The sequence below is a fragment of the Planococcus citri genome, chromosome 4, assembly GCF_950023065.1.
Source record: "Planococcus citri chromosome 4, ihPlaCitr1.1, whole genome shotgun sequence".
NCBI classification, from domain to species: domain Eukaryota; kingdom Metazoa; phylum Arthropoda; class Insecta; order Hemiptera; family Pseudococcidae; genus Planococcus; species Planococcus citri.
This window is the reverse complement of record NC_088680.1, coordinates 12,896,507-13,183,246: the sequence shown is the minus strand read 5'-3', so window position 1 is coordinate 13,183,246 and position 286,740 is coordinate 12,896,507. Positions and strand designations below refer to the sequence as shown.

The window sequence follows — 286,740 nt, the reverse complement described above, 5'->3', positions numbered from 1 at the left end:
CGCGATAATAAAATGTAAAAGCATCATGATACTACCAGTTTTCAACTTTTGCTGTGAGGGATACACCATACATACAGCAGGTAGGCAGTCAGGCGGATAGACAGACATAAAGTCAAAACAGAGACAAACCCTTAATCATTCCTCAATCAATCATTCATTCATTCATTCATTCATTCAATAACTCATTCCTTCATATTAGATGTCACATGCATAGCCTACCAATTTTTTGTATAAATTCACTCAAGCCAATGTTCTTAAGTTCCAATGGCAGGTTTGTGTACAAATAGGCAGAATAGAAACAAAATTGAGACCAGGAAGCTGACCTTCACCAATTTGGCAACAAGGCAACCCCCGATGCTGCCCTTCTGGTGCTGGTCTCTCCCACCAGAAAACCAAATGCGTCTCTGTAATGATGGAAGAAAATTAATAAGGCACACCTATAAAGCTGATGAATATTGAGCAAACAGAGTGACTGGTACACTGGCAGGGATGGGGTATCCTAGCGTTCTCCAGCAACTATCCTTACGGCTCGTTTTTGCAGCATCGCCGCATCAGTAAAGGCCAGATCCAGCATTTGGCTGCTCCCCCCCCACACTATGACACAATACCTTAATGCCCCCTCGAAGACAGCCCTGTAGAACCTCCACAAATGAGCCTGAGACACCATACCAGAGAGGTATTTCAATAAATGAACGATTTTGCAAAGTTTGTCTCTCAGATTGACACAATGTACCCTCCAAGACAAACAAGTACAATTTTATGCATCACTGGTAAGGTTCGGATATGCTCAGAAGGGTTCGTTAAGTTCTGATTGAACATCGGTCAGCTTCATGCATCTTCGGTGACTTCGGTGGTGCATTTCAACCGTACTCGGATGCAAAATTTGCAAATTTTTCAATTCAGGGCTTCCCAGAGTCTTATCAGTGATGCAAAAAGACGACTTTGTTTTTGATGGACATACACAGATTTGACACTAAGGTAACAATTTTCGCATGCTAAACAGAAGCAATCTAGCAACCAAATATTTTCTAAAATGAAACCATTGAGTAAAAATTTTTCCAAGTCCAAAAATTGATATCTAACATTTATGCAAAAATAACCTCTAGTCAGATAAGCTGCGAGGTGGCCAAGTGGGTTAAGCGGCCGCACAACGCAGTAACCAGGGATCTATCCCCCACTTGGAATTTTTTCATTTTTTTAAAAAAATTATCTATTGAGAATGTCTTAAAATTCACAATTAATCAGTAGATAGCATTGCCTGTGAGTTATTGTACGATAAATCGATCAAAATCGATAAATCTGACTCAAAGAATATTGACTTTTAATCAAACAATTCGACATACTAAAACATAACGACTCAAAATAAATAGAAATATTTATTTACTCGGTCAATGACCTAAGTCAATGAACCAAAACAAAAACAAAATTGAGCAGAAGCTCGACAACTTTATAACTCGACGATTGAATCAATATTAACACGACGAACTTATATACATAACGAAAACAACGAAAAATAAACGATAATTTAACAGCCAACAGTTTACGCGATTTTACGAAAAGAACAAAATTTCATTAAAAACATAACCAGCGATATTTAGAATTCGCGAAACGAATTTTATTTTTTATTTAAAAATAAAAACTAAAATTACCGAGCATAAACGTTACGGTTACGGTATCAATTTTGCCAACACCCCACCATAAAAATATTTTACCTAACACGCGTACCACTTAAATAAACGTAAAACTTGTTGCTTCTTATCATTACCGGTGTTTGTAAACACTACGATAAAAAAAAAAAAATATTTTTACAGCAAAATTTCAGTTAAAACTATACTTATATTATACAAAAATCTACTCGAAAACATAATTTAAGTGTTAAACAATGACTCACGGAGTCTGTCGAATACGGTACGTGTCGTGGCTTTGGTCAAAATATCGGCAAGTTGATCTGCCGAAGATATCTTTTGCAAGTATATAATCTGTTTCGTGACTAAATCGCGTATATGATGGTAACAGACATCTATATGTCTGGTACGTTTGGATTCGACCGTGTTCGCTACAGCAATCGCTGCGTTCGAATCGCAGTACACCGGTACGGTATCTATACGAACTTCCAATTCAAGAAATAAATTTCGCCAAGCCAAAACTTCCTTACCAGATGAACTTAAAGCAACGTACTCCGCTTCACACGACGAAAGACTAACACAATTTTGTTTCTTGACTACCCAGTCAATAACGTTGCCATAATGTAACACGAAAATTCCAGACGTTGACTTCCTGTCTAAACAATCACCAGCGAAGTCCGAATCTACGTACACTCTTACAGAGTGTTTATCAACGACTTCAGGTATTACGTAGGTAAGTTTCACGTTCAACGTACTACGTAAATACCTGAGAATACGCTTACTATATTCGAATAGCTCCTTGTTTGCCAAGTGCTGGTATCTGCTTAGAAAGTTTACAGCAAAAGCGATATCGGGACGTGTTCCCCTTGCTATGTAACTTAAACTTCCTAAGAGACCACGCACTTTGGTTTCATAACTTTTATCGAGCTTGAGATTGGTAATTTTCAAGCCCGGTTCGATTGGAGTTGAGATACTATTCGAATTAGATAAACCGTAATCATTAACTAACTGCTCGATATATGAATTTTGATGTATTTCTAACTTTTCTTTACTACGATTAATTTCCATTCCTATGAACTTCTTGCATTGTTCCAGGTCTCTGATTCCAAAACGCTCATTCAATCGCTTGACCAACCACTCAATTAGACGATCATCGCAACCTGTAATTAAAAAATCGTCTACGTAAACGACAAACACGCAACGTAGAGGATTTTCGGCATCGAAATACACACAAGGATCAACTTTACTCCTTACGAAACCGAGCGAAAGTAAGTACTCGTTCAATTTAGCGTTCCACGACTTGGGACTCGTTTTTAACCCATATAACGAACGTTTGAGAATATATACGACACCTTTTTCTTCGTTAGTCCCTTTCGGTGGGTTGAACATAATACCTCGGTTTATATCTCCATTGAGAAATGCAGTACTTACATCTAGCTGTCTCAACTGCCACTTGTTGACCATAGCTAGATTAAGCATCGAGCGTATTATCGGTTGATTAGGTGTTGGAGCGTAAATTTCATCCAATTCATAGAAATGATTGTCTTTGAAACCACGCAACACCAATCTCGCCTTAAATTTCACCCCACCATTCGAGTTGATTTTTTTCTTTAGAACCCACTTACTGTCTACTTTCGAATAATTCTCTTTATTTACGCTTTTTTCAGATGCTGAATACCAAACGTCCTTGATCTCCATCGCCTTTAACTCTTCATCTATCGCTACACGCCAAAATTTCGACTCAGGACCGTTTAACGCTTCTTCATACGTAAGGTCATCGACCCCAGCGAGTGCAAAACAAGCAAAATCATCGGATCGATCGTCGGTAACCGAAGTATCAATCATACTACGATCAACGTTAATTTCACCGCTACGTTCGGCTTCGCTTAACTCATCTGGATTTACCCAAGATGAGCACCCAGGAGCTGGTTCTACCGAACTACGTACATCTTGTTGATTCGTAGGTATGATATCTACGTCTTTTATACTTACAGTTACAGACGTTTTGATCAAATGATCGTTGATGATATCGTGTATCTTACGCGTTTCATCTACTTCTACGCAACTCGAATTCGTAAATTTATTTCGTAGAACATCGTACAATACATAACCTGTCTCGGTAAAACCGAGCAAAACCATATCGATCGACTTCTCATCGGTTTTCTTACTCTTTTCAGGCGGTACTAAAACTCGTGCAACGCTTCCAAACAACCTTACTCTCGATAAATCTGGCTTTCGGCGATTCCACAGCTCGTACGGTGACAGATCGTTCAAGGCAGAATGCGGTAAACGATTATACACGTAGTTCGCCGTGTATGCAGCGTAAAGCCAAAATTTATTCGTTAACCCGCCTTCGTATAACAGAGCTCGCATTTTTTCTTGGATGGTTCGGAAAAAACGCTCGACGGTGCCATTATGCTGCTTCTCATACGGCTCACTGTTCTGCATCGATATGCCTTTCTCATCGACAAACTCTTTGAAGGTACCTCCGATAAACTCGCTAGCGTTGTCGCACCTTATACGCTTAACCTTCGTATTCCATAACGTTTCACTAATATTGACATATTTTTTTAGGTAGGTACCTACTTCGGCTTTACTTCTCATTCCGAACGTTACTCCCCATCTCGTACAGTCATCTACGAAGCCAATCAAATATCGCTCGCCTTCTAGTCCTTCTGTAATAGGACCCATTACGTCAATATGAACAAGATCGAGCGGATTTGGATACCTATACCTACTCGAATCATAGGTATGTTTTTTCTGTTTAGCTTTGCAACAAATTTGACATTGATTAAAAGGTGGACAATCACATCCACGTAACTCAGGAATCTTATCCAACACCGTCTTGCTCGTATGAGCCAACCTACGATGCCAGATGTCGCCTTCACCTTTTAATTTATTTATCTGTTTTTTGTTTTTCAGATTTACATCACTGTCACTGCACGTACCGGTATTTCCTATACCTACACTTGAAACATTCGAATTTCCAATACCAGAATCATTACCTATCGTCGTCGAAGTATTACCTACATTTGTCGAGTCGCTAACATCATTTGTAATCAACGCAGATGAATAATCAGAACAAGAGTACAACATAGGAGGTATATTAATCATAAACTGAATCGTATACAATCCATTATCGTTAAGTACTAATCTAGACACGATGTTTCCCGCAGGATCGACCAAACGAGGGTCTTCATCGAAGAAGAAACGATAACCATTCGCTACGATTTTCGACACGGACAGAAGACTAAAAGAAAGACTAGGTACGTAGTATACCTCGTTCAACCAATAGACGTTTCCGTCATCGGCTAGAACTCTCAACTTACCTACTCCCTCTTTCATCAGAGAGACCTCACAATGAGCGGATTGCAAACTCTCGTTTACTTTCCTCTCACCGAGCAGGACTCCGGGATGTTTTAGAAAATGCGAAGTCGCACCACTGTCGACGACAAACGTGATGAAATCGACGCCGTCGTCGTCGTTTGTCTCGACATACGCATTTTCTTCACCGAGGTTTAGAGCGGTCGAGTCACCTAAAAAATAATTCGAACCGATATTTACGTTACGCGAATTTCCGAAATTTGAAATCGCGATACTATCACCGAAACTGCTACGACCGACTCTATTTTTAACGAAATCATCTACGATATTACCACTACGACTGTCTTCTAACGAGAAATTTTTCTTTTTTTCAGAAGTCGACGGAAAAAGACCTAACGCGATCGACGGACGAGGACCAGACGAACCGGACGAACCTGCAGTACCAGACGTACCCAACGTACCACTCGACGAACCGTTACCACCGTTATTACGCGACGAATCACCGTTCTGCGGACAATTACGACCTATATGCCCGGTTAGATTGCATCGATAGCAAACGATACTTCCCCGAGGGTTGGTATCGTTTCTATAATTCCCTCCGGCGGATCGACAAGACTTGGCCATGTGGCCCCGTTTATGACACTTATAGCAGGTACGATCTTTGGCTTGTACGAAGCCATTATTACCACTACGATCACCGTTACCGTTCGACGAATTACCGGACAAGTTCGAATTACTACTACGCGATTTATTACGATTACGATTACGTTTATTATTATTACCGGATTGATCGGATGCGGCCATTGCTGAACCGGTACTTGTCGAACTCTTCGAAGTCGAGGAGTTCTTCGAGGTATCTTCCAAACTCAAAAGCAACGATGAAATTAACTTTGGATTTGGGTCTCCAGCTGTGACGTGAACCAGTCCTCGAGCAGTCATACGCACTGATTCATACTTCGGCGAATTGCCTAACGCATTGATCAGATACGTATAGATCTCCGATGGAGTCAACTTCACGTCCAAACTCTCCATATCGTTGATTAACGTATAAAATGCCTCTAAGAACTCCTTCGGACCTTTGTACATATCGATGACAATCTTCGAAATACGAGTTCGACAGTCGATAATTGCTGCTTGGTTTTCCGCCTGGTACAAGGAGTTGAGCTCCGTCCAGAATACGTACGGATCCTCTGTCTCCTTGACCAGTCGGAAAACGTTCTCAGCTACGTGCCTAATTAAAATTTCTAAAGCTTTCGCTTTTTTATGCGACGATAACGAATTTACTTCTAAAATTGCGGTCTGAAGTCCTTTGGCTGCCAAAATAACTTTGATTTTTCTTTTCCAGGACACGAAGCCCGTACCGCGAAAGACCATCGACTCCATTACACGATTATCACCGGCACCGAACATATTTTCACTCGACGAACTACTCGAATCGGATTCTACAGCTACGTCGTCGGACTCGTCGTCGCTACTTTCACTACCTTCGGACTCGTCGTCGGATGGACCAGGAGGTGGAGGAGGTGGAGGACCGGATGGTAGATTTGACGAAGGAAGAACGGGATCGATAGGATCAGCTTGTTCACCAGAACCAGAACTACTCGTACCAGCTGCGTTAGCGTCGCCGGAACTTTGATTTGACTCAGATAAGTCACCACTTTTCGAATTAATCGTAGCTGAATTAGCCACGGTACTTTGTTGTTGACTTCGACTTTCAGGTTCGAAGCCTAGAAAAGGACCTGAACTACGTTTACTACTACTACTACCGTCGTCGGATTCTGAATCGTCTCTCGTCACAGATTTCCCTGATCGGAGATAGGACAGCATTTACAACTCGTCGTCGAATTCGAAGAAATCAGACAGCTACACAAGCCGGATACACGAACGAGCAATTCCACACAGGATACCAAAACGTCGTCGAACTACAGAGCGTTTCACCAACCACGCTCACGCTACCATGTACGATAAATCGATCAAAATCGATAAATCTGACTCAAAGAATATTGACTTTTAATCAAACAATTCGACATACTAAAACATAACGACTCAAAATAAATAGAAATATTTATTTACTCGGTCAATGACCTAAGTCAATGAACCAAAACAAAAACAAAATTGAGCAGAAGCTCGACAACTTTATAACTCGACGATTGAATCAATATTAACACGACGAACTTATATACATAACGAAAACAACGAAAAATAAACGATAATTTAACAGCCAACAGTTTACGCGATTTTACGAAAAGAACAAAATTTCATTAAAAACATAACCAGCGATATTTAGAATTCGCGAAACGAATTTTATTTTTTATTTAAAAATAAAAACTAAAATTACCGAGCATAAACGTTACGGTTACGGTATCAATTTTGCCAACAGTTATGAGCAATTTTTCTGCTAAAATTTCTGCACTTTTTGTATTTACATACATTTAGTTTACTTTTAAGCATGCTATTCACTGGCATGAATAGCGTGCAATTTTTTGAAGAAGTCTAAATTCACGCATGTGTGGGATATGCAAAAAAACATGCATTTCAGCATGTTGTACACATGTGACCCAACGACTGTCTGCATGGTCTTTGGATGGATACTCGAGTACTTTGGACATGTCACAAGAGTGAACATTGTGGAGACAATATTTGTGCAAGGTAGGGTAGAAGGAGCCAGATCCAGAGGGCAATCAACAACCCAATGGATGAATGGACTGACTCCATTTGCAAAGCAATAGGCCACAGCTTTGCTAAATGCGTGAGAAGCATACCAGATTATGTAACTGGAATGACCACGATACCCCCATGCTGGATGATACGTTTGATGATGATGACTGTCGTCTCTATGAAACAAAATATGGACCAGTCGCTGGCACTAGAATATCTCAAATACAGGTATTTCAAGCTGCCAAGTTCTTGTTGCAAGTATTCTGATCAATGAGGTCAAAGAATACTATGATGATAAAATAACAAATTTATGAAACCCTACAAATAGTGTCCTTTAAAGACAATGCTGTGTATGTCCATAAAAAAATCTTCTTTGTACGTTACTGATGAGACTCTGGGATGTTCAGAAATGACAAAAATTTTCATCTGGGCGTAGTAAAAGTGAACCACCCGACCACGGAAGATCCACAAGCCTAACTGATGTTCAATCAGGACTCAACAAACCTTTCCATTCCAAGCATATCCAAACCTTATCAGTGATGGGTAAAATTGTATTTTTTTATGGACATACATGGCGTTGCGTTTAAGGCGACTAAAATGACATGTGAAATTTTTTACAATCTTTTAGCTTGAATCTAGGTTAAATTATAGGTATGTACTATGGAAGGTGCACCAGGGTAGGTAGGTATGTCTGACCAGGTTTTTCACAATTTCAGCTTTGACCAACTGATACTCTCTTACAAATGAACCAATATGGCTCAAATTTTTTCTGTATGTTCCCATAAGAGTTCCTAACCTATGGTGAAAATGGGGGGGGGGGAAGGGGAGTCCGAACAGGCTGACTTTGCAGATGTGTAATTTAAAAACAAAGTGTCCTAGACAATTGCATGTTTACCAAATTGTAGAGAATTTAATTCTCTTATCAGATCACTGTAATCAGATTTTTACTAGGACATACAGTTTGTCAGCTATATCCAAAAAATTGAAAGATAGAAAATCTGTACCTATTTGAAAACAAATTTTAAAAAAACAACAAAATACAATTGAACCAAAAACATGTGAAATGGAACTGAATTTTAAAAATTTTTATGTCACGGTGAAGAATGTGCAAACCTCTGGGCGCTAGAGCAGGTATTCGGACTTACCCCAAATTCGGACCTTTGTTTTTTATCGGTTGCGCTGTGGCGTGTTCCTCTGTTGTGTATTGGCAATTTTTCAATTGCCTTATGCAAATGCATAGCTATGCAATGCATTTTATTTTCGCAATATTTGCAAAATTAACAGAAGTCATATGGAAATCATGCAATTTTATTGTTAATGGGCTTAATATTAACTAAAAGTAGTAACAAGCAGAAACTATAAGAGCACCTAAACTAAAATTATTTGAGTTTCATTTCAGTGAAAGGAATACAACCGTTAGGAGGAGCACAATTGTAATTCATTGCACGATTTGGATTTTGGCCCTTACTGTAGTAATCTTCATAAGTTTCTCCTTCCCAGGAACAACGGGGCAAATTCGCTTTTCTATAAGCTGGTTCTTGGGTGCCCTTTTTTATTACCTGAATCTTTTTCTCAGCGCATGCTGGATACCCATTCCTAAAGGCTTTAGTTCCATCTGTAGCTCCATAAGTTTTACCAATCTGATTGCACATGTCTTTCATAGCTTGAGTATTTCCACAACTCGCTCCGGCGTCAATTCTGAAAAAAAAAGTTCACAAGGATTGATTGAATTCGTTAATATTCAACACTCGGTATTGATCTAGTCATTTTTCTTCCCTGCGAGTCCAATTTCTATTCAAATGTTCGCCTATTTTTTGTTAATTTTCTCATTGAATTTCAAATTTTGAAAAGAAAAATATACTTACAAAAAAACATTTAATTTAAGTCAAAAATTTCTTCAAGTGTCAGATAAGAATTACTTAGTTTTGGTATCTTACCCTTTGAAATTATCAAATTGCTCATCGGTTATATTTAAGTCTTCGCCCATTATGCATAGAAAAAAATAGGAAAACATCAGAGTTGCGCCAAAAACTTTCACCGCCATCTTCAATGTGTGCAATAGGGGTAGGCATCTAAGTAAAATCAAATTCGTGTTTCACCAAGATGAGCTACGAATAATGATCACCTCGTCCAAGTATGATTTTTACTGCGATTATGTTTTCGCTCGAGCTCTTTTTTATTTCATGTAAAAAATCGTTTTCTGGCATGTGTTACAGTGATTTTTTTCAAAAAAATTGAAAAATGATGCGTGCAGAGATGACCTGTTGTTTAATTTATGTGCAAGTTGAATGTTGTAAAAGTCAGTAAAATGTGATACGAATGCTGAATTATTTGATTATACACAATGGGCACTGCAAAATTTTCAAAAGCAACCAAATCCATTAAAACGAATTTATTGAAACTGAAGTTTTTTTAATGATCGAGTAGGACCCTGCCGTCCTTTTCTCGTTCCAACTTTCATAACTTTTTCACACTGCTACGAAAAATTTGATGACACAGCCTGAGTTGAATTTTTTGCAGCTGTGTGCACAAGTTATGAAAGTTGGACGGTTGGAATGAGAAAAAGACTGTACTTGATCAACGATCATACAAAACATCAGTGTCAATAAATTCGTTTTAATGGATTTCGGTTGATTTTGAAAATTTTGCAGTGCCCATGTGTAATCAAATAATTCAACATTCGTTTTACATTTTACTGACTTTTACACCATTTAACGTGCATATAAATTATACAACAGGTCATCACTGGCACGCATCATTTTTCAATTTATTGAAAAAATGAATGTAGGTACGTACCTAACATATGCCAGAAAACAATTTTTTATACGAAATAAAAAAGAGCCTAAGCGAAAGCATTATCGCAGTAAAAATCATACTTAGGCAGGGTGATCATTGTGAAAGTATTAACAAGCATTTCATTTTACTTAGCCTATATTACACGCTTTGAAGATGGCAGATGAAAGTTTTTGGTGCATCTCTAATGTTTTCGTATCTTTTTCTAAGCTTAACGAGTTAGGTACAATACCTAATATAATTGCAGAAGATGAATTCGATAATTTCGAAGGGTAAGATATTTAGAACTAATTTTTATCCGGTTCTTGAAGAAATTCTTGACTTGAATTAACAGTTTTTTGTATGGTTTTATTTTCTTTTGGAAATTTAAAATTCAATGAGAAAATTGACTATAGAGATAAACATTTGAATCCTGCATTGAAAACAACAACAAAAAATAGTAACTATGTACCTTCCATGTGAGGTATTTTTGAGTGTGAAAAAACAATTGGGAGTGGTTTCAAACTGCTCCCATTTCGATAAGTCGTATGACTAATTATTCAAAAATCCCTAAAAGCTACCACCCAATTTTTGGCCCCAAAATTCATCAAAACTGCTTAGAAAACACTTTCGTTGAAGTGTTTGAATTTTTCGTAAAATTTTAACCCATTTCGATTAGTTATGCGACATTTTTTCAAAACTTCCCAAAATGATGACCCAATTTTTGGGCTAAAAAATATGCACGCAAATGAAACAGATTTTTTGGACTTTTTTTTACCCGCTGTGGGAGGTTATAGGGGCCATGGGTGAGGTCAATTTGAAAAACTAAGGCTATATTCGTATTCAGCTATATCGAAAACATACTATTTGATGTGTCATACGAATGAAACCATTTTTATGACTTTGACCCTATTTGGAGAGGTGCTGGGAGCTGTGGATGGGGTCCAATCAAAAATCTGACGTCATATTCGTGTTCAGCGTCACCAAAAACATACAATTGGATATATCACATGCCCTAGATTTTTTTTGAGAGTTTTACCCAAATTTGAGGGTGATGGTGCCCCCCTCCATTAAAAGATCCTACCTCGAAAATTGAATATGTATTTCGAAAAAGCATCGAAAGGTACATTATGGACATTTTTTCTGAATTTTATATGGAAGCTCTCACTTACAGCGCCATTTTGAAATTTGAATTTTCAATTTGAAAAATGAACTTTCAACTTTTGAAACTTTAAAAATGCTTAAAGAGTTTAAAGTGAAATGCCCTTTCGAACTGTCAAATCAGTTTTGATCAAAGTATCATCGCTTTGATGACATGCGCTGCTGAAGTTGAGTACCTCGAGACAATGTGATAATTGAAGCCCCTTCCACCCGCCCCCTGAGGGGGCTGGGACCAAACTGATCGCGGGTTTCTTACTTATTGGGTGCTTAGACATTGTAAAAAAGAATTTGCGCTAAGTCGAAGCACATGACTCAAAACCGTTGGTCGAATTGACGTGGAATAATCCAGGCTCAAAAAAAGGGGATTTTCAGAAAAATCGTGGTTTTTTCGCTCCTGCTCCTTCCCATAATATGTTTTGGAAAAATGTACCCAGTTCTGAAAGATCATATTTGAAATTCTGTGTTGACCTCAAGGCCATTGTCGTCAAAATCCAAGATCTCTTTTAAAGTTCTACTGTGTGAGGGTTTGAAAAATTGCAAATTGCTTAATTTTGGGTAAATTCCATGTTCTGAACATTTTTTTATCTGAAATATTTCACACCTGCACCCCCTGCTGATCCTCCGGGGCAACTTTTTTCTTAAAGGAGGAGACCTAAAGAACATTTCTAGCCCTTGTCCTAAAAAAAAAGTGGGCCTACTTACAAAATGGCGGCCATTTTGTTTGACAGGTCAGCCGAAATCGCAAATTTTACGTTTCAACATATGACTTGCACGAAACTTTTTAAACCGTACAAACGTACTTAGATCATAAGATCAGACAAAAATTCATCACCTGTCAAAATTTCAAGTGCTAAAGTGTCTTTTTCGATTTTTGGTGAATTTTTGAAAATCAAATTTAGGCCAAAAGTAAGGGGAAAAAATCAAAATTTTACCAAATTGGCCGAGAAAGCTGAAATTGGGGTAAAACTCTATTTTTGACATTCCAAATCGATTGGAAACTGTTTCAATCCGTTTTGAGCAGTTCTGGAGCCTCCAGCAGAATTTTGAAACTCGAAATTCCCACAAAATTTCATCAAACGGAGATGGAAAGCCGATACGAAGTCAACTGCTGGTGGATTTCAAGTTGTTTTGGAGCCTCCAGCAACCTTTTGAGAATTACTGGAGCCTCCAGTAGATTTTCGAAGCTATAAATTTCACCAAAATTTCATCAAACGGAAATGGAAAGCCGAAATTTATTCTGCAAACTAATTTCAATACGCTGCGAAGTCAACTGCAGGTGGATTTCAAGTTGTTTTGGAGCCTCCAGCAACTTTTTGAAAATTACTGGAGCCTCCAGTAGATTTTTGAAACTTTAAATTTCTCCAAAATTTCATTAAACGGAGATGGAAAGCCGAAATTCATTCTGCAAACTAATTGCAATATGCTACGAAGTCGACTGCTGGTGGATTTCAAGTCGTTTTGGAGCCTTCAGCGACTTTTTGAAAGGTTGGTATGGCGTTTTTTGAAAAACTGAAATTAAAAAAGTAGCTAGAAGTTTCAAAAATATTTGAAACCACCATGTAATCGACTTCATGTCGTATTGAAATTAGTTTTCGAATTAAATTTCGGCTTTCTATCTCCGTTTGAGGAAATTTTGTAGAAATTTCCAGTTTCAAAAATCTACTGGAGGCTCCACAACTGCTCAAATCGGATTGAAACAGTTTCCAACCGATTTGGCATGTTGAAAATAGGGTATATCCCAAATTTCAGCTTTCTTGGTCAATTTGGTAAAATTTTGATTTTGTTCTCTCATTATCAACTTTAAGAAACTGAAAAAATCTGATAGATTTTTCTCAATTTTTTTGAAATTGGCAATTTAATGATTATTGACCAAAAAATTGGCACCACTGTATCTGTAAAAATATTTCTCCAGTTTCAGAAACGATATTTTTCGACATTTTAGCCTAAATAATGTGAAATATTTCAGAAGAAAAAAATGTTCAAATCACAAAAAATTAACTCAAAAATAAGCGATTAGAAAATTTTTAACCACTTTTATTAGAACCCTGAAAGTGGTCTTGGATTTTGATGGCAATGGCTTAGGTCAGTGCAGAATCTGCAATTGGTTCTATCTTTTGGATCTGGGCTATTTTTCCCAAATCAGGTTGGGTATATAGAGTAGACTATAGGTACGGAGCAAAAGTCGCTGATTTGATATGGAATGACCCGCACACAAAATTATATACATGCAAGTGTCACATTTCTATTTTTTTTATTTCCTCGTAGATTGAAAATTTGCAAAATTAATAAATATCGTACGTAAGATAAATGCAATTTTATTACTCGTTTTAGTGAACCTAATAGATTAAGAAATAAACTAAAATTAGTTACAAGCGGAAACTATAGGTACTTAGATAGGTACCTAAGAATAAAATAAAATTATTGCTGAATCTTTATGTCATTGTAAGGAAGACAACTGCTAGCATCACAATGGTAATACATCACGTGATTCGCACCTTGACCCTTAGTGTAGTGATCTGCATCGTTACAATTGCTTGGCCAAGAACAAAGGAGCATTTTAACGTCTTTGAAAACTAGTTCTGAGCCTGGAGTCTTGCTTTTTTGTAACTGAATCTTTTTGGTTTCGCATTTTGGATATCCGCTTTTAAAGGCTTCATTATTGTGCGAGATCCCTATCGCTGTCTCAATCTTAAGGCACATGTCTTGCATAGATTTAACACATCCGCAAGTCGTTGTAACGTCTACCCTGAAAAACAATCACGAAGGTTAATTCAATAATTATCTTATTTTTAACACCAGGTTATCTGGTCATTCGTCCTTGTGATTAAATAAAGATTTATTCATTCATTTGCATATTTTCTATTCAAATGTTTGTTTTTTGTCAATTTTCTCGCTCACCTCGCTAAATTTTTAATTTAAAAAAAGAACCCCGCCCTCCCACGGTTTCATGCGCGTTGCGAAACCGTAGGCGGCCGGTGCGTGACGTCCGAGGAGTTATATTCTGTAACTATTTCATACCCTTTTTAGCGATATTCAAACGTAATTTTCTCAAAAACTATGCGTTTAATCAAAAAACTCAAAGATACTTTTTATCTTATTTTTTAAAGACCTTTCAGAATATATAAGAATTTTTTTTGTACGATGAAAATTCGCAAAGTTTCAAGTACCCCTTTTTTTTTTGTCATTTTGGCATCTCTTCTTCTTCCAGTCTCACTCAAAGTTGGAAAGATTGGCTGAACAATTTTGATGAAATTTGGAATATAGCTTTGATTTGTTACCCATTACTGACTCTTGATGAAAAATTGTTTTTTATTTGAAAATTGACCCTTCACCCCCCCTTTTTGGGGCCCAAAAATTTTCAAAAGTGACCCAAAATATCATGAGGCACTTCTCTGTTACAAACTTGATATTCATGCCAAATTTGAGCTTTCTAGCCCAATTACGTTAACTTTGAGCTGCGTTGAAAGATGCTGAAAAAAGGAAATTTTCGAAAAATTGACGAGTTTATTAATTGAAGGTATGGTCAAACAAAAGGTGATACAGGTGTACATATATCAAAAGGCACTTCTACAATCTTCAAAGTATATTTGTACAAAATTTCATCGTGATTCGTGCCCTATTCAAAGCTGTAGCTTTGTCTAAAGAAACAGTTAATTTATAATGCAATTAATTTTCGCCAATTTTCGCCATTTTTGTTTCGTTAGACAAAGCTACAGCTTTGAATAGGGCACGAATCACGCTGAAATTTTGTACCAATGTACTTTGAAGATTGTAGAAGTGCCATTTGATACACCTACATCAGTTTTTGTTTCACCGTAATAATTCAGTTAAGAATCATTATTTTATTATTATTATTATTCATAAACAAACCCAAAATGATATTCAATTAGAATAATCGATTTATTATCGATTAGGTAATCGATTAGAACTTGTAACTTGTCGACTCGATACAACTTTTAATTCTGTTATCACTGATAAGGAGGTAGGAGGCATAGTTATTAGCTCTCTTATGTTTAGCCGCGCATGTGAGTATTTTCAGTACCTGTTGGTGGTATTTTATCAATCAACCTCAAATGTAATAAAATGTTAATTTCTTTGGTATTTCCGAACGTAATTTGGATGGTGGTCTAATCTATTAACTAACAATCTTAGGTACGCTGGATAGATCGAAACATGATGTTTTGATGACTTTTAGACATCATTCTGTGAAAATTACGTGGTGGTTTCAAATTCAATTTTATGGATGATTTTCATAGAACTTTTCGTAATGATCACTGAAAAATGATGGGAAAATTTCATTAAGGTACGTGGGGATTTTTCAAATTTTTAGAGTCGATGGGGCTACATATTATCACTGAAATTACTTCAATTTTTGGTAACTAGGTATCAGGTAATTTTTACGACAATTTTGTAGTTTTTGTTGTTATTTACGTAATTTTTTTCTTTCTGACCTATTCAAAGGAATGAGCTTTACCTATACTGAAGAGATTGAGTCACGACCACGTGATAAGAACTCAAAAGTGATTCCAATGCTGCAGTTTCTATTCATTCTGCCATTCATATAACACCTTACCAGCTAATACCTACTCCATAAAAGTTCAGATATAGTGTATCATATTTCACACAAGAAGAGCCACAAACTTGGAACTTGAAGAAAAATTATGCATTATATTTGGGAAATATACCATCGAACGTCTTTTATTCTGATTTCCTCGAGATTATAGTTTAACTTATTCGCTCCAAATAGAGAAGGAATTGAAAAAAATTGTTTGGGTTTGTATTTATTTGTTGACAAAAAACATCTCTGTGTAAAAAATTTGATCTCAGAACAAGTCGGTAGGTAATAATTTGTTTGCGATAAGGAATTGAAAAGTATAATTTTTACACTCTCGTTTTGGTAGCCAAATATTTTTAGTACACCCAAATGTTTTTTTTTTTTTTTAAACTTAACAGTGATCGAAAACCGAAACTGAAACTACTTAAAAACTTCAAGTGAAAATGTAGAAATTTGATAGTTTGTATTACCTATTTTCTCGGAGAATTGGAAGCTAGGTATGATATTTTTTTTGAACCTTATACTCTATAAATTTGAAACAGTCAAATTTCACTACTTCGCAGTCACAACATTTTGCTTTTTTAAAAGCAGTAGTTTTTTACTAAAACACAGTAGAAAATCTACTGAATTGGTCAGTAAAAAATCATTTTGACTGAGACTGACCAATTCAGCAGATTTTTCACTGTTTTGCAGTAAAAAACTACTGCTTTTAAAAAAGCAAAATGTTGTGACTGCTAAGTTGTGAAATTTGATTGTTTCAAATTTAGAGAGTAACAGTAATCGAAAATTGAAACTGAAATTGGTTAAACATTTCAAGTGGAATGAAAAAATTTGATGGTTTGAAACATTGAAATTAAACTTTTTGTTTTTTCATTGTATGTACCATAGAAAAGGATAATTTACATCATAATTGCTGTTAAAGTGTGCAAAATCTCAAGAAAATCGGTTCATTTGGAGAGGTTGTAGCCTTATTGTCATCGAAAATTTCATCATGAAAATTCATCGTCAATTCGTTGACAAATTGCAACGGAGGGAATTTTTTTTCAAATGTTCGTCTATACACATTGGTAAAATATCTCAAAAATGCAAACATTTTCATTTTTTAGGGTTCTGGTTCTGATTTTATTTTTGCAATTAGTGCCAAACTTGTACATAATTTTTTTCTCTCAAAAATGAGAAAAAATGTGTAAAGAGGAGATATGCCTTAACTCCGTAGAGAGGTAGGACAATAACCTCTCGTCGGAGGTTATATCGTAACCCCTCTTTCGAAGAAGTTTAACGTACTTCTCCTACATTTCCGGGGCCCAAGGTAACGTGTACGAATACGTCTGAGCGTAGGTCGCTCCAAGCTCGGACACATACCTTTGAACTTTAGACTATACATATAGCCCATTGCACAGACCATACTAGAGAGAGAGATTGATTGGTTCTCTATTTCGGTAATGCTTCTCAATTTTGGTAAAAATGTGTTCGTAGAATGAATCTCTGGCAGTCTGCTTCACAGGCTGGACTTAGAATATTTTCCAAAAAAGTACAACGTTAATGTAAATTCTCTTACTAAGTATGAGCCCCCTTAAGGATGGTTCTGTGCTTCGTTTCGGTAATCGCGAGTGCTAATTCGATGTTCTGTTCCTACCCTCAGTAATTATCGCCGATTAATCCCTCAAGGATTTAATCTGCTAGCCTTTTGATGTAACCCACTGCGAGGTTAATATGTTTTGTATTTTACCATTAATCACGTTATGTCGATTGATTAATGAAATTTTGGAGAATACCTCATTCGATCCGGATCTTGAGGAATTCGACCCATGGCAAAGTGTATCTACCACCAATACCCTGCGACGTGCTTAGTATGAGTAGCACCCCAACAAGCAGGGAACGTGTACAGTGTTGAGGCAGGAGATGTAGCCTAAATCCTATCCGGGTTGGGTTAGCCCGATCAAATTAAGGTAAAATGAATCATCCCCTTTATTTGATATGCTTAATCTTTTCTAAGTTTTAACTAACTTTTCAAGAAATAACTACAAAATCTGCTTAACTACTAGTTTAGTGTAGCATTAGGTTAATCATACCTATTTTAGATTAATTATGACTTCGAACCCCATAATTAATACAAGTACGCAATTGTTTTATATCAAATAATACAATTTATAAAACAGTTGTCTCGTGTCTTATTTCCACACGATAATAAGAAATTGTATGTGTATAAAGGGTATTCGTAACGATCAATACAAGCACCTATTGAGCTAGCATGGTGCACGAAAATAATCCCTTAGGAATATTTATCAGAAAATGCATAGGTAGTAAGTATTATTATAAACCCACCAGATAGTCTTTCATACCTATATCACCTTACCCCGATCATTACCAATTCCACTCTATCAAATGCCAGTCCAATTACCTATTTAATATGTTATTCCACATGAAAATGACTAAAACTGAGAACTTTTTCAGAATTTTTACTGGGGGACATCACAGTTATTATTTAAATTATAAGTTTTCAAATCAATTTTTTAGGTTTTTGAAAATGGAAACCTGATTTCGACATCATTCGTCAATCACTCTCTCACAGTAATACAATTTGAAAAAAAGTTAGAAATTCTATACCACGTACAACCGGAACAATTAATTGCAACAGAAATTTTCCATTTTCGACCATTTTGGAAAACTTTGACGCCCCACAGCTTCGCCAAAAAAAATCGAAAAAATGACTGGTTTGCGTCATTCGTCATTGTTTGATGACCTTTAAACATGATCTGATCGAACAATGACCCTATACATTTTCGCGTTGTCTTTTATTTAAAACTTGAAATTTTTAATTAGGTAGGTAGTAGGTATCTATATTAGTTGTATTCAATTTCTAAAATTATGAAGTCGAAAAAATACAACTCATCGCAAAATACATTGTTTATCACTTCTTAAAATACAAAGTTTCTTTTGCCCTAGCTTGGCTGGGCCCCTGTGATTTTTTCGAAGTTCACTTTGAAAAATTCCCATTACTCAAATTTTTAAAAAAAGTTTTAAACAAACAAGATATAGGTAAGTACAATTTTTACCGGAAAATACATTGTTTAGATGCTTCTCAAAATAACGTTTTGCCCTCGCTTTGCTCAGGTTTGTTTTGTTTTCATTTTCAAAATTTAAATTTTTAAAAACTCAAACATTTAAATTAAGATTTTGAAGCCACAAAATGAACATGTAAATATTATTTTCTAAATAAAAAACATCGTTTTTCAGCTCTAGAATTTTTAAACGTTTTTGCACTCGCTTCCCTCGGCTAATTTTTATACCTTTCCAAAACAAAGAAATTCCATTTTAAAACTTTCAAAAATTCAAAAAGGAAAATGACAATTATTTTTCAATAAGTCCTAATGTGAGTATTTGTATTATCAATTAGTAAACTTGTCATTTCATCTCTTATTTCATTTCAGAAATTCGTCATTTTATTTGACAAAATCGGTATATTTTTCTTTTTACTGATTGACAAATTTTCAGTCACCTATCACCCTTGAAAACCATCTAATACGTGTAGTCTTATTCCAGGCAGTTGAATGAAAAATGTCCGGTAATCTTTCAACTCTCTGCATGCTCCTGCCTCAATAATGCTATTTTCATTTATTGAATAATTAAACACTTCATCACAACATACACAAAAAAAATACTGATATCCTCCAAAAAACTCTTCAAAAAAGAATTACACCCCGCCCTCTCCACGGCTCCTAATGAACTTGCTCAGTGAACAAGACGTAAAAATATTTCAATAAGAAAATGTTATGATATAATGGTGGAATCCGCCCTTAAGAAAAAATACCTACCACTTCACCAGACGGTATGAGACAAACTATAAAACAGTTTTGCTAATGCAAAAATCATCCAGACAAGTACCAAGGAGACAGAGAAATGATTTCATGAAAACAAAAAATGAGCCAAAAATTCGGGGGCGGACATACCGATTATCTTCCAGACTCAAGAGTCCGGTTAGATTATTAAACTTATTTGAGGGATCTGTCCGACACCAAATTTTTGGCTCATTTTTTGTTTTCATGAAATCATTTCTCTGTCTCCTTGGTACTTGTCTGGATGATTTTTGCATTAGCAAAACTGTTTTATAGTTTGTCTCATACCGTCTGGTGAAGTGGTAGGTATTTTTTCTTAAGGGCGGATTCCACCATTATATCATAACATTTTCTTATTGAAATATTTTTACGTCTTGTTCACTGAGCAAGTTCATTAGGAGCCGTGGAGAGGGCGGGGTGTAAGTAATTCTTTTTTGAAGAGTTTTTTGGAGGATTTTTAATTTTAAAAAAAAAGAACAAGAAAGCTGTTAAATCGAGTCAATAATTTATCCAAATAATCAAGAGCAGCAGATAACAGAATTGCACCAAATGGAGAAAATGTCCGGATAAAAAATTAGTTATGGTATCTTACCCTTTGAAATTATTATATTCGTCTTCAGTTATATTCTTGTAGCCACAGTCAGACATAATGCATAGGCAAATATACGAAAAAAACAGAGATGCGCCAAAAACTTTCACCGCCATCTTGAAACGCGTATAATGAAATCAAACTCTGGTTTCACAATGATCAATGATCACCTTGTTCAAGTGAGCTCTGATTTTTACTACGGCGATGTGTTCAATCATGCTCTCTTTTATTTGATTCGAAAAATTGTTTCTGTAGCATACAAATGCAGTCATTTTTCGAACAAATAAAAACCAATGCGTAACTAAGTAGGCAAAGTTGATGATTTATTTCAGTAGGTATCTGGCAAAGCAGTCGTTTAGTTCAACGCAAATTATGACATAAAATGTAAAATTCTAGCTAAATTGTTTGATTACACGGAGCACAGATTATATAATTCTTCATTAATTACTATATCCCCAGCCCCACCTCACCTATACTAGATAATTTTTCAGTCATTAGCGCAGTTTTAGGCACCCATATACGTAGTTTCATTAGGGTGTTAGATTCAACTTTGGAATAGGTTTGACTTTCAAAATTTCCACGAGGTGGTCATCGATACCCAAAAATGAGATATTGCTTTCAATCGTGCAATCATAACAGCAGATACCTACATATTTTGGTATTTTATGAATACTTAATCATTAATTTATTGGCGAAATTCGAAAAGCAAAATTTTCGAAAACAACGTAATCCATTAAAATGGATTTACTGAAACTGACGTTTTGAATGACCTATTAGTATGTGCTATAGCCTTTTTCACGTAATTTCTATCCATCAAAAATACTTTTAAAAAGCAAAATTACCGCCAACCAAAAAAAAAAAAAAAAAAAAAACTTGCAAAAAGAATTGTCAACAAAAATCTGTTCATTAAGTAACTTTATTGAAAAAATTCATGATATCAAAACATCGCTAAGCAATTTTCATTCAGCAGTTGTAATCAGGAATTGATATGGAATTTCAAATTAATTTGGTACTTACTGAAATAAAATATCCATAAGTTTGAGAACTGAATTGAAAAACCGGACCGATAAATTCCGCCGGCGCTTGGCCCGGTTTTTCAATTCAGTTCTCAAACTTATGGATATTTTATTTCAGTAAGTACCAAATTAATTTGAAATTCCATATCAATTCCTGATTACAACTGCTGAATGAAAATTGCTTGGCGATGTTTTGATATCATGAATTTTTTCAATAAAGTTACTTAATGAACAGATTTTTGTTGACAATTCTTTTTGCAAGTTTTTTTTTTTTTTTTTTTTTTTTGGTTGGCGGTAATTTTGCTTTTTAAAAGTATTTTTGATGGATATCACGACTTTTTTTTTAAATGTGTACATATTGTAAATTGTTAATGCGAATTTGGGTACATACTCCAAGAAGTTGAGAATATCAGATTTTTGTTGACAATTCTTTTTGTTTTTTTATAGGTAAGTTTTTTTTTTTTTGGTTGGCGGAATTTTTGCTTTTTAAAAGTATTTTCGATTGATATCACGACTTTTTTTTTTTTTTAATAATGTAGATTATTATAAATTAGTAATGGGAATTCGGGTACACCAACAATTTTAGAATAATTTGTTGATTAAATCACAAAGTTTCTCACTAGAAGAACACTACCGAACTGATGTGAGTCAAATTTCGTACAGTGATTTAAATTAGGGTATTATTTCAAAATATAACGTTTGTTATTTAAAAAAATCATTTTTGACTCCCTTTTTCACAATTTAAAAATTGCTTTCCCCCATAAAACCCCCCAAAAATGAAAATTTCTCGTTGTACCGTAGAAAAGGGTCATCTACATTATATTCGCTATCATTTTGCAAAATTTCAAGCAAATCGGTTCATTTGGAGAAGCTGTAGCCTTGTCAACGGAAATTTAAGCATGAAATTTCATGAATATTTCCATTTTTCACCCTCAATCACCCTAAAAATAAAAATTGTTTGCTGTACCATAAAAAAGGGTCATCTGCATCACATTTAATACAACTGTGCAAAATTTCAAGCAAATCGGTTCATTTGGAGAAGCTGTAGCCTTGTCAACGGAAATTTTCATGAATTTTCATGCTGAAATTTCCGTTGACAAGGCTACAGCCTCTTTTAATGAACCGATTTGGTTGAGATTTTGCACATTGATAGTGAATATGATGTAGATGACCCTTTTTTATGTTACAGCTAACAATTTTCATTTTTTGGGTGGTTTAGGATGAAAAATGGAAATATTCATCACGAAATTTCATGCTTAAATTTCCGTTGACAAGGCTACAGCCTTTCCAAATGAACCGATTTGCTTGAAATTTTGCACAATGATGGCGAATATAATGTAGATGACCCTTTTCTACGGTACCGCGAAAAATTTTCATTTTGGGGGTGTTTTAGGGGGGATAGAAATTTTAAAATTGAGAAAAAGGGGGTCAAAAATAATTTTTTTTCAAAACTGACGTTGTATCTAAAAATAACTCATTAATTTACACCAGTGTACGAAATTTGACTTGAATTGGTTCAGTAGTTTTCTCTTAACACGAAGATTAGTGATTTCAAAAATTACCCCAAAATGCCAACTTTGGGTATTCCAATCTACATCATTTTTTACCGTAGAAAGTTTGTAAGCATACCAAATTAAAGCTCTCGTTGATGCCAACAACATATCAAAAAATCAGATTCGTGCGTGTTTTTATTCGCGAGAAATTCATCATCGAAAATACGCTTAGTTGTTCAGGGAATATAAGCAGTAAGTGGCCGGACTGTCATCACGTTTGGTATTATCGTTTTGTTTTTTTTTTGTGTTCGTTTTTTTTTCTTGCTTGGCGGGGCAGTCCGACCGGACTGCTTGATTACCATAATCACATATGTGTGTACTACAGTGAAAAATTCGATTAGAGCTGAGATAAAAAACTATACGTTTGTAGAAAAAATTCAAAAAATCGATGAGATAATTATTGTCGTAAACCGCTGAAAAATTCAAGAACCAATTACTTACGAATGTTAAATCAATTTTTAGAAATGTAGGTAAATCGAAATGTAGGTTTTCGAGAACGCTTATTTCGAAAATGCTATCGATTTTTCATTTTGGTCGAAGCCAAGGGGACGATACTGCATTCAAGGGATGGGGGATGACATTTTTCATTAAAAAAATCGACATGTACATCGAAATGTAGGTAGGTTTTTGAGGACGCTGATTTCGAAAATGCTATTGATTTTTCATTCGGATCAAATCCAAGGAGGATTCGGAACAACTACCTCGAAAAAATCAAAATTTGAAAAATTCAAAAAATGAACTAATTTTAATTTTTTTGCTATGAGTGTGATTTTCATCAAATTTTTCGTGAAATACGTCAGAAAGAGGTCAAAATAAGACGGCTGAATAATTCTCAATTTTTTTTTGAGGTTTTGAATTGAAAATTGAATTTTTTTAAATTTTGATTTTTTCGGGATGAGTTAATTTCATTGAGTGAAAGGGGGTTTTTTCAACTTTTTCAACGAATATGCAAAAATGGGAGTCAAATCCGGGTCAACTTCACCAGTCAAAACTTTTTTTCACATTTTAAATAAAAAAATCGAATTTTTTTGCAAACTTTCAATTTTTTAAAATTGACTTACGAAATAATGCCATTCCAGCAATTTTGTAATATGTTGTTCAGCATGAAAAGTTGTCCATAATATATTTTTTCATTATACATGCTACGAAAGTATAAGTTTTCCGCCCTCCGTGCATGCTAAGAAAAATGCTTCATGTTTACCCGGGTCGAAAATGAACATCTTTCAACTTTAAAAGCGCTCTGGAGGCGGAAAAAAACATTCTACGGAAAAATGAATTCGAGGAAAATTGTAGAGAATTAAATTTCCAATCGACATAATGTCTTCAGTTTTTTTCTAGGAGGCTTAGTATTCGATATATTTACTATGCAAAAAAGGAGTCATACTCATCACTTTAACCAAAAACGGGCGTAAAACTTATTTTCGTAGCATGAATAATGAAAAATATCTTACAATGCAAGAAGCGACGTGAAGAATGTTTGGTCCTTGTATTGTAATATACTATTGAAAAGTGAAGCAATAAATCCATCCTGGCGATGTTTACTCATTCCATTATACTTGATGCATTCTCTTATTTAAACTATGTATTCATTACATCAAAATAAGGTAATTTGAAAATTACTGTGCTGTGCAGTAACCATTGCATCAATTTCGGGACTGAATAAAGCGTTTTGAAAATCATTTCTTTCAATTAATGATATAATATGAAAACTACGTTTTGAAGCTTTTCAAGCTAATTTTTCGTGCGAAAAAAAATGGCAACGCTGATTTTTATGATACTACCAAAAAGCCTTCCAAAACCCCCAAGTATTGGAAAAAGTTCCATTTTGGTAGTAGTCCAGTAGAATTAGCATCGAATAGTGAATCTCTAGGTGGCAAGCTGATTTTTGGTATACTGGTCCATTTTGATGTCCTGAAAACGAATCCGAGGAGTCCCTCACTGTCCCGGGTGTGCTTTCCCCCAAATTGTGGATCTTAGCCCCCCCAAAATCGGTTTTTGACCAATTCATCGAAAAATATTGACTCTAGCGCAAAAATGGTTGAAGAATGTTGTTCTACGTCAAATTTCCCACCAGATGAGCCATGTATCGATTTTCCAGTCCCAAGGGGGGGGGGGTGGACCTACGGCGCTATCAAACTTAAAGGGGTCTGTAATAACGCTATTACATTGATTGTTAATATTGGTCGTAATATTTTTAATCGTTTAAAAATGATATGGGGGTACTTCTTTTTGTTTTTCTGAGATACAGAACGGACTACTGCGTCACCCCCTTCCCCCCTCCCCCTCACCGTCGATATAACGTATGTCCGGTGAATTGAAATGTATCTACAAAAAAGTGTAAAAATGTCAAATAGAATGTTGATACGCGTTTCAAACGCCAATTTTAACGAAGCGTAACCAATTCTCCCCCTTTGTGGATCCCAAGCCCCCCCAAAACGTTTTTCAATCCATCTTCTTCAATATTGGTCAAATTGAAAAAATTCTACAATTGATATGTTCTAATCCATAAAATTTGCCATAAAATGAACCTTCGTTCATATTTCTCGCCCCAGAGGCGGGAGGAGTGAACCTAAAACATTGAATAGGTACCTACTTTCTCGTTCTCACGATGTGCAAATCTCTAGGTATGAAATTTCCAATTCAATCGCAATATGAAACGTAAAAATTTGAAATTTGGTAGATAAGTAATTATATAAATCCTTAGATAAATTTGAAAGGGGGCGTGAGGAGAGGAGGGAGTCTTCACCGAAGACAGAAAATCACATTCAGTGAAAAAGTGATGTGGAAAGGGATAGAGAAGGATTGAAGAGTTATCTAAACATTTGGAAAATACATCTCGTAACAGAAGTCAAATAATTCGTCTGATAAAACATTATGATGAAGACTCCCTCCTCCCCTCCCACCTTCCCAAATTTATCTGAGAGGCCCTATCTCATTTCGTAACATTGAACCAGAAATGCCCTCTACGTACTTACCTCTTTTTAAAGGTGTTCCCTTCAACAGTCTTGCTAAAAAAAAAAAAAATTTCATCTCAAACATCTAAAAGTTTGGTAGGAGAAGGGAGGGAAGGGAAATCCTTGTTATCTTTACACTTCATATTTTCGTTTTTTTGCAAAACAACCAAACCTTGGAGACTCGTTTCTCAAGAATGACTAGCGAGTGAACTTGAAGCAAAACTGAGTAAGGAATTTCAGAAGAATTACATAAGAGATTCTAAATCAGTGATTAAAATTTGAAAATCTTCTTGCAATTGGACTTTCAGGGAAACACATTGGAGTTGAAATCTAAAATTGAAAAAAATATTGAGAAGACCGTTTTTGGCTTTTATACGTACACACATTTGATTTAAATGATTAAGGTACCCATCTAATCTCAAATTTTTACGAAGTTTTGGGGGGGCTTGGGATCCACAAAGGGGGAGAATTGGTTACGCTTCGTTAAAATTGGCGTTTGAAACGCGTATCAACATTCCATTTGACATTTTTACACTTTTTTGTAGTGTACATTTCAATTCACCGGACGTACGTTATATCGACGGTGAGGGGGAGAGGGAGGAGGGGGTGACTTTCGGTTCCCAAAAGGTTCTCAGACATGCCTTTGTAATGGTTTTGTTCTGGTTCCAAAAGGTACCTTTCACATTGTTCTTCCAAAATGGTTCTTCAGTTCTTCTCAAACTCAAATGGTTCTGGTGGTTCCTTTTACTCCTCTTTTGATGTTTTGCACTTTGCTGGTGGTACGTGCTGGTTGTTCCACCAATTAAAAAATGGTTCCAAATGGTTCCAGGTCCAAAAAATGGCAAAAAATTAAAAATTTGAAAAAATTCCCCTGTACCTCGCTTATTTTGCATGAAAAACACGAATTCTTATTTCACTTTGGTAAAAAAACGAAGTTTCAATGATGAGGGGACCAAAAAGAACCGATTCCTGAAAAGTTCTTATTTAAAACTTGTTCTGGTTCTTGTTCTGGTTGTTCTTTCCTTAAAAAACTGAATCGATTCTAAATGGTTCTAAATTGTTTCAAAATCATTTTATATGGTTGTTCTTTTGGTACTTCTCTTTTCCAAATTTTGAAACGGTTCTGATGGTTCTGGCTCTCGTTTCACCTGACCTAAAAAAAGCGGTTGTGGTGGTTCCAAACGGTTTTCAACCCTGATATTTTTCGATGAATTGGTCAAAAACCGCTTTTGGGGGGTTAAGATCCACAATTTGGAGGAAAGCACACCCGGGACAGTGGGGGACTCCTCGGATTCGTTTTCAGGACATCAAAATGGACCAGTATACCAAAAATCAGCTTGCCACCTAGAGATTCACTATAGAGCCTATTTTTTTGCTAATTCTACTGGACTATAGTTAGATATCCCTTAAAGACCCAGGCTAATCCTGAGATGTTGTGTGAAAATGCTTTCAATTTCCTGAATTAGATCATCACAAGCATCACTTTAACCCACAGTTTGCCCCCCAGCCCCTTAAAGCCGTCTCGTAAAAGCCGTACCGATTTATTTAATTTTCCTTGAAAACCGAGAAAGCAAAAACCCCAATGAGGTCAATCATGGAACTGAATGATATAGTATCATTAGGTGTACTGAATGAGTGAAAGCATATCCCCAAAGAACACCCCACCCCTTTTTGGGGGGCAAATTTTCAAAAAAGTTGGGATACAAAAATTAGACCCATGCTCCATTTTTGGATAAACATATTGATGGTAGACCCTTCACAAAATGAAATCATGAAAGGTGTGAAAATGGTGGACCAGAGCGATTTTTTGAAAATTTGATTCGCTTGTCTCGATAAAAACCCGAAAAAACAGAGCATGAATATGCAAAGTACATAATATGGGAAATATTATCAAGTAGGCTTGAAATGACAGAAACAAGAATTGAAAGGAACACAGATGCTTTTAACAGCACATAAGTTCAGATAATCTACAATCCACCCATCAAATCTGTTTATCACTCCGTGGATATTCTTTCTCGATATTTGTCACCAAATAGTTACATCCTACAAAGGTTAGCAGTACTATTGTTTTTCTGCAGAAATATCGAAATAGGTTTATCAACCACTTTGAAAAGCTTTACACAGTCAAATTGCAGCACTCCCTGGCATTTCATAATGTTCAAGCATTCATGAAGAAGTCACTATCCCTTCTCGATCATATATAATGTAGTTCTACATCATGAAAATTGCACGAGCAGAAGTCGAGGTTTACAATCATGAGATTGTGTCCAGCTTATGACTACAGGATTCAGGGGATTTGAGATTCAGTAAAAAGCTTTCAACTGTTGTTCAACCACAACTCTGAACTTTTGAATGTTTTGAGAAATTCCTGCTGAAGTTGATATTCTTTCTTGATATTTGTCAACAAATAGTTACATCCCGCAAAAGGTTAGTGGTACGATTGTTTTTCTGCAGAAGTATCGAAATAGGCTTATCTACCACTTTGAAAAGCTTTACACTGTCAAATTGCAGCTGTCTCTGGCATTTCATAATGTTGAAGCATTCATGAAGAAGTCATACTATCCCTCCTCGATCATTGATAGTGTAGTTCAACATCATGAAATATTATGATTGGAAACAACGAATTCTGCTCAAGCAATTTTCAAGATGTACAACTTCACTATCAATGATCGGGGAGGGATAGTGACTTCTTCATGAATGCTTCAACATTATGAAATGCCAGAGACAGCTGCAATTTGACAGTGTAAAGCTTTTCAAAGTGGTAGATAAGCCTATTTCGATACTTCTGCAGAAAAACAATTGTACCACTAACCTTTTGCGGGATGTAACTATTTGTTGACAAATATCGAGAAAGAATATCAACTTCAGCAGGAATTTCTCAAAACATTCAAAAGTTCAGAGTTGTGGTTGAACAACAGTTGAAAGCTTTTTACTGAATCTCAAATCCCCTGAATCCTGTAGTCATAAGCTGGACACAATCTCATGATTGTAAACCTCGACTTCTGCTCGTGCAATTTTCATGATGTAGAACTACATTATCTATGATCGAGAAGGGATAGTGACTTCGTCATGAATGCTTGAACATTATGAAATGCCAGGGAGTGCTGCAATTTGACTGTGTAAAGCTTTTCAAAGTGGTTGATAAACCTATTTCGATATTTCTGCAGAAAAACAATAGTACTGCTAACCTTTGTAGGATGTAACTATTTGGTGACAAATATCGAGAAAGAATATCCACGGAGTGATAAACAGATTTGATGGGTGGATTGTAGATTATCTGAACTTATGTGCTGTTAAAAGCATCTGTGTTCCTTTCAATTCTTGTTTCTGTCATTTCAAGCCTACTTGATAATATTTCCCATATTATGTACTTTGCATATTCATGCTCTGTTTTTTCGGGTTTTTATCGAGACAAGCGAATCAAATTTTCAAAAAATCGCTCTGGTCCACCATTTTCACACCTTTCATGATTTCATTTTGTGAAGGGTCTACCATCAATATGTTTATCCAAAAATGGAGCATGGGTCTAATTTTTGTATCCCAACTTTTTTGAAAATTTGCCCCCCAAAAAGGGGTGGGGTGTTCTTTGGGGATATGCTTTCACTCATTCAGTACACCTAATGATACTATATCATTCAGTTCCATGATTGACCTCATTGGGGTTTTTGCTTTCTCGGTTTTCAAGGAAAATTAAATAAATCGGTACGGCTTTTACGAGACGGCTTTAAGGGGCTGGGGGGCAAACTGTGGGTTAAAGTGATGCTTGTGATGATCTAATTCAGGAAATTGAAAGCATTTTCACACAACATCTCAGGATTAGCCTGGGTCTTTAAGGGATATCGCGATTATTTATCTAGTAATTCTCTGCTGAAATGGATCTAGCAGCCTTTGAAAAAGGACTAGAGGGCTGAGATTTGCGCCATTGGTCATCCCATCGGAAGGTCTTTCCGCAGGAGAAATTTCAAAAAAATCGCCGAACCCCCCTTACCATTTTTCGGTCGAATTGACGTGGAATGATACCCTTGCGCAACTTATTTTAAAGGGTTGAAATATTTCAAAAAACAAATCCGTCAAAACTTTTTTGAAAAATTACCTAGGTACGTTTTATAATTTAGTTGAGTTTTAGGAATAATTTTGTCACGGAGGTTTTAGATCTCAAGGACTAACTCCTACTGGTTAATTTCAAAATCCCAGTCGAATCTTGCTCACACCTATGCTTGTTCAGTAAATTCATTTGAATGTGCTTGAAAATGTTTGTTTTTTCAAATTTTATCAAAACTACATGATTACCAATCCGTAAAATATCTAAACAACCGTTGCGAGTGTCGAAGTGTTGATAACAACCTTGTGAAAATTCAAAAAGTCAAACTACCTAATTCTAAAGCTAAATCTAGCATCCCAATGAAGCAATATAATTACAATAATGACAGAGACAAATTCACCTAGTCCGAACGCAGTAAACAAAAAAATTACGAATTATATTGTAAATCAAATAATCTAGCGCGCATTTTACACTTTATACCATTACCTCACGCAAATTAAATGATTGCTATAGCAATCAACACCCGTATCGCGATTATCATTTTTGTGAAAAATGGCTGCAATAAAAGTTAGAAAAACAGCTTTTCACATGAAATAAAAGAGAGCTTAACTGAAAACATTGTCATAGTAAAAATTGTTGCCTACCAAGACAGGGTGATCATTCGTAGGCCATCTCCGCGAGACACAAAGATTCGGTTTTCTTACGCGTTTTTGAAATGGCGGTGAAAATTATCAGTGTATTTTTCATGTTTTCGTATCTTTTTGTTGGTGTAATGACATCAAAATACTTTGATATACCAGAGGACGATTATCCTAATAATATGAAAGGGTAAGATGGCCACAATAGGTATACCAATTCGATGTAATCTGAGCTCAACAAAAAACCTCAGTAATCTAACCTGAACCAAGAGCTTCAAATGGCAATTTTACTCTATTGGAATGAAGTGGTGCCAGTTTTTTGGTTATTATACTTAGCAAATTGAGAAAAAATTGAGAAGAATAGGTAAAACTCGTACTTAGATCATTTTTTCATTTTTCGAAAATTCGCAATAATTACCAAAAAAATGGCATCACTGCAAATCCAAAATATTTCCTCATTTTCAGAAATGATATATCTTTCCATGTTTTGGCTGAATTAGTGCTAAATATTCGAGAAGAAAAAAAATTTCAAAAAACAAATTTACCTATCCAAAAATAAGCAATTTGCAAGTTTTCAATTGCTTAGTAGAACCTTGAAAGTGATCTCTTTTGGAACACAGTGGCACCCACGTAGGGGCCCTTGCAATGTTAGGGCCCCCCGTAGAATTTGAGGCCCCTCAAGTTAAAGTTTGGTAGACAAAAAATCTATTTAGAGCAAAAAAAAAGACATACGAGTAACCACAACACAATGAGTGTGTACAGTACCAGAAGTAATTAATACAACAATATAACATTATTTATATGTACATTTACACACCTACATATTTTATTCGTTGAGTACACAGAAAAAAAAAGCATGGATAATTTTTACTATTTCATACAGTAACCGGATCCCATTCAAACATATTGTGATTTTTACTATGAGAATAGTAAATTTTACTATGAGATTAGTCCCTCTGTGGTGTAGTAGGTAGAGCCGCGGACCTCCGTTCACGAGGTACCCGGTTCAAACCCAGCTACAGAGGCAAGCTTGTGCGTGTAATTAAAAATCTTTCGTGCAATTATCAACATTACACGTCCAGTACCGGGGGACTACCAGTTTAGCCGAGCTAACAGATAATGCTTGCCATCTGTTAGCAGAATCAAAAAGCTGAAACGGGTTCGAGCGTGTATAGAGGTCAACACTGAGGAGCTCAGGGTCTCTAAACTACCGGCTAGCTCCAAGGTGCTTGTGTAGATGTCACTAGAAAGCAACGGGAAACTACTAGTGGAAGCTTGAAACAACGTCGAACTCGATTCCCCAGAATAATCACAGTGGCAATAGGCATTCGCCTCACCCTGTTAGGGTACCACAAAAACGCGATTTCCAATGTCCTGTAAAGGACAAGGAACCACGAGGACGATGACTATGAGATTAGTAAATTTTACTATGAGAGTAATAAATTTTTACCTAATTCTAGATAAAATGTATTTTTTGGCTGAGTAAAAATCACTATTATTTTTGAATGGGATCCGGTTACTGTACTGAAATAGTAATTTTTACTAATTTTTTTCCCCGTGTATTTGCCTATGTGTTCAACAGAGTTTGCTGATGCTATAGCCTATGCTCAAGCGAGCCCCAAAAGATATTGTGGTGGACGGGGGTAGCTTCTACTTTCAGAAAGTGAAGGCCTCTTCCTTTTGCACATTAATGAATCCAGGAAACCCAGATTCTCACTCTGACATGCGAGTTCAGAGTAAATCTGTATCGCGATACACGACTCAAAATAAATAAATAAATCACCGGAGGTGCGCACTTGCAATAAATTGTATTTAACAAGTAAAGTACAATTTATTACTAAAACATAAAGGCATTACAGTACGTGGCACATAGGCCTAAAACAATTTCCCTAGCACAATAATTATTACAACTATACGCGAGTACAGCTATATAAAAACTGTTGGCTCTTCCCATGTTACACAGTCGGAAGTGGTCCTTGGACCAAGCCCAATAGATGTCTCTGCCTTATGGAACTTTCCATGGAACTTTCCATTGGCAGTGATACCACTTCCTCCGGAGCACAACTTCCCATTAGGTGGAAGCTGCGGGCGCATCCCCTCCTGGTACAAAATAAGTTCTCTGGGTGGATAATGCAGGCCCTAATTTTTGCGATTTCTCAGTAAATTTTTGTGAACCAAGTAGGCATGTTGTCGGTAATGCGTTTGATACTGATTTTTTGATTTTTGAAAATTTAAAATTGACCACTTTTGATGATCTGTGGAAATTTGGAATTTGTCGGCAAAATTGTTGATTTACCGACTAAACCACCAGGCAATCTATCCTCAAAATTCTTATTTTTTTTCTATTTTTGAAATTGTTCATTATTGTGCTTGGAAGGTATTTTTGTTCAAACTTTCAAAAATTCCAGTGATAGAAAAACTGACTTTTCACTTCAAAATTACTGCTGTTTTGCTTCTTGAAAGTATAAATTTTGAAAAGCTTTTGCCATCGTTTCACTCGGGTCAAAATGATTCTCCTTTTTACGTTTAAAATTTCAAGAAACCATTGATAAAATTTAGAAAAAGAAGAGATAAAAAAAATGAATGCTTGCATCAAAATTGATGTTGTTCTACTTTTTGAACTACAAATTCTCCACAGCATTTGCCCTCGCTTCGCTCGGGCGAATTTGGTTCTTTTCTGCAGAATTACAATTTCAAGAAACCGATATGAAATTTGAAAAATGTTGAAATCAGAAAAACCGAATTTTTTCATTAAAATTGATCATGTTCTACTTTTCAAATCACAAACTTTCCAAAACTTTGTCCTCGCTTCGCTTGGGTCATTTATGACACTGCTTTCAATAATACATTAGTAGGAATATGAAAATTCCAGAATTTTTCATTTCAAAAATGTTTGATATCACAGTGCTCAGCACTTTAAAATTTTGAATATTGCGTCAAAATTACAATTTTTTGTTGGCAAAAGAACGATGCACCCTCACCCTCCCGAATAGCATGACTTGTCCTATACCCGCATTTCGAAACACAGATTTTCTCTGCGCGTCCCTTAAGACAGAAAGCTGTTGATAAAAGCATGGAAATTTTTGAGCAAAGTTGGGAGAGTTGGTAATAAGTCGTGTATGCTGAAAAAATGTAAGAATTACCAAAAACCAGGTTTTTACTTCTTCGAATTATTAATTTTCGAAGGCTTTTCGCTTTTGCCTCGCTTCGCTCGGCCCAGATCGTTTTTTCCCTTTCAATGACCAAAGTTTGAGAGAAAAAATATTCACTTCTCACATCAAAAGTGATGTTGTTTTACTTGGAATTTTCCAAAAAAAAAAATCCAATGTATTTCAATCAGAACTTCCAAAAAGTCCCAAATTTCAATAAAATGTCAAAAAATGTCCTATTTTTCGCCGAAAATTAAAAATTTATTCTTTATAAAAATGTAAAAATCCTGTCCTCAGAAAAAAAAACTGTGAATTTTCGAGAGCTTTTGTCCTTCCTTCGCTCGAGCCTTATTCATATTTTTAAGAATATTATAATTTCCTGAAAACTAAAAATGCCTAAGTCATGAAAACCAGTTTTTTTGCATTATCAAGATTCAAGAATATTCAAGAATGATGTTTAGGTATTCACATTTCGAATCATCATTTTCCTGTTCTTTTCTCCGACCAAAGTTGGGGGTAAATAACCTAACTTCTCACGTCGAAAATGATGTTGTTTTACTTTAAAAATTATCAATTTTCGAAAGCTTTTGCCCTCGCTTCGCTCGGGTCGTTACCTATTTCTATTTTTGAATATATTGTAATTTCCTGAAAACTATTGTTGAAATTTTTAAATGTTGAAGCTGATATAGTGAGAGTTAACATGAATGAGATAGATGGTTTTTATCAGAATTACTACCTACTTGGTTGAAACAAGAAATATTCCCTAAGGTAGTGAATATTTGCCTCGCCTGGTTAGCTCAATATATTGGAGAGGTCTCAGTCATACTACTCACTTTTCACAGAAATAATTCCCAATCACCAATCAAATGCATACATACAAGATAATATGATTTATTGTTGCTCGGAAATAACATAAAAATACATATTATGAAAGTTAAACGAGCATAAAATGATTTTACTATCTTAGACTCGAGTTAGTAAATTAAGTAATAATTAATATTCGTTAATAGATAATGAGGTTGGTAATTTCTTACCCATTGAAACTGTACACATTTCCTAGAAAATGTGCTATTAATGTTGATGACTCACACATCAGGTTCACAAACTGTCCGCTTTTCCTGTCTCTTCGGGGTGTCCCTAATACTAGACACAGTCGACAGGTCTTGGTTATTTTTACTGAGGGTGCTTTTCCAGACGAGAAGTATGTTCCGATGGCTAGCAGGATCGGAGACATACCCAATAGAGAACGTGAAGAATTACGATCGATAATTTTAATCACGAAGCGAAATAATATTAACCACTATAGAAGTGGGCGAGAACGGAATAAATAGGGGATGAGTGTCCCAGTAAAGGGAACTCATCCGCTTCGAACATACATAAATACACTTTGAGACCAAGAACCAACTTGCGCATAGTCGAATCCGAGATCAAGGTAAAATACTGGGGAATACAACTTAATTGGTAATTCAACCCATTTTACATACAACTACTCTGTAGTCTCGCGACTACTTCGTAGGTGCAACTTAATTAGAAGAGAGCATCTTCTATAAAAATAAATATAACTTGGCGGGGAAAGCAACCGAATAGGTAATTCAACCCATTTTAAATACAACTAGTTCGGCTCGTGGCTGTGTTGCTCTATTTATAGGCATAGGTGCATCGTTCGATGCGCTTGCCGCGGACCTTGATGACATTGAAATGTCATCAAAACGTAATAGTAGGAGTTCTCACATTACCAGACTTGCGCAGTCTTTGGGAGTTATTATTTTACTCATCGCTATGGCGATGCTTCTTATACTCATCACTACGACGATGCTTTTATTAATCATCCCTTACGTGATGAAGGCATATTTCCTCATATCATATGCCCTTCCGGGGGTTGACCCCTTTACAGCAGGTCACGGGGGGAAGCACGGATCACAAAATAAGAGGAAAAATATGCCGTACCACGCTCTCCCCTCCCTTCCAAAACAAGGGGGGATGCGCCACCCCTGCCCCTCCGTACTTTGCTGCGTTGATCTGCAGACTGTTTTGAGGTGACAGGTTTTCACAAGATGGGTCGGAGGGTGGGAATTTTGAATAAAAATGCTATTGACTTTTTCCCCGCAATCAAAGACACCAATTACTTGATAATCAGAGATCGCAGTGTCAATCAACAGGATCGAAAATGGTAATGTTTTTTGTGAGAAGAGTAAGAAAATTCTAAAATTTTTTGAGTTCTAAAACTGCCCTTCTGTTTTTTGTAGCCAAATGTTTCCTAATGGGTTTGATGCGACGATTTTCCTTATCAATTTAGATGGAATAGATACGCGAAGTATGTACTCTGCCAACAAGAGTGGTTCTTGGTCATCAAGTAGCATTATGTTAATTTGGCCTATAAATTTGTAACAAAGTTCTTGCGAATATGATAATTATGAAAAGCCAGCTTCTTTTTATTTTTATAGTGTTCATATCGCAGATTTTAAGTTTTTGTTTCTCCGTTTTTTACTCCATACCCCCATCAAAACATAAGAAAAATGAAAAAATTCAAAAGTTTACAAATGTCACGTAGTCCTGCCTTCCTATTCTCTAGAGAATGCATACAGTTTCAACAAATTTAGCTTAATTCTAAAATTTTGCGTAATTCTAAGATTTTTATCTAATTCTAAAATCAAAATGTATGGCATAACGATAAATGCAGAAGAAGAAAGAAAAAAATATGAGTTTAACATTATAGAAAAAAGAAGTTGAATGTCTAAAATGATATGAAAAGATTGCGTAATAGTTTTAAAAAAAAATTTTGCTTAATTCTAGAATTTTGCTTAATTTTAAGGGAGTAATATCTATACATAGCATAAAAAATACGTGCATAAAAGTAGAAATATTGATGCAAAAATTGAATACGGATGCATATAACATACAAAAGTGTAGGATACAAAATTTGAACTATTGAATGATGTGGATTTGTAAAAAATTAGTTGTTGAAGAATTACGGATATTTTATGATGGGAAGATGTGGTCGTTTGGTCAGCAACAGTATTATTATTAACGAATCTCAGCTTTTCGAGTTATGAAATTTCTCGACATCTTCATTTAATATGGATCATTACTCAGGACTGCGTTTTTGTTGAGTCATAATAATTCTGTGGGGAAACAAACTATTAGTGTGTTTTTCGAAAAATACTTACTTATTGTATCTTGTGTATAGATGGGAGTCTGAAAAGTTAGTCATGTTCTATTTTTATACTTAACTCTAGGGTTAAATTAAAAAAAATAAATGATTAATTATGTACATGGAAGATTCAATTTCACTTTTATTAGGCACTTCCAGTGATCCAGAGCTCTACTGGTTTCGGCTAAGGTAGTCGTTTTATTCATCAGCTTCCGTGTCGCTTATCTCTTCATCTTGTGATGGTACCCTTTGATCGTTATTGGAACACCTAGAATCAGAATAAAGCAGTGTCGCGCGCTCGCGTGACAAATTAATAGGCGGCATGCTGACTCGTTCTGCCTGTTCTATAGCCGCTTCTACCATACGCACGATTCGATCGGTGCGTCGGCGTACATGTCGAACTGAGCTGTCGTCATCGTCATTTTTGCGACGTTCTAGGTGACACAGTTTACCCATCTTTCCGAGATTACTGTTTTCGTCGGAGGAGGTTTGTGTGCTTTGTACTGTTACTGCCTTTGATGTATTTGGGTGAGAAGAGGTTAGGGGTGTGGAAGGAGTTGTGGTCGAACGGGGAGGTATTCTTACAGGGGTCAAGCAAATCCTAGGGATTTTTAAATCAAGTGGTAGTAATTGAGGAGTGTATTCTGACAAAATATCTATGTCAGGTGTAGGGGGCCTAGGATTCGGGATTATCGTTTGCTTTTTTAATACCTCGGGGATGAATTTATCTCGCATCATCTGAATTATATTGGCATATAAGTTAGATGGGTAGAAGGGGCCTTTTCGGTCCATTCCAGCCCTGTTTCTATGGAATTCTTCGAATATATCTGAGGTGTGGAAAACCCTTCCTCCGAGGGTCCGTTCCCAATCGAAATTTAGGGCTCGGTTGATTTCTGAGAAAGTCGTTTGGTTGATATCCTCATGTGGTATGAGGGGGAGGATTATGAGTTGTTGAACTTGTAATTTTTTCAACAACAGACAGATTGCTTGGAATGCATAAAAGAAGTGTTCATATGACGTGTTTCGTTTCACATCAAAATTTCCAATGGAAATCATTATTCTCTTTGGAAGTTCTTTAAACGTCCCTAGGTATGAGAGCAGTTCGGACACCAGCAGGTCTCTACGGTACATCTTATTATCAATCAGGTTTTCATAAGGTTTAGACACACCTAGGTATTTTGCAATACCGTTGGCGTGTCCATCCCCCATGATTAAGATATTGTATGAGAAAAATACGACGTTGTATGTATCTTCCAAAATTTCATATCCCGCGGCAGTAAAGCCGTGCGGGTAGGAATTAATGGGATAAAAGGGTTTCAACTCGGCTGAATCGGAGCCGAACCGTGCTTTATAATTTTTACGAAAAAGATTTTTGTCCGCAGACGTGCCCTTTTTCGGTTTTGGCGGGGGAATTTTCGATCTTGACCTCGTAGCATCTACGTGGTCTGAAATATTACTAAGTTTGGGATCTGGGGCCCTAGAGCTGTCAGACGAGGTTGACGGAATCGACCCATTCATATTTACGCAATTGAGTTGCGAGATTATTGGCTGGGTCACTGAATCATTTTGAATCTCTTGATTTTGAGGATTGATGATCAATGGGATCGGGGTCTCTGCTGGCTCTGGTCTTGGAATTGGTGCAGAGCCACAAGAAAGATTTTGTGGTTTCGCAAAGGCGGATCGTGATGATTGTTGGACTCGTCGCCACGAGGGTGGGGGAGAAGTGCACTGAGGTATACCTGAGTTTGAAATCGAGGGTTGTGGCAAGACGGGTTCCCTTTGAGAGGAGGAAGGTTGGGAATCTGTAAATGGATTCATTCTCGGACGTAGATTTGCAAATAAGTTTCCTATTTGATGATCTAGGAGCCTATTATACTGGGTCGTCAATTTGGCGTATTCCTTTCGATAATCTTCTAACTGGCTTGTTAGGGTAATATTGTCGTTAACCAATACCATCTCAATACACGTAATATAATCTCGTTGTAATGCTAGTTGGTTCACTAGGGACTGGACTCTAGAGTCAGTATTGAGTACTTCGAATATTCGTAGCGATTGGTTGACAAAGAAAGAATCAGATCCTAGGATCAATTGGTTACATGATGGATGGGGACATGGGACACAAGGTGCACCTTGTTCTGTTCTCATAGTGGAGTGTATATACAGTCGGTATAGGCACCCAAGATGAAAAAGGTGTCTACACGCTGTTATGTAAATATCGTCATGAATAGCTCTTGCAAATGGTCCTGGCAAGGCCAATGATAGCTTGCATTGGTCACAGATTATTTCGCAGTACGACATAATCGTGAGGGAAAATTAAAATGATGAGAAAATCGAAAAAAGGTTCTGAGAATTATTTCCAAAAAAAATTAACGAAGTTCTGGAGAGTACTCAAAAGGAATGAGTCGAAGTCATTTGAAAATCCGGAAGATTCTATTGAAAATTGGCTAGGTATTGGAAAAAATCGATCGAAGAATGATCTATTGGAGCTTTTGTCGAAGTCTTGCGGTTGGATAACGAGATTTTTGAGATGAGTTTGGAGAAATGGTAAAAAGCACAGCAGTTTGGTACAAAGACACAAATGATCACTCGCGAATTCGATGTAAAAGGGATCCAATTGGCTCACTTCGATATGGGCCAACCAGATCACGTTGTATGGAAAAAGCAAACTCGGAAACGAATAGGTAAAGCAAAGTCAAAAACTTACCACAGCTAAGTCGAGAGGTGTTGCATGGATCCCAGCACTACATATAATAAGGTTTGATTCGAAAAAAGGTAGCGCTTTTATTTTGATTTTACCAGCTCTTCAGTTGATACAGATTATATGAAAAAAATCATTCCCACCTCCAAGTTTATAATTTTTGGGTGTATGTGACCGTAATGAGCACTTGTGCGTGAGAATCGATAAGGAGGCGAGGCAATTACCAAAAAATAAAATAATCAAATAGGCGATAGAGAAAAAATACGTAATTTGAATGACAGTTATGTCCTCGTACGTTGACGTGTTTATGGCCTTTAACTGGTTACCGAATGGTCTCTCTAGAAGTGGTAGCATTTCGTCTGGACTTATGAATGAAATCTTTCAAAAAGTGCTGATTGTATTAAAAAAAAAAATTAGAATCGCCAGACGAGTTGAATAAAAATTTGCATAGAGTTCAGTTTCTCAGAGTAGCAAATTCATAGAGATTGCTATGAATCGTCGAAGTAATGCAGGCTTATTACTTGCATTGCCAGCAATTATTTCGTTTCTATTGCTGCTGGTGTTGCTCGAGTTTTGTACCTTGCGTAGTATCTTAATGAGGTACTGAGCAGCAGTGTTTCTAGTTGCCCATAACTGTCACATAACTCGCATCATTTACTGAGTCCTCTGTGTTGCGCTGGGAACCATTTAATTATCCACAATGTATCGATGATTATTTCGGGTTTCTTATGGGTGTTTGTGGCTTTGTATCCTACAGTAGCATAATATTTAAATCTCGTCGTTGTACTATTGTCTATAACAGAAAAATTAAACACGTTATATGTATTCTTACGTACGGGCTGTTGCTGTTGTTGAACTGTAAATGCGCCTAGTAATGTGTTGATTAAAGTTATATTATGCATACGATTACGAGTAAGGGTTTTTGATGGGGAAAAAGGTGGTTTTTAAATTGGATTAGAGTGGGTTTATTGTATGCTGTGTGCATCTTTCAGTATGTTGAACGGTGATATTATGTGTGTATGAATTTTGAAAAAATTACAGGTAGTATGCCAAGACCTAGATCTCAGTATACTTACGAGTATTCGAATTCGTATTTTTATAAAACGGAACTAACTACCTGAGTGAGAGAAAAAATCACTATAAGGAATACTCGTGAATCGTGTGTAGATTACTTGTTAAGCGCATTCCTTTCCTACGTCTTCTGGTGGCGAATCTCGGACCAATGTGTGTACGTATTTATTTGGGTTCGTTTACGTATTCTTCTCCAGCTGGTATATGCGGGTGTCTACGCTCTGTGTTGACGAGATGTAGCAAGGTCTATGTCACACTCACTTACTGTGTCGCTGGAGTAACGAACTTAGGGTGTGAATACTTGTTGTTGATGTCGGTCTTCGTACATGGCACAGTGGGGTTCCGGTTTCGTCTACCTATTATGTGTCTATTTTTACCAGGGTGAAAATTACGAGTTGAAAACATCGTTCTTCGTCTGTATCTTAGAATACTTACATATAGAAAATGCACTGGGGACAAAAAATGAATTATTAATCGAATGTAATTTTAAGCGTTACATTAAAAGGGATATGTAGTTGCTGGAGAGTATAAGAGGATATGTGATAGGATAATTTTGTCTACTGATTACTTGGGAGTACGCAAGGACATATGATGGGGTAGTTTCTGTGTACTCCCACACAGTTTGGGGTGTGTATTTTTGAATTTATACTACTCGGAGCATTATTGCCTGGAAATACACAAGGACATATGATGAGGTGTTTTCAGTGTATTTCCAAGCGATTTAGATCGTAGTTTTGTAGCTATACGAGTATACATACCACTGTAGAGTGACAGAAGGGGGTTATGGGGTTTGAAAAATATTTACACTTTCTGATTCTTAATGCTTTACTTGTCGCATGTCGGTTGTGATAGAAGTAATATGTGGTTATTGTTGCAATCAGGAATTGTGTCAGGACATATGATAGGGTATTTCTCGCACATTTTCCAATTCGCGATAATAGAGTAGTGAATTTTTTGCAAAGCATTAAGTTTTCCATGATGGGTTTCCTTCATCATCTGATTTTTCATCAGGAACCATTTCGAAAAAACGAGCGATAGGCTCTTGATCACTGTCAGATACGTAATTTAGGAATTTTGTCTCGAGCTGTTTTTTCCAGTGAGTAGCGGGTTTAGTTCGTAATCTAGCGAGAACTCGTTCTGATCGCGTTCTAGTGGGTAATGAGGTAGGCCTTTGAGCACTTGCCCCTGCCCTAGGGGCGTTTAAAGTTTCGCTAGGTTGCGATTCTGGAATTGCAGAATCAGGTGGGGTATCCAATGGGTTTTGAACATTGGGAAGGTCATTATCGGGTGAATTTTGGAGTGCTATGGGAGCATCCGAAAATATTTCATCGTCATAATCTTGGCTATCTTGACTATCTTGGCTATCGTCGAAGGTTGAAATAGTTTCTTGTGACGAAAATTCAGTTGCCCTATTCTTGCGTGGACGGCCTCTCGTTCTTTTTATCGTAATAGGGGGTCCGTCCTGTGCCCCTGAAGTGGAAGGTTGGGATTGCGAAAGGGTTAGATTTTGGGACGCTTGTGTTGTAGCTTGCGCTTTTTCAGGTCGTTTATTTCGTGCCTCAGCACGTTTTTCACGAGCTGATTTTGCTACTTCCTGTAGGACCACTTGAGATGCTTTTCGAAAATCTTTCCTACTGATTACAATTTCGGTGTCATCCTCGTGGTCTGAATCGAGGTATAATTCATCATCTTCACTGTCGATTTCAGATTCATTTTGATAGTCAGTAAGAAATTCTTTGATTCTTTGTTCTAGTGAGCGAGAATCAATGCTAGACTTAAAGCAAACTTCGCTTCTCAACTTTTCTAAGTTCTCCTTTGTAATAAAAAGAGTCAATTGGCGAATATTTGCTACTCTGTTGATTTCATCTTCATCAGTTGGTTCCAAAAGATAGCAGTTATGGCCATTTCTTTGGACAACGATGTATGGTCCAGTTTTCTTTTCGTATAGTTTGCCAGAAGTCTGTTTGGCAAAAGACGATTGTTTATGATTGGCCATTAAGACCCAGTCTCCCTTTTTGAAAAATGTAGGATCTGGGTGACTTTTATTGAAGGCATATTCTTCTTCAATTCTCTTCAGCCTTCTTTTCTCTCGAATAAAAGTTTCAACCAGTTGACGGTGGGTCATTTCTTGGATTTTTAGAGTGTCTTGTTCAATAGTATAGACAGCCTTTTTAGCCAACGAGTCAGCGATGATGTTTGTAAATTCATGTTTTCTTGCAAAAACATGAATAAATTCGACTTTTTCAAATTCCTTACGGAGTTCAAGAATTTCTTTAAATAGGTGTTCATGATGGACTGGTTTATTTCGCGAATTTTTCCAGTTATTGGTTTGCCATAACGAGCAGGTATTGTTAAGTGCTTTTATTGCGTAGTTCGAGTCACTCAATAATTTTACTTTTGTGATATCATTTTCTTTAAGTACTTGCAAAGCTGTACGGATTGCAATTAATTCCGCGAGGTTATTCGAGATTGGGTATTGAGTGCTCGTTATACGTTCAGAAATGTTTAAAATTGAGTCTGGCGCAAAACAAATACCTATTCCAGCAATTGCATTGGCGTCACCATTTTTTGAGCAGGCTCCATCCGCTGTAACACGGACGTAACCATCCGTGTCAAATATAAGGTCAATATCAGGATTTAATGTTTCCTCAAGACATTTTTCAGTTGAAACAGATGGAATTTCACGTTTTATCATTTTTTCATGAATCTTGATGAGTTCTTTCTTGAAGTTGAACTTTACACTTGTCTGGGGTATTTGTAATCCAATGACATCTGCGATGCCCCAGGCTTCATTGGGTTTGAATCCAAATGATGTTGGTGTATTGTTCAATTCATCCTCTATTTCAGAGATTAAATCTTGCCATCCAGAATGTGATCGTAATGGATTGTGGTTTTTATTGATTTTTACTCGTAATTTGTCTCCAATCCAGCGCATCGTCCTTTCCACAGATGAAGATTGTGGGTTGTATGCGCTAGTGTGAGCAGCTTGAATGTGATGTTCTTTGAGTAAATTATACCAAGAACTAGAGATAAATTGTGAGCCATTGTCTGTTATTATTTTTTTGATATTCACTTTATGACTTTCAATGTCAAAGATTATTGTAGCCATTTGTTGACAGACTGACTTTTTCTTGATGTTATATAATGTTCTTAACCATGTTCGGTTTGTAAAGACGTCTTTTGCGACCAAGAGGTATTTTGGTTCATCTTTCATTGCAGGAAGGGGCCCAAGCAAATCAACAGATAGAACATCTCCAAGGGCATAAGCTTCTATTTGAGCGTATTCAATAGTCTTATGATTTGCGTAGTTCTTATTGACCTTACAGACAATGCATACGTTGCAGATTTCGCGAATATACGCCAGTGAGTTGTTGTGATAAAATATTCTGTGAAATATTATGTCGAGTTTGGTAGATCCTACATGGCCATATACGCAATGTAGGTAGTCAACAGTATCGTAGAAAAGCTCATTAGGCAGGCATGGTATTTTTGAACCATTTTCTAGTTTTTTCATGAGAATTTTCTCCCCTTTGGCGTTTTTGAAAATTTCAAATTTCGAAAGTTTGTTTTTCTGAGCATCTCTTTGCTTTTTATTGTTCGCCGGGATATTTTCCTCAAGAATTTTGATAAGTTTTTTACATGTAGTGTCTGTCTGTTGGTATGACGAAATGTTTCTGAGACGTTTATGAAGTTCAGGAATATTTTCAGCAAGAAATTTGACTTCCAAGGGTGTAATTCCTGTCTCAAATTCTTGTGAATGAAGTTCTGATGGCTCAGTTTGAGGTTCGAATGGTTCCAGCTCTGTTGGATCTAAGTCATCTGGAATTTCAACATTGTGAACTTCTAGCTCGGGAGCCTTTATTTTGTAAAGGGTTTTATTGGAAAAATTCATGTCATAGATGATGTCGTAACAATTTAAAACGGTTACCCAGTGCGCCGCCTTTCGGTGGGTTTGAGCAATTTCTCGGAACCGATTAATGATTGGTAAAAGGTTCGATCTCACATGGACTCGTCGTCCATGTAACCACATTTGGAGTTTCTGAACACATTTTACCAAACACATAATTTCTCGGTCAAATAAGGTGAAGTTTTTCTGATGCTCTTTAAATGCTATCGAGATGAACATGATAATTCGTTTGTCATTCTCGACCATGTAAAATAGAACTCCGTTCATCGAGTCATCAGAGAGTTGAGTGTCTAAGAACAGATCACCTTCCTTTGGAGCTTGTTGTAGTTTGAAGTCCTTCTTGAATTCAGCTTTCAAGGTCTCAAAGGCTTTTTGTTGTTTTTCTGTCCACTCAACGGGTACGTCACCTTTTGTAAGATGGTAGATGGGATTTACAATTTGGGAATATTCAGGAATGAAATCCCTATAGAGGCCCGTGTTGCCAACTAAAGCCAAGATATCATTCTTTTTGGATAGAGAGAATTTTCCTCGTTTAGTGTGTTTCTTTTCAAATTCCTCTAATTTTCTAATTTTTTCACTTTGTTTTCCAATTCCTTTATCGGAAATTACAAAACCAAGATGATCGGCGCAATTTTTGAAAAATTGAGTTTTTGTTGGATTTAGCTTCAAACCGTGCTCTCTTATGAGGTGGAAGACTTTTTCTAGTCTTTTGATTGTTTCCTCAAAGGTTGTTCCTGATATTTTTATGTCATCGACGTATTTTGTAATTCCGTCCTCATTATCAATGACTTGATTAATCATGTGTACAAACTCACCTGATGAAATTTTTAAGCCATATGGTAGCCTGGTGAACTCGTACACTTGCCCTTCAACTTGGAAAGCAGTGAATTTACGTGATTCCAAATCAAGCTCAAGTTGCCAAAAGCCCGCGGTGAAGTCGAGGGTGCAAAAGAACTTGTCGCCAGCATTGTCATAGAGCATGCTTGCGATTGTGTTTGGCTCAGTTAAGACATTGACTAGGAATTTATTGAGTTCGTCTGCGTCGAGACATAAACGGATATCTCCATTTTTCTTGACTACAGGTGCTAAGGTGTTTATATAGCATGAGTGTGAATATTGAATTATGCCAAGAGCGAGCATTTTATTTATTGCTTTGCGTAAGGCAGGCAATAATTTTTTACTGGGCCGAAATTTTTCTCCTCTCCATGGTTTCAGGTGTTCATTTCCTTCTTGAAACGTGAATTTCACCTGTTCACTAGTGTATCTACCAGGGTTGAGGTCAAAAATATCGGCAAAATGCTGTAATCTGTCGAACCCGCGGATCGCTTGTTGTAATGTAATTGATCCATTTTCAACAGCCATGTTTAGATCAGCTCGTAAATTCTCTTTAAAAGTACGTTGAGCCAATCTACGCTCTTCAAAAATTTCTTGTTCAGTGATGGTATAGTAGGTATCCGACATATCCTCGGAAAATGTTTCATATTCTGGTTCATTAGCCACCAAGGAGAATACCGTCAATGCACTTTGGAATTCATCAGTGTGCATGAACGGTATTGTGAATTTTTCACAAAATTCTGGTCTACATTTTACGAGTCGTTTAGGGACATTCAACTTCATTTTCAAATAGTCCATTGTAATTCTACCCATAATAAATGTCTGACCTGGTGCATCAATGATGTAGAATGGCACCTTTATCATTTCATTCCCAAGTGTCATTTTGAGTTCAACAATATAATTGGCAGATGGAATGAGTGAATTATTGGCCAATCTAAGTTGGACTTGTTTTTTGAGTTTGATGAACTTTACCCAATTTGGAGCCTCTTCAAGGAATGTTTTGATCATTAAGCAAGAAAGTACATTAGGAAGTGCCCCTGTATCGAGCTGCAACGCAACTTTTCTTACACCAATGGTGACTGGTACGACACACGCCGGGTCATTAGTTTTTTGAGTCACCAGTTGCGAAGAAGTGGCTGGGTCAGGCTCGTCGTTATTGAGTGAAGTGTTATCTATCGCATCGATGAACTTGATATTCTGTTTTTTCTTTGAGTTTTTATTGATTATTTTATGAAATCGTTGTTCATTGATTTTTGCGACTAATAACTCGCCCAAGCTCATAATTGTAGGAGAGTCTGATAGGATTGCAGGATCGTTGAAAAGATTACGAATCGCGTTCTTAATTTTTCTTTTTGGGTTAAGTCTATTGCGTAAATCTGGATTTTTAAGTGTTAAGATTTGACAGATTGGGGCTTCTATTGTGGTTGTAGTTTCGGTGGTGTCACTTCCCAGGTATTCTACTTCTGCATAAGTAGGAAGTGCCGCCATTCTTTCTTTGAATGATTCGATTCGTGCTATTTCGGAAATAAGTATTTTGCGGATATCATGGTACTCTGTGATTGAAGGAAAATATCGTTTTAGTGAAGGGACGTAGTGGAATTTCTGATCTATTGGCAATAATTCTTTGCGTGCACCAACTTTGGGTCTGGTGTATTGTTTGCCCTGGCTATGAATGATTTCTGTTTCCAAAAAGCTCATAGCTGGTGTACGTAAGAATTTTACTTTGGGATTGTTAGCCACACGTACATATATGTTTTTTTAAAGTCAATATAACGTGCTAGTTTTATATCGAATTCTCCTGGTACGCGTGGTTTTAGTAGAGGAAATAGTAGAATTATGCTCTGTGCACCCTTGTCGAGTAGTGAGTCGATGATACTGTGTAGTTGTGTTTCAATGACATGATAAGGTTTACGCGAAAAATTAAATTCCAATTGTCCTGCAGAAACTATAAAGTGTGAATTTTTAGGGAACTTAGCTCTCTTCAGCCTAAGGTGTAATTCTTCAAGTGCTAATTGGTCCCGTAAATATTCAGGTAAATCGTCTGATAACGTTGTTTCGCCACGCCTTATGTAATGGCTTAAACCATCGCCGACAAAAGTATATTTTTCTAAAATTGATTCTGGGGGGGCTCTAAAGGCACTAGGAGTTGCCCCTTGGCTACCTAGTGGCTTTCATTTCCCGATGCAGAACTTTCCTCATCGTCAGAAGGCGTGGTCGTCATTAATTGCAAGGCAGCCGTAATTGTTTGCAAATCTAACTCTTCTGGCGCATCTGCAAAGATTGTATTTAACATGTTGCACGTTGCCACTTGATCAGTTAAATCGTCTGGGGGTGGTTGATCTACAACATATTCTTCTAAATCTTGATCAAATTCTACTGCTTGTACGGCAGCTGCAGGTGCGTTAGATTGAGTTTTTGGTCTGAATCTGTTTATTGTCAAATTGCCATTTTTATCGATACCAAATGGCTTAGATGTTGGATTTGACATGGTCATATTCGGATTTTTCACTTGATTAGGATTTTGAAGTATTGTTTTCTGTTCTGGCTTATCCTTCGGAGGATAAGTCGTCGCAGGAGGATTCAGCGAAATCGGAGGAGAAAACGTATGTGGTTTTTCATTTTGAACAGACTGGTGAGTGTTAGTGTTATTTTCATTGAAGTTTTTCGGAATCGCCTTCTGTGAGATGAGATTATAAATCGCCAGTAATTGCTCATTTGATGGTGTGCCCTTGTTCGTGTATCGCGGATTGTTTGCAGGCGCGGGTACAGGAGGGTCATTGAATTTACGTTTATAATTTCGTCGAAACATGATTGGTACTTCATTCTCTGGATCATGTTGCATTTTCGACAAATTGGCCAATTTCTCTAAGAATTGGTCCATTGTCTGTCCTTCTTCTCTTAGGCTGGGTTGGTGACTTTCTGGGGTTTTGCCTATGAGGATATCAATGATTTCGTCCTCACTTCTATGACGATGGTTTCGGAGTGATTTGGCCCATCTGGCCATTTTATTCGCCATATCTTTAAGGTCCTCCGCATACGCAAAGTCATATCTGCAAGCTTTCATTGCTTCATTCTGAGCTCTGCGATCCCAGTAAAAGTCCAGAAATTTATTTTTTAATTCGCAGTAATTTTGTACGTTTCATACAGTCTCGAGAAATGATTTGCGAGTTTTCGTATCAATCACTCCCTTAAATGCCAAAATCTTGTGCCTTTCAGCTGCATTTGTTTCCGAAAAATATGCATCAAATTCGTCTAAGAATTCATGCGGAAAATGCAATTGATCGTCTGTGAATATGATTCCTGCACTTTTTATAGATCCTGCATCAATCGCGAGAGATTTAAATTTTGAGCCACCACCCAATGAAGTACGTCGGAGTTTTTCCTTGATATTATTGATTTCTTCGACAAAATAAGCACAACCCTCGTCACGTTTTTTGGTTTCTTGACAAATTTTATTAATTGTCTCAGAAATTTTCTGCAGTTCCGAAGTGTTCTCTTTTGTCATAGAGTTCGTCTCAATCAAAGCAATGCGAGTAGATCTTAATTTCTTCTTTAACTCATCAACCCATGCTCCAGCTTCTTTCAAGTTATTATGAGCTTGGGTCGCAAGTTCAGAAAGTTTAGAGTTGACATAAATTCCAATTCCCTTTGCCTCGCATGCTACCTTTGTTGCATTTTCAATTTGGTCTTTTTGTTTTTCAAAATTCTTTTTTACTTCGGACTGAATTTCTTCATTCCAGTCCCAAGTTTTTAGAAAAATTGCGTATACGTTTTCGTTAGTGGTATCCTTAAAAAGCTCTGGTTCAAAGGGACGAGAGTACTGTTGAGTACCTATCCCTTCGTCACTTGGCGTTCGCTGGTCCATATCCTCATATACAGGCTCTTTATTCGCCTGAGAATGATCACTAAAGAAGGAGTGAACAGAACCTTGGCTATTTTCTTGTTCCATTTCACTGATACTGTTTAAACCCGATTTCCGATTACGTTTACGAAATTCGAAAAATTTAGAAGATTTTTTACTCACCCTACTGCGTGTATTCAAAGCTGGAAGAGTGTTCATAGAATCTCAAAGTGCAAGACGGAGGTCCGATGCGCGCAAAAGTATTGTCGAAACTAATGAAAATGCTCAGATGGTAAGAGCTTATATAGTGAGCTTGGCTACTCAATTCGGCAAAAAGAGAGGTGAAAATCGTAGAGATTTGGTGGGAACTCCATTGTAATAATTTTCCCATGAAATTTGATGAGAATTGAGCTCTAAGTGCTTTCTCACGCTAGATTTCTCCGCTTTGGGTTATAAAAGTCTATTTTAAGTTCAAATTTATGGCTTTTGCTCATATGGCTCATTGTTTTACATTGGATCCTTTCTATTTTCACTCAATAAAACTGCCAAAATGTGACATTTTCGCCGGAAATCCTATCAATTAGTGCCTGGTACCTGCAATTTATTGGTGTAAAACTATTGTGAACATGTGGGTTTGCTTTACTATAGGATAGATAAATCTGTCAAAAAGTATGGGAAAAATGTCAATTAAATGCGCAAAATGAATTGAACTATTTTAGCTATTATTAGTATATGCATTTCTATTTGTTTTTATCGATAGAATTTACTGAATTTATAAAATTAATTGGACTATTTTAAGGGTTGTTAGTATGTGCATAAGCATAGAACAATAAGGCTGACAGATTAATGACTTGAATTTATGAGTTTTGAAAAAATTAATCGGAGTATTTAGCTACTGTGAATGTTTACATTTTCATTTTCCCACACTCGAAAGTATGAGAAAATTACGTCAGAAAACTATTGAATGGTAATAAATTGTCAAAAGCTGACATATTAATGGCCTGAATTAATAGATTTTAGAAAGTGAATCAGACTATTTATCTGCTGAGAATCATTATATTTTGGTTTTCTCATACTCGAAAGTATGAGAAAATCAAATAATAACATTGTCAGAAAACTATTGAATGGTAATAAATTGTCAAAAACTGTCAAAATGTCAAGCAGAATGGTTGAATAATGGGTGAATATGTTCCCTAATTTCCTATGTGATCAGTATAGAAAAACAGAAAACATTAATATGCTACCTTTAAGAGGTGCATAGCTATTAGTATTGTTAATTTTTACAAAAGCATAGAACAAATAAAACTGACAGATTAATGACTTGAATTAAATAATTGTAGAAAATTAATCGGAGCATTTAGCTGCTGTGAATATTTACGTTTTCATTTTCCCATACTCGAAAGTATAAGAAAGTCAAGCAGTAAAGATGTCAAAAAACTATTGAGGGGTAATAAATTGTCAAAAAACTGTCAAAATGTCAAGCAAAGTATTGAAATGTTATGTGTTAGTATCCTCCAGTTTCCCATGTAATTAGCATAGAAGAGCAGAAAACATTACCACATTACATCAATCAATTAGTAGCTATTATTATTGTTAGTTTTTACATTCGATGAAATTAAAGTCTAAGCCCGTATGTATCTATGCTTAATACAGTAGTCTTTTACGTATTTGTTGCAGAGCATCTATGTGCCTTGTACCCAATTACTTTGTCACGAGTAGGTACAAATTAAATGTTGACATTTTTATTATACTGCAGCAAATAGGTGTAATAATGATCAAAATGAAGACAGTTTTGTTCTACTAATTAGGCGTTCTCAGGTATCCGAGGCGATTCTGTATGTGCGGCAGATAGGTGTAATAAAATAACCAGAAAGTGACAGTTTTATTGCTAAGCAATAAATGTCAACGCATTTAACAAAATACTCCAGTTGTTTATATGTTAATTAATTTACATATCTACTGGCGCTATGATTTTCGTGGGAATCTTTCGGCTCGGATGTTTTTATAGGCATCCTGTTTAACTATGGCACGTGTGTGCAGCTATATGAGCTGTGTACAAAGAAGATTCTCTATGGGGGTTGATTTTTATATGGAAACAGATCGCGCTCTTTTCTAACTGAAAACTTGGTATTTTTTGTTTCGTAATTTAGAAATATTTCGTCGGAAATTTCAAGTCTTTGCAACGATCTTTTTGGACTAGGTTTTCGAGATTTTGAACTTATACAGATGCAAAATAGGGTGGTTAGATAAGTACATTTTTATAGAGAAATGTAACCAGTGTGGAATTAGATCAAATGGCCTAAATTATTCAGGTCATTTGACCATTTTCTCACTGGTAACTTGAGAAAAATTTTTACAGAGAGAAAATTCAACGAACTATTTACAAGCTGAACTTGTCCTATTATTCTACAGATTTTCGTCTGTAAAAAGCAAGAAACAAATTCGTTCCTAGGTACCTACTTGAATAAAATGAGCTTGACTGCTTATTTTACCCATACACCAAATTGTTAAAATATTACTAGGTACATAGAAAATAACTAGATTAAAGTGGCCAAAAAATGTTCATCGAAATGAGACATTTTAATGATTTTAAAACTGGGTGGCCTCACTCAAGTTGTCATTGTACTCCATAGGGGAGGAATGAGTTTGAGTGAATTTTTTCTCAACCTAACTACACTCGTTTTCGGAATTTTGAACACTTTGGCTATGAGCATAAAAAGATCAAAATTTTATGCTTTGCTTTTTAAGGGTAGTTTTGCATTTCTTTGTCAAGTTGTCAGATTTTCATCTTCGGACTTGGCAGAAAACAGCAATTTTGCCCTAATTTTAGGTCCGAATTCGTCAGATGGCTAATTTATTCCATTTAGAGCAAACTTAGCCTCGGAAGAATTTTTGTTTTATTTGTGTTGTATTTTCGGATTTTCGTCATCGTAATTTTCACAGAAATGTCCGAAAACACACCACAAAGGGGTTAGTTAGGTCAAGACATAATTAAATGGTTTTTATGAATATTTAAACTATTTCGATTCGGACCTGTGTTGCTACAATTTGCGAGTCAAAATAGTCCCTATTTGAATTTTTGCATGTTCCTATTTTTAATTTTAGCTCAAGAGAGTGTCTGAAAAGATTCGTTCTATTTTTGTTCTAATTTATAGACGTTTTTCAGATTTTTACATTATTTAGTGAAAATTTAAGAATTTCATGTATTCGGTATTTGCGGGCAATCTTCTAGTTTTTCCAGTGAAGGAAAAACGAAAGACTCTCATGATGATAAAGAACTCACTTTAGGAGACAAGCTTACCAATCGCTCACGGGGAGTCCCATGATTCTCTGTGAGTTAAATGATTTTCATGATAGTCAATATTATTGCAAACTATACCACAAGAAAATTGATTAAATTATCTAACTCTGATCTGTATTAAGCATGGACTTTCGTGATGATAAATTACTCACTTTAGGAGACAAGCTTACCAATCGCTCACGGGGAGTCCCATGATTCTCTGTGAGTAAAATGATTTTCACAAAAGGTCATGAGAGTATAGATCATGAGTCAAATATTTCAGAATTTTATAATTTGGAATTTTCCAAAAGTACATGATGAATAAGGTAGCACAATTCTACTGTGATTCTTGAGATAATTATCTCCTTTGAGGCTAGTCAGGCTTTTGCCTTGCTCATTAAGGAGTTTTTTCTCAATTGGCACAGTATAGCTGCGATCCCCTGCCCATCATGTAAGTGAGAGACTAGCAATTTTTATGATGTCAAAATTTTATTTAGATGAAATTTCGGTAATTATTTTGAGATTAAAATTCTCTGAAAATACACAGTAACCAGGGTACCACAATTCTACCGTGATTCTCGAGATAATTATCTCCCTTGAGGCTAGTCAGGTTTTACACCTTGCTCATGAGGAGTTTTTTCTCGATTGGCACAGTATAGCTGCAATCCCCTACCCACCATGTAAGTCAGAGATTAATTTTTTACAAAACCAAAATTTTACGTAAGTTTAATTTGGGTGTTTATTTTAACAGAATTAAATTATTTTGACTCGGACTTGTATTTTTACGAATCGTGAATCAAATAGTATTTTAGAATTTTTTCCTGCCCCTATTCGCAATTTATGCACGAAAGAGTGTTTGCAAAAATTCATTTTATGTATATTAAAAAAAAAAATATACTACATTATTTTAGCATAGTGTTAGTAAGCATTATGTACTGAGACTTTTCTCACTAAAGTATGAGCTATCATTTTACCTACATGTCTATCTACGAGACTTCGAGGTAAAAAACGCAATTTTAGTAGGGTAGAAGAAAATTAAAAAAAAATCAAAAAAAAATCAAAATTTTGGAAGGATATAATTTAGATTAAATCAAAACGTAATTTTTAGCTTGAAGATTCAAGAAAGTTCAAAAATTAATTTTTTGGTAAATTTAAATTTTTTAGTTTATGAATTTTCGAAGATCTGTGGCATGTATGATTTTTTCTAGAGAGGTTCATCCACGTCAGGCGCCAGACTAAGTGATTAGTCAATTTTGACATGCAACATATCTTGGAAAATCATGTTTTTTCACTCGAATTGTGTTCTTTAGGAGAACCATTTGGAATTCGAGTTTGACAAAATTTGAAAAAATTGAAAAGTTTGAAGATTTTGAAAAAATTTGAATTTTTAAGGGTGGGTTTTTTAGTAAGTCGGACTGAAAATTTTGCAATTTTCAGAAGAATTACGCGGAAGTTAGGCGCCAATATGATATAGTGAGAGTTAACATGAATGAGATAGATGGTTTTTATCAGAATTACTACCTACTTGGTTGAAACAAGAAATATTCCCTAAGGTAGTGAATATTTGCCTCGCCTGGTTAGCTCAATATATTGGAGAGGTCTCAGTCATACTACTCACTTTTCACAGAAATAATTCCCAATCACCAATCAAATGCATACATACAAGATAATATGATTTATTGTTGCTCGGAAATAACATAAAAATACATATTATGAAAGTTAAACGAGCATAAAATGATTTTACTATCTTAGACTCGAGTTAGTAAATTAAGTAATAATTAATATTCGTTAATAGATAATGAGGTTGGTAATTTCTTACCCATTGAAACTGTACACATTTCCTAGAAAATGTGCTATTAATGTTGATGACTCACACATCAGGTTCACAAACTGTCCGCTTTTCCTGTCTCTTCGGGGTGTCCCTAATACTAGACACAGTCGACAGGTCTTGGTTATTTTTACTGAGGGTGCTTTTCCAGACGAGAAGTATGTTCCGATGGCTAGCAGGATCGGAGACATACCCAATAGAGAACGTGAAGAATTACGATCGATAATTTTAATCACGAAGCGAAATAATATTAACCACTATAGAAGTGGGCGAGAACGGAATAAATAGGGGATGAGTGTCCCAGTAAAGGGAACTCATCCGCTTCGAACATACATAAATACACTTTGAGACCAAGAACCAACTTGCGCATAGTCGAATCCGAGATCAAGGTAAAATACTGGGGAATACAACTTAATTGGTAATTCAACCCATTTTACATACAACTACTCTGTAGTCTCGCGACTACTTCGTAGGTGCAACTTAATTAGAAGAGAGCATCTTCTATAAAAATAAATACAACTTAGCGGGGAAAGCAACCGAATAGGTAATTCAACCCATTTTAAATACAACTAGTTCGGCTCGTGGCTGTGTTGCTCTATTTATAGGCATAGGTGCATCGTTCGATGCGCTTGCCGCGGACCTTGATGACATTGAAATGTCATCAAAACGTAATAGTAGGAGTTCTCACATTACCAGACTTGCGCAGTCTTTGGGAGTTATTATTTTACTCATCGCTATGGCGATGCTTCTTATACTCATCACTACGACGATGCTTTTATTAATCATCCCTTACGTGATGAAGGCATATTTCCTCATATCAAAGCTACAAAAATCAATTTTTTGCATCAGTCATTTTACTTTTTGAATAATCAATTTTTTCATCATTTTGCCCTCGCAAATTCAAGTTCTGCTATGCACACAATTTTTCAAAAATTTTCAAGAATGGAAATTCAACTTCAGAAATTCAATAAACATAACCAAAACAATACAGGGCTCTAAAAAAGAATGGAAATTCAGAAATTTGAACTTAGGGGATAGTTTTAGACAAGATACAACTCATCCAAATTTCCCATAAAAAATTGCACAATTAAGTATACCCATGGCAATCATTGGGGTTTTTCTAAAAAAAAATAGGGCCCTCCTGAAAAAATTTCGGGGCCCTCATGAAATTTCTGCAATACCACTTCTGCAACCTCTGGGCGCCACTGTTGGAACAGGTTGGGTAAGGGCCAGAGTGAAAAAACACGATTTTCTCCGAAACTCCTCCCAACATTTTCTTTTTTTTTCGCCATAGAGCACTCAACCAAAACCTAATAGGTCCATGATGATATATTAATCAACTTCTCAACCTCTGATTTTTTTCAGGGTAGATATTTCAGCGAGCTGTGGAAATGCTCAAGCTCTGGAAGAAACATGCATGAAAATTGGTAAAGCGATCGGAGTCACGGATGGAACAGTACACTCTGCACCAGGTTTTCCGAAATGTCATGATTCAAACCATCAGTTACAGAAAAAGGATGGCACAGGAATAGTTTTAAAAAAGGCTAAATTCGTCCGTTGTTCATGGCAGGGAGTGGATGGTGTCTATCGCTTCATGAAGGGTTGGCATGCAAATAAAATTATGAACCCTGATTGTCAACCTGCCAGTTGTCTTCCTTCCAATGAAATTACATACCCTTGAGACTGCAGTTTTGGTTTATTCTAGAAATTAAATTTAGTTCATTCTTTACAAGTGCATAGGTACCTAAGTATGTATTAATAATGATTAATAATAATAAAATTGTATGATTGGTGATCTGATTTACACTTTCGATTTCTTGTGTTTCAATGTTGATTTACACCTCTTTATCTTCTTTCTTGGTGAATTTCATAACCTTGGTATTGCCTGCATTTATCTTCATTCCGTATTTTAATCCAGCGCTGTTTATTGGTTGATCATTACCTGGATTTGCGCTTTAGTTCCAACAAGAATCACTTTGTCGTCTGCATACCTCATTTCATTGATTCTTTTGCCATTGATCTTGATGAGTCCCATTCTCTCAATTCTTGCTTCTCTATTTTAGGGGTAGAAGGGATATGGGTCAAATAAGATTTTTTCCAACTCAATTCCATCTTAAATGGGATGGGGATGATACAGAAGAAGTTGAAATTTGGATATGTTGATTGCAGTAGTGGTATAGTGATCAATGATCTGATTTTGGGCCCTTTTCATCTATTATTTGCAGCTAAAATATATGCCCCCACAAGAAAATGAGTTTTCTGTTATTTTCAACTTTGACTCTCACTACTCCAGAGGTCAAATATGATTTTTGTGAAAACCCTATTCCTAAGTTTGACTTTATTTGATCAATTAGAACAGGTTTCAACTCATAAAATGTTGGACTGGAACTTATAAAAATACGATATCTGTTGGACCTACTGCAATAGCCACCGCAATTTTCTCAAAAACGTATTCTCTTTGAAGACATGCATATCTCCCCCTCCCCCCCGCCGAACACACACACACACAAGGCCAAGGGAATCTCCGGAGCTAGAGTTCTTTCTGAATGATTTTCAACTTAAAAGTGAACGTCTCCGCTGAATTTTATTTATGTGCAAGTTAAATGGCGTAAAAGTCAGTAGAATGTGAAACGAATGCTGAATTATTTGATTACACATGGGCACTGCAAAATTTGCAAAAGCAACCGAATCCATTAAAATGAATTTATTGAAACTGATGTTTTGTATGATCGAGTTGGTAGGTACCTACAGTCTTTTGCTCGTTCCAATTTTCATAACTTTTTCACACTGATGCAAAAAATTCGACGACACAGCCTGAGTTTGAGCAATATTTGTTGGGGTTATCGAGTGTTTTCTTGTGTCAAAGTATTCCAGATCTACAGTTTAGGAGACTGTGCCCCTCGCAAGGGGGAAAAGGAGAGACGACGGTTTCAATGGTGAAAATAGAAAGTCCTGATTGATATCTAATAGCAGCTGATAGAAAGGACTGGTACTAAAAAGTCTGTACTTGATCATACAAAACATTAGTGTCAATAAATTCGTTTTAATGGATTTGGTTGATTTTGCAAATTTTGCAGTGCCCACGTGTAATCAAATAATTCAACATTCGTTTTACATTTTACTGATTTTTACACCATTTAACGGGCATATAAATTATGCAAAAGGTGACCGCAGCACCCATAATTTTTCAATTTTTTGAAAACATGACTGTAACATATGCCAGAAAACAATTATTTTATGAAATAAAAAAGAGCTTAAGCGAAATCATTATCGCAGTAACATCATACTTGCTTAGGCAAGGTGATCATTGTGAAACAGGCATTTACTTTGATGATGACAGTGAAAGTTTTTGGACCACCTCTGATGTTTTCATGTCTTTTTCTATGGATATCCCGTACGGAAAAATACTATGGCGAACTATAGTATTTTCGCGAACTATAGTTAACTATAGTAACCATGAATTTTTTTTTCAATATTTTGGACAATTTATTGGCTTACAATGTCTGAAAACACACAATTTATCAGTGCAATGATAAATTGTGTGTTTTCAGGAATTATAAGCCAATAAATTGTCCAAAATATTGAAAAAAAAATTCATGGTTACTATAGTTAACTATAGTTCGCGAAAATACTATAGTTCGCCATAGTATTTTTCCGTACGGGTAACGAGTTACAAGAATACTTATAACTGAACATGAACTGGATAATTTCAAAGGGTAAGATACTAAAATTAATTTTTACCCGGCATGTGAACTGTGAAGAAATTCTTGACTTGAATTAACAGCTCTTTTGTATGGTTTTCTTTTCTTTTGAAAATTTAAAACTCAATGAGAAAATTGACAAAAAATAAACATTTGAATCCTGCATCAATACTTGTCTGTATTTGATACTTATCAATACTTTTTTGAGCTAGAATCAAATATCTCATTTTTTCCTCAGGGGCCAGCCCTGGCCCATGGGCTAAAAAAACGAGAGAAAAAGTGTGAATACTTGGAGTATTGATTATACTTTTGAAGAATCATTCGATATTAATCAATACTTTTTTTTGGCGATACTTGACACCATCTAGTACATTACACAGAGTTTCAGGTTGATTTGAGTTTTCTTCTGGTCAATAACTATGGTGCCTCCTGGTAGGACTAGAGTCAAGGTGAATGTGAATACCCAGATATTTAGTGAGGCTAGCAGCTAGAATTTCATTCTGTTTAATGTAGACTGCACATTTTTAACATCACGTTTTCTCTTAGCAAATGTAACATGAATTGACTTTTGCTCATTTAGTTTGATTTTCCATTGATTTGCCCATTTTGAGATTCCATCAAGGGCTGGGCTTGGGATGAATGAATTGATAAAATCGCAGTGCTATCAGCAAACATTGCAGTTTCAGTTTGTTCCGTTGTTGGTATATCGGCTTATCAGCTAGTACATTAAACACAGGATTTGTCCCAGAACACTACCCTGAGGCACTCCAGCCCGAGCTGACATTTTGCCTCACTGAGGCAATTTTTTTGCCTATATTCGCGATTTGAGACGATTTTCTCACCTATATGAGACTAATGACAAAAATATGCAAATTAGCTCGTAAGTATTTGATTTTTTTAAGTACCTTACGCGAGTGTTAGATGGCGCCCTATTGAAAATGAATCTGAAAGATGCGGTTCGTCTTTACAGTGTGAAAAGGAACCTAAATTAAATAATTTTTAAAATGAATTTTGAAGATCGAAAAAAATATGAATTTAGATGAGTTGGGTTTGTTATCAGGAGGTCAAAAAAATATAATTTTGAGTCAAATACATCAAGTTTGATGCTTCATTTGCTAAATTAAAAAAATTAAAATTTTTTCCCATTTTCATCCCTGAAAATCAAGTGTTTAGTTTGAGATAAAAATAACCCTAGAAATGGAAACTGCAGATTTTTTATTGCTTTTTAAAATTTCATCAGGCTTATTCCCCTAATGAGAATAGGAAAATTTAAAATTACAATTTTCTGACATCCTGACTGAAAAAAAACTCAAAGGAATTAGATAGGTAACACAAATTTCAAAGCTCCACCTCCATCATTTTTTTCAAGATTTGTGTGCAATTTTAATTTTTATGTGGAACTGTTTTGCCCATTTTTTTCACTTTTTTGGGACTAAATTTTGAAAAACATTGTTTTTGACTCAAAAAACAGTCGTTTGTCTTTTCTTTTCCTCTTATTATGTGTGTGGATACCTGCTTAGGTATGCAATTATGTATCTTTTTTTAAATGAAAAGCACTTTCAGAAAAAAAATGTACTTAATAGGTATTCAGTTTTCATAGATTACAAATTATACCTACTACTTATTAGGTACTTGTGATGGAAAAATAATATTTGCAATGTTAATAGATAGGTACCTATGAAAAGCAGTATATTTTTGCTGGAAAATTTTCACAAATAGGTAACTAATTTATTTTTTAAAAGAATATTTCACCCTAATAAACATATCACATGCTGCTCAAACACATCTCAAAAAAATTGAAAAATTATTCCCTCCAAACACATATGTTTGGAAGGATAAATTACTCAAAATTGATGGAAAAAAAATTACTTCCCTAAAGGAGGCTCGATTGCCATTTATGCATCATTTAAGACCTATTTTTATACCTGCAGTGGTGGTGTACTCCTTTAAAAGTAGTTCACAAACATCCCTTACCTATACCAGTTATGCGGGGTAGGAGGAGATGAGATAATAACGTTGTTGTGCAAATACAACATACCACCTAGACAGACACCTATACCCTAGACATTCATCTTCCTATTTAAATCATTAATTGTAGTTCTGTCTTTTCTGTCACAAAAGAATCTTTTCTTTTGTTAGGCTACATGGTCCAGCTATCAGCTTTCACTGCATTTCACCTCCTCTCTGTATAAAATAAAGACATAATTTTTAGTTTTGCTAATAGATGGCGCTCGATTTTCAGGCTAATTCACCACAATTCATGTCTCATTGAGGTGACTTTTTTGTCTCAAATTAAACATATAGGGACCCTATACGAGGCAAAACAATGTTAGCTCGGGAGCATTAATTGGAAGTTGAGTAGATATGGCATCACTGTGGAGCACCCTGAATGCTCTTCCTGTGATATAGAATTTCAATAGACAAACATAATTTCCTGGTAGGATTTCTGAAAGTTTTGATTGGAGACCTTTATGCCATACTCGGTCAAATGCTTGTGCTATGTCGAGAAATGCTGCAGAACAGCATTTATTTTACTCAAATGCTTTTTGAATGATGCTTGCAACCCTCCCTATCAACAAAAATTATGCATTAGCATGCTAAACCGCATGCTTTTACGCAAAACACAAGCAATGCGTGAATTTGAACTTTTTTCAAAAAAAAGCATGCGATTCAGCCTGCAAATAGCTTGCATAAAAGTAATGTTAAAGAATATAAAATGAAAAAACAATTGAAAAAATTTTGCCCTGGGCGGGGATTGAACTTGGGAAATGTAGTTTTCATTTTTCCGCATTACCTAACTCACTTGGCCACTCCGCTGCTTGTGAAGAGTGGAGTTACGAGGTCTGGCAATTAAGTTCCTGGAAGTGTTTCTGAGAGGTAGAAGATACAACACTGGTGTGCTCACAAACACATTGTTGTGTAGACTAGACGACTAGACCTCCCTTTAATACTGTTACAAGTTTCAAGTCGATCGGGTGAATTTTGGGGGAATTTATAGCTGTTTAAAGTGAACAACTTTTAAGGTCGCGTCCTAAAACTTTAAGGAGTGACTTCAGGAGGATGCTTGAGTCAGGGAGATCAGACTTTGAGTTGGGGGAGAGGTAGATGTCTTAAAAGGTCAAACGCAATGTTAAAAAAATTAAGGAAATGTTTGAGGAAGATCAGGTGATCAAAACCTCACAAAAAGTAGGCCATGATATTCTTGTTGCCCAGTGGCTGTGAGGAAATGTCCTCTGAGGTGAGTAAAAAATGATTTTCAAAGGAGATTGACCTCATAAGTCGTTATTGTAGTCTTCCTTCAACTCAAAGCATCATATTTTTACTCAATGCTCCCATTTAGAAAACCGTTTTGTGCCCTTCAGAGGTGAATTTTTCAAAATTTGAGTGGAGGTTTTTGAGTCCTCCTTGAAAATGCAATGGGTGTTGATTCTCAGGTAAAAACCAACTGAGAATGAAGTAGAGGTCCCTAGGAATCAAATCTGGGGTGTAGAAATAGTGAGGAGGTGACCATTCCTCCAAGAAGTAATTTGCAACCCTACTTTTCACGACGTTGTACCAAAAGTTACATTTGAAAAATATGCCCAAAAAAACCAAACAACCTACGGCATTGAAACTTTGAACATTACTAAAGGAATGTCCAATCTACTGGACAACAAGTTCGCGAACACTCCAGTGTTGCATCTTCTACCTCTCAAGCGGAGGTTATACTGACGATGTAAGATGTGGACGAAGATGTCTACTCGCACCTGATTGGTTAGTGATAGTAAATTGACCAATCAGATGAAAGATTCGGCGATGAAAAGTAAATTTGATTTTACTTTTCATCTTCGTCCGCATCTTTCATCTTCAGTATAACCTCCGCCTCAGAATGGCTTCCCTGAACTTAGTTGCCAGACCTTGTATTTCCCCATTAATGTTTGCACTTTTTGGACTTGGGGAGAACAATTTAAAAATTTAATAAGTTCACAGCGCACAAACATTTATGCAGTAATAACTCCACTCTTCACAAGCAGAGAAGTGGCTGAGCAGGTTAGGTAATGCAGAAAAGCATAAACTGCATGTCCCAGGTTTGATCCCTGCCCAGGGCAAAATTTTTTTCAATTTTTCTTTCATTTTACATTCTTTAACATAACTTTCACATATACCATTTGCAGGCTGAATAGCATGTTGTTTTTTTTTTTTTAAGTCCAAATTCAAGCATACCTACGCATCTACATGCTTGTTTTTACACATAATTTTGTCAATAGGGCTGTGGCTGTGGACCTGATCTATTGTTGAGCGTTGATTAAAAAACCCAAACTGATGATCGGGTATTTTGGCTAGAGGTTTGAGGTGTTTCAGAAGTAACTTTTCAAATAATTTTGATATCGCAGGCAATATTGAAATTGGTCTGAATGATTCCGCTTTTTCTTCAGACCATTCCGGTTTTTTCAGCATGATGATTTTTGCAATTTTGAAGCACTGTGGCACATACTCTAGCAGAAAGCAGGCATATCCCTACTGGCAAGAAAAATGTGGTTAGAGGCATAAAACTGAGACCACGTTTTTTGGTGCGTTTACACCTGGCGTAATCCTGTAAACATAGTGCGTAATTGCTTATATGAAAGACCCCTTGGGGTGTGAGATGGCTTAAACGCAGTGCGGATGCAGTAAAAAAATCGTGGTCTACTTCAACAAAAACCGATTTCAGGTAGATCAGAGTAACAGCGGATTTGAAAAAACTTGGATGTGATGGCTGAAAAGTGAGACTAAAACACATATTTCTTGTCAATAGGGATACAGAAGATAAACTCAGAGAGCACAATGCTGGCATTACTGGTTACTCCGCCAGATAATCATGGCACAGAACTGTGTTTACTCGAATTTCAAATTGAATTTTTCGTATTTAGAAAATGTGATTGAATCTTCAAAAATCAGGAAAATTAATTTGCTTGAAAAAGTGTTTAGAATCCGAAATTGAACTTGTTTTTTTTTTTTAAACACAATGCGGATGTCGCTACAAAATCTTAAAGTAGGGCAAAAACGGCCATTTGTGCAACTTTGACATTCTCTCCTGACCACAAAAACAACTCAAATCTTCAAAAACTCACTCTGTTTTTTGTTTTATATACGTATGTTACAATAGGGTGGCCCTTATTTATACTTGGTGGAAAAAAATTTTTCGATTTTTTTGCGGGACACCCCTCAGTTTGGTGCCACTCCATGAGAAAATAACACAAAAAAAATTTGAACTCAATCGATGTATATTAACCCGTGCCGCACACCACTTTTGTTAATGAGAGTATCAGGCGCGCGAGCTCAGTATTACTCCACTACAGGCGCGTGGCAAACGAAACGTATATTGACGCGACTCAACTTCAACTTGATTTCACTATCCTAAACATTCGTGTTTCCTCAAACAGATGAATTAAATGATTTGTGTACACATTTGAAAACTCGCAACTAATTATTAGAACATGTTTTTCAAGATTATATTTGAAACAAAAAATTACATTTGTAATAACAGAATGGATTTTAATGAAAAAACAAAAAAAAATCATCAGCCTCCTTTTAAAAGTGTTTTACGTTTAGTATCAGGGTAGTCTTTTCGATGTTGTGCAACAACTTGAAGTAGAAATTGTTTTTGTTGCTCATTTTTTGTCATTATGGCATTATAATCGGAGATCAATTTCACACCTCTCTCAGCCGTATCATTTACTACTTTCAGTTGCGAAATGATTTTTTTCCCATAGATGTAGTCCTCATTTGACAGCCAGCATTAGGGTGGCCCTTATTTATACTTGGTGGAAAAAAATTTTTCGATTTTTTTGCGGGACACCCCTCAGTTTGGTGCCACTCCATGAGAAAATAACACAAAAAAAATTTGAACTCAATCGATGTATATTAACCCGTGCCGCACACCACTTTTGTTAATGAGAGTATCAGGCGCGCGAGCTCAGTATTACTCCACTACAGGCGCGTGGCAAACGAAACGTATATTGACGCGACTCAACTTCAACTTGATTTCACTATCCTAAACATTCGTGTTTCCTCAAACAGATGAATTAAATGATTTGTGTACACATTTGAAAACTCGCAACTAATTATTAGAACATGTTTTTCAAGATTATATTTGAAACAAAAAATTACATTTGTAATAACAGAATGGATTTTAATGAAAAAACAAAAAAAAATCATCAGCCTCCTTTTAAAAGTGTTTTACGTTTAGTATCAGGGTAGTCTTTTCGATGTTGTGCAACAACTTGAAGTAGAAATTGTTTTTGTTGCTCATTTTTTGTCATTATGGCATTATAATCGGAGATCAATTTCACACCTCTCTCAGCCGTATCATTTACTACTTTCAGTTGCGAAATGATTTTTTTCCCATAGATGTAGTCCTCATTTGACAGCCAGCATCCAGGATCTTCAGCCATAAATGAGGTGGGAATTTGAAAACGGTTGAAAAACGAACATGAAACTTTATTAACAAATTGGTCCATATCATTGTCACTTTCCAAATCACTTGGAAAGGGAATTCGTTTGAAAAGTAGTTCTTCCTCAGTATTTTTATTTAAAGCGAGGACCATTTTTTTTTTAACATCTAACGAAATTCCTTCATCAAAGAATGATAAAGCCACATTTTCTGGAGATAAATACCATAAATGATTGCTCATTTTATTGGTGGCAATTTTACTAATATTTTCATCAATTGCCTTATACTCATGCAAATCTTTCAACAGTTCATAATCTAGACGAGGCGCTTTGATGGGAGAAGTGGCCTGTATCCAATATTTTGCGTATACTTTAACAACGAAAATGCACATATCACGAACTCCATCGATCACATTTTTTTCCAATTCAAATTGTGCTCTGAATAAAAAGATTTTTAAGCAGTAGATGGCCTTAGCCATCCATCGAGCGTGATGAAATGCACCAGGTGCTCTAATCGTTTTTTTTTCGCCTCCTAAGAACATGATTATTAAACGAAGCATTTCAGCATAATCCTCCCTCAATTGTTGAATTTTCAATTCTTCAGAGTAAAAGTCAATTAATTGCTGAGATTCTTGTGTGCTTATCATTTGACACACATACGCATCTTCCACCCCAAGTTGAAAATTGTTTTTGTTCATTTTAATCCAAGAAGCTTGAAAATTCTTGAAGAGTGGAACAGTTGGAGAAGACGAACATTCTAATTTTTCTTCAAAAACACCTCGTAGCACAACTTCTAGTATATGGTGTCGACATGGAAAGTATAACAATTCTCGCTCAAGCATCTGTTCCAACAAAATGCAAGCTCCATTCAAACGCCCGGTATTTGAAGCAGTGGTATCGGAACATAATGCTTGAACTTTATCCGCGATGTCCCATTCATACAACAGTTCAAAGATGGCAGTAGCTTGGTTTAGGCCACTAGATGATTCAATTTCTGGTACTCCCAACAATTGCTCTCTTCCAAAATACGATGCTACCACTGGGAGCCGCTCTACATTACCTTTTTTGGAATCATCAATGCTTGGGAGAAGTTTTCCATCCCAATGAATGACGATCGCATTACTTTCAGTATTTTCAAACACTTTACGAATCCTATCAAATTCCTCTTCACGTAATTTTTGCCTACACCGCTGAATTGATGATCGGTTGATTACCAGTTCATTGGGATCAAGTTTTAACGCTTTTACAGTTGCTGTGAGAATCATAACTGCATCTCTATCACTTACTTTACATCTATCAAAGACGGCTACTAATTCTGGAGAGATGAATTGTTTACTAGCACGTTTAGCTCGTTTTGGAGGAGGCTCATCTGCGGCAGAACTTGAGGTAGGCATAGGCTCTTCAAGTGAATTTTCGCTCGATTCCGATGATACCAATTCAACTTTTTCTTCTGAAAAATAATTTTTATAAAAAAAATTAATCTGACATCTTTTGTAATTATTTATTTTGGCAACCTTACGATTCTAAAATTAATTTTCAAATATTTTTCTAAAAGAAAAAACACATTTTAGACAGATTTTGAGTGATGTGGTCGATTTTTGGTTGCTTTTTCCAAAAAACGATTTTTCAACAAGAATGAGACAAATTTTTTCGATAATTTACACACAAAAAAGATGACAAAATCCAACAAAAATACGATCTCTTGTGTTTTACATAAGTGAAAAATATGAAAGTCGAGCCCCATAAGTGCATTGTCTCAAAGGGGGGGGGGATAATGAGCTTAAAAATATGGAAAAACAGTATTTTGACGTACTCACGCAATTTTATGAGAAATCAACAGGATGGACTCGCATGAAATTTAAATTAGACAAAGCCAGATTGAAAGAACATGCAAAAATTTATCACTCATCAAAACTTTCAGATGCTGAAGTGCATTTTTTTATTTTTGATGAATTTTTGAAAATCAAATTCATGCCAAAAATGAGAAAAAAAGCCAAAATTTTACCAAATAATTGACCTCGAAAGCTGAAATCTGGATGACTTTCAAAGTAATGTTTATTTTCTCTTCAAAAGAAGGTAGGTAGGTATCAAATGTTTATTTGGTACCTACCAATTTGACAATCCGACTGTCCAAAATTCATTAAAACTTTACATAAAAATTTTGGTACTTACCCATTGCACCAATTTCTTTAATAGCTCTCTGCTCACGATTTTCCTCCTGGCAACGTCTTAGCTCGATTCGTAGTTCTTTTTTTGCCAAAGTCTTATCTACTGAACTCATATATCCGATTCGTCCTTTTTTTCGTTGATTGAGAAGAAATTGCTTATCCTCATCATTCGGGGTCGTCTCCAAAGCGTCGCTACTGGAAATGTCAAATAAGTCGTCCAAAGTTTCTTCAAATAACCTTTCTTTCTCAATTTGAGCAGGTGTTCTCCTCGTTTTACTCTTCACTAAACTTCGCCAGCCATTATAAATTTCTTCAAGTTTTTCAATACTTCTTTGGGTCCTTATTATTGGAATTCTGGCTCGATTCCAAAATTTCTCCACCAACGGAACAGCTTCAGAGGCACTATCTCGTATAGTCGTATTACTTCCTGGTCTTCTGAGGAAATGGAAAAACACTTGCAATGTTTGACGAATACTCGGTAACTTGTTTCCATCAATTTCAGGCTCAGCAAAACCTATTAAAAAAATCGGTTCTCTATTCGCGTTGGCTTTTGCTCTCGTTTCCATTTTGAAAATTCACATTTCGCAATTTTACACGCGTAAATAACAACTTCTCTAAATTAATACGCAATTCCAATTATAAAGGAGTCTAATGTGGAGAAAATGAAACAGTGCTTATCAAGTGCACATCTCCCCTCCCTCCTTAGCATGCATACACCCGATAAGAAACTTGATTAACTTCCTGGAATCAGTAGCCAACTTGAGACGTGTAAGAGATAAATGACGGCGATGCATCGAGTCTCATTTCCCACGCGTTACCGTGGGGAAATTCTGAGCTCCCGCGCTTGGAGCTTACATTTCAAAAAGGGGCTTGCGGCACGGGTTAATATGCATCAATCGAGCTGAAAATTTGTATACGTCATTTTCTCATAGAACAGCACCAAACTAGGGGGTGTCCCAAAAAAAATTCAAATTTTTTTTTTAAGGGCCACCCTAATGTTACAAGCGTGTTCGAGTTCCTACAGGTGAATTTTTGAAAATCAAATTTAGGCCAAAAATAAGGGAAAAAAATCAAAATTTTACCAAATTGACAGAGAAGGCTGAAATTGGGGTAAAACTCTATTTTTGACATTCCAAATCGATTGGAAACTGTTTCAAACAGTTTTGAGCAGTTCTGGAGCCTCCAGCAGAATTTTGAAACTCGAAATTCCCACAAAATTTCATCAAACGGAGATGGAAAGCCGATACGAAGTCAACTGCTGGTGGATTTCAAGTTGTTTTGAAGCCTCCAGCAACCTTTTGAGAATTACTGGAGCCTCCAGTAAATTTTTGAAACTATAAATTTCTCCAAAATTTCATCAAACGGAGATGGAAAGCCGAAATTTATTCTGAAAACTAATTTCAATACGCTGCGAAGTCAACTGCAGGTGGATTTCAAGTTGTTTTGGAGCCTCCAGCAACTTTTTGAAAATTACTGGAGCCTCCAGTAGATTTTTGAAACTTTAAATTTCTCCAAAATTTCATCAAACGGAGATGGAAAGCCGAAATTTATTCTGAAAACTAATTTCAATACGCTACGAAGTCGACTACTGGTGGATTTCAAGTCGTTTTGGAGCCTCCAGTGACTTTTTGAAAGGTTGTATGTAGTTTTTTGGAAAACTGAAATTGAAAAAGCAGCTAGAAGTTTCAAAAATATTTGAAACCACCATGTATAGTCGACTTCACTTCGTATTGAAATTAGTTTTCGAATTAAATTTCGGCTTTCCATCTCCGTTTGATGAAATTTTGTAGAAATTTCGAGTTTCAAAAATCTGCTAGAGGCTCCAGAACTGCTCAAAACGGATTGAAACAGTTTCCAATCGATTTGGCATGTTGAAAATGGGGTATATCCCAAATTTCAGATTTCTTGGTCAATTTGGTAAAATTTTGATTTTTTTCTCTCATTGTCAACTTTAAGAAACTGAAAAAATCTGATGGATTTTTCTCAATTTTTTTGAAATTGGCAATAATGATTATTGACCAAAAAATTGGCACCACTGTATCTGTAAAAATATTTCTCCAGTTTCAGAAACGATATTTTTCGACATTTTGGCCTGAGTATAATGTGAAATATTTCAGAAGAAAAAAATGTTCAAATCACAAAAAATTAACTCAAAAATAAGCGATTTGAAAATTTTTAACCACGTATTAGAACCCTGAAAGTGGTCTTGGATTTTGATGGCAATGGCTTTGGTCGGCGCAGAATCTGCAATCGGTACTATCTTTTTGGATCTGGGCTATTTTTCCCAAATCAGGTTGGGTATAGAAAGACTATTCCACGATTTTCAAAATTTTTCCAATTCTTTTCGCCATCCATCCTCACGTCCCCTATGTTTTTATCAATTTTCAGTTCCTTTTCAGCGATGAATCTTATTCTCTTCGGAACCAAAAGAAAAAAAAACAATTTCGATAGGATAATTTGTCCCACATATAAAGGGCCATTTTGGGTCACAGTTTTTATTCATCACGACTCAATATCATATGCTACATAATTTTTCCATTTCTCAGCAAACTTTTGAGACCAATGGACACATTTGAGGGCTCAAATCAATAAAACAAGTTGATATTCGTATTCAGCGATCACAGAAACCTATAAAATGATATGTCACACAATATTTGACATTTTTTTACATTTTGATCGTATTTTTGAGACTCCCTACCTCCCTCCTTCCTCCCTGGTTTTGCAAACGCCAACATCGAAATTTGACGAGGTTTTTAAAATTAAGCTTACAAAAAAAAACTCAACTTTGAACTTTTGAAAATTTTTGGCAAAATATATTTTCTGAAATTACTCTCAATCGATTTTGGAAAGTCGCAGACAGAGATTTTCACCAAGTTGCAGAGGTACTCGTAGATTGATATTTTGAAAAATTATTAAATAAATATTGTGAGTAAAATAAATGCAATTTTATTATTAGTGAACCTAATACAATAAGAAAATGAACCAAAATTACTAAATTAGTTACAGGCGGAAACTATAGGCAGGTAGTAGGTACCTAAGAATAAAATAAAATTATTGCTGAATCTTTATATCATTGTAAGGAAGACAACTGCTAGGATCACAGTTGTAATTCATCACGTGATTCGGACCTTGACCCTTAGTGTAGTAAAATGCATCGACACAATTGCTTGGCCAAGAACAGAGGAGCATTTGAACGTCCTTAAAAACTAGTTCTGAGCCTGGGGTCTTGCTTTTTTGTAACTGAATCTTTTTGGTTTCGCATTTTGGATACCCGCTTTTAAAGGCTTCATTATCGTGTGAGATTCCTAAAAATTTGTCAATCTTAAGGCACATGTCTTGCATAGATTTAACACATCCGCAAGTCGTTGTAACGTCTACCCTGAAAAACAATCACGAAGGTTAATTCAATAATTATCTTATTTTCAACACCAGGTTATCTGGTCATTCATCCTTGTGATTAAATAAAGATTTATTCATTCATTTGCATATTTCTATTCAAATGTTTGTTTTTTGTCAATTTTCTCGTTAAATTTTCAATTTAAAAAAAAAAAGAACAAGAAAGCTGTTGAATTGAGTCAAGAAATTAACAAAATAAACATGAGCAGATAACAGAATGGCACCGAAAGGAGAAAATGCCCGGATAAAAAATTAGTTATGGTAACTTACCCTTTGAAGTTATTATATTCGTCTTCAGTTATATTCTTGTAGCTACAGTTGTTAGACATTATGCATAGAAAAAGATACGAAAACAACAGAGATGCGCCAAAAACTTTCGCTGCCATTTTTCAACGTGTGTAATAAAGTCAATTTCAGGTTTGACAAAGATCAGCTATACAATGATCCCTCTACCTGAGTATGATTCTTACTACTATAATGTTTTCACTTAGGTACCTAAGCGCTGTTTTATTTCACTGAAAAAATTGAAAAACAACGCCTGCAGTGATGACTTTTTCCACCTGATAAAGCTGTTATTTAGCTAATCAATGCGAATTAATGGTGTAAAATGTAAAACGCCACGAGCACCGATGATATAATGCTTCGTGATTTCGTTTGCTATATCTGTATAATTTTTCTCCGTCATTAGAGCAATATTGTAGGTACCTATATCATGTCATCGAGGTTCTAGATTTACCATTGGCATTATAGGTGTGACTTTGAAAATTTCCACGAGGTCGTCATCGATACCTACCCAAATGTGAAGTTTGGTTTTCGATTGAACAATCAAAAAAGCAGCTGTTTTTTAGTATTTAATGAGCGGTCATTAATTTTGACGTTTGAAAAAAACAAAATTGTCGAGAACAACCGAGCCCATTAAACGAATTTATTGAAACTGACGTTCAGCACGATCGAGTATAATTTCAGATTTTCGTTACTCGACTCGAGCAAATTTTTAACATTGGAATTGAGGGCCTTGGTGGAATATGGGCGTTCGAAAAAAATGATGATTTGAGAAAAACACGATTGAACTTTTTAAACCTATGTGGCTTAGGCAATACTTAACTTAGAGCTTCGCGGTTACGTTTTTTTTAAAGCTCGAGAAGTGTTACCTTTCATTTCCCTTACTCAACTTTGGCACTCGGTTACATTAACCCTTTCAAAAAAGCGATTTTCGAAACTGTTTTTAACGCCCTTATTCCATAAATGCACTTTCTAGAAAATTTAACACGATTTTAATCATCTTAAGTGATGATTTCTGAGATGCTGATTGCTGAAAAGAGTGATTATCGACTTTAAGAATGAAAAACACCGAACGTAGAGCTATGAAAGTTTTTAAAAAATGAATTTTACAGAACTATAGAAGTTTCATAGTCAAAATCGTGATAATGATACAAATAGCACAATATAAAGACACAATATCTCTAACCATCATCGTTGTCGTCGTCATTCTTTTCAATCCGGAATCGCGTATTTTTGTGAAGAAACGGAGAAACCCGGATATGTGGTACCTTGTAATGCATGCAAAAACGCGACCCTGTCATCTTTAAAAACCTGTAGCTCTACGAAGGAAGCGTTTTGTGAACTGAAAGTTGGTGTGTAGGTTAGGGTGGCCCTTATTTATACTTGGTGGAAAAAAATTTTTCGATTTTTTTGCGGGACACCCCTCAGTTTGGTGCCACTCCATGAGAAAATAACACAAAAAAAATTTGAACTCAATCGATGTATATTAACCCGTGCCGCACACCACTTTTGTTAATGAGAGTATCAGGCGCGCGAGCTCAGTATTACTCCACTACAGGCGCGTGGCAAACGAAACGTATATTGACGCGACTCAACTTCAACTTGATTTCACTATCCTAAACATTCGTGTTTCCTCAAACAGATGAATTAAATGATTTGTGTACACATTTGAAAACTCGCAACTAATTATTAGAACATGTTTTTCAAGATTATATTTGAAACAAAAAATTACATTTGTAATAACAGAATGGATTTTAATGAAAAAACAAAAAAAAATCATCAGCCTCCTTTTAAAAGTGTTTTACGTTTAGTATCAGGGTAGTCTTTTCGATGTTGTGCAACAACTTGAAGTAGAAATTGTTTTTGTTGCTCATTTTTTGTCATTATGGCATTATAATCGGAGATCAATTTCACACCTCTCTCAGCCGTATCATTTACTACTTTCAGTTGCGAAATGATTTTTTTCCCATAGATGTAGTCCTCATTTGACAGCCAGCATCCAGGATCTTCAGCCATAAATGAGGTGGGAATTTGAAAACGGTTGAAAAACGAACATGAAACTTTATTAACAAATTGGTCCATATCATTGTCACTTTCCAAATCACTTGGAAAGGGAATTCGTTTGAAAAGTAGTTCTTCCTCAGTATTTTTATTTAAAGCGAGGACCATTTTTTTTTTAACATCTAACGAAATTCCTTCATCAAAGAATGATAAAGCCACATTTTCTGGAGATAAATACCATAAATGATTGCTCATTTTATTGGTGGCAATTTTACTAATATTTTCATCAATTGCCTTATACTCATGCAAATCTTTCAACAGTTCATAATCTAGACGAGGCGCTTTGATGGGAGAAGTGGCCTGTATCCAATATTTTGCGTATACTTTAACAACGAAAATGCACATATCACGAACTCCATCGATCACATTTTTTTCCAATTCAAATTGTGCTCTGAATAAAAAGATTTTTAAGCAGTAGATGGCCTTAGCCATCCATCGAGCGTGATGAAATGCACCAGGTGCTCTAATCGTTTTTTTTTCGCCTCCTAAGAACATGATTATTAAACGAAGCATTTCAGCATAATCCTCCCTCAATTGTTGAATTTTCAATTCTTCAGAGTAAAAGTCAATTAATTGCTGAGATTCTTGTGTGCTTATCATTTGACACACATACGCATCTTCCACCCCAAGTTGAAAATTGTTTTTGTTCATTTTAATCCAAGAAGCTTGAAAATTCTTGAAGAGTGGAACAGTTGGAGAAGACGAACATTCTAATTTTTCTTCAAAAACACCTCGTAGCACAACTTCTAGTATATGGTGTCGACATGGAAAGTATAACAATTCTCGCTCAAGCATCTGTTCCAACAAAATGCAAGCTCCATTCAAACGCCCGGTATTTGAAGCAGTGGTATCGGAACATAATGCTTGAACTTTATCCGCGATGTCCCATTCATACAACAGTTCAAAGATGGCAGTAGCTTGGTTTAGGCCACTAGATGATTCAATTTCTGGTACTCCCAACAATTGCTCTCTTCCAAAATACGATGCTACCACTGGGAGCCGCTCTACATTACCTTTTTTGGAATCATCAATGCTTGGGAGAAGTTTTCCATCCCAATGAATGACGATCGCATTACTTTCAGTATTTTCAAACACTTTACGAATCCTATCAAATTCCTCTTCACGTAATTTTTGCCTACACCGCTGAATTGATGATCGGTTGATTACCAGTTCATTGGGATCAAGTTTTAACGCTTTTACAGTTGCTGTGAGAATCATAACTGCATCTCTATCACTTACTTTACATCTATCAAAGACGGCTACTAATTCTGGAGAGATGAATTGTTTACTAGCACGTTTAGCTCGTTTTGGAGGAGGCTCATCTGCGGCAGAACTTGAGGTAGGCATAGGCTCTTCAAGTGAATTTTCGCTCGATTCCGATGATACCAATTCAACTTTTTCTTCTGAAAAATAATTTTTATAAAAAAAATTAATCTGACATCTTTTGTAATTATTTATTTTGGCAACCTTACGATTCTAAAATTAATTTTCAAATATTTTTCTAAAAGAAAAAACACATTTTAGACAGATTTTGAGTGATGTGGTCGATTTTTGGTTGCTTTTTCCAAAAAACGATTTTTCAACAAGAATGAGACAAATTTTTTCGATAATTTACACACAAAAAAGATGACAAAATCCAACAAAAATACGATCTCTTGTGTTTTACATAAGTGAAAAATATGAAAGTCGAGCCCCATAAGTGCATTGTCTCAAAGGGGGGGGGGATAATGAGCTTAAAAATATGGAAAAACAGTATTTTGACGTACTCACGCAATTTTATGAGAAATCAACAGGATGGACTCGCATGAAATTTAAATTAGACAAAGCCAGATTGAAAGAACATGCAAAAATTTATCACTCATCAAAACTTTCAGATGCTGAAGTGCATTTTTTTATTTTTGATGAATTTTTGAAAATCAAATTCATGCCAAAAATGAGAAAAAAAGCCAAAATTTTACCAAATAATTGACCTCGAAAGCTGAAATCTGGATGACTTTCAAAGTAATGTTTATTTTCTCTTCAAAAGAAGGTAGGTAGGTATCAAATGTTTATTTGGTACCTACCAATTTGACAATCCGACTGTCCAAAATTCATTAAAACTTTACATAAAAATTTTGGTACTTACCCATTGCACCAATTTCTTTAATAGCTCTCTGCTCACGATTTTCCTCCTGGCAACGTCTTAGCTCGATTCGTAGTTCTTTTTTTGCCAAAGTCTTATCTACTGAACTCATATATCCGATTCGTCCTTTTTTTCGTTGATTGAGAAGAAATTGCTTATCCTCATCATTCGGGGTCGTCTCCAAAGCGTCGCTACTGGAAATGTCAAATAAGTCGTCCAAAGTTTCTTCAAATAACCTTTCTTTCTCAATTTGAGCAGGTGTTCTCCTCGTTTTACTCTTCACTAAACTTCGCCAGCCATTATAAATTTCTTCAAGTTTTTCAATACTTCTTTGGGTCCTTATTATTGGAATTCTGGCTCGATTCCAAAATTTCTCCACCAACGGAACAGCTTCAGAGGCACTATCTCGTATAGTCGTATTACTTCCTGGTCTTCTGAGGAAATGGAAAAACACTTGCAATGTTTGACGAATACTCGGTAACTTGTTTCCATCAATTTCAGGCTCAGCAAAACCTATTAAAAAAATCGGTTCTCTATTCGCGTTGGCTTTTGCTCTCGTTTCCATTTTGAAAATTCACATTTCGCAATTTTACACGCGTAAATAACAACTTCTCTAAATTAATACGCAATTCCAATTATAAAGGAGTCTAATGTGGAGAAAATGAAACAGTGCTTATCAAGTGCACATCTCCCCTCCCTCCTTAGCATGCATACACCCGATAAGAAACTTGATTAACTTCCTGGAATCAGTAGCCAACTTGAGACGTGTAAGAGATAAATGACGGCGATGCATCGAGTCTCATTTCCCACGCGTTACCGTGGGGAAATTCTGAGCTCCCGCGCTTGGAGCTTACATTTCAAAAAGGGGCTTGCGGCACGGGTTAATATGCATCAATCGAGCTGAAAATTTGTATACGTCATTTTCTCATAGAACAGCACCAAACTAGGGGGTGTCCCAAAAAAAATTCAAATTTTTTTTTTAAGGGCCACCCTAATGTTACAAGCGTGTTCGAGTTCCTACAGGTGAATTTTTGAAAATCAAATTTAGGCCAAAAATAAGGGAAAAAAATCAAAATTTTACCAAATTGACAGAGAAGGCTGAAATTGGGGTAAAACTCTATTTTTGACATTCCAAATCGATTGGAAACTGTTTCAAACAGTTTTGAGCAGTTCTGGAGCCTCCAGCAGAATTTTGAAACTCGAAATTCCCACAAAATTTCATCAAACGGAGATGGAAAGCCGATACGAAGTCAACTGCTGGTGGATTTCAAGTTGTTTTGAAGCCTCCAGCAACCTTTTGAGAATTACTGGAGCCTCCAGTAAATTTTTGAAACTATAAATTTCTCCAAAATTTCATCAAACGGAGATGGAAAGCCGAAATTTATTCTGAAAACTAATTTCAATACGCTGCGAAGTCAACTGCAGGTGGATTTCAAGTTGTTTTGGAGCCTCCAGCAACTTTTTGAAAATTACTGGAGCCTCCAGTAGATTTTTGAAACTTTAAATTTCTCCAAAATTTCATCAAACGGAGATGGAAAGCCGAAATTTATTCTGAAAACTAATTTCAATACGCTACGAAGTCGACTACTGGTGGATTTCAAGTCGTTTTGGAGCCTCCAGTGACTTTTTGAAAGGTTGTATGTAGTTTTTTGGAAAACTGAAATTGAAAAAGCAGCTAGAAGTTTCAAAAATATTTGAAACCACCATGTATAGTCGACTTCACTTCGTATTGAAATTAGTTTTCGAATTAAATTTCGGCTTTCCATCTCCGTTTGATGAAATTTTGTAGAAATTTCGAGTTTCAAAAATCTGCTAGAGGCTCCAGAACTGCTCAAAACGGATTGAAACAGTTTCCAATCGATTTGGCATGTTGAAAATGGGGTATATCCCAAATTTCAGATTTCTTGGTCAATTTGGTAAAATTTTGATTTTTTTCTCTCATTGTCAACTTTAAGAAACTGAAAAAATCTGATGGATTTTTCTCAATTTTTTTGAAATTGGCAATAATGATTATTGACCAAAAAATTGGCACCACTGTATCTGTAAAAATATTTCTCCAGTTTCAGAAACGATATTTTTCGACATTTTGGCCTGAGTATAATGTGAAATATTTCAGAAGAAAAAAATGTTCAAATCACAAAAAATTAACTCAAAAATAAGCGATTTGAAAATTTTTAACCACGTATTAGAACCCTGAAAGTGGTCTTGGATTTTGATGGCAATGGCTTTGGTCGGCGCAGAATCTGCAATCGGTACTATCTTTTTGGATCTGGGCTATTTTTCCCAAATCAGGTTGGGTATAGAAAGACTATTCCACGATTTTCAAAATTTTTCCAATTCTTTTCGCCATCCATCCTCACGTCCCCTATGTTTTTATCAATTTTCAGTTCCTTTTCAGCGATGAATCTTATTCTCTTCGGAACCAAAAGAAAAAAAAACAATTTCGATAGGATAATTTGTCCCACATATAAAGGGCCATTTTGGGTCACAGTTTTTATTCATCACGACTCAATATCATATGCTACATAATTTTTCCATTTCTCAGCAAACTTTTGAGACCAATGGACACATTTGAGGGCTCAAATCAATAAAACAAGTTGATATTCGTATTCAGCGATCACAGAAACCTATAAAATGATATGTCACACAATATTTGACATTTTTTTACATTTTGATCGTATTTTTGAGACTCCCTACCTCCCTCCTTCCTCCCTGGTTTTGCAAACGCCAACATCGAAATTTGACGAGGTTTTTAAAATTAAGCTTACAAAAAAAAACTCAACTTTGAACTTTTGAAAATTTTTGGCAAAATATATTTTCTGAAATTACTCTCAATCGATTTTGGAAAGTCGCAGACAGAGATTTTCACCAAGTTGCAGAGGTACTCGTAGATTGATATTTTGAAAAATTATTAAATAAATATTGTGAGTAAAATAAATGCAATTTTATTATTAGTGAACCTAATACAATAAGAAAATGAACCAAAATTACTAAATTAGTTACAGGCGGAAACTATAGGCAGGTAGTAGGTACCTAAGAATAAAATAAAATTATTGCTGAATCTTTATATCATTGTAAGGAAGACAACTGCTAGGATCACAGTTGTAATTCATCACGTGATTCGGACCTTGACCCTTAGTGTAGTAAAATGCATCGACACAATTGCTTGGCCAAGAACAGAGGAGCATTTGAACGTCCTTAAAAACTAGTTCTGAGCCTGGGGTCTTGCTTTTTTGTAACTGAATCTTTTTGGTTTCGCATTTTGGATACCCGCTTTTAAAGGCTTCATTATCGTGTGAGATTCCTAAAAATTTGTCAATCTTAAGGCACATGTCTTGCATAGATTTAACACATCCGCAAGTCGTTGTAACGTCTACCCTGAAAAACAATCACGAAGGTTAATTCAATAATTATCTTATTTTCAACACCAGGTTATCTGGTCATTCATCCTTGTGATTAAATAAAGATTTATTCATTCATTTGCATATTTCTATTCAAATGTTTGTTTTTTGTCAATTTTCTCGTTAAATTTTCAATTTAAAAAAAAAAAGAACAAGAAAGCTGTTGAATTGAGTCAAGAAATTAACAAAATAAACATGAGCAGATAACAGAATGGCACCGAAAGGAGAAAATGCCCGGATAAAAAATTAGTTATGGTAACTTACCCTTTGAAGTTATTATATTCGTCTTCAGTTATATTCTTGTAGCTACAGTTGTTAGACATTATGCATAGAAAAAGATACGAAAACAACAGAGATGCGCCAAAAACTTTCGCTGCCATTTTTCAACGTGTGTAATAAAGTCAATTTCAGGTTTGACAAAGATCAGCTATACAATGATCCCTCTACCTGAGTATGATTCTTACTACTATAATGTTTTCACTTAGGTACCTAAGCGCTGTTTTATTTCACTGAAAAAATTGAAAAACAACGCCTGCAGTGATGACTTTTTCCACCTGATAAAGCTGTTATTTAGCTAATCAATGCGAATTAATGGTGTAAAATGTAAAACGCCACGAGCACCGATGATATAATGCTTCGTGATTTCGTTTGCTATATCTGTATAATTTTTCTCCGTCATTAGAGCAATATTGTAGGTACCTATATCATGTCATCGAGGTTCTAGATTTACCATTGGCATTATAGGTGTGACTTTGAAAATTTCCACGAGGTCGTCATCGATACCTACCCAAATGTGAAGTTTGGTTTTCGATTGAACAATCAAAAAAGCAGCTGTTTTTTAGTATTTAATGAGCGGTCATTAATTTTGACGTTTGAAAAAAACAAAATTGTCGAGAACAACCGAGCCCATTAAACGAATTTATTGAAACTGACGTTCAGCACGATCGAGTATAATTTCAGATTTTCGTTACTCGACTCGAGCAAATTTTTAACATTGGAATTGAGGGCCTTGGTGGAATATGGGCGTTCGAAAAAAATGATGATTTGAGAAAAACACGATTGAACTTTTTAAACCTATGTGGCTTAGGCAATACTTAACTTAGAGCTTCGCGGTTACGTTTTTTTTAAAGCTCGAGAAGTGTTACCTTTCATTTCCCTTACTCAACTTTGGCACTCGGTTACATTAACCCTTTCAAAAAAGCGATTTTCGAAACTGTTTTTAACGCCCTTATTCCATAAATGCACTTTCTAGAAAATTTAACACGATTTTAATCATCTTAAGTGATGATTTCTGAGATGCTGATTGCTGAAAAGAGTGATTATCGACTTTAAGAATGAAAAACACCGAACGTAGAGCTATGAAAGTTTTTAAAAAATGAATTTTACAGAACTATAGAAGTTTCATAGTCAAAATCGTGATAATGATACAAATAGCACAATATAAAGACACAATATCTCTAACCATCATCGTTGTCGTCGTCATTCTTTTCAATCCGGAATCGCGTATTTTTGTGAAGAAACGGAGAAACCCGGATATGTGGTACCTTGTAATGCATGCAAAAACGCGACCCTGTCATCTTTAAAAACCTGTAGCTCTACGAAGGAAGCGTTTTGTGAACTGAAAGTTGGTGTGTAGGTACTGGGCAGGTACCAAGTGTAAAAATATACGTAATCTTAACAAATAGGTAAGAATGTGCATTTGAAATATAATAATATCAATATTTCTTCACTCCCCAGCACTTGGTAATCCGATTACTCTGATTTGAAAGCTGAATCTAAACAAACATAGAATAAAAATGAACAAATTAATTTAAAACTTGGTCAACTTTTGATAATGGTTTCATTAATAAGTTACAGTGGTTGCTGCTTCTTATCATTGTGGTTATTAGAATAATTTGCTTAATAGAATGGAAAGTCAGTGGGACAGAACAGTGTTGTATTTTTTTACATTGAACGAATTTGGTTTTTTTGTGGTAATCAAAGAGGAATAAATTCGGTTAATAGAATCGGAAATTTTTCAAAAAACAGTGAAATAGGAATACTTTTTGTCAAAAAAAAAAAAAAAAATTGCAAAAAAGTCTTGTGTTTTGGTAAAATTGTTCAAAGGTCTTGCATTATCAGAGTGTAGGGTGAATTTCAACCTTGAAATCGCAAAAAAAAAGTGTTGTTCTCTTACCTACCTAGAAAATGCAAAAAATTTTCACTTTTTGAAAAAAATTATGCAATTTTTAAAGATTTGCTTTTCCCCAAAAAATATCAAAAGCCTCACATACTTATTTTTCAGAAATTGCCAAAAAGTACCATTTTTTTGCCAATAAAGTTCTATTTTTTGCTAAAATTGTGATTCTCGCGTTTTGCCGAAAATTTTCCACCTTTTTGTACGTTTTTAGATATCATTATTAAATGTACAGTACCCAAGTTTAAGTATAGGAATAATTTGGTTAATAGAATAGCAACCACTCCGTCCCAACCTGATCACATTAAGCGGCAACCACTGCATATCAGATTCATTATTAGTAAGGGTAAGGGCGCGGGGCGCCCAAAACCAACCACTTTTTGTAAAACCGCCACCAATTGAAGACTATTTCACTTCAAAACGTCGTAAATGGCTTAAAATGTAGGTTGAACCTTCCCCCAACTCATATCAAAATTTTGGCGCAAATGAATAATCCTTAATATGTTTTTCGAATTTTTTTCCAAAACAACTCAAAAACAATTTTTCAAAATTTGGTATCCTAATCCCAACCACCTCCAAAAAGTTAGGTACCCTAATTCCAACCACATTTGAAAGTGCAGCAAGCAACCAATAAAATACTATTTCATATGAAAATACAGTAAATGGCTTAAAAGATAGATTGAACCTTCCCCAAACTCATATTAAAATTTTGGGGTTATAGAATAATTCTTTATGACTTTCTGGAATTTTCTTCAGAGGCACCTTAAACATGACTGTCCACATTCCCAACCACCCTGAATTTACATGATTTTACGGGTAGGTCGGGATTAGGAGATCCATATTGTGTTACACTTTTGTAAAAATTATCTATACAAGTACATACCTGCGATTGATTACAAAAATTGCAATATTGGAAAAGAACGGAACGGAACAGAACAGAACAAAACAAAACAGAACACAAAAATTATGAATGAAACGGAACAGAACAGTAAAAATGCGAAGTGATTAGTTCATGAATGGAACAGAACAGAACAAAACGATCGTTTTGGTCACCAGCCCTGCTCCTGACTACAAAAACAACTCAAATTGAAAAACCTCACTCTGTTTTCTGTTTTAGGGTCTAAACTATTGATTAAGCCCATTTTCAACCGGAAAACAAATATGCCTTGGCCTAGTGTAATAGACAAGATATACATGGTGGTCGGGATTAGGCACATGGACGGAATAGTGGTACATTACCCATAGATTTGATTTCTTGTAAAATTATGGTTCCACTTTCTTCTTCTCTTACAAAATTTGCCTTATACCTTTATGATTTACTGGATTTTTGGCAATATTAATGAAACTTTTATTACGTATCTTCAAAAATCGTGGTTGGCTTATCAATATTTACCCCTAAGAAATTGAAGAATTTGCAAAGCCACATTATATCTCTTGTTGCTTCACATAATACATAATATTCTGCTAACATTGTACTTAGAGCAACATTGGGTTGGCAACGTGATGACCAAGTAATAGGGACATGGCAAAGATGGCCGCGCCCTGGCTCCCTTATCAGTTATCAATTTGGAGGTAAGAAACCAAAAGCAAAAGTTTGATTGGCTGAATGAAGCTGACGTCATGTGAACATTTCAATATCATTGGCAACAAGTTACCTCCCAGGCTTGCAGCCATCTTTTGCCATGTCCCTATTAAGTGAGTACCAAAACTTTTAATCAAAATTCCACTAGTGGAGTGAGCTTTGAGATCGTTTGTTGCAAAACTTGCATCAGTGTAACAAATTAATTGATATTTTAAATCTGCATTTTTATGGTAAATCAATCTGTAATCAATAGTAGATAGGTACCTTTTACATATCTCAAAACACATTTGAGTATTTTCCACAGAGCTTTACTAGGTTTTGATTGAAAACGACTCAACAGACTAACAGCATAGCAAAGGTCCAAAGTCAGTCATTTGAAATTCTTTGAAAAGTAGGTAGTGATTTTATTTTGGACAAATTCATCATATTTTTGCACATAATAATAAGATTGTCTACATATCGCACCTCTGGAGTAATAAAGTTAAATCTCAAAAAAATGAAATATTACAGGAGAGTGGTTTTCTTTTTTTAAAAAACTTGATTCATTATTTTTATCAACTTATAATTAATTGTGAGGAACGAATAGGCAATAGCACCTCATTTTAAAGATCTGGTATCGACCTTCATTTAGCATACTTAAGAACACATTGAAAAATAAAATCTTACAGAGGAAATATTTCAACGTTTGGAAAACATTTTGAGTTATAACCTTTCATTAAAGTTGATGTGGAGGTGAAAGGAAGCGTCCAAAACAAATTTTATGATAACAAAGTTGTAGAGAATTAAATTTCCAATCCACATAATGTCGTTACCTAGTTTTTTTTCTAGAGTGCTTAGTTTTTGAGTTTTTCTCAAAAAACTAAAATTTCATTATATGTGCGAATTCATTTTTCTGAAAAGTGATAAATTTAAAAAAAAATTCCATTAGGTACAAAACAATAAAAATGCACTCCTTGTGACTATTTCTAACTAACAAATATTCAAAACAATCAAAACTGTTTATTAACACTTTGTATGTACAAAATTTGCTCAAAAAAGGTGGAGTTTTTTGATATGTACCCTTATAACTCCAAACAACTTGCAATGTTGTTGGGATTTTGAGTTAAGCCATTTGCGCTTTTTACAAGATCTAGATAATGTACCCAGCTCAGTGTTATTTTTGGTTGAGGGGAGTCATACAAACCCCAAAAATGCAAAAACGCCAAAATCAATTGAATCGGTCAGTGCAGAAAGGTAACAAGTCACATTTTTGAAAAAAATTTTTTTTGCGGAAATGGGGGTTTCAAAGTATGGCGGATCGACTGGTGATGTCAGATTTCCGCAAAACTGCCGGGAAAGTGGTATTTGGGCGCAGAAAAAGGGCGGATCCGCATTTATGACTTTTTTGTAAAATTTTTTAAATTCCTTGAAAAATAACTAACATTTTTGAGAAGACCATTTTTTGAAATTTAAGTTAATCTCTGAACTGAAAAAGGATGAAAAAATTAACAACTTCGACAAAAAGTCTTAGAACTCAAGGGGTTTTTGGTCAATTTAAACGGGATAGCAGTCTAAATGATGTACTTAGATGTAGAATCAAGCCCCATTCGTGCCCGAGAAATTTCGAAAGAAATTTTGTCAATTCAGTGCAGAAAGGGTCCAAGTCCCATTTGTTTAGGCAGCAACAGCACTGGCGCACGTGAATATTTTTTTTTGGAAACTGCGCTAAAAGTTGTGTCTTTGGGTCCTCTTTCAATGACCTTAAGCATGTTTACTGAAATTTTTTGATTTTTGAATGAATCAGTTTTTTGTTATTCCTGAAAAACGCAAAAATGGACTTATGCCCTTTCTGCACTGACCGATTCAATTGTTTTTTGAGATGTACTTAACCTTATTACTCACAAGGTGCCATATAAAAGTATGTACCCATGCAATTCAATATTATATTTGTTTTCAAAATATACACACAGTAATCAGAGAATCAGACTCACTGTTCTCAAAACCCAAATTGTAATTTTCAACAAAAATGTCAATTTTACCCTTTTTGGAGATGTTGCAGGTATACTAGCGATCTGAAAATTTTGTCAAGGAGGTTTTAGATCTCAAGGACAAACTTTTACTGGTTAATTTCAAAATCCCATTTGAATCTTTCCCACCTATGCTTGTTCAGTAAATTCATTTGAATGGATTTGAAAATTTTATTTCTTCAAATTTTGTCGATGCCTACATGATTACCTACTTGTAAAATACCTAAACAACAGTTGCGAATGTCGATAACAACCTTGTGAAAATTCAAAAAGTCAAACTACCTAATTCCAAAGCTAAATCTATAGCATCCCAATGAAGCAATATATTACACTATGACAAAGAAAAATTTACCTAGTACGAACGCAGTAAACAAAAAAATTATCAATCATATTGTAAATCAAATAATCTGGCGCGCATTTTACACTTTATACCATTACCTCACGCAAATTGAATGTTTGCTTTAGCAGATGTTAAAACAAAATGATCATCAACACTCGTATCCCGGTTATCATTTTTTTTGAAAAATGGCTGCAATGAAGGTAGAAAAACAACTTTTCAAATTAAATAAAAGAGAGCTTAACTGAAAACACTATCGTAGTCAAAATTGTATCCTACCAAGACAGGGTGATCATTCGTTGCCCACCTCCGTGAAACTCAAATTTGATTCGGTTTTCTCAGGTGTGTTTGAAATGGCAGTGAAATTATCAGTTTATTTTTGATGTTTTCGTACCTTTTTGTTAGTGTAATGACAAAACAATACTTTGATATACCAGAAGACGATTATCCTGATAATATGAAGGGGTAAGATGGTCACCAACTCATAATATTTTATGTTTACCAATTCGATGTAATCAGAGCTCAAAAAACCTCAGCAATCTAACCTGTACTCTTCGAAATTTTACACTTTTGGAATGCAGTGATTGCCAGTTACTTTTTGGTAATTATTGCAAATTGAGAAAAAATTAAAAAAAAAAAATAGGTAAAAATCGTACATGACTGATTTTTTTGTTTTTTTAAATTCGCAATAATTACCAAAAAATTGGCATCACTGCATTCTAAAATACATCCCCATTTTCAGAAATGATATCCTTCGATGTTTCGGCTGAATTAGTGCTAGGTAAATATTTGAGAAGAAAAAAATTTTCAAAACACGAATTTACCTACCCAAAAATAAGCAATTTGCAAATTTCGGTCTTGGATTTTGATGGAAATGGCCTGTAGGGGCCAGAGCAAAAAACCACGATTTTCTCGAAAATTTATTCTTTTTGAAGATCCATATCTCCCCTATAGGAGCATATCTGGAGCTAAAAAAATTTCTGAATGATTTTCCGCTCAAAAATGAAGGTCTACACTGAATTTGGTCAAAATCTTTTACCATTTTCTTTTTTTCGCGATGGTCCGTTCAACGATGACCTAATTAATAAGTCTACAATGATACCTACCTACTACCTACATTAATAAACTTCAACCCCTTCGATTTTTTTTCAGGGAAGATGTTTCAGCGAGCTGTGGAGATGCCAAAGCTCTGGAAGAAACATGCATGAAAATTGGTAAAGCGTGCGGACTCACGGACGGAACAAAACCTTCTGCACCAGGTTTTCCAAAATGTCATGATTCAAAGATTCAGTTACAGAAAAAGGATGGCTCAGGAATAGTTTTAAAAAAGGCTAAATTCGTCCATTGTTCATGGCAGGGTGTGTGTGGTGTGTATTACTTTGGGAAAGGTAAAAATTCAGGTAAGATTCTGAACGTGGATTGTAACCCTGCCAGTTGTCTTCCTTACCTTGAATATTCGTACCCTTGTAGCTAATTTTTAGTTCAAGATATTCTAGAAATTACTTAGTTTTAGTTCATTTTTCACAAAAGTATCAATACTTACCTAATAATAAAATTTTATGATTGCTGATCTTTGTTAATTCTGTGACTTAACAATATCTACATAGGAAGCAGGGGCATAACCCCGAACTCCGAAGGGTACTGGGAAATTTCCCCCTTCTCGAAGATAAACGCGCAGAAATGGATGTTTCTTTGTGTTCTGAACCAATTTTTTCGAAAAATTTTTGCTTTTGAGTTTTGATTTGCTCTAATGCCAAGTTTACCTTCATTCTCATAAAATAATCATGCATCAATATCATGATAGGTTTTCAGAAAATTAGGTACCTATCTCAAATGTCAATTTTCTATGTCTGAAAATCCGATTTTGCTCCCCCTTCTAGGAAAAATCCTTACTGCGTCACTGATGGGCAACCCGACAAACCACCTCGACACAATCATTAAAAAAAAATTCAAGTTGAATTTAAGCCAATAAATTTTGGGGAAATATTTTTTGCATGACAAAAAAGGGCGTCATCACGACAAGCATTTTTTCGTTCATAAAAGATGAATGAACGACGAAAAATGATAAAGTTGCACGCCAGATGACGCCGGACAATAAAGTATTTATGAAGGACTACGATTTAATAACGAGATAAGCAGTAGGGTAAGGTTGCCTAAATCGTACCGCTCCCTAAATCGTACCACCTGCTACTTTTCAATTTTCATGGAAGTTAGCACTCCTATAATTTTTTTTGGGGTATTAACTGAAATGTGTCAGTGTTGCCACCTACTATAAAAAAAAATCAGCCAGATTGACTAATGTTTGCGTAACCTTATCACAATTTAAAGAAAATGTGTGGTTGGGATGTATTTTTTTTTCGATGGGTGTTGGAGCCCTGATAGGATTAATCAAGTGGAATTTTTTTCAATAGATCACTTGAAACACATACCTATTTATAATTGTTTCATTGCGCACAGATGTCAGTTACAAGTAGGTATATTTTATGACAGTGCTGCCAGTTATTCAAAAAATACCAAAGTTGCCCTAATCGTACCACTTTGTGGTTTCCTAAATCATACCATTACATTTGCATTATATGCAATGAGTTCCCTAAATCATATCAGGTAAAAACTAAAAGAAAACTGAATAAAAAGCTTCAAGACAAACATGTAGTATTTTTTTCATTTTACAAATCAAAATATGCGTTATAATGAATACAAATGAAAACCTTATGCTTTTTCTTGAATTTTTTTTACCTCATTTCAAATAATTCCTTCAAAATATGACAATGACTGGGTAGTACAACTTGAGGAACTGGTGGTACGATTTAGGAGACTGGTTTCCCAAATTGTACCACTTGAAGACCTTTGCGGAAACTGAAATATCTCTTCTCATTGAAGAATAAATTACTCTATTCATACGTCATTCGATAGACAAGGTTTCAAGCTACAATTTAAAAAAAAAAAAATCAGTCAAAAAGAGTGTAAATTGGGCTCTACAGGTCCTAATAACCAAGAAGCGGTACGGTTTAGGCAACCTTACCCTATTCACGACAAAAGAATTTCATACAGGACAGAACATTATCAGTTCAATTACAATTATATTTTGTACAAGGGAATTTCCAATTTAGTCGTGGTAATGATTTTTCTGGCGTGAAAGTGCCTATGCTTGTCATGCTGACGCCCTTTTTTGTCGTGGTATTAAATCACACCCAGAAATTTCCTTTTCATTATTTTTTTGGCGTAAAATCTACCAATTCTCGAACATTAGTGGTATGAAATCGCGAGCAAAATTTACCATCGAGCATATTTTATGTCGAAACATCGTCACATTTATTTTCTGCCAATAATTTGAAGAGTATGTGTATTGTGTACCTACCTACCTACCTACCTACCTACCTAGTTTATCAGTTAATTTTTCAACACTTTTTTGTGATTTTATGCAAAATCGATTTAATATCATTCTGTGTCGATGATTTTGAGTACATTCTATCGACTCTGTTCCTTATTCATCTTGTGTCGAGCTTATGAAAAACAACCCTAAATTTTCAGAATATCACTGATCATATTTATTGCAAATAATTAAGTATGTGAATTGATATTTAAAATGATTTGATGGGGAAATCCCTGCACCTCGACTCCACCTTGACTCTCTCATGACTCAAAAATTGGATCAAGATGACCCCCTTAGAGATGAAGCCAAATGCTGTAACACTTCTTTCCTCTAACTTAAAATTTTTTGTAAATCTAGGTAGATATATGTTTTGCTGTACACTCTATCTGTTTCGTGATTATACACGATAAAATAATAGGACGATTAAAAAACGAACCACATAAAGATCAAACAGTATAATTCGATCATATTTTGACATTATGAACATAATTATGCACATACAAGTACATAGATACAACGAATGACGTAAAAACATCGATGCAGAGCACAAATAGGAAAAGTACCTGCGCTATGATCGGATATAACCGAGCGAAGACGAAAGAGAGCGAGAAAACGAGATAAAAATTATACAATGTAGCAGATAAGCTGCTAACAAACTCCCCCCATGGGCCAAATTTGGTCCATGAAGAAAGTACAGTAAAAAAAATTTAAAAAAATTACAAAATCGAGTATACAAGTTATCACAAAATCGAGAAAATGATTACAAATCGGTTTGTGATGTGTGATGATTTTATGAATATGAAGGCAAAATTGAATTGGTGAGTATGGAAAGGTAACAAGTCACATTTTTGAAAAAAAAATAGTTTGCGGAAATGGGGGTTTCAAAGTACGGCGGATCGACTGGTGATGTCAGATTTCCGCAAAACTGTAGGGAAAGCGGTATTTGGGCGCAGAAAAAGGGCGGATCCGCATTTATGACTTTTTTGTAAAATGTTTTAAATTCCTTGAAAAATAACTAACATTTTTGAGAAGACCATTTTTTGAAATTTAAGTTAATCTCTGAACTGAAAAATGATGAAAAAATCAACAACTTCGGCAAAAAGTCTTAGAACTCAAGGGGTTTTTGGTCAATTTAAACGAGATAGCAGTCTAAATTATGTACTTAGATGTAGAATCAAGCCCCATTCGTGCCCGAGAAATTTCAAAAGAAATGTTGTCGATTGGGTGCATAAAGGGTCTAAGTCCCATTTGTTTAGGCAGCAACAGCACCGGCGCACGTGAATATTTTTTTTTGGAAACTGCGCTAAAAGTTGTGTCTTGGGGTCTTCTTTCAATGACCTTAAGCATGTTTACTAAAATTTTTTGATTTTTGAATGAATCAGTTTTTTGTTATTCCTGAAAAACGCAAAAATGGACTTATCCCCTTTCCGTACTCACCTATTCAATTACTGCTCGAGCGAAGCAAGAGTGAACATTTTTAGAAAAAATGGGTCAGAACAACAAAAAAATGTTCGTTTTTGCATGTTTTCTTTCAAATTTTTGCTAGCAAGGGGGGCATGGCCCCCTTAGCCCCCCCCCCCTTGGCTACGCCACTCATGAAAATGATGGCAAAACTTTTCCAATATGTACCTATCACTTGTAGAGATGTGCAGTGTGAAAAGTGAAAAGTGAAAAGTACTTTTCTTTCAATGAAAAGTTGAAAAGAAAAGTTCCTACTTTTCATTTCACTTTTCAGTTTTTAATTTTAAAAAAAGCGAGTGACCAATCAATTTACTCATCAGAGAACATTGAATTCATTAATGAAGTCAAATATCAAGTTTCACTCTCTCCACTCCTCCAGCACCCATATATGGGCGCTGAATTGCATTTTGATATTTTTCACAACATTTTTTTCAAAACAGAAAAACCCAAAAATGTTAGAGGCTCTAGAAAGGCTCAAAACTACCACTTTTTGATCAAGTAGGTGAAAAAATATGGTTTTGTTTTTTTTGTGTGTTTTAGATAGACAAAAAATACGTCAATTTGAAGCTTTTACAGAGAGCTTCAAAATTAGACTCATACAATTTACTTTTCACACTTTTCAATGAACTTTTCACTTTTCATTTTACTAAAATTACTTTTCTGAAAAGTGCACATCTCTAATCACTTGCAAGCTTATAGTCGGTAAAATGGTATTTGTTGTAAATTCAGTAATAAATCAGGAGAAGGGAGGATTTTTTACATGTCCATCAACATATTGGTGAAATATTTCAAAAATGCAAAAATATTCATTTTTTAGGTTTCTGCTTTTGTTTAAAACAGCGGTGAAATTTTTTCAACATGCTTCACTCTTAAGATTATAGCACGAAAAATGGTATTTCTGGTCAATTCGTTAACAAATTGCAAGGGAGGGACATTTTTTTCAAATTTTTGTCAACACATTGGTAAAATATCTCAAAAATGCATGAATTTTCAGTTTTTAGGTTTCTGATGGTATTTTTGCAATAAGTGCCCAACTTGCAATTTTTTTTTTATTGAAAATGAAAAAAAAGCCAGTCCAATTTTTTGATGTGTTATTCTACATAAAAAGGACTAAAACTGAGAATTTTTCAGAATTTCATTCGCAGACATCATGGTTATATGTAGTATTTGAATTGTAAATTTTTAAATGAATTTTTTTAGGTTTTTGAAAGTGGTAACACTGATTTTGACATCATTCATCGGTTACCCCCTCAAAGTATTACAATTTGAAAAAAAAAGTTTAAAATTCTATACCACTTACAACCATGCAATTTTTTTTAGTATAAAGAATACAGAACTGCCTACTGGCATTAACTGTTTAACTTATCTACATATTATATGTACTAGTTATCTACTACATATACAGGTGTTACAGAGGGGAGGTTGACTAGCATCTCACTCCATTCATGATGATCTTTAATTATGTGTCTAGGTCAGTAGGTTTATCTCTATTTAGCCGTCTTGTGATGGTGGTATCCAAGAGCTGGATGCCTTCGACGTTTGTTTGCTGATCTTCAGATGTGAGCTTTTGTCACCTGACTGATAACTTCATCCACGCATGGTAAATTCTAATCTGTGTGCAATGTTCCATTTCTAACGTACCATGGGGCATTCACCATTAGCCATTAGGCGCAGTGCTGTATTTTGGAGTCTCTGCATTATATCCCCAGAGCTGTGTACTATATGTCCATACTGGATGTAGTACTCATGAGTAGATGAGCTTTTTGTTTTCAAAGCTCAATTTAGCATTTCTTCCCATTAACCAATACAATATGGCTCTGATGTGTATGTCCAGTTCCTTTCTTTTCTTTTTTACATGCTCACTCCAGCTTAGCTTTGAGTCCAAGATCATACCTAGGTATTTGACTTTATCTGTCTGCTGGATGATTCTACCATTGAAGATAATTGGTTGATACCCATATTTGCAATTTATGAACGTTACCACTGCTGATTTGTTGTCATTGATTTTAATCTTCCATTGTTTTGTCCATTTTTCAACTTTGGTTGACATTGTCTGTAGTTTGTTGACTGCTGATTTATGATTTTTGTGTATCGCCAGCTGAGCTGTGTCATTGGCAAATGTGGCGTTGATGATATCTGGATCACAAGGAAAATCGGTCGTGTAAATTACATGTAATATCGGACCAGTTTTGCTGCCTTGAGGTACTCCAGCCTCAATTTCTTGCTCGTATGATGTAGCACAGGGCCGACTCTAGTTAACAGGCCGGTATACTGAAACTTGGCAATACCTGCTGTGGACCTTTTCTGCAGAAAATCAAAAAAGCGTTCTATTCATGCAATAATTTCTGAGCTTGGTATCATTTTTGGAAAAAATGTTGATTTTTGGCATTGTGGGCTGACTTTTTGATTTCTACATAAGATGTAATGTTGATGTTCATCGCAGTAAGTCAAAAAATATCATTTTTATGGAAAAAGTGCAGTAAACCTTTTTTGTAGGAAATAAAAAATGCTTTCCATTAGTTCAAAAATTTTTAGATTTCGTGTGATTTTTGCAAAAGCAGCGTAATTGCCAAACATTACATACCGGCCTGTTAACTAGAGTCGGCCCTGTGTAGCATCATTGTATTGGACAGCAAATCTTTGATTTTTAAGATATGATGCAAAAATGTTGCACAGTTGTGCTGGAAGTATCAAACCTAGTTTGTGGAGAAGTCCGGTATGCCAGACCCTGTCAAATGCTTGGCTGATATCCAAGAATATGGCCACACAGAACTGTTTTTTTTTTTTCAGAGCTTCCTAAATTTGATTCACGATGCCGGTGCAATTTGCAACTGAAATTTTCCATTTTCGGTCATTTTGGAAAACTTTGAAGCTCCATAGCTCCGCCAAAAAAAATCGAAAAAATTTCCAGTTCGCATCATTCGTCATCGCTTGATGACCTCTAAACATGATCTGATTTTGAAAAAATTCGAAGACCTCTCTTGCAAAAATCCGCGAATTTGACGTAGAATGGCCCTCTTGTTAGTATCTACGAAAAAATTTGGCTAGATACTACCAACGATGGTTTCAACAGAAATGTTGAATTTATCCCTTTTTGGAAGGGTTGCAGGTATACCAGCGATTTGTCGCGGAGGTTTTGGAACACAAAGGGGTTAACTTCCACTTGCCAATTTCAAACTCCCAGTCGAATCTTGCCCGCCTATGCTTGTTCGTGTTCAGTAAATTCATTTCAATGGATTTGAAAAATTTGTTTCTTCAAATTTTGTCAATACGAGTAAGTACATGATTAGGTACTCGTAAAATATGCACTTACTTAAACATATGCTGCGAACGTAGATAACAACCTTGTGAAAATTCAAAAAGCCAGACTTATTCCAAAATTATCTACACAATCTAGCGTCCCAATGAAACGATATATTACAATAATGACAGTGAAAAATTCACCTAGTACGACCGCAGTAAACAAAAAAATTACGAATTTTATTGTAAACCAAATAATGTACCCCACATTTCACATTTTACACCATTACCTTACGTAAATTAAACGATCGCTTCAGCAGTTGTGAAAATAAAATGATCATCAATACTCGCATTGCGGTTTCCATTTTTTTGAAAAATGGCCGCGATAAACTGTAGAAAAACAATTTTTTAAATGAAATAAAAGCGAGCTTAACTGAAAACATTATCGTAGTAAAAATCGTAGCCTACCTAGACAGAGTGATCATTCGTAGGATATCTCCGTGAAACTCAAATTCGATTCGGTTTTCTTACACGCGTTTGAAATGGCGGTGAAAATTATCAGTGTATTTTTCATGTTTTCGTACCTTTTTGTAGCTGTAATGACGGATTGCGTTCCTTACTTTGATATATCAGAAGAGGATTATCCTAATAATATGGCAGGGTAAGATGGCCACAATGGGTACCAATTTGATGTAACCAAAGCTCAAAAAACCTTCGCAATCAATCCAAAATCAAGATTCTCTCATGGCAATTTTTCACTTTTGAATTGTAGCGGTGCCAATTTTTCTGTCATTGTTGCAAATTGAGAAAAATAAATTAAAGCTGTATCAAGTTTTTTCATTTTTCGGAAATTCTCGATAATTGCCAAAAAAAATTTGGCATCGCTGCATTCCAAAATATTTTTATATTTTCAGAAATGATATCTTTCGATGTTCCAGTTGAATTAGTGCTAAATATTTGAAAAGAAAAAATTTTCAAAACACGAATCTACCCTAAAAATCCTACAGCATTTTTTTTTTGCGATGGATCACTCAATCAAAACCTATTACTCGTAGTTACATGATGATACATTAATCAACTGCAACCTATTTGATGTTTTTTTTTTTTCAGGGTAGATATTGCAGCAAGCTGTGGAAATGATCAAGCTCTGGAAGAAATATGCATGAAAATTGGTAAAGCGTGCGGACTCACGGATGGAACAGTAAAATCTTGCCCAGGTTTTCCAAAATGTCATGATTCAAAGATTCAGTTACAGAAAAAGGATGGCACAGGAATAATTTTAAAAACGGCTAAATTCGTCCACTGTTCATGGCCGGGAAAAGGTGTCTATAACTTCGGGAAAGGTAAACATTCAGGTAAGATTATGAACGTGAGTTGTAACCCTGCTAGTTGTCTTCCTTACCTTGAATATTCGTACCCTTGAAGCTACGTGTAATTTTAGTTCATTTTAGAAAATTAGTTTTAGTTCATTCTTTACAAAAATGTATAATTATCAATACTAATAAAATTGTATTGATTGTTGATCTTCGTCAATCTTGTGACTTTACAATCCACAGGAAGCAGGGGCGTAGCCCCGAGGGGTACTGAAGAAATTATTCTCGTCCTTGAGATAGTACATACAAAAATGCGTGTTTTTTCGTGTTTTGAACCAATTTTTTCGAAGAATTTTTGCTCTTGATTTGCTCGAATAGTCAACTCAGAATACAGTAAATTTCAACTTCCCAGTTGTTGTTGTTGTTTTTTTTGTTTTTTGTTTGATAAAATTTGATGGATTTGGGGGTTGAAAAGAGGGAATAGGTATACGAAACATCAGCATTCTAGGTCAATTTGGTGAACGTTTTATTTTTTCCTCATTTTTGGCCTTTTGATTTATGAAAATTCATTGAAAATCGAAAAATATGCGTCAAAGCGCCTGAAATTTTTATCCAGTTGAAAAATATTTGAGCCAGTTGGGATAGGTACCTATGTTCCTTGTATGTACCTACGAAGATAAATTTTAATAAAATTAAACAAAAAAATTTCATGAATGACTCTTGGTAATGTCATCAGGTACATTCTCTCATTGTACTATAAAAATGTGTACCCTCTATAGGTGAATTTTGAGGGGCTGCTGGCTATACCATACAGGAGCCGCTACTGCAGTGACAGAGAAAAATTACATAAATGTAGTACGACCACAGCAAACAAAAAGAAAAAATATTATCAACTATAATTGTACTATCGAATAATTTAGTACGCATTTGACATTTTTCATACCATCAACTTACGTAAATGAGATGACTGCTTTAGCATATGTTGAAGCAAATGATCATTAACACTCGCATTGGTTTCCATTTTTTGAAAAATTGCTGCAATAAAATGTCAAAAAAACAGTTTTCAGATGAAATAACAGAAAGATTTACTGAAAACATTATCGTAGGTAGTAAAAATCATAACCTATCAAGACACCCAGGGTGGTCATTTGCACTGTAGCTTATCTTCGTGAAACTCAAATTTGATTCAGTTTTCTCACACGAGTTTGAAATGACAGTGAAAATGATTATCAGTATATTTTTCATGTTTTCTTACCTTTTTGTAAGTGTAATGACCACGAAGAAGCCTTACTTTGATATACCAGAAGACGATTATCCTAATAATATGAAAGGGTAAGATAGCCACAATCAGGTGTTAAATTTGATGTACTTAACTAGGGCTCAAAAAATTTAAGTAGATAATCTAACCTGCACCAAGAGCCAATTTTGAAAATGAAAAGTAAACGGACCCGAGTGAACCGAATTCGGGGCTCGTACTCAATTTTTCCCTCAAAAAAGTAATTTTAAAACTGAAAAAGCTCGATAAAGTAATTGAAAAAAATTGAAATGTAGCCAAAAAAGTGACAAAATGCGAGCAAAACGTTTTTATATAGAAAAAAATAACCAAATAAAAAAAACAGAATAAGTACATATTTTACGAATTGAAACGTATTTAATTTTGAAAAATTGACTACCTATCTCGAAACTTTTTGATGAGAAATTGAGACTTTTGACAATTTTTTGGCGGAAATGCAATCTTTGACGAAAAAGACAATTTCTAGAAAAATAAAACGAGAATGGCAATTTTAACAAAAGGAATGGTTTTCTGACAGTTTCTGGCACAAAAAAGAAGGCATTTGGACACGTTCTTTTTTATAGTAAAAATTCGAAAATTTTCTGATAATTTTTGACAAACAGCCGAATTTTGACAATTTTAGCAAAAAGAAGAACTTTGTGAGAATTTTTGGCAAAAAGAGATACTTTGGCAATTTCTGGCAAATACCTAAGCCAGACTTTTAGATGATTTTTTAAAAAAATTGTAAGCAAAAATTTCATAATTTTAGTAAAAAATCAGCAATTTTTGAAAATAAAAATTGCAACATATGGAAATTTTTAAACGTAAGAAGTTGAGACTTTCCAACTGCGAAAAAGCAAAAATTTTCTTGCGGACAATTTTTGGGAAGAAATAAAACTTTTTAGAATTTTTCGCAGAAAACCGAGAATTTTGACAATTTTAAGCAAAAAGCTAAACTGGCTATTTTTGAGAAAAGGAACGAATTTTTGGCAATTAGGTAGGTATGTACTATGGCCAAAAAAATGATACTTTTTCAAAATCTTTGTTTTAAAATGGAAAAATGTGAGGAGCAGGATGCCCGTAACCGCCTTGGCGATTATTAGTATAACTCCCTTTTTGCACAATACAGAGTTGCCCAAAAGTCAGTATCCCGATTTTCACGTTTTAGTTTTTCTTTAAAAAAATCAAAAACTAAGCATCCTAGAAAAAAACTACCGACATCATGTCGATTCAAAATTTAATTCTCTACAACTTTGTGTTAACGAAATTTTTTTTGGACGCTTCCTTTCGCCTCCAGATCGATTTTTGTGACGTGATGATTTTCATGAAAAAATTTTCAAAAGTTCATTTCTAAGAGTTTTAGTTTTTCTTCAAAAACTCAAAAACTAAGCATCTTAGAAAAAAACTAACGACATTACGTCGATTGGAAATTTTATTCTCTACAACTTTGTTTTTAAGAAATTTTGTTTTGGACGCTTCCTTTCGCCTCCAAATCAACTTTTATGAAGTTCAGTTGGCAAATTTTTCGAAAATTTTAGTTTTTTGTAAAAAAAATCAAAAACTAAGCATCCTAGAAAAAAACTAACGACATTATGTCGATTGGAAATTTTATTTTCTACAATTTCCCTCGACGTAATTTTTTCTAGGATGCTTAGTTTTTGATTTTTTTTACAAAAAACTAAAATTTTTGAAAAATTTGCAGGCTAAGTTTCATTAAAATTGATCTGGAGATGAAAAGAAGCATCCTACGAAAAAATTACGTCGAGGGAAATTGTAGAGAATAAAATTTCCAATCGACATAATGTCGTTAGTTTTTTTCTAGGATGCTTAGTTTTTGATTTTTTTACAAAAAACTAAAATTTTCAAAAAATTTGCCAACTGAGCTTCATAAAAGTTGATCTGGAGGCGAAAGGAAGCGTCCAAAAAAAATTTCACGTGACCAAAGTTGTAGAGAATAAAATTTCCAATCGACATAATGTCGTTAGTTTTTTTCTAGGATGCTTAGTTTTTGAGTTTTTGAAGAAAAACTAAAACTCTTAGAAATGAACTTTTGAAAATTTTTTCATGAAAATCATCACGTCACAAAAATCGATCTGGAGGCGAAAGGAAGCGTCCAAAAAAAATTTCATGATAACAAAGTTGTAGAGAATTAAATTTCGAATCGACATGATGTCGGTAGTTTTTTTCTAGGATGCTTAGTTTTTGACTTTTTTAAGAAAAACTAAAACGTGAAAATCGGGATACTGACTTTTGGGCCACTCTGTATTACTCGATCTATTTATAGGGAGAGACTTCGTTACTTGCTCTCTCTAAAATTATATCTATACTGGAAGTAAGGGGAACGTGGGGGATTCTCTGTTTGTGGATCCGGCAACTGTTGCAAGATCACGTGCAAGGCTCTTCACTTAGCACCAGAATCTCGAGCTCTCTGGAGCTAAGTCAATGTTGTAAATATGTATTCTCGCTTGGGCACCAGAAAATGTGAAAGTGCATGGCCCTTAAGACAATGTACCATTTATCATGTTTAACCCACTTCTAACGTGGTAATTAGTGTTTCCCTGAACATATTGATTAATTCTACTTAATCAATATGGTTCTTTTGGATGCATATTTGATCACCCCGGGCATCAGAGGCATTTCTTGTAATACATCAAACCTCATGTAGTACGTACCTATCAAGTACCAGGATTTAGTGAGTACATCGATTGGGTGGGTAATTTGTACAGTATCTTTGGTAAGTATTGAGAAATACTTATTTGGGCCTGATGGTTCCCTCAATTAATTATAGTTTAGTATTAATTAATTGAGTTAGTCGAAGCAGGAATAGCATATTTATGAGACCTACCCAAATTAACTCGTAATAATTGTAACTACATCTCAATTATTTGTGACATTCTGATTAGTTATGTATTAGGTACTCACTTAATGCGTAAATAGTTGGAATTATTATATTTATCCAGGTCGTAAGTGGCAGGTAACCCGCCTGACCATTTCATTATGTTCAAATGTGTAGTTTGTAATTGCCCTCTACGTACCTTCTTATATGTAACTAATATTTAATAAAGACATTTTAATAGTCATCACGAATGTGTTTTATTATTATTAGAGTACATACGTGATTAGTTAGGAAGGATTATCTACCCCTTATCATCTCTTGAGCTATCCAGGTAAGTGGTAATTATTCCCCACTTAGGGAATAATTATTGTCCCGATCCAGTAGGAATAAAATACAACTATTCCCACCATCCTAGGTAATGCCAAAAGAAACTATATCAAAAATTTTCAAAAGACTTATAATTTACCCAAAACTAAGAAATTTGCTCAATTGCTTAGTGTAGAACTCTAAAAGTGGTCTTGGATTTTGATAGCAATGACCTATAGGTTGATGCAAAATCTCAAGGAACTTGAGCACTATCCCCAAAACAGGTTGGGTAGGGGCCAGAGCGAAAAAAACACGATTTTCTCGAAAATGTATTCTCTGTGAAGACTCATACCTTCCTTCCAAAAGCATCACAGGATCTAGAATTTTTTCTGAATGATTTTCAACTTAAAAATAAAGGTCTCCTCTGATGTTGGTCGAAATTCTCCAAAATTTTCTTTTTTCACAATGGATCCATGATAATACATTAATCAACTATACCACCTTGATTTCTTTTTCAGGGTAGATATTTCAGCGAGCTGTGGAAATACCAAAGCTATGGAAGATACATGCATGAAAATTGGTAAAGCGTGCGGACTCACGGATGGAAAAAAGCCCTCTGCACCAGGTTTTCCAAAATGTCACGTTTCAAAGATTCAGCTACAGAAAAAGGATGGCACAGGAATAATTTTAGAAAAGGCTAAATTTATCCATTGTTCCTGGCAGGGAGTGTGCGGTGAATATTACTTCGGGAAAGGTAAAAATGCTGGTAAGATTATGTCCGTGGATTGTAACCCTGCTAGTTGTCTTCCTTACACTGAATATTCGTACTCTTGTAACTAATTTTAGTTTATTCTAGAAATTATAGTTTTAATTCTTTACAAGTGTAGATAAGTATTATACTTAATAATAATAATAAAATTGTATGATTGCTGATCTCCGTAAATTTTGTGACTTCACAATCCACAAAAAACAGGTAAACATGGTTTTGAACCAATTTTTTTCAAAAAATTCTGCTCTTGCATCGCTCGAAGGCTAAGTTTACCTGAGAATCCGATTTCGCCCCTTCCTTGAAAAATCCTGGCTGCTCCACTGATTGTAGAGCAATGACAAGTAGGTAAGAATCGTGAGAATATACGTGCTAAAGTTAGTTTGGACAGATTTTTTGGTGTTTCGAAACTACCGTAAGCTCCAGAACAGCTTGAAATTTCCCCCGGTCGACTGAAGTGGCTCTAGAATCGCTCAAAACTGTACAAAACTATTTAATATCGATTCGACGGGACAAAAAGAGGACATAGGTACCCCAAACTTCAGCATTCTGGGTCAGTTTGGTGACAATTTTGTTTTCCTTATTTTTATGTCTTTTGATTTTTAAAAATTCACCAAACATCGAAAAATGCTTTCAAACCCCTGATAAATTTTTCCCTGATTTTTCGATCTTGCTTTATCAAAATTGTTGGTTTGGGTTGATATGAAATCAGTCGATTTTTTATACATACTTTACCTTAAGATTTTTGTGATTTTGGAGCGTTTTTTGGAAAAAGGAGAAATACATTTATCTACCTACACAATTTTGGCGATGTGAGTACCTCTGCCAACCATTATTATTTTTTTTTCTTTTACAATTTAGGTCTCTCCAACAGCTAAAGCCAATTACAGGAGGGACCGCTGATAATCACAATTTCAGCTTTCCATAACATCCCCTCTTGATTACAAAATCAACAAAGATTGGCAATCATAAAATTTTATTAAGTAGGTATTCGTATAGGTATAGGTACATAAGTATAGTAATACGTACCTACCTATGTGGGATAAAAAATAGAACTGAACATAGTTACAAAAAAATCGAAGCGAACTAGGAGTTGGAGAGGAGCTCCCTACGAGTACGGAAATTCAGTAAAAGGAAGGCAACTGGCAGGTTCACAATCGACATTCAACACGTTATTTTCACTTTTACCTTTCCCAAAGTAATAGGCACCATTAGGTCTTGACACCCAGGAACAGTGGAGGAATTTAGCTTTTTTTAAAACTGCTCCTTGGCCTCCCTTTTTCTGTACTTGAAGACTTGACTCGTGACATTTTGGATAACCTGATGTAAAGGCTTCATTTTCCTTTTTGAGTTTTCTCAGCTTACCAATATGATTGCATATTTCTTCCATTTGTTGCTGATTTCCGCAGCTCGCCGCCACATCTTTCCTGAAGAAAAAAAGATAAACTTATTAATCGATAAATGAATTACATTATTTAAAATTTTTACTTGATGGAGAGTTTTGTAGGAGTACATGGCAGTTGAGTAATTACCTATGTGCATCAAATTAGCACTGCGGTCATCTTACCCTTTCATATTATCCCAATCTTCTTCTTTTATATCAAAATAACTCGTCTTTACACACAGAAAAAAATACGAAAACATCAAAAATACAATGATAATTTTTACTGCCATTTTAAATCAAATTTGAGTTTCACAGAGGTCAGCTACCTATATATACCATATACAAATGATCAGAATGTCATATACCTAGACTATGGTTTCCACTGTGATTATATTTTCAGTTAAGCTCTCTTTTATTTCATTTAAAAAGTTGTTTTCCAGGCACATAATGCGCGTGTTAAGGGGATATTCTCAATACATGGTAGTATATCTGTCCGCCTGCCAAACTTCAAACACATAATTCAGAGCCATTTGTGCATGGAATGGGCTCAAATTTGAAATACATGTTTTTCAAGACCCCTATAACAATCCTGTGCATGCATTTGTCGATACGTTGAGTAGTTTTCGAAAAAATACGATTTAATGGAATGTTGGACTTTTTGAGAAAAATCCAACATTTCTTGAAACTGTATTTTATTGAAAAACTATTCAACGTATTGACAAATGCATGCACAGGATTGTTCAAAATGTCTTGAAAAACATGTATTTCAAATTTGAGCCCATTCCATGCATCCGCGGCTCTAAATTATAACATTGAAGTTTGTCCCATTCCGTCCCATAAGACCAATGTAAAATTAAGGCATTTTGGTTATGCTATGAGAAAATTTGGTGTATTGAGAATATCCCCTTAACGATAATTTACTTCAACACCTGCTAAAGCATTCGTTTAATTTATTTACGTAAATTATGGTATAAAATGCGAAACGCATGCTAAAATATTTGATTACATTGGGCAAAGGGTAATGTGATTCGTAACATTGTTTGTCAAGTATGTGCTTGCTATGTAATTTTTCTCTTTTATTAGCGTAATATTGTACCTATCTTCTCATTGCGACGCTAGATTTAGTTTCGGGATGGATTTGACTTTGAAAATTTCCAAGAGGTCATCATCGATGCACAGGGCAGGTGTTTTGGTATTTTAAGGTAGTGAGCACTGAGCAGTCAACAATTATCGACACAATTTGAATAAACAAATATTCAAAAAGCAAGCCGAATCTATTGTTCCTCTATATAGCTTTTCAGTGAATCGGATTTATGTTAAAATTTTGTGGGGCAGCTGGTGCACTTGCTTAAGGTTACTCACTGGCTGCTCACGAGATAAGGTCAAAACTACGTACAAAGTAACAATACCTATCTACCTATTTATGTACTAGAAAAACAAGAAAAATTTAAAAGATTTTATAGGTATCACAATTTCAAGTTTTATCTATTTAAACTACATAGGTACCTACTTACCTATTTATTACTTAAGGATTTGTTTTAGTTTTGTTCCTCTAAATTTTAATTTTGGTTTCAAGATTGAAATAATTGTTTCGGTTCTGGGATGACGAATTGGTTCTGGTCTCAGGATTATCATTTCAATCAATTCTAAGCCCAAATTGACTAATGAACCTTGCAAGGGGTCTAAAAAATGAGGTGGGGGTTTGACATGGGGAATTTGATGGTGTGATTGGTTTAGGTTTTTTTGCTTAATTTGCCGAGTAATTTCTACTTATTACCTTTCTTGTGTAATCAACACTGATTTGCACCAATCTTCTGGCCATTCTCTTTTGTGCCATATCTTGTTGCACATCTTCCAGATCACCTTCTCTGCTTTTTTACCCATGAACTGTAGTATCGCAGCCTCAATACCATCACATCCAGTCGCTTTGCATTTTCTCAATGCCTTGATGGCATCTCTTACTTCGTTAAGTAAAATATCCGGCTCTCCTACACTGTTCACTTCAATGTGTCTAGTACTTCATTGTTGTTTAAGTTCTGTGGTTCACTCCAATACAGCTTGCTGCAATGCAATCTCTAGTTCTGTAGAATCTTATTTGAGTCACATGTGACTGTACCATCCTCAGCTGTGATTTCACATGATTGTGGTTTAAAATCTCTGGTGATCTGTTTTATCTTCTTGAATAGTAGGCTATGCTTGATTCATTGTGGTCAGTATATTCTTGAATTTCTTCACAACATCTGTTCAGGTATGCTTCTATGTCCTTCCTACAATTTCTCTGAACACATCTATTCAGGGCTTTGTACTTGGTATCATTTCCTTCCAGTTTCACTTTTCTGTGTTCTTCTATGAAGTTCAACATTTTTTCTGACATCCATAGTTGTCATTTTCTCACTTATTCCTTCCTATTCTTGATCACCAAATCACGTTTCTTTTGGACTTTGATAGGTGAGCTTAAAGCTCTAAAAATTTCAGTTTTAAAATTTTGGCCAAACTATAGGCCTAATGAAAAATAATGCTACGAGAGGTGAAATAACAACACAACATATTCACGACAACGTCTGTATAAGAACTGTTTTTCTATATTTCTTTTTAAAAGTACACAAGAGTAAAATATTGTTAAAGATATTTCCATATAAGGTCTTAAGTGTATAATAAGGGGATACAAGTAACCGCAAACCTCGCTCATTCCATCTCACCCTCGAGTCCACCTAAAACCAATTAGTAGTAAGAAAACATGACGAGCACTTAACTGCAACATATTGATATATTCCAGAAGTCTCAGGCTCGCATTTCGATTTTTAAAAAAAAATAATGCACACATACAGATGTTGCAATCCCTTCTGTGGGAACCCTGTAAAATTACGTACATGCACTTTGAACCCTACCATAATAAAATCTATTTTTAAATTCTAATACTCTTAATCATACTTCTACATATTTTTTCTAAAATAATGAATCAGGCATCAACAGATTTCTGCCTTCATATTTTCCCATAAGGTATTTGGAGCCTCTTTATCTGTATGATCAATAATTATTTGGGCAGCAAGTCTTTTCCTTTCTTGGTCAGTAAGGTGTATGCGTCGACTGTATATAATGGACAAATAGTTCAAATTGAGAATATGATGGCCACATTTTGGATGCAGAATCCAGGAAATGTTCTGCACATGCTCCAATTTACTAGTGTTGGTGAAGTAGTTGGTTGTGTTATGAGTGACGTTTACTGTGTAGCAACTGCAACGTTGAACCGTCTCTCTCTCCACCAGCACCTGACCAATCAGGATACTATAAACATCATGTTTGGTGCATGAGCTGAAGGTTTCCTGGATTCTGCATCCAAAATCTAGCCATCACATTTTATCTCATTTTCAATGTTGAACTATTTGTCCATTAAGTATATATGGTTGATGGGCGTATGCAATTTTTCTTTGTTGGTTTCTTCCCACTGCAAAGATGCAATTTAAACAAAGTCACCAGCAATTGGTGATCATCTGATGCTACATCTTCTCCAGGATAAGTCTTGGATTGTGTTATCACAGACTTCCACCTCTTCTGTGCTAGGATGTAATTGATTTGGTTTTTGACACTACCACCCAATGTCCACATGTACTTACAGTCGTCAATTATGATGCTGATTGAGCATATTTGTAGTGACCATTTCTTGTTCAGTGCAAAATTGTAACAATCTTTCAACCTGCTCATTCCTTGCACCTAAAACATGGCAGCCAACATAGCAGTATAATCCATTGGAGGCATAAGATTTTCCAACTTTTGCATTGAAATAGCCCATTACCAGTTTCACATCACATCTATCTACATTGCCTAACATCTCCTCCAAGTCCTTGTAGAATTCTTCCATTTCTTCATCCATTGACTGACTTGTTGGAGTGTAAACCTAAATAATGCTTAGTGGGGTTGGAACTGCGTCTATTCTTACTACAGCAATTTGATCACTTATGAAGAATATGCCAATTTCAAAGGGTAAGATAGTAGTTATAAAATACTAATTTTTGTACATACCTACTTATACTTGATATTTTTTCTTTGTTGAAAATCTTTTCCATCGAGTAGGTAACTTTTTGTGATGAAAAGTAGGTAAACCAAAACCGAACAATTTCAAAATTCCTACATGAGGGGTAAGTTGGATTGGTCTTTGGATGAACAGGACCAATTTTTCTAAAACAGGTTGGATAAGAACTAGAGCGAAAATAAAAGTGCCTTCTCTTTGAGTATCCATATCTAACCTTCCAGGGACACCTCCGGAGTAAAAAAAATGTTGAGTAATTTTCAACTTGAAGTGAAGGTTTTTATTGAATTCAGTCAACCCTTTCGACATCTTTTTTGTGTTTTGCGATCCATCCTGATGTCCCATTTTCAATTTAGAATCGTAAATGTCCATTTCGAACACCCAAAATAAACGCTGCTCTGTATGCACTTAGACCACTAACAAGTTGACAGTTGAATGATGAAAAGTTTGATCAACCTTCATGAATTTTTTTTTTCAGGCCAGATCCTGCAGCTAGTTGTGGAAATAAAAATAAAATGCAAGCTATGTGCATTAAAATCGGCCTTGCGGCAGGAACCATATGCAACGCAACTGTAGCCTTCAAAAACGGGTTTCCGAACTGCATTCAGAAAAACGTTCAGCTACAAAAAAACAAGACCCCAGGCTCAGATTTAGTTTTTAAAATGGCTAAACTTCTCGTTTGCTCTGTCAAATTTAAAAGCAATACGTGTGGCGATGGCGATGGATTTTTATTTTAACACCTGGTAAAGCTGTTGTTTAATTCATGTCCTTAAAATGTATAAAATGTACCTACCTAAAACACACATGCTGAATCATTTGATCACACACACACGAATACAGATGATATAATTTGTCATAAATTGTTATTTGCCACCAACTAGTGATAATTCTTTTTCAGTTGATAGCACACAGTTGTGTAGGCAGAAGCTGATGCTAGATTTAGTTTTAAATAAAATTTGACTTTCAAAATTTCTTTTTTCAAAAATCTGCTACAAGCTCCATAACTATTCAGAATGCTTCGATACTGGTTTTCAATCGAATCGAATTGGGTGGGAAAGGGGACGATTGAACATATAGCACATTGTCAAATTTCAAATTTTCAGGTCAATTTGACAACATTTCCATTTTTTTTAAATTTTGGTTCAGATTTTGATTTTTGAAAATTCACCAAAAAAGCACTTGGCACATGAAATTTTAGCTGGTGATGCATTTTTGAATGCACTTTGGATTTAATTTTGTCCAGTTCAAAAATTTTTCAACTTTTTGAGATTCCCTTGTCAATTTTTAATGTGAATTTTAAAAATTTTTAAGCCTACTTCCGAAGTAAGTATGATATTTTTTTCACTAAGTATAAGTTATGAGATTTTGTTTTCGGAGATTTAATTTATTTTCAGAACCAATATTAGGTATATTTTCATTAACAATTTTCAATTATATTGGAAAAAGCATGGAATGAAATCTCTATAACCGAAATTTCAGCTGTCCAAATTGATTTTTTGATTTTTGAGGAATTTTCGGAAAAAAATTCAAAATTGAAAATACTTTGCAATTTATGGTTTAAAAAAAATACATTTATTCAGTGAAAGTGATAGAAATGAGTTCAAAAATCAATATCGACTATCAGGAACAGAGTTTTATTATTTTTTTGTAATTTTAAAGCCTCGAGAGCGATTTTTGATTTCTCCAGAATTGAAAAATTTCTCCAGAAAGCACGGAAATTAATTTAGGTGACTAAAAATCGAGTTATGGCTTATTCTCAAGCTGTTTGAAAAAAGAGTTCAGCCCGTACTCACGCTTTCTGAAGAGTCTAGCAAAAAATAGGGGTCTATGATGAGAAAATTCCCCATTTTTAAAAATTTCCCCCAAAAACAGACAATTTTGAATTTTTTTAAAATTTGAATATTTTGGCTAAAAAACACGCTCGAGATGTCCACCTGGAAATCGGTCCAAATGTTAAATAGATTTGTTAAATAGCCCGAGAATTAGCCAAAATTTGATTTTTAGCTGCCCAAGTTGATTTCCACGCCTTCTGGAGAAATTTTAAAATTCTGAAGAAATCGAAAATTTCGCTGGAGCCTCCAGAATGCCTTAAAATCATGAAATTCCGATTCGGGAGGTTGGTCTTTGACGACGAGTCAATGCCATTTGTGTGAATTTCAAAAAATTCTCTTCGAATAGAAAAATTTTGATTTTTAATTTTTTTTTTCAGTTATTCTGTTAAAAAAATAAAATTCAAATGTGCGCAGGGAAATCGAGCTAAATGTAGACAAACCAGGGATGTTCCTTTACATGTAAAATAACTTTTTTTACATTTACACGAAAAACGTGTAAATTTACACTTTTCGTGTAAATTTACGCCAAATATGTATAAAATAATTCAACCAATCAGAAATCAGGAATAAATGTTGATAACAGTGATTATGTGAAGATTGTGAACAAATTTAAGAACATTTTGAGTTATTTACACTCTATAAATGAGTATAAAATAAAGTTAAACTAATTAAAAACCTGGTAAATTTGTCCGGAGTCCGCATTATCACATTATATAGGCCTATCCCTATCTAAAATAAAAGAAGATGGCAATTTTTTATTCTAGTTCAGACTCAGAGAAGGATTAGACTTGACATAATGCATGCATTGCATTATCATTTATCATTATCATTTATTCAAGATTCCAAGATTCATATAACACTAATAATAATACATACATCATTTGATTTTTCGATTTTTCATGTTTTTTCACATTTTTTTGGCGAAAGTGTAAATTTACACTGTGTAAAAAAAAAGGGAGTTTTTTTACACGTGTAAATTTACGTAATTTTACGTGTAAAATAAAGGTAAATTTACATGTGTAAATTTACGGAACATCCCTGAGACAAACTCGTTAATTCAGTGGAGAAACCCTCACAACTCAATTTTTAGCTGCTCAAGTTAATTTCCACGCCTCCTGGAGAAATTTAAAATCACGCTGGAGCCTCCAGAATCGCTCGAAATAGTGAAATTTGAGTTTTTGAGGGCTAGTTTTAGAGGATGTGAAGCCATCACGCGAATTTCAAATATTTCCCCATGAACAGAAAATTTTTGAATTTTTTCTCGGTCAAAAAACGCACTCCAGGTGTCCGCCTGGAAATCGAACCAAAAGTGGATAAACTCATTCAATAGGTTGCAAATAATTCGATTTTCAGGTGCCCAAATTAATTTTTACGCACTTCAGAGAAATTTTGAAATTCCGGAGACACGGAAAATTCCTCTGGAGGCTCAAAAATGACTGGAAGTGTTAAGATTCGGTTTGTAAACTAGTAGAAGTTTATATAATTTTCACGACCGATTTCTATCGCTTTCAACAAATAAATAGGTAAATGAATAAATAAATTACCCAATTCGATCTATTTTCTTCTCACTTGCAGTAAGGAATTCGGTTTCAACCAATTTCTGAAACGCAGAAACCCTATTTCGGGTACAGGGAGAATAAATTGCATTTATTTCAAAATACATTTTATTAGAAATTTGCCTGAAAACACTTTTGTAAATCGTCACATTTACGAAAACGTGCTCTTTCAATTTTTTCTCAAAGGGGGAGTCCTACGAAACATTTCAAGCCCTTGTACTCAAAAAAAAGTGGCCCTACTTACAAAATGGCGGCCATTTTGATTAACAGGTCAAGCCGAAATCGCAGATTTTGCGTTCCAACATGTGACTTGCACAAAATTCTTCAAACCAAACAAAGGTAGAATTTAGCACCTGTCAAAATTTCAGGTGCTAAAGTGCGTTTTTCGATTTTTGGTGAATTTTTAAAAATCAAATTTATAAGGCCAAAAATGAGGGAAAAAATCAAAATTTTACCAAATTGACCAAGAAAGCTGAAATTTGGGATATACCCTATTTTCGACATGCCAAATCGATTGGAAACTGTTTCAAACCGTTTTGAGCAGTTCTGGAGCCTCCAGCAGATTTTTGAAACTCGAAATTTCCACAAAATTTCATCGAAATGGAGTTGGAAAGCTGAAATTTATTCTGCAAACTAATTTCAATGCTCTACGAAGTCCTGCAAGTAAATTTCAAGTAGTTTTGGAGCCTCCAGCGATTTTTTGAAAATTACGTTTTTACAAAATTTCATCAAATGGAGATGGAAAGCTGAAATTTACTCTACACTCCAATTTTAACACCCTCTGAAGACGACTTCAGGTTGATTCAAGTCATTTTGGAGCCTCCAGCGACTTTTTGAATATTACTGGAGCCTCTAGTAGATTTTTGAAACTTGAACATTTTACCAAATGAAGTTGGCAAGCTGAAATTTACTTTGCATATTAATTTCAATGCGATATGAAGTCGACTACATAATGGTTTTGAAGCTTCCAGCTACTTTTTGGAAATTTCAATTTCCCAAAAAAACGCCATACGACCTTTCAAAAAGTCGCTGGAGGCTCCAAAACGACTTGAAACCCACCAGCAATCGACTTCGTAGCGATAGCGTATTGAAATTAGTTTTCAGAATGAATTTAGACTTTCCATCTCCGTTTGATGAAATCTTGTGGAAATTTCACGTTTAAAAAATCTGCAGGAGGCTCCAGCAATTTTCAAAAATTCGCTGGAGGCTCCAAAACGACTTGAAATCCTCTTGCAGTTGATTTCGTAGCGTATTGAAATTAGTTTGCGGAGTAAATTTCGGTTATCCAACTCCATTTGATGAAATTTTGTGGGTATTTTGAGTTCTAAAAATCTGCTGGAGGCTCCAGAACTGCTCAAAACGGTTTGAAACAGTTTCTAATCGATTTGGCTTGTCGAAAATAGGGTATATCCCAAATTTCAGCTTTCTTGGTCAATTTGGTAAAATTTTGATTTTTTCTCATTTTTGGCCTAAATTTGATATTCAAAAATTCACCAGAAATCGAAAAACGCACTTTAGCTCTTGATATTTTGACAGGTGATGAATTTTTGTCTCGTCTTTCGATCTACCTTTGTACGGTTTGAAAAATTTTGTGCAAGTGCTATGTTGGAACGCAAAATCTGCGATTTCGGCTTGACCTGTCAATCAAAATGGCCGCCATTTTGTAAGAAGGGCCACTTTTTTTTTGAGTACAAGGGCTAGAAATGTTCCGGACTCCCCCTTTAAGAAAAATGTTGTCCCGGAGGATCGACCGGGGGGGGGGTGTAATACATCCTTGAGCGGGCTCCCCGATTATATTATTTCATCATCCACCTGTTCTTTAGCTTTTTGCATGAATATAATCTGAAATCGTCACGTGAATGAGCATTTATTGATAAAAAAATAACTTCTCTCGCATTTGCTCGACTTTTCCATACCAGTCGTAGCTTCGATCAAGTGAAAATTAATGACTCAACTACGATGTCAGATACCTAGCTCTGTATCTGATACTCCCGTCTATCTGTCTGACAATAAGATACGTGTAAAAGTTGATAATAATTGAACCATTTTACCTAATCTGTGCACAGAAATGTACGTGCACTGTGCATTGTACTCGTACTATAATCACAGATGTACAATTCCCAATAATCAGATCCTTTTTTCAGTATTTCGTATATGACTTGAAACGTGAAATGTGTCGTGAAAAATTTTAATTGACAGGTTTTGTTCAAGTAAAAATTTTCAGATGATACGATACTCGGTAATTTCGACGATAATTTCCTATTTTGGGTGAGTACAGTTTCAATTTCAGCAGATTATTTCAATATTTAAGGTGTTATTTTTCCAATTTCATGATAAAAATATTCACAACTCGTTCAAAAATAGAGAGATTAGCTTCTCTTTCAATTTGATATCTTGATTACTTCGATGAATGAAAAATATGGTCTGCAATATTTTCTTCAAAATGCAGATTTCGAGACTGTTTAAGAACCATTTTTTCATCTTGTTTTATTGATAGAGGATTGTGAAAATTTTCTCAGTCTCATTCTTTTGCATTTGTGATTTTTATTACCTGAGTATTTTTCGTTCAAATTTTAAATTCATTTCCCAATATTCGAATTGCTCTTTCCTAGAATTTTTTTTTTGTTATGGTACTCAAATTTTTTCTTTCGTTTCCCTCGATTCACTGAAAGTTGATTTTTTCAGGACTTTTGACTACCTGTAATTCGACCAAAGCTGCGATACCTCAAAACTTCCAAAAATGACCTCAAACCTGACTGGATATCGTCACATTTTCAACCTAAGTCCTACAGTATTATCACATTTGGCCGCATCCGATTCGTCATTACTTTATTGGCGATCCCAAATACCCCTCCTGAACCCCGAAGATAAACTCTACCATCAAGAATTCGACTACAACGACGACGATGCTTTCGAGAGAAGACTCCAACCCTACAAGGATTCTACCGAAATCGACTACAGCCCAGCTTTCAAAATGCTGGATATTTTCATCAAGAAAACCGCCTTCAATTTAGATAAATGGATTAGTTTCCACAGGAAGCGAATTTTTCTCGACTTCCATCGATACGACGTGATATTAAAATGCTTAAGTTACGTTATTTTCAACCCACTCACCGCCAACATTTGCTATAAAAGAACAGCCAAGAAATTACTCACCGAAAGTATCATCTTAACCCCGGATGAAAAATACAGAATCGCTTGCGTTTATTGTCTGCGAGATGAAATCGATATCTTATGGCCTCAGGTATCCGAGGCGACCAGAAATGGCCCATCTTCGGATGAATTTACAGTCTTGTCGACCAGTTATTGGAATGAGTTCAAGATAAACGAACCAATCATGAACTACTTGGTGGAAGGCAGGTTACCCAACAAGTATCCCCAAAACGACGTAGTATGGTACGATTTCATCTGGCCAATGTGCCAGTCCAGCGATATGTATCCTTTGACCAAGATCCAGTATTTTTGGAGTATTTTCGTCTCACCCGAACGGATCCTGATGCCATCGATTATTAGCAGCAAACAGACCCCAGACGTTTACATATTTTTACTCCAAAATCTCCCCATCGAGTATCAGAAAGACCTGCTGATCAAATTAGGCCACGTAATTATCCCAACATTGGCTGAAGAAGGTGCACAAGTATCGTATATTTTGCAATTATGGGACCTGGTGAAAAATTCTTCTCGTATTCGAGCCAATGGAGAATTCTTCGTGTTAATTCAACGATTATGGCTGATGGCTTATGACGGGTCGACTAACTGTGACTCTTGTGTGGTCACCTTGCTGGCCCAAATATGGTTCAGGGCACCGGAGTATCTCAGAGTGGGTCTTTTCAATAGCCATATTCAAGTGGAAAGTTTCTTCGATAAGCTCAGAGGATACGAAGACTACAAGATAACTATGATGAAAACCTACAAACGTGACGTGATCTTTTTTTACGACCTGTTGTATCGAATGAGACCTGAGTTTAGGATCACCCTGTGGTTCAGGAATTGGCGAAAGTTCGTTCGTTTGGCCGCATTACCGAATTTTCTCACTTTGGCCCAGCTTTGCTTGACCGAGCACGTTTTAGATAAATTCAAAATGTTCGATATGATGAATTTCGCTAGCATGAAGAATCATTTTTTATCCTTCTTGAGAGCCGGATATCATCGCGAGTTGAACGATTATTTCGTATACTGTTTCTCGAACCAGGACTATGATCATATTCGAGCAATCAAACGCAGCATACTCGACTGGATCGATGAAATACCCGATTTTACCCAAGGATTTGATCTAAATCGATGCCTGCAATTCGACAGATTCATCGATAGCGCCTTCGAGAAGATAGAACACAGCCAACTATACAAGGAAGAATTTATTCGAAGAAATTTCACGTTATGGTTAAGGCAACCGATTGTGAAAGAGCATCGATTCAACGAAATAATAAACTTGACAGTATCTTTGATACCTTTCGATACAGATCTCGATCAGATTAAGAATAAATTCTACGAAAGGTGTAAAACAACGTTGACATCCGGCTCATTTGTCAAATTCCACGCAACCGAATGGAATTATTTTTTAAAATGGTGTGCTCCTAATCGATACGTTGAACTGAAGGAAACCCTATCAGTCGAGTCTATTTTTCTTTCACTTTTCACCCATATTATTCGAGGCAAGAGAGTGATGAAGTTGCTCGGTCCTGAAGAATTTTACGACAAGATGAGGACTGGTGTAATATCGTACCCGAGTTATTGCACATTGGAGCATTTTTTATGGTGGTATTTTAAAGATCAAGGAGTGTCGTACGCGAAAAAGTTCAAGAAGAAGATGATAAGGGATTGTTGTAGAGTGGAGATCAAGAAGGTTTTGATGGAAGAAAGTTCGGTTATAATTCTCGATATGTTGAAATGGTTTTTTGACAATGTTAACGCTGAGGTGGTTAATTATTTGCAGTTTTTGAGTATTCACGATTGGTTTGTTGATAGATATCGAGAGATTTGTGCGTTAGTTTGATCTTTGAAAGATGGGTTTAGATGTTTGTGAAAATATTGATTGTTGTTATATAATAATGTAGCCTTTTTTTACCTACCTAGATATATGGATTTATTTCGTGTACCTATGCGATTGTTTGTCGATTAATTGTGTGTTTAATTGAGTTTGTTATTATTTTGGAATTTTTTTCACCGTTTATTATTGAGTATTTTTATGTGTAATTACCTTTACGTGAATTTATAATGTTGAATTTATGTTTTTTTTTTTTTTATTAGACTGCCTTTGCCTTGGTCAGAATTTGAAAAATGATTGAAGCTGAGAATTGATTTAAAAAATAAGACGTTTGCGAATGATTTAAATTTAAAAACCAAGCAAATGTGAATTTGAGTTTTTTTTTTTTTTTTAAATTAGACTGCCTTGGTCTGAATTTAAAAAATTATTACATTTCAGAACTGATTAAAAAAATAGTTAAAAATGAAATTTTGTATCCGTCGAGACGTTTGTAAATGTTTTTTTTATTTTTTTTTTTTTTATTAGACTGCCTTTGAGCCTTTGCCTTGGTTTGAATTTGAAAAATGATTGAAGCTGGGAATTGATTTAAAAAATAAGACGTTTGCGAATGATTTAAATTTAAAAACCAAGCAAATGTGAATTTGAGTTTTTTTTTTTTTTTTTTTTCAAATTAGACTGCCTTGGTCTGAATTTAAAAAATTATTACATTTCAGAACTGATTGAAAAAATAGTTAAAAATTGAATTTTGAATCCTTCGAGACGTTTGTAAATGTTTTTTATTAAAATACCAAGCAAATGTGAATTTGAGCTTTTTTTAAAAATTAAACTGCCTTCTTGGGTGGACTGAATTTAAAAAAATTATCAAAGCTGAGAATTGATTTTTTTGAAAATATTTAAGAATTATATACCACGCTAGTGTATACCTACTTGTAGTTTTAAGTACCTACGTACATATGTAGAATGTTATCAATAATGTACCTACGTACCTACTTATTCATAGTTAGCAACCCCCCCCCCCCCTCGAGGAATACCAAGCTTGACTCGAACTATTATATTATATTTTTCAACCTTCTCACCAGGTATTGGTGGATTTTTATTATCTTGTAGTGATTAAATAGTTACCTAAGGTAAGTTAAGAATATTGTAAAAGTGACGTATTACACCATTGCTGTCTGAACGAATAGTGAATTTTTAAGTTTTTACTTTCAACTTGTTGTCGATGAAATATGTAATTTTATGCGAATTTATGTGTACCTGATGTGCTATATGTGTGATTTTAGTATCTACTAGAATAAAATGACTCGATTGAAATCACTGTTGAAAAACTTCTTTCGAAAAAAAGTAAAATGCATATCGAGTTTTATGTTTTTCATCGTTTTTATCGTTTATGTTTATTTTATATTTTTGAAACGACGAGGTAAGTGATCAGATAAGTGAATTCGTAGTAAAGGTGCCCACTGCCCAAATATTCCCACCTAGCATGAACGGAAACAACCAACAGCCAAGTAGGGATTTTGATTATTTTGATGATTTATATAAGGAAAACAAGCGAGTTTGATTTCATACAATGAAACAATTTTGAACTATAAAAAGCTATAGATGGGTCACTCCACGTCAATTCGATCAAGAAGTGATAAGGGGGGGGGGGGTCGACGATTTTTTTTTGAAAATTTTCCTGTGGAAAGATCTTCCGAAGAGATGACCAATGGCGCAAATCGCAGCCCTCTAGCCCTTTTTAAAGGCTGCTAGGGGGTGTCAAAGTTTTCAGTGAACTTGAAATATCATCCATTTCAGCAGTGGATTACTCGATAACCACGATACCACCTACCTAAATGGAACTTTTTCCAATAGTTAGAGGTTGTGAAAGGTTTTTTGGTGATATCATAAAAATCAGTGTGACCACTTATTTTCGTACGAAAAATTAGGTCAAAAAGTTTCAAAACGTAGTTTTCATTTCGTTTCGACTCTCAAAAATTCTGAAAAAAATATATTATGGACAACTTTTCATGCTGAACAACGTATTAAAAAATTGGGATGGCATTATGTCGTAAAGTTGATTTTAAAAAATTAAAAGTTTGTGAAAAAATGCGATTTTTTGATTTAAAACATGAAAAAAAGTTTTGCCCATTTGACCCCTACTTTTACATATCCGTTGAAAAAGTTGAAAACCGCCTTTCACTCGATGAAATAAACTCATCACAAAAAAATCAAAATTCAAAAAATATACGAATTTCAATTTTTTTTGTCATGAGTGTGATTTGTATCAACTTTTTTATGGAATACGTCAGAAAGAGGGCAAAATACGACAACTATAAATTTAAATTGTTTCTGATATTTGGAATTGAAATTGAATTTTTTTAAAATTTTGATTTTTTTGTGATGAGTCTATTTCATCGAGTGAAAGGAGTTTTTTCTACTCGATGGCCATAGATTAAATTGATCACATTTACTGGCTTCAAAATTATATCAAAAAGAGAAAGAATTTCGCATTTTTTGAACCAGCACATTCTTTTCAAAAAAAAAATCAAATTTGCGAGCTAAATTTTTTTGAAAATTGCAATTTTTGCTCGAAAGAAGCTATTTTAAAATTGCAAAAATTCAAAAGTGGTCACCCAAAAGTACCTACCCAAAAGTGGCCACTTGAAAAAAAAACATAAAATTTCACCAAATTTACCTAGAAAACTGAAAGGTTGAGGTGTTAAAGTTCATTTTGACCGATTTTAGGACATGTTTTTTTGAGGAAATGAATTTTTCAAAAGGTTTTGGAGGCTCCAAAGTGCCCTTAAACCTTTTCCAGCTGACCCCCGGCGTGTTGAAATATTGGTGTATAAAGTACATTTTAGCTTTGGAACTTCTTTAGGTAACATTATTACGACAATTACAGCATTCAAAAATTTTCTGGAGGCTTCAAAACAGCTCAAAATGATTCAAATGCTTCACAAATTTTACCGTTTTAGGACAACTTGGTATTTCGATTTTTTTTTCGTTTTTTGAACCAAAAATCGGAAAAATGCACTTAGGTAAGCCTTTGAAATATTGGCTGATGATGTATTTTTCATGCTCTTTCGATTTAGCTTTCCTTCCCTGGTTCAAAACTTTTTCTGCCGGTTGGATAACTCTCTTAATATAAAATGATTTCAGACCAGGAGGCTTTTCCAATTTTAACATTTCATCTCTCTTGACAAAATTTTTGAATAAATTACGAAACTTTTGAATTTTTTTGGCTCACAAGGGAGATATTCAAACTTGCACAATAATTTTCAAACTGATCAAAGCTATAATAGAAAGAGCATATACTTAGGTAAAAAGATACCATCATCATCAACGTCATAGTCGCATGCGACTAGTGTGCCCCCAACAACGACCGCCACTCCTCTCTGTCTTCAGCTAGCGTGGCCGCATTCGCAACTGAACTAACTATTTTCCGGACTGTATCGGTCCACCTTGTTGGAGATCTTCCTCTCCCTCGTGTTCTGAGGACCTTGCCAAAGAGAATTCCCTTTTCAATGTTTTCCGGTCCTCTTCTGGCTATGTGTCCAAAATAACTCATTATCCTGGTCTCACATAAGTATTTTATTCAGCCTGGTTGGTTCTTGCAGTTGTTCCACAATTGATGCATTTGTTCAGTGCGCAGTGTATGGTATCCTCAACATTCTGCGCCATACCCACATTTCAAAAGCATCAATTCTTCTTTGATCATATTGCTTCAATGTCCAGGTCTCCGCTCCATACAAGAAAACTGGGAAAACTAGCGTCCTGATTAGTCTTTTCCTTGTTTTTATGGAGATTTTCCAGTTGGTGGTGACTTTTCTCAACTGAGACATCGCTGCTTTCCCCTCCCAAGAGCTATTCTTCTAATTTCCTTGGCTGATCCTCCATCAGCATCCACCACTCCACCAGTGAACCCAAGTAAATAAATGAGTTCACTTTTTCAAATTCATTCAAGGCTTCAGATTCTGGTAGGTGGCCAGCTCTATCAACTACCATGACCTTGGTTTTCCCCACATTTATGAGGAGTCCCATTTCTTCACTGACCATCCTGACTTGCTTGATCAGTTATGCCAGTTCCTCTTCACTTGCGGCTATTGATGGTATCGTATCATCAGCAAAGCGGAGATTGGAGATTCTTATTCCTCCTATCTTGATGCCGTCTTCCCAGTTCTCCAAGGCTTTCCGCATGATGTACTCACCATAGATGTTGAACAACAGAGATCCTCCTTCTGACTGAAAAGTGTTTGACTCTTTTCCGCCTACTCTCACCATCATCTTGTTCTTGTCATACAGCGATTTGATCAGCTGAATTAGGTGCTCTGGAACTCCCATCTCCTGTAGTATCTCATATAGCTTTATCCAGTTGACACAGTCGAAGGCCTTTGCATAATCAATGAAGCATAGTACCGTAGGCATGTTGAATTTGCGGAACTTTTCGATTATTTGTCTGTTGTTCAAGATCTGCTCTCTTGTGCCTCTTCCAGTCTTCCAGGCATAAATCCTGCTTGTTCAGGTGGAATCTGCCTATGTAAGTACACCTTGACTATGTTGTTGATTATTTGGAGCATCACTTTACTGGCATGTGGAATTAGGGCTATTGTGCGATAGTTGGCACAATTTTTTGTATCACCTTTCTTGTGTAGCGGGATTAACACTGATTTGCACCAATCTTCTGGCCATTCTATTTTGTGCCATATGTTGTTGCATATCTTCCAGATCACCTTCTCTGCTTTCTTACCCATGGACTGTAGTATCTCACCCTCAATACCATCACACTCAGGCGCTTTACATTTTCTCAACGCTTTGATGACATGTCTCACTTTGTCAAGTAAGATTTCTAGCTCTTCTACACTATCTAATTCAATTCCTGGTACTTCATTATTGTTTGGGTTCTGTGGTTCACTCTGATATAGCTTGCTACAATACAATCTCCAGTTCTCTAGAATCTTTTTAGAGTCCCATGCAACTGTACCATCCTCGGCTGTGATTTCACGTGATTGTGGTTTAAAATCTCTGGTGATCTGTTTTATCTTCTTAAATAGTACGCTTGATTTGTTGTGGTCAGTTCTTGAATTTTCTCACAACATCTGTTCAGGTAAGGTAACCTGCCCTAATATGGGAACCTTTTTGTAGAACCTGTATCACTCCGAACCTATTGCATATTTTTTAATTCTGTTTCCACTAAAACGTACTCAATACTCCAATCTACAACCCCCTTGTGTTGATTAAACAAAAAAAACGAAAATTATATGATTTTTTTTCGATCAAAAAAAAATTGCAATTTTGACAACAAAAAAAAAGTGGTCCTAATATGAGACCCTATGTTTTTTTTTTAAAAAAAATATAGGAAAAAAGTGGAAATAGGATATAAAAACATTATATTTTGGTTAATAAACAATACAAATCGTTTTTACAGGATATATATGCCATTTTTATCAGTTTTGGTGCGCATTGGGCACATAAAGTCTAAATCTTCAGCTGTACATAGTTCACAGGCCCATTATTCAATTTTCATCCAATTTTAATATTTTAAATGATTTTATTACGTTTTAAAGTGTTTTATGTCCATTTTTAACCTGTTCCAAGAAAGCTCAATGTAATTTGTATTACAAGATGGGGTCTCATATTAGGCAACTCATGGGGTCTCATATTAGGAAATCAGTGTTTTTTTTTTGATTTTCTCTAAATCCATAAAATCATAAAATAAATCACCAAACATGCCAGAATCATAAAATATAACATCTTGGCTGCACATTTATGTAAAGATATTAAAATTACCTTGCCTAGTTCCGAAATAATGCGTCCCCAAATACACCTCTAAAAATATTTCACTAAGTAAAAAAAATGTTATCGGCAATGTAACGAAAACATTTCACAGAAACTTGCCAGTTGAAAGGTGCAGCCTAGTTATTGACAAATACCTACTAGTACATGCAATCAGCGCTGGAGTGGGCTAATAAACAGCTGAGAAATCGAAGGGTCTCATATTAGGCAGGGTCTCATAATAGGGCAGGTTACCTTAAGCTTCTCTATCATTCCTGCAACTTCTCTGTACGCATCTATTCAAGGCCTTGTATCTGTTATCATTTGCATTTCCTTCCAGTTTAACTTTTCTGCGTTCTTCTATGAGCTTCAATGTTTCTTCTGACATCCATGGTTGACGTTTTTTCCGTTCTTTTTTCTTACCACTGACCAAAATTTCAGAAACCAAAATACTTACATTTTTAGATTTTTGGTGTATTTTTAAAAATCAGGATCAATTATGTAAAAAGAGAAAAAAAATTTAATTTCAACAAATTGACTTAGAAAGCTGAAATTTATATGATAGGTATCCCATTTTTCTTTTTGATCCAACAAATCGATTGGAAACAAATTTGAACCGTTTTGAGCAATTCTGGTTCTTTCAGCAGATCCTGTAGGTACCGACCTTTTAGAAATTCCAGTTTGTACGGAAAATACCTCCTCAAATCTATCAGAAGTAACATTCAGCAAATATGCAGAGTTTATGTCGTTTTTCAGAGAACTGGACTAGAACTCGCCAATTTTTGGAAAAATTTTGTGTAATATGACAAGTAGGTCTCCAACAAGAGTACTTACCAATCGCGAGCGTACATGCTTGAGTTGATAAGAATAGATTTTAAGATGTTTGCTTTTTTTTTTATTTTTTGGAAAACTGGAATTTCCAGAAACTCGATGGAGGCTCCAAAACAACTTGAAACCTTCTTCAGCCGACTTTGCAAGTTGTAAATTTCGACTTTTCAACATCATTTGGTGAAATTTTGTGAAAATTTCGAGTTCCACGTTCCAGGAATCCATTGAATGGCTTTAGAACTGCTCCAAAACGGTTTGAAACTGTCTACAATCGATTTTTTGGACCAAAAATAGGCTATACGTATACCAAATTCCAGCTTTGTAGGTCAATTTGGTAAAAATGTTGTTTTCTCCTCAGTTTTAACCTAAATTCTTTCAAAAATTTGCCAAAAATCAAAAAAATACATTTCAGCATTTGAAATTTTGGCTGGTGATATATTTTTGTAAGCATATTTTTTCGATCTGAGTCATTCCACGTCAATTCGACCAAGAAGTGGTAAGGAGGGTCGGCGATTTTTTTGAAATTCTTCCATATCGATGTCTTTATGGCCTATGGCCTTTAGAAAGTCTCAACAATTTGAAAAATTATCTACTTAATTATGTATTTTTTTTTTTTTTTTTTCAGAATCAGAAACATCTTTAATGATTAGTCAAACAGCCCATGAACATGTTTTATGTGTACTAGTACCGTTTCGAAATGCGTTCACCGAATTAAACGAATTTATACCCTTCATGAACGAATTTTTAAATCGTCAGAAAATCAAGTTTCATTTCATTGTTGTTAATCACGTATGTATTTACTTACACTGGTTGATGGTTTTATCTTCATTCTTTAATTACCAATGTACCTACCTATTTCAAATCTAATTTTATATTTTAATTTCATTCTTGGACTTTCATTTTGTTCTCAGTTTTTGATGTTATTATCTGGGTTTTTATTTTATTTTCAATTTAGATTTTATTTTCGAAGATTTTTTAGGTTTTTATTTTATGTTTTGTTTGGAATTTTTAATTCGGAATCTTCAATTTATCATTTGCACTTTTTGATTTTATCCACAGAGTATAGGATTTTAAAGTTTTCAATTTTATATTTCATGTATTCGATTCGATGTTCAAAATTTTAAATTTCATTCACCTACAATTTTTATTTTGAATTTAATATTCTATTTTCAGAGATGTTTTTGGTTTCATTTTCATTTTTTGATTTCATTGTCAGTTTTCGATTTTATTTCCAGAGATTTCGATTTCATATTTAGTTTCGTATTTTGAGTACCTACCTAGGTACCTGTGTATTTCCTGTAATTAAAATGGTTGATTATAGGAGTGTAAGTATGGTTTTTAATAGGCACAGCGCCATAAAGCAAATTTATGAAGTAGGTAAATAAGTGTGGGTTTGTAATAATTAAAATAAACCTTATTGATGTACCGAAATGTACCTTTAAGTACCTAGGTACATAATTACTTTCTACTAAAATACTACATAAAACGATTCGAGGAAATTAATTTAGACAATTTATTGCTAAAGATACTAGATGGGAATCGTTTCAACAAAGGCTCAGTGTTCAACGCCGGATTCGATCTAATTTCAAAAAAATACACCGATTGTGATTACATAGCCCTTCACGATGTCGATTTACTACCTTTGAACGATGAAATTTCTTACGCGTATCCAGGAGACGATGTGTATAATGCGGCGAACCCTGATTATCATCCTTTAGGAGAATATTACGATCCTGCGAGATATGTTGGTGGAATCTCGTTGATATCAAAGTAAGAACATTATGTGAAATTTGCTGGGAATAAATTTAGCGAAGAAAATTGTTGCGAACCAGTCAAGTTCAAGTTTGTGAATTCTGAACTTGAACTTTTAGCCACAGTTCACAAAGTTGACCGCCAAAACACTCCAATTTGAATGAACAGAATGATTTGTCAGGTCTTCAAGTTACAGATTTGTTTTTACTTTATTTATTTCGAACACATTTTTTCAAAAAAAAAAAAAAAAAAATTCCAACCTATAATAAGTAAATATTGATTTATTTAATATAAAATTTTTTTCATCATGCAGCAAACAATACATTCGTGCCGGAGGATTCGGTAATAACTTCTGGGGATGGGGAGGCGAAGATAGGAATTTTTTCTATCGTATGAGCAACAATTCAATCAACAGAGTTCGTCCTACTGACCTTAGCACCGATCGAACTAATACATTTAAGTAGGCACTTAGCTAAAATGATTTGACTCGACATACGTAATAATTATGGATTTTCACCAATAACATTATACCTACGTCTCGTCTTAATAATTCATTCGTAATATTCTTCCAGGAATATCCACTCGCCTCATCGTTACAGAGATTTCGCCAGATGTGGAAATCAAACAGAAGCTGAGTTGGTAGAATATGATTTTGAAACAGGATTTCATAACGTAGAATACCAACTTGAGTACACTCAGCTTCTCACCATAAAGGGAATTTCGTTCAATTTTTTCGGTATTAGTATACCTTGCGATTATTCTAAAACGCCCTGGTGCAAGCCTTTCTGTAAGAATAATATCTAATTAATAACTTACAGGGTGCCCAGAAATATCGAGTAAGTACCCCTAAGAAAGTATATCATTAAAAATATAGGTTGGCAACGTGAAATAGATGCATATGATTGGTGGAATGTTATCTCTCCAGTCCAACAACCAATCATGTGCTATTATTATTATCATTCACTGTGACCAACCGAAGTATTTTAGTAGAAAACTTTTTTAGGGGTACTCGATATTTCTGGGCACCCTGTATTAAGTACCTACTCATTCAAATTTCAATGGGGTAAAATATGAAATCATCTATTTTTTTTTTTTTTTTTTAATTTACGTACACAATTTTTTTTTTGAAAAAAAGTCTGGGAAATCAACTAAAGAAAAATTGAAATATCTCCTTGGCTATAAAAATTATTCCAAGTTGAAATAAGAAATGTTGGTATCGAAGGGATGTGTAATGTGCATATACAATTTTTATTCTCCATCTCATTTATGGAAATCTTTATATAAACTTAATTAGCCATACACCGAATATTTATGACCCTCATGAGGCCACGACTCGCTTAATTTGACATAAAAGTAAAAAAAAAAAAAAAATAGGTAGCTGTGATGCGCTTTTTAAAGTATTATTTGTAATTTTGATAAGATAACTTTAAGATTATATAATACTAATTTGATACTAACTGCTTGGCAGGTAATTCATTTTGTACATACGTCTAATTGCCTTATTTCTGTATTCGTTAGTAATTATTGTTTGTGTAATATTCTGTGTGCAATCACGTGTATGAAGTTGAACTTCGTATAAATCTGAGATAAGGACCAACTATGGCAATGTTATGACTTATGACAGTCTAATAAATACCTACTACTACGTGCATAACACACTCTTATTGTTCTAAAAGTAAGAATTCATTGTATAAAGTGGTCTCTAGTCATTTAGGTAAATATAACTATTTAATATGTAATTGAATTTGGGTACTTGATGAATAAAAATACGAAAATGGACGAGAATTTGAAAAATAAGTGAGTACATAATATTTTTAATTTTTTTTTTTAATGAGAAAATATTTTAGATTTACCTAATTACAAAATAATAATCCATTGAATTAGAATTGTAAATTCAGATTAACATTTTTTATGTTTTTTTTTTGCTCAAAATTTACCGATACAAAATCCAAAATTATCAGATCTGAATTCATTTTTTTTTTTTTTTTTTTAATAAAAAAATATTCTAGATTTAATAATTACAAATGAAAATCCACAAAATTGGAATATTGTAAATTCATATTACAATTTTTGATGTTCTTTTGCTCGAAATTTACCAATACAAAATCCAAAATTATCAAACTTTTGAACTCGACCAATTTTTAAATCCGGTAAAGTTTTAAAAAAAAATGTTTTTCATCTTCACAGCTCTGCGATGGAAAATGGAAATACTCGTACGATGCAAACCGATGAACTCAATTTTCACGATACAAATTTGAAAAATCAGTATTCAAATCGCAGATCAGTCTTAGCACAAGTTTGTATTACAAGTATATTGCATTGATTATTTGTTCGATAAATTTTTTAAAATTTAATAGTTGCAATATTGATAACTCATACTAGGTAACTGGGTGACCAACTGACCAATTTTCTCAACGTGATTAATTTTTCAGTGGTTGGCAACAATTGCGAATAGTACGATGTTCCTTGGAGTAGGATTAATGATCGCTATACCAACCGTAGTGATAGGTGTACTGCATAACCCAAATTCTGAATTACTACTCAATGATGAAGAGTCATCGTGGTTTGGTGAGATTTATTTTGTGATTTTTTTTTTTAAATCAAACGATAATATCTCACATTATTTCATAATGGAAAGGAGCTTTGTACAAAATTTGTCTTATTTTTTTCAAAGGAGGTCTCATGCTACTGATCCAACCATTGGGAGGCATCGTAGCCGGATTTTTACAAAATTACATCGGTCGTAAAAATGGCATGATATTGATGAACATTCCCGAATTAATTGCCTGGATTGTGATGTACATGGCAACCTCGGTGAATGCTCTGTACGTATCAGTAATCCTGATGGGCGTTAGTGTTGGTTTCATGGAGGCTCCAGGATTGGCTTACATAGGCGAAACAACTGATCCTAAGATTCGTGGAACTTTAACGTCATTCGCTAATATCAACGTTACTACTGGAATATTATTGGAATTTTTCCTCGCTTCTGTTTTACATTGGAGGACTGCGGTGGCTGTTAGTGCGATTTTTCCGGTTATTTCTATCGTGTGTATTGCTATTGTAAGTATATTTTATCAAGAGTTAATTCTTTCCTTAAATATTGCACAATTTGAAAATTTTGAATCGACCATAGAGCTCTTTCAATTTTGAATTCGAACTGAAATTAATTAGAATTTTATGCAATATTTATTTTAAGAATCAATAAGCTATACAAATGCTACGAAACGCTGTCCCTTTAGCTTCCATGTTAGGCAACTAAATCAACCCTTGGGTAGTTTGAGTTGCAGTATTAATCTTATCAGGCAAATTGTTCGATACTTTGAGCAAAAATCTCTGTAAATCAATGATTTTCACTACCTATCTGCATATAAGAGAAACGATACGTTTTTACCAAAATGCATTGTTTCAGATACCAGACTCTCCTATATGGTTGCTAAGCAAAGGTAGAAAGAAGCAAGCTTTAAGAGCTCTGTGCTGGCTGCGAGGTTGGGTATCAGAAGATGAAGTAAAAGTTGAATTCGAACAACTATGTCGCTACAACGAAGCTTCCAAATTTCACGGTTTGAATGAGTCTTCTGATGAAACCTATATAGGAATTCCAACTGAAATAAGAGGTACATACATACATTCATTTTGACTTTTATTGCCAGGGGTATAGGTACTTATTTGATGAGATTTTTTAACTGATTGTTGTTGGAATTCTATAACAGTTGAAAGACCAATGTCGTTAAAAACCAAGATTTTGGATTTATTCAGACCGTCAATGATGAAGCCATTTCGTCTGCTGTTGGGATATCAAGTATTTTACCATTCCGCAGCGTTGACTGGTTTGAAATGTTATATGGTCGAAACATTCAGCACTTTGGATATGCCAATACAACCTGAGTGGATAGCAGTAAGTGTTTATATGGCCTTTGGGCTAGGTAATAGCTGTGAATTATTTTAGGAAGAAGATAATCAGCAGGAAGGGAAACAAAATTATCTATTTTTTAAAACAGTACCTAGACCTACTCGTCGACAAAAAAATATTCTAGACTGAGATGAACAAAAATTAATAATTAAAACATTTTAAAAATTTAAAAATAGATACGTACTGATTTCAATTTTAAAATGTTGAAGAATTTTCAAAAATTTAAATATCAATTAACTAAAATTATCAACATTAATCTAACGAAGATATAGACTTATAGAGGAGTAAAATTTAATTCACTTTATACTTTTGACCTTATATATAAATAGGCAGGTGCGGAGTTTGAGCCATATTTGAGCCTCCAGAAAATTTTTGGATTTTTCAAATATTAAAAAATTGTCATAAAATGAGCTCAAATCAAGTTCAGTATCGGAAACACCTTGATCAATTGGAGTACCACTTTTCAAAATATGCTTCTGGGTGAAATCTAAATGTATTTAACAATTTTTTTGGCGCTGGAGGCTCTATGATGAATGGACACCACCTCTAATAGGAGGGAAAAGGTTTCAAAATTGGTAGTAAACATTTAAAAATCTTCAAAAATCCTCAAAAAATTGAATGTTTGAAAAAAATGTTGAAAACATTCAAAACATCCTAAACTATTCGACAATTTAAGTCATTTGAAATAAAGCTGTTTGAACATTTAGTTGCAGAATGCAGAGTAATATTCAAAATTATTCAAAAACTTGCAATTTTTTAAGTGTTCACCAATTTTTACCAAAAATATTCAAAAGTTTTCAGAAAGTCGTTCAAAAACTTTCAGAAATTTGTTCAAAAAGTTCCAAAAAATTGTTCGAAAATTTTCAGAAATTTGCTCAGCACTTTTCAAGTGGTCACCAATTTTTTACCAAATTATTCAAAAATTTTCAGAAAGTTGTTCAAAAACTTTCAGAAAGTTGTTCAAAAACTTTCAGAAAGTTGTTCAAAAACTTTCAGAAAGTTGTTCAAAAACTTTCAGAAAGTTGTTCAAAAACTTTCAGAAAGTTGTTCAAAAACTTTCAGAAAATAGTTTAAAAACTTTCAAAAAATTGATCAAACACGTTCAGAAAATAGTTCAAAAACTATCAGAAAATAGTTCAAAAACTTTCATCAGAAAGCTGTTCAAAAACTTTCATCAGAGAGCTGTTCGAAAACTTTCATCAGAAAGCTGTTCAAAAACTTTTATCAGAAAGCTGTTCAAAAACTTTCATCAGAACGTTGTTGAACAACTTTCATCAGAACATTGTTGAACAACTTTCATCAGAACGTTGTTGAACAACTTTCATCAGAACGTTGTTGAACAACTTGCATCAGAACGTTGTTCAATAACTTTCATCAGAACGTTGTTCAACAACTTTCATCAGAACGTTGTTCAACAACTTTCATCAGAACGTTGTTCAACAACTTTCATCAGAACGTTGTTCAACAACTTTCATCAGAGAGCTGTTCAACAACTTTCATCAGAGAGCTGCTCAAAAACTTTCATCAGAAATATGTTCCGAAAGTTTCAGAAACTTGTTTGAAAACTTTCAGAAAATTTTTCAGCAATTTTCAAATATTCACCAATTTTTACCGAATTATTCAAAAGTTTTCAGAAAGTTGTTCAAAAACTTTCAGAAAGTTGTTTAAAAACTTTCAGAAAGCTGTTCAAAAACGTTCACAAAATTGTTCAACACTTCAGAAAAAAACTGTCACAAATTTTCAACCAAAAAAATGTTTACACTTTTCAAAAAAAAAATTTTCAATGTTCAAAAAATGTTCAAAATGCTCAAAAAACTGGTCAACGTCTCCAAAAAAAATTGTCCACGTTCAAAAAATCTATTCAAATTTTTTCAGAAAAAAATTGTTTCTGTTGAGACAAAACGTAGTTTTAAACGTTTTAAAAACATTTTACCAAAAAATTAACAAACAAAAATAATTATGAAAACTTTCACCATAAAAGTTAGGACACATTTTGCAACTTTATATGATAAAAGTTGACATAGTTAGGCCTGGTTGCCTCGGTTAGAGGGAGAGAAGGAATTATTTGTTTTCCTATGCTAGTGAGTTTTAGAAATATCACCTTAGGGGGTGAATATTTCCCTATTTGCCTGGATAGCTCAAGACTCTCTATCTAACCAATAACCTGACTTAACTACGCAAAAATCTATGTATTGAACGTTGAAATAAAGACAACCTACAATACAATTTAAAGAATTTATTATAACGTATTTATACATAGGACTTCGGTTCTACCAATCGGTAGCCTACGTCTACTACGATCCGTCATAAGGAAGTAAAATGCATAATTTATAACTAGTACCGAGTGCACTTAATTAATTTCCTCGTAGCATTCCTCCTATTTAGGGAATGCTCACGAGTAGAAAAATAAGAAACCTATACACCAAATACACGATGAAGTCATGCAAAACGCCATTAATAAAAACTAGGTAGGCATGGAATTCTCCGATTCCACACACCTACCTATAACAATAATTAGTAATAAGCCAATTACCTTGATGATAAATGCGCTTCAACATTTACCTGAAAACTGTCCACATTGACCATCTCTATCATGGGTCCTACTAATACTAAGGACGACGATGGCACCTTAACTAGACGAGATTTCACATAACACTTCGCATAATTTACAGGTGACCGGTTACACCTCAAACTACCGAACAGAACTCCAATACAATTGATCATCGGATCAATTGATTGTCTAAATCAAATTAAATAAATTTCACACGCGAGGTGTTAACAAATAAAAACTTATTACTAAATGACGAAGAACCATCTTACTGCAGGAAACGGAACTAAGTGGAGAAAATGCCGCGGACTACTTGTATATATAGTTTTTTAAGAAAGTCACGTGACCAAAGGCTAAGATCTTTGTCGGCATTTCTCCCTATTTTAAATAATAAGCTCGCGGCGCGAGCTCGATATAAAGACCTAACTTGTCATCATAAATCTGTCATTTAATTGATGACAAATTGCTAACTATTTAGATTATTTTACCCTTCGTAAATAACACGTTCCCAAACTTATCAGTTTAAGGGGTTCACAAAATCATCCCCCTTTAGGCGATGGAGGCAGTATGCCCTATATCATATGCCCCTTCGTAGGTTTAGCTACGGGGTAGAGCACCGAGGTAAAATACGGACCCCAAAAACTATAGAGCAGAGTGCCTCCAACGCACACCTGAACCCCGCCACTCACCCCCCCATCTGAGGGGAGTGACCCTATGCCCCTCCGTAATTTGCCGCGATGATCTGCAGACTATTTCGCTGTAATCAATTTCATTACAGTAAACATTTGCCAAAAGGGCCGGATCGGAGGGTGGGAGAATGAGGTGTACGAATAGAGAAAGTGTTTTTTGCATCTCTAGCAATGATCCAACGCTTGTGAAGAATTTCAAGAAATTACTAAGTCAGCGAAGGTACAATAACCAGAGCGTACGCCAAACACTTTGACAACACCAAGAGATGATTAAGGCTATAGACACCTATGTCAGTAGCAGAAAAAATTTGAAAATTTTGACTAGAAAATTTGAGACAAAATCTGTTTGGAGCTCAAAATCAAATGCTCTCTTCTTAATTTTGGCATAAAAAAAAATATCAAAATTTTGAGCCTATCAATTTTGGGTTTTTCCTAGGAAGGGTAAATTTCTTTATTTCAGGTTATAATAAGCAGACGGTAGAAGGTTATGGTATCGTCATCGTAAGTATAAGTTTTTATTAAGACCTACATTTTTTAAATTTGTATATATTTTTTGTTGCAGAGATCAAGACTGAATCCGGTAAAGAAGAAGTAAGTATCCCTATTCTATAATTTTACACGATTCTGCAACATTTTTAGAATTTTAACTCGCGTGATTTTGTTTTTCTGTTCACAGGAGTGACCTTGAAGATTCCAAAATCAAAAGAAGAAACCAAAAAAAAAATCAAAATCGAAAGGCGAGACGTGAGATAAGTAATATATGACTGTTTTATGTAAACTAAAGTTATGTCACTCTGTTTTTTGTTTTGTTAAAAAAAATTTGAAAAAATTACAAAAAAATTGAAAAAATTGGAAAATTCTGTTCTTAGGTGGTGAAAGAAGATCTCAATTTTTAAACTACGCGATGCTAATAGAATAGGGGAATGATCAAAGTCCTGCCATCGAAGTCAATTTTGGATTTTCCTAATAGAGCAATATGGACGATCGCAGGTAAATGTTAATCATTCCGAATAAAAAAAAAATAGATTAATTTTGAGTAAAAAAAAAATTCTCGATTATGGCATATAGATGTCAATCATTCAATTTAAAATAATTCTAAAGTAAAAGACGGATCTTACATGCATATGTCGATCATAATTTTTAAAGAGAAAAAAAAATGGATTGATACGGAAGGTGTCAATCATTCATCGTTAAAATTTTGAATAAATAATAAATAAATTAATTAATAAATATACTCTAGAGTATATCTTATCTATACCAGTTATAAATGTGAATTATCCGATTACGTTATTCGTCTTTGGTTGCAGTTGTTTTTACTCGATTATCCAGTGATGTGAAAAGAAGAGAAGAGTGTAAGCGTGTTTTCGACAACAATTCCATAATTGCTGGTCACGAATCGCAAGCACTACGGGTATGCTGATATTTGAATTGGAATCAGGAAGATAAAGTCCGAAGCTCTGATCCTGTGGTCGATCATCTAGTGATTTGAAGAGAAGAGAAGAGTGTAAGCACACTTTCGACAACAATTCCATAATTGCAGGTCATGAATCTCAATTTCTATGGGTACGTAGATATTCGCTGTCAACAGTGAACAAATATTATTAGTATTTAGTATCTTTCCCTTATTGATTTTGGAAAAATAAACGTTTCATTAGTAAATATCATTATTCATGCATATGCGTTGTTGTCTTCTCTTCTTCTCTTCGTTATGTTGGGATCATTTTTTCGGATTCAAAACCTGGTTCTTGAATCAACATTCTTAGTCGGTTATGCTTTTCTGGAATCATAAAAGAAAAAACTTTGGGCTTGCCAATATTAATAAACGTATAATATGTGATAAACGAGATGTATTACATCATAATAGTAGGTTTGTATAAAATAAACATAGTAATGAATAAGAATAAAATATGCTGTACGATTATACAAAAATGGGAAGGATTAACGTCATTTAGTTCTATACTATTGTCACAAAAAATTGATTGTTTTCTTCTATCGTAAAGTATTCAATACTGATGCTAGTCGAACAATAACAGATATTGTATTTCGTAATTATACATAAGGTAGTTGTAGCTATTTTATGATATTGGGTATTTAATCTAGATTAATTACACAGTGATTTGTTGTAACTTTCTTACGGTTTAGGGATGTTTTCATCTTTTGTTTTGTCTGTTAGTGGGCACGATGCATTGTCTTTGTTTGCGAATTTGAGGTTTTTCACAGTTTCCTCCGCCTGCCGGTAGAACTCATCATAGGCCCTTTTACGTTCATTCGCGAGTGTTTTATTTTTTCGAGCTTTCGTTGTCGTGGGCGATCGCTGTCCTTCGGAGTCTCGTTGGCGGTTCGTAGTCGATTCTTCTTCTTCTTCATCGGTACTACAGACAGTGCCTAATTGAGTTGGGTGTGATTCTTCGTTGACGTCTATAGCCTGGGCTGTGGCATTATCGAAACTCGTGCCCCCGTCAGTCGATTGTCGTGGGTCCAGCATCCCTGGGGGTGGTGCTGGTACGGACGCCGACGGCTGATCGTCTCGATCGAGTTGGCCTAAAGTCGCTTGGACCGGACTAATCATTAACGGTGGCGGTGCCAATAACCGGGCTGAAGCTGGCTGAGGTTTTATGATACCTGGCACAAGCGGTGTCGGAGGTGTAGGTTCGCCAGGATTCACCTGTGTCGGTCGTTGGATTATGGATACTGCGGCCATTATTTCCTCCACCTCCCTACGCCTTATTGCATTTATTTGTGCTCGTAGTCGTTCATTTTCCGTTCTAAGTTCTTCGCGCTCTTGGCAAAGTGAAATGGCCAATGCTTTCCACTTTGCTGCTTCGCTACTTGATGATGCCGGAGGATCGTCCTTAGGAAACATTTTTCTTGGTCTGAAACAGTTATCAAAATTGAAACACAACTTCGCTGTTAGGTCCTGTTACTCTGTCGACTTCGGATGATGAAAGAAGTGTGGGTGTTTCTAGAAGAAGAAATTTACTTGATTTCCTTAGGTCGTTTTACCTTTATCGTCTCTTACTAGATTGCGTTCTCTGTAACACCGTATAAGAAATTAAATGTGCAAAAATCAGTTCGGCTATTTCTATTTTATAAGAAACAACAGTTCAAAAAATTGACATTAAGTAGCCGGTCTATTTTGATTTCGTTATCAGTCGATTTCTAGTCACGGATTTACGAGAGGGAGCTAATACTGGATCGTGCGCGTTTAAAACCGGTTTGCCTACTTAATTAGTCGTAGCATAGCATAATTTTTTAATTTTTTATCGACTACCTATCTAGTTTTTCAATTCGACTTATCTTTTCTGTTTTGTTTTAGAAAATCGAAAGCAAGATGGATCATCGAGATTTTTACGATGCTGCGACGCTATAGATGCTGCAATGCTATACACCGGATGTGAGGTAATACCGAAGGGTGTTTTCGTTTACGCAACACAAGGGATGATTTATTTTCACTCCCCCTGTTCAACGAACATCATTTTACAACTTGTCGCATGGACATCGTTTACAAGGGTGAGTGACAGAAACCATTAACTGATTTGTTTTCCATACACCGCAAGTGTCACTCAACTTTACGAGTATATCCTGTGATATATTCGTGTATTTGTTGAGTTTTATATTGTTGTGTACAGAAAACAAAACTCGTATTTTAGGGTGTTTTAGTGTGATTTTCGAAAGTGTGAGAAGTTTTAAAATACCGAAAATTTATATGTGTCGAGAGAATTAAGTACCTATTATCACCTAACGTTGTTTCTACCAGATAAGGATAAGGAACAGAGTGATAGGGATTTTTCAAGATCAACATTATTGCCTAATTTAAATACTTTCGACGAATTTTCCGTATTCTATGTACTTATTGTGTTGAATAGGTATTGGTCTATTGGAATTTGGATTATTTTATATTATGGAAATCTATTTCAATCGGAAATTTTATTCTTAAATGACGTTGAATCCTTTTGTTTTAGCTTTAATACAAAGTTTATTCACATTCGGTAGGTTTTTTATCGAATTTTTACGTTATTTCAAAATTATTCTATTGCTAATGAATACAAATTTTTTGGGGAATTGTTTCGATACTATTGTTTTGAATTTCTTACGTTACTTTAACTAGGTTAATAATATTATTATTTTGATGCCTATTTGTTTAGGAGGAACGAGTAGGGTGTTTTGACTATTATTGTATTTCAATCTATGTTAATTTTCTTAAGGAAATTAATTGAATTAATTTTGACCGAATGCGAATTTTCATTTTAATTATTTTTAAACGCGAATTTTTAGGTTGATGACGTGATTGTTATCATCACGTCGTCAGTATACGCCTGTACTGTATCTTCGGGTTGTCCACCTAATAGCTCGTCTTTGAGTTTCTTGATCTTCCTAGTGGCCTCCTTATGGAATGGAGAGTCTCCTTGGAATTGATTCAGAAGTTGTTGAGCGTAGTGGTGTACCGCGTTGGTACTTAATGGCGTACACATACCGTAAGGGAGGGTTTTGAATTCGTATAATGGAGGTTCTGGAATCGTGATAGGCTCGGGTTGTTTAGGCTCAAGTACCGGAGGCGCATCGTCGAATTTAGTAGAACGTCCTAATTCAAAAGTAGCTCGCGAATACCTTTCTGAAATTGCATTATCAGCCTCAAGAATGCCCCTCAAGATTGGATAATCAGGATTTTCCATTGGCTTATTTTCCTCAATTTTCACTTGCTCGACGGGTCTTTCTGTCTCTTTTTTCTCAGGCTTTCTAAACGGTATCGTAATCTTGCGACAATATTCAGGCTTGCATCGTACCTCTCTCTTATGGATGTCTAAGGTCATCCTTAAGTGATCCATCGACATCCTTCCGAGTATACTTAGGTCTGAGTCAACCTCTATCACATAGAAAGGTACCCTTACGATATCTTTTCCTAATAAGAGCTTAACCTCAGCAAGCACTGACGCCGGTTTAATTATCGAATCATCGGCAGATTTAAATTCAATCCTGTGATCTAAATCCTTCATGCTAACCCAGCTTGGAAATCTGAGCCATAAATAGTTTACTAGCTTACGAGACATTAAATTGGGAAACGCTCCTGAGTCTAATTCTAAACCTATTTTCTCAGTTCCTACAACAACATCGATAATGCAGGTAGGATCCTCAATATTTTCCTCAGGATTTTCAAAATTCCTCGATTTTGGAATTTTCTCTAAATCAGGGAGTGTAACCTTGACTACACCTGGGAGCTGATCTATTTCCATTTCAGAACATTTTACATTCTTTTCTTTCTTTCTTTTCGTTTTATCTTTTTCTTCGGGAAAAGTGACGTGTTTTTCACACTCCTTTTTGATTCTCTCCTTAAGTGGCCTCATTTCTTTCTTTACGTCACTCCTGTTAGGTAACTCTATGGTTTCTCGAATTTCACAGAATTCCTTAACTTCTGGCTTAACGACATTTTCTGAGCTTGAATGGACGGTAGGAGGTACTATCATCGTAGGAAGGTCGAAAAAATCAAGCTCCGACTCTGGATAGCCGGGGTTAATGTACGGTCCGTACCTATGGTCGAATAATCTCTTCAGGCCTCCTTTTATTTTTCTCGGATTTCCTTCATACTTATACTGAGCTTCTTCAAATCTCTCAAGTTCAACAATCATTGAATTTTTAATATCATTATACTCGAGAGTATTGATAAAAAATCTCCTCAAAACTGGTGCGTAATGGAATTTGTGACGAATAGGCAGTAATTCCATGTTATCTCCTAATTTGGGACGAACGACGTGCTTTTCGGAGAAAAATTTACTGCTTTCTAATTCCAAAAACTTCAAACTTGGACCTCTCCAAAGTATTACTCTAGGGTCCTCGGCCACAGAGTTATATAATTTTTTGAAGTCCAAGTATCGCGTTATTCGAACACTTCTCTCTTCAGGATTTCTAGGTTTACAAATCGGGAAGAGCAAAATAATCAGATCCGCGCCTTTTTGAAGTATCAGATTGATCACTTTTCTCAGCTGACTTTCTATAACCACGTATGGTTTTTCGGCGTAATTAAACTCCAATTGACCAGCTGATAAAATGACCCTTGCGTTTTTTGGAATTTCAACAGGCAAAAGTTTCATATAAAGCTCGTTGAGTGGTATCTGGTCTCTCAAATACTCAGGTAAGTGAGTCGCCTTAACCACATCTCCTCTCATTATGTAATGACATAAGCCATCTCCAATGAGGGTATATCTCTGCAAGATAGGAATAGGAATCACGCTAACTCGTTTATACAGTCCGGAATTTTCCTCAGTTTTCTCGAGAGAAATATCTGCTACCATCATCATGACCGCAGCCTCAATCGCTTTTTCCTCAGAATCGGGATGAGCATCCTTGAGAAGCTCATCTAGCGCTACTGTCAAAATCTCATCCTTGGTCAATTCTTCCTTATTGATCCGATTCAAAAAAGTCTCACTTTTCCTAATTTCTTTCTCAGAAAAATCTTCGAATTCAACCAACTCGAAATCAGGAAAGTCATTCGGCTCTTTTTCACTTTTATCAGACAAAGGCGAAGTTTCAACACTTATAGGGGGATTTTTACGAATTTCAAAGGCTTCAGCGGGGTACGCAGTTTCATCATCCGAATGCGGAGGCGAAGGGGTCCTTTGATCTTCTTTAATTCGACCTTCATCGAAATGGGTGAGATCAAAAGCCGGAAACCGAGTATGATTATTAGCCATAGCCACTTTGGGCTGTTTTCTTTTGAAAAATGGTGATGCGAATCGAAAGTCACAATCCATTTTTTCAAAATCAAAGCAAAAATAAAAACGCGAAACAAAAGCAGTTTTTTCAAACTTACCCAAGTAGTTGAAAAAATTAAAGGCAATCAGACGTAAACTCGAAGTTAGGTAGGTACCTATCCGAAGTCACTGAACACTTGTCACTGGAACAACGATGCTGCAAAGACTAATTTTTTCGAATATGCGAGTAGATGGCTATGTAATCGGTTGCTTAGCTCTTTCTGATGTGCGCGCATATCCTTTTCTCCCCTATTTAAAAAGGTTAACACCCTGTCGACGAGGTGGTCATTTTCTCATCTTTACGCTGGTGTGAGGAACCCTTCTGTCTTAACAAATCCTTTGACACTCGCCGCATCGTATCTATTTTATTACTTAAAGCGTGCATATTTGAAGATTTGAAGGGTGGACAGGAGGGGTTGCACGGATGGTCATTAATTACGCTATTTAACGATTACAAATACACGCATTTTTTCTATTTTCTAAGAAAAATTGTGACAGCTACATGTTCTAAATTAATGATGTTATTTTTCAGTGCATGTAACGCCTACTTGACAGATTTATGTGTCGCATATTTACGCTTCCAGAGGGGTGCGTTGAGTGTGATGACCTTGGGTAGGTACAGCACCCTCGCAGCAAGCCTATTTTCGAGTCTACGCCTAATATTTACGTGATTACAAAGTACATAGTATACAGAAACGAAAAAATCGCGAAAAAATGCATATTAATTGTAGATTAGTTTGATTAATTTTATTCTATTTTATTTAATTTAAATAACCTACTATTATTTAAGATGTTTTCTTGTTAAAATTGCACTGGGGGTGCCCCTGTCTGTTTTTTCAAAATTGTCTTCAATGAATAGGTCGGAGATACCTATTTCACTGATTTCATCCAATTTCTATTACATTTTGAAGTATTTTTGGTCAAAAAACGTAATAATAAGCAGGACACAGTGTGACAATTTAGTACAAGAAAGCAATGATTTTATTTTTTCAAATTCCTTGATTCGTCTGTAATGCAACAATATTGGAAACTTTGGACTGAAAAAGCATCTTTCAAAGAGGTACTATGTATCGATCGTGAGAAGGATCACTTTTATCAACCAAAGTTCATTATATCCAACACTTCACATCTACCTACGAGGTCAAAAAATTCATTTTTGATCATAATTGACTGCTTTTTACTCGGATGGTCTGAGGCAGTCAATTATAATATTTTTACTCTATTTTATATCACTATAAAATATTATTATAATTAGTGCACTTTTTGTACATAGTTTCTGAATTATGCAAAAAACACTCAAAAAATACATTGAATGGGGCTGAATTTTGAATTCTCAAATATTCAAAATTTTAATTTTTGGCAAACAGAACCTAAATACTATGAATTTAGATTAGAACAGGGCTCTTAGGGAGCTTTTTGGGTTCTAAAACGAAAATTTCGAAAATTTTAATTTTTGAAAAATACAATTTTAGTGAGTTCGATCGATCTATTTTATGGCAGTGCCATAAAAATAAGATCGCACCTGATCCGGGCGCCATTTGACATAGTTAGGCCTGGTTGCCTCGGTTAGAGGGAGAGAAGGAATTATTTGTTTTCCTATGCTAGTGAGTTTTAGAAATATCACCTTAGGGGGTGAATATTTCCCTATTTGCCTGGATAGCTCAAGACTCTCTATCTAACCAATAACCTGACTTAACTACGCAAAAATCTATGTATTGAACGTTGAAATAAAGACAACCTACAATACAATTTAAAGAATTTATTATAACGTATTTATACATAGGACTTCGGTTCTACCAATCGGTAGCCTACGTCTACTACGATCCGTCATAAGGAAGTAAAATGCATAATTTATAACTAGTACCGAGTGCACTTAATTAATTTCCTCGTAGCATTCCTCCTATTTAGGGAATGCTCACGAGTAGAAAAATAAGAAACCTATACACCAAATACACGATGAAGTCATGCAAAACGCCATTAATAAAAACTAGGTAGGCATGGAATTCTCCGATTCCACACACCTACCTATAACAATAATTAGTAATAAGCCAATTACCTTGATGATAAATGCGCTTCAACATTTACCTGAAAACTGTCCACATTGACCATCTCTATCATGGGTCCTACTAATACTAAGGACGACGATGGCACCTTAACTAGACGAGATTTCACATAACACTTCGCATAATTTACAGGTGACCGGTTACACCTCAAACTACCGAACAGAACTCCAATACAATTGATCATCGGATCAATTGATTGTCTAAATCAAATTAAATAAATTTCACACGCGAGGTGTTAACAAATAAAAACTTATTACTAAATGACGAAGAACCATCTTACTGCAGGAAACGGAACTAAGTGGAGAAAATGCCGCGGACTACTTGTATATATAGTTTTTTAAGAAAGTCACGTGACCAAAGGCTAAGATCTTTGTCGGCATTTCTCCCTATCTTAAATAATAAGCTCGCGGCGCGAGCTCGATATAAAGACCTAACTTGTCATCATAAATCTGTCATTTAATTGATGACAAATTGCTAACTATTTAGATTATTTTACCCTTCGTAAATAACACGTTCCCAAACTTATCAGTTTAAGGGGTTCACAAAATCATCCCCCTTTAGGCGATGGAGGCAGTATGCCCTATATCAAAGTTCAACGGGAAATGAACTCGCGAAAGTTCATAGGAGGTTACTAATTATGATGACGAGAAAAAATTTCGTTGTTTTGTGACCGAAAAACAACCGAAACAATAAATAGGTAGGTACATGTGTACGTAAACGCGTACAAATATTCGACTTGAATTATCACGATTTTTTTTTACAAAATAATAAAAAATGAAACTACAATTTTTACAATAGTTCCCAAAGTTTTCAAAAAAAATTATCTGATTTTTTTAAAAGTTTTTAGAAAAATGTTCAAAAATTTTCAGAAAATAAAGAAAAATTGTTCAATGGATGTTAAAAAAAAACTGTTGATTGATGAGAAGTTTTCAAACAATTGTTCAAAATGATCAAAAACTGTGTCCAAAATTTCAAAGTTTTTAAAAAACTTTATTAGGTAAAATATTTTCAGAAAATTGTCCAAAAACCTTCAAAAAGTTCAAATATTTTTCAGAATTGTCAAGTATCTAGTTTTCAAAAATATTATTCAAAAGTTATTAAATATTAAAAAAAAAACATTAAAATAAATGAAAGTGACCAGAATGAAGTTTTGAAAAAACTTGGACAATGTTCAAAAAATCGTTAAAAAATCTTCAAAAAATTGCTCATGAGTGTTCCAGAAATTGCTCAGTTTTGAACTTTTTTTAAAGAGTGATTTTCTGTAAAAAAAAATTGGTGTGATTGAAACACGTTACCAATATTCTTAATTAGGTACCTATTTTTACAGTTCACCTCAGGAAGTGTGATGCTTTTGGGTGGCATCACTTGTATTGTAACAGTAAAAAAAGTAGGAAAAAGAAGACTTTCGTTAATTTCAATGATGGCCTGCTGCATCGGATGCGTCCTATTGGGTTTCTACACATTGTACAAGAATAAGCTAGAAATCCCTTGGATACCTTTGACGTTATTCTGCTACCTGTATTTCTCATCAATGATCGGTATTAGTCCAATACCTTGGATGCTGATTAGTGAAGTGTATCCAACCAGGTGACCTTATAATCCCAAATATTTATATTTTTATAGAAATACTCAAAAAACCTACCTACCGTATTTATTTTTTTATACAGAGGACGTTCAGTTGGAGCCGGATTATCGGCTGCTTCGTATTATATTCTGGCATTCATTTTTACCAAGACGTATCTAGATTTACAACACACGTTATCACTGCACGGATGCTTCTTTTTATACGGATTCGGAGGATTCGTCGGGTTCATATTTTTATACGTTTGGTTACCAGAAACAGAAGGCAAAACTTTGGCTGAAATTGAGGAATGTTTCGTCAAGTCCAAAAGTACCAGACCAAAGCATGTGTCGTTTTGAGATTCGATATAATAAAATTTTAAAAGAGGTGATTTTCACATTATTCGTGGGTCAAATTATTCTAAATGACTCGTAACACCCTCTCCTTCTTTCCAATAAATAGGTATCCATCTCCAAAATTAATTTTTTCAAAAAATTTAATCATGAAGGTCAAAAATTCTCGCGAATACCTGTGTACTCGAAATTTTCCAATATTTTAAACTGTTTACAAAAGATGATACCTACTTTGTTGAAAAAAAATGATAAAATTTTACAGAAAAATACCCTGCTTGAATTTTTTTTCACGTTTTGTGTAATTTTTATGTAATTTTATCAGCGGATAAGGATACCCGACGAGTACCTATTTACTATCTTAAGTACATACTGATTAAGTACCAATGCCACGAATTTAAGGTGACCAGCGAATATAAGCAGGCATCGTTAAAACCTGGAATACCCACCATTGTCTGTTGGACTTTTTGCCAAATTTTCAATACAGCCCAGCACGATTTTATCTTCGTGTATTATGCGTTTATTGTTTAGTTACCTAGTACATCGAGTTAAATGAGTGGATTAAAATTACTCGTAGTGAGAAATTTTCTGCGAAGGAAGACAAAGACGTGTGCGTTGTGTTTTACTGTGTTTGTGATTTTAATCGTGTATTTTTTATTTTTCAAACTAGGTGAGTAAGTAGGTACCTATGTATTTATCATAATTCATAGAAATGATAAAATTGAATTTTCTGAGAAGATGTACCTACAGTAGATATCTGATTTAAAGAATTATTGAAACTTTTGCCTTCAGAAACGCCTTTTTTGATTGGTCGAAAATCGCAAGAACACGTGTTATGCGTACTGGTACCGTTTCGAAACACTTTCGAAGAATTACTCGAATTTATACCTCATATGAATGATTTTTTGAACCGTCAAAAAATCAAGTTTTATTTCATCGTTGTCAATCATGTAAGCTCGTATAAATGTTGTTAGCATTAATTTGAAAAAAAAAGAATCAAAATAAATTATGTACTTACCTATTTTTAAAATTTATTCAATTCTTGCTAAAGGTTGCAGATGGGAATCGTTTCAATAAAGGTTCAGCATTCAAGCATTCAACGCTGGATTCGAGATTATTACAAAACAATATCCTGAATGTGATTACGTAGCCCTTCATGATATCGATTTATTGCCTCTGAACGATGAAATCCCTTACACGTACCCAGGAGACGATTTGTACAACGTGGCGAATCCTGAGTATCATCCTCGAGGAGACAAATATGATCCTGCACGATACGTTGGTGGAATCTCATTGATATCGAAGTAAGATTATGTGTAGATTTAGTCACAGAGATCTATTGAGATATGATTTGTTGCCTATTTTTTTGAATTGTAGTGGGTTAAAAAATTTTAGCTTCAAAGGTACCACTGGAAGAGAGGTATGGGTTCTCAAAGAGGGGCCATTTCAAAAAATGTTGATGTTTTTTTGCTCTAAAACTCCTACTCAATCTGTTTTGGGAAAAATGCTCCAGTTCCAAAAAATATTTTGGGTATAAGTTGGATGAAATTAAATTTCCAATTAAACCTGTTCAGACCTGATCAGATCCAATCATTTTCCTCTGGAATTGTATACCCGGTTCTTTTCTTTTTTTGATGGTTCAATTTTTTTCATTTTTCCTTCTTCTAATTCCCCTGTCTATTGAATCAATTCTTCAAAAATTTTCGAAAAAAATTCAAATTTTTCGAAAAATTGTACGATTGTGTTAATTTTATGTCCCGCAGCAAACAATATATTCGCGCCGGAGGTTTCGGTAACCATTTCTGGGGATGGGGAGGAGAAGATAGAAATTTTTTCTATCGCATAAGCAACAATTCGATCAACAGAGTTCGTCCCACCAATCTTACAACCGACAAATACAATACATTCAGGTAAACTCGATTCGAGGCAATGTAAATTTTTCACACAATTGGCTGCACAGACAGCTTAGTCGAGTTAGTGTAGGCGAAACTAATATATACTTATAATTTTTTCCAGGGATATTCACTCGCCATATCGATTCAGAGATTTTATAAAATGCGGAAATCAAAAAGGAGCAGATTTGGTTGATTATGATTTATACGAATCAGGATTTCATAATGTAAACTACGGGCTGCTGTATGCGGAGTCCCTCACTATTCTAGGAATTCCATTCACATTATTCGGTATTACTGTACCATGCAATTTTACAGAAACACCATGGTGTAAACCTTTCTGTAGGAATACCTAATGCAAGGATCAAAAGCTCAATTAGAGCTTATACTAAGATGAGAAAATTACTTAACGCTCGTGGTGTTTCTTCAATATACGTACAACCTATACAAAATTAATACAAATAATTATAATAAAGCTGTAGGTAATTTCTGTGGCTATTTTTTTGGTTCTTGTTATTTTACTGTCCCTCTCTTTCCTCTAAAAAAGTAGTTTCTGAACTGAACAGATGGATAATTGGTGCAGGAAATATTGTTCCTCAATGCTACCTGAAACTAAAAACGAATCTACATAGAAAGCAGATTCTTGATGTGCTTATAAGCAGAAGCACCTGTCCTAGAAATCAGCATGGAAAAGTGGTCAGATCTTTGACAATTGGATATATATCGTCGTCGTCGTAGTTGCACACCTTTACAGAAGATAGCGTAGGTATATTTCCATCTATATTAGCTGGTTTCTAGCGTATCTGATAGTTTCTTTCGGGGAGAGTTTGCCGGTGCTTCATCTGCCCAGTTTCTACAGTTTCCAGTCCATCGGGTCTCGCTTATTCCTAATACGTTGATTTGTAATATCCTGGCTTCCGTAATTACATTGGTGAGTTTTCCAATTTTGTACCAAGTTCTCTCATTCCAGGTTGCGACATTGATGTTGTTCCACCTGTTTTGACTCCCCGTATTCTTAGCACCCTATCTGGCTGTCTTGGCGGATGAGGATCAGCCTGATGGAGACTTAGGGCCATTGCTAAATTGATGTCCATATAATTCTAGGGAAATGTAATGGTTTCCTGTTGCCTTCCATCATGATTTTCTGTTGGGGTTTACTCCCATACACTTTTTTGACTTTGAAAAGGGGTCAAACGAGGTTGGATGCCCACTATAGGCACTTCAGCACATTTTCTCATTATACTGTAAAAATTTGGACTCTCTGGGTCTAACTGGAGGGACGGCAGGCTTTTCTAAACATCAAGAAACACTAAAATAGTACAAAAATACACTTTTTGACCCTGGAAAGAGGTCAAATGGGGTTGGAAGGTTGGAACCTGCAAAGGGTACTTTAGGCACATCCTCTCATTGTACTGTAAAAATTAGGACCCACTAGGTCAATTTGGAAGGATGGCATGGCAGGCTTTTCTAAATGTCAAAAAACACGTAAAATGACCCAAAAATCCATTTTCAACCCTAGAAAAAAATCAAATTGGGGATAGAAGGTTTAAATCTGCAAAAAAAAACTCGAGTGACACCCTACCATTGTATGATGAAAATTTGGATCCCCAGGTCAATTTCAGGTGTGGGGGAAGGCTATAATAATAGGGGTAAAATTTTTGAAAAAGTGAACTCATTTATTTATTTGGGATCACTTGTGGATGCTGATGGAGGATCAGACAAGGAAATTAGAAGAAGAATAACTCTTGGGAAATCAGCGATGTCTCAGTTGAGATTGAGAAAAGTCACCACCAACTGTAAAATCTCCATAAAAACAATGAAGAAACTAATCAGGACGCTAGTTTTTCCAGTTTTCTTATATGGACTGGAGACCTGGACATTGAAGCAAGATGATCAAAAAAGAATTGGTGCCTTTGAAATGTGAGTATGGCACAGGATGTTGAAGATACCATACACTGTGCACCAAACAAATGCATCAATTGTAGAACAACTGCAAGAACCAACCAGGCTAAATAAAATATTGTCGTCTTAATATGCCAAGTGGCTAACTCCAAGTTTTGACCAAAATGAGTTACGAGCATCATCTGATTTTTCTTCACTTAATTCATAAGTTGAAATCTTAAAAACACGCTTGTGCAGGCTCATTCGTCTATTATCTGTGGTTAAAGTTGGGAAAATTATCTAACTCCGCCAAAGGATGACGCACTGTGCATTTAGCTACGCAAAACTGTTTCATTTTTACGTTACATGAAAATGAGTTATGAACACCATCTGAAAGGTGAACACTTTGTAAATAACTTCCGACATTGAAAATTACCTCAGGTGAAATCATTGGTGTAGTATCAGAGTTTGAAGTTGGGAAAAATATCTAACTCCACTCAAAGTGGCTTAAAATGTGTCAAGTGAAAAAAATTTTTAGCAGCATTTTTTTTACTTTAATAAATACCCTTAACTATGTAACACCCATCAATATTTGATAACTCTATTTTTCCCATTTCCTAAACAACTTACAGAAATGGAGTTGGCCACTTTGCACATTAAGATGACGATATGTGAAATTAGGATAATGAGTCATTTTGGACACGTAGCCAGAAGAGGACTAGAAAACATCAAAAAAGGGATTCTCTTTGGCAAGCTCCCTGGAATATGAGGGAGAGGAAGATTTCCAACAAGGTGGACTGATACAGTCAGGACAATAGTTGGCTCAGTTGCGACTGTGGCCACACTAGCTCAAGACAGAGAGGAGAGGTGATCATTATTAGGGGCACACTTAGTGTTGGCCTGAGAATATTCTCAATGCGCATAATCTGAGAATATTCGCGAATATTCTCAAATGCTTGGAGAATATTCTCTCAAAAAAATGAAAATCATGACTTTTTTCAAAAAATTTGAAGATTTTTCTACAATTTTCCACAATTTACAAGTTTTACATCAACTTTTCTTTATAAATTTTCAATTTTCCTTAATAATTTGAAACCTTTTCAATTGAAATTTGGAAAGTTTCCGATTATCTCTAAACTAAGCAATAATGTTCTAATTTTTTGAAAAGAATCTGCGGAATATGCGCAAGAATCTGCGCATATTCTTGCGCATGCTCAAGCAAAAAAAGAATATTCGCGAATTTGCCCAACACTAGGCACACTAGTTGTTTGCTACTATGACATTGATGATGATGATGATGATGATAATGATGATGATGATGAAGATGATCTGAGGTACCGGGTGACCGAAAAATAGTTGAAGTAAAAAATCAGTATTTTCGTTTCAAAGAGTAATAAGCACAGTGAGAAGCTCGGAGGGTTGCATACATGCAGTACATTTAGGAGCTACTCACGCAACGTCGGCAGTTTCTCCGAAGCAAGGCTTGTTTTTGAAACGCAGTGCTGCCAACTTAAAAAGTTGAAATCTTAGCGAATTTCCAGGAATTTTAAAATGATGAAATACTTCAAAAGTAGTCCATGGAGCTGGTAGAGGTTGACGAAAGAAACAAAAAACCTCATATGAACTTTTTGCTTAACTTGAAATTTGAAGGGGCAATGATTCGGATTTCAATGTTCAAATTAATGAGTAAATTATTGTCTCGTCATAAATTTTAAAACGATTGCAATTTTTTAAGATGGTTGCTGTTTGAACAGTAATGGACCAAGGGTGACATAGCAATTTAGATTTTTTGGATAAGTTGATTAGGGAATTTTTGACAAGCATTTTTGTACCGGAACTACTTTTCGGTCACCCGGTATATTGACTGAATATTGTATGTTACAAAGTTTCTGAATAAATAGATAAGTAATACACATTTTTGTACAATACACCAATGCGCCATGGCGCGAGCGGCATAAGGGCTCTCATTAGTTATTACAATAATAGATTAACATAAAAAGTATAAAAGATCACAGACATAACAGCAGCATAAAATAAATAAAGATCAAAATAAAAAAGTAAAACAACACCATAGAAGAATAAATAGCGAATTAATAGCCTAATATAACCAATAATCACAGATACATCATAATTGAGACATGAACAGGAATAGATCAAAATGAGATAAAACTACCAGGAACTATTGACAGGTTATCGAGATATACAATGACATCAAATACTCAAGACTTCAAACTAAAATTACTACAGTTCATTATTTTAAACCACAACATATTGTAGCAAAAGCACACAAAAAATTTACGCAACATGGCACCAGAACACATAAGATGGGAGAAAGTGCTCTTTAAGAACTACAAAAAATTGAAAAAAATGAAAAAATTTAAAAAACAATGACATCAAGATAATATGGGAGGCATCGGACATACCAAAATTCTAACCAGGAGCTATTGTTTTTACCTATCAGAGTGAACTCTTGAAAAGATTTTTGTTACCTTTTTTAAGCAGGTGAAATCAGACCATCACCGTCCCATCATGCTCCAGGAATTCTTTAAGAACTTTTCTAAATGTTTTTACCTTACTTTTGTTGCGTATGTCAAATGGCATATGGTTGTAGATCTCAGGAAATCTATAAGGGGCTTGCATTCTTATTCTTTCAATTCTAGAGTTCGGCACTTCAGCAATATTCTCCCTTTTTCTCAATCCAGCTCGTCGACAGTGACCAACACTAAATTTATCTTTATTTCTATGAACATATGAGGCTGCCAAAAGAGAATGCAACTTTCTCAGAGGGAGTATTTTCAATCTTTTAAATTCACCTACTGTAGAATCTCTTCTTTCTAGTCCCACAATATTTCTGATTGCCCATTTTTGCAGAGTAACTATTGGCTTGAGGTGCATATCAGCTGCCCCTCCCCAGACAATGATGCTGTACCTCATCACAGAATCAAAAAGAGCGTAATAAATTTTTTTAAGATGAAATTTGCCAAAGAACCCAGCTAGGTAGTAAAGTAGGAAATTGAGTTTACGTAGTTTAGCCTGCAGATATTCAGAGTGCATATTCCAAATCAATTTTGAGTCGAAAACAATACCCAGATATTTTATTGAGGCACGCTGTTCAAGAGGTTTACACCTGCAATTAATCTCACACAACACTTTCTCATGTAGGAAACATCTGTTTTCAATATTTGGCACATCCCTAGTCCATATGCGACAATTTTTGTTTTATTTAAATTAGGGGTAAGTTTATGTAATGATAACCAGAGTCTTATAACTTTTAAACCAGCATTTATAGCATTAACTAGACTGTTTATGGCATTTGCCTGAAAAACAATAGCAAGGTCGTCCGCAAAGGCATAAATAGAACCTCCAATGTTCAGCTTGAAAATATCATTAATAAAAATCAAGAAAAGCAAAGGTCCGAGAACGCTACCTTGAGGCACCCCTATATTTACTCCTCTAGAGTCTCCGGAGACACCATCCACTTTCACTGTTTGTTCACGTCCACTCAAGTATGAGCTGAACCACCTATGTGCAATACCACGAATACCACAGTTATAGAGTTTATCCAACAAAATATGATGATCAACTGTATCGAAGGCCTTTTTCAAATCTACGTATACGACTGCAACTTTTTTCCCCTGCTCCAAGTAACCTGTTATTTCAGAAATCTAATCATAGAGGGCGTCATCAGTGCTTCGATGGGGTAAAAATGATAATGATGATGAATTCCACCTCAAATCGGGTGGGGATATGTTTATCGCATGTATGGTAGAGTTCATGCAATTTATTTAGGAGGCTGAGCGTTCAAAATCATGTAAGCAGGAACCAACGAGAAACCCATGTTGGCCAATGGTATGATTTTGTATCTTTTTCATGCATTGAGACCCCAAAATAACCCCCTCTAAATTAATAAATGACCTTTCTGTAATTTTCAAATTTGACCCTCCCCACTCCGGGGGGTCAAATATGATTTCCAAGAAAACCCTATTCCCCAAGTTTCGCTTCATTTGATCAATTAGAACAGGCTTCAAGCCATAAAATGTTGAGCTGAAAGTTATTTAATACCTACTAGTACAGTATTAAAGCTCAATATAACACTTTTCAAGGGACTGGAAAAAAAGAGCGTTATAAGCAAACGTCTTGTTCTAACGCTGATCAGTGTAATACAGTCAAACCTGGATAAGTGGAATCGCAAGGGAAACGGATTTTTTTCCACTTACATAGGTTTTCCACTAAAGTAGGTTTCACTTATAGAGGTTGAACAAATTGGAATTCCAGTTATGGAGGTTTTTGTTTTCCTACCACTTGTTATATATAGATCTAGAAAGATCATCTAATGTGGTGTAGGTAGGATTGACTGCTATAAGGGTTAATCTGATCCTATCTACATACGAAATAATACCACTGCTCATATTTAGATGGCCCTGAGAATATGAGTGGTGATCAATTCTAGTCTATATTACACAGAAATACACAATAAACGAACATATGACACTTTACTGTGTACGAAGTTTATTCAAAATAACCTTTCTAGTAATATTTACAGGCAACTTAACATATCATACATATGTCATGAATATTATAAATATAGTATGGTTAGATTGATATAATTAACACCAATAAGAAATATTAATATTAACTACAGAGAATTAAGGCAATGATACATGGCATTGAAACCAAGAGTATACCTACCTCAATAGATATGCTCTAGAAATTGGCGAAGAGATACAAGTTCATTGGCAGGTTGCATGCCGAAGCATACAATCTACGACACCAGTCTTCATCAATTAACTAGGATGTAATTCTAATTAATTCAGTGGAGGCACCACCATGTAAGTTTGTACTTACCAAGCGATAGGGCGATGATATTAACCAGGTACCGATCATTGCGGCTGTTTTGAACTACATATAGCGATGATATTAATCAGGTACCGATCATTGCGGCTGTTAGCGATAGGGCGATGATAGGAATGGAGCCAGATGCAATCTGCGACTTGCACCCGCATACCATTAAGAAAGCGGATAAATAAACTAATTAAACCCAAAGCGCGATTGGGGTATACCGATAAATACACGTTCGCCCACTAACATCTAACTCTCTATATGCCCGCGGATGCATATAGAGAAACTCAGTACCGACTCCGGATGTAATACACGGCACCGAGTACTTGATGTCTGCTCCGATGTAATCCCAGACACCAAGTGAGAACCGCGGCAAAGTCCAAGTAGCTCAATGCCCTATGTCCTTGAGGTCACCTTCCGTAAATAGCGGCATAATACAAAGAGAAATAGGGTAGGGATCAATGCACAGAGAATAGTAGTTCCCACGTTGGTAGAGGTTCTCCCTACTCTAGACATAAATACGTCATAGCGACGGGATCACCCTCTTAAGGCATCATTCCATTAATTATCCACCTACAAGGTGAAGGCATATTCCACTATATCATATGCCCCTCAGTGGGTTTACTCTGGTGGACCCAGACCCATCGGAGGAAAGCACTGACCTACCAGAGAAATATAGGAAATATGACTTCAGCTGCCCCCCGGCCCCGCCCAACCTACCTAGCCATGGGCGTGCTCCCTGCCCCTCGGTGCTTTGCTGCGATTGGTCGCAGAACTATTCCGCAGTGATCAATTTCATCACTAGATGACAGTTTCCAAAAATTGGGATGGAGGGTGGGAGTAAAAGGTAGCTTTTTGGTTGTGTTTACGATTGCATCTTATAAATTTAGATATGTTGTCAAAAGACAATATTGAAAAGCTTACAGCTTGATGGTGAATCAATAATTCGAAAAGAATGCAAATAATAATTGAACACAATACAGGGTCAAAATAGGGTTAAAGAATAAGACACTTATTTTTCAATGGTGGTATGAACAGTAGGTAACAATGGAATGATTTATGATGGTTATAGAGGGATTGAAATTACAATTGAAACTAGACAGCTGCGCCAAGCGCAGCTGTAACAGTGTGCATAGCCTTTAGTTAGGAAAGCACAACCCAATTGTGATTTTGAAAAAAAAGCAACACACAATTTTGAAAAAAAGCACAACGCGAATTTCAAAAATAGAACGAAATTTCAAAAAAATTGCAATACAATTTTTAAAAAAAAGCACAACACAACTTTGAAAAAAAGCGATTGGGATTTTGAAAGCAGAATTTCGGAAAAAAAGCACAACACAATTTTGGAAAAAAAGCACAACGCGATTTTGAGAAAAAAAAACAACGCGATTTTCAGAAAAAAGCACAAGGCAACTTTGAAAAAGCGTGATTGGGATTTTGAAAGCAGAACGCAATGATTTTTTTTTTTAAAAACACGCGATTTCGAGAAAAAAAGCACAACGAGATTTTCAAAAAAAGCACAACACAACTTTGAAAAAAAGTGATTGGGATTTTGAAAGCAGAACGTAAGCATGATTTTAAGAAAAAAGCACAACGCGATTATGAAGAAGAAAAACAACGTGATTTTGGAAAAAAAGCACAACCAGAATTCTGGAAAAAAAGCACAAAGAAAAAAAACAACGCGATTTCGGAAAAAAACGCCATTTTGAAAAAAAAAGCACAACGCGATTTTGAAAAAAAAGCACAACCGGAACTTCGAAAAAAAGCACAATGCAAGTTTTAGAAAAAAAAGCACAACGCAAACTTTGAAAAAAAAGCACAACGCGAATTTAGGAAAAACAAGCACAGCGCGATTCTTGAAAAAAAGCACAACTGGAAATTCGAAAAAAAGCACAACGCGAGTTTTAGAAGAAAAAGCACAACGCGATTTCAAAAAAAAAGCACAACGCAAACTTTGAAAAAAAAGCACAACATGATTTTGAAAAAAAAGCACAACATGATTTTGAAAAAAAGAACACCACGAACTTTAGAAAAAAAGCACAACGCGAACTTCAAAAAAAAGCACAACACAATTTCGAGAAAAGCACAACGCGATTTTGCACAACGCTATTTCAGAAAAAAAAACAACGCGATTTCAGAAAAAATAAGCACAACACGATTTCAAAAATAAAGACAACACGATTTTGAAAAAAAAGGCACAACGCAAACATTGACAAAAAAAAGCACAACGCGAACTTCAGAAAAAAAAGTACAACGCGAATTTTAGAAAAAAAGCACAATGCGATTCCAAAAAAAAGCACAACGCAAACTTTGAAAAAAAAAGCTCAACGCAAGTTTTCGATTTTGAAAAGAAGCCCAACACGATTTTTAAAAAAAGCACAACCAGATTTCAAAAAAAAGCACAACGCAAATTTTAGAAAAAAAGCACAACGCGATTTTTAAAAAAAAGCACAACGCGATTTTGAAAAGAAGCACAATGCAAATTTGCAAAAAAAAGCACCATGCAAATTTGGAAAAAAGCACAACGCGATTTCAAATAAAGCGCAATGCGATATCGAAAAAAAGCACAACACAAATTTGCAAAAAAAAAGCACTGCGCGAATTTGAAAAAAAGCACTACACACTTTTGAAAAAAAGCACAAATGAATTTCAAAAATGAAAACGCGATTTCAAAAAAAAACACAATGCGATTTCGAAAAAAAAGCACAATGGAATTTTTAAAAAAAAACACTACGCGATTTCGGGAAAAAAAAGCACAACGTGATTTCAATAAAAAAAGCAAGACGAGATTTCGAAAACAAAAGCACACCGCGATTTTGAAACAAAGCACAACACAATTATGAAAAAAAAACATGAAAAAAAACGCGATTTTGAAAAAAAAAAGCACAACACGATTGTGAAAAAAAACATGAAAAAAAACGCGATTTTGAAAACAAAAGCACAACACAATTATGAAAAAAAAACATGAAAAAAACGCGATTTTGAAAAAAAAGCACAACACAATTTTGAAAAAAAAAACATGAAAAAAAACGTGATTTTGAAAACAAAAGCACAACATGATAAAAGCACCACACGATTTTGAAAAAAAAGCACCACGCAATTTCAGAAAAAAAAAGCAGGACGCGATTTCAATAAAAAAATGCACAACACGATTTCAAAAACAAAAGCACATCGCGATTTTGAAAAAAAGCACAACACAATTATGAAAAAAAAACGTGAAAAAAACGCGATTTTGAAAAAAAAAACGCACAATGCGATACTGAAAGTTCAAAAGCTCAAAAACACAATGCGATTAAAAAAGCACTACGCAAATACGAAAGCTCGAAAGTATAACGCGACACGGATAGAACTTCTCCGGAGCACAGCCAAAGCGCAAATGACGGGTGGGATTTGACTACTAAGGGTAACCACCTGCTTTCATTGTCTAGGTACTGAATGTGTGTAAATGAAACAACTGCAGGTGCAGGTGTTCCAAAAACCTTTCTAAGGGTAGCCACCTGCTTTCATTGTCTAGGTACTGAATGTGTGTAAATGAAACACCTGCAGGTGTTCTAAAAACCTTTCTCAAAATTGAACAATAGAGAAAATTTTATAACCCCCTGCGGTGTTACATTTAGGTATAAGCGAGACAATAGGCGGCAAATCACTTTGAACCAAATTTGAAATGTTTGAAATTGAACAATGGGAAAGATAACACTGTAGATAAGAATATTTTCGGACACCTGCTGTGTTACATTTTAAAACTGGTGTCGGCGCCGCCTTTGATACCTTTCTCATTGTTCAATTTTGAAAATTTAAAGTTTAGCTCCACGTGGAGCCTCAACATGCTCTTCAAAATTAAATTTTTACCACCCGTTGTGTTCGCTTAATTCAATAAAAAACTGGCAGATAAGTGAACACAAAGGGTGTCGGCTTTGCTTTTGAAAAAATCTTCTCTGAACCCCCGTGGTGTAACATAAATTTCGAAATTTAAATGACGTCGGCTTCCCTTTTGATATGGCCCTTTTCCCCTTTTTATTCTTTTTTTGGTACAAATTTTCATAATTAATTGCAATTACTCAAGAAGCTAATTGAGTAATTGCAATTATAATTACGGCGTTCCATGCCTCACGTTAGACCACATCTACGTACGAAAATTTCAAAAAAATCGCCCCATCCATCTATGAGAACATTCGTTCCAAAGAATTTTTCCACTTTCAGACCGAAACTAATAGTGTGCTACGCACACTAAAAAGTCTAAAAGACATTAAAGTGAAGTATGGAGAGTAGACAAAACAAGTCTCGGTTTGATTAATAAAGGGATTTCATCTCTTCCCTTCCAGGTGTAATAATAATTTTAAATGGACGTATATAATCAAAAACGTCATCTTTTATAAAAGAAAAAATGAAAAGAGGATCCTCCATCACTACAGAATGGGACATATGATAGGGGTTTACCTAAATAGGATGGAGAATACGTATAAGGAATCCTCCATCTATAATTCAAAAAGTATGACATATGGAGAAAATGAGTATGATTTTTGGTTTTGTATAAAGAAACCTCCACCTATAATTTAAAGTATGGGACATACGATATGTGTTTTTCTTGGAGAAGGTGGAGGACAAATAATAATGTAATCTTGGGTAATGGTAAGGTGGAAAGTATTTTGGTGAGAAAATGAGTATCAATATGTCTATATTGGATATCGGTGATGTAAACATCAATATAACACTTTTATATGTGTTGGGAAAAATAATGAAAATATTTGTTACTTATAGTTGACAAATATAGAAAGAGTATCTTCCGAGTAGTGGTATTTAAAAAGTGGGACATACGATGTAGGGGTGGAAGATACTTTACATAATAGCATATTGAATGAAGGGTATATGTGGTTTCGTGTATAAAAGAAATAAAATAGAAAAATATGGCTACACGAATACTACTTTTGGTGCCTTGGAGTGGTGTTGTTGCAACACTGGTGCTTAAGTCTCACTTGGTTATGGTAATGTGTGGTTGAAGGTATCATCAGGTAGGTACTGAGTTTCCATTTGCATAATTAATTTTGAATAACTATTGCTTTTTGATATGTTTTAGAATGAAAAATTTCCGGATACTCGGTGTCACAAAATGAATTTTTACTAATCGTTTGAAAAATAAAGGTAATTATCATAAAATTAAAGTTTTAAAAGTGTACGCGATTTCACTTTTTAATATTTAGCAAATTTTTTGTTTTTCTGTTTCAGGTGAGGTCGAAAAGTAACGGTAAAAGGTGTACACGTATTATGTTAAATAAGCCAAAAGAAAATGAATAAATTATTTCGTATATGAAGACGATATAGTTTTACAGCTTCGCGAGAGAATAGAAAGAATTCGGTGTTTCAGGTGATTATGCGCTCGATTACTTATTTCACTATATATTTTTGGATTAAGATTCAAACGTAAGTCTAATTTTGTATGATGTCGTATAAATTTCCGAAAGTTAAAAATTTAGAATCCTAACAGCCCCTGGTGCAGACAGAATGGTCGTGCCTCAAACTAATATCTAATAATATAAAATTAAAATAAGATCAGTATCCCAAACGAACAAATATGAGGGATATCGATAAAGAAAAAATAAATTATTCACTAGGCTCATCTTAATTATTTCAATGTGCATAATAATGGGCGATGACATTGTGAGGCCTAAGGCAAAAAATAACATTTTATATTGAAAAATTATAAATAATAGGAACATGTGCAAGTATTTTACAGTAAGGACGTCTCTTCAATAAAATTGTTGTAGTTTTACATTTGTTAACAGTCCAATTCTCATTTTATAATTTTATAATTAGAAATTTTTTAAACAATAAAATAATCGTCGCTGCATTATATGTCATATATTCGCTGTTTCAGATTCGATGTCATCTTCTTCGTGGCTGGAGGCAGGACCTCTCGGCACCACAGATGAATACTACGTAGATGGCGGCTTTTCATACGCAAAATCAATACCAGGTACGTTATTAAATTCTGTTTAAACAATCAGGATTAGTTAACAAATTCAGATATCAAATATTGTTAGATAAAATTTTATGGTTTGATACTCTATGTTGTAATCCGTTTTGTGTACTGATTTCTTATAATCTGGAGTAAGTTCGAATCGTATGGTTTTGATCTAGTGACAAGACGTATCGTATTTCTCGCTTCATTTAATATCGTCATTACGTAGAAGTATCTGAAATTTAGGTAAACAGAAGCTTTTTGCTTGCAAGAAGCGATTAAGCACAATGACAAATGTTTAACGTGAAATAAACTTTTTAATTTTTAACAAAATATATGCAACATACTGCCACAACGATTGGTTATAATGATAGCTAATCTAAATTAGTATATAATTCGAAAAGTAATAATAAGTAAATATATAATAGAAAATTATCAAAAATATCGAAAATTAATTAATTCTAATTGGTGTTAAATCATACATTTGTTATTCTTTTAGCTACCATAGTTCTAGCTTCAATATGGTTAGAAAAAATAACAGCAATTCTTATTGATAATAATAAAGAAAATTCTATTTTTGAACATTTAACACCTAGTTGTACAACAACATATAAATTCTTTGTTAAAGTAGGATTGAAAAATAAGACTGAATCAATTTTTAGATTATTTACAACTCACAATACACAAGAAATTCTATTTCTAATACGGTTTTTTACTTTTTATCTTTTTCGAGCTCCTCGTTCGTTTTATTAGAGGATTGCGATTTATCGCCTTCGGACATATTCACCGTACCTGACGGTGAATTAGCTCTGGATGAGTCGATGATCTGTTGAGCAACTGTCCTTGTTCGGGTAGTAGGTGGTGTTACCTGATGCTCGGTTTCATTCTGCGTTAGCTTCTCAGTGCGAAGACGGAGGTCTTCGATTTCTTTATCTTCTTTGTCTTTTTCGCACTGAGATTTTCGTCGTTCTTGTGTGTGAGATTTCTTGGCAGCTTTTGTTAAAGTTGGCGAATGTTTGATTGTTAGTTGAACAGGGCCGATGGATTGTGTTGAAAATTCACCAAGAGCTAGAGTATCGAACTCATCTTGGGATTGGTGCGGAGGAGGCGAGTCGATTTCTTCTTCTTTTTCTTCTCGGTACATCGTTGTTGAACATGCCCCATTCGAATTTGTCGGTAGTCGGTTTAATTTCACAATCGGTTGGTAGTTCACGTTGATGGTCTGTGAACTAGTCGACGGTATGTTTTCCGGATGTGCGTCAGGCATCTCTTGATCGATTATCAGTTCTTCAGGACGATTTATTGCCGGAGCTGCGGGTTGTTGATCGCAGACGGGTTGTACAGCTTCGTGTCGTGCAACTATATTTATATTCTGTACATTTTCAGCAATAACAAGACGGTTGTTTTCGTATTCTTCTTCATCGTCGTCTTCGTCGTTGTCGTTGCGTGGTCTTCTTAAAATTTCGGGAATAAAACGTTCTTCGATTCGGCCTAATATTTCCTCATACATTGATGGTGGATAGTATGGTCCCAGACGATCAATGGCAGCTTCGTTTTGCTGCAAGTCGGCAAAAATTTCGTCTAATCTGGTGACCGTGCCTTCAAACATACCCGTCCAGCTGTCGTATAAAGCGCGTTGGACGTCTTCGAAAGTAGATCTTCGGACTTGAGGATGGTTGATGAGGGGTACGATGTAGAGTTCTCGTACTCCTAGGCTGTTTAGTATCAATGCTAATCTTTGTATGTTGTTATAAAAGTCGGAATAGGCAACACCCATTTGCGTATCGTAGTTACCGATTGACATCATAATGCGGCTCGGAAATGTTTCGAAGCTCAGCAAGTAGCTAATTAATGAGTCTAATCGTAATTCCCGGCTGTATAGTCGATTGTGTAGAATTCTGCGATATGGCCTGCCTGCGACTAGTTGGTACGCCATTGCGGCTACGTGCCCGTCTCCGATGAGTAGTATATTATAAGCACAGAATGCCGCTCGATAGATATTAGGCATAAGCTGAATTCCTACTGCCGTAAAGTTATATGGGTAGCTGTTAAGTGGATAGAAAGGTGCCAGATCTTCTTTGGGATCGGTTCCATATCGTAGACGATAGCGACGGTCGTAATTTCCTTTTTGTGCAGCTGTACCTTTCTTCTGCTTCTGTGGTGGAATTTTTTCTTTACTGTCTTTCTTTGATGACGGTGTTCTTGGCCCGTCATTACCGAAATTTCGATTATTTTCGGCTGGAAGCAGTCCTCGGTTAAAATATTTCGGTGGTGCACCTCTTGCCCCTACACTGCGGTTTCGTGGGTAGTAACTGTCGCACTCATCTTCCCAGTGCCTTTCTTTTTCTTCCGAACTTTCACTTACTCGCTGTCGTGATGATTTTTGTTGTGGAGTTTCCTTCTGGTCTTCTGGCGGTGACCTTCTCTTGTACATGTTATTCTCATAGAAGTATTCGTCCGTGTTTGATGGTCGGTGCGGTATTTGGTCTTCGCATCGACGATCTTTTTGTTCGTGAGAGTAACGACGATCAAAAGTTTCGTGTGGACATCTTGCGTATGTAGTCCTAGAGTTGGAGTATCTATCCCTGTTTACGGATACGTTATCGAATTTAGATGTGTTATATTTGTTGCGGTCGTATTGCAACTGTGGTCGTACGTTGATATTTAACACATTCGTACCAGGCGCTGGAACAGTTAGACCAGTTGGTGGCGATGAATCTCCATTATTTGGCCATTGAGTTGATAACGTTCCAATCGCTGGCGCCGTAGGTAATGATGGAAAACCTGGCGGTGGTACCGGTGCAGATTTGGTAGTTTGTGACAAGGCAATCACACTGTCACGAACAGCATTGTACTCGAGTTGTAGTTGTATATATTGTTGTTGCTGTTCTACCAATCTTCGCCGTATATCCGTATTTTCTCGGGAAAGGGATGCAATCGTCTCCTGTTGTCTTCTTGATTCAAGTTGTAATCGAGGGTCTACCGAAGGTTTTTGCGTGAATCGGAAAATATCTCTCATCGTGATCTTTGTTTGGCATTTCGGGTGCGGACATACTTCTATGTTTTGATTGTGTTGATCTCGCTGGGTCGAATAGTAGAACAACATGTACAAGCAGCTGTAGTGCATAAAATGCCCACAACTAGTCACGTATGCTTCCTGATCTTGCGAGTTGTGCATGATCATTGATCCGCATTTTTCACACCTGATAGGGTTCATGATGAGCCTGTATGTTTGAAACAGAAGGAAAACAAATTGCACGAAGGTTCGAATTAGTTAGTGTGTTTATTAATTCACAGACCTAGCGTCTTGGAATTTACAAATAGAAAAGGGTTTTACTTTTCTTGGTTAATCAATCTGTAGTCTGTATAGAATTGAAGTCGTTTGTCTGATTGTTCCGAAATCTACGAAAATAAGCACATTAATAGAAAGGATCGAAAAAGTTTGTCTTACTTGTATAATTCTGGTAGTGATGACTTACCAGGACATATAAGTAATATTTTTACAGTATATAATCGCAATATTGTAGATTTTTCAAAAATAGACTTTAATAACACACATATTTGAATTTCAAAAGCATAGAAGCCATTTTGACTGCCTAAAACGGTAAAAAAAAATATATTTTGTTTACATTGATATCAAATGTAATCGGAAAATTCCTCGTTACAAATGTTACCAATGGAGAATTTTATCCTGCAACCGGTTGGGTTGGTAATGCTGAATTGCTATCACTTTCTGTACTTTGGTATTTTTTCGACTTTTCTAATTTCTAAAAGATAATTTATTTCTTTTTATTATTTTTTTTTTTTTAGATTTCAATTACATATTTTCATAATTTTTGTATTGATTATAATTTTGATATGTGTTATTAATTCCTTGTGCTATCTTCTTTTTGTTTCAGACAAACGAGTTCATCAATTCTATTTCGTCTGTCCGAGTATCAAGATATAAGTGCTTTTCGCCATCATTGCCAATGAATATCCTAAAAGACATCGATATTTTCTGTTTCTATTTGTTTTAGGGTAAGTTTCTTTTTACTCATACTTTATATTTCTTGTCCTTAGTTGCCCCAGGACGTCTTTTTTGTTTTTTCCTAATAATTTGTTTTTTGTTGAATTTAGGATATCGAAAGCAAGATGATTGAATTTTTATCAAAGATGTTGGGTGAGTAACTAATTTTGTTCAAGTGTATTTTATTGCATGGTTTTTTACATAATATGCATATCTCATTTTATCAGTAAATTTCAAAGTTGTTGATTGTTTTATAGTTTTATAACATATGTGTTTATCATTTTCAGATGGAATCTGTTCGATAGTGATCTCATGTTAGAACGGGAAGTAAATTTTTGTATCGATCTTTTTCTATTTTCGTATTCCTGTATACTTTGTAATTTCATTTCTTCTCTTTGTGTTACAGATTCAGTTTCTTTTTATTTTGGATGGTGTCAACTATTTCAAAAATTCTCCGTTTCCAATATTCTGTATTATTGTAAGATCGAAAACAGTATGTATGTTGTTTTGATTCGATGGTTTTAGCTTTTGATTATGTGTAGCTTCTCATATTACATGGTAGTTGTGTAATGTGTAATGCTCATGTTAATTTATTTTGTATGATTGCGATGTTGAGGAAAAGGTTGTTGAATAATAATTTCGGTTTTATTTTGCGTTGATTTCTTTTGCTGATCTTTTGTTTTGTGAATGGAAAATCTCCGAGTCGGTTAGATGATCTGTATACGGATTTAATAATGTTAAAAGGAATCTGCTCAATACAACGATTAAAATACTGTATTGGCATCAAAGAGAACAAATGAATCACAATTGTCTTATTGCTAAACTTATGGCATAATGAACGCTTATAACTATAGATAAATGCACACGATGAATAATAGAATCTTATATAAGTAATGACAGCCTTTGAACGATTTTTTTATTATGGGAAATGATATTTACCGATGTATCATATCATTTTTAGGATTACAGATTTGATCGAGATATGTATTGATAGCATAGAGTGTTTTTGTTTCAACTCTTACTCTATTGGAATGGTTTTCAAAGGTTTTACCTGAGGAATTTTAAAATCTTGTTCTATTGAGTTTTGATTATTGCTATTGCTAGGGTGGAATTGTGATGTTACAGATTTATTCGAAATTGAATGACAACCCAAGTACAAGTAATTACTTTATACCTTGGTTGTGTGTTTTTCGATCATTAATACTATTGTCTATGATTAAGGGTATCAAATATTTATTATTTACAGTTTATTGGGAGGCATGGTCTTTTATCACGAGCTAATTTCCTTCAATTTTCTTTCCAGCTCCATCGCCTCTGGGATTGGTAGAAACTTATGTGCGACAATAGTGCCACGAATGTCTGTCTTTACGAATAGACGCTTCCATACGTTGTTGACTTTTTTCTCTTTATTCGTTGGGAAGTACAACGCCACATCTCCTTGCATTTCTAATACCTCGTTCTGATCTTGATCTATTTCCATCGCTATTGGGGTTAAAAAATTTTGTTTAGTTCTAGAATTTTCAAATTTGGTATATTAGAGGAGTGCATGTCCTGATATGCAGTTGTCTCCGTATGGGTTTACAAAAGGAATTTTGACACTTACGTTCAGGTTGATATCTATTGTTACTCACGTTGTTTTCACACATTTTGTTCGTAAATACTATTGCTTTTACCAAAAATGTCTTTTACATGAAAAATAACTTGAAGGATTGCAGTTTTACGTACTTACAATCGCTTCCACATCCAAATATTATACCGGTTACACGTTAACTTTACAGTATCTTGTCGAATGTAAAGTCTATTCTTATGTTTTTCTTTGATTGCGTAATATCTTTCTATTAACAACGTTGTCGATCTCTTATCTTTTGGATTTTGGGTTCCAGGAATGCAACCTCAGCGAATGTTTTGAGCATGGAGGTCTATTAATGACGTAATCTTCTTAATTTTTGTAATTCGGATATCCGATTACTAAATATTGATTTTGATATTATTTTTGTTTTGATATTACAAATAGATTATAGGTCGAATAAATGAAAGGGGTGAATTTTAGATTTTTGAATTAGTTTTCTTTTAATTTTAGTTGTTCATATTTTTCAAAAAGGTTTATTTCAGAAATAGTTATTCTCGAAAAGGAATTTTTCAAAATTTTGTGATTGTTTTTTAACGGAAGTGAATATGAAATTGTTCCCTGAGCATTTTTATCATAATGTGGGGCATATGATGGGGGTAATTTATATTGGCTCAAGGAACTTGAATTTTGAATAATACCAAAAAAATGTATTTTTATTTGAATTCTCATATTTGAAACAAGTTTGTTTTTAATAATTTTTTCAAAAATAGTTTGATTTTAATTCGATTTTATTAAATTTTGAATACTTTTGAAAATCTTTTTCTTTTTGGATCTACTTATGAAGTTTCGATGGTCGATTAGATTTTTATGATTTTTGAACATAAGACTTTACATTTTTCCAATTTACTTTCAGTTTTCGTGTATGGTTTTCATTGGATATGTAATTTTACATTGTTTTCGTAGAGTTTTGGTTATTCTTTAAAGCTACATACTAGACAATCCACGTGACTATGCCTGTCGTATAGCACGTGTTATATAATCGATTTTTTGTATTGTAGGGATTCGTTGTATACATTTAGTTAAATAGTTTCTAGTTATTTTATGTTTTTGTTTCAAAGGTTTGGGTCAAGGAAGATTTTTTAGGTTGTAAAGTATATATATTTTTGATGTGACTTCGTGTCCTTTTAAAAGAGCAGTTTGTTTAACTCCAGAATTTTATCGAATAAAGTATAATTTAGTATTTTTACTCTGAGTTAATTTTGGTTTTTGGGATATTTTGGTTATTGATTTTCTAGTCGTTTTATCATATATATATGAGGCATATGATTGAGTTAAAATATATTGTTTACCTAGAGAATTTATGAATTCGAAAATTTTGAATTTTTATTTTCTATTGAGAGATTTTTACCAAAGTTTTGATTTATTGAAGAGTGTGTATTAATTTTGAATGTTCATATTCTTCTTCTCTAGACATTTTGTCATGATTTGGGGTATATGACATCGTTTTTAAATTTTGATTACCTATAGAGTTTTATACTGGGTTTTTTGGATTTTTGGCATTTGTTCTTTATTCTCTAGACATTTTGTCATATATCGAGGCATATGATTGAGTTTTTTAGATTTTGATTGCCTAGAGAATTTTTTCAATTTTTGTTATATTGATAGCCATAAAAGAGAAAGTTTTATTTATTTGAGGAGTATTATTTATAATTGGTCTTCCCTGAGTTTTTATCATATAGTGGGGCATATGATAGGGACAATTTTGAAAGGAAAAAATTTTGTTTATTCAGGGAAGGTTTTTGATTCAAAGGTTGATGTTTTGATAATGCAACTTATATGGTACAGAATTCTTCGTTTGGTGCATTTAATGTCATTTGTTCAAAGGAGATCGATTTTTCATTTAAATAGCCAAAAGTGTTTTAGTTTTTGCTGTTAAAATAGTTTTGGTTTCATGTCCAAAAGGTTTTTTTCGTATTTTCTGTATAAGTAGTTTAGGTGCATGATATGAGGTATAATCCTCCTAGATTTTTGTTATTGTTGGGACATATAATTAGTGTACGTAATAATTTTTTGTTTAGGGAGGATTAGTTTTTGTTATTCTTTCCAAAGAAATTTTTATTGGCTTAATTTTGATACTATATCCGGAAATTTTGGTTTTTGTTATTAAGTAATTTAGGTTTTTATTTCAGTATTTTATAGTGTTCGACTCATTTTAATTTTATTATTATTTTTTTTTTTTTTTTTTTTTTTTTTTTATTTTTTTTTTCATTTTCAGACATGTGCGGTGCTTATGGTGGGATGTTAAAATTCTTGCCCCAGAAGACAAATAGAGAAAAAGGTTTTGTTTTAGATTTGATTAGTCAGAACATATTGTGTTAGCTGTTTTTGATTGATATTTTTGTAGTTTTTGTCGATTATATAATTTTGTCTGAGTGTGTTTTCTTTAAAGTTTATATTCATCATCTCTAGAGCAAATATTGGAAGGATTTCGGTTATGTAGTTTACTGATATGACTTTTGTGTTTCCAGAAATGAATGGTATAGAAAATCTATTGCCAAATTTTGTTTTGCATCGCACTATGCGGCGAGGGAAATCTAAACTCATTTTTAAATAATCCATGGAGATTCTTCCTAGCAAGAATAAATTTCCAGTCGCTTCAATGACATAGAATAGGATACAAATAATTTCGGTTCCTAAAAACATATTAATTTCTACTGCCTCTGTTGTAGTACATATCGATTTTTCATCCGCCATTTTTAATTCAGTCCTATGTTTTAATTTTACGTGTTTGACCCACTTAGGTTCTTCTTTTTGGAGAGTTTTTAGTAAATTACGAGATATTGCGTTTGGTAATGCCCCTGAATCCAGTTGTAATGCAACTTCTTTTGCTCCTATGTGAACATTTATAGTACAAGTTGGATCTACGACTTCATCATCGAGGAGTGGAGACACTTCTGATGATGCTGAGATGGGATCAGAGGTTGATGGTAGTTTTTCTTGTAAATTTTGTTTTTTATTTTTCCTGAATTTAAAGTTTATGATATCCTTAGCTTTTTCCTTTAATGTATCTCCAAATTTGATTTCCTGATCAGGTGTTATTTCAGATTCTTCCCTGATTGGAAATGTTACTTTCTTTTCAGGTTTGATCTGATGGCTGTAGGTGAGTTGATTCCCGTTTGATTTTTTTTGAAATGAAGGTGTCCGAATTGATTCCCATCTTTTCTTTTGACATGTACGAATTGATTCCCACCTTTTCTTTTCACATGTACGAGTTGATTCCCACCTTTTTTTTCACATGTAGGTACAAATTGATTCCCACATTTTATTTTCGAGTGTACGAATTAATTCCCATGTACTTTTTTATTGCGCATGAATGAATTGATTACATTTCAGGTCAGGGTTTGTGCTGAAGTAGCCATATAGGTATTTACCTATTTATCTGCTGTGCAATTGCACTTTATTACATGAACAAATATGTACCTATCGACAATGTATGAATCAATTTCAAACTACAGATAACTCTTATCCCTGAATGGCGCAGCAATGCTTTTATTTAGTTTTCTCATTCACTGCCCTTTCTTAATTTCATTGAAGAAACCATGAATCAATACAGCAAGAAGGAGATCACGTCATTGGAGTTCGTTTCTCAGTTATGTTTCAAGTTTCTGCCCACAAGCATTTAGTTAATTTCATTACATAGATTTGTAACCATCCTTCTCATGATCCTTTTTTTTTTCTAAAAGCTTTATAGCAACATACTTTTTGGGAGACAACCCAGCCAACCTCCTTGTGTCCTTATGGTGTCTCCTGGGTAACGCTAATAGGCTGAAATCAATTCGTACACTCGAAAATAAAATGTGGGAATCAATTCGTACATGTGAAAAGAAAAGGTGGGAATCAATTCGGACATGTGAAAAGAAAAGGTGGGAATCAATTCGGACATGTCAAAAGAAAAGGTGGGAATCAATTCGGTCAGTTTTTTCATTTTGGGAATCAACTCACCAACTCCCGATCTGATCTTTTGGGTTACGAATTTCCTGTGCTGACGAGATTTTGAATATCTCTACCTCAGGCTCAGGATATCCCGGATCAATGAATGGAGCTGTCTTCGGATCGTATAACTGTTTCAATTTTCCGGCTATCTCACGAGGTTGAATATTACAAGCCTGCGTTTGTAATTTTTCAAAGTGTTCAAGTCCTTCAATCATCCCAGTCTTACTTTCACGATGTTCTAAGACATTCGGAAAGTATCTTTTTAAAATGGGTGTATAATGAAACATTTTTACGTCTGGAATTAATTCTTCTCTTACTCCTTTTACTGGTCTTACATAGGTTTTACCTTTTCTATTATACGTTTCTATTTCCAAAAATCGCAATGCTGGACCCCTCCAAAATGTTATACGTGGGTCTTCTGCTATGCGTGTAAACATATTTTTAAAGTCTATATATCTCTGGTATTTTACATCTTTATCACCCTCCGCTCTTGGTTTGATAATTGGGAATAGAAGAATTATTTGACCGGTACCTTTGTCAAATAACAAATCCAAAATGTTCCTCAATTGTTTTTCAATCACTGGGTATGGTTTTCTTGAATAATTAATCTCAAGAGTACAGGCTGATAAAATGACTTTGGCTTTAGGAGTTATTGCTAAGGGTATTAATTTTTTGTATATATTCTCTAAAGATATTTGGTCTCGTAGATATTCGGGTAAATTCTTTTCTATTGTTGTCTCTCCTCTCATTAAAAAGTGAGCGATACCATCCCCTATCCAAGTGTACTTATCGAATATTGATTCCGGTGGGGCTAATTTGTCACTAGGGGCTGCCCCTTGGCGACCTAGTGTTTCTCGTTTCCCGCTGGCTCATCCTCTACATCAGGTAAAACTTCAGTTGTCATCAGATTGACAGCTGTGTCAGTGGCTTGTAGTTCTAACTGACGTATAGTTTCATTGTATAGCTGATTAACCGCTGCTTCAATTATTTTATCGTTTATTAGTTCGTCCTCGGAATCAAAAGTACTATCTGAACTTAAGTCTAATGGAAGCGTTTGCATCGGGTTGGTGTTTTCAATGCTTTGGAGTACTGGGAAGGGTTTTTTGAATTCCTGATCTGTTACTACTTTCACCGGAGAAGTATAGGTGATTAAACCATCAAGAAATCTATTTTCTTCCTCTTCCATCATCTCGAAAGGATAGGGTGTATCTCTACCTGTATTATTTTGAGGTGGGGTTTCATATCCATCGATTATCTGGTCAATGCCATCAAATCGAATCTCATATTTAGGGTGTTTGTTTTTAGAATTTTCCTTATTATTATTCATATTTATTACTACTTATAAGAAGAGTGACATATAATTCACAATTCAAATCTTCAATAAATTAATTGATATCTACAATCTATATGCTTACCAGTTCGTCGAAGAAGCCTCTGAGTCGAAATGTATACTGGGTAGGTACCTATCTTTGTATAGGAACTTCTAATATACATGAAAGTGTTTACGACAATGAATTCTCTACGTAAGATTCTAGATTTTTCTCCCTATTGGAATGTTACAATGTGGAAGGGCTCGGATCGATTTCTTGCATCGTAAAATTTAATTACCTAATTCTACCCTATTTGTTCGTCTGCAATAAATAAAGTACTTGTTATGGGAGAATTAAGCGCCAATAATTATGGGAGTCTATCGGCCTTCTTTGACGTTTTGGTAGCTGATGGTTTTACTAACCATAATGTATTACCCGTGCCATTGGGTGGTGGATGGGGTTGAGGTAGGATGTAGTACATCTTGTATATTCCTCAATGTAATTAATTTTAATGTGTACTTATTTTGCGAATACATTGCTTTTTTATTGTTTACCAAAAAATTATTTTAATTTCTTTTTGAAGTATTATAAGTGACACAGTTAATTGTCGAAAGAATATAATTTTTGTAAGTACTATAATAATTTCTTTTTATAAGTACCAAGGCCATAAAATTATATATCTCAAGGCGTATTTTTTGTTTTTGGAAAATATTTTAATTTCTTTCACCTTGAGATTTTCTAGAAGGATATTTTCATCTTTCTTTTATGTATAGGCACGTGTAAGACATTATTTAGAGGTTATGTACTTAATGTCGTGCCAAATATTCTTTACCTGGAGTATTTGTACAACGACCTTATTATTGTCTTCAAAGTCACTGCCGCCATATTTTTGTTTTCAGTCTACAGCAGCCATAACCTTGAAGTACTCTTGTAGGTTATTAGGGAGTATTTTCTTCGTCCTCGTGTCGAAGAAAGAACGACCTTGTATAACCTCTAGGGCGTTAGCAGCATGCTTTCGAAATCTTTCTGTATGAGATTTTCTATTTGCTGTTTTAAATTTTTTTTTTTTGTCAATATGAATTTTTGGATATCAAAATGGTTTTTATTTTGAATTTTTATAATTTCGTAATTAAGTTTTTCATCTTACTGGAATTTTGAGATTATGTGATTTCTGATTCCTTGTGATTTCATCATGATTCTCAGAGTTAGCAAATTGTTCATGAGGCTAGTCAGATTTACAGCTCAAGTATATAGGTCTCTTCTCATATAGTCGGGCTGACTCATACCTTCTGATGGTAAAATATCCTCTTAGGAGATAACCTTGCCAACCGTAGCCGACAAAGTCCCAATGAGAGTGCACTGGTTCTCTGTGAATATTTTATTCCTTCGAAAGTATAGACAGACCCCAAATTTTCGTATGGTAAAATTTTCACCAAAGTTAACCTTGCCAACCGTAGCCAACAAAGTCCCAGTGAGAGTGCACTGGTTCTCTTGTGAATATTTTATCCCTACGAAAATTATGATAAGAAGAGCTTTCTATACTGAGTACTGTAATCTTGCTCAATAAACATAGCCTTCCCTGTTCCTCACAATATACGTCGCAATTTGTCATTATCACATAATTTTCTAACAAAGATATAGTGCATTTTGAATGATACGTTGTAATTCATACTGTGTTTCTGGGATGGCGTATCATTCATGAGGCTAGTCAGATTTAAAATCTTGCTCAATGAACGACGTCTTTCCCATACTGAACAGTTAACCACAGTTTCTCATTTTCCACGCGGTTTAGGGATTTTTTAGAGATTTAGATTTTATTTAATGATTTAATATTTTTCTTCGAAAGAGATTTTAGTGATAGTGTGGTCGCACTCCTTGCAATTTTTCTACCACTAAAATTTTTGGACTTAGTAATTTTCGAGGAATGAATATTAATCGTGATTTTACCGCACCTTCTCGGGGTAACTACCTATCCATGAGACTAGTCAGATCAGAAATCTTGCTCAGTGGAGAGGAGTTAAGTACAATAAGTATCACGATTTCTTATTCATTGGGGAAGACTAGAAAGTTGTGATTTTAGATTTTTATAATCAGGAGAAATTTTTAATTTTTTAGATAATGAATGACAGTCATGATTTTACTATACTTCTCGGGGTAACTGCCTATCTATGAGACTGGTAAAATTTCGCTCAGTAGAAGGGAGTTAAGTACAATAAATACCGTGATATTTCATTCATTGTGAAAATTTGAAGATTGTAATTTTCGTATTTTTAGGTAATGAACGATAGTCATGATTTTAGTACACTTCTCGGGGTGACTACCTATCTATGAGACTAGTCAGATTAAAATCTTGCTCAATAGAAAGGAGTTAAGTATAATAAATACCACGATTTTTCATTCATTATTAGGATTAGAAGATTGTGATTTTTTACTTAGCCTGAAGAAATTTTACTTGAATTTTTATGAAGAATGGGAATTTTTCGAAAGTATGCTTACCTAACCAAGGGTAATCATTTTGTATGATTATCCTTATGAGTTACATTATTCTAATTATATTTAAATTAATTTTTTAAGGGATCTAGAAGTGATTTCTGCAGATTTCTACTGAATTTGTTATTTTGCATTTCAATCAAGATAGAGACTCACACAGAGTCTGTATTGATAATTCCTGGAATTTCAAGATTTTCATTTACTTTCAAAAATATTGGTCTCGATGTATTCAAGAATTTTTGATTTTATGACAATCCGAGAGACCATGAATACCTATGCAGGATTTTTATTACGAAAATATTTTTAATCTTGCAGAAATCCCTCCTTTTTGGGTATTAAATTTTTCTGAACTCATTTTCGTAGATCTTTGTCTAACAAAGGTTCGGAAAAAATCCAATATTAAAATATTTGATTTATTCCAACACGATTGCTGAAATTTTTCAAGTATTTTTTAGGGTTTGACTTATGAAAATATGAAGAGTGAAAATTTGGGTGTGGTCTTTTCGTGAATCGAAACCTAACTTATTGTATTGTTCGTATGGAACCAAAGTGATCAGTTTTAGTTCAATAAGAAATAATATTCCTGAAGATTCTCTTATGAGAATTTTTCATAGAATATTATTTTTACAATTCGTCATGATACGATGTATTTGTGTCATTCTACTGACAATTATTATTTTTTGACTCACAAAAAATCCAACCTCAAAATTTTCACTGTAATTTTACTTGTTTTTTCACAAATACGTGATTTGTGAGAAAAGTCTGAAAATTTCATTTTTCTAACTTACAACAACCAGCAATACCTAGTTCCAAATTTTTTCGTTGTAAAATTATGATCTTTTTCTCACTTAGGAGAATTTTTACAGACGACACTTTGAATTAGGATTGCGTGATTTCTACACTTTGGCACTAACGTATTAGGTCAAAGTGGTATTTTTAACTTGTTGAAATCCATGCTCTAGCAGTGTGGATTTCTATAAGAGTTAATACCTTGAACAGTGCTTTTACGAAGCTTTTTGGGTTCAAGAGCAGATCTCATTATTATTATGTATTTCAGAGAGTTAGAATTAATATTTAATTTTTTAACCTACTGAATATAAGTTAAAGGACCTAGACCGTGTGGGAGGTTCGGAAACTTAATTTTTACTCCATTCTTAAGAATTTTAATTTCGCAAGCAGACTAAAACTTAAGCTCCTTAGTTGGATTTCAAGATGCAATCGTGGGATTACATTTGGTTAGGAGGTCGAAATTTTAATTTTCAGTCTGTATTGAAAAGAGTAAAATTTTAAGTCCTGTGGAGGGTCGCCAATATGTTATATATAGATCTAGAAAGATCATCTAATGTGGTGTAGGTAGGATTGACTGCTATAAGGGTTAATCTGATCCTATCTACATACGAAATAATACCACTGCTCATATTTAGATGGCCCTGAGAATATGAGTGGTGATCAATTCTAGTCTATATTACACAGAAATACACAATAAACGAACATATGACACTTTACTGTGTACGAAGTTTATTCAAAATAACCTTTCTAGTAATATTTACAGGCAACTTAACATATCATACATATGTCATGAATATTATAAATATAGTATGGTTAGATTGATATAATTAACACCAATAAGAAATATTAATATTAACTACAGAGAATTAAGGCAATGATACATGGCATTGAAACCAAGAGTATACCTACCTCAATAGATATGCTCTAGAAATTGGCGAAGAGATACAAGTTCATTGGCAGGTTGCATGCCGAAGCATACAATCTACGACACCAGTCTTCATCAATTAACTAGGATGTAATTCTAATTAATTCAGTGGAGGCACCACCATGTAAGTTTGTACTTACCAAGCGATAGGGCAATGATATTAACCAGGTACCGATCATTGCGGCTGTTTTGAACTACATATAGCGATGATATTAATCAGGTACCGATCATTGCGGCTGTTAGCGATAGGGCGATGATAGGAATGGAGCCAGATGCAATCTGCGACTTGCACCCGCATACCATTAAGAAAGCGGATAAATAAACTAATTAAACCCAAAGCGCGATTGGGGTATACCGATAAATACACGTTCGCCCACTAACATCTAACTCTCTATATGCCCGCGGATGCATATAGAGAAACTCAGTACCGACTCCGGATGTAATACGCGGCACCGAGTACTTGATGTCTGCTCCGATGTAATCCCAGACACCAAGTGAGAACCGCGGCAAAGTCCAAGTAGCTCAATGCCCTATGTCCTTGAGGTCACCTTCCGTAAATAGCGGCATAATACAAAGAGAAATAGGGTAGGGATCAATGCACAGAGAATAGTAGTTCCCACGTTGGTAGAGGTTCTCCCTACTCTAGACATAAATACGTCATAGCGACGGGATCACCCTCTTAAGGCATCATTCCATTAATTATCCACCTACAAGGTGAAGGCATATTCCACTATATCACACTTCCCCATCTAAACCTATGTTAAAGTCTTATATAATTAGAATTTTATTCTGAGTAGCAGGACCTCTGGAACTGAAATGTTGCTTTTGTTTTACCTCTATAAGTGAAATTCCCCTCCTTACCTCGTTAACTGGAACGAATTCCACTTCTGGAGGTGCTGTTATGATAAATGTTTCAGTTATAGAGGTAAGAAGGAAAAGAATTTCACTTATAGAGGTAAAACGAAAGCAACATTTCAGTTCCAGAAGTTCTGCTACTCAAAACAAAATTCCACTTACATAGGTTCTGTTTCCATTTAAAGAAGTGACTTTAACAGGGGTTTACATAGGGAAGTGCTAGGGAAACGAATTTTATTCCACTTATAGAGGTTTTCCACTTACATGGGTTCCACTTATCCAAGTTTGACTGTACTGTGAATTCTTGGGAAATGTGAACTTTATTTTGAATTTGAATAACTGTTCCAATTGGAAATTAAAAAATCTGAAATTTCACTTTGATTTTGAGGTCTGCTATTAATAATATAAGTATAAATAAGTATGTCAGTTTTACAAAACTATTTTCTGTGGTCAAAATTTTCAGAAATCCTTGCTTTTATATTTCAAATTTTCCAAAAGTATTCAGTCACTTACCAAAATGTTTAAAAATTTTACTTTTCAGTTTTCGTCTTGAGATTATTATGACAAAAAATCTAGAACTTGAAACGTAATGTTTCTATACTTTTAACGTAATAGTAAGAACCTATATTCAATCAAGTCATAATGTGTCATTTTGAATTTTATTTTACCTATTTTGAACTTTTTCCCCACATTTCTGGCTCGAATTTGACTTTCAAAAGTCAGCTAAACTAGAAAAATGCACTTTAGCGCCTGAAATTTTGTCTGGTGATATAGTTTGCACGCCGTTCCGGTCTAGATTTGTTGGCTTTAATTTAAATTTTGAATTTCATTAGGTTATGTTTAGCCACATCAAATGAAGAAGGGATAAGAGAAATAAAAATATAGACTCAGGCTGGATGATTCACCTAGCTCTCTCTAATATACTTACGGTCTTCGCATTGCCATTTTCTGCGATTCATTTACACGCTGAATATTCTGGAAGAATATTTTTCTATCAGGAATTACCTTGAAGAATTCTAGCAATAAAATTTGTAGATACCTATACATTGTACGTACATAGACATACCAATGCAAGAACTCAAAAGTTACTCTATTTAAAGTATGAAGGTCAAAGCTGGTATGTACTTCTAGGAAATTGATTAGATACAACTTTGTAGCCTACATACGTACTACATGCAATTAGCAATGGTGAAACTAAGGAATATATGTATACAATGTATAAGTGGTCGAAAAATTAGCCTACCTATTTAAGTAGTTTATTCTAAAACATAAACCATAAAGTACCTAATAACTTCTCATAAAACATTTATGATGCTAATGTATTTGGATTTTTAAAAACAAAACTGTGTATAACTATTTCGTTAAATGGCTGGGCTGAAATTGATTCGAAACATCAACAAACGCAACGTGCTTTTTTCAACTTTTTTCGCTTTATTCGTTGTATATTTCCTGTATCCGAGAGAAGGTAAACCTTTTACCCACTACGTCTTGTACAAGTAGGTAGCTAATTTACAAAATTTGAATATTGGATTTCAGTCTTGGACGCACCACTAGAACCTCCACTTTCAAATATAATCAACAAGGGAGCGTCTTCGTCTAAACACACTCTATGTGTACTGGTGCCATTTCGAAATGTTTTTGGAGAACTCATGGATTTTATACCTCATATGAATGCATTTTTGAAACGTCAGAAGATCAAGTTTTATTTCATCATTGTTCATCATGTAAATAAGTGTGAAAATTGCTGATACCTATCTACCCTTTTTCTACTTAATTTTTACATCTCGTAAGTAGGGAAATAGTTGTGTAAAATTTTAATTATGAAAGCTGGTACGATTTTTAAAGGTTTCTGATGGGAATCAATTCAATAGAGGATCTACGTTCAACGCAGGGGTTCAATTCATTACAGAAGATTTCCAAGACTGTGATTACTTGGCTCTTCACGATATAGATCTATTACCTTTGAGCGACGATATTTCATACGCTTACCCGGGAGATACTGTACTTCATATGAAGAAAGTTGACAACACTATTAGCGGTTTTGAATACGATCCTCTGATTTTTGCTGGTGGAATTTTATTGATATCGATGTAAGTGCAGGTATAGATCTATCAATATTAATGAATTTTCCTTAAAATTTCTTGTGCTTTATTTCCAAATTTTTGGCGCGTCCTCCATTTCGAAATGCTGTTTTAAGTGGGAGCTACCATTTAAAATTCTGAAAACATTTCCATTATATGTAGATGTACCTTTTGATGCTTTTTCGAAATAGAGTCATGTCCTTCGATTTCGCTCAAATTTTTTTTTACAATATCTACCCACTCAATAAGTAAGAAACCCGTCTCCATCAAGGGGTGAGTGGGGGGGGCTTCCATTATTTTCGAATTGCCTCCAGGTACTCAACTTCAGCAGCGCATTCCTCTCCTCCATAGCTATGATACTTTGATCAAAACTGATTTGACAGTTCGAAAGGGCATTACATGCTGAACTTTTTGAGGATTTTGAAATGGTGCTGTAAGTGGAAGCTAACATTTAAAATTCTTAAAAAATGTCCATAGATGTACCTTCTTATGCATTTTCGAAATATTAATATTTGAGATGGGATCTTGTAATGGGGTGGAGCACCCCCTCACTCAAATTTGGGCGAAAATTTCAAAACAAAATCTGAGGCATGTGATGTATCGAATTGTATGTTTTTGGTGACGACACATGACTTTCAAAATCGCATTTTTTTTCGGTCGAGTTGGCATGGAATGACCCAATATTCAATTTTGGAGATGGGATCTCGTAATGGTGGGGAAGCACCCCCTCTTCCAAATTTGGGCTAAACTTCCAATGAAAAAATCTGAGGCGTGTGATATGTTGAATTGTATGTTTTTGGTGACGCTGAATACGAATATGACGTCTTATTTTTGATTGGACTCCATCCACAGCCCCCAGCACCTCCCCAAAGGAGGTAAAAGTCAAAAAAATGGTTTCATTCGTGTGACGTGTGACGTATGAAATAGGTAGTATGTTTTCGATATCGCTGAACACGATTATAGCCTTAGTTTTTCAAATTGACTTCACCCATGGCCCCCAGAACCTCCCTAAATGGGTAAAAGCCCATCGAATAGGTAATTATTTCCATATATTATGGGGTCCAATAAAAAAATCGTGGCTATGCAAAATATTTTAATTCTACCAGTTTTAGGAAGATATAAAGTGGATGCTTGACCCTCACTGTGTTGTCACATCTCAAAAATGTGTTTATTGGCTTATTTTTAAAGAAAAACTTATAGTCGGGGAGCCCACTTAAGGATAAATTGCACCCCCCCCCCGTCGATCCTCCGGGCCAACTATTTTCTTAAAGGGGGAGTCCTAAGGAACATTTCTAGCTCTTGTACTCAAAAAAAAGTGGCCCTACTTACAAAATGGCGGCCATTTTGATTGACAGGTCAGCCAAAATCGCAGATTTTGCGTTCCAACATAGGACTTGCACACAATTTTTCAAACTGTACAAAGGTAGATCGAAAGAACAAGCAAAAATTCATCACCTGTCAAAATTTCAAGTGCTAAAGTGCGTTTTTCGATTTTTGGCGAATTTTTGAAAATCAAATTTAGGCCATAAATGAGGGAAAAAATCCAAATTTTACCAAATTGACCAAGAAAGCTGAAATTTGGGATACACCCTATTTTCGACATGCCAAATCGATTGGAAACTGCTTCAAACTGTTTTGAGCAGTTCTGGAGCCTCCAGCAGATTTTTGAAACTCGAAATTCTCACAAAATATCATCAAAATGGAGTTGGATAGCCGAAATTTACTCTGCAAACTAATTTCAATACGCTACGAAGTCAACTGCAGGGGAATTTCAAGTTGTTTTGGAGCATCCAGCGATTTTTTGAAAATTACTGTAGACTCCAAAAGATTTTTGAAACTTTAAATTTTCTATAAATTTCATCAAACGGAGATGGAAAGTCAAAATTCATTCTACAAACTAATTTCAATACGCTACGAAGTCGTCTGCTGGTGGATTTCAAGTCGTTTTGGAGCCTCCAGCGACTTTTTGAGAAGTCATGTGATCTTTTTTGGAAAATTGAAATTTCCAAAAAGTAGCTGGAAGCTTCAAAATTATTTAAAACCATTTGAATGTAGTCGACTTCATATCGTATTGAAATTAGTTTCCGAATTAAATTTCAGCTTGCCAACTCCACTTGGTAAAATGTTACGGGAATTTCAAGTTTCAAAAATCTACTGGAGGCTCCAGTAATTTTCAAAAAGTCGCTGGAGGCTCCAAAATGATTTGAACCCACTTGAAGTCGTCTTCAGAGGATGTTAAAATTGGATTGTACAATACATTTCAGCTTTCCATCTCGATTTGATAAAATTTTGTGAAAATTTAAAGTTTCAAAAATCTGATGGAGGCTCCAGGAATTATCAAAAAGTCGCCGGAGGCTACAGAGCGACTTGAAATTCACCTGCAGTACTTTGTAGCGCATTGAAATTAGTTTACAGAATAAATTTCAGTTTTCCAACTCCATTTTGGTGAAATTTTGTGGGAATTTCGAGTTTAAAAAATCTGCTGGAGGCTCCAGAACTGCTCAAAACAGTTTGAAGCAGTTTCCAATCGATTTGCCATGTCAAAAATAGGGTGTATCCCAAATTCCAGCTTTCTTGGTCAATTTGGTAAGACTTTGATTTTTTCCCTCATTTTTGGCCTAAATTTGATTTTCAAAAATTCACCAAAAATCGAAAAACGCACTTTAGCACTTAAAATTTTGACAGGTGATGAATTTTTGCTTGTTCTTTCGATCTACCTTTGTACAGTTTGAAAAATTGTGTGCAAGTCCTATGTTGGAACGCAAAATTTGCGGTTTTGGCTGACCTGTCAATCAAAATGGCCGCCATTTTGTAAGTAGGGCCACTTTTTTTTTGAGTACACGGGCTAGAAATGTTCCTTAGGACTCCCCCTTTAAGAAAAAAGTTGTCCCGTAGGATCGAGGGGGGGTGCAATTTATCCTTAAGTGGGCTCCCCGACTATTAGGGGGTAAAAGAAATTATGTTAGGGTAAGAAAAACTGGTATATTACCCCTATTTTTGTATTCTTATTTTTCAGTTTTCCGTTTCAAGATTTCTTATTTCTTGACTCTTCTCTCATTCTCATCATCTCATGTTGTCACCGATAATTTATACGTACATTATTTTTATTTTTAATATCTGATTTTGACTTCTTGTTTCACTCTCATGCTACCACATAAAAATTTCAAAGTTTGTTTAAATTTTTGATAAATCTGACAAATTTTTAATGTTTTTTTTTGTTTTTTTTTTTTTTGTTTTTGAATAGGTAGTTATTAATTTGACGCAGTTGACACGACAAAAACAGTTGACGTGACAACTATGGTTTTTTGACTTGACATACATTATGTAGGTATGTAGTTGACGCCAAAGCTGACGTCAACTATGTCAATGCCAGTGTAACTTGGTTTGCAGACGCTCGAAATTTAACGGGAAATTATAGGTTATTCAGTGTTGATTTTTCAAGTTTGCATGACTTCTCAAATGTTGCCCATGAAATTTTGTTTTTCAAATTACAGTCCAACTTTAAAATTGAAGATGCCATTATGCCTAAAGCTCTTTACCATTGCCTAACTAAAATAATCCTCGAGTGCTTTGACCTGTTCAATTTCTAAGCTTCTCGTTTTTCCTATATTTTAGCGAACAATACACTCGTGTGAACGGATTCAGTAATCGTTTTTGGGGATGCGAAGGAGAGGATATAAATTTTGACTATCGTTTGAGTAACAATTCTGTGACGAAAACTCATCCAATTAATCTCAGCACGGGTGACAACGATACGTTCAAGTAATGTACCTTTGTAATTAATTATCAATCGGATTTTGAAATTATCGAGCTTTGTTTTTTAGCAACTTAGTGAATGTTTTTTCCTGCAGGTGGATTCATTCGCCGAATCGTGCTAAAGATCATTATATACATTGTGCTGCTAGCGATGTAGACGAAATCAAAAAACACGATTCTGAAACGGGATTACACGACGTGAAATATAAGCTCGTATCTGTGCGATATTTTGATATGAATGAAATTCCATTTACTATGTATAATATTAAAATAACGTGTAATGTAACGGAAACACCGTGGTGTAAACCTAATATATATTGAAAAAAATCATAAGCTCGAAGGTAAAGTCGATACCTACTTACCTGATGTAGATTTTGTATCAATATTTTACTCTCAATCTGAAATAAAATTTGCCACGTTATGTTACTCGGATTTATAGACCTTTTTTTTCAAATATAGTCGAGAAATCTATTTGAGGTATACCTCAAAATTGAACTGAAATCATACCCTTCGAGCAAAGCAGTAATAATTTAACAACGTCCTTCCACAAAGATAAAATTTGAAGAAATATCTTTATTGCAGAAAGAGCATGTACCTACTAATAATGACAGAAAAAACCATAAGTACTGACGTAGTTGTAGATGTAGATACGTCCTTGTAATTCATATCATTGCCAAACGGTTTAATTGCTTCACTGCAGTAAAATTTCTGAACGGTAGCAAATAACCGAATGTGTCGAATAACTTGAAATAAAGTAAAAATCGTGGAAGTTTAGAACACATAAATACAATCACGAATCACTTGAATCCCTTCTCCTCCTCCAGTCAACAAAAATTCCTCAAGATTTTCGAAGAAATTTGGTTCGATGTAATGGAATGGGTTATAGGATTACAGTCAAGTCATAAGACCTCCCGTATCAGCCTTTGGCGACGAAATGATGCTACAGCCTCGAACTTCGATATTTTTCCTCTTGAAAATAATTTTTTTGTATAGAAAGCGGAGGTAGAGGCGTTCAAAAAAAAAAAAACTTGCGCTTGCGCGAATTTTACCTTTCATTTTTGTTTATCAGGTGACCCAATAGGAAGCAGATAATTGAATAAATAAATCACTTACCTATCTAAAACCAGGTATGCTCGAACAAAGAAGCACGTGTTTAGTAAACTGATTAGTTCGGTGACAAACTAAACAATTTGGATATACCTTAGTGCCGTTTAAAAGTACATATTGGGTATTATCAGCTGAAATAGTGCAGGAATTTTGCTACATCGCGGGGCACAATAGATATGAAAATAATACCCAACTAACTAAGCATTGACCACGCACATATTTCATTAAAAATTTTAATTTGAATTGATGGCTTACTTAATTTCGGTTTTTAAAAGAAAGAAAACTCTCGCATTGTGTTTCACGTGTTTAGGTATTTTTTCGTGTTTTTTATTATTTCTAATGACAGGTAAGGTTTTTTTGTTTCATAATTCCTAGAATTTATATTTTAGGTAGGTAGGTAGGTGGTGATTTTCTGATAAAATTTGGTAAAAAAAAATTGAACACTTATTTACTTTTAGCTCCATGTATACGTAAAATCACCTTTGAGAAGCCACCCGAACATACTCTATGCGTATTGGTTCCATTTCGAGATGCTTTTGAGGAATTACTCGAATTTATACCACATATGAATGAATTTTTGAATCGTCAGAAGATAAAGTTTTATTTTGTAGTTGTTAATCATGTGAGTATTGATAATAGGTATCAATCCCTCTTATACCTACCTTTTCCATTTTCATTAATTATGGGATGCAATTGCTGATTATTACCAAAGGCAGAAGATGGGAATCGATTCAATAAGGGATCCGTATTCAACGCTGGGTTTGAATTTATTTCCAAACAATATCCGGATTGCAATTACATAGCTCTTCATGATATAGATTTATTACCTTTGAATGATGAAATTCCTTATCAGTATCCGGGAGATGATGTTTACAATGTAGCCAATCCTGATTATCATCCTAGGGGAGAAAAATATGATCCAGAACGTTATGTTGGCGGCATTCTGTTGATATCAATGTAAGTGTGGATTTTTGATCAATTTGAGCCATTTCAACGCTTCTTTTCTTTCGAATCGAATGATCTGAGGAAGAAAACTGAATGAAATGACCATTTACAAGAAATGAGCCCCACCTTCACTCAGCCCAACCTTTTTGTTTTAGATGAATGGTTTCATCCCATCATTACTTCATTTATGAATTGTGTAAACATAAAGTTTGATGGTGGTAGTAAATGGACTAATTCCTCATCTCCTCTTCTTTTTGTTCGTTTCAGCGAACAATACATTCGCGTGAATGGCCTGGGTAATAATTTTTGGGGCTGGGGAGGCGAGGATAGGAATTTTTACTATCGTTTGAGTAACAATTCCATTGCAAGAATTCGGCCAGAAAATCTTAGCACAGATCGAAGCAATACGTTCAAGTAAATATCCATTCGTGCATTTTTATTCAATTGGTAGTAGGTACCTACTTATGGGTAATGAAACGTATAAAGCTTTGCTTTCCATACCTACTTCTGATTATGTGTATTCATTTCAGAAATATTCACTCTCCGAACCGCTCGAGAGATTTTACGAGAAAATGTTCTAGTGGTGTGAAGAAACAAAAAAAGGATAATATTGAATACGATTTTCAATCGGGATTACACGATGTGAAATATGAACTTCAATCTGTTCATTCGTTCAGGATGGATCAAGTACCGTTCACTTTGTACAGCATCAGCGTACCTTGCGACTATTCAAAAACGCCATGGTGTAAATCAACGTGTTGAAAATGATTGGTGGACGTTGTGCAAATTAGCTGTTGAGTATGAATTTTAGTTTCATGCTGAGAATTTTTTTTAAAAAGGTCAACTTTTTACAAAACATTGTAGATCAGTGATGGATATTTTAAAAGAAGCTGTCATGCGCCAACATCAAGGCACCTGCTCTCACACATCACTGATCAAAAATTAATGAATTGGAAACTTGGAATTAGTAGGTACCGATGTATATTTTCCTATGTGTTTTGATCACAACTCAAAGACCTCAGTTCCGAAATGCTGCAATGTCTGAATCACAATTTGCTGATTATGAGATTTGAAGGAGCCTTGACTTTTAAGATCAACCAATGAAGGTATAGATAGATCGAAGGCATTATATAGGTTTAAAGTCACGAGTTGTTCTCGAACTATACGTCAGATCTAGTCCATCACGCGGGTAAGTATCTAATTTTACAAGGTACCTCTGAGATCGATGATGAGCAATGTCCCTTGGTATGTCAGCAACAGAACTCTTCACAGGGACTGGAAAATTATGACAGTGGATGAAATCATCAATATCAGCTAGAGCACACGCAAAAAGATTATACCAGCATTCCAACACGGAAGCAATTCAACTACTGGATAATAACATCACTAGAAGACATGCCTGAACAAAGACTACGGATTTCATTGTGTAATAACTCCTCATTAAATGCCAAATAGGTGTAGATTCTCTTCACACAGATTGCTAATTTTGTGTCTGTTAATTTCATGTGGTGAATGCCTCATGGCAGTTCTGCTGTTTCTTTGTTAAATAATTTAAAAAAACTAGGTACAATAAAGGTCTTAAGTAGAAAATCCTTTCCCAACACTTCTTTGGTTTTGGTTTTGAAATTCAAAATATCGGTTTTGATTTCATTTACAAAAATTTCTGTTTCGGTTTTATTCAATTTTACATATTTCTTTCAATTTTTCTTCAAATTTCTTCAAAAATCAGAATTTTTCATTCTCACTTTCAGAAACAACGTAGGTACCCCGGCTGGCAATTTGTGCAGTCAGATTTTTAAATACATATGACTGGGGATATGACTACATTGAACAAATCTGACGACCAAACGGAACTAATATTGTGACTGGGGTTCTGACTGGGGATATGACTAACTACATACTGTAATTAATTAGCAAAATAGACAAATTTTTGAGATTAGAATGTCGGATATTTCAGTAAGTCCACAGCTCATAAAAAGTTCATTTGAACCATTAATTTACCACTTTTACACGTTTTTCTCCAAGAGGTCGTCAGAAAAGAAAAAAATGACTGGTGGGTAGATATTGATATAATATAGAAGTTTCACCAAAACTTGAATTTTTACATTTTCTGACCTGAAACCTGTTCTGATTGATCAAATCCACTCAAACTTTGGGAATGGGGTTCTTTTAAGACCTGGAATTGACCCCCGAAGTTTTAAGGGTCAAAGTTGAAAATTACAGAAAGGTCATTTTTTGGAGGGGCATAATATGGCCCCAAATGAACGAAAAAGGTCCAAAACCATGCCATTGGTCAGTACTTCCATTGTGATCAACATATCCAAATTTCAGCTTCCTAGGTCATCCCCACCCCATTCAAGGTGGGAAACCCCACATTTGACCCCTATTTTTGACCCCCTCACCCGTAAAATTGATCTAGGGGGTCCAAATTTTCAGCATACAATAGGAGGGTGCCCTATGAGTACTTATTGAAGGTTTCAACCTTCCAACCCTATTTGACCTCTCTCCAGGGTCAAAAAAGTGGATTTTTGGTCTATTTTACATTTTTACATGTTTTTTCGATGTTTAAGAAGGCCTACAGCCCCTCCAAATTGACCTAGAGGGTCCAAATTTTCACAATATAATGGGAAGATGTGCTCAAATTGCCTTTCGCAGGTTTCAACCTTCCAACCCTATTTGACCTCTCTCCAGGGTCAAAAAGTGGATTTTTGGTCTATTTTACATGTTTTTTCAACGTTTAAGAAGGCCTAAGTACAGCCCCTCCAAATTGACTTGGAGGGTCCAAATTTTCACAATACATATAATGGGAAGATGTACCCAAAGTGCCTTTCGCAGTTTTCAAAATTCCAACCCTATTTGACCCCTCTCCATGGTCAGAAAGTGGATTTTCGTTTTTTTTATGTTTTTCAACATTTAAGAAAGCCTACAGCCCCTTCAAATTGACCTAGAGAGTTCAAATTTTTACAGTACAATGGGAGGATGTACCCGAAGTGCCTTTCGGGAAGAAGAGAGTTGGGCGAAGCCAAGGGGGGTTCAGGGGGGACTTCGTCCCCTCCACAATACAGGCAAAGCATATGAGCGAAGCGAGGGTGCGAGTAGTTCAAGAGCCCTCAATGTTTCTGGCACAAAAATTTTTGGCTCTTACGTAGCGGCAGACTGCTACAACTTCTTTCTCTTGTTTTTGTTTTTTATTTTCTCTCTTGATGTGTAGAGAGAAGATAGGTAGGAACGTGGTCCTGTTAGGTGAGGACTTAGTTCCCTTATGTACCTGTCCGGGGTATGCTCGGCTAATTAATACCCTACACCTTCCCTCGTACAGATTGTGTATATGTCACTATTCGTCAGACCAATAAACCAAAAGATGATAAATCACTTTAAACGCTTTATTGAGCTTCACTTAATGAACATACATTTACACACGACTAATAGGTAATACCTAGAGCTATAAGTACACACGCGTCCGTGCAGTTCTGCTCAAAAGGCTGGTTGTCCTAACGTCTGTCCAGAGGAGCAATTACTCTAAGCGACCTGAGACAACTGCGAAGCAGACACGGCAGTCTGTTTCAGTCGTCCGCATCTCGCGGAACTAATCCGCTAGATGGCGCTGCACCAGCAGTGTTACCGACGACCGAGGGCATATATTCCCTGCTATAACGAGTACCTTGGGTCCTCACCTACCCTCTACAGATGGATCATCAATTCATCATCTTTTTTGTTTTTCTCTTTTCTTTTTTTTGTATTTTTGTATTTTTTTCCCCTATATAGTTTCAGAACAGATTTTGTTATTTATCCCCCCCCCGCTCAGCCATAAGCAGTCACTCCTGCAATTAGCTTCCAGCTGTTGGAGAGACCTAAATTGTTCAAATAAATAAATAAATAAAATAGAACATTCTTTATAATGATTGCCTTGGGCTTTACTATTCTGGCACTAGATCAAAGAGCTCAAAAATAAATCATTTGAGAAAAAACTAGGTATAGTTCAAAGTAACCATTTTTGTATTTTGAATTAATTTTTAGATACATGTAATGTACATAGTTATTAGACATGCCTGGCTCAGAAAAATCAACTTGAAAATTGTAAAAATCAGGCTCCAAAATGGCAATTTCTCCAAATTATTTTCATATTGTGATATTGACTATAAAGTTGATTGAAATTTAAAAAGACACCGGCTCATAGCCCAAATGGCCCTGTTTCCAGTAGTGGGCACATTCTCAACCCAGAAAGCTCATTTCTATCATAGATTCCACGAGGAAACTACCTAGCGGTTTTCTAATATGTTCAGTCTGGATCTGTTCATCCTCTTTTCAACTGGTTTTGTTTCTTGGTTTGAATATCACGAACCATTCTTGCTAATACAGGAGACACCTGTATCGAATAAACACATTCCATACTTATCTGATTTATTCTTAGCAACATACTCAATCCTTTCCAAACTACCCTTATTCAAACGTATAACTTCTTCAGCGACGCATCTTTCCTGGAAGTTTTCATTGATGATTTGTAATTTCTCAACTTGTCGGTTCAAGTTATCTTCTCCATATTGTCTCTTACATCTGAGGAATTTCTCATGAAAATAGTTATATAATTGAGTATCAACGTGATTGAGATCCATTAAAGTTAATTCATCCTGCTTCGTTAAAGGATACGTGTCTGCTCCAGGAAGTCTGCCATTTAGTTTCAAAGAAGCTACATATTCCAAAGGCCATCCCATTAAATTGGCTAACAAAACACACGACTCGTCCATGTATTCCATTATCATTACTAAATCAAATTCTCTATCTATTTTCATAATGAATTCAGTGATAGCGGTCTGATTCTTACTGTTTTCCAAATCAAATCCTAAATCTACACTCATTTGGTTATATCCTTTGTAAGCTATATCATTATCAAAGCCTGTTACAACTGCTGGCTTGACTGGTGCGTTCAAGAATTCTTGAAAAGTCATACCACTGGAGATATCCATTCGGAAAAAAGTATATAATGATCTGAATAGTGTAGCTGGATGTCTCAATATGGTCACCATTGATGTATCGGGGTATTGAAACAGTTTCATGTTGGAATCATACCTAGCATGTGATGCAAACACGTGAAATTTATAATTGGGTGGTATTATTGGAGGATATAGCGATGAATTTGAAATTGGTAAATAATAAGATTTAAAGTTAAAAATCATTATATCGAGTGAGTTCATGATGGCAAACCGTATGATCACACTTTGTACAGATGTGCCTCCAGTTTTGTGTGTTTTCAGGAAGTACACATTGGTCCTGGTATGATTATTATTTGTCGGGGTGCAGCATTTGTAAGCGATTGGTTTGCTCAGCAGTGATTCCCTATGATAACATAATTTTTGGTTGTATAGATAGGTAGGTACCTATTTATTTGTTTCTTAAAACTATATGTAATCATAATTACCCCATGAGCAGTATTCCAAGTAGGATTAAGATAGAGATACAGATGCTTGATAATATAATGACACGTTTATTAAGGAGACAACTCAGTCTTCGGCGAGCTTTTTTTACAAACAAACACATTTCAGTTTTCTTCACATTAGATAGGTATCAAGTACTACATAAATTGGTAACGCAAAAGAAAAAACGTATGGTTTGCATGTTGCTTGGTAGGTATTGAATAAAATTTCACCTTGAACAGTTTTACATTAATGCACCTATCTGAAGAAACATGGTGATATGGATAAGTAGATATCCTCAATGAACTACTAATGGGAAACAATTTCAAAAGTAGATAATATTATTTACTTAATGATTGTTTCAAATAGAGGATTGGGAACATTTGACGTACCTGAGTATTTGAAAGTAGATGCGAAATGATTTAAAAAGAAATTGTAAGTATTTTAGCATTCTAATTTTAAAAGCAGTTTGGCCTCAAGACCAAAATTTGACCATCCTAAAGGGAGAAAATTTCAGCAACAAAAATGGCATTGGCATTGGTATTAAAATGTAGGTTTTTAGAAGTGCTGATTCTGAAAGTGGAAGAATTGGGCCTCGGAGAGCCCCAAAATAGGGCTTGTTGGTCAATATTTTGAAAAATTCAATACAGCCATTGAATTGTGGTCTTCGAAGGCATTGATTCCGACTTTGAAATTAGTTTGACTCTAAATCGAAAATTAATAGGTACCTACCTACCTATTTAGCAACCGATAAGGAACGAATGGTAGAAGTATCTATGTAGGCGTCCTTGACGTCACTAGAACGATAGAGAAATTTTGTCACGTTTCGAAGCATAAACTAACAGGTCTGTGCATATTAACCAGAACCCCACAAAAGAGTAGATGTTTCACACGAGTCGATGGCTCGGTTACTATTGGTGCTGAAGAGCAAAAAAGCTTACTTCATATGTTTCACTTGTTTGGTTATTTTTTTATTCGTTTTGTTTTTGAAATACGGTGAGCTTTTTAAAAATAATTCGTAGAATTAGTAAGCTTATATTCTAGAAAAATTTGTAACAAAATCAAATATCGAATTGTAGCCCTAGATAGTACATCAGAAATTATGCCCCAGAAGCCACCTGAACATACGTTATGTGTACTTGTGCCATTTCGAGATGTTTTCGAAGAATTACTCGAATTTATACCTCATATGAATGAATTTTTAAACCGTCAAAAGATCAATTTTCATTTCATCATTATCAATCAAGTAAGTATCAAGTATATGCTCACTACCAATTTTATTCAATATATTATTCAGACAATGCATATTGAAGGCAACAGATGGACATCGGTTCAATAGAGGTTCAGTGTTCAACGCCGGATTTGAACTCATCTCGAAAAAACATTCGGAATGCGATTACGTAGCTCTTCATGATATCGATTTATTGCCTTTGAATGACGAAATACCTTACACTTATCCTGGTGATGATTACTATCATGTGGCAAGTTGCATACTTCATCCTACAGCAGCACATTGTAATAATGATCAATATGTCGGTGGAGTTGGATTGATATCGAAGTACGAGCACATTTCATAGTCCGGCCAATCAATCGAGATGGTACCTATAGTTTTTTTATTCTGTATTCCAGCAAACAGTACATTCATGTGAACGGCTTCAGCAATAATTTTTGGGGCTGGGGAGCCGAAGACAGAAATTTTTACTTTCGTTTGAAGCAATATTCCATTCCAATAAGACGTCCATTTAACCTCAGCACAGATAGAAACAATACATTCAGGTACTTTATAATCAACCATGTCCACTATTTTATTAGTCCGGCTCATGACAATAAGACTAATTGCATCCCCTGCGGATTCTCTGGGACAATTTTTTTCTTAAAGGGGACATCCAAAGTAACATTTTAAAGCTAACTTCGCAAAAAAGTCGGCCTTACCAAGAAAATAACGTCATTTTGATTAACAGGTCAGTCGAGATCGCAAACTTTACTTTCCAAAAATGGACCCGCACGAAATTATTTGAACTGGACGAAGCTAAATCGAAAGATGATGCAAAAATTCATCATCAGCAAAAATTTCAAGCGCTGGTTTATTTTTCGATTTTTGGTGAATTTTTGAAAATCAAATTAACGCCACAAATGAGGGATAAAAACAAAATTTCACCAAATTGACCTCGAAAGCTGAAATTTGGAATATACCCTATTTTCGACCTGCCAAATCGATTGGAAACGGTTTCAAACCATTTTGAGCAGGTTCTGAAGTCTCCAGCAGATTTTTGAAACTTGAAATTTCCGAAAAATTATTAATTCATCAAACGACGTTGGAAATCCGAAATTAACGCACTCCGACTTATGCACGCTAATTAGTCGACTGCTGACAGGTTCAAGTCATTTTGGAGACTCCAGCGACTTTTTGAAAATTCTTGGACCCTCCGCTAGGTTTTTGAAACTTGAAATTTCTAAAAATTTTCATCAAATGGAGTTAGAAATCCAAAATTTGCTCTTACTATTGTCATATTCCAGACTTTATTAGTTGAGATCGTTAAACATTGATCTTGTCCTGATTCCACGGTTTTTTTTTTCGCAGACACATTCACTCTACCGATCGTTTAAGAGATTATGTGTTATGCCCCTCATTAGTACTCAGCAGGAACAATTTATCCCGTAATGAGTTTGAATCGGGATTATCTGATTTAAATTATAAGCTTGTATCTGAGCGTTCGTTTAAAATGAATGATATCCGGTTCACAATGTATAGCATCAAAGTATCCTGTGATTATTCAAAAACTCCATGGTGTAGCCCCGAGTGTTGAAAATGATTGGCTCAAGCTGTGAGTAGATAGTAATTGATTTTTAAGAATAACTTATTTTCAAGGAGTTGAATAAGTCACATATTTGAACACTCATTCCGTATCAACTCAATAAAATTTTTTTTGAAGTTTTGTCTATTCGTTTACATTAACTACCCATTCAGGAATCGAAAAATTAACCGCGGATAAATTACCTTACAAGACCAGAGAGAAAGACATTATGACCTTGGAAAACCAGACAGACGGGTCAATGATCTTAAGAGGACAGACAGACTACTTGGGGAGGCTACATAGGTAGGTCTGTGACCCTGAGAATCCAGAAACAAGCCAGGCAGACGGGGTAATGACCTTAAAAGGACATATAGACAGACATAACCGCGACCTTGGAAAGCCTCATTGAAGGGTCAATGACCTCAAGAAGTCATACTGGCAGACAGACGACTTTGGGAGTCTAGACAGGTAGCCCAATGACTTTTAGAGGCCAGACAGGACGACAAACGACCTTGGTAGCCAGACAGACAGACATACGACCTTAGGGGGCTATTCTTACAGGTCAATGACCTTAATACGCCAAACAGATGACCGTGGGAGGATGGATAGGTAGGTTAATGACCTTGAGAGTCCACGCACACAGATAAATGACTCTAAGAAGCAAGCCAGACAGGAAGACAGACGACCTTGAGAAACCATACAGACGGGTCAATGACCTTATGATGACAAATAGAGAGACATACAACTTTAGTAGGCCTCGAGGTAGAGAAATGCTGCTGACCCAACCACACAATGTGGGGGAAGTGGCAACTCAAAAGCATAAAATCAAAGGAAGAGTGAGCCAGGGTCACTACATGATATTCTGCATCATCACAAAAATCCACTACCACAACAAACCGATGCGACGTATAAGAACTTCTTCCTTGGCATCCAAAATCTTGCCAGGGAATGTACTAGTAGAAAAATCAAAAAAACTCGCTATCCCACAGATTGGATGTGGGCTAGACCGCTTGACTGGGGCCAGGTATGGTCAATCATCATGAGAGAATTCAGGGAGATTGAGATAATAATCAACATCAAGGTGTGTAAATGAGCCCAGCACTACCCTAAGCTGAAGGATGGAAGAAACCTAGTAGGGTAAGGTTGCCCAAATCATACCACTTTTTAGTTTTTTCAACCTGGACTGCACTATAATCATTTTTTGGAAACCATTCATGCACCAAATTGTACCTTGGTCTTTTGCGTACCTTTGAGTGCAAAAACAAAAATTGCATCTCAAATAGAAGAGGCGCTATTTAAATCCATGCAAAGGTCTCAAAAAGGTACGATTTAGGAACCTAGATGCTCAAATCATGCCACCAGTTTCTCAAATCATACCCATGAATGAAATCGATAGAAATCTCAAAATCAAATTTTAATTTTCCCTATGTGTCCATATAATGTCCCCCCCCCCCCACCCTTTGACCCTCATTCCTCCATCTGATCAATTTTTTACAGAGCCTCTAAAATGTCAAAGAAAGGTGGGGTTGGGTATTTTATATTGACTATAGCAGCACTCGTTTAAACCAATTTTATTTTCACTATATTCCTCCAAAGAGCCCTCCATATCCTCCGCAGACCATATTCAATATTTTTTCTTCTCAACGTTTGATGACATTACATATCTGTATTGATATCATGGTACGATTTGAGCAGCAACTCACATTTTTTAACATCAATCTTCTCTGTTCTCTCACTCAGGTTGATGTTGATGAAATTTTTTTATACATAAATACCTATCTCTAAATGTAGGTAATATTACATACTTTTGTGAGGATTAAACGTAACTTAGCTTTTCAAAATTGTTTTGTCGCAATTATGTTACATAACAAGGTCAGTTTTTTTAACGGAAGATGCAATTTTTCTAAAAAACAAGATAAAAAAATAAACCGTGATGCAAGCATCACAAAACTTTCCAAATGTTGGGAAGCACTTGGCACAAAAACCTAGCCGTTTATGCACAAGTATTTGCTGTATATATAAAAAAGGTTCCCCTTTTTCTTAACATCTGGAGTGCCTTCGCATTCACTGCGCTAAGTATAAGAACTGGTATTCTGTGACGTCATTGACGTGTCATTGAATAGGGAACGCCATGAGTTTTCGCAACAAAATGCTCCTAACTTTTTCCACATTCTAGAAAGGAAGCTGAAAAGCTTATTGTGACATCCTTCAATGGGACCTATCATTAGGTGCACGTTTCAACTTAGTGTCTCAATTAGGGCATCTGCAATCGTGTTCACAAACTTTTGTGCACATACAATGCACATACATACATACATACATACATACATACACACGGAACATCACACTCAAAATAGTCTCAAAAGTCTTCTTAGACCTTGAAACGTGTAATTCTGTAAAAAAAACTCGAAATCGAAAAACGGGCCAATTATAATACTTCCCTCACATTGCTGCGCGCTATTCGGAAAGTAAAAAGCACCAATGATTCAATTTGACCAATATTGGTATCAGGGACCTTGAAATGTAAGCTAGAAACAAATTTAATCGGTAGAAAGTGCTATTTGCGGATAGTTTCTGCAATAGAGGTGGTGGTACGATTTAGGCGCCGGTACAATTTTGGCAACCTTACCTTATGGTAAGTGTCCATCCTTAGCATTCAAAATTACTCAAACTTTATCTATTATGTAAGGTGGGGCCAAGTGTTCCCACTTTCACACATACAAAATCATATCCTTTTGGACAATCCTGCTGTAGGAGATCTCTTTCTGAGGTAGTTAAAGGTACAGTGGTGCCCGGAGACCTCCTAGGGCTACTAAAGCCGGGAATGATGTTGTTAGCAATGTGGTTATAACAGCTATCACATCACTTAAAAGTGATACCTGTTAGTAATCGGAATCACCAAATGAAACCCAAACCTGTTAGTTGTTACAATCACTTTTTATAAAATGATTATCTCAGCATCACTTTCACATCGCTTATAGCATCACCAATGAAATCCTTATCAGTTGTATGAATGCATGAATGGTTGCGCACGGTTTCTGATGATGTCAGCGTCCCTCCTGTCCAGCATAAAGTTCAGGCTTGCAAAGAATCCGGCTGAAGACCTAGTCGGGATCATCAGATCTGATCGAGCAATAAGTCAACTTTGACCAAAAAACGTATCCATGGTTCAAAATTTTCCTCGACGAGGAGACATTCAGCAACATTCTCTCGATTTTTAAGAGGAGAAAAGGAGGGTAGTGAGGCAGGTGCACAAGCACTCAATTCGATTAAAACTCTAAAACAATTTCAAGAGTTCAATGACGTGTGCGTTGGTACCATTTTCAAGCTGTTGAGTTCTTGTACTCATCAAATTTTGTTGAATTTCCATTTCGAAAATTAGTACCTACTTGGAAAAGAAATTTTAAAAAAGCTTCCTTTCAACTTCAGCATTCGTCATAAAACGTTGAGCTCACATCTTGAAAGTTCAATTTTTAGATTTTAAAACGGAAAACAAAAGAAATTCTAGTCGTAAAAAGTTTATGTATTGTGTAAAAGTAGTTTTCCTTTCAGTCGGTACGGTGCTGCGTGATATCGAGAAATTCTACGGACACTATCTCAATTTTTCACAATAGGTACCTATCTATGACTCCATAAATAACGAAAAAAAAAAAAAAAAAAACGAAATATCCGTTCAATGGTGCACATAGTATTGATATTTTCTATCATGAAGTTCAAAGTTTTCTTCGTTTCATTATTTCTATTCGTCCAATATTCGTATTCAGCGCAGAAGAAACATGTCGTTTTCATAGTTGCGGATGATTTGGTACGTAAAAATCTGTACCTAAATAAGATGGCGGAAGAAGGGGGCTAAATTTGTATTTTTCGAAGAAGTTTTGAAAATCTGGTATAAAAAATTCCACCGGACATTTTTCAAGATTCAATTTGTTCTTTATTAATTATAGAGAAGGATATACTCGTATTTTCCCTATAGGGTTGGAATGACGTCAGCTTCCATGGCTCCAACCAGTTCATCACACCAAATATAGACGCTTTGGCGTACAGTGGTGTAATTTTACAGAATTACTACGTATTGCCATTATGTTCACCATCACGATCAGCTCTATTAACTGGAATACATCCAATTTATACTGGTGAACTTCCCTATTCCCTATCTAACTATCCAACCTGTGCAGAAATCTCCTCAAATTATTCGTAGAGTGTTTTATGAAATCTTTCAGGCATGTATCATAAATTTCTTCTGGCTAATTCACCTTCTGGATTACCTCTGGATATCAAAATATTACCTCAGTACCTTAAAGAATACGGTTACACGACTCGAGCTGTAGGAAAATGGCATCTAGGACATCACAGACGAGTATACACGCCGACATACAGAGGCTTCGATACACATTTCGGATACTGGACCTCGAACGAGGATTATTACAGACATAATTTGATGGAAATGGTGCGTACGGTTTCGTTGGTGCTTACTTTTCCGATTTGAGTTCATTGCAATTTTTATGCGCCATTTCAGAAGTATCTTGCCAATGGACGAGACTTCAGGAGAGGAATGAATGTTACTTGGGATTACGACGGGCAATACGCGACTGATCTATTTACCCAAGAATCCGTCGACATAATCAGTTCGCATAATACTTCCGAACCCTTGTTTTTATATTTGGCTCATTTAGCTGTACATTCTGCTAACGCAAGAGATTATCTTCAAGCTCCGGCCGAGATCATAGATCAGTTTAAATACATTACGGATGAAAATAGGCGGAAATTTGCGGGTCTGTTTAAAAATAACATCCTAGAAGTACATAATATATAGTACCTCTACCTACATATTACGATATCTAATTCTTGTAGCCATGGTTTGGAAATTGGACGAATCTGTGGGCAAAGTAGTACGAGCTTTGGCTGATAAGAATATGTTGAACGATACCATTATAGTGTTCACTACAGACAATGGAGGGCCAGCTGGAGGATTTAACAATAATCATGCTTCGAATTGGCCTTTGAAAGGGGTAAGTTTGTGTGATCATCTGCGATTCAAATTTATACAGTTTTTCAGCTGAATTTTTATTAAAGGGTATTCCCGGATAAGATAGGTGAAATGCCCCTGTCCTCAGATTTTTGAAATTTTGATGAAACATTGTTAGGTGCCCATAAAAAAAATGTTGGAGCCAAAAAAATTTCCTCTACCCCACCCCCCTTGCCCCCTAGGGCCAAAAAACGCTTTTTTCAGGGAAAAAATCATACTTCAACGAGTTTTGAATAAAAAATTTTGAATTCACCCGAAATGTGTACAGGAAACATGGGCCTATCCACATGAATTTTTTCGAAATTTTTCGGCCCTCCGGGGGGGAGATATTGACAAAAGAAAATTTGAAATCGCCGTATCACCGAATCTAATTCTTGCACACAAAATTTTTTTTGTTTCAAAAATATATCTGCATGAGTACTATAATTGGTATTTTTTTCAAATTTTTCCTCCAGGTGGGTCATCTTCAAAAATTCAAAAAACACTCAAAAATGCATTTTTTGTCACGGAACCACCAAAAAAAGCGATATTGCCAGTGATATAATTCTGAAATTTTGCATGCGGACCTCCAAAAACAATATAAAACCAACCAACTTCTTGAAAACTTAATTTTGGGGCCACAGGCACCCCCTCCCCCAATTTTGGGGCAAAAGAAGATCGACAATATGGGTATCGTTTTCATATGAATCGAACTTGCTGAACACGAATATGAAGTTGGATTTGCAGTTGGACCCCCCTAAGGGTCACATTAGGGGAGGGGGTTACCCAAAAATTCGATTTTTCGTGAAAACATGTTTCAAAAAAAAGGTGGATTTTTACCAAATTTAGCAGAAATTGTCATTTTGAGTTGAAAGGTATCCTAAAAAGAAGATATGGGCCCTCAAAGATGGGGCATTTTCGAAAAAATCGTGTTTTTCCGCTGCAGCTCCCTAGGTACTCAATTTGATTTGAAAAAAATATCCCAGTACCAAATGAAATCATTTGAGATTCTGCGTTGATCTATGCTATTGCCGTCAAAATCTAAGACCACTTTTAGCGTTCTTTTGAGCGATTGAAAATTTGCAAATCGTTTATTTTTGGGATCAGTTGATCTTTTGAAAATTTTTTATTCGCAAATGTTTCGCGTTAATGATGACAAAATATTGAAAGTCATCTGTCCTGAAACTGAGAAAATACTTTGGAACGCAGTGATGCCAATATTAAATTTAGGAAATTTTTAGCAATATAAAATTAACACCACGTGCGTTCCAAAATATATCTTCAGTTTTAAGAATGATATTTTTCAATATAGGTATATTTTTTACAGTTGAACCGTGTAAAGGCCACATTCGAGACGTTGGTTTCCCTAAAAATTTAATTATTTGTGACACACGCTTCATCATACCACTATTTATGCCATGCAACAGCTGATCATGGCGTAAATACTAGTAGTGCTATACTGAAGCATACATTACATATTTCACGAAATGTCTAATTTTTGAGCAACCCCCTCCCCCAATGTGACCCTTAGGAGGGTCCAACTGCAAATCCAACTTCATATTCGTGTTCAGCAAGTTCGATTCATATGAAAACGACACCCATATTGTCGATCTTCTTTTGCCCCAAAATTGGGGGAGGGGGTGCCTATGGCCCCAAAATTAAGTTTTCAAGAAGTTGGTTGGTTTTATATTGTTTTTGGAGGTCCGCATGCAAAATTTCAGAATTATATCACTGGCAATATCGCTTTTTTTGGTGGTTCCGTGACAAAAAATGCATTTTTGAGTGTTTTTTGAATTTTTGAAGATGACCCACCTGGAGGAAAAATTTGAAAAAAATACCAATTATAGTACTCATGCAGATATATTTTTGAAACAAAAAAAATTTTGTGTGCAAGAATTAGGTTCGGTCATACAGCGATTTCAAATTTTCTTTTGTCAATATCTCCCCCCCCGGGGGGCCGACAAATTTCGAAAAAATTCATGTGGATAGGCTCATGTTTCCTGTACACATTTTGGGTGAATTCAAAATTTTTTATTCAAAACTCGTTGAAGTATGATTTTTTCCCCGAAAAAAGCGTTTTTTTGCCCTAGGGGGCAAGGGGGGTGGGGTGGAGGAAATTTTTTTGGCTCCAACATTTTTTTTATGGGCACCTAACAATGTTTCATCAAAATTTCAAAAATCTGAGGACAGGGGCATTTCACCTATCTTATCCGGGAATACCCTTTACAGTCTTTTTATTAAAGATTGATGTCCACTTGACCCATCTGCCATTTGTACTCCTGTTTAATTAATTTGAGAAATCAAACAAGAATCTTATAACTTTCTGACGTCATGTGATCAATCCCCCCTCTCCCTAACCACCAATCTCCCCCCAATATTCTCATGATAATATCCAGTGCGAAAATTTAGCTAAAATTTTGAAAAAATTTCCAGAACGTTGACCAAAATTATAGATGTGTTTTTACAAAAAAAGACATTGATTTTTTTTGGCAGTGTTGCCAGATGTTTTTGAATTAAAATTACCAATTTTTCAGTAAATATTATATAAATAATAAAAATGTAAAAATAACAGCAAAAAAATCAATTATTTTACGAGTAAAATGAGCCCTAAATTTATTTGATGAGGAGAAGTGACTATGTTTACATTTCCAGAATTATCAAAAAAAAGAGAATTTATTATTATTCTCCCAGACTGGAGGGGGGGGGGCACTTTCAAGCAATTGCGATTCATTTCATGTGAAACTGGAAACAGTGGAAACTGCCAAACATTGAAAACTCATACCTAAAGACTAATTGAACTTGGAACGAATCGGTTTGCGGAGTTTCAAAGAAAATAAGATTAAAGATTCAAAATCAGAAATTAAATTTTGAACTTTCAATGTTGAACCTGATCGTTTGAAAATTGCAACGAGGATCCTTTTTTAGGCACCTACCTAAGTTTTTTGCTTCCACAAACTAATTTCAAAAATTGAACCTCAGCGTGTTTTAAATGGCGCAAAAATTCTTGATTTTCCCCTCCCTCCCTCTTCAAACCATACATCGATGCTCTGGAACGGGGTGAAACCCCGAAAAACAGGGTTTTGAGAGCACGAGTTTGAATATCCATACCCAATTATTTTCGAGTTGAGACTTTGGAGTTTGAAGCATCCTTTGAAGGCGCTGACATTCAGATTCCAAAATCCGTTTCACTTAAGAATCGAAATTGAAGCTTGTAGAGAGATGCATGAGACTCAAAATTTCTAAAAAATTCAGAAAATATCGATTTCGGAGAATAAAGCACTTCAGAATCAAAATCAGCGATCCACATTTTGGAATCAAATCCATCTGTCGAGAGCTGAATTTTGATTTTGAGGTCAAGTGGATTTCAGAATCAGAATCAGCGTCTTCGAAAACCAATAATTCGATACCCATATTGCATTTTTCGAAATTTTGGACTGAAAATCGCACACAACTTTTGGGGCTCTAAAGGGCTCAATTTGAGATCAAACAGATTTCAAAATCAGAATCAGCGCCAGCACTTTCAAAAAGACCTATAATTCGATTATGATATTGCATTTTTCGAAGTTCTGGGGCGAAAACTGTCAGTCTTTGGGACGCTGAACTGAGCCCTCTACAGCCTCAAAAAGATGGTGAGGGGGGGGGATTTGTCCCAAAATTTCGAAAAACACAATATGGGTATTGAAATATAGGTTTTCGAAGTTGTTGAAATTGAGGACCCCTCTTCCCTTCAGAGGGAGGCTTGGGACCAAAAATTTCATGAAATGCAATATTGATATCGAAAATGTAGGTATTCAGGCACTCTGATTCCAATTCTGCGATCGGTTTGACCTCAAAGTAGAAGTTGAGTCCTCTAGAGCTATTTTTGAGGGAGGAAATCCCCAAAATTTAGAAAAAAAAAAGTTTTCAAAGGCACTGATCCTAATTCTGAAATCAGATTCACCCTAAAATCAAAAATTGAGCCCTCTGACCCCTGATGATGCAAGGTTTTTAGTCTAAAATGTCGAGTAACGTAATATGGGTATTGGGTACCTATCGAATTATAGGTTTTCGAATGTGCTGATGCAATCCTGAAATCATGGTATCTGACGGAATTTTTTTTTGAAAAACATCACTACTTTTTCACAACCTTTTTTCAACCAATTTTTTAGAAGGCTCTACACTCGACCTTCATCTCCTCCACATACACAAAAAACTCAACAAAGTCAAATTTTTCACCGAAAAATCTACAAAAAAAATTGAAATTGGAAGGAAATTTACCTGTTAAACTGACGTCACAATATATTCCAACACTGCTGCTAATTTCATCAAAAACAAACTTTTTTCTCAATGATTTGAAAATTTTTGTTGTGTGTTTGAATTTTTTCATTTTTTTGCTACCTTTTTGACTAAATTCACTACTTTTTCACTACTTTCACTCCTTGTTAGATACCCTGGACATCCGTTTCACCTTGAAATAAAAATTTGAGCCATCTACAGCTTCACAAAGGAAGGCTTTCGACACAAAATTTCGAAAAAGCAAGTTTTCAATAGCGCTGATTGCTATTGTGAAATTCTTTTGAGCCCAAAATCAATTCTCGACATGCCAAATTGATTGGAAACGGTTTCAACCCGTTTTGAGCAGTTCTGGAGCCTCCAGCCGATTTTTAAAACTCGAAATGTCCACAAAATTCCATCAAATTGGAGTTGTAAAGCTGAAATTTATTCTAAAGACTAATTTCAATACGCTACGAAGTACTGCAGGTGAATTTAAAAGTCGTTTTGGAGCCTCCAGCAACTTTTTTGAAAATTCCTGAAGCCTCCAGCACATTTTTGAAACTTTAAATTTTCACAAAATTTCATTAAATGGAGATGGAAAGCTGAAATTTACTCTACACTCCAATTTTAACACCCTCTGAAGACGACTTCAGGTGGGTTCAAGTCATTTTAGAGCTTCCAGCGACATTTTTGAAAATTACTGGAGCCTCCAGCAGATTTTTGAAACTTGAAATTTCCTCAAAATTGCTCCAAACTGAGATGGAGAGTCGAAACTCATTCTGCAAACAAATTTTAACACATTCTGAAGACGACTTCAGGTGGGTTCAAGTCATTTTAGAGCCTCCAGCGACTTTTTTGGAAATTACCGAAGCCTCCAGCAGATTTTTGAAACTTTGAATTTTTACAAAATTTTATCAAATGGAGTTGGCAAGCTGAAATTCACTTCGCAGGCTACATGGTGGTTTCAAATGGTTTTGAAGCTTCCAGCTACTTTTAGGAAATTTCAATTTTCCAAAAAAACGTCATACAACCTTTCGAAAAGTCGCTAGAGGCTCCAAAACGACTTGAAATCCACCAGCAGTCAACTTCGTAGCGTATTGAAATTAGTTTACAGAATGAGTTTCGACTCTCCATCTCAGTTTGATGAAATTTTGTGAAAATTTAAAGTTTCAAAAATCTGCTGGAGGCTTCAGGAATTTTCAAAAAAGTCGCTGGAGACTCCAAAACGACTTTTAAATTCACCTGCAGTACTTCGTAGCGTATTGAAATTAGTCTTTAGAATAAATTTCAGCTTTACAACTCCAATTTGATGGAATTTTGTGGACATTTCGAGTTTCAAAAATCTGCTGGAGGCTCCAGAACTGCTCAAAACGGGTTGAAACCGTTTCCAATCGATTTGGCATGTCGAGAATAGGGTATATCCCAAATTTCAGCTTTCTTGGTCAATTTGGTAAAATTTTGATTTTTTCCTTCATTTTTGGCCTAAATTCGATTTTCAAAAATTCACCAAGAATCGAAAAACGCACTTTAGCACTTGAAATTTCAACAGGTGATAAATTTTTGCATGGTCTGTCGATCCACCTTTGTAAAGTTTGAAAAATTTCGTACAAGTCCTATGTTGAAACGCAAAATCTGCGATTTCGGCTGACCTGTCAATCAAAATGGCCACCATTTTGTAAGTAAGGCCAACTTTTTTTTAGGCAAGTTTGCTTTAAAATGTTCTTCAGGATGTCCCCTTTAAGAAAAAGTTGTCCTGGAGGATTGGCGCGGGGGGGGGGGTGTAATTACTCCTATTGTCATATGCCGGACTACAAGTCTGGGTAGTCCAATTTACGATTTTAGTTCAGTTTGGCAACGTCTCATTTTCGGAAGACGCTCCAATCAATGGTTGAAACGAAAATTCTGTTCTTAAAATTTCCCAAAACCATTCCCTTTACTATGATAAGTAATAACTAATTATTACAATGTGAATTCAGGTCAAAGACACCTTATGGGAAGGTGGAGTACGAGGCACAGCTTTCATCTGGAGCGCTGATTTACCCCATTCAAAAGCATCCCATGCTCTGATGCATATTCAAGACTGGGTACCAACTATTTTATCAGCAATTGACCAAGATGGCACGAATAATATCACATTACCAGAAGGTCACTAACACGTATTCAAACAATCATTTAATTTTTTATTGATCAAGTATAGCACATAAGTACCTAATCCAAATGTTGTGTTATTAATTGATCAGAGCTCACTGGAAGAAATATGTGGCCTGTCTTGAGAGGTGATAAAGACAACGAATATGATGAGCTCATTATTCAACGAGACCTAGTCAGAAATATCTCAGCTTTGCGAAAAGATAATTGGAAAGTGATCAAAGGTATCTAGACCTCTTCGAATATTAAATCAGCACACAGTAAGGAGACATGTGAAAAATTTCTGTTTATCAATTTTTGAAAAACTATAGGTAAGACTTACAAAGGACGATTCGATAAATGGATAGGTCCCAGTGGACGAGATAAATCATACAGTTACAACGTAACCACCATAAAGCAAAGCTCAGTATTGGTGACTTTTTCTCAAAACAATTTCAAAGTTCCATCAGACGATGAAATTGTTAAACTACGAACCAATATAACCGTAACTTGCAATTATTGCACCAAGAATAAAACCGACTGTAAGTTACTCATCTTATGCTTCTTTTCATCTCATTTGGATAGTCAACAATCTCTTATATTTTTCAAAAGGCAATCCTTGTAAAATATCGTCGAGTAAAGCTTGCCTTTTTGACCTGTACAATGATCCTTGCGAAAAAAACGACTTGTCCAGCAAGTACCCGGATATTTTGACAAATTTGCTGACCATTATGTCCAAATACGTTCCGATTGCACCTGTAAATCAACCGGTAGACCCTAAAGCTAATCCGATGTATTGGAATCATACTTGGTGTAATTGGATGGACTACGTTGATGAGATTAAATTACTTTCAAACATACGAAAAACCAATTCGAGTAAGTTTTTTTGTGAATTTTGAACGTTTGATTCACTTTCTGTTGAGGTTTCGTAATCCTTTAGGGAGAATTGGAGGGGGGGAAGGTGCATCAAAATGGGTTAAAATTTTGGAATCAGGAAAAAAGAAAGATTTCTTTCGAATAAAATTCAAATAAACGAGTAATTGATTAAAACATCCATTTTTGTTACAGCTCTGACTTCGACAAACTTGAACGGAACCGAAACAGAGACACCTGCAATTGTTTCAACTTCTTTGGAATCATAATTTTTACCTAAATTATCAAGTTTAAGTAATACAATTTTGATGTAGGTATTTTATTTTAGAAAAAAAATCTGCTAATCATATCATCTTTAAAGGTTAAAGCGATTGAAATTTTCACTAAAATGGAAAATTCCACCAAGAAGGTTATAGGAAGTCATTATTCTAACTTGGCAATATTGAAAATGTAGCAAAATACACGTCAACTGAGTTTTCCAACTTTTTTAAAATTATCTTTTCTTCGACCTTGAGGATCGAGGAGGGGAACAGGGGTTTAAAATATCGTCGTATAGAAGGAAAAAAAATACTCGAAAGTTGATTTAGAAAGGGGACGTGGCTTGATATTGACAATTTACTAGACAAAAAATCATTTTAGCATGAAATTGGCACTTTTTTTCTTCACAATGAATTTAAAATAAGGTACGATGAATTCCCTTTCCTTTCAGGGATAAAAAAAAATCAAACAAAAATGAAAAATCTCACGACGAATCATCTTGGAAATAATATATTTGATGATTTAAATTAATGGACATGATTGCAGGTGACTAAATAGGGTATGCTAAGTACCGTATCAGTAATATGAATAATGGTTCTTGATTAGATTACCTTTCTGACATCTCTAAATAATTAATATTTAACTCACAGCCGAGAAAAGTTGCAATGTAAAGAAAGCTACCGACTTGCTGGTTCTGCATCTGCTCATACAAAGTATTTCTGATAAGAACGAGGTAAAGCGAACGCTGCCGTGTGCACTGCGGGTGAATAATATCGGATATTCTTCTTTTCTAGCAATTCTTCCGATAAAATATACGCCGGTTTTGGGAAATCGGTTTCCTAAATGAGATAAGATAACACGTAATGAAAGTTTTATCTTCACTTTCGGTTTTTAAAGCACTCGAATGAACACTTACCGGATTAGTGCTTCCTAAAACGAAACCAATTTGTCCACTCGGGTAAGTAGGGACACAGGCGTAAGCATAGGCACTTTTAGCGAACACATTTTTGCAGTGTTCGTACGATTTGGTGGATGTGTCCAAGTTACACCAGACGGAGCCTGCTTGGGAGCAGACGATACCACCGGGACGTAAAGCTTCCTTCATTAATTCGAAGTATTTACGTTGGAATAAACAATCAGCTGGACCTATAATGCAGAAAATTACATAAAAATCTCCTCGAGACTGAATTCAGATAGATTAATGATCAATACGAACCGACAGGATCCGATGAATCGGTGATAATCACATCGTATTTGTTTTTATTCGCTTCCATGAACTTGATACCGTCGTCTATGATCAAATTCACTTTAGGATCGTTGTATCCGCAGGCCATACTCGGTAAAAACTGCTTAGAAACTTCGACTACTCTTTCGTCGATCTCGACTTGGTCGATTTCCTCGACTGCAGGGTGTTTGGAAACTTCTCTAGCGACTCCACCGTCACCTCCTCCGACGATTAAAACCTTTAAAGTAAGATTTTACATTAATGAATTCGTTCACTGGAGCAGATATCGTTTAAATTTATCTCAATTTACTTTTTTTGGACAAGGATGGCTGCATAATGGTAAAAAAGAGATTATTTCTTGGTAAGAGAACTCGTCGAATTCGGTGCATTGAATGATACCATCGAGTATCAAAGCTCTACCGTGGTTTTTACTGCAATCGAGAATAAATTTCGTTAGAAATTGGAACAATTGAACGTAAATATAACGTTTGAGGGGTTTATTACGTTTCGATCATCATGATATCTTGATATTTAGACTTCTCCGAGTGAATAACCTTTTCTACTTCGAACGATAGGCAAATGCCGGGCCACATGTCACTCACTTCGCTGAACCATCCTTTCTTCAATGCATCCATGTTTATTCTGCAAAAAACAACACATCCGGTTAAAATACAATACTCGAATGTCACCACAGACAAGATACCTAGACAAACCTTGCCATTTTGATTAATTTTACTCGAGAGGTTGGCAAAAAAGCAACAAAATATTGAACAGAGGTCTACAATACCGAACCAATTCACACCGATGAGTAAATCAAGAATGGGAAGTGATGAGGTATTGTAGACGGTGGGAATTCATTATCTCGTCTCGAATACAATATAATCATTTCATAAATTACTACATTGGAGTTTAAATATCGATAATATATAAAATTAATTACCAATTAGTGGAAATACGATAAGGGTACGCCGATAACAATACGATCGTGTTTCGGTGTAAAGTCCAATAACGTGGTTAACGCCGGTTGCTGTCTGGATTTCAAACAAAACAGAGTCCAATCTGGCGAAAAATCTCAACAAATTAATTAGTTTTTCAAGATAAATGGTTCAAAATTGAACAACTTCGAAATTCAAAGCAGAAAATTATCAAAAGATTGATAAAGAAATTTTTTGTAAAACACTTCTGAGAAAATTAGGAATTTCTAGGTAATTACGGTAATTATCGATATTTACCGGTTTTCATGCTGCCTGAAATATCCTTCGGTAAAATAGAAAGCCAATGTCAAAATTTTATTTTTTAATTATTTTTATTTTTTTTGCTCAACTTGATAATTTTGATAAGTTTTTTTGCAATTTTCCATTCCAAAATTTGTTTTAAAAGTTTAATTAATCCAATTTTAAGACATATGTGTTGTTAAAATTGATTATTTCAAGAAACTACATCTCTTCGAAGGCATTTACATCTTCTCCTGCCAAAATGAACTTAGCTCCATTGCTGAGGGAGCTCCCACATCGAGCTCGATTCGTACCGGTGAGTTTTTCTCGACTACTTCATCATTTCATGTTCTTATTTCACTCATTTACTCTTCGTTTCCCCAGCTTTCTCGTAACTATGCCCCAAAGTCCAGACGAATGAAGCCTGCAGAAGAAAAAGATGCTAGTATACCGAAAAACACCCTAGAACAGCACATCTCAGCTCACCGTCAAAAAGGTAACGGATTACCATACGACAGCAAACCATTTAAAATGTATCTAGAAGCCGGAAAAACGTACACTTGGTGTTTATGCGGACAAGGTCACACTCAGGTAACCTCTTCTGCTCTTTAATCACACTTTCAGTCCTCTATTTATACCTCACACTGTGTATTTTACAGCCCTTATGCGACGGTACCCATAAATTCTATCTTTGGGATATAAAACTCCGCCCAGTACGTTTCTCCGTATCCGAATCGAAAGAATACTACCTGTGTTGTTGTAAACAGACGAAAAATCGTCCTTTCTGCGACGGTTCCCATAGATCACCCGATGTCATAGAAGCTTGCAAAAATAAATTCACTTGTACCGGTTAAGGGGTTAATTTTGTACAATATCGTGTACATAGTTAGAAATTAAACAATTTTCGTTATTTTAATAATGTTTATTTTACATTCTATATGATCGTAATAAATTCCATATAAAGGTAGAAATAAATCTCGGCGCGTAATTTCTACAATTTAAAAGCGAAAAACGTTTCATAAACGAAAGCCATTTCTACGTGCTAACACGTATTTTGTAGGCGGCGAAAAGAACAAGATATTATGTAATTGCAAATATCAAAATCACATTCATGCTTAAAATAGAACCTTAAGAATATAGCGATTTATCAAATGCATTTGCTTACAGGGTACATTTTTAAACTCTTCTTCTCGATAATACTACGATTACATAAATGGCTAGTAGTGATGTTGAACATTACTCAATTTGTTGCTTTAACTTCGTACACACCGAAAAAGAGTACTTATGAAATTAGGAACCGGTTTTTTTTCTTTTCTTGTTCTCAACGACAATTCAGCAAAGAAAAAAAAACACGTCTTAAACTTTGATTTGGTAAAAACAAAAAAAAAAAAGTTGTAACAACTGGATCTAAACATATTATAGTATATATATAAGATATAGTTTGATATTTGAGACACTTTTTTTTTCCTTTAAAGTGATAATAGTCTGTAATACTGATCCGTCTTCGACTAATTTTTTCTATCTCTTTACACTGGCACAATCGTACCGATTATTCTACACCAAATATAATACTCATATTTGTAAACGAGAAATTTTTCCAATGGACGAAAAAAAAGAGTGATTTTTCGTCGAGTAATAAAAAAAGTATAACCTCTGATTAACGAGGTACCTTTGGCAAATAATCTAATAGAAGAAAAACCTACACTTATAATACGTAAATACTGACTAAATCATACATAAATGGAGGAAATAAAAACAAAGAAAGAAAGAAAGAAAGGAAAAGTACCAATATTGAAGGGTAACACAAAAACCATGGCTATCGATATCATTCGATAGCTTTTGATAAAAATTCAATAAACCTTTTGCCGTATTGTTCGGGATCGCAGGTCGATATGCCATCCACGTTGCCGCCGTATTTGACGGTTTTGGCTGCTTTGGCAGCTTGTTTTTTAACACCGTAGTGTGTTAGAACGTCTATTAAAGCGATAAAATAGATTTCTTTGACCGGAGCATCTACAAAAAAAAAAAAAAAAGGATTTAAAAAATATAACATGAGTAATTAATCGCTTAATGCTGAATTGGATGGTAGATGATTTGACAAGGGAACCTTTACAACTCGTTGACTCTGATCGAGCTGGAGTTTGATTCCCTTTAGAACCAAATTTTCAGAAACCATCGTCAATTTTTCGATTCTTGGCAATTTTTGAACCTATCGGTACATTAATCTCCCACAAAAAAGGCAAACATAGAGATAAAAATTTGAAACACACAATTCCCCCCCCCCCAAACAACTTTAGGGCCTAAAAAAACTCGAAAATTGACCAAAAAAGTGACAAAATACGAGCTTTGATGTACAAAAAATTACTTAAAACAAAACAGGTTTTAGTTAATTTAAAGTTGGACTCAGTATTTTACAAATTTTTGGGAAAACAAAAACCGAGACTTTGGCCATTTTTGGCAACAAAGTGAGATCTTTTGCAGTTTTTGACAAAAATTCAAATTTTTTGGAAAAAGCAAAATGAAAGAGCTTATTGGCAATTAGGGAGGGGGGAGGAGGAATTGAATCGTTAAAAAAAATTAAGTAAGTTTTTCAAAGTGAAATTTTGTCAATATTTGGCAAAAATCATTTTTGAATATTTTAGCCATTTTTTTGGGCAATAATTGGCAGTAATTTATCCAAAAAAGCGAGATTTTTAGACAATTTTTGAAATAAGTGAAACTTTTGGAATTTTTTTGCAACCAATCAACAATTTTTAGCTATTTAAATAAAAAGAAAATTTTTTTAAAACAATTTTAGCTAAAAGCAGAGTTTTGGCGATTATTGGTAAACAAAATTATTCTTATTTTTTTGGTAATTTATGTTGAAATTGTTCGAATGTAAAAAGGAAAATTTGGGTAATTTTTGGAAAAAAATCAATTTTTCTAAAAAACAAAAAATTTTTATCAATTTTGGAAAAAAAATTATACTTTTTCCAAATTTTTGTCAGAAAACTAAAATTATTTTGAAACTTTAAGATATGAAAGGTAAATGTTGTGGCAATTTTAAACATTGGCCTGAGAATTTTTGGCCATTTCCGGCCAATAAAAGGTGAGATTTTGAAAATGTTTACAAACAGCTTTGAAAGGCAGAGCTTTCTTGGGAATTTTGGCAAAAAGCTACACTTTAAAAAAATTATTGCAAAAAACTAAGAAGCGACAGTGTTTTTTGAACTTTTGCAAAGAAAGGACAATTTTCAGGAATTTTTGGCAAAAAGAGATACTTGGAAAAGAAAAAACTCTCTCCTTATTTTTAATGCTTTAGAGATACTTTTAGCAAATTTTTGCAAAAAGCAAGACTTTTTGAAAATTTTATGCAAAACAATGACAATAATTTTGTACAATTTTTTTTGTTAAAAAAGTGGGACTTTTTTGCAACTTTCTGGAGAAAAGTGGCTCATTTTGACAATTTTAGCAAAAAAGCGATACTTTTAGGTTGCTTTTGAAATAAAAGCTGGACTTTTAAGTAATTGAAAAAAGTGGCAGTTTTTTAAAATTTTTTGGAAAAAAGATAATTTTTAAGAATTTTAGGTAAAAATAAATTTAGCAATTTTTAGCAAACAAGTAAAATTTTTTGGCAATTTTCGTTTTTTTTTTTTTGCAAAAATATGACAATAATTTTTAGTAATTTTTGGCAAAAAAGTGAGACTTGGCAATTTTTGAACGATTTTATGTACATACAACGAGAATTTTTGTAAATATTTTACAAAAAGCTAACTTTTTAGGAATTTTTTACATGAAAATGAAAAGTGCCACTTTTGTGCAGTTTTTGTCGAAAAAGTGAGATTTTCTTGCAATTTTTTGTAGAAAAGGGCTGTTTTTGAGAAATGTAGGAAGAAAGCGAGACTTCGACTATTTTAACAAACTAGAAGTTTTGGTAATTTTTGGAAACAAAGTGAGATTTTTCGCAGTTTTTGACAAAAATTTCAATTTTTTGTAAAAAGCAAAATGAAAGAGCTTATTGGCAATTTCTGGGAAAACAAAAAAAAATTTGAACTGTAAAAAAAGTAGATACGTTTTTCAAAGTAAAATTTAGTCAATATTTGGCAAAAATCATTTTTGAATATTTTAGCCATTTTATTGACAATAATTGGCAGTAATTTTTCCAAAAAAAAGCGAGGTTTTTAGACAATTTTTGAAAAAAAAGTGAAACTTTTGGAATTTTTTTGCAACCAAACAACAATTTTTAGCTGTTTTGATAAAAAGGAAATTTTTTCAACAATTTTAGCTAAAAGCAGAGTTTTGGCAATTATTGGTAAACAAAATGATTCTTATTTTTTGGTAATTCGAGTTGAAATTGTTTGAATATAAAAAAAAGTTTTGGTAATTTTTGGAAAAAAATCAATTTTTATGAATTTAAGCAAAAAAATTATCCTTTTTCCAATTTTTTTCAGAAAACTAAAATTATTTTGAAACTTTGAGGTATGAAAAGTAAATGTTGTGGCAATTTTAAACATTGGAGTGAGATTAGCAAAAAGGCAAAGCTTTTATGTCAGTTTTAGCAAAAAGACGATACTTTTAGGTTGCTTTTGAAAAAAAAAAACTGGACTTTCAAGTAATTGAAAGAATGTGACAGTTTTTAAAATTTTCTGCAAAAAAGATCATTTCTAAGAGTTTTAGATAAAAATAAATTATAGCCTTTTATAGCGAACAGATAAATTATTTTGGCAATTTAAGTTTTTTTTTTATGCAAAAATACGACAATTTTTAGTAATTTTTGGCAAAAAAGTGAGACTTGGCAATTTTTGAACGATTTTGTGTACAGCGAGAATTTTTGCAAAAATTTTGCAAAAAGTTGAACTTTTTGGAAATTTTTCACAAATAAAGAAAAAATGGCACTTTTGCACAATTTTTGTCGAAAAAGGGAGATTTTCTTGCAAGTTCTTGAAGAAAAAAGGCTGTTTTGGAGAAACGTTGGCAGATAGCAAGATTTCGAAAATTTTAGCAAAAATGCAAATTTTGGTAATTTGCAACAAAGCAAGGCTTATGGATTTTGAATAATTTTTGGAAAAAAAGTGAGAAATTTTAGACAAACAAGCGACGATTTTTATCAATATTTTTGAGTAATTTGTTGCAAAACTTGATGATTTTGGATTTTTTTTCTCAATTTGAGATTTTTCAATTTGTAAAAAAAATTCACTTCTCGATTCTTCATCTCGGATAGATCTGAACTCATGGCAGGATTAAATTTTCAGCCGATGAAGTTGATTACAACGCATTCTGGAGCGATTTGAAATTGCTGAAGAAAATCCAACTTTTGCTGGAGGCTCCAGATCGGCTGAAAATTGGTGCCAATTGATTTGAAGGGTCGATTTTGGTAAATATAATCTGTTTCAGATTTTCATCTTCATAATTTCTATTTTTTGGAAAATTAATTGCAGCAATAGGCTACTTCTACTACTTTCAAAAAGTCGTCAAAAATCCAGTTGAAAATTCGCTCCTGAGGTCTGGCTATCTCGATCTTTCAGCTAGCCAAAATTTCAGCTCGATCGGAGTCGACCAATGGTAAAGATTTCGTAGCGAGCAACTTACTATCTGCGCTGGGAATCGCGTAAATATCTAGTTCTGGAATAATATTAGTAATGTCGTATTGCAAGCTGATCTCGCGCATCAATGTGTGCGGTGAATCAGGAGGTGTTGAGCACCACTGCATTCTTTCAGGGTCCTCGCTGTCTTCGTCGTCTTCGCCGATATCGCCGTTGTCTTGAGGTTGTTCGGCGCGCTCTTGTTCGGCTCTATTGCAGTCGTGAATGCCCAGCAACAACGAGTAATCCATCAGGTTCAATTTAGTTAGAAACTACAAGATGGAATGAACGAAAAAAACAACAACAATGAATCAAAAAATATCCAAAGAGGCCAAGTGTTCTTTTTACAGTGTCACTGGAATTTTAAATTTGCATGAAAGGAGAACCCCAGAGGCACTTGAGAGTATTATTATTCCTCAAGTTCACAACTTTTTTTTCCAAACGTGGTGAATCTCTTTTACCAAAACTGATTACATCAGTTTTGAAAGCTTCGAACTCGAGAAACCTCAACAAAAATACAACGTTGAAAGTTAAAAGGCTCGATTCAAAGTTACAGTGACACTATAAATAGACCACGAGGGCGTATTTTTCTACAATTCGAGCGAATTAATTTACTTCGACGTCGTGAGTCAACGTATTCAATAATTTCTCTTTAGCTTCGTCTCCTATATAAATTTTCATGCCTTCTTTAACGAAGTCGTTATCTTTAAAGGTCGGAAGATCTTTTTCTTTCTCACGATCCGACGCTTCTCTGTCGACAGTTGAGCCTTTCAAGTCGAATTTTCTGCAAAACAAACCCACAAAAGCGGAATATTAATTAATTCGAAGTTTTTTGGACACGAGCCATATTATAATTATTATTTTCTACAGCCAATTTCCTTACACCAAGCATAAGCAAAATGGTGACAAATTTGAGCCAAGATTTTCGAAAAAAAAAAAAATGATACCTGTGAGTAGCAAGATGACTACTGAATACGTTACGCATAGCGACTAGATAATATTCGACACCATCGACTGTCAAACGATACATTCCCAAATATTGTGGTAACAATGTTTTTCCGTGTCTTTCAACGATATACTGCAATAATAAAAATAAAAAAAAAGAAAAGTAATCAACTTGAGTGCATCGTAATTGCTATTCTACGTCTGGGTCAGAGACGACGACGAAAGAGGTGAGCAAAACCTATAAATGTTTTTTACTGTCGGGTATAAAAGAATTGAAAACAAGTCGTTAGATAGGTAGGTAGTCGGGTATTTCATTATCAATGTGTTTTCCAAATCAAGGTCAACTTTTCCAACTTTTCAAAGCGTCGGTTTTAGCGATAGATTTGGCGCAACTGGATGTCTAATTATGAGTAATGTGGTTCGTGCTAAACTTCCATTAGTTATCACTCTCACTTACCGGATGGTAATGTTTCAAAAACGAATGCATTCTTTCTACTTCCTCCCGTGTGAGAGATTTAATGATGAATAATTTATCATACGACTGATAAAATTTAGCTCCTGATTTGCCCGGAGAGTCGATTGCGATTGCTTGTGATCTGCGAAACATCACAAATGAATCATCGATTAAAGCGTGAATTACAAATTTCGTACGTAAAACGCTGATTATCAATACCTGGTTAATGATTCTTTGTAATCCAAATCATCGATACCAAATCGTTCACGTAAGTTTCGAAACAACAACGGACAGTATTCTTTGACTTTAAAATGACTCGGCATATTTTCCCTTGGAAAATCATAAAACATTAATGTTTTTTACAACTTGGCAAAATCGATATTTTGATTGAATATTTACCGCAGCGATGAGTAACTTACTTATTAAATAAATGATTGTCCACCTTCACCTTTGAGTAGGCTCGAAAGTCATCAGGTAAAAGCATTACTGGTATCGTTACATGACTTAATTCGTTGATCTGCGAAATAGTAAACATTTAAGATGAAATTTCAACAACAAGGATAGCTTAATATAGAGTAAGACGGAACCGCTACTTACAGTGTGATTTACTCCCCACATGAAAACTGATAACAATGGTTCATTGGCTCGGAATAGTTTGACTTTTTGATGCTTGACTCGAAAATGTTTCTTTTTGAGTTTACTCAGCCCTCCTTGAATACCGGCATTCATTTTAATTCGAGTCGAATTGGAATTGCGAATATAAACGAACCACCGAAGACGCAGTGTAAACACGAACGGGATTAAATTATAGACACCATTGATTCGATAGCACGTATGCACGGTAGAGTTTTATCAGTGTAATTAGTAACGCTAGTTAACTCGAATATTGTTTCGAAAAGGCGGAAAAACATTAAAAATTTACTAGAATTGAAGAAATTGCCCTTTAGCCAAAAATCGCAACATCACACCCATACAAATACAGACACACACACTAAAACACAAACATTATTTTTTTTACCTCCCACTTTGATAAAAAAAATTCAGCAAGGGTTGCCTCGAAGAGGGTTTTTAAATGCGAGTTGCGATGGAATTGAATTTTACTTTCGAGGAAAATTCGCAAATTTAGAAAATATATCGAGATTAGAATTAATTTAATTTGAATAAAAATATTTTGAGGTGATCAAAATTCACATAAAAGTTTATCTTAGAAATAAAATCAAAATTTTGTCAAACTTGTAGTGGAGAAAAAGCTTTGATATTAGCAACACTGAAACTTTGGAATTTCACTTTATTAAATTTTTTTATCCAAGTTCATCCATTTTCGAGTTTTTATGAACAAACAGCTTAATTTTTTATTCAAGTAGAACATTTTTGTTAAAATATTTCAAAATTTCTAATTTGAACTGTAAAAAATTGAAAAACAAAAAACCTGAAAAAAATTTCAAACAATGTTACCAACTGTGAAAAAGTTCGCATTTCATCAGAAATTTCTTCTAGAAAAAAATAAAACAATCATGTGATTGATGTGATTGATTGATAATCCTCTCTGATATTTTGGAAGTGCTCGATTATTTTAGCGAAAAACTTATAATAATTAGTAAAGTTGTTGAAAATTCGTCGTAATTTCAACCGAAGATAAGTTATTGAAGCATAATTCATCATTCGCCATCATGAATTCAGACGTTAGAAGCAGAATATCATTCTTATTCGGTATCATGAGAGTCACATTCCACTGGGGTTTCATTCCAACTATCATTTACTTGGGTAAGTTTTTTGAGAATATATTCGCATTAACGATGAGAGACTTTCTCATAATTATGATTTCTACTTACTTAATCTTGTGTGTAACTCTTAGGTTTCCAAAAAGGAGCTGATCCTGGAATGCCTTCGTTCTCTCTTCTAAGGTAAAGATCATTTTCATTATCGATGATTTATCTGTCTTTATGATTACTTAGTATGTCTTTTGACGTATTGTACTTTGCTCCAGTTCAAAGTAAATAGGTTTATTGTAAAATGAAACGATTTGATTGTCTGTTACAGTTTATTATGGCAGTAGGCATTGTATCTCGTCTCCGCACCATGAGTAGATAGATAATCTGGGTACCTGAGTATTTTATGTTAAAATGTGTGTTATATGAAGTCGATAAAATATAATACCTTTACGTATTATCCAACATTTGTTTTATTTGTGCAATTAATCGAAATTAAATGTACATTGGACGAAATGAAAACAAATAAAAAATGCACGCAAGAATACTGAAAGTTACATAGACAACATGAAGCGATTTCTCTGCGTACATTTTAAGTACTTAGAATTCTAATAACTAGAGGAACACGCATTCGTAATAATGTTTAGTAAATTCGATATTTTTTCAAAATACAATGTAGGCTCAGTTTTTAGAATCATACTGGCGAATTTATCATTCGATCAATAATTACTTAAACTAGTTTTTAAAATACGATAATGGTAGCATGTAACTTGCATGGTTCATAGAGCAAGTTGATGGTTCCGGAGGATTCTTTCAATATGAAAACAATAAATAAATTATAATTAGTCTTAGGATGAGCTGATCTTTGGTATAGTGGAATGAAGACATCAATCCTAAAACAGATACACATCGAATGAATGAGTGTACAGTGAGCTTGAATATCACTTATGTGACACTCCAGTCCAGTCCTTAAATGACGGTCAGGTTAGTTCGAAAGTAAAATTGATTTCGTATAAAAAAGACTTACAACCGTTCTTATATCGGTGTTATTCATTAAAGGTTCTTCGTCATCGAAATCGCATATCTTCATGCTGTTTGTACGACGTTTTCTGAGCAACAACCATACCCAATAGGCTAATATTGCGACTAGTAAGAGTATTCCTAATCTGTAACAAATCGAAAGGAAATTATTATTACAGCTCAAAGCCTGAGAAAGCAATTATAAGAAATGAATAAGTCTAGTTCGGAAACAAGTAATAGAATGAGATTGAAATTACATGACATAAGGGGTGAAAGAAAAATTAGTGCAGCATTCATTTTTTCCACAGCAGTATTGACTACTCGAGCAAATATCCGGAATACAGTATATATCCATCGAAGCTACGATTTGCGAACCACGATATGTTCTTAATCATCCACGAAAATCGTAAAAATTTTCAAATTTATAACAAAAGCACCAAGAAAATTTAGAATACGTCAAAACTGTGCAGAATTTTCAGATTTCGATTTCGATTGTTTTTTTTTATCGCTTTTTCCAAAACTAACATTGACATTGATAAAATACCAATGTTACCAACATGTAACTTGAATTTTGATAAATTTACGATCAGCATAATCCACCTAAAAAACGTATCAATTGCATTCACCTTAAGGTTGATTTTCGCTATTTGTTATTTCAATTCCGTTCCATTCTTGTCAAAGGTCATTGCACATTTTTAAAAATATAAACAATTAAACACACGGCTTGAATGCATGAAAAAATTTCGTTTATCGCCGATTTTAATTGAATAATCTACGTTATTTATAGTGAAAATTCGTGTTTCGAGTGTTTTTAGTGATTATTCGAGTTGAGATGCAACGACGGAACAAACCTCGTCTTACTTTGGATCAGGAATCACGCGTTTTGAACTGAAGCTAGCAACAGCCTCAACTCCATCATGGATATCATCACGAACTAATCAGTTTCTCGTATAACATCTTCATTAGCGGATTATTGCACCGAAAAAACCATCAGGATGTCTCTCACACGCACGCAGCAATTCACCAATGGTTTGAAATCCAAAAACGCCGAGTTTCGAATGAAAACGGCGCGTGATTTGTATCACTTCGTAAGTACACGTTGAGGTGTGCGTAATTGCGTATTATTTAATTGTATGACGTTATCTCAACGCTGGTCATATTTTCAGGTACGAACCGAGCTTCGTGAAATGTCACCCGAAGAACTAGCTGCGTTTTTGGACGATTTTAATCATATAATATTCGAAATGGTATCGAGCAACGATGTAAATGAGAAAAAAGGCGGTATTTTAGCCATAGGTATATCCATATCGTTGAGTAATCTTCGTTCGAAGCGATTTAAATCTAATATTTGTTACATCTTCGTAGTTTGTCTCATCGGTGCTGATGTTGGAAACACCAACAACCGTATCAGCAGATTCGCGTTGTATCTGCGCAATTTGCTTCCATCTAGTGACGTAGGTGTTATGGAACTAGCTGCCAAAACTGTTGGTAAAATAACCCTCACGTCTGGATCGTGTTCCGCTGGTTACGTTGATTTTGAAGTTAAAAGAGCATTCGAATGGCTGAGCGGCGACAGACACGAAGGAAAACGTCACGCTGCTGTTAGTTTCATTTAATGGGATTTCGACGACTATTTCGCCGAATATTTTGTATCACGTTTGCATTTTCAGGTTTTGATTTTGAGAGAGCTGGCTGTCGCTGTACCAACTTATTTTTTTCAACAAGTGCAGCAGTTTTTTGATCATATATTCATCGTTATGCGTGATCCTAAACCTGCCATTAGAGAAACCGGAGCCGAAGCTTTGAGAGCTGCTTTAGTTGTAACTGCTCAGCGAGAAACTGCCAAACAAACTCAAAAGCCTCAATGGTACATTACTTCCTCACTTTCTGAGCTTTTTTCGTCAATTGCGTATTGTATTAATTATTTTATTTGTTGATGTAGGTATAAAAATTGTTACGAAGAAGCTTGCATGGGCTTAGATGAAATGCTGATTCGTGAGAAAGGTATCAACAGAGATGACTATATTCACGGTTCATTGCTCGTTTTGAACGAATTATTCCGCGTTAGTAACGTGCACTGGGAACGATATTACGAAGAGCTGATGCAGAAGTTGGAATTTAATCAAAGTTTATCGTTAGGGGTTGGTAGAGTTTGATGTCACCTTCTTCATTCCTCTCTGGATCGAGCTACTTGTTGATTATGATGATGTTTTTCTCGTTTTACAGGATGCTATAAACGTTCTACCACCGTTAAAATCCCCATTATCGATAAAGAAAAACAAACAACCTGTCATGAGCTCGCTAGGATTTGGTTTATCACTCGGAGGGACTAGTTCCGGAAATCAATTAGGAATGCCTGAGGCAACTTTATTACACGAGAGCTCTGTTTGTCGAGCCTTACTTTCCGAGCACTTCGACGAAGTGTGTAGCAATATTTTATCCCAAAGGATATCGCGTAATATTTACATTCAACAAATTCTACCCAAAATATTACCTCGACTGGCGGCCTTCAATAGAGAAAAATTTATTAAAAAGTTAGTCGCGGATTTTCAAATTTTAAATGCGTTTTTTTCCCTCTTTGAAACTATTAAAATTTTATTTTTCAGTCATTTGAACGCGAGTATGGTGTATTTATTGTCAACTCTGAGAAGTAAAGATCGAGATCGATCCCTGGCATTCACAACTATTGGTTTGATCGCTGTAGCAGTTGAAGAAAATATTAAACCCCATTTACCCAAAATCATGGAAGTGATACGAGCTTCTCTGCCATCGAAGGTAATTTCATTGCTCGTGTGCTTGTGCTCGATACAAAATCGAGTCTTTTTGATTTCATCACGAACAATCCGAAGTAAGTGATTCTAACTACTGGTGAATTCTGCATTCAGGAGGGTTCAACGAAGAAAAGAATGCCTAATTTGGATCCTTCGGTCTTCATCTGCATCACTCTCCTTGGTCACGCAGTCAAAAACGAGATCAAAAACGATGTGAAAGAATTACTCGAGCTTATGCTCTCCACTGGACTCAGTTCATCTCTAACTATCGCCCTGAGGGAACTCGCCACCAATATACCAGCTCTCAAAAAAGATATTTCAGAAGGTACACCCGTCTCAACAAATACGCCTATGCCTATTTGCTCAAACACATTTACTAATCCTCTCCTCCATATTTCTCTCAGGTCTGTTGGGTATGCTGTCAAAGGTGCTAATGAACAAACAATTCAGACACCCAGGAATGCCGGCCAACTATTTACCCTCGTCTTCCAACTCATCAAGCATGAGCACTTCAACTTCCACAGCCGAATCAGACGTTCCTAGCATTGTCCTGGCTCTAAGGACCTTGGGAAGTTTCAATTTTGACGGTAAAGAAAAATTCTAACCTCTTGGAATTCGTTTTGTTTTACTTAAACCAATCGATTAAAAAATAATTTAAAACATGTACCACTCGAGTCTGTCTACGTAAAGAAGAACTTGGCTTTTCGTTTCAATTTTCGTTTCTTGTGAGTGGTTTCGACCTCGATATCTATTTCTTCTTCTGGAGGACTCGTAGTCGTTGTCGGTTTGGTCGTCGTTGTGGTAGGCTTCGGAGTCGTAGTTGTAGGCTTCGTAGTCGTTGTTTTGGGTGTTGTTGCTTTCGGCGTTGAAGGAGTCGTTTGTTGAGGTGTGGTTGGTTTTGTTGTGGTTGTGGTTGGTTTGGTGGTCGTCGTGGTGGTTCGAACGGTTACCGGTTTCAAGCCCTTGTTGCGTTCTTGTTGATCGAGTAACTCTTTCCACCAGTACCAAACTAGACCGGAGAGGACTGCTATAGAGAATAAATTCAGTAGGAAATTCAGCAAGCAGAACCAATAGGTCCACAGGAATGACCAAAATGTGATCATAGTCCAGAAATGTTAATTCTGCGGAACGCGATACGAATTAATTTTGTAAAATTTAAGATGATCGAGGGTATTTTCATTTTACCTGTGACATTTCTTCAAAATCGATGATTTTTTGGCACGTTTTTCCAATTTTTTTTTTCACCGAATTGATCAATTATCGTAGAAAAAATTATCACAAAAAATCAAAAATTTACTTTGGTGGCCAACTGTTTTTTTGATGGATCAAAAAGTGTTGCCATATTTACCAACGAAAAAAAAAAAAAAAAAAAAACCTTTGAAATTTAACCCCAGACTTTCAATTTTGTTTAATATAAATTTGGTGTATTTTTTCAGGACATTCTTTGCTCCAATTCGTCTGTCGATGCGCCGATCACTTCCTGAGCAGCGAACAGCGTCAAGTGAGAATCGAAGCAGTCCACACGTGCAGCAGATTACTTAGATTAGCCATCGAATCATCAACTCATCAACATTCTGAAACTGTAGTAACCACCGTTGCTGATGTTCTAGGAAAGCTGCTGATGGTCGCTATTACCGATACAGGTGATTCATCTTCCCCTTTCCCTCCCCTCCCCTCCCCTCTTTGAGAGCTATTTCTGTTGAAGAATCTTCTTTAACGTAATTTAACGATGGATTTGTTTTAAAGATGCCGAAGTCCGCCTATCAGTTTTCGAATCACTGGATGAAAGCTTCGATCATTATTTAGCTCAATACGAAAATCTCAACGCTTTATTTGTCGGCTTGAACGACGAAAGCTTCGAAATACGAGAAATGTCCTTGTGCGTTGTGGGCAGATTAAGTTACCTGAATCCCGCCTACGTTATGCCTTCGTTGAGAAAAACTTTGATACAAGTGTGTAAATGTACTTTTTTTTGGGGGGTGGTTGGAAAAATTTCAAGATTTAAAACGGTTGAAATTTCAGGTACTGGCTGAATTGGAACATAGTGGAATGGGTCGCAATAAGGAGCAGAGTGCCAGAATGCTTGATCATTTGGCTGTAAACGCTCCTCGTCTGCTGCGTCCGTATATGCAACCGATTTTGAAAATACTTGTACCGAAGCTGAAGGAATTGGAGCCCAATCCCGGCGTGCTGATTAGCGTTTTGACCTGTGTTGGTGATTTAGCTCAAGTAAGTCGTCGGTTTTATATAAAATCATGTAAATTAAGAGAACGACCATAATTTTTCCCTAGCTTGGGTAAAAGAGTCGACGAGGTGGTGTTTTTATTTTATTTTCTGAAAATGCTCGACTCACTTTCGGAATAGTATCGAAATTAGCTAACCCACTTTTCAAAGGTCTAAATTGAATTGTTTGGCTTACTGAAAGAATTTTATGTCACCAAAACTTTGAACTTGAGGCCAAATTTTGAACTATCGATATTTATTCTGACAATAAATTACTCAGAAATCGACTTATGGAAAATTACTCCTGTAAATTCCTGGGTAATTATAATTGTGACGGTAAATTATCGCGTAATTACCTATAATTACAGTAAATTACTGTGTAATTACCAGAAATTCGTTATTTTTGATAAATTACTGGGTAATTACCAAAATTTGTAGGAAATTACTTGGTAATTTCCAAAAATTACCGTAAATTACTTTGCAATTACTAGTAAAAAGTACGGTAAATTTCAAGGTAATTTCTTATAATTACCGTATATTACTGTGTAATTACCAAAAATGATGGTAAATTACTGGGCGATTACCTAAAATTATTGGTTTAATCGTTAATCACCAAAAAATACAGTAAATTACTATGTAATTAGTAAAAAGTACGATGAATTACAAGGTAATAAGGTAATTACCTATAATTGAGAGGGGTTTTGCGATAAGGGCCCTTGTGGTGATATTTCGATTTTTTCAGGAGAGAGAAAACATAGAATTGCTTCGATTTTTTCGATTTTTATTTTTTTTTTTTTTGATTTTCGGGTGCAGTGTTGTCTTGCGCATAGGTTGGATGGGAAATTTTGACGAAATTCGTTCATTATCGCCTGATATCCGTGATTTAGAAAAGGGACCTTGTGGTGAATAGCCGAATTTACACAACGTTACAGACTACCCCGCAAAAAAATACCGAGAAATTCGGATTCGCCATGAAATTTTACTTAGGTAACAACTAACAACAATAAAATAATTTTTCCATCAACCTTTTTCTTTCTTTTTTTTTAAACCAAAAACAAACGAAAAACGTTGTTATTCGATTTCCCAAAAATGTGAGTTTTTGAGTATTCATGTTCAAGTAATTTTTAAAACGAGAAGTTGATGAGATAGGCAAAATCTGATTGCACCATTCGATTTCTCGTGAAAAGGTAAGTCGGAATCGTCAATAAAAAAAAAAAAACATCGAATCACCACAAGGACCCATATCGCGAAACGCCTCTCAATTACAGTAAATTACTGTTTAATTACTAAAAATTCGGAATTTTTGGTAAATTACTGGGTAATTACCAAAATTTGTAGGAAATTGCTTGGTAATTACCAAAAAAAAGTACAGTAAATTACTTTGCAATTACGTACTAAAAAGTACGGTAAATTTCAATGTAATTACCTATAAATACCGTAAATTACTGTTTAATTACCAAAAATCGTGGTAAATTACTGTGTATTTACCAAAAATCAGGGTTGTACAAAAACGTGTTTTTTTTTGTTTTAAAACAGTTTTTTTCTTGTTTAAATTTAAAACTATGTGTTTAAAACGTGTTCAATTCAATTCAAATATTTATTGCAGGTCACAGCTTTCGCTGCATTTACAATGTCATATAAAATATAGGTACTAATACAGATAGGTATCAATAACATGTAGCATACAGGCCATTTTTTCAATGTTACATACATTTATAGAAGGGTTTAAAATGATAAAAATGATTGAAAATGGAATTTAAAAAGAAAAGAAATACATAAATGAAATAAAATAATGAAAATAAATGAATAAAAAAAGCAAAAAGAAAACAAAGAAAACAAGTAAACTTATGCGTTTAGCTGCAGCATTTCTTCAACATCATAGAACGCATATCTCTGTAGCCAATTTTTTAGTTTCTTTTTAAAAAGGTTTTTGGATTGTATATTTTTTAGTTCTTGTGGTATTTTATTATAAATTTTTGAGGCCATGAAATCAATGTTATTTTGCATAATTTTTGTTCTTAAATTTTCACCTATTGCCAAATGTTTGAATCTTGTTTCATATGTGTGAGAAGGTACCTTGAGATTTATTATTCCATTCTTTATCATAATACACAGTTGAAGTATGTACTCACACGGAGCTGGCAGTATGTTGTTTTCAATAAAGACTGGTTTACAGGATTCTCTTGGATGTTTTCGAAACATTATTCTTACAGCTCTTTTTTGTATTAGTAGTACACGTTGGAGTAGACTGGGATTACCACCCCAAAGTGCTATTCCATAGCTCAGATTAGAATGAAATAGGCCAAAATATGCAAGTTTTAAAGTGTGAGAGTGTGTTATTTCACGGAGCTGTCGTATTAAATAGGTATAAGTGGAAAGTTTTTTGATTAAATGGTCCACTTGGTTATTCCATTTTAAGTCAGAGTCTATTAGAACTCCTAGAAATTTAGTTGAATCTATTATTCTGTAACTTTCTGTTATAGAAGAAGGTACCTTACCAAATCCCAAGAAATGTGTTTTATTTAAATTTAGTATCATTTTGTTTGCCGAAAACCAAGCTATCAACCTATTCATAATGCCCTGAACATGATTGCTATCAACACCTTCATCTATTTCTGTTTAAAACATTTTTGTTTTAAACATGTACAACCCTGCCAAAAATTATGGTAAATTACTCGGTAATTGCCTAGATTTATTGGTTAATTACCAAAAAATACAGTAAATTACCATGTAATTACCAAAAAGTAGGGTAAATTACAAGGTAATTACTTATAATTACAGTAAATTACTGTGTAATTACCTATAATTACAGTAAATTACTGGGTAATTACCAAAAGTTGTGAAAAATTACTTGATAATTACCAAAAATTTGTAGGAAATTTCTTGGTAATTACCAAAAATTACAGTAAATTACTTTGTAATTACTAAAAAGTACAATAAAATTCAAGGTAATTACCGTAAATTACTGTTTAATTACCAAAAATTACGGTAAATTACAGTAATGACATATTTTGAATCGATTAAGGCTGATTAATCCCAAATCTGGGATGACTGGTTGAAAAATGTATTTTTTTAAATCTCAAATTTAAAAAAATTATTACGGGTTGAACTTTGAGGTGCTGAAGTTGATTTCAGCTCCGTCTGGAGCTGGAGAATCAACTTTTGCTGGAGGCTCGAGATTGGTTTGAACCTGTTTAATTAAATGATTGTTTCATGGTGGAAGGAGGGTCGACTGTGAGTGTGAGGGATGGAAGTTTTGTGTAATTTTTTGCTCAAGGAGGCAATTTTGGATTTTTTCAAAAATTTGAGATTCTCAACTCGTGAAAAAGTGACATTTTTTTTTTACCTATGTAGTTATCAACAATAATTGCCAATTAATTGCCATTCTTGGTAATAACCCAGTAATTTTCCGTCATTCCTGGTAATTACCTTGTAATTAATCATCATTCTCGGAAATTACCTTGTAATTTACCGTTATTCCCAGTAATTACTTCGTAATTTACCTAATTCTGTGTAATTGCCCAGTAATTTACTGTCATTCTTGGTTATTAGCCATAAAATTCACCATTCAGCGCAATCTAATCTGACAGGTTGTAAACGTTCTGTTGTTTGCTGTATTCGAGACGTTCAGCTTTAGTTTCAAAATTTTTGCGAACTACAGGGGGCTTATTGAAGCTCACAATTTTAACCAAAATTCAGAATTATGTGAAATATCGTGTAACATATCATTTTGTAGGTTTTTTGGGGTGCTGAGTACGAATATTGACTTAGTTTCTCGATCGGACCTTCGTCAGTACTCCTTCCATCAACAGCTGTTATGGGGCTTGAAATCTTGCAAAAATGAAAAAGTTGAGTGACATATCGTTTTCTGTGTATATTTTCATCGGGTGCAGAGTTCAAATTTTAGGTCATTTTTCAAGTTAGATTTTCGCTTCATCGTTCTGATAATCTCAAATTTGAGAAATGATAACTTGTGACGTACTATTCTCTACTTTTTTGGGTGGAATTTCGTTCTAATTTTAGCTATTTTTAATATTCGACTCTCTTTTCGTAAAAGCTTCTGAATGTGGTTGGGAGGAGGAGGAGGAAATAGGAAGATAAATGCCTTTACATAGAAAAAAAACGTCCGAAAAAATCATGATTTTTACAAGACCACCTATTATGTGAAATTTCGAATGAGAATCAATTACGAGTATTTTATTTTGCAAAACAAACAAAAAAATCACTGAAAATTATCATTTTTTTCTGGCGAATCCTAAATTTTTTTATATGTAGCTCTTGAATCGAAATTTTTTTTCAGTTTTGATGATTTGTGATTTGAAGTGAAATGGTGATTTTTTTCAGAAGTTTAAATTAAAACCATCGCTTCTCGGGCCCAACATCAAATTGAAGTTTATTTCGAGCGATCTAAATTTTGTTTTTTTTTTGGGGAAGGGCAGTTGGAAGGGGAAGAAGGGTTTACTAAACTGAGTTTACCAATTTGTATCCATGTCGTTGATGCGAAGGCCATGCTTCTCCAGTACATCGAGGTGATTTTTCGTAGCGAAAATAAACATTGGAAAATTGATTTATAAAATATGTATTGTGCAGGGTATTCCTAATTCAAAAACTAATCGAGTCATCGTTGGATTTTTTGAACTGTTTTTTTATTTCATCCCAGAATTTCAATCGTGTTTCACTCAGCCTACCTTTGACCATTTTCATTTGCTCGTCGATAATCAAATAGCAAGGATTATCCACCGTTGACGGCTCCCATCGGATACCTAAATCGTTGTAATTTGGCGTCCTAGAAGAATTTATTATTGTAGTCATGTTCATGATTTTCAAATGGTTCGTCATGCAGCTGGAAAAACGTTGTATCTATATTTGATTTACCCACCCAGTTTTTGCGAAAGTCGTCACTAATTTCGTGAAAGTATTCACCATTCTGCGGGTTCTCTCGTCACGGAGACCATATCCATTGTCCCAGTCGAAATTATTCCAATGGATGTATTCACTTCCGTGATACGTTCCTGTATAATTGAAAAAAAAAAAATTACCAGTGTTATAAATTCTAATCACCATCGTCACGAGCCAAATTTGACCCAATCGCTCTTTCTCTGATCTACAAATCCGACCTGTAGGGATGGATTACATAAACACCAACCTGGTAGTTGTTCATCCAAACTAACGAGTTCTTTCATAGTCTTCAATTTTCCTTCAAATTCAAATTTATAAACGAATACAGAAGAAGGTTGTTGGGCAGCTACTACATCAATGAGTGTATCGTAAACATCAGATATACAAATATCAGATTGGACCTGCGTAGATGTAGAATTTTTTATAAATCAGAAATTAAAATAAACTAGAGAACCTTACATTAGCACAGGTAATCTTGCGTACATCGATTTGGAGAGACATCGGTGCCTCTAGAACAGGGGTTCCTCCTGTGTAAAACAATTCCACTTGTCTGTTAATCTCTTCGACATCATCGCTACCTAAATTATGTCCCCATCCCCAACAATTCTGGCAAAAAGTCGTTGCGAAATTATTTCGCGTTTGTTCGATAATTTCACCTCCTGAAATGAAATAATGAAAATGATATTTTGTACAATGACAACTCGGGAGTCATTTTGAGTATCTTACGAGTAAAACCCATCGCCGATTCTCGTTCACAGAATCCGATCATGATTGGTATTCGCATCATCGATTCGGTCAGCTTTTGAGGCGAACACGGCAGCACTAGGGGATCGACGGTAGGTGAAAATACACCAAGTGCGGTAATCGGAGCGATTTTCTGTCAATTTATAGAGCAATTTTCAACTCGTGTCTTTGTTGTTTGTGTATCTCGTATGGTAATCAGAATTTTATTTTCGAATTCATGAAACGTACTCACCTTGGGTGCGGGTGTACCGAATTCGTATTGTAACAAAGTATTAATAAGCTGTTCGGGTGTTTTTCTCTTTAAAAAATTCAACATTTTTTTACGATCGTCGAGCTCGCCCTCATAATCGAGTAGTTTTGCCATCTCACGAGCATGAATTTCATTTGTTTCTTGATACGGTGCGATCGGATTCATCAGATAGCCACTCATTAGCACAGCCTTGTGGAATAAATCTATGGAATTTCGTAAGGTTGGAAAAAATATTGCTTAAAAAAAAGTATATATATATGGAGCTTGAGTGCTTATTTGCGACGTTCTAGTTACTTTTCTCCACTGCTGGTGATAACATCAACAAATGAATAGTGCTTGCTCCGCTGCTGGCTCCTAGTAAAGTTATGTTTTCTGGGTCTCCGCCGAATGATTTTACATTATCTTTGATCCAGTGAAGCGACATAATGATATCTTTAATGCCTTGATTTCCAGAACAGTCTTTTAATCCTAAATTCAAAAAACCTGAAACAAATTTACCATTATAATTAATTATCGAATTTAATTACCATGAACGTTTGCTAGATTATTTATTCAAAAGTACTTAAAAATACCTACGTTTCAGCCATTGGATATGGTATAAAAATGGTTCGAATCGGGAAATGAATCTTTAAATTGGAAAAAAATACTAAGTAGTTGAAATGTTGTGAAAAAAATTCCAGCGTGTTTTGGCAAAATTGTCAACGTCTTGCTTTTTGTCAATATTTTCCAAAGTTAAAAGTTTTTTATTTTACCAGAAAGTTGCAAAATAGACTCATTAATATTTTTCCGACAAAAATCCCACAAAAGTATTACCTATTTCTTGCAAAAAAATTTCAAAAAGTGACGCTTTCTGCCAAAAATAGTAAAAAACCTCGATTCTTGTCAAAATTCCCAGCGAAGTGTCGGTTCTTGTATAAAATTCTTGAAAATGGTCATTATATTGCAAAAAATTTCAGATTTTTAATTTTTTCACATAAATTACCCAAAAATCTCGCTTTATTGCCAAAAGTCGTCAAAAAGTTGATTTTTTGTTAAGATTATTCACGTATCACTTTTTGTTGATATTTTTCAAAAAAGTGTCTTTTTTACCCCAGAAAAATATTATTTCTTGCTAAAAACTTTCAAAAAGTCTGGCTTTCTGCCAAAAATAGAGTTTAAAAAACTTTGATTTTTGTCAAAATTGCCAAAAAGTGTAGTTTTATTGTCTAAAGTTCTCAAAAATTGCCTCTTCTTTACAAAAAATTTCAAATGCCTCATTTTTTTACAAAAATTACCCAAAAGTCTCGTTTTTTGTTGCCAAAAGTTGCCAAAAAAAGGATTTCTTGTCAGAATTGTCCACGTCTTACTTTTTGTCAATATTTTCCAAAAAAAAAAAGGCTATTTTTTATCCCACAAAGGTATTATTTCTTACTAAAAACTTTCAAGAAGTCTGGTTTTCTGCCTAAAATAGTAAAAAATCTCGATTTTTGTCAAAATTGCCAAAAAGTATCGTTTCTTGTCTAAAATTCTTGAAAGTAGTCTGTTCTTTGCAAAAAATTTCAAATGTCTCATATTTTTCCAAAAATTGCCCTGAGTGCCAAAAATCTCGCTTTGTTGCCGAAAAAAAAATATATTTCTTGTCAAAATTATCCACGTCTCACTTTTTGTCAATATTTTCCAGGTTTTTTATTTTACCAGAAAGTTGCAAAATAGACTTATTTTTTTGACAAAAATTCCACACAAGTTTTATTTCTAGCAAAAAACTTTCAAAAAGTCTGCTACAATTCTTGAAAATCGTCTCTTCTTTGCAGAAAACATCAAAGGGAGGAAAGTAACTGTTTTCCGCACATAATGTCAAATTTTCACAAGAGTCGCTTCTTTGTAAAATATTTCAAATTTTTCATTTTTTTTTTCAAAAATTACCCAAAAGTCGACAAAAAACATAGATTTTTTGTCAAAATTGAACCAGTCTTATTTTTTGTCAATATTTTCCAGGAAAAAAGTTTTTTACCTATTTTACCAGAAAGTTGCAAAAAAGGCCAATTTTTTCGAAAAACACCCCCAAGAGTAGATATTAATTCTTGCAAGAAATTTTCAAAAAGTCAGAATTTCTGCTAAAAGTGATATAAAATCACGATTCTTGTCAAAATTGCCAAAAAGTGTCGTTTCTTGTCTTAAATTATCAAAAATTGTCTCTTCTTTGCAAAAAATTTCAAATGCCTCATTTAAAAAAAAACTGTCCCTTCTCAGCAAAATATTTGAAAGTCTTCGCCAAAAAATAATTTTTCATTAAAACTGTGCACGTCTCACTTTTTGTCAATAATTTCCAAAAAAAAGTCACCAGAAAGTTGCAAAAACTACTCACTTTTTTGACAAAAATTCCACAAAAGCATTAATTTCTGCAAGAAATTTTCAAAAAGTTGCTTCTTCCCGAAAATTTCCATTTTCATCAAATTGCTAAATGTTTTACCCAAAAATTCCAAAAATTGTCAAAAAAAGTGACCGATTTCCGATTGAAAGGGCAATTTTGTGGAAAAAGAGTAATTTTTTATGGTTTTGATAAAAAGGGGAAAGTTGGAAAAAAAAATATTTTCTGCTAGCAAAAAGATATTTTTGGACATTTATTCTGAAAGTGCTTACTAGATGAAAATACCATTTATAACTCTCTTTCTCAGACTTAGACTCATTATTTGATTTCCCAGCACATTGGCTACTGGCTAGGTTATTGAAAGCACTTTTTGCCATTCCAATCCGTGATTTAATTTCTTTATGATCTCTACCATCATTGTTAATCAGTGCTCCAAGGTATCAGAATTGCTTTACATTTTTAATTATGTTGAGTTCCGATGTTGATTTTGACCTCTTTATTGTCTCCTTTTGTAAATCTCATAACCTTGGTCTTGCTTGCATTTATTTTATTCCATATTTTAATCTAGCACTGTTGATTCGGTTGATCATATTCTGCATCTGCGCTTCTGTCCCAGCAAGGATCACTTTGTCGTCTGCGTAACTTATTCCATTTGAAGGGTGGTTTTCCAAAAGTGGATAAGTCAATTTTTTTGAAAATTGAGTTTTTCACGCCATTGTGTTCTATAGGTTGTATCTCACCTATTTAATGCCTAACCTACCCAAAATACCTACAGGGTGCCCAGAAATATCGAGTACCCCTAAAAAAGTTTTCTACTAAAATACTTTGGTTGGTCACAGTGAATGATGATAATGATAGCACCTGATTGGTTGTTAGACTGGAGAGATGACATTCCACCAAACATATGCATCTATTTCACATTGCCAAACTATATTTTTAATGAAAAACTTTCTTAGGGGTACTCGATATTTCTGGGCACCCTGTATTTATTTACTCGCAATCCAGCTTTTCTATAAGTTGCAGATCGCAATCGTTTTTCCAAAACGCGATAAGTCACAATTTATCCAGTGAACCTTTGAATTCGGTGTTAAAAATAGGGTATGATTTATCGTTACGACAGAATAGGTGAATCGCACGACAGAAAAGGTGGTCTAAACGACAGGCCCGACAAATAAAAGAAATGCCCAACCAAAAAAGAAATTGAACGACAGAAAAAAAAGTTGAACGACAATCAAATGTTTGCACGACAGATAAAAAATGTCCACAACAAATAAAAAATTCAACGACAATAGTAAAAAAAAATCACGACAGAAATATCCATTAACACGTCTATTTTTAATTTTTTTTTTTAATCCATCAACACGCCTATTTTTACCAAAAAAGTTACAAATCGAATAAAATGAGAAAAAAAAATAGAAATTTTCATAAAATGATAGGAGGGTAATTCTCAAACAGTGATAAATTTTGTGTACACAGCAAATTTCTCAACGGTTTTGGCCTAATTATTTTTATTTTATTTTAGAGATTTTTAGCCCTTCTTTCATTAGTGTACATTCGGTTTTATACCCCAAATGTCCTTCGACTTGTGTGTCAAGCGCCATGTTTTTGAAAATGAATGATATATAAAGTGTAATGATCTTCATTTTTTTTCGTTGAAAAAATTGACGAATTCTCATTATCATAGAACGCAAAGGTACCTACTGTATTATTGTGCAAATTGCAATCTCAATAAGTCCATAGGAACCTCACATTTTACGTTTGAAAATTGTCACACAGTTTTTGCACTAATTTCAGAGTAATTTTTAAGCTAGTATTTTTGCTAGCTTTCCAAACCAACATTTTATTTATCGATTTTTCGTGTGTTTTCAGATTTGCAATTGGATAAATTGTTCTGTCGTTTAAAATTTTATTCTGTCGCTTAGACATCCTTTTTTGTCGGGAGGACTTGTCGTGATCAATAATTAAAAATAGTCGCTCTGACTCAATATTTTGTCGTTGAAAACCTGTCGTTGTAAAGACCTAACTTGTCGCTACCACAGCATTTATTGTCGTTTGCTGGTGTCGTTCAAACACCCTTTTCTGTCGTGCGATTATATATTTCCCTTAAAAATATGGGTTAAATTTTTTGTACCTACTGTAATACTTTGTGTTCATTGAAGTAGAGCTGTGAAAATTGTTTTTTTTTTCAATACTTAGATAGTACCGTGATATAGGTACCTTTTGTTTTTATTTGATTGCCAAAATGGACAATTTTTGTTAAAAATACAGGTTAAATCTTTTGTAATCGATTTTTTTTGGTCTTCTACTTCTGTATTGTGATTTACAGTTGACTTACATCAATTTGCACCACTGGTTTTATCATATAAATGAAAAACTGAAAAATTGTTTTTCCAAAAGGGGATAAGTCAGTTTACTTTTTCTGTTGCAGAAGCGCTGCGAACTTGAGTTACACCGCAAAACCAACATGTACCTGTTGAGGTAGACCTAATGCAACATGCAGGACAGGTTGCATACTCCAAGGGCATCATGGCTTCAAATGGGCACTAAAAACGTCATTTATCTCGAAATCATGATTTTTGACTTATCACTTTTTGGAAAACCGCCCTTCATTTATTCTCTTGCCGTTGATCTTGAATCCTATTTGTTTGATTCGCGCTTCTCTCATTATTTCTTCTGGGTATACGTTGAACAGTGTAGGTGAGAGGGGACATTCTCGCCTCATACCTCTCTTTATATACCACATCCATTCTCCGAGTACTCAGTTCCAATATTGATGTTTGCACTCTGCTCACAGTACAGGTTCTTGATTATTCGCAGGTCTTTGTCATCAATATCGTATTTCTTCAGGACCTCCAAAATCCTCTCATGGTTGGCACAATCAAATGCTTTCTCATAATTGACGAAGCAAGCAATGATTTCCCTGTTTGCATTCAGTGCTCTTTGAATGATCACTTTCAGCAGGGCAATTGCATCTCTTGTCCTTTTTTTTCGCTACAAAGCCATATTGTGTTTCACTTAGATTTTCATCTATCTTCTTTTCAATTGTAGCATTTATGATGATGAGTAGTAGCTTCAGTGTGTGGCTCATTAATGCGATGGTTCTATATTCAGAGTATTTTATTTTTGCAAGTTGTTCTTTTTTGGCATGGGTACAAAATTTACTGCTTTGAAGTCCTTAGGCAGCGTATTTTCATTTATCATCTTCAGCAGCTCATTTTCGTACTCCGGTGTTAAATGTTTAATCAAGTCTACTGGTATGAGATCTTAGACCCCCACTGTTTTGTGGTTTCTGGCTCTCTTCATGGCGCGGCGTTCTTCAGCTCCCACATTTCAATTTGTGGGGCCTCTTCCATAGAGGAAACTTCCATTTGAGCCGGATGTGTGTCATCTCCATACAGTTCTTATGTGTAGCTGATACAGACCTCTTCTGTTTCTTGATTGTTAACACAATACTTTCCATCGTTTCTTCGCATATATGCCATTCTACTTCTCCTTTTTTTGTGGGTGGCCATCATCTGCTTCATTTTGGTGTGCATTTCTCTAGAGTTGTGCCTTTTCTCCAGTTCTTCTATTTCTCTGCACTTCTCCTCAGCATACCATTCATTTTTGGCAATTCTGCACATCCCCATGATCTTGTTAACTTAGTGCTGTGTATTCACTACTTGGTCTGTTTGCTTTTCTTCGTTCTTCCATCAGATCCAGTATCTCTTGAGTCAGAATTTGTTTAAACCATCTTTTGGGCAAACAATCAAGTGGTTATTATCAAAAATCATATTACAAATTACAACATAAAGGTGGATTAATTTAATTTAAAAACAATAAAAAATGAGTGCAAGAAATGATAAAATGCTAACATTGCTTGCATAGAGTTCAAAAATAACAGATTCTGAATGAACCAACCAAAAAAAAAAAAAATCAAAATTATGGATTTTAAAGCTAGTTTTTCAACTTTTTTAAAACAGAAAACACCGTTTACGACCGGAGATTTTTTTGTCAAGATATTCCGTCGATTATTCAATTCGAAGAAAATTGAAAAAAAATTCCAATTCACTCGCGAGTATTAAAATAAATATCGATAGTTCAGTATAATCACTAATCACCTACCTAAAATATGCAATCTGTATGAAATACAAATATACACAATATCGTGATGAATTACGAGGGCAGGAGATCCGTATTGTTTTGTGTGAGGTGTACCAGTGTGGTATGCTCCACCGTGAATATTGACAATCACAGGCCTCAGAGGTTCATCTTTCCGCGGCAGCTGAAATAAATTTTAAACGTTTGATTTATTTAAAAAAATATATAACTGTGAATTTCCATTTCTAATTTTTCAAATAACTTATTAAATTTTCAAATTTACTCTCTGCGTGTAGACGTTATTAAACAAGCAATCCTCGTTTCCCCACAAATGGCCTTTGAGGAATGATAGTTGAGAACATCCTGGTTTTTCTTTCGTTCCATCGTGTATGTTTTTCCACGGTTTGACTTTTACGGGATCCTTTATAAATTCAAAGTAGAATGACATTTATTTCTCCTAAGAGAATTTCGAATTTTATAGAAGTTTTTTTTACCTTGAATCTGGAACTTTTGACAAATGGTTCCGCGTAAGGGATTCCATAGAAAGCGAGGTATTCGACGTTGGAATATTTCGATACTTCTTTCACTCCGCGAATTTTACCTTCGTTCACTGCAACGACTACTTTTTCAGACATATTTTTTAAACGGTGTGATGAAATGTTGCGAAAATAACATACAATCGTAAATACATTACAAAACAATACGTTGAAGTTTAGTTTATAGGTCACAAATGGACAGGTAGAGAGGTGCCTGTCACTTTGTTTCTCGCGATAATGGAATATTTATTTTTTACTATCGGCTCTTACTTCAGGTCGCTATAGTTATCATCTTACGCCGTCCATTTCAATCATAAATTTTCCGTCGTGTATAGCAAACAAGTTTGTGATAAAAAATACGTTTTTCAACAATTTTTCACGCCAAGTGGAGTCGCGAGTATTACCTACAATGTTACCTTTGGTTAATCGGTTTATTCTGATTTATGACTTTTTCTTCGAAAATCAGCGCGGTATAGGTATATTGATAAAAAAATTCCGAAATGCGATTTCTCAAGTGTCTAGATTCTGTTTTTGATAAATATTAGAATGAGCTCATTGTATTTGTTTTGATTTTTTTTCAATGAGTGGCAGTTTTTTCAAAAATTCCACCTTGATCTCGATTCCTAGTCTAAATATATGTTAACCTACCTCAATTTGACCATTTTTATGCAAATTTCCGGTGATTCGAATTATTACTGGTAGGGGAAGAGGTCATGACCATGACTAAATAAATTGGAAATTTTAATTTTTTATTTTTATTTGTTTCCAGGTAAATGGCAGTGAAATGAAACAATGGACTGGCGAACTAATGCCCATTCTATTGGAAATGTTGGGAGATGCAAGTTCGCCAGAGAAACGAGGAGTTGCCCTTTGGGTACTCGGTCAATTGGTCGAAGCAACCGGTTACGTTGTCCAACCGTACAACGAATATCCCGCTTTGCTCGATGTACTTTTAAACTTCCTCAAAACCGAGCAACAACCCATCATCAGACGCGAGGCTATTCGTGTTTTAGGCTTGTTGGGAGCTTTGGACCCCTATAAGCATAAAATGAATCTGGGCCAAATTGACTCCACCATGTTGCTTTCAACTGCCGATACTAAATCTGAAATAGAACTTGGAGCAGGTATTTGCAAAATATTCTCATCCCTTGGAAAACAAAAATATTGAGTCAACTTATTCCTGTATTTTATTTCAGAATTAACCACCAGCGAAATGCTAATCAACATGAGTTCATCCTCTTTGGAAGAGTACTACCCGGCTGTGGCTATTGCTACGCTAATGAAGATCATCAAAGATCCTACTTTATCGCAGCATCACACCATGGTCGTTCAGGTGAACATTTATTGAATTCGTTATCAACATTTTTAAAGCTGAAAAACGACCTATGACTCATCGTCGTGATTTATTTTACAGGCTGTTACGTTCATCGTGAAGTCACTGGGCGTGAAATGCGTACCGTATATTCAGCAAGTCATGCCTGGTTTCTTGAACGTCATCAGAACGTCGGAAATCAATTTCCGGGATTTCCTTTTCCAGCAACTAGCTACTTTGATAGTGTTTGTCAAACAGCACATCAGGAATTATTTAGAAGATATTTTCAAATTAGTCAAGGTACGTTATTGATCTAGAAATAAGACTCGATGGTCTCAATTACCATTTTTTTTGCCCTTACTGAAGCAAATGGTGTTTTTTTTGGTAGGAATTTTGGATACCAGGCAGTCCATTGCAAAATACTTTAATTCTGCTAGTCGAACACATAGCTTTAGCTTTAGGATCCGAATTCAAAGTATATTTACCCTACTTAATGCCTCATATACTGAGGGTGTTCACTCACGACACGAGTAAAGATAAATCAGTCACTGTTAAGGTATGTATTTATGCTGTAATGAGGTTGGCGGGTTCTGCTCCAGGAGTCAATGCGTTGTCTAAAAACGTGACTATTTTTCGTTGATTTCAGATGCTCGGAGCACTTCAAAAATTTGGCAATACTTTGGAAGAATACCTGCATATGATTTTGCCCCCTGTTGTGAAATTATTCGATGCTCACGAGGTTCCGGTGACTGTGAGCAAAACTGCCATTCAGACTATTGATTTAATGGCGGAAACGCTGGATTTTACGGATTACGCGTCTAGAATTATACATCCCTTGGTGAGTTGTTGAGTCATTGTGTGATTCGGGAAGGGGAATAGAAAATAATGGTGTTTGTTTGGTTTAGATTCGAAGCATCGAAGCCATTCCGAAATTGCAAGACGTGGCTATGGATTTATTATGCACGCTGGTTCTGCAATTGCAACAAAAGTACAAGATTTTCATACCTTTGGTTAATCGAACTTTATCGAGGCATTCGATCGTTCATCCCAGATACGAGTTCATGGTTAATAAAATATTATCGGTGAGTTGGAACTGATGAGGAAGGAAAAGTTTAATGGTGGAAATGGGGTTTTAAACGGAGATATTGATGTTGTTTTTTTTTTGTGCAGAGTAATGTTATTGGAATTGAAGAAGAAAAAGATTCGCTCAAGCAGCGTAAATTGAAGCAAAAGAAAGCTGATATTTCTGCGACGCAGTCGGAAACGACGATTATCAAAAAGGTGAGCGATATTTTCAAATACAAATACGATTCAATATGAATGGGTTAAGTATTCGTAGCCTTCGTAAAAAAATATGAGTCGTTTGCGAACGATTCAAACTTTGATATGGATTCGTTGATGATTTAGACAAGATTGTCAAGATGAATGGGGTCGTTTTTGAGTTATTCGAACTTGATCAAATCATGAATCATTTTCAATTAGAAATATGTTGAATGAATCAGTCGCGAACGTTTTTCTTAAAAATGAGGAGTACTGGTGATCAATGAAAATGAAACAATAATTCAACTGTGTTTACATGAATCGTTCGAGAACGATTTTGCTTCGCGAAAGGTTGGATCAAGATCAAATGTTTGAGTCAGTTTCATTTTCAAGTGGCTCAATCCTAGGTGAACGAATCGTTCGAAAATAAGTCGATCAGATCGAGTGAATCGTTCGCGAACGATTAGGTGAGCTGATTGAATCATTCTTACAAATTCATTGGTTCAGTATTCAATCAATTTGAATTTTGATGTATGATAATTGAATCATTCGCGAACGATATTCCTGAATATGAGCGCATGGATGATTAATAATCTGACTATTTTCACATGATTCGTTCGCAAACGATTTGAATGTGCAAACGATCGAATCAAATGTTTAAATCCATTCAAGTGACTTAATCCAAATTGAACGAATCGTTCGCGAACGATTTGGTGATCTGATTGATTTTTTTTTATAAATCTGTTGGTTCGGTTCAATAATTGATATTTATTTTTTTCAATTTAAATTTTGAAATATAATGAGTGAATCATTCGCGAACGATATTCTTGAATATGAGCATTGATTATGATGATCAATGATCTGAGATCTGACTAATTTTTATTTTACATGATTCGTTTGGGAACAATTTGGATATTCGAACAATCGAATCAAATGTTTAAATCCATTTCAAGTGACTTGGTCCCAGATGAACGAATCATTCGCGAATGAGTCGATCAAATTAAAAGTGAATCGTTCGCGAACGATTTGGTGACCTAATTGATTTTTTTTTATAAATGTGTGAGTTTGGTTCAATATTTTCACTTTTTAGTTTGAATTTTGAAATATGATAAGTGAATCATTCGCGAACGATTTTCTTGAAAATGAGCATTGATGATCAGATCAATGATCTGTTGACTATTTTTACATGAATCGTTTCGCGAACGATTTGGATATACGGACGATTGAATTGAATGTTTGAATCATTTTCAAGTTGCTCAATTTACGGTGAACGAATCGTTCGCGAATGAGTCGATCAAACTGAGAGTGAATCATTCGCGAACGATATTCTTGAATATGTGTATTGATGATCAGTGATCTGGCTTTTTTTACACAATTCATTCGCGAACGATTCGAATATGGGAACGATTGAATTGAATGTTTGAATCATTTTCAAGTGGCTCGATCCAAGGTGAACGAATCGTTCGCGAATGAGTCAATCAGATTGAGAGTGAATCATTCGCGAACGATTTTCTTGAATATGAGCTGTGATGAATTGATGATCAATGATTTGAGTCCATATGGACTATTTTTACGCGATTCGTTTGTGAATGATTTGACCTGACTTGGTGAATAGTTGGCGAGGAATTGGTGTAAAAATGAATGAATCGTTCGTGAACGATTAGATTGACCAATTCAATCATTTACAGATGGGTTTCAGTCCAATATGAGCTAATCGTTCGCGAATGAATTGACCAAGTCTGATGCATCAGGATGAGTCGTTCGCGAACGATTGAAATGAATATTTGAATCAGACCGAGTGAATCGTTCGCGAACGATTAAATTAGCCGACTCAATCATATACAAAATGAGTGTTGGTCCAATATGAGCAAATCATTGGTGAATCGATCGCGAAAGATTGTATTGAATCGTTTACGAATGAATTGATGAGATCAAGTGAATCGTTCACGATATAACGATTGATCAAATTAATCTATTGAATCATTTACAAATATGAATTCTGGTTCAATATAAGCAAATCGTTCATGAATGAATTGACAGAACTTGGCGAATCGTTAGTGAATGATTGATTTGGATGTTGAATCGTTTTCATCCAGTTTGATCAAATACGAACGAATCGTTCACGAATGAATCGATCAATTTTGATGAATCGTTCGCGAACGATGTAATTAGCTGATTGAATCATTTACTGATAGATATTGGTCCAAATGAGCAAATCGTTCGTGAATGAATCGATCAAACTTAGTGAATCGTTCGCGAACGACGGATTGAGTTGATTAACATTTGTCAAAAGGTTACTAAATATTGGAACGAGCGAGATGAATTTTCGAATTTTTTTCAAGTTGACAGATGAAAGAATTATTAGCGAATGATCTGATCAATCATAAGTCGTTCGCGAATGATTTTATATCAAAGTAATGAATCTTCTGTAAATATTTGGAAGTATGATGAGAGTGAATCATTCGGAATCGATTTGCTCGAGTAGGAGTTGCATTGAGGAATGATTTGAATTCGTATATGTGATTCGTTCGCGAACGATTTTAGCAAAAGTGAACGAATCGTTGGCAAACGAAAACGATTTAATTAGATGAATATATCATTTATAATTATGAATGGATTTTTCTGTTCTGAACAAATCGTTCGCGAATGATTTGGTTATGCCAAGTGAATCGTTCGCGAACGATTCATTAAAAATGATGAGTTTTATGCAATTTTCCGAAAAATTTAGGATTTATGTGCTTTAATGAGAAAATGAAGCTACATAAGTGCCCTTCATTTTCTTACCACATTCTGTCATTAATTCAAAATTGGAACTAGAATTTATAAAATGACCAGTTAATTGTAATGAAATTTTCGATTTCAAATTCTCTTCACATCTAAACCTCTAAACGGATGTTTTTAAAACTTAATTTTACAGATACACACCTCTGTTCCCAACTTACAAACTGCATGGACAGCTAATCGTCGTGTTTCCAAAGATGACTGGATGGAATGGCTAAAAAGATTGAGTATCGGTCTACTCAAAGAATCCCCATCTCCTGCTCTGAGGTAGCTAATAATCGATGAAAAATACTACAGCTGGTAAAATAATTTAAAGATACGATCACTCATCAGATATCGATTCATTTCTCAGATCATGCTGGGCTCTAGCTCAAACCTACACGCCTCTCTCACGAGACCTGTTCAACGCTGCTTTCGTCAGTTGCTGGACCGTACTAACGAGTTCGGTTCAACAAGAACTCATTCATACCTTGGAACAAGCCCTAATGGTGCCAGATTTACCCGAAATCACTCAAACCATCCTGAATTTGGCCGAATTCATGGAACATTGCGAAAAAGGACCGCTCCCCTTGGATCCTCAACTCCTGGGAGAACGAGCTATCCATTGTCGAGCTTACGCCAAAGCTTTGCATTACAAAGAAGACGAGTTCCACAAAGGTCCTACGAGCCAAGTGATCGAATCGTTGATATCGATCAATAACAAACTACAGCAGAAAGAAGCAGCTGCCGGGTTATTGAATTACGTTATGAATCATAAAGGCGATAATTTCAAAGTACAAGAACGTTGGTACGAGAAGCTAAACAGATGGGATACCGCACTGAAGTCGTACGAAGAACGACTGCAAGAGAATCCCAACGATAGTGAGTTGTCTTTGGGACGTATGAGGTGTTTGGAAGCTTTAGGCGAATGGTAAGTGTCAATTAATTGAGAGATGTTGATCTAAATTGGTATCTTTATGACTGATTGGTTGTTTTTCTTGCAGGACGCAGTTGAACGATGTGGCTAACCAGCAATGGAATCTGTTCCCGGAGACTGATCGTGAAAAGATGTCTCGTATGGCTTCGGCAGCTGCGTGGGGATTGGGTCAATGGGATGCGATGGATCGATACGTCAATTGTATACCTAGAGATACCACAGATGGGGCTTTTTACAGAGCTGTTCTATGTGTTCATAAGGATCAGTTTATTATGGGCCAAAAGGTACTTTATAATCATTCCTCGCGTTTTGAAAATTTGACTTAATATATTCGTCTTTGAGTTTGAATAGTTTAATTTGACCATATATTTTTTTTTTGTGCAGTTTATCGACTCAGCTCGCGAGTTACTCGATACCGAATTAGCAGCCATGGCTGGTGAAAGTTACCAAAGAGCGTACGGAGCCATGGTCTCGGTTCAAATGCTCGCCGAACTCGAAGAAGTCATTCAATATAAACTGATCCCCGATCGAAGACCTACCATCAGGAAGATTTGGTGGGATCGATTACAAGTAAGTACTCGTATTTTTATTGTCGATGATTGGAAAAATCAAATGGGAGTTTTATTTACGTATTTTTGAATGCAGGGATGCCAAAGAGTGGTCGAAGACTGGCAGCGTATCATTCAAGTGAGAACACTGGTTATACCACCTCAACAAGATATGCATACTTGGTTGAAGTACGCTTCGTTGTGTAGAAAATCATCGAAACTTGTGAGTATCCTAAATAGAGATGTCAGTTGCAAAGGGCCAAAATAGCGTTGATTATTTTGTCAACAAATTGTGTTTTAGATGCTGTCTCATAAAACTTTGAAAATGCTATTGAACGTTGAGAATTTGGAAGATGATAAAATAGCGGTTTCTTACGTTTATCCTCAAGTTACATTCGCCTTTTGTAAACACCTGTGGGAATCTGATAAGAAAACCGAAGCTTATAAGTAATTATTTTGTGCATAAGTATCTTATCGTTTTATTGTTTTTTTTTGGTGACATGTTTTGCTTAGTTATAAAATTATTCCATCTCAATTTGTGCGCGGTGCGAGTCTATTTCCCTTACTTATATCATCATGGAGTTTAGAAGAATCATTTTAAGGGGAGGGGTTGTAGATATAATGATTATTTTCTTCTATATTGTTTTATAATTAATTAGGCTATTGAAAAGCACATACAAACTGAAATGGAAGCTCTTGAGGCCTTAATATGAGATTTTGTTACCTTTATTCGGGGGGTCATTGAACTCTATTGGTATCACAAGGGTCCATATTTCTGAAAAAATTCTAAAATAATGGAAAATATTGTGTGACATAATTATTATCATTTGTAACGTTTTTTTGGAACCCGAATTCAAATATCGACTTGGTTTTTTAATCAGACCTCACTAACCTAGCTCTTCTACAAGTACCTCAATTGAGAACTTGGAGTTGAAATTTTTAGACCTTCTTCTCAATTAGACGCATCTTGAGAAATCATTAGTGAGATTTTTTTACATTTTTGGAGTGTTCCGAATCAGAAGCCTTCTGTCGCTGTAACCCCTCCCTCCTCTTTTACTTGAAAATTTGTTTTCGGTTCTCTTGTGAGAAATTGAACAGTTTTGACTTGAAAACTTTCTGATCTGAAAAAATTTCCACCTTTTTCCAATCTAAAATTGGTGGTTTTTTAAAAGAATTATCAAGAAAGCTCACTGTTATCCATTTCTTGATTACATTTCAAAATTTTTCATTCATTTTGTTTTCTTTTAAAATTTGAAAATTTTAATATTTTCTCAAAAATTAAAAATTTTAATTTTTTTTTAAATTTGAAAATTTCAAATTTTTTTCAAAAATTTGAAAATTTTAATTTTTTTTTATTTGAGAAAATGTCGTACTAAAAGACTTTCTTTCATCATGTGTTCCCATTTTTTTTAGCCAACTTCGAAATTTTTCATCATTGTAAACTCTTCTCACAAACTGGAAAATTTCGCCATGAAAGTTGTAGAATTTTGGCTTGAAAATTGAAATAGTTACGTTCAAAAATTGAAACATTTTAGCTGAAAACCAGGAAAACGGTGGCTTGAAAATTGGAAAAAATTTTAGCTCAAAAATAGGAAAATTTTGGCTAAAAAACCAAAAAAAATTGACTCAAAAATTGGAAACATTCTTGTATAAAAAACTGGAGTATTTCAACTTCTTAAATTAAAACTACTTGCCTCAAAAATTGACAATTTTGACTCAAAATTGAAACATTTTGGCTCTATTGAAACTAGAATCGGAAAGTTTTGGCTCAAAAACTGGAAAACCTAAGCTCAAAAATTGTGAAGTTTTGGCTAACAAATTCTGAAAAATTTTGGCTCAAAAACGGAAAGATTTTTGCTCAAAAATTAGAAAATTTCGGCTCAAAATTAGAAGATTTTTGGCTTGAAAACTGAAACATTTTAGTTCAAAAATTGAAAAATTTTGGCACAAAGATGAAAAAAATTGACTTATAAATTGAAAAGTTTTTGGCATAATAACTGAGACAGTTTGACTTAAAAATATGGTAAAGAGCTCTTGAATTCAAACAATTTGCCTCAAAAATTGAACAATTTTGGCTCAGATATTGGGATTTTTTTTTGAAACGAGATAACGAGAATTGGAAAGTTTTGGCTCAAAATCTGGAAAACCTAACCTCAAAAATTGTGATGTTTAAACTCAAAAATTACTTGGTAAATTTTTGGTTCATAAACTGTAACATTTTGGCTCAAAAATTAGAAATTTTTTGACACAAGAATTGGAAAGTTGTGGCTTGAAAACTGGAAACTCTTAGCTCAAAAGTTGTGAGGTTTTGACTCTAAAATTCTAAAAATTTTGCTCAAAAACCGTAAAATTTTGATTTAAAAACTACAACATTTGTGCTCAAAAATGGAAAAGTTTTAATCCAAAATTGAAAAGTTTTGGTTTTAAAATTGAAAAATATTGACTTAAAAATTCAAAAATTATTGGCTTAAAAACTGAAACATTTAGGATCAAAAATAAAAGTTTTTGCTCAAAAACTAGAAAACCTTAGCTCAAAAATTGTGAGGTTTCGATTCAAAAGTTTTAAAATTTTTGGTTAAAAAACTGGAACATTTTTGCTTAAAAATTGGGAATTTCTGGCACAAAGGATCAGAAAGTTGTTACTCAAAAATTTTGACCCTCCCTTTTTTTCTTTTTCAAAAATTGAAAATACCTATATTTAGAAAAGTGTGATGCTTTTCCCTAAAAATTTCTGAGCATTTTTTTTATAGTCATTTCTTGATCAAAATTTGAAACTTCCAATTTATTCTCTCTTTCTTTCAAAATTCTGATATCTATATGCTTTCTGACAAATTTTATTTTTGAGAATTTTTTGAAAGTAGGAAAATCTAAGAGCGAATTCCTGATCTGATTGTTTTTTCCACTCCTGAAATTGTATCCATTATTAAAATAATTATTCAAAAATAAAAATATTTTGTGCGTATTAAACCTTAGAACTTTATTTCAGCCAATTGAGCGAATTCGTCGAGAAATTCCAGCAACATCAAGGAGTATTTTTCGGACCTCAAGACGACAAGCAGCAAGACATGAGACGGCGATTCTTAGCGAGGTAATTAGATATCTCTCTGCGGCGATGTAATCGGTGTAATTGTAAAAAAAATTACATTACTAATCCTTTAAAAATTTATTGCAGATGTTACTTGAAGCTAGGACAATGGCAAGAAAATCTACAAGGTACAAATGAAAATTCAATCATGACCGTTCTGCAGTACTACAGCCTTTCCACAGATCACGATACCACTTGGTACAAAGCTTGGCACTCGTGGGCTTACATGAACTTCGAAGCTGTGCTTTTCTATAAGCAATTTTATTCTCAACAGAATTCCACCGAAACGAAAGTAAACGCAGTCTTATTAAAATATCCTTCAGCCATGGAATCGTTTTTCATAACATTTTCTCTGTTTGTTTAGTACATATCGGATTTCGCTGTACCTTCTGTGAGCGGATTCTTCAAATCCATAGCCCTGTCTCACGGTAACTCACTCCAAGATACGTTGAGACTGCTTACTCTATGGTTCGATTACGGTCAGCATTCGGAAGTATGCGATGCCATAGTCGACGGTATCAAAACCATCGAAATAGATACCTGGCTACAAGTGATACCTCAGTTGATCGCTCGTATCGATACGCAACGTGTACTCGTTGGTCGAATCATTCACCATTTGCTGTTCGATATCGGTAAACATCATCCGCAAGCGTTAGTCTATCCTTTAACAGTCGCCAGCAAATCGGCCAGCAGCACGAGGCATAATGCTGCGAATAAAATACTCAAGAGTATGTGCGAACATAGCTCTACTCTCGTGCAACAAGCTGTGATGGTGGGTGTTTCGTTACAAAAAGGAAATTCGATACAGTTGAGATAATTGATTGATTTAATGGGTCTTGTATTTGCGCAGGTTAGCGACGAATTGATCAGAGTGGCCATATTGTGGCACGAATTGTGGCACGAAGGTCTCGAAGAAGCTAGTCGTTTGTATTTCGGCGAACGAAATGTCAAAGGGATGTTCGAAACGTTGCAACCTTTACACAACATGCTCGAAAGAGGTCCCCAGACTCTCAAAGAGACGTCCTTCAATCAAGTAAATATTATCTTTACCTGCCCAATTTGCTTAAATAAAGCAATACTTACTCATTTTTTTACCTTTGAATGTAGGCTTATGGAAGAGATCTCGTCGAAGCCATGGAATGGTGTAACCGATACAAGGTTTCTGGTAATATACGCGACCTGAATCAAGCATGGGACCTATATTACCACGTATTCCGCCGTATATCGCGACAGCTACCTCAATTAACTAGTCTGGAACTGCAATACGTCAGTCCTAAGTTACTAATGTGCCGTGATCTAGAATTAGCCGTACCTGGATCCTACGTACCGGGCCAACCAGTTATCAAAATCGCCTATATTCAAAGCGCTTTGCAAGTGATCACCTCCAAGCAACGGCCCAGGAAGTTGTGTATCAAAGGTATTTATTTTTTCTGCTGTTTATTTTTGTTTTTTTGGATCTTAATAATGATTTGAGTTTTTTCCCCCCTTTTGCAGGAAGTAACGGTAACGATTACATGTTCCTTTTGAAAGGTCACGAAGATTTAAGACAGGATGAAAGAGTGATGCAGTTGTTCGGTTTAGTTAACACTTTATTGCTCAACGATCCTAAGACTTTTAGGCATAATTTAACCATTCAAAGATACGCAGTCATTCCGCTATCGACGAATTCCGGTTTAATTGGATGGGTTCCTCACTGTGATACTTTACATACGCTTATAAGAGATTATCGTGATAAGAAGAAGATTCTGCTCAACATCGAGCATCGTATTATGCTCAGGGTGAGTTCGCAGCGATTTGATAGTTGAATATTTTTTTTATATTTTGGGTTATTATTCGTAGCAGCTTGAGGTGAAAATTCGAGTCAGGTACTACGATTTTGGTCAGTTTTCCTCACAGATTTACCTCGATGGTTTAGTAAAATGAACGTGTCCATTTAGAGAGGTAGAAGGGGAGAAGGGGGAGATCGTATTTTTTAGGCATTGGCGATTTTTTTCGAAACTCATATTTTGAGACAGATTAAACTGGGCGTCAATTAGTTTGGGGGATTTTGAAAGGAATGAATTGAAGATTCAAAAATGAGTAATTGTAATTAGAAAATCTCAAAGTTGAACTTGTATTATGAAAGCTCAACTTTTCATGATCAAAATAAAAAAAATTGAAGGTCTTGTCATTTTAAAAATTCGAAAAAATTACCGATTTTTTTAGATATGGCCCCTTTATGCTTTTATCGATCCAATTTGAGACTTTTGATGGTGCTCAGTTCAAATTTTCGCCCCTTAATCTCCTCATCCTGCCCCCATTTTTAAAATAAAAACAAAAAAATTATAGAAATTTGGTGCGACTTGTGACATGTCAATTTCTGCTAATTTAAATGTGCTGAACTCGAATATCTAACTATTTTTTCGATCGAACCCTTCTGACCCCCTTCTCCAGCCTCCAGCTTCTCCCCAATTCATCCACCATAGCTACAGCATGATTTTCAGATTCTAGAACATTATTGAAGTAACGTGTGACGTATCCTTTGTTAGGTTTTCGAGGATTCTGAGTTCGATGTTTCGCTTGTGTTTTGGATACGACCCTTAAGTGCCTTCCCAGCCTCAAAATTTTGAAAAAAAATAGTTCAAAAAATTGCAAAAATCAAAAATATGATGTGACGTAGGATGATTTTTTTATCAATTTCGGGTTGTCGAGGTTCAAAATGCATTGAATTTATCAATCGCATTTTTTCCAGTCTCAAGTTACCTCATACGTCCCTCGCCAGTGAGAATTGACTTGGTTACATTATAATTTCTTTCATTTTTTGAAAATTGGCAACTAAGAGAGTAAAAACGAAACAGATATTCGAATTCATAGTTCCTTTAAATTCTTGCTCAGCACCTTTGAAACCATAGCAAATTTGAAAATTTTTTTGAAAAATTGCAATCTTGATTTTCTAGCAAAAGTTGCTCAAAAAATCAGATTTTTTATCGTTGCAAAAAAACCAGCTTTTCTGATAAAAATTGCAAAAAAAATTAAAACAGAAATTTTTTGCCAATTTCTCAAAAATTGCTATTTTTGCCAAGATTGATAAAATTCTGATTTTTTACAAAAATTCTTCTTTTGTAGCAAAATTTTTAAAAATTATATTTTTTACTCAAAAATTTCCCAAAAGTTGGAAATTGTCAAAAAGTATCACTTTTTTGTCAATGATTTTCAAAAAAGTGCTAAAATTGTTAAAAATTCTGGTTTTAACAAAAATTCTCGGTTTTTAGCAAAATTTTTGAAAATTTTCACTTTTTAAAAATTTCCTTAAAAGTAAGAAATTACCAAAAAATTTCACTTTTTTCTCAATAATTTTCAGAAAGTCCTTCTTTTTGCTGAAATTCTTTAAAATTCTTGTTTTTTCAGGAATTTAAAAAAAGTCTTGCTTCTTAAAAAATCTGCTAAAAATGTCTGTTGTTTTTTTTCAAAAAAAAAATCAGAAATGTCCCATTTTTTCAAAAATTAACCAGAAGTCTTGCTTTTTTCTCAAAAATTTCCCAAAAGTTTGTTGGAAATTGTTGAAAAGTATCACTTCTTTGTAAATAATTTTCAAAAAGTGCTAAAATTGTTGAAAATTCTGGTTCTTACAGAAATTTACAAAAATTCTTGCTTTCTAGAAAATCAGCTAAAAATGTTTTCTTTTTTTCCAAAAAAAAAAATCAAAAAAATGCCATTTTTTCTAAAAGTTGACCAGAAATCTTGCTTTTTTTCTCAAAAATTTCCCAAAAGTTGAAAATTGTTGAAACGTATCACTTCTTTGTGAATAAGTTAATTTTCAAAATGTGCTAAAATTATTGTTAAAAATTCTGGTTCTTACAGTACAAAAATTCTTGCTTTCTAGAAAATCAGCTAAAAATGTTATCTTTTTTTTTTCAAAAAAAAAAAAATCCCATTTTTTCCAAAAGTTAACAAGTCTTGCTTTTTTTCTCAAAAATTTCCCAAAAGTTGGAAATTGTTGAAAAGTATTATTTTTTGTCAATAATTTTCAAAAAGTGCTAAAATCTTATTGCTAAAAATTCTGGTTTTTACAGAAATTTACAAAAATTATTCTCGGTTTTTAGCAACATTTTTGAAAATTTTCACTTCTTCTCTAAAATTTCCTGAAAGTCAGAAATTGCTAAAAAGTATCACTTTTTTATCAATAATTTTCAAAAAGTCTTTCTTTTTGCCAAAATTGTTTAAAATTGTCGTTTTTTTCAAGAATTTACAAAAATTCTTGCTTTTTAGAAAAATCTGCTAAAAATGTTGTCTTTTTTTATTCAAGAAAAAAAAGCAGTGAAGTCCCATTTTTTCTAAAAATTAACTAGAAGTCTTGCTTTTTTGCAAGAAATTTCCAAAAAGTCTTTCTTTTCACTTTGCTTGATTTTTTCCCCAAAAATTGGTTTTTTTGCCAGGAATTGCTAAAATTCTCACTTATGTATGTATGTATAGTTGTCAAAAATTCCCAAAAAGTCTCGCTTTTCGATAAAAAAGCTGTAAAAAAGTAAAATTCAACTTTTTAAAATTAAAAACCCGGAACATTTCAATTTACGATGTTTTACAATTTTTGTTAATTTTTTATGCATTTCAATGTCTTGTTTTCGTTTTGTCACTGTTTTGATTACTTTTTGTCTACTTTCTGGAGTTTTTTTTTTTTTACTTAATTTTGGAAAAAATTGTGTACGGCTCTGTTGTGAATTTTATTTTTGTTTTTTAAGCAGAGGAGGAGGAGGAGGAGGAGGGGGGATCTCAAAAAATGAGTCGATATTCGAATTCAGCACATTTGAATCTAAACAATCGATATGATGTCACATCATTTAAAAAAATGTTTTGAATTTCAGTCAAAAATGTGAGCACTCGTATTCTTCAAGGCTGCGTTGAGATCAAATTTTGAAAATGACTTTGTCAAAAAAAATTAAAAGTGTGTTCGCTGTGATTTTTTCAATTTTTTTAACGGTCTTCTTCAATTTTTGTATCCATTATGAAAAGTTGAACTTTCATGATTGAAGTTCAATTTTGAGTTCTTCTGATTTTGATTATTGATTTTGAATCTTCGTAACCTTGCCCACAATGGGCTGTCAAAGTCGAGCAATTTTGCTGAAAAAAAATTGCGAAAACGTAAAAATTGCGACGCTTGCCCCCCCCCCCCCCCCCTTCAAGAGACTCGATTTACTTTTCAGTTCAAATTGCTATATGGAATATTAGCCACTTAATTTTAATTACCTTGTGAAAATAATTCGATATTTTTGATCCGAGTAGATGGCTCCAGACTACGATCACTTGACTTTGATGCAGAAAGTGGAAGTATTTGAACACGCGTTGGATACGACGCAAGGAGACGACTTGGCTAAATTGCTGTGGTTGAAATCACCTTCGTCGGAAGTGTGGTTCGATCGAAGGACGAATTACACGAGATCGTTGGCTGTTATGTCGATGGTTGGATATATTTTAGGACTCGGGGATAGGTAAATATCGACGTTTCTAAATCTAATCTATAATGTGTCTCAATTGTTGGCCAATTTACGTATAATTTCAATTTTGAGGATTAATTTATTTTTTATTTTTTTCAGACACCCGTCTAATCTTATGCTGGACCGATTAAGTGGTAAAATTTTACATATCGATTTCGGCGATTGTTTCGAAGTCGCCATGACGCGTGAAAAGTTCCCCGAAAAGATACCATTCAGATTGACTCGAATGTTGATCAACGCTATGGAAGTGAGTTCACCGACTCCTTCATCATCAACGATTCGAAAACGTCTTCGACTCGTCACCCTAATGATCTGTTTACAATATTTTTAGGTTACCGGAATCGATGGCACGTATCGTAAAACTTGCGAAAGCGTCATGTCAGTGCTGCATCGTAACAAAGATAGTCTAATGGCTGTGCTAGAAGCATTCGTTTACGATCCTCTGCTCAACTGGCGTCTGATCGAAGGCGGTGGCCATGCTGGAGCCAACGGTATCGTAGTTGTTCGCTCCTCCAAAGGCAGTAATTCAACGCCTTCAGCTCCGTCTGTATCTGCTGTCTCTGAGGCTGTGAACAGCGACGCTGATACTCTATCCGATGCTGCTGCCAATAGTAGTTTGAATATTGCCAAGAAACAACTCTCGGAGTCGAGTGGTTAGTTCGAAAAGACGTACATTTTACCTAATTTAATCGAATTGTATGTTAATTTTTTGGTGGTTCTAGGCGAAGCTCAACAACAGCCTGAGGCATTGAATAAGAAAGCTTTGGTTATCATTACCAGAGTTCGAGAAAAATTAACCGGACACGATTTCGATAAAAAATCCGCCGTCTCGGTTGAAAAACAAGTCGAACTGTTGATTAAACAAGCTACCTCGAACGAGAATTTATGCCAATGTTATATCGGATGGTTTGTATTCATTCCTTCGATTTTCAGTTTCGATTTGTTTAGTCTGTTTATCGCAGAATTCACTATATTTTTGAATCGTTTCAGGTGTCCGTTTTGGTAAATGAAGGAGAAATACGTACCTACGTATATTTGAAACCAGCAAAACAAGTTATTGTATAATCTTCGCTGAATAATGGCGAAGAAATTGATAGCATTTTACACGTGTATACCTGCGTTATTTTTACACTATTATCTCGCGACATTTGATCATGGTGTCGTGTTTTTGCATTGTTGTTACCTTTTCATTATGTACCTTTTGTTCGGCCGATATGGTTTATTTTTTTCTTTATTTCTTTTTCAATTTGTAATTTTTATACGAATCATTGTGAACTGTAACGGGGTTTTGCCTATTTTGTTTTGTTTTGTAGATAAAGATAAGTCGGGTTGTTAGTGAATAATATTTTTATAGACTAGGAAACTTGTATTTACGATTACGAAGTATAAAAATGTGTAATTTACGTACATACGCGGTATAGCGTGTAATAATTCTCGCTGAATTTTAATCAAATTTAAAACACAATGGTAGAATTTCTTTCAGAGTTGTCTCCAGTACGTCTTCTTTATCCGGTTTCACCAGATAGATATCCAAATTACCGTCTTTTCGAACGAATTCCGCCACCGTTTGACGACACGAGCCGCAAGGTGAGACGAAATCATTATCTTTAATCGCGCATACGGCTAATCGAACGAATTCACAGTGACCCTCCGAGACTGCTTTTACAGTAGCTGTACGTTCGGCGCAAGTGGTCATTGGGTAAGCGCTGTTTTCAATGTTACAACCGGTATGCGTTGTGCCATCTTGACATAGTATAGCAGCCCCTACTTTGAACTGGCTGAAAGGTACGTAAGCTCGGTCTCGAGCTGCGATACTGGCTTCTAACAGAGCCTTCGTTTCGTTATCTGTTAAAGAGAGAGAATAGCCCGGTTAGGTAGATTGTGCGATGTTAGAACTAAATTAAAGGAATTTAAGTGCTGGTATTTCGACTCTCCGTCAAACGTTGACAAGGCGTTAACCGAGGTCGAAGCACCGGTTAACTATTGTTCCACGCTCCGTCAACATTTGACGGAACGTTGACAGAGTGTCGAAATACCAGCCCTAAATGATTCTGTGTTGGCTTACCGAGGTCGTTGAACTTCTTCACTTTCATTTTTGATTCTCGTTGCGACGTTGTCGTTGGATGGAGGTAATTCGCGAAACTTGGCAGTTGCCTGAACACTAACTTGGATACGTTGTGTTTGATCGATCTCGCGAGTTGAACTAAATTTTTAGGATCTGTCTCGTTTAAAATGTGTGCTACGACGACGTCACTGAGAGAGACGTGATTGTTCAAACAGAAGTGTTCATTGCATGAAGTTTTTTTTTTATTGGGTTCATTAACGATTGTCGTGCTACTTATTGTAATAATAATGGTAGAGTGACTTGTTTATTTTTCATTCGCGAAGCACGTGTAGTTATTTACTTATTCAATTTATCGAATTTATTTTTTGATATTTTAGTGTGAAAATACGATGAATAATCGGTGTATTTGAATTGTCTAACGGATGTGACAAGTTAATGAAATTTATCAATTTTTAAAGCAAGTGAATGAGAAGTACATGATGTGTGTCACGAGTAAATAAAATGATGGATATAAACAAGGAAGGAGATTGTGATGTGAATGTGGTTTGAAGCTTATAATAATTATGTACCTATGGTATCAAGAGATGGGGAAAATCTATTATTATAGGTAATCAATAATCATTATTTAATAATAATCCGGTACTTCGCCTAGCCTCAGTATCCGCATTCAAAAAGTGTAATTTTCTTGCAAAATTGTCAAATGGTATTTAACAAAAAAAATTGGTGATACACTGATAATTTATATTCTCTATAAGAATAATTTTTTAATTGTAAATTTCGGGAACTCATCTGGATTTTTTCCAATTCCTTAAAATTCAGGCAAAGGACCAGAAACTCAGACATAATATTGAAATGTGAAAAATTGCTCTTTTTTTCTTCAACTTTTTTAAAAATCTGATAAAATTTTAAGAATATTGGGTTAAAAAGGTAGATAAAATTGAAAAAAATGTTCGAATATATATTTTTAAAGGTCATTGACACCGCCTGTTGACCTCTCGAAGTTGTTTGATCGGTGAGTTCCTGTCTGGCTGTTCAAGGTCGTCTGTCTGTCCTGGCTCTAAAGCCATTGATCCGTCAGAATAGCTTCCCAAGGTCGTCTGTCTACCTGTCTACCCTTTTAAGGTCATCGACCTGTGTGACTGGCCTCATAAGGCCATTGACCTACCTGACTAGCCTCTCATGACTGCATGTTTGTATGCCTGGTTCCTTAAGTTCATTGAACTATATGGCTGGTCTCAAAATCGTTTGTATTTCTTCCTAACCTCTCAAGGTCACCGACCCGTCAGTATGGCGTCTCAAGGTCATCGACCCGCCTGCCTGACCTCTCAGGGTCCTCTGCCTTTCTGTCTGGTTCTTAAGATAATCGACCTGTCCGTCTAGCTTCCAAGGTCGTCTGTCTGACTAGTTTCCTAAGGTCATTGACCTGTCTGTCTGTCTGACCTCTCATGGCCGTCTGCCTGCTTGTCTGGCCTTTTAAGGTCATTGAACCGTCAACGGCTTCCTAAGGTCGTCTACCTGGCAGTCTGGCTACCCAAGGTCACCTATCTAACGGCCCGGCTTCTCAAGGTCATTGACCCGTCTGTCTGTCTGACTTCTTAAGTCTTAAGGTCGTCTATATTTCTGCCTAACCTCTCAAGGTCACTAACCTGTCAGTATGGCGTCTCAAGGTCATTAACCCACCTTTCTGGCTTCTCCGGGTTCTCTCCTGTCTGTCTGGTCCTTGAGGTAGTTGATCTGTTCGTCTAGCCTCCATGGTCGTCTGTCTGGCTTCCCAATGTCATTGACCCGTCATTATGGCTTCCCACCCTATTGACATGAATTACTATTTCGATCGGAAATTGGTTGCTTTTTGTTGTCAATTTCATTTTTGGGGTCAAAAATTCAGCATTTTGATCAAAAATGAAAACTTTTGTCAAAAAGCAAGATTTTTTGAAAATATTTTACGAGAAATAATACTTTTGTGGAATTTTTGTCAAAAACGTAAGTTCTTTTTGCAACTTTTTGATAAAAAAATTATTTTTCTTTGACAAAAAGGGAGACGTTGACAATTTTGACCAAAAATTCGATTTTCTTGGCGACTTTTGACTTTTGAGTGCCTAATTTTTGTGGAAAAAATGAGACATTTGAAATTTTTTGCAAAAGAAGCGATAGATTTTAAAGATTTTTTGACAAGAAACGATACTTTCTGACATTTTTTGGAATTTTTTACTTTTGAGTAAAAAATTTAGCAATTTGGTAAAAAATGAGAATTTTTGTCAATTTTTGTCAAAAAAGTGAGTTTTTTTGCAACTTTGGTAAAAAAAGTGACTTTTTTGGAAAATATCAACAAAAAGTGAAACGTAGACAATTTTGAGAAAATGAATTTTTTTGCGATGAAGAGACAATTTTTGAAATTTTTTTACAAAAAATGACACTTTTCAACAAATTTTGACAAAAATCAAGATTTCTTACTATTTTTGGCAGAAAACAAAACCTTTTTGAAAATTTCTTGTAAAAAATAATATTTTAGTGGATTTTTTTTCTATCGAATAAGTGAGTCTTTTTTGCAACTTTTTTGGAAAATATTGCAGAGTGTCTAACGAAACTTCCAGACAAAAAATCATGATTTTCATGACCTATTTTTCATATACTTCCCGCATGAAAATACCCCCCTCCCTCCACCCTAAAATAAATTGAATAACTAGAAACTGCGATGAATTTTTTTTCAAGTTGGAGGCAAGTAGGTATTTCAGTTTTTTCATTTTTTGATTTTTTGAACAATTTTTTCATTTTTCGAATTTTTTTTATTCATTTTATTTTTTTAAGACGTTCATGAGTCATGGCATTCATGTATTGACAAGAAGTAAGACGTTGACAATTTTGACAAAATGTAAATTTTTTTGGCAACAAAGCGAGACTTGTGTAATTTTTGGGAAAAAATTGAAACAATGCAATTTTTTGCACAAAAGCGAAAATTCTTAGAAATTTTTGACTAGAAACGACATTTTTTTTGGCAGTTTTGTCAAGAGTCGTGGCCTTCTACTATTTTTGGCAGACAATGGGACTTCGATAATTTTATTAGCTATAGGCAGGGCTTTGAGACCGTAACCCTGAAAAGTACCTGTAGCTAGTTGGAAAATAATAACGAAGTGAATATATACCAGTCATAAATTATTTGCTTTGTTGATATTATTAACATTTTTCCTTGTTGGTTCCTTAAGGTCATTGAACTATCTGGCTGGTCTCAAGGTCGTTTATATTTCTGCCTAACCTCTCAAGGTCACTAATCCGTCAGTATGGCGTCTCAAGGTCATTGACCCACCTGTCTGACTTTTCAGGGTCCTCTGCCTTTCTATCTGATCCCTAAGATAACCGACCTGTCCGTCTGGCTTTCAAGGTCGTCTGGCTGACTGGCTTCCTAAGGTCATTGACCTATCTGACCTCTCATGGCCGCCTGCCTGCTTGTCTGGCCTATTAAGGCCATTGAACCGCCAATGGCTTCCCAAGGTCGTCTACCTTGCTGTCTGACTTCCTAAGGTCGCGTATCTAACGATCTGGCTTCTCAAGGTCATTAACCTGTCTGTCTGTCTGTCTGACTGACTGGCTTCTTAAGGCCATTGACCCGTGTGTATGACCTCTCATGGTCGTATTTATTTTTGTCTGGCCTCCCAAAGTTGTCTGAATACCTGTCTGACGTCTTAATGTTATTGACCCGTCTGCATGATTCATGAGAATTTAAAAAAATGTTTTCAAAAGTCTGACGACGTAATGTCAAGAATTTATTGAGATTGAGGTTTCTAGAGTGAAGGTGGGAAGGTTGAAAATTTCTAGAATTCGTTGAAAAAAATAAGGAGTGGTTTTACACGATTTTCTTAAAAATTTAAAAAATTCGAATTCTGCTCAAAAATGAGAAATTAAAATTTCACCAAATTGCCCTAGAAAGCTGAAATTTGGTTTGCACACAATTTTCGGTCTTTCGTGTTGATTGGTAATGATTTCAAACCATTTTAGAGCTTTCAAAGACTTTGATTTTTTTTTCAAAAATAATCACTAGAGACGATTTTGTATTTGACCTTGCACATAAAGGTTTTGAAAACATGTTCCTGAATCCTGATGAATACGTGTTCACAGGTTCTGAATTTTATTTTCATTTTTCACCCTCCCTAAAACTTTTTTTTTTTGAAAACTGGAGAATCCAAAAATCTGCTCCAAACGAAGAATTTTTCAGTATGGAGCTTGCTGATTCATCTAGCACCATCACAGCGACAGCTTTAAATGATTCATTAGGTTATCATAAATTTTACGAAGCGATAGAGGTAGGTATATATTTTTAGTTTCCTAGTTATGGTGAATGCAACGTTGCAATTTAATATTCATTTTTATGATTTCAATTCTTACGATTATGTGAATGAAAGTACATATATTTGTATTCCTGTAAGATTTTGAGTAATGAAACAACGTCCAACAAATACCTACAACATGATTTTGAACGAATACAGTAAAATTCAATTCAATTATTCCTTTATTGCTGCAGTACACATGAGTACTTACTTTTACAAACTTACATAGACTACATAGTACTCACATATGTAGGTATTACGAATACAGTAAAATTAAACCAGATATTGAAAACGTACAGTTCAACTTGTGCACTTTCAAATAAAACTTGAAAAACGTGCCTTTGAATTCTCCAATTGGTTGGATGAATGGTCATTTAGTATTTGTACTTAAGTACATGAAATTACCAACGTTGCAGTTTTTAAAATTAATTCTTAATCAGCGAAAATATCGTAGGAAATTGTTTCCGAGTATCGGGTCTACAAGCCGTTGAAGGTCAAAGCGACATGGTATGAGCTTAGAAGATGTAGAAGAGAGCACGTAGGTACATTTATAGAAGTACGTATGAACTTATCTTGAGTTAGACTAAAGTACATGAAATCAAATTTTACATGCTTAATAAATAATTTTTGTGCACAGTTCTTTGTCATTTTATGGAATAAAGCTGTTTTGAAATACAGATATTGAAGAAGCTCGTCTACTTGAAAGGTGTAACCGAGAGTGGATCAAATTGGAATAGACTTAACTGAGGCAAAAAATGATATTCTCAGGGAATCACTTCAGGTATCTTCGGTTAGGCGTACTCAGATGGTTTTTTTGATTTTTTTGCGCGATAGGCTACAAAAAACAAAAACTTTAGAAGTTTATCTCTATTGCGATCAGTCCATCACTTAGTTATTCATATAATTTTGTGAAAGAGATAAAGACAATCACTGATCAGTGATCAGTGATCAGTGAACAGCGTTCTGAAAGAAAGCTAATCAAACATCAAATCAAACTAAACGTACCTAAGATTTTTGTGAGTTGAGATTGAGAATCAGATGGAGACTGGAGATCATTCTATTTTACTTCGTGTGCGTTTTATTGTTTGATTTATTGAGAGATTGAATAGTTTTTGAAAAAACGATACCTTTGCTAAAAAGTCTGTAATTAATTTTACGTAATACACACTCGTAATCTCATCATTACACCTCTGTCGCTAGATGCAAAATGTACGTCATTATGAGCGACCTAATGCCGGGTGAAACACGTACGTAATAGCCGTATTATGTACGTGGTGTTATGTGGCAACGCCGCGAAACTCGCCATTACGTACGTGTTACGTTTGGACATAATTTAACAAATTTAACCGGTGAAGTTTGGTCACTCATAGACGCACATTTTTTGCATCTAAACAACAGAAGTGTAAAATGGTGAGGTTACGAGTGTTTATTATGTAAAGCACCTTACATTACGCGATTAATAAAGTGTGTGATTATGAACTCGTGCAAAGTTACAGCGCTCGTCTTCGACTCGCGCAGTAACTTTGCACTCGTTCATAATCACCCACATTATTAATCTAGTAATGTAATGTACTATTACACCTTCTTGATGATTAATTATTTTATTTTAATTTTTTATTTAAAAAAAAATAATAAAACGTTAGTGAAATTTCATTATCAATATTGGTAACACTGTTTCAAAAAGCACGTTTTTTGGGCAAAGGGGGAAAGGAGAGTAAAATTTTGTAAAATTTTGGCATTTCTCTCGGTGATAAGCGCATTTGTAGAATCTAACTGTAACGGTGGCATTAATTTTGATTTATTTTACTCAAATTCCATCCGAAGCAGTCATTTCTGAGTAAAATGACCCACATCGATGTGAATTAGGACAATTTTAACAATTTTTTTACATTCCGACAACCAATAATTATTACTACATGACGAAAATTTTGTGTTTGTATCGTTAATTTTGAAAAATGACTGATAAACCACTTTCAGGTATGCGATTTGCTTTTTCCTTCTTCGTCTGATACGTAGTGATCATGTTTCAACTTGATCATCGGATATTCGTCTACGAATAGATTAGTGATACTGATAGTATTTTTCATTTCTGCGTAGATAAGAAACTAAGGAGGTTGTTGAAGAAACAGGCTTTGAAAGATAATAAATCTCAAATAGACAGCAGCGTTTTCAAACTACCCAAAGAGTGGGAACACCCACCGAAACATTTGAAAGGCAAAGATATAGGTGAGTTCGGTATCGTTCTGTGACTAGCATCGATTCGTGTTGTTCAACGTTGGATTTAACTCCATGTGGTTTTCGTTTATACTTAGGATTATGGCATAGAGATAAAAGGCAGCTTATGAAACAAATCGAAGACTTGAAGCATAAAATGGAGAAGAAACCGAAGCTAACGAAAAAGGAGCGGAAAGCTTTAACCGAAGCGGTTTCCAAAGTAGATATGTCCGGTAAAGTACAGAAAAAGGATAAGAAGACTAAGAACTTATCCAAGAAGGAGAAACGAGCATTACGTGTGAGTATTTCATCGTGTGTTTTACATTTAAATCATCGCGTCGAGTTTTCGATTATTATTACCTAATGAATCTCGTTAATTATCATATCCAGACCCTGGAAAAACAAATCGAAGAAGATCAAAGTGGCCTGTATAGAATTTCGTTCGATCCCGATAGAGAACGAATGATCGACGAGTTCTTGAAATCTATCGACAACCAACCACCTGCGTTTTTATTAAATCATCTCAAGTATCATCAACGTTTGAAATCGACTAATGCTCCAACTAAAGCTAGTTCTGATCAAGCAGACGTTAGTAGTAAATTGGGTGAAGAAGTAGAAAATTTCGACGATGATTATTTCTACGAAACCGTAGACAGGGTAAATTACGACTAGATCTTTTTAGTTTTATATAGTCAAACACGAGCTAATAGTTACGTATTATTTTAGCTCAAGAGTATGCCGGAGTCACTTCCGGAGAATTGGAAACAGTTACCTGAGCCTGTCATCAAGCATTTCTTATCCAATGGTGAGTTCGGTGAACTAGATAGTTTCGCTGGACCGTCGGATCAGGATCAGAATGATCAACGTATGGATGTCTACGATGACTTCAATCGGTATAATTCGTGTTCGGTTCTTCGGTTATTGTCGCAGTTACTTCTGCGAAACGTTATTATCGTTGTTTTTTCTCGGTTTATTTACAGAAGACCAGCCGATTCAGATAATTTCTCGAGTTCGTTTACTGACGACAGAAGTATATTTGATTCGATGGATAAATATAAACACTTGGAGGATACGCCGTTCAAACGTCAATTCCTCAGTGTGATGTCTGGTTCTATTCAAGCAACTTTAGAAAAAGCTGTTCGCGTTAATTCTGTAAGTTTTCGAGCTCAGAACACTCGAGGAATATCAACCTGTATTATTTATACGTTACGTGTATTTTTGTAGAGATTGCAAAGGAATAGAACCTTGGATGCGGAAGTTCCGCATCAGATTCGTATGAAAAGTGGAAGACAGCAGGTTCGAAACATGCTCGAAGTTAGAAGAAATCTTCCAGCTTACAGCATGCAACATGAAATACTCAATTTAATCAATAACTATCAAGTGGTGCTGATTAGCGGAGAAACAGGTCACTTTATTGCTAGTTTCTTCTGTGCGAATATATTTCTAGTTTTCTACGGTCATCGTTCAATCATAGCGATTTTTTTCAGGCTGTGGTAAAACTACCCAAGTGGCTCAGTTCATTCTGGACGATGCCATCGCTCGAGGAAACGCTTCCTTGTGTAATATTATTTGCACGCAGCCTCGTCGTATCAGTGCTATATCAGTTGCCCAACGTGTAGCCGACGAACGAGGAGAGATTCTCGGAAGAGAAAGTGTCGGTTACCAAATTCGACTCGAGAAGTACGGTATTTTTTTTTTGAATCGTCGAGAACAAAAATCTTATTCCATCTATGAATTCGATGATTTCTTTTCTTCGCAGAAAAATTGGTCGAAGGAAAGCAGCCATTTTGTTTTGTACGACCGGTATTTTACTCCAGTTCATGCAAAGTGATCCTGCTCTTTCCAAGTATTCTCACGTGATTTTAGATGAAATCCACGAACGAGACATCATGTGCGATTTCGTGTTAACTATTTTAAAAGATATTATTTCCAAAGTGAGTGTTTTATTGTTGAAATCACAGCTTGAGGTGAAACGTTTCAATTGATTACAATATTTTTGTGTTTTTATTTTACAGCGAACTGATTTAAAAGTTATTTTAATGAGTGCTACGTTAAACGCCGAACAATTTTCGAGGTATTTTGACGATTGCCCTATGATCAATATACCCGGATATACGCACCCGGTTGAAGAATTTTACCTCGAGGATGTTTTAAATTACACCAAGTAAGCTGGTTTTGACCACTTTGCTCATTTCGGTTCTGAAAAAATATGTCCAGTCGAGTAATTATTTGCTGCTTGTTTTTTTAGATTCGATTTCCCTAAAAAGAAAAACAGTGATATGGATGAAGGATTCAAAAATAGCGTACTTCCTTACGTCGAGTAATTATTCCAAGTGTCTGTTCGGTTTCATCTTCATTTTCTCGTGTAGAATCTAAATTTTAATATATTTTTACAGATATTTAAGACAAAACAGGATGTATCCTGAATACGTGCTCAAAGAATTATCTAATCCTGAATCTGAACGTATTAATCCGGATTTGATCGTAGAATTAGTGAAAGTAATCTGCGAACAAAAAAAGGACGGTGCTATTTTAATATTTATGTCTGGTATGGACGATATAAACTCGGTTTCGAAGAAAATAACCAATGCTGATTTCTTTTCTCCAGGTAGATTTGAGTGGTTGGAAATTGTAGATGGTTTTCTCGAATTTGCAAATGTTTAATGAGTCGATTGAATTGTTTCAGATCGATTTTTGGTCATACCGCTTCATTCGATGTTGCCTACGACGAATCAGAGGACTGTTTTTGATCGTCCTCCTCCTGGTAAGTTTTTTCACAAAATGGCAGAATGGTTTCTGAATCAAAATGACGATGTAAAATGATGTTTTCTAGTGATCGATTAAATTATTGTTTTTTTTTCTCTCAAATAGGTAAAAGAAAGATCGTAATAGCGACGAATATCGCCGAAACCTCGATCACCATCGACGACGTTGTCTTCGTGATAGACTGTGGACGTGTTAAGATAAAAAATTTCGATGTTGGAAACAACATATCGACTCTGAAGCCTGAATTCGTCAGCTTAGCGAATGCTCGTCAAAGACGCGGACGAGCGGGAAGGTGAGTCTCATTTTCTGTCCTCTGTTTTCAATATCTCGATCACTCGTTACCGTAATATGTAATTTTTCGTAGAGTTCAAAGCGGCGTTTGCTACCATTTATTTTCTCGAGGTCGCGAACAAGCTTTAGATGATTATCCTTTACCGGAAATGATGCGTACTCGATTGGAAGAAGTGATCTTGAACATCAAACTGCTCCAACTTGGCAAAGTTGGTCCGTTCCTTCAACGAGTTCCTGATTCACCGGATCCTAAAGCTGTTTCGTTAGCTCTAAAGGTAGCTAAAACATGATTACGCATCTTTTTAAAACGTAATAATAATAAATATTCGTTGATTCTAGTTACTTTTGGATATAAACGCGTTGGACGAGAACGAAAATTTCACGCCGTTAGGATATCATCTGGCGAAACTCCCTCTCGATCCTCAAATCGGTAAAATGTTACTAATGGGCGTTACTATGAGCTGTCTTGTTCCGATTTTAAGCATCGCAGCTACTCTCAGTTTCAAAGATCCGTTCTACTTACCTCTTGTGAGTTCTAAATTGATCATTTTTCCGACGAATGAGTTCGTCATATTATTCGTATTGTTTTTTTCTCCAGAACGAAGAAAAGAAACTAAACGAACGTAAATTAGTTCTCGACAAGGGTCATAAAAGTGATCATCTGATCATGGCCGAAGTCATGGATCAATGGGAGAGGCTAGAACGAAAAAATTACAAGAAATTCTGCGACGATAATTACCTCGTTAAAGGTAACCTGTTCCAGCTGAAAGATTTAAAGTTACAGTTCGCGCAGTATTTATGCGAATTGGGATTTTTACCGAGTACCGATTACAAGCAAAACAAATTCAACAGAAATTCCTGCAACATTGCGTTAATCAAAGCGGTAATATGCTCAGGATTGTACCCGAATGTTGCTATTATCGAGTACGTGAATTTCATTCAATTATCTACTATTTCATCGAAACTATGATAGTAATTTTTTTTACTCGTTATTATTTGCAGTTCTAAAACGAAAAACAAGAAAAAGATCACGTTGAAAACTTTCGAAGACGGACGTGTCCTGCTGCATCCGAAATCGGTAAACGCAGTTCAGCCGAGTGGATTTGAAAGCTCGTTTTTAGTCTACCACGAGAAACTCCGATCGAGCAATATTTTCCTGCACGATACGACAATGGTGCCGACTTTACCGTTATTGATATTTTGTCACGATTATTATCTAACTACCGGCAAGAAAGACGAAGTGATTATCGAGTTAAATAAACGTCTAAGGTTTTCGTGTACCGCCAAAGTTGCAGATATGATCGAGGTTAGTAAGAGTCCTACCAGTCGTTGATTCAATTTTTTCGTTTCGAATTGTATGAAATTTATGTTGGAATTCGTTTATGTAGGAATTGAAGCTTCGTTTGTGTTGGTTGCTCGAGTATCAGTTATCTCATCCTGGACATACCAGCACAGGCTCCGATATCGAATTACTCAGGTGAATTTTGCAAAGTTACAAAATACATAAGTAGGTAGTTATTTGATGATCTTGATTAATGGTATGTTTGGTACGGTTTCAGAGTTCTAACTAATTTATTTACGACCGAAAACGATGTAATGATGAAGAACAACAATTGCGAAGAATCGTCGACCTAGTGGTTCTGTTCGGAATTTACGATGGATTAGTTTGTTATCTTCTGTGTTCCTGCATTTTACTTTTTTTATTTACTCATTTGAAAGTGTTATTTTTTTGTTTCTAATGAATTTAAGAATTATTGAATGCGAATAGAATGTGATTGTTTTGGTATTAAAATTTTCGATTTCGAAGATTCGGAGGTATTTTTCGATTTATCGACTAGATTAAGATTGAGAATTTCTTCATTTTGTTTTGTCGAAGAAGGAAATGATTACAGGTCTCAAATTCAGAACCATGATGAAGTAGATTTTCAAAGAAATGTAACAATTAGTGAATAAAATCGAGATTACAATCAGCAAGATTAGCATTTTACGAAAAAATTAGCGAAAGTAGCGTTTCCGTGACGTCACGTGACATGTGTGAATTACAGTGTTGCCTGTTGCGACGAGCTGAAAATCGATTCCTTTCGACTTTCAAGAATGAGTTTATAAATTAATAAACGATTTGAAATCAACTTTTAATGAATAATAATATATTTATAATGTAATTTGTTTCGTGTACATTTCTTTAACTATTTCAACAATCGCATTCCTTCAGAAAAAAAGAGAAAAATGACAAAATAACAATTGAACAAAAAATCAAACCAATTTTAATTTTGCATGATAGTCAACACTGATTCGAACACGCTTCCATTTTCGACAGAATTCTACGAGCAAGCAAAGTTTCACAAAATGTCACGCATTTTCTCTCGTAGTTAGGTAAGTAGATTTTTATCGGAAATAATAATTATTATTGTCGCGTATTATATAAAATAATAATAATGCGGTTGATTCTGGTGCTGTTCGCGTTCAATTTTTCATTACTCGATCAGCTTCGTGCTTCATTACTGTTTCTGTTCGGTTCGCGTTCTTGTCCGATTTCGCCGGTCTAAATAATGTATCTTTCAAAAGTGCTGATGATTTTAATATGTAAATTAATTATTAAAAATGTATCTAAGATGGGTATTCGTTGATTCCGTTTCTTTCCATTGTTGTATCGTTCCCGGTGGTGTTCTGTGCGATTTCGAATGGGTGTTCCGAAAGTCCACCGCGTAGTGAGTGTGAGTGAGTGTTTTACCAGAAGAATATCATCCCATCTGGATTTCCGAATTGGTGAGTACATGAAATTTTCAATTTACAACTTACTTGATATATTGTTAGAGAACAGAACTATGTACCTATTCGTGATCGTGAAAGGAGTATCCCTGTTTCCCTTTGTTTACTCGAAGTGATAGTTCACCGGAATTCGTTACCTATTGTTTTCGTTGGCCATTGAATCTTATCTTGAGCTCGGTCGATGACCGAATCGTAGAAAGATGCTGAGTATTTCTTTCAGATTCTATCCTAGGTTGCATCTTGCATCTCTACATACATGGTGCATTGGTTCCCAATCTGCGATGATACAGTCAAGTTTCCTTACGCCATTGACTCACCAACTTGTTGAATGTTCGCTGTCAACGTTTACTATTCCATGGGTCTTTCATTTCGAAGTGGAAATTGGCGTTTTAATTATGTACTGTTCTATTCTGTTGAGTGCCACCAGTCACCAATCACAAGTGTAAGTTATTTGCTTAGACTACAGATCTCTGATCTATATTAGTAGTAGACGTTAGCCCACTGGAAATGTAGTGTGATGAAACTTCGATCAACTGTTCAAATTCTTGGGTACCATTTTGGAAACGCTGAAAAACTCAAAAGTTTCGTATTACAAAAATTATACGAGTTCTTATGCGATCTAAATTAAAATTTCCATGTTCAAATCGAAAATATCGATTTGTCTCTATCTGCAGCAGTGTTTGGGAACCACTATTCACTAATTTGTGATGTCTGTTGTAAGTTCAGAAGCTCCTTTTATGAAACTAAGAACCGAAATCGCTCAATTTTCAAGTTGGAAGCTGAAAACAAACAAAGGTACCTGAGATATATTGAAGATTTGGATGTTTGAATTTTTCTAGTGGTTCTCAAAAAATGTCAAATAGGTACATATAAGCTTTCCGAAGAATGGCACGAGCCAGTGTGTTTTGAATAGAAGGTCAGTCTGAATGTAGAGTTTGTGATGCGAATATTCCATCATGTGAGAATAGCACATCTAACTTGTCACGACTTGCATTTTTCAGGGGTTCTCAAAATTTTAAGATTTGGTCTTACTGGTTAGTTGCACGTTAGGTTAACCGTATAGGTAGATTGCGTTATGTTACATTATACATTGTCACTGTTTGATGTCTTTTGAGCAAAATTGAACTGATCACTTGTCATTTTTGAATTTTCCTGGGGATTCTCAAATATCTATGCCTTCCGAAAAATCAAAAATGCCACGAACCAATATTTTTGAATGAAAAGTTCATTCTGAATGTAGAGCTTGTGGCATGGCATGAATTTGGTTTCTAATGAGAATCGCATAATCTGTCCCAACTCCCAACCCAATTTCATCAGGGGTTCTCAAAATGTTAAACAGGCTGCTTTGGTTACTTTTTGGTCAAATTGGGAAACTTCGTCAATTTTTGTGTTTTTCTTTTTCAATTTTCCATGTATCATTGATGGAATTTAAATAGGTACTTAGATTTTTGCCAGTTTTCAGTGACTTCTCTTGTACACTTCAGTGGTAGAAAAACTTTTATGTTTCAGTTTTCAAATTTTAGTTTTAGTTTCAGTTGTTGACTAGTTTCAGTTTTAGTTCCACTTACTTTTCCTCAAATTCGTAATATTTTGAAAATTTTGAGAGGAAATGAATCGAATTTTGAAGTTTTGCTTTCTTCAGCAGTTTTAGTGCACGCCTACATAAGGGACAACGTTCAACGTTCAACGCTCAACTCTCAACCAATTCAAAATATTTTGTTTCGGTTGGACGTTGTGAGTTTAGGTTGACGATTCCAGCCAATAACCGAGCATCTTCTTCCGGTTGAGCGTTGAGCGTTGAACGTTGACTCTTATGTAGGAATGCACTTAGTTGTCAGTTTCAGTTTCAGTTTTGTTTCAATTTCTTCATTTAAGTTTCAGTTCCATCACTACAGGGTGCCCAGAAATATCGAGTACCCCTAAAAAAGTTTTCTATTAAAATACCTTGGTTGGTCACAGTGAATGATAATAATGATAGCACATGATTAGTTGTTGGACCGGAGAGATAACATTCCACTAATCATATGCATCTAGTTCACGTTGCCAACCTATATTTTTAATGAAAAACATTCTTAGGGGTACTCGATATTTCTGGGCACCCTGTAGTTTATTTTGAAGTTTTTGTTTCTGCTTTCTTTTGATAGGTATTTAATAGCATTTGATCAATTTTTCGTAATTTTCGACCAATTTTTTGTATTTTGAGCTGTTTTTGCTATAGTTTGCTCGAATTCCTTAATGTTTCATTTGCTTTTGGTCATTTTTTGCCATTTTATCAAATTTTTGAACAATTTTTGAAAACATTTCGCTCTATTTTGTCAATTTTTTCTCTTTTTTTTTTTTAGAATTACTGAAGTGAAGATTATGCAACTTTTATGAAACTTGATGCTATTTGAAAAACTTAATTTGAGCGTTTTTATAAGATTTTTTAAAATTTTTCAATTTTTTTATCAACTTTTAGTTATTGTCAAAAATTTTCGTTGCTTATCTACTAGGTACTTTTCGCACAAAGTTGCCAGCGACTGTCAATCAATTTGAAGTAATAATTTTCAACAACAAATATGTCTCTTTTGAGAAAATTTCGTTCTATTTCGATGATATTTGATTGATTTTTTTAATTTTCTGCAATTTTTTCGATATTTCAATGTTTTTTTCGAAACGTTTCATCAACTTTTGGTCCTTTTTAGCTATTTATATTCCATTTTAATACATTACAAGGATGTTTCTTGAAGTTTTTTTTTTGAGTTTTTCTCAATTTTGAAAGAATTTCTCTCATCATTCTGTTGTAATTTTTTGTGATTTTGATGCTGACTGAGCAAATTTTTTATGACTTCTCGTATTATTTTTTTGGAAAATTTGATTATTTCTTTTTCATGATATTTTTTTTTAACATTTCGAATGCAGTTCTGCAAACGTTCATTTCCTGTTGATGAAATTTGATCAATTTTCGTATTTTTAACGACAATTTTTTGATATCTCAAGCATTTTTTTGCTTGATTTTTCTTCTAGTCTGTGGTATTAATTATTAGTCGTCTGTGGCGAGTTTGATACCTACCACGTGTGTGACTTTTTCTTCCAAAATAAAATTTCAACATCATGATGCTTGATGATATTTTATCACTTTTTTGTATTTTTCATTATTTTTTCGATATCTTGGGCATATCAAGATGTTTCATCAACTTTCAGCGTTTTTCCATCATTTTTTAAGTATTTTTATAATTTTAGCGATGTTTTCTGCAATTTTTTCTATGCTGAGTAGATTTATTTAATGAAATTCTATTAATTTTTAGTAATTTTCGGTGTTTTTCATGTTTTTACATTTTTTAAATCACCATTCGTGTTTTTTTTGATTTATAAAATTTTATTTATGTTTGATGAAGATGATATTTGATCTGGTTTTGTACAGTTGAGAACTTTTTAACAATCATTTTTTACGACGTTTCATTTTCTTTCAGGGTTTTAACAATGAATATTTTCAAACAGGTTTCCCGATTTTTCTCATCAATATGTAGAATTTTTTTGTTTTTTATTTGTGTTGTTCAACATTTTTTTTTTGAATATTTCAAGCATTTTTTGCAAAATTTCTCATCTATTTTGCCTTGTTTCTTCAACTATCTGCCATTTTCAGCTGTTTTCATTGAGTTTCAACTTTCAAAAAATCTTGTGGCAAATTTTTCTGTATATGACTGATTTTCCACTGAGATTAATTTTCGATTCCAAATTAGGTGACTGAAAACTAAAACGTACGTGGGATTGTGTCTCGAGAAGTCCCTCTTTTCGAAATTCCCACAAAATTACATCAAATGGAGTTGGATAACCGAAATTTACTCAGCAAAGTAATTTCAATACGCTACGAAGTCAACTGCAGGGAGATTTCAAGTCGCTTTGGAGCGTCCAGAAATTTTTTGAAAATTACTGGAGCCTCCAGCAGATTTTTGAAACTTGAAATTTCCCCAAAATTTCATCAAACGGAGATGGAAAGTCGAAATTCATTCTGCAAACTACATAATTTCAATACGCCACGAAGTCGACTGCTGGTGGATTTCAAGTAGTTTTGGAGCTTCCAGCAACTTTTTGAAATAGTCGGGGAGCCCACTTAAGAATAAATTGCACCCCCCCCCCCGGTCGAGCCTCCGGGGCAACTTTTTTCTTAAAGATGGAGTCCTGAGGAACAGTTCTAGCCCTTGTACTCAAAAAAAAAGTGGCCCTACTTACAAAATGGCGGCCATTTTGGTTGACAGGTAAGGCTCCTAAGCCGAAATCGCAGATTTTGCGTTCCAATAGGACTTCCACTAAAGTATATCGAAAGATCAAGTAAAAATGTATCACCTGTCAACATTTCAAGAGCTGAAGTGCGTTTTTCGATTTTTGGTGAATTTTTGAAAATCAAATTTAGGCCAAAAATGAGGGAAAAAATCAAAATTTTACCAAATTGACCCAAGAAATTAGAAATTTGAGACACACTCTATTTTCGACATGACAAATCGATTGGAAACTGCTTCAAACTGTTTTGAGCAGTTCTGGAGCCTCCAACAGATTTTTGAAACTCGAAATTCCCACAAAATTTCATCAAATGGAGTTGGATAACCGAAATTTACTCTGCAAAGTAATTTCAAGTCGTTCTGGAGCCTCCAGCAATTTTTTGAAAATTACTGGAGCCTCCATCAGATTTTTGAAACTTTAAATTTTCTCAAAATTTCATCAAATGGCGATGGAAATCTGAAATTTACTCTACACTCCAATTTTAACATCCTCTGAAGACGACTTCAAGTGGGTTCAAATCATTTTAGAGCCTTCAGTGACTTTATGAAAATTACTGGAGCCTCCAATAGATTTTTGAAACTTGAAATTCCCGCAACATTTTACCAAATTGAGTTGGCAAGCTGAAGTCGACTGCATGGTGGTTTCAATTGGTTTTGAAGCTTCCAGCTACTTTTTAAAATTTCAATTTTCCAAAAAACACCACATGACCTATCAAAAAGTCGTTGGAGGCTCCAAAACGACTTGAAATCCACCAGCAGACGACTTCGTAGCGTATTGAAATTAGTTTGCAGAATGAATTTTGACTTTCCATCTCCATTTGATGAAATTTTGGGGAAATTTCAAGTTTCAAAAATCTCCTGGAGGCTCGAGTAATTTTCAAAAAATCGCTGGAGGCTCCAAAATGACTTGAAATCTCCCTGCAGTTGACTTCGTAGCGTATTGAAATTAGTTTGCAGAGTAAATTTCCGCTATCCAACTCTATTTGATGAAATTTTGTGGGAATTTTGAGTTTCAAAAATCTGCTGGAGGCTCCAGAACTGCTCAAAACAGTTTGAAGCAGTTTCCAATCGATTTGTCATGTCGAAAATAGAGTGTGTCTCAAATTTCTAATTTCTTGGGTCAATTTGGTGAAATTTTGATTTTTTCCCTCATTTTTGGCCTAAATTTGATTTTCAAAAATTCACCAAAATCGAAAAACGCACTTTAGCACTTGAAATTTTGACAGGTGATAAATGTTTGCCTGATATTTTGATCTAGCTTTATACAGTTTGAAAAATTTTGTGCAAGGGCTATGTTGGAACGCAAAATCTGCGATTTTGGCTCAGCTGTCAATCAAAATGGCCGCTATTTTGTACGTAGGGGGGTGCAATAGATCCTAAGCGGGCTCCTCGACTATTTGTATATTTTTGGAGAATTCTTACCTGTTTTTTCATTCTCTACGTATCCTTGTGTGATTGATTTTCAAGGTATTTAACTATAAAAAGGCATAGCCTACGTTAAAACAAACTGAATCACTGATACCCAAAAACCATGTAATAAAACTACACATATTTTTCGAACGCTCCGTCGTACCTACTGACTGTTGATAAAAGTATGACGGACAACAGCCAATGTCATACGTCAAGTGCGATATCGAATTCACTCGAATCGTAACTACGAAAAACCTCGCTTCAAAATCGTACATATTGGTGAAGGGTGACGTGAAATTACCGCAAAATGTCGATTAGTTCGAAGCTTAAAGCGTACTTAGTTTTGCTAGTTTACATCGGAGCTCTACAGTTGGTATTTTATTGGTCTATTTTACCTGAGAAAACCAACAGGCAGATACTCATGTGAGTCTAATTACCTACCTATTTATTGTACAACTCGAATCTAATTCATTTTGTTAATTGCCTCATTTGTTGATCAACGCAGCGAACACAAGGAACTATTGGAGTATCCATGCTGCATTTCAAATTCCACCAACGAAAGGCAAACAAACGTGGTTTTCTTCAAACCAAACACCATCGGAGGATCGATCATACTGAATATTTTATTGAGATTCAGCTTAAAGCATTATATAAGTGTACTGATACCTGAAAAAGTCAACGACTCTACTCTAATTCCTACTCGAGGCACTGAAACCCTCGACAACAAATACAATGTTATACTCTTGTTCGATAAATTCACTCCAGACGTGCATAACTTCGCGTATCCGGATACTTTTACCATCACAATACTTGAAAACCCCATATCCATATTTCAGAATTTATACAACGAGTTTAAAGTGACCTATCCAATTCGTAACTTTGATAGTTTCCTGTCCAAATTCGTCAACAGCATTAACGGGTCAACGCTAAATCCGATCAGTACTCGATTAGGATTGCAGAGACAATATCATCAGAATTTGACTAAAATACGAAGCTTTATCAGCGAAATCGATGAAAAATTTGATCTGGTTATGATAAACGAGTTTCTCGGACCATCGTTGATATTTTTGACTAATTTAATGGGATGGCCCTTGGAATACGCATCCAACATGTATTCCTATAGTATAAGACCTGCCAAGACTTATAATTTAACTCGCAGCAATCAAATTGAGGTAGCTAAGTTGAATTTGGCTGATATGATGTTATACGAACACTTTTACAAGAAATTGGAGAATTGCGCACTGCAGTATGGAGTTGAACAGTTGATCGAAGAGATGAAGATATTGGGCGAATACAACGAACTTCTCAAGAAGGCTTGTCTGAGCCAGGCCGAGGAGCAAGAACAAGAATACGACTACGATCAAGATGCATTCGCAGAATGCGTTGGGTTCTTGGAAACCGAAGATGAGTTCATTCAACGAGTCAAACAAGAACAGGTTCAAAGAATGATCAGCGAAAGATCGTCGGATTATTTCATGATTTATTGATAAATTGAGATCATGATGAAAAAAGTCGAGAATTTGAGACGTTGACGTGACTGTTTTTTGTGATAATTCTATTTTAAAGTGGATGTAAAAACTGTCAGTACCTAATTTGGTGTTATTTGAAACCTATTCCAAGTTCTATGGAGTAAGCTTTCGATTAATGAAATAATAAAATTGAAATTACGTTTTGTAATATTGATTTTTATTTCGAGGATTGTGTAATTTTTTGAATTGTTCTTCCATAACGATGATTTCAAAAGGGATTTCCATACTGGTCGCGTAAACGCATTCCAAATCCGAAGTGTTTTTTGGTACGTACTCTATGGCTTGAAAATAACCAAAATTCAAACCTCCTACACGTTCTCCCGCTACACATCTGTGTTTCAGTTTCTGATTCAGTTTCCTGAGCTGAATGATTTTTCGTTGCATTTTAACCTCGCCATATTTCCTGACACAGGCGCGGAATTTATTCAAAAAATGATGATACAACAAGCTATCCACGTGGTTTAGATGGAGCAATGTTAACTCATCTTTGAAGCTCAATTTGTACGTATTCGACGAGTCTGCAGGACTGACGTTCATTTTCAAATGAGCCACGTATTCCAAAGGCCATCCCATTAGATTAGCTAGTAATACCAGAGATGCTTCCATATGCTCCATTATCATGACGAAATCGAATTCTCTGTCTATTTTCTCGATAAATTCGTTAATAGTGGTTTGATTCCGGCCACTTGTGATTAAATCGAAACCTAAATCGTAGCTCATTTGATTGTATCCTCGATACACTAACATATTCATGGACGAGGTTACAAAGGCAGGTTTCACAGGAGCATTCATGAATTGCTGGAAAGTCATTCCGGTTGTCTCGTTCATGTGGAAATAGTTGTACAATGATGGGAATAATTTGGCTGGGTGGCGCATTATTGTCACCATAGGTGTGTTTGGGTATTGGTACCATCTGAGTTCGGAGGTGTATCTGACGTGGCTGGCTAACACGTGGTATTTGTTGTTGGGTGTTCTCAAGAAGGGGTAGATTGATTGGTCTGAGAATGGTTGGTAGTATAGGAAGTAAATGGTGTTCATTATGTCGAGAGAATGGTTTAGAGCGAAACGTAGAATGATGTTTTGTACTGTCGTGCTTCCGGTTTTGTGGGTTTTGACGAAGTAGATGTGTTTGCGCAGGGTGATGTTTAAAGGTTTGCAGCAGTTGTAATCTGCAGGTGGTGAGGCGATGACGACTGGGTCTCTGGAACTAAACACGTGGGTCATGAAGCGGAATTTAGTAGAATTTGCATTGTTTGAAGAAAAAAATACTTAGTTACTATCTATGTTCATGAAGAAATCTAGGAAATTTTATTGCTGGAGGGTAAAAAAGGTTCGAATGATGAAATTCATTAAAGTTTCTCGCGTATCATTAAATTAGTCTCTTCTAAAGACAGGTAAAAGCATTAATGGCACTGCAAATCATCAATAAATTCGTGAATTTTCGTTAAAATTTGGTAAAAGTTGAGCTGTTTTTGAATATTTGGTGTTGTTTTTGGCATGGGCAGTTTGCGCAGGGTTGGAATTGTGTACCTACTCGCAAATTCGAAGATAAGATTTGAAATCAATAAAAACTTTCAAAAAATAATGAATGATGGTCTCATAATTGAGCAAAAACTTGATAAAGTATCGTACTTGAAAATTAATTTTTGAAAAAAAATTAAAAAACGCAAATTGCGTGAGAACGAGAAGACTGACTTTTCTTCAAATGAAAATCTTTTACGAACGAATTGATTCACTTTTTTTGAAACATTTGATCTGTTTACAAGCTAACCGAATCATATCATTTATTTATTAACGATTGGTGATCAAATTGATTTCTTGGTAAATCTTTCGCAAACGGATCAATTAAATTTACAATATTGATTCAGTTTTTGTGAAGCTATTGTTTGGGAATTGATGTGTTTTATTAAAGCAAATTGAATCGAATCGAATCATTCTCAACGGATTGGTGATTGAATAAATTGATTGATTTCTTGGTGAATCATTCGCGAACGAATTGAATAATTTTTTAGTGAAGCATTCGCAAACGAATATAATAATTTTTGGTAAATCATTCAAACAAATTGATTTGTATAAGTGACTCGTTCGCGAACGAATCGATTTATTTACTTAATTTTTGGTGAATCATTCGCGAACGAATTGATTCGTATAAGTGATTCGTTCGCGAACGAATTGAATACATTTTGTTTTTGGTGAATCATTCGCGAACGAATTGAATATTTTTTGGTGAATCATTCGCGAACGAATTGAATATTTTTTGGTGAATCATTCGCGAACGAATTGAATATTTTTTTGGTGAATCATTCGCGAACGAATTGAATAATTTTTCCGTTTTTTCGGTGAATTATTCTCAAACAAACTGATTTGTATAAGTGAATCGTTCGCGAACGAATCGATTTATTTACTCAATTTTTGGTGAATATTCGCGAACGAATTGAATATTTTTTGGTGAATCATTCGCGAACGAATTGACTCATTTGCCTAATTTTTGGTGAATCATTCGCGAACGAAACGATTCATTTGTTTAATTATTGGTGAATCATTCGCGAACAGATTGATTCGTATAAATGACTCGTTGACGAACGAATCGATTAGTATAGGTGACTCGTTCTTGAACAAATCGATTCATTTGTTTAATTTTTGGCGAATCATTCGCGAACGAATTGATTCGTATAAATGACTCGTTCGCAAACGAATTGGATATATTTTTTTGGTGAATCATTCGCGAACGAATTGAATAGTCTTTGGTGAATCGTTCGCGAACGAATTGAATAATTTTATAGTGAAGCATTCGGGAACGAATTTAATAATTTTTGGTGAATCATTCGCGAACGAATCGATTCATTTGTTTGATTTTGGTGAATCATTCGCGAACGAATCGATTCATTTGTTTTATTTTTGGCGAATCATTCGCGAACGAATTGATTCATTTGTTTAATTTTTGGCGAATCATTCGCGAACGAATTGATTCGTATAAATGACTCGTTCGCGAACGAATTGAATAAATTTTGTTTTTGGCGAATCATTTGCGAACGAATCGATTCATTTGTTCAATTTTTGGTGAATCATTCGCGAACGAATTGATTCGTAGGTATAAATGACTCGTTCGCGAACGAATTGAATATATTTTTTTTGGTGAATCATTCGCGAACGAATTGAATATTTTTTGGTGAATCGTTCGCGAACGAATTGAATAATTTTTTAGTGAAGCATTCGGGAACGAATTTAATAATTTTTGGTAAATCATTCGGGAACGAATCGATTTATTTGTTTAATTTTGGTGAATCATTCGCGAACGAATCGATTCATTTGTTTTATTTTTGGCGAATCATTCGCGAACGAATAGATTCATAAATCAAAAAACATAAAAATCAATGAAAATTTTCAAGAAATGATTGAATTGTGCAGAAGAAAAAGAACTCTCATTGATGATTATTGATTATATTACAATGAACCAGCTTTTGAAAGTTTGCGATCTTCTGTTGCAATTTTTCAATTTTTTTTATTCACTCGATTGCGACAATTTTCACAAAATTATACGTCTAAAAGTACCAGTTAAGTTTATTTCTACGGATACTTACGAGTTGAGTATGACTGGCTTGGAATTTGTACGGTCGTGAGTGAAATCCAGCCAAAATATTGAGAAAAATGCCGTTGAAATCAACACCGAAATTAAAATACAACGTAAAATACGCGAGCACATCGTACTTTCTGAAGAAGTTGACGGACAGGGACAGTTTCAATTTCAGTAAAGCAGTAATGCTCACGACTATATCGAAGTTGAATATCTATGTCCCTTATTACATGAATCATGATCAATCGGTATACCTACGTACGTAGATAGGTTGGGTAAAAGTGCAGGCATTTTTGCATTCTCTTCGACGCGATAACGCTTATAACCAACAGTATGACTGTGAAAAATAAGCTGCCAACCGAAGTCGTAATGTTCGTATTTTAATTATATTAATGTCTAACTCGTCGATAAGAGTTTTTTACTTCGAACGGATTTGGAACATTGGAACTGATAATGATTTTGTGGCATAGGTCGATGTAGAGCGAAGCATTGTGATTGTAATGATGGTGATTTTGTGGTTTGAATTTCTGCAATCCGAATAGGTAATTTGATAGGATGATTTTGAATTATGGGTACTGGTATTTTTTTTTACTTCGATTCAAATATTGAATGAATACCTAGTTGAAAGATGTAGATTCTCTTCGTCTCATTTTTCCCACTCATATATATGTACTTTCCCTCATTGATTTCTTAGCATATTTCTCTGAAGCTAATGGTGAATGTTGATCTGTGTTTTTAGATGCTGGACGAGTTTCACCGCATAGATGTGACTGTTGAGTCGAAGAAATGTATTTCTCATCGGATTGATTTTAAGGTATGCATAATTTACTTACTAGTTACGATGATTTCTTGATGTTATGTCAGGAAACGAATATTGTGACTGAAATAATTTTGCAATCCAAAAAAAGTTGAAATGGGAAAAAAATTGATCAAAGGCATTATTCTTTTACGGTCGTGCCTTTCACCAAGTTTTCAGTTTTGCACAACTTGGGAACTGCCAAATGACCTTTGACAAATGTTTTTTATTCACGTTGTTGAATTATTTTTAAAAAAAATTTCCATTTTGTATTCGCTGGTTTTGTTGAAAATGGAGGATTTGAGCTTTTCGAAAACTTTCATTTTCCAAAATTATTTTTCTTTGAAAGCTAAACTTTTTTGTGTTTTGTCCAATTGGACAGAGTACCGTATTGCACTCTTCAAAGCAATTCATTTCTAAACGAACATAATCAATTTACAAATTCATGCAGTCAATGAAAAGGATGGAATTTGAATACATAATCGTAAAGGGTAAAAAATCCACATTTTTTGGTACTCGTTTAACTTGTATGTATAATTATTACAATTCTGAGCAGCGCTGCAGCGTAAGCGAAACTCGCATCAGATAAAAACATTCGTAGTCGGATGAATTTATTTTTCTCCAGAAAAAAATTCGTGATTTCAAAGAATTACCTAAAAGCCCACATTATTTTTCGACAATTTGGTGTTTTTGAGCATTTTTGAAGAATTTTTAGGTCAAAATTGAGTCGTGTGATTTTTGGGTTTTGAGAGTTGAAAGTGCCATGCGACCTATCAAAATGGATTGGAATTTAGCAATAAATTAAAATATTACGACGAAAATGTTTTTTAATATTACAATAATTCCGAGAATGTCGACAATCGTGACTCAGTTTTGTGATCAAAATTCTTCAAAAACGCCCAAAGAACATTTTCGTCACGACGCCTAAATTTTAAATTTCTCGCAAAATTTCCACCGATTATGTCAAGTCGCATAACCTTTTCTAAAATCCACAGAATCATGACATAGTGATCCAATTTTGCGCTCAGAATTCTTGAAAAATGCTCGGTGTGTGCCAAAAATAGAAAAAAGGGGTTTCTTGAAAAAAAAAAAACATGATTTTTTGTAACATTTTCTTTCTTGCTGTAAAGAAAACAAATTGTTCAATGTATCGCAGTTTTTCAGTTCTTATCTTACGAATAGTTCTTCCCGATAAGTAAATGCAACTGTATCGAATACTAAAAACATTTCATGTCGGATTGTTTTTTCGCACGGATCCGAGTCTTATTTCTATTTCACCTTTTGTTGAATTCAACTTCTCTTTGAAACGTTGTCTGTATCGTAATTTCAGTTAGTCGGATTTTTTTTTACGGATTGTATGGAGAAGTTCTATCTGAGAACAACTGCATCGAATAAACACATACCATGTCGGATTCATTTTTAGGCAGATACCCGAGTCTTTGTACGTCAACCTGGTTGTAAATCGTAACTTCTTCGCCTACACATCTCTCTTTAAGATTGTTATTCATGATTCTCAACTGTTGAACTTGTCGGTTCAAACGTTCTTCGCCATATTGTCGCTTGCATTTTAGAAATTTCTGCAGGAAATGGTTATACAATTGCATATCAACTTGATTGAGATCCATTATAGTTAATTTGTCTTGCGGTGTCAAAATATATGGATTGGATTCTGGTAGCATGACATTTAACATCAAAGAAGCGACGTATTCCAATGGCCATCCCATTAAATTGGCCAATAAAACAAACGACTCGTCCATGTACTCGGTAATCATGACCAGATCAAATTCTCGATCTATTCTCGCTATGAATTCGGCGACGGCGGTCTTATTCTTGCTTTGAGTCCAATCAAATCCTAAATCTACGCTCACTTGATTATATCCTCTATACGCTTTTTTGCCGTGGAAATCAGTTAACGGTTCTGGCTTGACTGGCATATTCAAGAGCTGTTGAAAAGATATACCTGTGATTTTGTCCAGTCGGAAATAAGTGTATAGTGATTGGAATAATGGAACCGGATGTCGTAGTATTGTTACCATCGATGTATCAGGGTATTGGTATAATCTCATTCTGGGGTCATACCGAGCATGTGTCGCAAGCACGTTGTATTTATTATTGGGTGTCTTCTTGCCGGAACGTATTGACCAGTCTGAAAACGGGGAATTGTAAGAATAATCATATCTTACTCCCAGTATATCGAGCGAGTTCAGAAGGGCAAATCGTATAATGACATTTTTGACAGTGGTGCCTCCAGTTTTGTGAGTTTTTATGAAAAATACATTCGTCCGGATGGAGTTATTCATCGGGGTGCAGCATTTATAAGCTAATGGCTCGCTGGTGGCGTCTTGTACTCTGCATTAACAGTGAAAACTATTTACTAATACTGATCTCGAGTAGGTATGTAAAAAGTGTTCATATGTACCTTTCAAACAAAGTCAGATCCGATTCCAGAAATCTCAAATTTAAATATGCGAGGAGAAAAAGTAAAGCTGAGAAGCAAATACATGGAAGTATAACGATGCGTCTTTTAGAAAAAAAATTCATTCGTAAAAGAGTTTTGCTTTTAATGAAACACATTTTGGTTTTGTTCACTTCGGTTAAAATACTACTGTATTGTGAACGTAATAAGTGCAAGGGTAGATTATTTTTCGCTTTACATGGTTTTCACTGTTATAGCTTTGCTAGATTGTGTACAAATGTGACGATATTTTGAATGCTTGAGTATGCCAGTGTGCTTGTAAGTTAGATCGTTTAGGAACCATTTACGCGGAGAACTGATTAGGTAGGAAAATGTTCGGACCAGGTGAAGGACAGTTGAAGTAGTAAAGTCCCACACTACAAGCGCAATATATTGACTGGCAAAGTGCATTTTTCTCGACTTGTTGGAGAATTTTCGAAATTACGAATGTGGCTCGTTGTCCATGAGAAAAAATCAAAACTTGATCAAATGAACATGAGTGGATTGACTTATTCCATTCTTTCGACCTCTGAAGTTGATTCGTGATAATTTCCAGTCGTTCTGGGGTGTCCAACATCGAAAAATCAACCTTTACCCTTTGTCTCTTTTTAAAAATTGAACAAATGAAAGGGTAACTTTAGATAAGATCTTCAAATTTCAGGAGACACGTTTTTACAATTTATTGTATTCAATTTGGTATTTGATAAAGTGAAACCAGTAATAATCGGAGCTGGAAATGATTTAATTTAATTTCTTCTGAGGTGTGATGCCAATCATTATTCCCTAGAGAAGGAATAATTACCTCGTCCCAGGCTAGCTCAAATAGGAAGAGCTCAGATACAATACCATTTCACTCTTCATAGTATCGCTATGAATCACATATAGTTAATATACACATTATAACGACTAATTTATATAATTTTTATCGTATTTCATTACCTATGTAATTAAAATTGATAACTTGCACAATATACGCTGTATTCTGCAGAGATTCAGCTGAATACCATTGGGTCCCCACATAGCAGCGACGAATGCGTATACTTTCTTATAATTCGTAATGTAAAATATCTTACATTATATGGAGGAGTGAGAGTGAACTTTTTAACGACGAGTAAATTTTGTTTCACTCGCCTTCGGCTCGTTGAGTAAACTCATACCTACACTTTATTCGCCTTCTGCTCGCTCAGTGAACAATATACTCCTCGTTAAAACGTTCACTTTCGCCCCTTATGGTGTAATATAATATTTGTCACTTTTTCATCTATAGGGTGTCTAATAAAATCTGAAAAGTAAAAAGAAGGACCTTGGAAAGACCTTTTGGACAGACATTTTCAAAATTGAAAATGTACCAATTGGTTACACCTCCCTCCCTCATTTATTTTTACAAAATTGCCGAAAAAAACTTCAAAAATATATAATTTTTGAAATAAACGAAAAAATTAATAATAGGTATTTAAATAGACCTGATCAGTTTCTTTTCCAGGGTGTCTGGTGTCTTACCAGATCCAAAAAACAAAATTTTGTAGGTACCTTTTTCATATTTTTTTCATATTGTGTTCACACGCCATATTTCAAGTTCTTTTTAGACATAAATTTCTGAAAAAAGTAACTTTAGTAACCAAAAAGTAATCAAAAAAGTGATTGAAAAAAATTTTAATGTAAAAAACAGAGGTGAGCATAAATCGTTCCATACAAAATATTACATTTTATTTTCAGAGGTGCGGCGTGATGAATCAAATGTTTGGTGGGAGATTGGGGGGAGGGGTGATTGGAATTTCTGGAGTTGATTTTTCCATTCTATAGGGAATGTTTGAAAATTGATTTAGTAGAATTCAAATCTGATCGAGCGATGCGAGCGTGAAAGCTATGAAAAATTGATAGGGCTTAATTCAAAACGTGAAACATACTTTTTTATGCAAAAAGTTGATTTTCATAGCTTCAATATTTTCAAATTTTAAAAGTTTTCAGAAAATAGCCTAATATAAGGTAGGTAGGTATTTATCATTGTTAAAAAATATGAGTAAACGCCCGAGCGAAGCCCTCATATTCGGCTTGAGAGTGGGCTCAATACTACAGAATCAGAATTACCACATTTGACATTCCAAATACTTATTGCATTTTTCGAAATTTTGGGCCCTACGTTTTGCTTGAGCCTGTTGGGAACAAGCTAATGACGGTTTTTCCAATTTCTGAATACATATGTTGTTCCTGTAAAAAAAATGAAGGGTAATTTCATGAACCAGAAGGTGTATAATTTATTTTTGAAATCATTCTGCTTCAACTTTCAATATTACTTTCGTCAAATGTTCCTACTCCTAGCCCTTTAATTATGTAAGATTAAATAATTTGTTAAATAATCTTATCTATACGTACTTTTGACATTGTTTCCCATGGGTACTTCATTGACAATGCTATCTATTTCTCTATATCGCCATGTTTCTTCAGAAAGGTACATTAATGTATAACACCGTTCAAGGTGACGTATTGTTGAATATCAAACACCGTGCAAACCCAGAAAGTTTTTTTCTTTGCGTTTCAACAAATTATGCAGTACTTACTTGATATCTGATGTGAAGAAACCGAAATGCATTTGTTTGTAAAAAAAGCTTGCCGAAGACTGAGTTGTATCTTGAAGAAACGTGTCATAATATTCTCAAGCATCTGCATCTCAGTCTTAATCCTACTTGGAATATTGTTCATCATGAGGTAACTAATATACCTACATAATATTATGTAGTTTTAAAAAAATAAATAAGTCTGTACCTATCTGTACAACCAAAAAATTATGTTATCATAGGGAACCACCGCTGAGCCAACCATTCGCTTACGAATGCTGTCCCCCGACCAATAATTACACCAGGACAAATGTGTACTTCCTGAAAACTCACAAAACTGGAGGCACATCTGTAAAAAGTGTCATCGTACGGTTTGCCATTACGAACTCGCTCGATATACTGGTTCTTACCCACAATTCTTATAATTCAACAATTTCAAATTCGTCACTATATCCTCCAACAATAACACCCAATTATAAATTCCACGTGTTTGGGTCACATGTTCGGTATGATTCCAACATGAAACTATTTCAATACCCTGATACATCAATGGTGACCATATTGAGACATCCGGCTACACTATTCAGATCATTGTATACCTTTTTCCGAATGGAGAACCGCGTTGGTATGACTTTTCAAGAATTCTTGAATGCACCAGTCAAGCCTGCAGTTTTAATAAAGTTTGATGGTGATACGGCTTACAAAGGATATAACCAAATGAGTGTAGATTTAGGATTTGATTTGGAACAAAGTAAGAATCAGACCGCTATCACTGAATTCATTATGAAAATAGATAGAGAATTTGATTTGGTCATGATAATGGAGTACATGGATGAGTCGTTTGTTATGTTAGCCAATTTAATGGGATGGCCTTTGGAATATGTAGCTAACTTGAAACTAAATAGCAGAGTTCCAGGATCAGACACGTATCCTCTAACAAAGCAAGATGAATTAACTTTAATGGAACTCAATCACGTCGATACCCAATTATATAACTATTTTCATGAGAAATTCCTGAGATGTAAGAGACAATATGGGGAAGATAACTTGAACCAACAAGTAGAGAAATTACAAATTATCAATAAAAACTTCAAAGAAAGATGCGTGGCAAAAGAAGTTATAGGGTTGAATAAGGGTAGTTCGGGAAGGATAGAGTTTATTCCTAAGAATGTATCAGATATGGAATGTGTTTACTCGCTGCAGACATCTCCTGTATTATCAAAAATGGTTCGCAATATTCAAACTAAAAAACTAAACTCCGGTGAAAAGAGGATGAGCGGGTTCAGACTGAACGTACTACAAAATTTCTAGTTTCCTTGTGGAGTTTGGATAGACATAAGCCCTTATTCGAGTTGAGAATGGGCCAACTACTGGAAATAGGGCCATTTGGGCTATGAGCCTTTATATTTTTAAATTTTAATTACTTCTCAATATGAAAATAATTTGAAAAATTGTCATTTTGGAGTTTGATTTTTATAATTTGTCTAGTTGATTTTTCTGATATCTGAGGACATCAACACGTATCTAAAGATTAATTTAAAATACGAAAAAATTGTTTCTCAAATGATTTGTTTTTGAGCTCTTTGATCTAGTGCGAGATTAGTAAAGCCAAGGCAATCATTATGAAGTATGTGGCTGACAGTCACCTCCAGTACATGTCGCACCTCGGGAGTTATAAGGTCACATCTCAAAAAAATCGATTTTGATGTTTTTGCATTTTTGGGGTTTGCATGACCCCCTGCAACCAAAAATAACACTTTGAGTCGGGTATGCTGCTTAGATCATGTAAAAAATGCAAAGGGCCTAACTCAAAATTTCTACAACATTGCAAGTTGTTTGGAGTTAAAGGTCACATCTCAAAAAACTCCTCTTTCTTTGAGTAAAATTCGCACATACAAAGTGTCAAAAACCAGTTTCAATAGTGTTGAACGTTTTTAAGATGTAAAATAATCACAAGGAGTGTATTTTTTGTAGGTTTGTTCCAAAACAAAAAATTTTTAAAATAGAACATTTCTCAGAAAAATTAATTTGCATTATATTGAAATTTTAGTTTTTTGAGAAAAACTCAAAAACTAAGCACTCTAGAAAAAAACCAACGACATTATGTCGATTGGAAATTTAATTCTCTACAATTTTGTTATCATGAAAATTTTTTGGACGCTTTTTTTCGCCTCCAGATCACTTTTTATGAAAGGTTATACTCAAAATGTTTTCCAAACATTGAAATATTTCCTCTTTAAGATTTTATTTTTCAAAATATTTTTATGCTAAATGAAGGTAGGATACCCAATCTTCAAAATGACACGCTGTTCATTCCTCACAATTGATTATAAGTTGATGAAAATAATGAATCAAGTTTAAAAAAAAAAGAAAATCACTCTCCTGTAAAATTTCACTTTTTTGAGATGTGACCTTATTACTCCCGAGGTGCGATGTCTGATATGAAAATTATTCGAAGTATGTGGGAAAGTTTGTTAAAAACATTCTAAAGGAAAACCACTGTAGATACCTACTTAATAGAAAGACATTACTTCACCTTCAGTACAAGGACGGTGTAGATTTAAGCGCTCATTTCTCAGAATTACAGAATTTGATAAACTAATCACCTAGTTACAATACATTTGGCAGGTGGAAGAAATTAATGAAGTAGATGCCATTTGCCATCAGTTTCTCACTATGCCACACAGTTATGGTAGCAGGTTGGTATTATGTCATCATTGAGAAACATTCTCTTTGAAAAACAAAGACAAGTTAACACTCAAATATAATATGTCTGTATTCAAATGTTGGATGATGAGATCAAGTTGAAGAACAAAGTCAAGGCTAAACCTTCCGGCTTCCTTTTCATCCTCAGAATCAAGTCACTTTACAGATTTGTTTGTTCCAGAACTAAGGTAAGAAAGGGCACAAGCAAACAGAGTGCACTGAAAAACTGGAAAAATCACTAGCAAAACCCTCAGAAAATTCACCTGGTCCAAAGGAAGAATGTACCCCAGTATTAGTGGAATATGATATCTAATGAAATGCAAATGTACATATTTCCTCAATCACCAGAATTTTTGGGAATCTTTGGTAGATTTTTGCTGGAATAAGGTATGGATGGCGTATGGAAGTAGGGTATCTATAGTGAAAGTTGCTGAAATTGTTACCAAGTTTATCTTTGGAGAAACAAGCTGGAAATTGACTGTTCTGGGCAATTTTGTAATCGAAAATTTTTTTCTTTTCACTGCATGTGTTGACTGTTTTCTAGTCACATTTTCTTAGTTTTGTTTAGTTGCTGTTTTTATGTTCAATTTGTTTTAATAAAGTTCTGGAAAATGTGGGAATTTTCTTGGTTTCAACATGAAGAACTTTGCGAGAGTGATCCGGGTAGAATCAGTGGGCATGGAAAACAGACTCCTAGAAGCCTCGTAGGAAGAACTGAAGGACAATTATACTCGTAAAACTTGTAAGAGCCTGAGATGCTACTGCGACTTAATGGAAACTGTGAGGAGAAAAAGAAATAAGCATGCTAACATTTCTGTGTACTTGACTAGAATCTACTTTTATTTGAATAACAAATGTAGAAAAGTACAAATTGTACACACAATATTAATTATATTCTAAAGATAAGAACAACCAAGTAAACCAGTTTCTATTCAACCTGTAGAAAAAATTTTAGATGTAAAAAAATTCCAATGTTCTCAGCAACATGACTGTTTAGTCACTTTCAATTCACATTACTGTTTTGGTAAAAGTCTTACAGAATTACAGAAAATTTGAGCATGCTAACGTGTCCCAGAGACTTCAGACTATTCCTACAAGTTGAGCACACAATCAATTTAATGAGTGAACTAGTCTTGTTACCAGAGCAATCAGTGCATGAACGTAACGATTTTTCACTCTTGCGACCAACATTTTTTCATCACTCATTTCATATCAGAATTTCACCAAATTGTAGTTATCATATCGTCACCTTAAAGACAACGGCGTGTACTATGCCCATAAAAAAAAACTCGTCTTTGCGCGTTACTGATACGTAAGACTCTGGGATGCCCTAAAGTGGAAAATTTGCATTTGTGTGCAGTAAAGGTGAACCACGGAAGATCCACAAAGCTACCAATGTTCAATCAGGACTCAACAAACCGTCTACCCACCTACCATGCAAATATCAACCCTAAAGCTCGCGAAGGCCATTCCACCCCTCTTATGCGCCAACAGCATTTGTAAAATAGCGCTATTTTTTCGCCGCATAATTTATGCAATACTGGTCAGAATGCATTTTTATTTTTTCGGTTCGTGTTGATTTTTTAATTTTATATCGAAACAAAACGCTCTGTTTTGCATTTTTGTTTGCGAATTCTTGGTGTTGCATAACGATATCAGTAAAATCGTCTAAGAATTGATTTTCCCTGTAAAACAACACCCATATGGTTAGGTAATATGAAAAATTTTCAGTCATAGTCCTCGATTCCCAGAAATAATATACGCATACATTTATATCAAAAAATTGCGATAGTGGTTTTTGTTTTTTTTTTCAAAAAAAAAATTCAAAGTTTGCCCCTTTCAGCTAAAATATCGAAATTTTCAGCTGCTGAAGATGATACGTATTAGAGCCTTCTAGGGCGATTTTTCGATTTTCACATGCCAATTTTGAAAAATTGGGCAAAAATAGTCGGCGGAGGTCGCTTACCGAAACCTTCCATATTATTAGGGCATTCTAATACATATGATAAGACTAGCCTCTGGTGAAATTTTCAGCAGCTGAAGTTGATATTAGAGCCTTCTAGGGCGATTTTTCGATTTTCACATGCCAATTTTGAAAAATTGCCCAAAAGTAGTCGGCGCAGGTCGCTTACCGAAATCTTCCATATTATTAGGGCATTCTAATACATATGATAAGACTAGCCTCTGGTGAAATTTTCAGCTGCTGAAGTTGATATTAGAGCCTTCTAAGGCGATTTTTCGATTTTCACATGCCAATTTTGAAAAATTGCCCAAAAATAGTCGGCGCAGGTCGCATACCGAAACCTTCAATATTATTTGGGCATCTTAATACAAAAATTGCCCTGGAAGGCTGAAAATTTGGGGTTAGACTATGTTCGATGTCCTCTATCCAATGATGCGAGAATCGTTGAAATCGGTGAGTGTCCCCTGGGGCACCCCCCCCCCCCTTGTCAGTTCAACATCTTGACTGAGAATTGTACAATCCACCCCAACTGTATTTCAGCCGAAACTGGCATTCTGTAGAATGACGCAAAAGTATTGAAAAGGTAGTGATTTTGAAAGTTGGTAGTAGAAGTTGTGAAAAAGCAGACATTTTTAGCAATTTTGCTCAAAAGGTACCTGAAAAATGAGAAAAGTGAAAAATCCGATTTTCGCGCATCAAAAAAAAAATGTAAAAATCAATTAAAATGCACCGGGGGAAGTTGGAATTCGGGGTAAGTTAGAAAACTTGCTCTAGTGCCTAGAGGTTTACATCTGGCGAAGTGTCACTAAAGGTGACTTGAGGGTACTACCCCATACCCCTACTTCATCACTGCATAAAAATTTTCGCGATTCAGTTTCATTTTAGATGTCTTTGGTTCAATTGTATTTGGTTGTTGTTTTGAACTTATTTTAAATTTGGTCTAAAATACAGACTTTCTATTTCTTGATTTTTCGCATATAGCGGACGAACCGTGCGTCCTAGTGAAAATCTGATGAGAGTGATCTCAAAGAGAATTAAATTCTCTACAATTTTGCTTATATGCAATTTTTCTAGGATGCTCGGTTTGTGATCTACGCCTCTGCAAAGTTTAGCCTGTTCTGACTTCCCCCAATTGGGGTAAGTCAGGACAGTTTATATTTTATTCCACTGAGCGAAAGCTACTGTGTCAATCGCGCTCAAATTTTTACTGTAGGTTAAGAACCCTTATGGGAACCTACATAATAAATTTGATCCATATTGGTTCATTAGAAGGGGAGTAACAGCTGGTCAAAGTTGAAATTGCGAAAAATCATTCTGACTTGCCCCGGTGCACCTTATTGCTAAAAATGAAAAAAAAAATACTCCACCTTTCATATCTACTTATTTGAAAAAAAATATGATGACTAAATCCAGAAATTAAAGAACTTGGAGAACGTTCTAGAAATGTTGAATCACAACCTGTTGAAGCCCGAACTTGAATTCTTGTTGTCAGTTGCGAACCACTTTCAGCATTTTTGACTGATTTCTAATCTGATTTTTGCGCTGAACCTGATGTATGTAGTTAAAAACACTATGTACCTAAAAACTTTCTCACTTCAAAATGTGTCAAAATTGGAAGAGATACTATTCTAAGCCTTCAAAAGAGTCAACTGAGTCCCGTCAAACAAATAAAATTTAAAAAAAAAATGCGCAGTGTTTTTGCAAATATTGTATTTATTCGTAAAATCGACTGAAAAATCACCATTGAAGAACGAAGTTGTCAAAGGATCATCATGCTTATCTTCAATCGTAATGCTATCCAGAAAGAAAAGAAACGTATAGATTTGAAGTAATTGCAGTGCAGCTGTCTGATCGAATCGTAAATAGCAGATGAGTGATGACATACAACGAGAGTAATGTGTATGAAGAAGGAAGTCTCCCAGAAATTTGATGAAGTTACTAGTTACTGATCACCTTGATACATTTTTCGCCGAGCTATTCGATGAATTTCCTCAACTTTTGAGCAAATCATTCCAGAAATTTATTATGGAACCGCGAAGAAAATCCAGCTTATAAACGGAGTCGGATTACAAATTCAAGAATAAGAAATCAACTTGCAGTACTTTTCAACAAATGTGAACAATTTTAATGGAAGAAAATTTTTCTCCACTTTTCTCCCATTGGGCTTGTACATCCAGAACAAACCCTTTAATGCCTGGGAGAAGTTCCACAGACAAGGTTCTTTGGAATTTACGTTAGAGAAGTCGAACTGAAGACGTATAAGTACATACAATGGTGTTTGATTTTTAAAAAGTTGATATTGAGTATCGCTCACTTTCGAAATTGAGGATTTTCTTTAAAAAAACCATTACTTTTTGGATTTCCAAAGCCAAATTTAAAGATGGAGAAAAAAATGCAAAAGTCAAATTGATAAAAACTTGCTTCACAAATTCACCACCTGACCTCATTAGAAAAACTTTTAATGCCTCAATTTCTTGTTGAAGGTGAGACGATTATTTGAAGGGCGGTTTTCCAAAAGTGGATAAGTCAAGTTTTTTGAAAATTGAGTTTTTCTCGCAATTGTGTTCTGTAGGTTGTATCTCACCTATTTAATGCCTAACCTACCCAAAATACCTATTTATTTACTCGCAATCCAGCTTTTCCGTAAAAAGCAGATCGCAATCGTTTTTCCAAAACGCGATAAGTCACCATTTATCCAGTGAACCTTTGAATTTGGTGTTAAAAATATGGGTTAAATTTTTTGTACCTACTGTAATACTTCGTGTTCGTTGAAGTAGAGCTGTGAAAATTGTTTTTTTTTCAATACTTAGATAGTATCGTAATATAGGTACTTTTGTTTTTATTTGATTGCCAAAATGGATAATTTTTGATAAAAATACAGGTTAAATTTTTTGTAATCGATTTTTTTTGGTTTTCTACTTTTGTTTTGTGATTAACAGTTGACTTACATCAATTTGCACCACTGGTTTTATCATATAAATGAAAAACTGAAAAATCATTTTTCCAAAAGTCGATAAGTCAGTTTACTTTTTCTGCCGCAGAAGCGCTGCGAACTTGAGTTACACCGCGAAACCAACACATACGTGTTGAGGTAGACCTAATGCAACATGCAGGACAGGTTGCATACTCCAAGTGCATCATGGCTTCAAATGGGCACTAAAAACGTCATTTATCTCGAAATCATGATTTTTGACTTATCGCTTTTTGGAAAACCGCCCTTCATTGTTGTATGGTTCGAAAGTCGTATCGTTTCGATTCTTGAGCCAATTACCAATTGAATGGTGCTTTTCAAGAAGGTCCTATCGACCGATAGGACCTTTTTGAGGAGTTCATGAAATTTGAATCTCTGACGTTTTCTACACAAGATGCTGCAAACCGCAGCGCTCCATGTGGTGTAGTTCACAAACAGCAGCTATATGAAGTTGGCTAGGAAACGCAACTGGAAAATGCGCGCATACCTTCTTCTCCGAAATGGTTGATCACAACTATACCAGAAGGCACTCTTGAGTAGTAATTTTCAACGCAGAATTCAAATTTTGAGTCAATTTTGCCCCTCGACCCCAAGGGGGGGTGGTACCAAATGAAAATTTGGGGAAAATGTGAAAAATCGAGTATAGTGTCGAAATCTTGATACTTTGGGTTAAAAACAACGATTTTTGAGTCAATTTACCTCGTAACCCCCCCAGGGGGGGTGGTATCAAATAAAAATGCGAAAAAATCGAGTATAGTGTCGAAATCTTGGTACATTTGGGCTGAAAACACGATTTTCGAGTCAATTTTGTCCTTCGCACGCCAGGGAGGAAGGGGGTGGTACCAAATCGAAATTTGGGGAAAACAGTGAAAAAATCGAGTGCGCACTCACACATGCATGGCCAAAGTATGAGATGATACAGATTTTCGCAGGTTTCCGCAGGTAAATCGATCGCAGTTGTTTTACATACACTAAAATGCATACCTAATTTTTCATATTCGTCGTTTTGGGGAATGCTGGCGGAAGAAACTTCTGCCCTACAGTATTAAAGATATTACATTAAAGTACTCAATTTTTTCACTTTTATCCTAAATTTTGATTAGGTACCACATCCCTCCCCCCGGAAGCCGAGGGACAAAATTGACTCGAAAATCGGGTTTTCAGCCCAAATGTACCAAGATTTCGACACTATACTCGATTTTTTCGCATTTTTATTTGGTACCACCCCCCCTGGGGGGCTACGAAGGAAATTGACTCAAAAATCGTTGTTTTTAACCCAAAGTATCAAGATTTCGACACTATACTTGTTTTTTTCACATTTTCCCCAAATTTTCATTTGGTACCACCCCCCTGGGGGGCTACGAGGGAAATTGACTCAAAAATCGTGGTTTTTAACTCAAAGTATCAAGATTTTGACACTATACTCGATTTTTTCACATTTTCCCCAAATTTTCATTTGGTACCACCCCCCTGGGGGTCGAGGGGCAAAATTGACTCAAAATTTGAATTCTGCGTTGAAAATTACTTCTCAAGAGTGACTATTTCATGTTTTTGGTGGGTTTGAGAAGGAATCAAATTGATTTTTAGGTGAATAACCGCAAGAAGGTCCCGTCGTTTCAAGAAGGTCCTATCGAGGTCTCTTTTGTAAAGCGCTCCCATGGAAATGTTGGTGGTGGAAAAGAAATTACTACGCAGGAAATAAATAGTGGAAAGATGCTTCTATTCAACAAAAAAAAACCGGAGCTCGCTATATCATTTTAAACCAAAATGGCGAAACACTGAAATATAAAAATGCGTTTTTCTCAAAACCAGTTTTTTGTCGATAGGGCCTTCTTGAAAAGCACCATTCAATTGAGTAAGTTATTCCACATCTTGTTGTTACGATTCATATATGTTTTATTCAGGTGGTTGGCTTGTAGCTTACGAGTAGTTCTTGTCAAGTACAACTCCGTCGAATAAATGCATTCTTTGTCGGAGCGATTTTTAGGCACGTATCCGAGTCTTTCTGCCTTACCCTTGTTGAAACCTGTAACTTCTTCAGCTACGCATCTCTCTTTCAAACTTTTATTGATGGTTTGCAACTGTCGAACTTGTCGGTTCAGATTATCTTCGCCATATTGCCTCTTGCATTTTTGAAATTTTTCCAGAAAATGGTTGTACAATTGAGTATCGATTTGATTGAGATCGAGTATAGTTAATTCATCCCGCGGTGTCAGAATATACGGGTCTAATTCTGGGAGCCTGACGTTTAGTTTCAAAGAAGCGACATACTCCAGTGGCCATCCCATTAAATTGGCCAATAAAACGAACGATTCGTCCATGTGTTCGGTTATCATGACGAAATCGAATTCTCGATCGATTTTCGCTATAAATTCGGTTACAGCGGTTGTATTCTTACTTTGTGCCAAATCGAATCCTAAATCTACGCTCATTTGATTGTATCCTCTGTACGCTTTTTGGCTATCGAAACCCGTTAGAGATGCAGGCTTGACTGGCATATTCAAGAATTGTTCAAAAGTCATACCTGTGGTCGTGTCCATTCGAAAGAAATAGTATACCGATTGGAATAATTTAACCGGATGTCGCAGTATTGTCACCATCGATGTATCAGGGTATTGATATAATTTAATATTGGAGTCATAACGCGCATGTTCCGCGAACACGTTGTATTTATTGTTGGGTGTCACCAATTTGGAATCTATTGACGAGTCCGAAAACGGCGAATAGTAAGACGCATAAATCACATGCATTACATCGAGTGAGTTCATAATGGCAAATTTTAGAATAACACTTTGGACAGTCGTGCTGGCGGTTTTGTGAGTTTTCAGGAAGAATATATTCGTCCGGATCGAGTTATTCATTGGGGTGCAGCATTGATATACCAATGGCTCGCTCGCTGCTAGTCTCCTGCATCAACATAAAACTGCATTTATTTATTTATTACGCTTAATAATGTAAGGTAATTGATTCTGATTTCGAATAGATATGTAAAAAACTGTGGTATCTACCTTTCAAACAATGTCCGATTCATTTTCAGGAATCTCCAATTGGAATACATTATAAGCAATAGTAAAGCTGAGATGCAAATACCTGGAAATACGATTACGCGTTTTTTAGTAAAAAAGTTCATTCGCAAGAGAGCTTTGCTTTTAAGGAAATTTATATTAGTTTTGTTCATCCTGTCGCTTATACTACACGCTGTGGTAGAACTAATAATTGCAAAGAATGTATTGTTTTTCGTTTTACAAGGTTTTCAACATTGACAGAATTTTATCTTGAATGTTTTTTCATGGCTTTGCTACCTGTGTTATGTACTTTGTTTTATTTTACATACTTCTACAATGGAATGGAGGGGGGGCATTTCCGATGTCGGTCGTCTTTAAAATTTCTTCTGCTGAGATGACCTTATTTTTCTGTAATGAAAAATATGCGTGAAAATATGGATTAGCGCAAAAGAAATATTGGAGGATTTGGACCAAATTTCATAGAGACCTTTATTTTGAGTTGAAAATCATTCAGGAACAAATTTCAGCCTCGGAGGTGGCCCTGGGGGAAGATATGGGTTTTCAAAGTGGGGGTATTTTCGAAGAAATCGTGGTAGTACATATTTTGAGTTTGTGCGTCGACCTAGGCTATTGCAAAATCCATTACTTTTACATACGTAGGGTTCTATTAACAGCGAGCAGTGCTAAAGTGCATTTTTCGATCAACAAACTAACTTGAAAAGCTGAAATTCAAGATATACCCTAATTTATACCTGCCGAATCGATTGGAAACGGTTTAAAACCATTTTCAGCAGTTCTAGACTGTCCAGTAGGTTATTGAAACTTGAAATTTTCCACAAAATTTGATCAAATTGAGTTGAAAATTCGAAATTTACGATGTTACTCAAATTTAAACACGCTATTGAGGCAAGTTTTCTTTAAAATGTTCTTTAGGGTGTCTCTTTCAAGCTAGAAGTTTGTCCCAGAGGATCGGAGGGGTTATTTTTTTCAATGTCATGCAGGACTTGACCTTGAAAATTGTTCTTTTTACAACATTGTGAAGAAACGTGACGAAATAAGCAATTATCAGTAAAACAATTAGAAAAACCAATTTCAAAAGAGTAATGTAATTAAGTTACCTACGTCAGCGTAAATTTTATTAGAAACCATTGGCGTGTTATTCGTTTCACGTGCTGGTACATTTTGAGCGGATTGATACAAAGAACATGTCTCAAATTTTACAAAATCCACCCATAGAGGAGGTATCTCTAATAGCTTGGAATTTTTTTGTAGGCCCGCAGTCGAAAATGAATCAGGTGAGTGCAAAAAAACGCTTTTAAAGTTTTTGATTTTTAGATATAGATTTCGTGAGTTGAAATTTGGAAAATCGAAATTTGTCAAGATTTTGGTTTATACGCCCTAATAGAAAAAATACTAGTAGTTCAATGAAAAAAAAAGAACTAGTTGTAACTAGTGATATTTTGGCACTCTGATTAGTAGTTCAAACTGGTTAACTAGTAGTTGGAACTGATCAAATAGTACTTGAACTGCCCTCATTGAAAAGTGCGTGAAAATATATTAATTAATGACTGAATCTACGTTTCTTCATTAAAACAACCATAGTACAGCACAGTGCTAGGAAACCCCATCCTAAAAATCAATTTTGAGAGTAAAAAATTTTTTGCCCCAGGTAGGGCTCGAACCCACGACCAGTCAGTCACTCACTACCAGTTACACACTTACCTAGACCACTTGGCTATCCCCGCTGTTGGAAGTATAGGTACTTAAAGGCCAATATAATTGCTTCAACTCTGGACTTAGTAAATTTTTTGAATAGCAAAATTGTTTCATGAAGTATATTTCTCCGGTTATTCATACACTGTCGCTGGGCTTATGTATGATGACAACTAAATTTTATCATGCTGCACCCATCACAAATGTAGTTTTTCAATTTAATTTGTATTT

The 286,740-nt window shown here is 35.0% G+C and overlaps 22 protein-coding genes and 3 long non-coding RNA genes across 35 annotated transcripts; 15 read left to right on the top strand and 10 right to left on the bottom strand.

Annotated features, from left to right (window-relative positions):
• Positions 1 to 69,685: 69,685 nt before the first annotated feature.
• LOC135844491 (uncharacterized) lies at positions 69,686 to 70,706 on the bottom strand. The gene is made up of 2 exons (XR_010558546.1): positions 70,429 to 70,706; positions 69,686 to 70,141 (listed from the first exon to the last, which is right to left on the bottom strand). It is a non-coding gene; the product is annotated as an uncharacterized LOC135844491 (long non-coding RNA).
• Positions 70,707 to 77,545: 6,839 nt separating this feature from the next.
• On the bottom strand, positions 77,546 to 78,566 carry LOC135844511 (uncharacterized). Its single transcript, XR_010558551.1, has 2 exons — positions 78,289 to 78,566; positions 77,546 to 78,001 (listed from the first exon to the last, which is right to left on the bottom strand). It is a non-coding gene; the product is annotated as an uncharacterized LOC135844511 (long non-coding RNA).
• Positions 78,567 to 83,856: 5,290 nt separating this feature from the next.
• Positions 83,857 to 85,695, top strand: LOC135845098 (uncharacterized). Its single transcript, XR_010558705.1, has 2 exons — positions 83,857 to 84,590; positions 85,278 to 85,695. It is a non-coding gene; the product is annotated as an uncharacterized LOC135845098 (long non-coding RNA).
• Positions 85,696 to 109,438: 23,743 nt separating this feature from the next.
• Positions 109,439 to 113,776, top strand: LOC135845002 (uncharacterized). Its single transcript, XM_065363427.1, has 2 exons — positions 109,439 to 109,760; positions 110,178 to 113,776. The coding sequence occupies exon 2, from the start codon at positions 110,233 to 110,235 to the stop codon at positions 112,483 to 112,485; it is 2,253 nt and encodes a 750-aa protein (XP_065219499.1). The 5' UTR covers positions 109,439 to 109,760; positions 110,178 to 110,232; the 3' UTR covers positions 112,486 to 113,776.
• A 5,256-nt stretch (positions 113,777 to 119,032) lies between these two features.
• On the top strand, positions 119,033 to 121,614 carry LOC135843687 (xylosylprotein 4-beta-galactosyltransferase-like). Its single transcript, XM_065361649.1, has 5 exons — positions 119,033 to 119,039; positions 119,684 to 119,847; positions 120,584 to 120,828; positions 121,124 to 121,270; positions 121,383 to 121,614. The coding sequence occupies exons 1-5, from the start codon at positions 119,033 to 119,035 to the stop codon at positions 121,612 to 121,614; spliced, it is 795 nt and encodes a 264-aa protein (XP_065217721.1).
• A 610-nt stretch (positions 121,615 to 122,224) lies between these two features.
• On the top strand, positions 122,225 to 138,714 carry LOC135845003 (facilitated trehalose transporter Tret1-like). 3 transcript variants are annotated; one of them, XM_065363429.1, is made up of 8 exons: positions 122,225 to 122,607; positions 122,998 to 123,106; positions 123,193 to 123,378; positions 123,485 to 123,870; positions 124,220 to 124,424; positions 124,521 to 124,705; positions 138,094 to 138,353; positions 138,434 to 138,714. In XM_065363429.1, exons 3-8 carry the CDS (start codon positions 123,270 to 123,272, stop codon positions 138,684 to 138,686), a joined length of 1,398 nt encoding a protein of 465 aa, XP_065219501.1. In that variant the 5' UTR covers positions 122,225 to 122,607; positions 122,998 to 123,106; positions 123,193 to 123,269; the 3' UTR covers positions 138,687 to 138,714. The 3 variants fall into 3 exon arrangements, with proteins under 3 accessions (XP_065219501.1, XP_065219502.1, XP_065219500.1); XM_065363430.1 differs by having other exon boundaries at positions 122,998 to 123,119; positions 123,243 to 123,378; XM_065363428.1 differs by having other exon boundaries at positions 122,229 to 122,607; positions 123,243 to 123,378.
• A 111-nt stretch (positions 138,715 to 138,825) lies between these two features.
• Positions 138,826 to 141,059, top strand: LOC135843686 (xylosylprotein 4-beta-galactosyltransferase-like). Its single transcript, XM_065361648.1, has 5 exons — positions 138,826 to 139,347; positions 139,470 to 139,627; positions 139,755 to 139,981; positions 140,441 to 140,587; positions 140,694 to 141,059. The coding sequence occupies exons 1-5, from the start codon at positions 139,230 to 139,232 to the stop codon at positions 140,923 to 140,925; spliced, it is 882 nt and encodes a 293-aa protein (XP_065217720.1). The 5' UTR covers positions 138,826 to 139,229; the 3' UTR covers positions 140,926 to 141,059.
• Positions 141,060 to 141,121: 62 nt separating this feature from the next.
• LOC135845004 (beta-1,4-galactosyltransferase 7-like) lies at positions 141,122 to 175,455 on the top strand. 2 transcript variants are annotated; one of them, XM_065363432.1, is made up of 5 exons: positions 141,122 to 141,331; positions 170,723 to 170,910; positions 171,032 to 171,276; positions 174,883 to 175,029; positions 175,119 to 175,455. In XM_065363432.1, exons 2-5 carry the CDS (start codon positions 170,836 to 170,838, stop codon positions 175,342 to 175,344), a joined length of 693 nt encoding a protein of 230 aa, XP_065219504.1. In that variant the 5' UTR covers positions 141,122 to 141,331; positions 170,723 to 170,835; the 3' UTR covers positions 175,345 to 175,455. The 2 variants fall into 2 exon arrangements, with proteins under 2 accessions (XP_065219504.1, XP_065219503.1); XM_065363431.1 differs by lacking the exon at positions 141,122 to 141,331 and adding an exon at positions 167,379 to 170,651.
• A 742-nt stretch (positions 175,456 to 176,197) lies between these two features.
• On the top strand, positions 176,198 to 178,761 carry LOC135845530 (xylosylprotein 4-beta-galactosyltransferase-like). The gene is made up of 5 exons (XM_065364139.1): positions 176,198 to 176,476; positions 176,589 to 176,752; positions 176,843 to 177,087; positions 177,343 to 177,489; positions 177,606 to 178,761. The coding sequence occupies exons 1-5, from the start codon at positions 176,377 to 176,379 to the stop codon at positions 177,835 to 177,837; spliced, it is 888 nt and encodes a 295-aa protein (XP_065220211.1). The 5' UTR covers positions 176,198 to 176,376; the 3' UTR covers positions 177,838 to 178,761.
• A 2,291-nt stretch (positions 178,762 to 181,052) lies between these two features.
• On the bottom strand, positions 181,053 to 182,708 carry LOC135844279 (galactose-3-O-sulfotransferase 3-like). 3 transcript variants are annotated; one of them, XM_065362431.1, is made up of 3 exons: positions 182,492 to 182,708; positions 181,514 to 182,409; positions 181,053 to 181,441 (listed from the first exon to the last, which is right to left on the bottom strand). In XM_065362431.1, exons 1-3 carry the CDS (start codon positions 182,608 to 182,610, stop codon positions 181,410 to 181,412), a joined length of 1,047 nt encoding a protein of 348 aa, XP_065218503.1. In that variant the 5' UTR covers positions 182,611 to 182,708; the 3' UTR covers positions 181,053 to 181,409. The 3 variants fall into 3 exon arrangements, with proteins under 3 accessions (XP_065218503.1, XP_065218505.1, XP_065218502.1); XM_065362433.1 differs by having other exon boundaries at positions 181,053 to 181,795; positions 181,898 to 182,409; XM_065362430.1 differs by having other exon boundaries at positions 181,053 to 182,409.
• A 608-nt stretch (positions 182,709 to 183,316) lies between these two features.
• On the top strand, positions 183,317 to 185,418 carry LOC135842940 (xylosylprotein 4-beta-galactosyltransferase-like). Its single transcript, XM_065360628.1, has 5 exons — positions 183,317 to 183,482; positions 183,566 to 183,732; positions 183,800 to 184,044; positions 184,116 to 184,262; positions 185,068 to 185,418. Exons 1-5 carry the CDS (start codon positions 183,386 to 183,388, stop codon positions 185,291 to 185,293), a joined length of 882 nt encoding a protein of 293 aa, XP_065216700.1. The 5' UTR covers positions 183,317 to 183,385; the 3' UTR covers positions 185,294 to 185,418.
• A 3,514-nt stretch (positions 185,419 to 188,932) lies between these two features.
• On the top strand, positions 188,933 to 198,022 carry LOC135842937 (arylsulfatase B-like). Of its 2 annotated transcripts, none has more exons than XM_065360624.1 (10): positions 188,933 to 189,086; positions 189,255 to 189,414; positions 189,502 to 189,728; positions 189,798 to 190,053; positions 190,133 to 190,290; positions 196,517 to 196,685; positions 196,781 to 196,912; positions 197,000 to 197,209; positions 197,280 to 197,543; positions 197,736 to 198,022. In XM_065360624.1, exons 1-10 carry the CDS (start codon positions 188,958 to 188,960, stop codon positions 197,807 to 197,809), a joined length of 1,779 nt encoding a protein of 592 aa, XP_065216696.1. In that variant the 5' UTR covers positions 188,933 to 188,957; the 3' UTR covers positions 197,810 to 198,022. The 2 variants fall into 2 exon arrangements, with proteins under 2 accessions (XP_065216696.1, XP_065216697.1); XM_065360625.1 differs by having other exon boundaries at positions 189,480 to 189,728.
• A 270-nt stretch (positions 198,023 to 198,292) lies between these two features.
• On the bottom strand, positions 198,293 to 200,180 carry SpdS (Spermidine Synthase). Of its 2 annotated transcripts, none has more exons than XM_065360630.1 (6): positions 199,964 to 200,180; positions 199,528 to 199,665; positions 199,334 to 199,454; positions 199,015 to 199,261; positions 198,715 to 198,944; positions 198,293 to 198,637 (listed from the first exon to the last, which is right to left on the bottom strand). In XM_065360630.1, the coding sequence occupies exons 2-6, from the start codon at positions 199,656 to 199,658 to the stop codon at positions 198,503 to 198,505; spliced, it is 864 nt and encodes a 287-aa protein (XP_065216702.1). In that variant the 5' UTR covers positions 199,659 to 199,665; positions 199,964 to 200,180; the 3' UTR covers positions 198,293 to 198,502. The 2 variants fall into 2 exon arrangements, with proteins under 2 accessions (XP_065216702.1, XP_065216701.1); XM_065360629.1 differs by lacking the exon at positions 199,964 to 200,180 and adding an exon at positions 199,737 to 199,893.
• Positions 200,181 to 200,329: 149 nt separating this feature from the next.
• LOC135842942 (CDGSH iron-sulfur domain-containing protein 3, mitochondrial) lies at positions 200,330 to 201,156 on the top strand. The gene is made up of 3 exons (XM_065360631.1): positions 200,330 to 200,553; positions 200,622 to 200,828; positions 200,897 to 201,156. Exons 1-3 carry the CDS (start codon positions 200,500 to 200,502, stop codon positions 201,089 to 201,091), a joined length of 456 nt encoding a protein of 151 aa, XP_065216703.1. The 5' UTR covers positions 200,330 to 200,499; the 3' UTR covers positions 201,092 to 201,156.
• On the bottom strand, positions 201,139 to 208,198 carry PIP4K (phosphatidylinositol 5-phosphate 4-kinase). Its single transcript, XM_065360627.1, has 8 exons — positions 207,795 to 208,198; positions 207,617 to 207,714; positions 207,417 to 207,527; positions 207,201 to 207,339; positions 206,746 to 206,876; positions 206,414 to 206,582; positions 205,806 to 206,070; positions 201,139 to 202,250 (listed from the first exon to the last, which is right to left on the bottom strand). Exons 1-8 carry the CDS (start codon positions 207,924 to 207,926, stop codon positions 202,063 to 202,065), a joined length of 1,233 nt encoding a protein of 410 aa, XP_065216699.1. The 5' UTR covers positions 207,927 to 208,198; the 3' UTR covers positions 201,139 to 202,062.
• A 629-nt stretch (positions 208,199 to 208,827) lies between these two features.
• Positions 208,828 to 209,366, top strand: Tom7 (Translocase of outer membrane 7). The gene is made up of 3 exons (XM_065360633.1): positions 208,828 to 208,961; positions 209,053 to 209,101; positions 209,238 to 209,366. Exons 1-3 carry the CDS (start codon positions 208,868 to 208,870, stop codon positions 209,251 to 209,253), a joined length of 159 nt encoding a protein of 52 aa, XP_065216705.1. The 5' UTR covers positions 208,828 to 208,867; the 3' UTR covers positions 209,254 to 209,366.
• A 1,276-nt stretch (positions 209,367 to 210,642) lies between these two features.
• Positions 210,643 to 244,614, top strand: Tor (serine/threonine-protein kinase Tor). Of its 2 annotated transcripts, XM_065360621.1 has the most exons (36): positions 210,643 to 211,014; positions 211,093 to 211,222; positions 211,292 to 211,527; positions 211,597 to 211,793; positions 211,869 to 212,067; positions 212,153 to 212,460; positions 212,533 to 212,701; positions 212,812 to 213,022; positions 213,102 to 213,284; positions 214,134 to 214,340; positions 214,444 to 214,649; positions 214,720 to 214,926; positions 228,546 to 228,900; positions 228,973 to 229,109; positions 229,191 to 229,388; positions 229,477 to 229,644; positions 229,735 to 229,926; positions 229,994 to 230,170; positions 230,259 to 230,369; positions 233,266 to 233,396; positions 233,482 to 234,039; positions 234,113 to 234,329; positions 234,430 to 234,615; positions 234,691 to 234,816; positions 234,895 to 235,040; positions 237,580 to 237,681; positions 237,766 to 237,970; positions 238,043 to 238,450; positions 238,529 to 238,711; positions 238,786 to 239,095; positions 239,173 to 239,456; positions 242,938 to 243,143; positions 243,249 to 243,396; positions 243,481 to 243,802; positions 243,872 to 244,055; positions 244,140 to 244,614. In XM_065360621.1, the coding sequence occupies exons 1-36, from the start codon at positions 210,922 to 210,924 to the stop codon at positions 244,153 to 244,155; spliced, it is 7,416 nt and encodes a 2,471-aa protein (XP_065216693.1). In that variant the 5' UTR covers positions 210,643 to 210,921; the 3' UTR covers positions 244,156 to 244,614. The 2 variants fall into 2 exon arrangements, with proteins under 2 accessions (XP_065216693.1, XP_065216692.1); XM_065360620.1 differs by having other exon boundaries at positions 212,153 to 212,701.
• LOC135842938 (esterase E4-like) lies at positions 219,484 to 227,991 on the bottom strand. The gene is made up of 10 exons (XM_065360626.1): positions 227,735 to 227,991; positions 227,524 to 227,661; positions 227,265 to 227,424; positions 221,108 to 221,296; positions 220,796 to 221,016; positions 220,546 to 220,696; positions 220,303 to 220,478; positions 220,067 to 220,220; positions 219,800 to 219,932; positions 219,484 to 219,706 (listed from the first exon to the last, which is right to left on the bottom strand). Exons 1-10 carry the CDS (start codon positions 227,873 to 227,875, stop codon positions 219,523 to 219,525), a joined length of 1,647 nt encoding a protein of 548 aa, XP_065216698.1. The 5' UTR covers positions 227,876 to 227,991; the 3' UTR covers positions 219,484 to 219,522.
• Positions 244,479 to 245,492, bottom strand: LOC135842943 (cytidine deaminase-like). The gene is made up of 2 exons (XM_065360632.1): positions 245,215 to 245,492; positions 244,479 to 244,994 (listed from the first exon to the last, which is right to left on the bottom strand). Exons 1-2 carry the CDS (start codon positions 245,240 to 245,242, stop codon positions 244,594 to 244,596), a joined length of 429 nt encoding a protein of 142 aa, XP_065216704.1. The 5' UTR covers positions 245,243 to 245,492; the 3' UTR covers positions 244,479 to 244,593.
• A 4,810-nt stretch (positions 245,493 to 250,302) lies between these two features.
• Positions 250,303 to 256,610, top strand: LOC135842936 (ATP-dependent DNA/RNA helicase DHX36-like). Of its 2 annotated transcripts, none has more exons than XM_065360623.1 (20): positions 250,303 to 250,314; positions 251,631 to 251,759; positions 251,846 to 252,045; positions 252,138 to 252,404; positions 252,474 to 252,640; positions 252,728 to 252,899; positions 252,972 to 253,152; positions 253,235 to 253,427; positions 253,507 to 253,681; positions 253,763 to 253,911; positions 253,996 to 254,067; positions 254,144 to 254,355; positions 254,434 to 254,511; positions 254,619 to 254,805; positions 254,878 to 255,079; positions 255,144 to 255,332; positions 255,403 to 255,728; positions 255,807 to 256,110; positions 256,193 to 256,281; positions 256,364 to 256,610. In XM_065360623.1, the coding sequence occupies exons 3-20, from the start codon at positions 251,875 to 251,877 to the stop codon at positions 256,437 to 256,439; spliced, it is 3,210 nt and encodes a 1,069-aa protein (XP_065216695.1). In that variant the 5' UTR covers positions 250,303 to 250,314; positions 251,631 to 251,759; positions 251,846 to 251,874; the 3' UTR covers positions 256,440 to 256,610. The 2 variants fall into 2 exon arrangements, with proteins under 2 accessions (XP_065216695.1, XP_065216694.1); XM_065360622.1 differs by lacking the exon at positions 250,303 to 250,314 and adding an exon at positions 251,304 to 251,510.
• A 6,873-nt stretch (positions 256,611 to 263,483) lies between these two features.
• Positions 263,484 to 264,855, top strand: LOC135844419 (galactose-3-O-sulfotransferase 2-like). The gene is made up of 2 exons (XM_065362621.1): positions 263,484 to 263,665; positions 263,748 to 264,855. The coding sequence occupies exons 1-2, from the start codon at positions 263,550 to 263,552 to the stop codon at positions 264,727 to 264,729; spliced, it is 1,098 nt and encodes a 365-aa protein (XP_065218693.1). The 5' UTR covers positions 263,484 to 263,549; the 3' UTR covers positions 264,730 to 264,855.
• A 36-nt stretch (positions 264,856 to 264,891) lies between these two features.
• On the bottom strand, positions 264,892 to 268,605 carry LOC135844418 (galactose-3-O-sulfotransferase 3-like). The gene is made up of 2 exons (XM_065362620.1): positions 268,353 to 268,605; positions 264,892 to 265,978 (listed from the first exon to the last, which is right to left on the bottom strand). Exons 1-2 carry the CDS (start codon positions 268,472 to 268,474, stop codon positions 264,907 to 264,909), a joined length of 1,194 nt encoding a protein of 397 aa, XP_065218692.1. The 5' UTR covers positions 268,475 to 268,605; the 3' UTR covers positions 264,892 to 264,906.
• A 1,814-nt stretch (positions 268,606 to 270,419) lies between these two features.
• LOC135844868 (galactose-3-O-sulfotransferase 3-like) lies at positions 270,420 to 271,841 on the bottom strand. The gene is made up of 2 exons (XM_065363250.1): positions 271,561 to 271,841; positions 270,420 to 271,490 (listed from the first exon to the last, which is right to left on the bottom strand). The coding sequence occupies exons 1-2, from the start codon at positions 271,713 to 271,715 to the stop codon at positions 270,488 to 270,490; spliced, it is 1,158 nt and encodes a 385-aa protein (XP_065219322.1). The 5' UTR covers positions 271,716 to 271,841; the 3' UTR covers positions 270,420 to 270,487.
• Positions 271,842 to 274,700: 2,859 nt separating this feature from the next.
• LOC135843680 (galactosylceramide sulfotransferase-like) lies at positions 274,701 to 275,462 on the top strand. The gene has a single exon (XM_065361641.1). The coding sequence runs from the start codon at positions 274,701 to 274,703 to the stop codon at positions 275,460 to 275,462; it is 762 nt and encodes a 253-aa protein (XP_065217713.1).
• A 4,772-nt stretch (positions 275,463 to 280,234) lies between these two features.
• On the bottom strand, positions 280,235 to 285,037 carry LOC135844471 (galactose-3-O-sulfotransferase 2-like). Of its 2 annotated transcripts, none has more exons than XM_065362689.1 (2): positions 284,800 to 285,037; positions 280,235 to 284,714 (listed from the first exon to the last, which is right to left on the bottom strand). In XM_065362689.1, the coding sequence occupies exon 2, from the start codon at positions 284,650 to 284,652 to the stop codon at positions 283,639 to 283,641; it is 1,014 nt and encodes a 337-aa protein (XP_065218761.1). In that variant the 5' UTR covers positions 284,653 to 284,714; positions 284,800 to 285,037; the 3' UTR covers positions 280,235 to 283,638. The 2 variants fall into 2 exon arrangements, with proteins under 2 accessions (XP_065218761.1, XP_065218760.1); XM_065362688.1 differs by having other exon boundaries at positions 280,235 to 284,698.
• Between the last annotated feature and the right edge of the window lie 1,703 nt (positions 285,038 to 286,740).

Bases quoted from the DNA above. Each gene is read 5' to 3' on its own strand.
- LOC135845002 (XM_065363427.1), top strand. From the start codon at position 110,233: ATGACCTCAAACCTGACTGGATATCGTCACATTTTCAACCTAAGTCCT.
- LOC135843687 (XM_065361649.1), top strand. The intron at 119,848-120,583 runs GTATGTATTTAC...TTATTGCTAAAG, and splicing joins ATTTCATTGTTGTTAATCAC to ATACTAGATGGGAATCGTTT. The intron at 121,271-121,382 runs GTAGGCACTTAG...ATATTCTTCCAG, and splicing joins GATCGAACTAATACATTTAA to GAATATCCACTCGCCTCATC.
- LOC135845003 (XM_065363428.1), top strand. From the start codon at position 122,567: ATGAATAAAAATACGAAAATGGACGAGAATTTGAAAAATAA. The intron at 122,608-122,997 runs GTGAGTACATAA...TCATCTTCACAG, and splicing joins GACGAGAATTTGAAAAATAA to CTCTGCGATGGAAAATGGAA. The intron at 123,379-123,484 runs GTGAGATTTATT...TTTTTTTCAAAG, and splicing joins TGAAGAGTCATCGTGGTTTG to GAGGTCTCATGCTACTGATC.
- LOC135843686 (XM_065361648.1), top strand. From the start codon at position 139,230: ATGAGTGGATTAAAATTACTCGTAGTGAGAAATTTTCTGCGAAGGAAG. The intron at 139,982-140,440 runs GTAAGATTATGT...TATGTCCCGCAG, and splicing joins GGAATCTCATTGATATCGAA to CAAACAATATATTCGCGCCG. The intron at 140,588-140,693 runs GTAAACTCGATT...AATTTTTTCCAG, and splicing joins GACAAATACAATACATTCAG to GGATATTCACTCGCCATATC.
- LOC135845004 (XM_065363431.1), top strand. From the start codon at position 170,552: ATGGCTGGGCTGAAATTGATTCGAAACATCAACAAACGCAACGTGCTT. The intron at 170,652-170,722 runs GTAAACCTTTTA...ATTGGATTTCAG, and splicing joins TTTCCTGTATCCGAGAGAAG to TCTTGGACGCACCACTAGAA. The intron at 175,030-175,118 runs GTAATGTACCTT...TTTTTCCTGCAG, and splicing joins GGTGACAACGATACGTTCAA to GTGGATTCATTCGCCGAATC.
- LOC135845530 (XM_065364139.1), top strand. From the start codon at position 176,377: ATGGCTTACTTAATTTCGGTTTTTAAAAGAAAGAAAACTCTCGCATTG. The intron at 177,088-177,342 runs GTAAGTGTGGAT...TGTTCGTTTCAG, and splicing joins GGCATTCTGTTGATATCAAT to CGAACAATACATTCGCGTGA. The intron at 177,490-177,605 runs GTAAATATCCAT...TATTCATTTCAG, and splicing joins GATCGAAGCAATACGTTCAA to AAATATTCACTCTCCGAACC.
- LOC135844279 (XM_065362430.1), bottom strand. From the start codon at position 182,610: ATGTGTTTGTTTGTAAAAAAAGCTCGCCGAAGACTGAGTTGTCTCCTT. The intron at 182,410-182,491 runs GTAATTATGATT...ATGTTATCATAG, and splicing joins CTTGGAATACTGCTCATGGG to GGAATCACTGCTGAGCAAAC.
- LOC135842940 (XM_065360628.1), top strand. From the start codon at position 183,386: ATGGCTCGGTTACTATTGGTGCTGAAGAGCAAAAAAGCTTACTTCATA. The intron at 183,483-183,565 runs GTGAGCTTTTTA...ATCGAATTGTAG, and splicing joins CGTTTTGTTTTTGAAATACG to CCCTAGATAGTACATCAGAA. The intron at 183,733-183,799 runs GTAAGTATCAAG...TGCATATTGAAG, and splicing joins ATTTCATCATTATCAATCAA to GCAACAGATGGACATCGGTT.
- LOC135842937 (XM_065360624.1), top strand. From the start codon at position 188,958: ATGGTGCACATAGTATTGATATTTTCTATCATGAAGTTCAAAGTTTTC. The intron at 189,415-189,501 runs GTGAACTTCCCT...GAAATCTTTCAG, and splicing joins AATACATCCAATTTATACTG to GCATGTATCATAAATTTCTT. The intron at 197,210-197,279 runs GTAAGTTACTCA...ATTTTTCAAAAG, and splicing joins CACCAAGAATAAAACCGACT to GCAATCCTTGTAAAATATCG.
- SpdS (XM_065360629.1), bottom strand. The intron at 199,455-199,527 runs GTAATAAACCCC...TCTCGATTGCAG, and splicing joins GATATCATGATGATCGAAAC to TAAAAACCACGGTAGAGCTT. The intron at 199,262-199,333 runs GTAAATTGAGAT...CTTACTTTAAAG, and splicing joins GCCATCCTTGTCCAAAAAAA to GTTTTAATCGTCGGAGGAGG.
- LOC135842942 (XM_065360631.1), top strand. From the start codon at position 200,500: ATGAACTTAGCTCCATTGCTGAGGGAGCTCCCACATCGAGCTCGATTC. The intron at 200,554-200,621 runs GTGAGTTTTTCT...TCGTTTCCCCAG, and splicing joins ATCGAGCTCGATTCGTACCG to CTTTCTCGTAACTATGCCCC. The intron at 200,829-200,896 runs GTAACCTCTTCT...TGTATTTTACAG, and splicing joins GCGGACAAGGTCACACTCAG to CCCTTATGCGACGGTACCCA.
- PIP4K (XM_065360627.1), bottom strand. From the start codon at position 207,926: ATGAATGCCGGTATTCAAGGAGGGCTGAGTAAACTCAAAAAGAAACAT. The intron at 207,528-207,616 runs GTAAGTTACTCA...TGATTTTCCAAG, and splicing joins GACAATCATTTATTTAATAA to GGAAAATATGCCGAGTCATT. The intron at 206,071-206,413 runs GTAAATTAATTC...TCCATCTTGTAG, and splicing joins CGTTGACTCACGACGTCGAA to TTTCTAACTAAATTGAACCT.
- Tom7 (XM_065360633.1), top strand. From the start codon at position 208,868: ATGAATTCAGACGTTAGAAGCAGAATATCATTCTTATTCGGTATCATG. The intron at 208,962-209,052 runs GTAAGTTTTTTG...TGTAACTCTTAG, and splicing joins TCCAACTATCATTTACTTGG to GTTTCCAAAAAGGAGCTGAT.
- Tor (XM_065360620.1), top strand. From the start codon at position 210,922: ATGTCTCTCACACGCACGCAGCAATTCACCAATGGTTTGAAATCCAAA. The intron at 212,702-212,811 runs GTAATTTCATTG...TTCTGCATTCAG, and splicing joins GAGCTTCTCTGCCATCGAAG to GAGGGTTCAACGAAGAAAAG. The intron at 233,397-233,481 runs GTAGCTAATAAT...TTCATTTCTCAG, and splicing joins TCCCCATCTCCTGCTCTGAG to ATCATGCTGGGCTCTAGCTC.
- LOC135842938 (XM_065360626.1), bottom strand. From the start codon at position 227,875: ATGTCTGAAAAAGTAGTCGTTGCAGTGAACGAAGGTAAAATTCGCGGA. The intron at 220,697-220,795 runs GTGAGTACGTTT...ATAAATTGACAG, and splicing joins TCGGTACACCCGCACCCAAG to AAAATCGCTCCGATTACCGC. The intron at 219,707-219,799 runs GTGGGTAAATCA...AAATTCTTCTAG, and splicing joins ACGACTTTCGCAAAAACTGG to GACGCCAAATTACAACGATT.
- LOC135842943 (XM_065360632.1), bottom strand. From the start codon at position 245,242: ATGAAAGTGAAGAAGTTCAACGACCTCG. The intron at 244,995-245,214 runs GTAAGCCAACAC...TCTCTTTAACAG, and splicing joins GAAGAAGTTCAACGACCTCG to ATAACGAAACGAAGGCTCTG.
- LOC135842936 (XM_065360622.1), top strand. From the start codon at position 251,489: ATGACTGATAAACCACTTTCAG. The intron at 253,682-253,762 runs GTGAGTGTTTTA...TTTATTTTACAG, and splicing joins TAAAAGATATTATTTCCAAA to CGAACTGATTTAAAAGTTAT. The intron at 256,282-256,363 runs GTGAATTTTGCA...GTACGGTTTCAG, and splicing joins TCCGATATCGAATTACTCAG to AGTTCTAACTAATTTATTTA.
- LOC135844419 (XM_065362621.1), top strand. From the start codon at position 263,550: ATGTCGATTAGTTCGAAGCTTAAAGCGTACTTAGTTTTGCTAGTTTAC. The intron at 263,666-263,747 runs GTGAGTCTAATT...TGATCAACGCAG, and splicing joins ACCAACAGGCAGATACTCAT to CGAACACAAGGAACTATTGG.
- LOC135844418 (XM_065362620.1), bottom strand. From the start codon at position 268,474: ATGTGCTCGCGTATTTTACGTTGTATTTTAATTTCGGTGTTGATTTCA. The intron at 265,979-268,352 runs GTAAGTATCCGT...CCACGTGTTTAG, and splicing joins AAGCCAGTCATACTCAACTC to TTCCAGAGACCCAGTCGTCA.
- LOC135844868 (XM_065363250.1), bottom strand. From the start codon at position 271,715: ATGTGTTTCATTAAAAGCAAAACTCTTTTACGAATGAATTTTTTTTCT. The intron at 271,491-271,560 runs GTACATATGAAC...CTGTTAATGCAG, and splicing joins GATCTGACTTTGTTTGAAAG to AGTACAAGACGCCACCAGCG.
- LOC135843680 (XM_065361641.1), top strand. From the start codon at position 274,701: ATGGTGACCATATTGAGACATCCGGCTACACTATTCAGATCATTGTAT.
- LOC135844471 (XM_065362688.1), bottom strand. From the start codon at position 284,969: ATGAACAAAACTAATATAAATTTCCTTAAAAGCAAAGCTCTCTTGCGA. The intron at 284,699-284,799 runs GTAGATACCACA...ATGTTGATGCAG, and splicing joins AATCGGACATTGTTTGAAAG to GAGACTAGCAGCGAGCGAGC.